This window comes from Natator depressus, chromosome 2 (genome assembly GCF_965152275.1).
Source record: "Natator depressus isolate rNatDep1 chromosome 2, rNatDep2.hap1, whole genome shotgun sequence".
Classification (NCBI taxonomy): domain Eukaryota; kingdom Metazoa; phylum Chordata; order Testudines; family Cheloniidae; genus Natator; species Natator depressus.
Window position 1 is genome coordinate 137,520,080 of NC_134235.1, and position 250,222 is coordinate 137,770,301.

Consider the following 250,222-nt stretch of genomic DNA (forward strand, 5'->3'; position numbering starts at 1 on the left):
TTCAAGACTGAGCTTGATAAGTTTATGGAGGGGATGGTATGTGGCTCATTGACAACTGCCAGTAGCAAAAATCCCCAACAGTTGGAGATGGGACACTAGATAGGGAGGGCTCTGAGTTACTACAGAGAATTCTTTCCTGGGGTCTTATCACATGCTCAGGGTCTAACTGATCACCATATTTGATGCTGGGAAGGAATTTTCCCCCGGGTCAGATTGGCAGAGACCCTGGGAGTTTTTCACCTTCCTCTACGGCATGGGGTACAGGTCTCTTACAGGTTTAAACTAGTGTAAATGGTAAAGTCTTTAAACCATGATCTGAGGACTTCAGTAACTCAGCAGAGGTTAGGGGTCTATTAAAGGAGTGGGTGGGTGAGGTTCTGTGGCCTCCAATGTGCAGGAGGTCAGACTGATGATCACGATGGTCCCTTCTGACCTTAAAGTCTATGAGCTTTTTATTGCAATCTCATTTTGGGGGAAGTCTGCAGCCTTCTCTGTGCCTATGACCTGAAATACAGAAACTATAAGAAGTAACTTTGCCTAGCTCCTGAGGTCAGATAAATAAAAGGTACCAATTTAGGCCTAGTGTGAGTACTGTTGCTCCACTGACCTCCCCCTAATTCAAGTTTGTATTTGGCCCAAGAAATAGTTTATGGGCAAACTTACAGACAGCAAATGCCATGACAATTGGTAAATAAATTGCAAGTAACTTTATTACTGTTCATAAAATCAATGCTAAACAACTGAGTTACTAAAACTTATTTACAGAATGGACATGTTCTTTTACCACTTCTAAAATTAAATTACTAGCTTTATTCTAGCCCCAAATAAACCTCACCAGAATATAATTTACAAGCAGTGTTTAAGCAGTCGGTGTTGCAAGGGGTTGGGCATGCCCTGAGAAAGTGTATATACTTATTTTTCAGGTAAGTGACTTTAGCAAAGCTTTTGACACTGTCTTCCACAGTATTCTTGCCAGCAAGTTAAAGAAGTATGAGCTGGATGAATGGACTATAAGGTGGATAGAAAGTTGGCTAGATTGTCGGGCTCAACTAGTAGTGATCAATGGCTCCATGTCTAGTTGGCAGCCGGTATCAAGTGGAGTGCCCCAAGGGTCGGTCCTAGGGCCGGTTTTGTTCAATATCTTCATAAATGATCTGGAGGTTGGTGTGGATTGCACCCTAAGCAAGTTTGCAGATGACACTAAACTGGGAGGAGAGGTAGATACACTGGAGGGTAGGGATAGGATACAGAGGGCCCTAGACAAATTAGAGGATTGGGCCAAAAGAAATCTGAGGAGGTTCAACAAGAACAAGTGCAGAGTCCTGCACTTAGGATGGAAGAATCCCATGCACCGCTACAGACTAGGGACCGAATGGCTAGACAGCAGTTCTGCAGAAAAGGACCTAGAGGTGACAGTGGACGAGAAGCTGGATATGAGTCAACAGTGTGCCCTTGTTGCCAAGAAGGCCAATGGCATTTTGGGATGTATAAGTAGGGGGATTACCAGCAGATCGAGGGACGTGATCGTTCCCCTCTATTAAACATTGGTGAGGCCTCATCTGGAGTACTGTGTCCAGTTTTGGGCCCCCACTACAAAAAGGATGTGGAAAAATTGGAAAGAGTCCAGCGGAGGGCAACAAAAATGATTAGGGGACTGGAACACATGACTTATGAGGAGAGGCTGAGGAAACTGGGATTGTTTAGTCTGCGGAGGAGAAGAATGAGGGGGGATTTGATAGCTGCTTTCAACTACCTGAAAGGGGGTTCCAAAGAGGATGGATCTAGACTGTTCTCAGTGGTAGCTGATGACAGAACAAGGAGTAATGGTCTCAAGTTGCAGTGGGGGAGGTTTAGGTTGGATATTAGGAAAAACTTTTTCACCAGGAGGGTGGTGAAGCACTGGAATGCGTTACCTAGAGAGGTGGTGGAATCTCCTTCCTTAGAAGTTTTTAAGGTCAGGCTTGACAAAGCCCTGGCTGGGATGATTTAGTTGGGGATTGGTCCTGCTTTGAGCAGAGGGTTGGACTAGATGACCTCCTGAGGTCCCTTCCAACCCTGATATTCTATGATTCTATGATTCTAAGTCAGTAGAACTTGTAGGAGCACAAAGTGTTAAGAAGGCCATAGCACCTAATAAAACCATCCCATCCATCAGACATACAAACCCACCCACAACATAACGAAACCTAGCCATAAAATAGCTCTGTGCATAATAGAGATTTAAACTCAGTTATGCTCTCAGTAATTGAATTTCCCCCTGAAGATGACCTCAATAGGGGAAATGGGCCTTCTGTCCTTCTTTGCTTCTCTGTGATTTTATAAAGGCCCTTTTTGGTAGGGCAGTGTAGTGTTGTGCTTGTTTGGCATAGACTGGGATTTGACACTGATGGCTTTGACTGGGATAAATCCCTACCACAGACAAGCCTTTAGCGGCCAATCCTGCAATCATATTTTTACATGAGTAACTATAAATACAAGTAGTCCAATTGAACTCAGCAGTATTACTCATGGGCATAAAGCTACTCCCATGCAGTATTTGCAAGAGGAATCTAAAGCTGAGCAATTGAGGGAAGAGGGGTTTTTTCTCAGACTGTTCAAAACTTTTAAACACCTGCTTAACATGGACTTCTGTTGTTCTGATTGTTCATTAGACATTGGAGTTAGTCAACAACCTGACCCCTTCAGTTAGGATACAAAAGACTGAAAGTTCATTGAGGAGATGGAAGAGCAATAGGTAGTCAAGAGTAAGGGGAAAGTCTGGGCAGGCCTTAGAATTAGCCCATATCTTAACCATTGCTGTAGTTGCACCAGTCTAAACCCCTTGCATATGCAAGGAAAGCCATGAATTGTATCTGTAGATCTTGCTTCTGCTGGAAACTAGGGTAAGCTCCACCAATGCAAATTTCAGCTTTCTCTCTGAGCTGTAGTAGCTACCAATGACCAGACTTGAGGCTAATTCTGAGTGTGGACAAGACCTCAGTTAAAGAACATGAAACTTTGTTGACAAATCATGTAAACTCTCCAAAATCTAAGGGGAGCCTTAAACACATGCAATCCAATGTCTTTTTGGGGCCCCTGAATACCATATAAGCTCTTCCTCAGAGTTCTCCTCTCAGGAATCTTAGATTTAGTAGAAGGAGCTGAGGCAGTTGAGGCCATATGACTGTTATAACCTGGGCTCTGAATGATCACTGCCTCATGAAGGCACTAGTTTGTCTTTTCTGGGCTTTGCATTCCAGAAGATTCTGAAACTCTGGTACCAGGCAATACATCCTCCAAGTGTGAAACTGCAGAGGCAACACTCCCAAAGAACTACTGCTGATGTGGTAAATAACCATTTTCTTGTTCTCTCCCTCTGGTAATTTAAAGCCTCACTCTTGAGAGGAAAACAAGTGTTAAATTTAAGGCAACTGTTGTAACTGAAAGTGGAATTTTCTCTGCTGCTGTGTAGACACTGTCTACTCCGACGGGAGGGATTCTCCCTTTGGTGTAGTTAATCCACCTCCCCAGAATGTGGTAGCTAGGTTGCTGGAAGAATTCTTCTGCCGACCTAGCACCGGTTTACACTGTGGGTTAGCTTGGCACAGCTACGACTTTTTCACACCCTACCGTACGGATGTAAAATCCTAGGGTAGACCAGGCCTCAAAGTAGTTCAGTTTACAAGTTAATTGCCCTTCTCTACCACACACACACATTTTAAAGATACTCTAAAGGTGACATGGCTGTGGATGTGTTTGAATTATAAGAAGGCCTGGATTATTTCATTTTTTAAATTTGTAAACACTAATTGTTTCCTGCATGTTTTTTGGATCAGAAATTCAGCTACTTTGCCTGGAAGAGTTATTGGTGACTGAAGAAATGGTGAAAGGATGACATCCTGGGATTGAATAGATTGAAAGGTGAGTAACTGAGAAGGGAAGGGATTTTTAGTCACTTTTGGGTGTGCTATTTATTTTTTCAGTTTGTTCTGTATAAATGGCAAAAAGCTGGGAAGAAATAAAATGACAGGTAAGTAAGGGGTCAGTCCTGGGGCCGGTTTTGTTCAATATCTTCATAAATGATCTGGAGGATGGTGTGGATTGCACTCTCAGCAAATTTGCAGATGATACTAAACTGGGAGGAGTGGTAGATACGCTGGAGGGGAGGGATAGGATACAGAAGGACCTAGACAAATTGGAGGATTGGGCCAAAAGAAATCTGATGAGGTTCAATAAGGATAAGTGCAGGGTCCTGCACTTAGGATGGAAGAATCCAATGCACCGCTACAGACTAGGGACCGAATGGCTAGGCAGCAGTTCTGCGGAAAAAGACCTAGGGGTGACAGTGGACGAGAAGCTGGATATGAGTCAGCAGTGTGCCCTTGTTGCCAAGAAGGCCAATGGCATTTTGGGATGTATAAGTAGGGGTATAGCGAGCAGATCGAGGGACGTGATCGTTCCCCTCTATTCGACACTGGTGAGGCCTCATCTGGAGTACTGTGTCCAGTTTTGGGCCCCACACTACAAGAAGGATGTGGATGAATTGGAGAGAGTCCAGCGAAGGGCAACAAAAATGATTAGGGGTCTAGAGCACATGACTTATGAGGAGAGGCTGAGGGAGCTGGGATTGTTTAGTCTGCAGAAGAGAAGAATGAGGGGGGATTTGATAGCTGCTTTCAACTACCTGAAAGGGGGTTCCAAAGAGGATGGCTCTAGACTGTTCTCAATGGTAGCAGATGACAGAACGAGGAGTAATGGTCTCAAGTTGCAATGGGGGAGGTTTAGATTGGATATTAGGAAAAACTTTTTCACTAAGAGGGTGGTGAAACACTGGAATGCGTTACCTAGGGAGGTGGTAGAATCTCCTTCCTTAGAGGTTTTTAAGGTCAGGCTTGACAAAGCCCTGGCTGGGATGATTTAACTGGGAATTGGTCCTGCTTCGAGCAGGGGGTTGGACTAGATGACCTTCTGGGGTCCCTTCCAACCCTGATATTCTATGATTCTATGATTCTATGATTCTACAATAGGCATATGACATGCAAAAATGTATGTTAAAAGACATTTGTTTAGATTGCAGAATCAAGCACTAGTGGGTTTGGAAATGCCAGTAAGAAGGTTGCCCATGCAGACAGTTCTGGTCCTGTGTGCATTTCCTTGTTTGTGTTTAGAGGACCAACGATCACCGCTTCCGATCTTGGTTGTGGGTGCCTATGGTAAACCATGGAACTAGTACCATTGTTGACTGTATGAAAAACCTCTTTCTAATGTTGACAATCTGCCTCAATAACCTCATTTTAAAAGGCGGTACTATTTTTTTTTCCAACTTTTTTAAAAAAATCCAACCTGAAATGGACACCAAGCACAGCCATTTCAACACCAAAGGCTAGTTTGGCAAATTGGTGAGCTACTGAATAATCTGGAAAATACCTGCAAAGCATTAGATAACTTTAATAAACATAATTACATATGCCACCTGAAGTATTAAAATAATTGTCCTGTTGCTTGGTTGTCATTAGTTACGCTTCCTCCCCTTGCATAAAGGTGAGAGTTCACAGTACACATCCTCTGAGAGTCCAAAAACATCCTTTGGCAAAACTACACTGTTGACTCATATTTAGCTTGTGATCCACTATGACCCACAGGTTCCTTTCCGCTGTACTCCTTCCTAGGCAGCCATTTCCCATTTTGTATGTGTGCAACTGATTGTTCCTTCCTAAGTGGAGTACTTTGCATTTGTCCTTATTGCATTTTATCCTAGTTACTTCAGACCATTGCTCCAGTTTTTCCAGATCATTTTGAATTTTAATCATATCCTCCAAAACACTTGCAACCCCGCCCAGCTTGGTAACATCCCCAAGCTTTATAAGTGTATTCTCTATGTCATTATCCAAATCATTTATAAAGATATTGAACAGAACAGGATCCAGGAACGATCCCTGTGGGACCCCACTTGATATGTCCTTCCAGCTTGACTGTGAACCACCAATAACTACTCTCTGGGAACTGTTTTCCAACCAGTTATGCACCCACCTGATAATAGTTCCATCTAGACCAGGGGTGGGCAAACTTTTTGGCCTGAGGGCCACATCTGGGTATAAAAATTGTATGGCGGGCCATGGATGCTCATGCAATTGGGGGTCAGGGTGTGGAAGGGGGTGAGAGCTCCAGCTGAGAGTGCGGGCTCTCAGGTGGGTCCAGAAATGAGGAGCTCAGGGTGTGGGAGGGGGCTCCGGGCTGCGGCAGTGGGCTGAGGTGCGAGTGGGGTGTGTGGGTGGGCTCCAGCTGGGAGTGCGGGCTCTGGGGTGGGGCTGGGGATGAGGGGTTTGGGATGCAGGAGGGTGCTCCAGGCTGGGACGGAGGGGTTCGGAGGGTGGGAGGGGGATCAGGGCTGGGGCAGCGGGGGTGGAGTACGGGGAAGGGATCAGGGGTGCAGGATCTGGGCAGTGCTTACCTCAAGCAGCTCCTGGAAGCAACAGCATGTCCCTCCTCCGGCTCCTATGTGGAGGCATGGCCAGGTGGTTCTGCATGTGGCCCCATCTGCAGATGCCACTCCTGCAGCTCCCAGAAGCAGCGGCATGCCCCCCTGTGGCTCCTACATGGAGGCGTGGCACCAGCCAGGAGGCTCTGAATGCTGCCCTGTCTGCAGGTGCTGCCCCTGCAGCTCCCATTGGCTGTGGTTCCCAGCGAATGGGAGCTGCGGGGGGCAGTGCTTGGGGTGGGGGCAGCATATGGAGAGACTCCTGGCTGCTTCTATGCATAGGAGCTGCATGGCAAGCCCCCGACCCCGCTCCCTGGCTGGAGCACTGGAACAGGGAAAGCCCCTGACTCCACTCCCCGGCCGGATCTCGAGGGCCGGATTAAAAGGCCTGATGGGCCGGATGTGGCCTGCGGGCCCTAGTTTGCCCACCCCTGGTCTAGACTTATTTTGCTACTTTATTTTTGAGAAGGTCATGCGAGACTGTATCAAAAACCTTATTAAAGTCAAGATATACCACAACTACTGCTTCACCCCCATCCACAAGGCTTGTACCCTGTCAAAGAATGCTATTAAGTTGGTTTGACATGATTTGTTCTTGACAAATCCATGCTGTCTGTTACTTATCATCTTATTATCTACTAGGTATTTGCAAATTGGTTGCTTGACTATTTGTTCCATTATCTTTCCTGGTACTGAACTTAAATTGACTGGTCTGTAATTCCCTGGGTTGTCCTTATTCTCTTTTTTATAGATTGGCACTATATTTGCCCTTTTCCAGTTTTCTGGAATCTCTCCTGTCTCCATGACTTTTCAAAGATAATCGCCAATGGCTCAGATATCTCTTCAGTCAGCTTCTTGCGTATTCTAGGAAGTATTTCATCAGGGCAACCCTGCTGACTTGAAGACATCTAACTCATCTCAGTAATTTTTAACTTGTTCTTTCCCTATTTTAGTCTCAGACCTTACCTAATTTTCACTGGTGTTCACTATGTTAGATGTCCAATCCCTACTAACTTTTTGGTGAAAACTGAAACAAAAAAGTCATTTAACACTTCTGCCATTTCCACATTTTCTGTTGTCTTTCTCTCTACATTGAGTAACAGTCCTACCCTGTTCTTGGTCTTCCTCTTGCTTCTAATGTATTTGTAGAAAGTTTTCTTGTTACTGTTTGTCTTTAGCTAGTTTAATCTCATTTTGTGCCTACCTGCTTGTGTTGTTTATTTATATTCATCCTTCGTAATTTGACCTAGTTTTCACTTTTTGTAGGACTCTTTTTTGAGTTTCAGATCACTGAAGATCTCCTAGTTTACAGTTTGAATAGTATTTATACTAATAGTAACAGCATTTAGTGTAAATTAAACTTGACATGCATAAATTAGTTTCATTCCTCCAGGCTCCTGTAAATTGCCAGTGCAGTTCTTATACCTGAAAAGTTAATGGGTTATTTTGGAATGGTGAGGGCTGACACAACCCCCAGTTAACTTAGTATTGCTCTGTGTGTATTTTCCCATTCACGAACAAGGCAGATTAATACTGGCTGAAAGGTAGTCTGACAACTCACTCTGGCCTGGCAGCCAGACCAGGTGTGTCTCAACAGCTCAAGAACTTGGGTCTTGCACAGAGAAAACCTAACCTTTTCCCCCACCTCACCTCCGATTAGCAATTGAGGGCATAGTGTGGGTATCTGTGAAATAGTTCATAGTTGCCTTAAGGCATTAGTAGCTTCAAGCTCTTGCTATTGTCTTGCACAGGGATTTGGGTAGTAAAATTTGAAAACATCTCTTGAAATTAGCTCAGTTCGAGCTGCGTCATGCTATCAGATTGGAGTCGTAATCTATGTGGTAGGAGACTGGGGAACAAGTCCATCCCCCAGCTATATTACTCTTGATGTCTTAGTTATTGCAGATACTGATCCTGATAGCATATGATGAGTTGCTGAAGTATACGTAGCAACAATGGAGGGAGAACCAAGTCTGTCTGAGGCACATTTAGGCCCAGGGCTAAAACTAATGGACAGTCCTAATGTGAGCTTGTTCATAGCTTCATCTTCATCACTTGGCATTTTTATAAGACAGGCCATAGCATTCTACTTGGAGTGGGAAAAGTAACCAGTTAGGCCCTGGTGGGGCTCTTTTGGGTGTAGAGGATATGGCACCGTTTGTCATCCCCTCACAGAATAAAGCAGATAAGATCAGTGCATCTGAAGAGACATTCTCATCTGGGAACGATGCATTTCCAAATCTTTCTTCTGAAAGGGAGGATGGTGAGACGCCCATGTTGCCAATTAATCATGAGGCAGGAGAGCATTCAAGAGCAAGAGGGAATTAATTGGTAAAGCTAGTGAAATAAGAAGGGCCATAAATATTATCACAATTTCTGGAAATTTCTGTGATGCTGTCTCCAAAGGCAACCAGCACCTGTAGAGTACAATACCTGGTAAACGGCAGAGGCCAAAATCATGGGTGTGTGGGAGTATTTTTCCACTGACAGTGGAACTACCTGTGCATCTTATCTGATGTATCAACGGATAGTGTAACATGAAACTGGCACCCTTTGTTCTCCACACACCCAAGCGTACTTCCTTTTGGAAAACCACACCCATGGTACCTCATTTGTGGGGAACTACATGAAACACAATGTATCACTGTGGACCTTCAAGAAGAGAAAGGGTGAACAGCACTACATCTCAGGTGGAGGAGAGCCTGTCACCAGAGCGTGTCTGAACAAATGAATCCATTGCACTCATCCCAGCCCTCAGCTTTCCTCTCTCCCCAGAAGCCTGGGGAAAGAGGTGGACTTTGCCAAGTGCCTTGAAAAAAACAGATCTGGCAGCTAGAACTCCGCATATTGTATCAGCACTATGGTTCTCATAGACCACTCCATTCCAGCTGAATAGATTCAACTTCTGAGTGTCAGACAGTGGGAATCCCTTGGCAGCATGACCCCAAATGTAGAGCTCCTTGCCAGAGAAGGTCAGACTGAATGCAAACTTGATGGTGTTGAGATCAAAGGATAAAATGCACAATTTCTGACTGAATGTTTCTGACTGAACTGGTATTTAGCCTTGCTGAAAGCAAGTCTAATCAAAAGTTTATTTAGAGAACAGTGAAACTGTGTGGAATGCTTTTGTGTGTGTGGCTACAGTGTGTTTTACGAGTGTGCCAGGGAGACCACAGTGACTTTTTACACCGTGAATTTCTTAGAACAGCAGAAGTCACATTAAAAACATTGTTTATCAGGTACAAAACAAAATGCACATACACAGACCATAACAAAAGGTGTCAATGCCCAATTATAGCCCAAAAGGAACTCCTGAGCCTCACATGACAGCACGGCAATCTTTTTTAGACTGCAGTTCTGATTATATTGAAAAGCTCCAGCATGTTGCAGTTCTCCTCCTACTTCTCCATTCTGTTTTGTTAGGAATGGTAGTTTTTAGCATCTAGCAACTGCAAGAGAAGGTAGGAAAAGTGGAGACAATATAGGAAGGGGAATGTTCACTACATGTAGTTTAGCAGACTCCAACCTGTCTTAAAAAAAAAAATTAAAGGCAGTGTGAGAGATAAATTAATAGGAATCCAGACAGCCCCGCCTTGCTCCATGAAGGTGCTCCTCCCTCTTCATGTCTGGGTTACTAGGGTGCTGGGTTCTTCCTCCTTCTAACTCCAAATTTCACAGGAGAGCTGCAGTGTGCTAGAAATAGCAGCAGCAACAACGCATTGGCAGCAGAGCCAATTTTTATTTGTTTTATTTGGACACATCAAGCAGGTTTGTAGCTTAAGAGAAGAAGGGAGTGATCTACTCTTTGGGATCGAACTGCAGGTATTTACACAGCAAATCCTTCTACTAAGAATGTGTTGAGCAGAGAAACGCAGCAGCTGCTCCAACCGCAGGACAGGTCTAATGGGGGTGTGGGGTGGGGGGCATATTTAAAACCATTGAGAGGGTGGAAATGTCTTCTTGAAAATGACCAAAATACTGCACAAAAATCACCACTGTAAAATAAGATTTTTACTTCTCTTTCTGTAAGCAGTGAGAGTTGAACAGGTGATCCAGAGTAATAGAGACAGCCCTTCAAAGGGTGTTTGACTCATTCTGGGGAAAGGGCTGAGTTTCATTTTGAATTATGCTCTGTAGGCTGGTGTAAATTTATGTCTATATACTCTCCTAGCCCACAACAGATTTCCCACTGACGTCAATGGCTGGGTTTGCACATAGATCAAGGGTAAAATGTGGCTTTATTGAATAGTGAAATGTCTAGATTTTTTAAATCATAATTTCATAGTTCTTCAGCACTATTGCATTAATTTAGATGAAATATATGGGCCCAGTGAATCAAAGAGGTTAACATGACTCTGTCACTGTCCAACATTAAATAGTGTTAAAGAAGGTCTGGGATTTGGTATACAGAGATCTCAGCCAGCTTAGTACTATGGCAAGGATGGCATTAAAAATTCTTTTAGCCTTTTATTAAAGATACAGAAAAGGAGAAAAACAGTTAAAGTATTTGAAATGTAAAGTATTCAATAAGACTTTCATTTTACCAACATCCCTGTTTCCCTTACCTTTAGCTGGAGAGAGTCTTTAGTAGGAAAAAAGCCTTTGTTTGCCCGTCTCCTAGATGGTAATAGCTGTCCTTTTTGGGGAAAAGAGAAGAAGTTAGTTGTTGTTGCTGTTGCTAAATCCAATTCCATTTCTTAGGCTGTCTGTGCTATAAGGTAGTGGTATGAGTCCCCTGCTCAGGTACACATATTTGTGGTGGCTTGGAGAGAACTAGTGTCCGTATAAATAGAAGTGTAGCTGCAGTAGTATGGGTAGCAGCAGCGGCGGCATGGCAGTGTTACCAGCTTTGCCCGTTACTGTGGGGTACTCTCATTTATTAGGGTTACTCTTCTGAGGGGGTGTATTCTGTACTTCTGTCAATGTACTGCTTGTGTCACTTGTATTCTCGTACGGCGCTCTACTTCTCCATGCTGCAAGTCCCCTCCCAATGGAGCTGTCCTGCAGGACCTACGGTTCCCCGGGGCTGGGTTCTTCCAGCCCTAGCATCAGATGAACACACACACAGACTAACAGAGCAAGTCTGAGAGGACCAGGTCAGTCAGCACTCTCAAGATGACCCCTTATATGTCCCTGGACTCAGTGGGCTGGGTCAAGCAGTATTTCCAAGCTGCCACCCTCGTATGCCACAAGTACCAGACCAGAAAAGAGTGCACCTGAGCAGGCTGGGTCGAGCAGCACTTCCAAGCTGCCACCCTCATATTTCACAGGTTCAGCACCTCCCTATGCCCACTTTCATGTTACAGCAGTTCTGGTAGTAACCCACGTGAGGAGCAAACCCCTCAGGATTTTTGGGCGCTACAGGGATCTTTAGCTTAGGTACGAGCAGGGTTGCTGCAGAGTAAATGGGGAAGCCAGAAACACAAAAGAGTGAAGTTCAGAGAGAGAGGGAGGGAAGCAACCAGCTTAATCCTAAAACTTATTGATTGAATAATAGTGATAACCACACAAGGAGAGCCTAAACAGACATAACAATTACATTATTAAAGATTACAAAAACTGATCAAAGAAGTCAGGGTTAAAAAGTTATATCTGAGGTAGAAAAGAAAACAGAGAGAGAGAGAGAGAGCTGGGGTCTCACCACTCCATGAAGCTTGAGCTGGTCGGGGTTCCCAGGTGATGGTGGTAGCCCAGGGTCCTGAGTGCTGGAGACAGGCAGAGCCCCCAGCACGATCAGTCAGGAGAAGATGAAGTCCCGATGGAACTGATGCAGAGTTTGAATTTAGGCATCAGAACACTTACTTGAGCATGGGTAGGGGTCTTTTGTAGGGAAACAACAATGGTTCAAGGGAGAACACTAGATTTGTTTATGGGTAAACTGATGACTCAAGGGTTTTCTTTCGGCTAGACAATAGGAACTGATCATTTCTGGGTGGTGTTCCTTCAAGGGAGCTCAGAGTGCAATTAGGCAGCTTCACTATTTTGGATATCAATCAAGGATTCATTACTAGAATTGGTCTGATAACTGCTGAGTTGGGTGTGAGCAGGCGTGGGTTTATTAACATCCGGAGCAGAGATCCCCCATCATGCAGTGCTTCCCTGCTTTTCTGGTCCCAGAGTTCTGTGCGGTTCTTGCCTTGGAATCTCTGTTCTCCTGTATGCTAATGGAGATGCCTCACTGTCCCATCTTTGATGCAGATGAGGCTAGGGGAGTTGCCTTAATCTTGTCACCCTTGTCAGGAGGGGTTTAGGTGTGTCTCCCGCTGCCTTTTCATTGCTTTCTGAAGTCTTTCTTCTGATCGGTTTTGGTTCAAGCAGAGGCTGTGTGTGTGTGTGTGTTTCATGAGTCAGACAGGCTGTATACTGTGCCCTGGTTCCTCAAGAATACAGAGCTGACTGGTATCAGCTGAGCCATGCCAAGTATGTACCCATACCGTTTTCAGGGGGGTTTGTACTCAACATGGCTCAGCCATGCCTCTATTACCACTACCTGGGCTGCCATGGCCACATAGCTACTTATGCTTGCAGTAGCTGGATGAGAGCTAGCACAAGTATGTGTATATGAACAGGGAAATCACACCCCTACTTCACAGAGTAGACATAGCCTCAGCCAGCTAGTGCCATGGTAGCCAGCTTCCTCCCCTGCACAAGTCATTTTTTTCAGAACCCCAAAAAGGGAGTGATGGGTGGAATAGCCCATCCCTTCATGATTGTATCCACCAGTTAGGCCTAATTTCTGACACATCAATTTTGGTTCACTGATTTCTGGTCTCACACTTCACTTGTTTACCAGGCATGATCTTAACACAGTCCTTGAATTATAGATTCATCGATTACAAGGCCACAAGGGCCCATTGTGATCATCCAGTCTGACCTCCCAGATAACACAGGCCATAGAACTCTCCCAAAATAATTTCTAGAGCATAGCTTTTAGAACAACAGCCAACCTTGATCAAAAAATTGTCAGTGATGGAGAATCTACCAAGACTCTTGGTAAATTGTTCCAATGGTTAATTACTCTCACCATTAAAAATTTACACCTTTATTTCCATCTGAACTAGTCTTGCTTCAGCTTCTAGCCGTTGGATGTGCTATACCTTTGTCTGCTAGACTTAAAGCCCATCGGGGTGCCGGAACACTGGGACCAAGGGGCCACAGCCCTCCCACTTTTTGAAACCGGACGGACCTGGCCTGTCCACTTTTCCCCATGGCGGACCCTGCCCCCTTCCCCTTCTTTTCTCCCTGAGGCCCCACCCCCTGGCCAGGCCAGCAACTGGTGGAGCCCGCCTGGCCAGGGAACCCGGGCAGTTGTGGGAACCGTGTGGACCCTCCACCTGCCCGTGGTGTGGGGGGCGGAGAGCAGCCTCCGGCCTGTGTGCAATTCCGCACCGGCCCCCCACAGATGCCCATGTGGCTATCCCTGACCTGCTCCGGCCATGTGGGCAGCTGTGGGGAGCTGCGGATCCTCCACATGCCCTGAGTGGGGACTCTGGGGGTGGGGGGGTGGGGACATGTGCGGGGGGACCTAAGGAGAGCAGCACCCAGCCCCATGGGCAGGTGGAGGGTTCATGGTGGCTCCCCACAGCTGCCCGTGCAGCTCTTACCAAGGCCAGACAGCTATGGGAAGCCTGGGTCCCTCCACCTGCTCTGGATATGGGGTTGGGGGGCAGGAACACGGGCAGGGGGCTGCTTTCACTCACCCCAGGCGGTGGGGCGCTCCCTGGCCCCATTCTGGCTTCTGGCTTGGCTGGGGGTGGGGCCTCTGGGGGAAGAAGAGGGGGGGGAATGGAACGTCAGTGGGTTTGGGGGCCAGTCACTTTTGGGAAGGCTTCGATGCCCTTGAAGCCAATTATTAAATATTTGTTTCTCATGTAGATACTTATAGACTGTAATTAAATCACCCCTTAACCTTCCCTTTGTTAAGGTACAGAAATTGAGCTCCTTGAGTCTATCACTGTAATGCATGTCTTCTATCCTTTAATCATTCTCGTGGCTCTTCTTTGAATCCTCTCCAACTTATCAACATCCTTCTTGAATTGTGGACAACAGACATGGACACAGAATTCCATCACTGGTCACACCAGTGTGAAAAACAGAGGTTAAATAACCTCTCTACTCCTACTTGAGATTCCCGTTTATGCATGTCACGATTACATTAGCTTTTTTGACCACAGCGTCACACTGGCAGCTGATTATGAACCACAACCCCAAAATCTTTTTCAGAGTCCTTGCTTTCCAGTATAGATAATTATATAAGTAGGCCTGTGTGTTTGTATTAATTCAGTTTTTCTGTCTCTCTTTTGCACCTTTTCCAATCAGCATTTATTGTTGTAGGTTATTGTGACACTTCAAGAATTTTCACTCACTTTTCACAGTTCAGCTCACAATTAGGGTGAATTTGTAGGTCAGGTTATCACAACAATACCCTATTGTCATAACCACCATCACCATTGGGAAATTATACTCAACTTTAGGAACACAGCTTTTTCTGCCCATTGTTTCTCTTCTTTTCCTGACTTGAACTCTCTGATGATCTTCTCTGTTGCTCCCTCTTCACTTCCTTCCTGACAGCAATTCTCCTTTCTCCCCTGACAAGGAGCTTCACTCTGAATTAAACATTGGAACAATTCACCAAGGGATGTAGTGATTACACATCACTTGAAGTCTTTAAATGAAGATTGGATGTCTTTCTAAGAGAAATATTGCAGTCCAGCCTCAAGTTACTGGGCTTGGAATTACTGGCAGTATTCTATGGCCCGTACTTCGCAAGAGGTCAGACTAGATGATCACAATAATCTGATTTCTGACCTTAAATTCCTATGAATTCCCATTCCCTTCCAAATCCTAACCACTAAAATGATTAGCAAGGAAATAGTCAATGCTGTCACTTAAAGTGTCGTAATTAGGCTTTAGCGGCAACATTTTAATGAGACTAATGAGGGTTTGGAGAGGGTGCACCCCTCTGAGTCATTGTTTCAGGCTGGCATTGTTTTAGGCATGCATTACTGCATCCATTACACTTCTAGGATTTTGTCACAACCGCTATGACTGGAAATTTATTTTATTTCTAATGAAAGTTCAGGTTCTTCAGAATTTGATCGTGCTAGGTGGGCCACAAATGAGTCCAGCAGGCCTGATCTAGCCTGCAGCACAAGTATTTTTCACCTTTGCCTTACATTAAAAAAATACTACAGCATTCTGTGCTAATGATCCAAACTGTACAGTGACCAGTAGACACCAAGAGCACTCAGGGGTAGCAGCAGCAGAACTTGTAACAGGCAGGAGAACCCTTGAAGTGCCCCCCTATCTAGCAACCTGTGGGGATTGTTGTTTTTTCCTAATTGGTGGCAGCTTCTCTCTCTGATGTGAGTTTTGTGCCCTGGCCTGTATCCCCTATAGGCCAGTGTTCTGTGATGAGATGTTGGCCTGGGGTGGGAGGTGAGGGGGTTGGGGGTGGGCAGGGGACTGTTGCTTGGAGTAGTCCTGTTGGGTTCTGGGAAGTGCTTGCCAATGGGCTGGGAACCGGGTCAGCTCTGGGAGGCAGCGTGCGCAGGGACGCCGGGGAGGGGGGAGCTGCCCCTGAGGTGAGAGCGCTGCACGCCCCACATTGCCGAACAGTGGAGCATGCGCACCACGGCCCATCTCGCCGCCTATGTATCCAACCCACCCTGCTCCCTGTCCCCGGACTGCTCCCGCCCTTTATCCAACCCCATGAGGCTCCTAGCAGCGTTTGGCTCAGCGCAGAGCCAGACATGCTGCCCTGTGGGAGCACGCAGCCCCCCCCAGAGCTGTGCCCTGCATTAGGGTGTGCCTGGGCACACCCGGCACACCCTGTGTGCACGCCTATGATACCCATGTAAACTTGGCTCAGAGGCCTTGGCTCAGGCTGTATTTCTCCTGAGTCCCATGCATTCTCTCTTCAACACACGCACACCTGCCCCTCAGAGGAATTCCTGTTTTACAGGCTCATCTAAGGACTTTCATTTCATAAGATCCTTAATTTAACTACCAGCCCTGTCTTATCTTAATCATGCTGCCTCTCTTTGTAAACAAAATACTGACCCCCTGCCCTAGGGGCACAAGCTGGGAGCAGCACCTCTCCTCTGCAGACCTCATATTCCACACTCAGGGTATGTCTACTCTACGAAATTAGGTCGAATTTATAGAAGTTGGTTTTTTAGAAATCGTTTTTATATAGTCGATTGTGTGTGTCCCCACACAAAATGCTCTAAGTTCATTAAGTGCATTAACTCGGCGGAGTGCTTCCACAGTACTGAGGCTAGCGTCGACTTCTGGAGCGTTGCACTGTGGGTAGCTCTCCCACAGTTCCCGCAGTCTCCGCCACCCATTGGAATTCTGGGTTGAGATCCCAATGCCTAATGGGGCAAAAACATTGTCGCGGGTGGTTCTGGGTACATGTCATCAGGCCCTCTCTCCCTCCGTGAAAGCAACGGCAGACAATCATTTCGCGCCTTTTTTCCTGAGTTACCTGTGCAGACGCCATACCACAGCAAGCATGGAGCCCGCTCAGCTCACTGTCAACCTACATCTCCTGGGTGCTGGCAGACGTGGTACTGCATTGCTACACAGCAGCAGCTCATTGCCTTGTGGCAGCAGATGGTGCAATAGGCCTGATAACCATCGTCATCATGTCCGAGGTGCTCCTGGGCGCAGGGACTGAAATAGGAGTGACTCAACCAGGTCATTCTCTTTAGTCCTGCCGGCAGTCCTATTGCACTGTCTTCTGGCGAGCAGCCAGGAGATGAAGATGGCTAGCAGTCCTATTGCACCATCTTCTGCCGAGCAGGCAGGAGATGAGGATGGCTAGCAGTCCTATTGCACTCTCTTCTGCCAGCCAAAGATGTAAAAGATAGATGGAGTGGATCAAAACAAGAAATAGACCAGATTTTTTTTGTATTCATTTGCTCCCCCTTTCCTCCCTCCCTCTGTGAAATCAACAGCCGACAATCGTTTCGGTGAGGTCTGTCAGGGGCACCTTGAAAAGTTTAATGAAGATTCAGTCCTGCCTGAAATACCACGAGGACAGATAGCTCAGTGGTTTGGGCATTGGGTTGCGCATTGACCTGCTAAACCCAGGGTTTTGAGTTCAATCGTTGACGGGGCCATTCTGTGTGACAGTTGTTTTTGTTTCTCCTTGATGTAAAGCCACCTCCTTTGTAGATTTTAATTCCCTGTAAGCCAACCCTGTAAGCCATGTCGTCAGTCGCCCCTCCCTCCGTCAGAGCAACGGCAGACAATCATTCTGCACCTTTTTTCTGTGCAGACGCCATACCATGGCAAGCATAGAGGCTGCTCAGATCACTTTGGCAATTAGGAGCACATTAAACACCACACGCATTATCCAGCAGTATATGCAGCACCAGAACCTGGCAAAGCGAAACCAGGTGAGTAGGCGACATCAGCGCGGTGACGAGAGTGATGAGGACATGGACACAGACTTCTCTCAAAGCACGGGCCCTGGCAATGTGGGCATCATGGTGCTAATGGGGCAGATTCATGCAGTGGAACGCCGATTCTGAGCCCGGGAAACAAGCACAGACTGGTGGGACCACATAGTGTTGCAGGTCTGGGACGATTCTCAGTGGCTGCGAAACTTTCACATGTGTAAGGGCACTTTCATGAAACTTTGTGACTTGCTTTCCCCTGCCCTGAGGTGCAAGAATACCAAGATGTGAGCAGCCCTCACAGTTGAGAGGCGAGTGGCAATAGCCCTGTGGAAGCTTGCAACGCCAGACAGCTACCGGTCAATTGGGAATCAATTTGGAGTGGGCAAATCTACTGTTGGGGCTGCTGTGATGCAAGTAGGCAACGCAATCAAAGATCTGATGATATCAAGGGTAGTGATCCTGGGAAATGTGCAGGTTATAGTGGATGGCTTTGCTGCAATGGGATTCCCTAACTGTGGTGGGGCGATAGACGGAACCCATATCCCTATCTTGGCATCGGAGCACCGAGCTGGCAAGTACATAAACCGCGAGGGGTACTTTTCAATAGTGCTACAAGCACTGGTGGATCACAAGGGACATTTCACCAACATCAACGTGGGATGGCCGGGAAAGGTACATGACGCTTGCATCTTCAGGAACTTTGGTCTCTTTCAAAAGCTGCAGGAAGGGACTTTCTTCCCAGACCAGAAAATAACCACTGGGGATGTTGAAATGCCTATAGTTATCCTTGGGGACCCAGCCTACCCCTTAATGCCATGGCTCATGAAGCCATACACAGGCAGCCTGGACAGTAGTGACAGCTGTTCAACTACAGGCTGAGGAAGTGGAGAATGGTGGTAGAATGTGCCTTTGGACATTTAAAAGCGCGCTGGCGCAGTTTACTGACTTGCTTAGACCTCAGCGAAACCAATATTCCCATTGTTATTATTGCTTGCTGTGCACTCCACAATATCTGTGAGAGTAAGGGGGAGACGTTTATGGTGGGGTGGAAGGTTAAGGCAAATCGCCTGGCCGCTGGTTAAGCGCAGCCAGATACCAGGATGGTTAGAAGAGCACAGGAGGGCGCCGTGTGCATCAGAGAAGCTTTGAAAACCAGTTTCATGACTGGCCAGGCTACGGTGTGAAAGTTCTGTTTGTTTCTCCTTGATGAAACCCCCCACCCCTTGGTTCACTCTACTTCCCTGTAAGCTAACCACTCTCCTCTCCCGCCTTTGAGCACGACTTGCAGAGGCAATAAAGTCATTGTTGCTTCACATTCATGCATTCTTTATTCATTCATCATACAAATAGGGGGATAACTGCCAAGGTAGCCCAGGAGAGGTGGTGGAGGAGGGAAGCACTGGGTAGGGTGGTGGAGGAGGGAAGGACAAGGCCACACAGCACTTTAAAAGTTTAAAACTTTAAAACTTATTGAATGCCAGCCTTCTGTTTCTTGGGCAATCCTCTGGGATGGAGTGGCTAGAGGCCCCCCCACCGCGTTCTTGGGCGTCTGGGTGAGGAGGCTATGGAACTTGGGGAGGAGGGCAGTTGGTTACACAGGGGCTGTAGTGGCAGTCTGTGCTCCAGCTGCCTTTTCTGCAGCTCAACCATATGCTGGAGCATATTGGTTTGATCCTCCAGCAGCCTCAGCATTGAATCCTGCCTCCTCTCATCACGCTGCCGCCACCTTTCAGCTTCAGCCCTCTCTTCAGCCTGCCACTTACTCTCTTCAGCCCGCCACCTCTCCTCCCAGTCATTTTGTGCTTTCCTGCATTCTGACATTGTCTGCCTCCATGCATTCGTCTGTGCTCTGTCAGTGTGAGAGGACAGCATGAGGTCAGAGAACATTTAATCGCGAGTACGTTTTTTTTGCCTTCTAATCTTCACTAGCCTCTGGGAAGGAGAAGATCCTGTGATCCTTGAAACACATGCAGCTGGTGGAGGGAAAAAAAGGGACAGTGGTATTTAAAAAGACATGTTTTATAGAAGAACGAGTACACTCTTTCATGGTAAACCTTGCTGTTAACATTACACACATAGCACATGTGCTTTCGTTACAAGGTTGCATTTTGCCTCCCCCCACCGCGTGGCTAACCCTGCCCTCCTCCCCCCACCACGTGGCTAACAGCAGGGAACATTTCTGTTCAGCCACAGGCAAACAGCCCAGCAGGAACAGGCACCTCTGAATGTCCCCTTAAAAAAAGCACCCTATTTCAACCAGGTGACCATGAATGATATCACTGTCCTGAGGATAACACAGAGAGATAAAGAACAGATGTTGTGTGAACGCCAGCAAACATACGCTGCAATGCTTTGTTCTGCAATCATTCCCAACTATGTGGTACTGGCCTGGCGTGGTAAAGTGTCCTACCATGGTGGACGGAATAAGGCTGCCCTCCCCAGAAACCTTTTGCAAAGGCTTTGGGAGTACATCCAGGAGAGCTTTATGGAGATGTCCCTGGAGGACTTCCTCTCCATCCCCAGACACATTAGCAGACTCTTCCAGTAGCTGTAATGGCCGCGAATGCAAGGGCAAATTAATCATTAAACATGCTTGCTTTTAAACCATGTATACGGTTTAAAAAGGAACACTCACCAGAGGTCCCTTCTCCACCTGGCGGGTTTGGGAGGCAGCCTTAGGTGGGTTCGGGGGGTACTGGCTCCAGGTCCAGGGTGAGAAACAGTTCCTGGCTGTCGGGAAAACTGGTTTCTCTGCTTGCTTGCTGTGAGCTATCTACAACTTCATCATCATCATCTTCCTCATCCCCAAAACCTGCTTCCGTGTTGCCTCCATCTCCATTGAAGGAGTCAAACAACACGGCTGGGGTAGTGGTGGCTGAACCCCCTAAAATGGCATGCAGCTCATCATAGAAGCGGCATGTTTGGGGCTCAGACCCGGAGCGGCCGTTTGCCTCTCTGGTAGGCTTGCCTCAGCTTCTTAAGTTTCACGCAGCATTGCTTCGGGTCCCTGTTATGGCCTCTGTCCTTCATGCCCTAGGAGGTTTTGACAAATGTTTTGGCATTTCGAAAACTGGAACAGAGTTCTGATAGCACAGATTCCTCTCCCGATACAGCGATCAGGTCCCGTACCTCCCGTTTGGTCCATGCTGGAGCTCTTTTGCGATTTTGGGACTTCCATCATGGTCACCTCTGCTGATGAGCTCTGCACTCACCTGCAGCTTGCCACACTGGCCAAACAGGAAATGAGATTCAAAAGTTCGCGGGCCTTTTCCTGTCTACCTGGCCAGTGCATCTGAGTTGAAAGTGCTGTCCAGAGTGGTCACAACGGAGCACTCTGGGATAGCTCCCGGAGGCCAATACCATCTAATTGCGTCCACAGTACTCCAAATTTGACCCGGAAAGGCAGATTTCAGCGCTAATCCCCTTGTCGGGGGTGGAGTAAAGAAATCGATTTTAAGAACCCTTTAAGTCAAAAAAATGGCTTTGTCGTGTGGACGAGCGCAGGGTTAAATCGATTTAACGCTGCTAAATTCGACCTCAACTCCTAGTGTAGACCAGGGCTCAGGGCTGCTCTTCAGTTAAGAAACCTTGGGGGGGGGAGCAGAGCCCCCCTCTCTTGTCCCCCCTAAATGGCGCCCCTGAGTTGAATGCTGCCCTGAAGAACTGGTGGGGGCATCTTTTGTCATTGGGGCTAATAATACCACCTTACCTCACAGAGGTGTTGAGAAAATAAAAGTTTGTGAAGCATTCAGTTACTGTAGTGATAAGCAACACAAATAAGCCCATGAGGAAATTAATAATTCTGTATTCAGAGCAGGATTTGTTTTGAATCATGTGCAGTAAATAAGTTCTGGGGTAATGCATTGAACAGTGAAGAGCAAACACAATAATGAATAGCTGTTCAGGAAGCAGCATTCTTCCTGTGCACTGAATGAGGCAGGGGTCCTGTGGAAAAAATGGGATGTGATCATGTAACTAAAGAATGTCTTCTTTCCCAGCCAGTTCTACCCTCCCATTTGGGGCTTCCCATTCAAATCCCAGTCTTCCCTACTCATTGGGGTCCCCTTCCAGTCTCCTGCACAGCCTGGTCCAGTCTCCCACATTGGGCTCCTCTTTGGATCCTCAGTTTTCCTCCCCTGCTTACCACCATTCTCACTCTCTACCCCCACCCCAAGGATCCTTGTCTCAGTTTCCCCTCCCACAACAACTCCTATGTTCAGTCTCCAGGCCCCTCTCCCCCAACTCCTTGTCCCAATCTACTCTCTCACTGCCACTGCTTGTCCCTCTCCCCCCGCCCCCCGCACCGGTCTGTTTTTTGTCTGCATGAGTCAGGTAGCCTTCTTCTCCACACAGCCTGGGCACCAGCAGGGGTAGCCTTGAAAACACAGGAAAGATAGACTCCCTGCTCTCAGTTTCAGAGCCATAGTAGCCCCCAGCACCAGAAGCAATTGCAGTGAAAGTCCTGCTCAGTCCCTGCGGATGGAATCCTCAGAGAATTTAGCTGCCAGACTCTGACAAGTGTCTACTGAGCACATGTGAACTAAGAGTTTTCAGAGGCTTAGATACTCACTAAATGTGGGCTGTTTTTTGTGAGAATGGCAAAAAGCACATCAGTGACACAATGGCCACCCCCTGCCAGATTTCAAACCCCTGCTCCAAAGCATGAGGATGCTAAACTTTCTCAGTAAAATAGTTGTCAGAAGTATTTTAACATGGGCAAAAAAACATATTTCCCCCTAATCTGTTTATCAGAAATGGCTGGACCCTTTTTGTTGAAATTTTCCAAGAACAATATTGGGCCTGAGGCAGACATTTAGCATGGAAAAATTCAGCCCAGATAGTTTAAGTCTGGCCAAGACCCTCAAATCACGGTCTGATAAAGGAAAAACCTTAAGTGTAGGCAGTGCTACCAGTGTCACCTGTAAAATTGTCACCTACATCTTTATTCTGGAATTACCGTTTCTCTGATGTTGATCTCAAATTTATTTCCATAGCTAGAGAGAAACTGTTTGGGTTTGTGATATAAGACTACAAAGGTTCATGTTTGCTGCTACCCATACTGATTATCATTAAGGTTAAGCTTTTGTCATGATTATCTTTAGTAAAAGTCATGGACAGGTCATGGGTAACGAACAAAAATTCATGGAAGCCTGTGACCTGTCCCTGACTATTAGTAAAAAAAACTGGGAAGGAGGAGGGGGGGCTGACTGTCACGGTGACTGACAGCTCCAGCCCCTGCTGCCGCCACAGGGGCTGAAGTCAAAGAAGTCACAGAGATTCATTAAAGTCACGGCATCCGTGACCTTCATGACTAAATCGTATCCTTAATTATCGGATATATACTTCCTGATTTGCAGTTTACTATCCATGAACTTGACCAAGTGTAGGAATACCACAAGATAACCAGTCCAAATTCACATGCCTCATTACTGACAACTTCCAGCATTTTCTTCATGTGAGGCTCTTATTGGTTCACCATCAAATCGTATTATAATAGGTCTATTTCTCCTTTCACACCAGAGGAAATCAGGAGTAACTGCTTTGTGGTTAATGACATTGTATAAGGGTAAAAAGCTGTGATATCAGAAACAGACCCCAAATGTTTAAGTTGTGTATGTCATTCTTAACTTTGCTTTTTTTAATCTTCCTTTCTTTATTTTCAGTTTACTAACACGATTGGTTGAGACCTATTCGAAAAGTTTCTCACTTTGGAACATTACCATTCAATTTTAATTTTCCCTTTGAGACATGACATATTAAAGTTATTGACATTATAACATTAATGACTCAATGTAATATTTTCTGAAAATCCAACTTGTATTTAATTTGTTTTATGCTAATAGTTTAATATCTTTTTTCATTTCTACTTTACTTTAGTTTTTCAAATGACTTTAGATGCTCAACCTTTCCTATATGATATTGGAAAAAGAACTGATTATGTGGGCTTTGGACATGAAGAGCAAGTGGAGCACATCAAGGCATATGTTTGCAAACCATCTTCTGTCACGGACAAAGCTGTGATTGTGATTCATGACATATATGGATGGCAATTCCCAGACATTAGATACATAGCTGATCTAGTGGCAGCTGAGGGATACGTGTAAGCATTATTGTTTTACTGATTTCTTCCCAAAGAGACACACTCAGGTTCACCAGATTCCAATTTCCAAATTGTGTTTTCCATATACAAGGAGAAATCATGTCATTTCAGTCTGAATTACTTATCTAAGAATAAAGGACACATAAAAAGTGGTACCTTCCTGACAGCTCCCCGTGTAAAATAGATTTTCTCAGTTCAGGCTGCAACAATTCTCGGAACATAATGGCGGCACAAGCAGAGTTCTGAGAAATGTCAAGGTGCAGTGCACTAACAGAAGCACCAACAAAAGGTTGCTGTGTTTGAGTGCCCAGCAGTGTGGGTGATTTAAAAAACTGAAACTGTTTTAAACTGAAATTTAATTAGAAATACTAACAAGAAATGTATATTCATGGTAGGTTGTGCAACCTCTCTTTAAAACAAAATTTCTTTGAGCCTAGACAACATGACAATATTTCTTTTAGCTTTCATTAGCAAAGATGTAACATGAGAGCGAGAGAGAGCGAGTGTGCATAGCAATGAAGATTTCTTTTAAATGCACTGGCCTTTGGATTTGATTTTTAAAGATAAGGTGATATAGTATCAGTTTATTTTTCTACAGAAACACTGTATTTTTTTTAGAGAGACAAGGTGGGTGAGGTAATACTTGTTACTGGACCAATTTCTGTTGATGAAAGAGACAAGCTTTCAAGCTTCCACAGCTCTTCTTTAGGTCTGGGAAAGGTGCTCAGTCTTACTACATCTTGCTAAGTAATTTTCTGACTACTGGAATAGCATGATGATTAGGAGGTGATACTGACACTAACCATGTGGGTGACCATTATGGGGCAAAAAAGGGCCGAATGAATATTTTGGTGTACATAGATTTTCCCTGTTGCTCTTGCCCGGACCTAAAAGTTGAGTCAATTTTATTTTTCATACAGAGCCATCTGCCCAGACTTTTTTCTGGGGAAAAAACCTTGGACATCCGCTGATCACTGGGCTGAGTTTGGTGACTGGTTGAAAGATCGAGATCCCACAAAAGTGGACAGGTAAGATGTATATTTATGCTGGAAATTTCAAAGCTTCATGGGCACCTGAACATAAAGATATGGATTTAATGTAGCAATTAAAGAGAATGTATGTGCCTTTAGGCAGCTGCATGGGCTAGCTCTGATGTAGCTAGATCAAAGCTAGCTTGAGTAATAACAGCAGTGAAGCTGCTGCAACACGGGTGGCTGCAACAGCTGGCCCTGCCCGCCCAGGACTCTGGATACATATTCAAATAGCCCCCATCCATGTTGGCTTCACTGCTATTATTATTCAAGCTTGCTTTGATCTACCTATCTATGGTGTTGCAATCAGTCCTCCAGATTACAGAGTAGACAAAGCCTGTGTGGGAGGGAGCATAACAGGAGTTAAAGGTTGAAAAGTTAGGCCATCCCTGGGCATACTAAGAGAGGAGAGCTGCTGCACCATGTTCTTCCTTGGGGCCAGGTCAGTGCTTCAAGGCTGCCTGGGGGGAACTGCAAAAGATGCCTACTGAGGGGGAAGGAGGGTTACTTCAAAAGTGTGTGATCACAAAGTGCTTTTTATTTTGCAAAAGTGTAAGGATGTGGAGGAGGGGTTACAGAAAGGGAGGAAAAACTAGGAGTGAGGGGAATTGCATGGATTTCAGTTTATATTGAAAAGTGCCATGAAAGGAGCTTATTTTTTAATTTACCAGTTATCTGACCAATGCCCTTGTGGTGTGCTGCTGGCTGGGCACCCAGACGTGTGCGAGTGTCTCTTGAAAGTAGGATATGAGTCTGGGCTCCCCCACTTTGCGGAGATGGTGGCATAATTACTACAGCCACCTAGGACAAGGGCACACCAAACTTCTGGCACTAGTAGCACGCCGGGTGTACCGTGACTGAGGCAAACACTGAAGGGGCTTCAGCTGCTAGACCCTGTAGATGTTAGACCTGGTGGGTCCCAATAATCACTCCGATGTTTGGCTAAAGTGAAGGGGTATTTTACTAGGGCTGGCAAGAAAGGGAAGGGTTGCAGATACTCTGGGTCAGGGTGGGCAAACTAAGGCCCGGGGGCCGCCTCTGGCCCTTCAGACATTTTAATCCGGCCCTCAAGCTCCCGCTGGGAAGCAGCGTCCAGGGTTTGCCCTGGTCCGGTGCTCCAGCTGGGAGCTTGCCCCGCTCCACGCGTGCTGTGGCTCCGCGCTGCTCCCGGAAGCAGCAACATATCCCTCCTCTGGCTCCTATACATAGGGGCAGCCAGTGGGCTCCACATGCTGCCCCTGCCCCAAGTGCTGCCCCTGCAGCTCCCATTGGCTGGGAACCATGGCCAATGGGAGCTGTAGGGGCGGTGCCTGCAGACAGGGCAGCTCGCTGAACCACCTGGCTGCGCGTCCGTGTAGGAGCTGGAGGAGGGACATGCTGTTGCTTCTGGGAGCTGCTTGAGGTAAGTGTCACCTGGAGCCTGCACCCCTGACCCTCTCCTGCAGCCTAATCCCCTGCCCCAGCCCTGATCCACCTCCCACCCTCCGAACCCCTTGGTCCCAGCCCGGAGCACTCTCCTGCACCCCCAACCCCTCATCCCCAGCCTCACCCCAGAGCCTGTACCCCCAGCTGGAGCCCACCGCCGCACTCCAACCTCCTGCGCCAGCCCGGATCCCCCCTTCCGCACCCTGAACTCCTCATTTCTGGCCCCACCCCAGAGCCTGCACCCCTAGCCAGAGCCCTCACCCCCTCCCATACCCCAAGCCCCAATTTCATGAGCATTCATGGCCCACCATACAATTTCCATACCCAGATGTGGCCATTGGGCCAAAAAGTTTGCCCACCCCTGCCCTAGGTACAGTGGCTTAAACAGTTACAGCTGAAAGTGAAACAAAAGCAGTTCCTGTCTGGGCCTCTGGGGACAGTCCAGCCTTCAGGCCTATGGCCAGGGGTGCCCTCTGCAGTCCAGTCTCCTTCAAAGCAAATAGGGGCTTGCAGATTTCCAGGCCAGGATCTGTTAGGGGTGTGTCTCACTGGGACCCCTCTCTGCTGGCTCCCTGCCCAGTCTCTGCTGCTCCTCCACAAGTCTTGCACAGACCTGCTCCAAGCGGCAACGTATGGCAGTCGTACCCTGTGCCTCAGCTTTTGCTGCAGCCTGCTCCGCACACAGTTCTTGGGGCTTGCCCCCTGCATCCAGAGTCCCTGCTGCTCTTGGCGCCATGCCACCACTGCTTCTCAAAAGTGCCAAGTCTCTTCGTGGGTCAGAGTCTTTCCATACAATTTCTGCCCCTTCCTCCTGCCGGGCTTGGGGAAGAGCATGTGCCATGGGAGGGGAGTTGATGGGAATGGTAGTTTCCAGTTCATCAAATTCAGGATAGTGGGATGGGGGGAAAGGTTGCAGTTCTGTAGTGGGCACAGTCTCAGGGGGAGGAGATGCTGAGCCTTGCCTGGCTGTGCTTCCAGACGGTTTATGTGCTGCAGGGTTGGGGCCAAATGGAGAGATACAATTCTGTGTTTGGATGGATGCTATGGGGCTGGAGTTGGAGTTTCCTGGTGGTGCACTGGAGTAATTTCCTCCTCATGCTCAGATCCACCATAGTAAGTAGTGAAGTAAAGGGTTATCAGCTTGGTGTCACTCCTCTCTTGACTCCTGTCTCTTCCTTTGCAATGGCCATGTCCTCTTCAAGGGTAGCTGGAGTTTGCTTCTGGAGAGGTCCCGGGTCACAGCAGGGGGTTCTCGTAGGAGGGTTGCTCTGGTCTACGTATTTTACACAAGGAAAATGGTGGGGAGAGACAAATCTTTATTACTGACAGACATACAGACCTCAGCCACTTGCCCTGCCAACAGTGTCATTCAAGCAAGGCGCCTGCTGTGCTCTGTTAACCTTGTAAGGGCTGTGGCTTGTGCTTCACCGTGGGATGGACTGTTGTATTCACACCTGGGAATGCTCTGCCTTTCACATAAGGAACTGCAAATCTTGCCACTTGGTGAGGGGCATTTTTGATAAATGCCCCACTCCTGGCTGCAGTGAGTTTCAGGAGTAGCAGTGGGAAAAGATCATGAGAACGTGGTCTTGTGAGCAATATAAACATGCAACACCCTGCCCAACATACTCACCTGGAGACAGCTGTTTCATGTGGGTGGCGGGCAATCCCCACCTGCTGGATGGATTGTAGCACCATTGTCTCCCCTTCTCCCCAACCACAGTTCCTTTCTTTGGCTTTGGCACACGCAGCTGCTGTCTTCTTAACCTCTCTGCAGAGTACCAGCCACTTCCCAATGTCCTCCAGACTACTCCTCTGGTGTCCCACAGCTTTCACCCCGCCTATCACCTGTATCCATAGGTACTGAGGCTGGCTTTGATCTTTCTCCAAACTCCATGTGGAAAGGAGGCAAAGTTTTCCATGAATCAGTTCTTCAAGTAGAATGCTCCCATTCTCTGTCAGCCATTGTCTGCCCATCTGACATGACACTTTCCTTCTCCAGTTGATGATAACAGAATTTATTCTCTTGCACAGCTCCTAAGCAAAATGTGCAGGACTACCCTAGAACATATTAAAGAGAATGTTTCTTGTGGGAGGGAAATATCGATGCCTGCAGAGGAAATGATCAGCTGAATGCTGATTCAGTGTGTCAATGGGAGGCCTGTCTAACATACATCCCATGTATCTGATGCTTCCTTGACATATCGTCCAGTACATTCACTTTACACAGTGTGTACATACGCTAGTGAATTAGTATTTTGTCATTGCATGCCAGTGCTTGATTTCTGAGGGGAGCTTTCAGGTCCTTTCCGCAGCTCTTCTCTAAATACTTTGAGGAAGACATCTAAGTTCTTCTGATTAAATTTATCACTTTTAAACAGCAAATGAAATGTAGGTACAGTTATCTATAGTCCATACCGACATTTGCAACAAAGTGGTTCCTGAATTCAGGGAGGCACTGTTAGTTCTTCAGTGTCCATCAGGAGAGCCTGAAACTTCAAGAAACAGACAATAAAGCCAGAGTGACACCCATCTACTCTGACATTGACTGATGGGCCACTAAGCACTTCCATAACCGCTTAGGAGTAGCTCAGTGCACCCGGCCTATCCCCTACTCCTGCCGGCCCAGCTTCCGACTACGCAGATCCCAGAATCCCTATGTATAACAATATTACTGAATTTTCAGAACAGATAGTTGCTGAACGTTTACCTTTTAGAATTCTTTCCCAAAACAAGGTGCAGATATATAAACACTTACCTATCAGCTTAGGCACCAAGTTTTGAAAATCTAGCTTAGTATATGCAATTACATTTAAAATTTAAAAAACTAAAAATCAGACCTCTGAAAAATAATAAAATGAAAATGTTTTCAAACTTGTTGAGACTTCTGAAATTAAAAAAAAGAATTGACCATGGTATATATTATATATTCCCAAATTTGTTACATTACCCTTCATATGCAGTACATGTGCCTTTTTGTGTAGTAGTTATTGTCAGTTTAATTTTGGAAAAATGTTTAGTTGGATAATTCTTTAACACTCTGTCAAGTGGTTGGCTGGAATTATTTTATGCTACATCACAAAGTATGAGGTGGGTCATAATATAGTCGTGTAATTTGTTTACCTAAATAAGTATTTCATTTTTACAGAATCAAGCTAAGCTCTTCTGCTCCCACAATCCATCATGTAAAATTCTGTTTGTGCACATTTGCATTTGCTTGCATGTCTTGTTCTTATTAGTTCCCTTCTGGATGAAGTAATTCTTAGTCAGTTCTCCTGGAAATGGTACGATAGCTCCCAATTCAGATAATTACTTCAGCCCATGATTAATTTACTCTACTTAAGTTCTACTGAAGAAAATGTTTAACTTTAAGCACATGCTTAATTGCTGTCCAATATAGGGATACTCTTCGGAATTAGGGCCATAGTTGCTAACCCATATTTAAGAATAGCAGTACCTAATCTGGGGCTGGAATAATTTTAAATGACAGAAGGAGAAGAAGGGGACAATTTTATGTACTTTTGTGTTTTCTTTTTAGATTTTCAGGTAGGTGATTCTACTATAGATTTCTTAGTTCACTTTTGTTTGTATGTCTTAGGGAAGCTGATGTTGTCTTGAAGTATCTAAAGGAGCAATGCAGTGCAAAGAAGATCGGTGTCATTGGGTTTTCCTGGGGTGGAATGGCTGTACATCACTTGATGCTGAAAAATCCTGAATTAATGACTGGCGTGTCCCTCTATGGTAGTGAAGATTGCATGTAAACTTGAGCAGGCTCACTTGATTATGTAGAGTATATATTTTAGATGTTGCTTTATATAGATTCTATAAGTATTCAATTTACAGGTGAGCTGCAGATTTAAATATGACTACTTATTTCAGCAATATGTGCTATATGCTTCCACTAACTAAAGGGACAGCCAGTATTTAAGATGTTCACACAACAGAAAATGTCATTTTTCACTGAATGTCCTCACCAGCGCTATAACTGCTTGGAAAATTGTGATCTTTTCCCCCAGAATCTTTTGTTTTTCATCAGAATAAAACATGTGCTAATCTGTGAAATATATTAATGCCTTGTCTACACTAACACTGTAAATTGATGTAAATTACAATAATTAAGTTATGTAAATTACATAACTTAAGTTGATGTAACTTATATTGATTGAAAATGGTGTCTACACTATGCTATGTCGATGGCAGAGTGCTCTCTCGCCGACTTATCACGTCTTCACCTGACCCACTAAGTCAATACCTCTGCATCAATCACAGTGGCGCCGATTAAGCAAGCTCGTAGTGAAGACTAGCCCTAAGAAACAAGTATTTCCTGATTTCCACTTGACTGGCTCTATGCTGCAGCAGGTTTCTCTGCTCTCAGCATTGCCATGGCATAATGCATACTGGGATATCCCAGAGCACAAGCAAATAATTTGGGATATAAGTGGTCTGAAAGAAGGAGAAAAGGTAAGTTGTCTGTTGTTCATGTGCTGAACGCCCAACGGAGCCTAGTTTGTAGGAACATTACAGGAAGTTAGACTGGACACTTGGCACAGACGATGGCAGAGAGGACTTCTGCTGCCTGTTCTGATGGGAGGAGTACATCTGCCAATGGTTAAGGAGTTTCACAATGTGGGAGCCATGTTGGTTCCCTGGTACAGCAGCAACCAAGAGTGCTTTCTTTCATCTTGGCTTGGCAAGGCAGGTACAGCGTTTCCTTTCAGATATGGACCTAGCCACACTTATCCATGCCTTAGCCACTTCCAGTTTAGATTGCTGTAATGTGCTGAACATCAGTCTTGAGGACCACTCAACTTTCATTGACTGCAGAATGCAACTTCTCTTATCTGTTTAGTGGTGCTTCTTACATCTTGGCATTCCATAGACTGAACTACCCCCAATTGGAAGCCATTGCCAAGAGTTGCTGATTTTTTAAATCCCTATCCAACTTGGATCCTGTCTAGCTTACATATCATCTTTCTCCTTATGCTCCATCCCAATTTTTGGGATGAGTAAGGGGCTGTTGACTCTAAAGTTTGCTGCCCTCACTGGTCCCAATAACCCACCTTTGTTGACATTCAGGATATCTTGCAAGGCCCATGTACATGAATATACTATCTTTCATTTGCTGGGTTGGCTTGAGGAAAGCTGAGCCTCTTGAGGTTCTCTGAGTGTTTTTTTACACTATATTTTACCCTGTGTGATTTTAAAGCTGATTTACATGTGCACATAGCATTTGTGACAGAACATTTTTATAATGAAAAATAAATATTGCTGAAGTAAATAGAACTTTTGTATTTAAATTTGCAGCTCACCTTGAAAGATGTCACATGATTTAAATACTCTCTCAAAATGTATTATAGGAATAATCAGGGATTCTGATGACAGATATAATTTGCTGAACCCGACGTTTTTTATTTTTGGGGAAAAAGATCACACCATTTCGTATGACCAAGTAAGTGTTTGTCTCAAAACAGATTTCTCTTTTCCTGACATGCTTTTATCTTATAAGGCAGAATTCTGGCTACTGGATATCTGTGTAGGCCTGCTAGGAAACCCTTGGGGAGACAGGAGAGCAGAGCAGTAGCTATATTTTGGCTTCTCCTTGAGCTTACAGAGAAGCCACTGTATAGCTTCTCTTTCGGGGGGACTGAACAGAAACATGGTGGGGCCAACGGTCAGCCTCTTTGTATCACAGCAAGCAAGGGCTGAATGTGTACAAAGAGACTCCAGTGGGTACAAACCATACACTTTAACCACTTGGACATTTGTGCTGCCTCTTAGAGGGCACAGGGTTAAGCCACTGAATTTAGACACTGGAGACAGAGGTTCAGTTCTCAGCCCTGCCCCAGAACTCTCTGAGTGACTGTGAGCAGGTCACCTAGTCAGTCTGGGTATACTGGGAAACTGAACTAGGTTAGAAAAGTGGTAATGAACATATTTTACTTATAATACCTGTAAACCTTATGCCCTGACTAGATGAGGAAATATAGTGTTTTTTTAAAAAAAGGAATGATGTAAGATTAGCTATAATTAAAATACCTAGCTCTTATATAGGGCTTGTCATTAATAGATCTCAAAGGAGGTCAGTATCCTTATCTCCATGTCACAGATGAGGAAACTGAGGCACAGGGAAGGAAGTCGCTTGCTCAAGGCCGAGCTAGGAATAGAACCCAGCTCTCCTAAGGCCCACTCCAGTACTCTATCTAGTAGGCCACACTGGCTAATTAGTACATTTCCTAATATAATGCTTTTTCCCAGTGTAGACATGGGTGACCATGCCTTGGTTCCCTCTGTAAAATGAGGGTAATACCTCCCTGCCTAACAAAGGTGCTGTGAGGGTAAATTCACTAATGCTTGGTAGGCACTAAAATACTAAAATTACAAGGGCCCCATAAGTACATAAATAGGAGTCAAGAGCCTGGTCTGCACATAAATTCCCTGCCTGTGCAGTGACAGTGATGGCACATCACCACAACACCATAGTTTATGCTGTAGGAATAATCCATAAGTGGGAGAGGACTGACAGGTTTCAGAGTAGCAGCCGTGTTAGTTTGTATCTGTAAAAAGAAAAGCAGTACTTGTGGCACCTTTGAGATTAACAAATGTATTAGAGCATAAGCTTTCGTGAGCTACAGATGAAGTGAGCTGTAGCTCACAAAAGCTTATGCTCTGATACATTTGTTAGTCTCTAAGGTGCCACAAGTACTCCTTTTCTATTCTACTCAGATGTACTTGACATTTTTTCATAAGAATGTTCTTTAATCCATGTAATGTGCCTACAGCATGGAATAGATGCATCAGGAAAATCTAAATTCCATACAAAAACTGCATTAAGAGAATCTTGAGGTGTAAAATGAAACACTTACATGGATGAACAACTTTGTGCCCTTATCCGTATGCATTAGGACACAGGATGAAATCCATTCAAGTGTTGGTATTGACTTCAGTGGGGCCAGGATTTCACCCACAGTGTTTAATTACATGATCATTACATTATTTTTGTTCAGTAGAACTCTTGCCTCATTCACTGGGTAGTTTGGATAAGTTAAGGAAGAAGCTGATCTATATTTATTTTTATTTGCATTATTTAAACGTGTGGATCCATGCCTCAGATATGGCTGTCCCTGCACTGACTGAACAAAACCTTCATTCACTACATACTGTCCAATTTCCAAGGTGAAGGACTCAGTACTCTTCCCCAGCCTCATTTACTACACAATGCTATTTCACCCACCCTGCAAACTGAATAAGGCTTGGGCTCTTTAGAAAATATAGTATGTGATTACATAAAGACTGCATTGTAGTGCATACACACACGAGGGAACAATTAAGGTTGCACAGGCCACATTACCTTTAATTTTTCTTCTAAGTGCTTTTATTTTTCAAGGGTTATTTAATGTAGTTTTTTTTTTTAACAGAAATTCGTAGGTTCTTAAAAAAACAAAAAATGCCCTAAAAGCTTCCATCATCTGTAATGTGCTGCACAGCAGTGGAACTCTCTGTCCTGCACTGCATGTGCTCCGGTGAGGCACCAAACCTAGGCTTCATTCCATACACTTCCCTATTTACATCTGAAAAAAATACATGAAAAGAATGTTCTGACTGCAAAGTAACGGAAATTTTACAGTTGCTCATGCAACCTTAATTCAGACCCTTTGGGCACAGGAATTATGATACATTCTTTAATTACACAAACACATACAATTTTGAGACCCTCCTTTCTCTGCCTTCCAACTAACAGACCTTCCAAATTCTGCAACAAATGAGACAACTGCCTCCTTCGCTACCCAACCTTGATTCAGCCCCAGAGCACAATTCATTCTGTTTACTGAATGAGGCAGGGGTCCTGTAGGAGAAATAGTATGTGATAATGTAGTTGGAGACTGTATCATAATGAATATGCACAAAGAGGCTGAATTAAGATTGCAAAGCGAGGCTTAATTTTCTAATTTCTGAGTGGTTGGCTTTGCAACCTTAATGTTGTTTTAACATAGGATTGGGTATAGTGCAGAAGGAAGCAGGACTCCTTTACAGTCCTACCTGCTTACATGCTCACCTTCACAGATAATACTGCACAGGCATCTGCAAAGGTCTACACATTAAAAATGAAATTCCCCTCCACATCTGGCCCATGCACGTGCAACTGAGGGTACATTCACACTTCAAGCTCGAGGAGACATACCCACGTTAGCTCTGATCGAGCTAGTGCACTAAAAATAGAATGTAGCTGTAATTGCGTGAGCAGGAGCAGGGTCTTAGACAGGATTGTACTCAAGGCAGCTAGCCCCTCCCACCACAGAGACCTGTGTCTTTCTCCCTTTTGACTGGGGTTTGTCAAGCTGCACCATATCTGGCTACTCTGTGATATTCCCAGCAAGCCAGACTGCCTAAACAGGACGGAGTCTGCACTTTGTTTTCTCTTTGAATGCTAAGAACAATGTAATTGCCAGCAATTATGAGTTACCACATCTTTTTCTAAGCAAGCACATTTATTCTTATGGTGAAAGCATTACAGAGCAAGCATAGTAAAAACAATAAAAGAATCTACATACTTCTAAAAAGCTTACCAGAGATCACCTCAATTCCAGCCTCTGGCTCTGGTAGGTATCACTTGTTCAACTGGGTTTTCCCCATGGTTACGAGTTCATAACTGTCTCAGATTCAGAGCCAGAACAACCATGAATAGTTCAGTCTTTCCTTTATACAACTTGGGCTTTTAATACTGACCTTACGTAACAGGTGATCCACAGACAAAGGCCTGCTCCTCAGGGTGTAACTTCAAAGGCTGGATTTTTGCATAACCGGAGGTGCATAATTTGAATTCACCTTACCTGAGATATTTCCCAGGAAATCCACTTCACGTGTATTGTCCCAAAAGCTCATTCTTATCTGACACATTGTTCAGTAGAGTCCTTTGATCACTCAGGCCTTATATTGGATCTCCCCCTACCAAGGTTACATATAATCCTGGCCCACAATAATACATAAACTTTGTATTTGGTACAATGAACCCCAAGGATACTAAGACTTAATTCACTAAGGTTTTTTAAGGATATGGGAGGAAATTGCCATATCTTTCACAGAGTCATATTTCAAAGATAAGTTTTCTTCTTTATTAGTTAAGAGCCTGTAAAAAGAGCTTCGTTAATAAAAATCTGGCCTGAGTGTTAGATAAGTAAAGAAGATACTAATCACATCTTCCAGAAAGCCAAACAATGGACAAACTGAGAATTGACAAGTTAAACAAAAATTAAAAACAACACAATAATGGAAGGATGCTCTGTGTTGCAGATCATCTTACTGGAGAAGAAACTGAAACAGTACTGTCAAGTTGAATACAGAATTAAAGTTTATCCTGGACAAGTTCATGGCTTTGCAGAGTTAAAGCCAGAAGATATGAAACCTCGAGATAAACCTTACATTGAAGAAGCAAGAAAGGATATGATGAACTGGCTGAAAACATATGTTTAACAGAAATATAAAGTCTAGTCTGTAAAACAATATAAAGTAATATATTTTGGGGATTTAAGAGTAGCACTTGATTGAATTATATTTTACAGAAAATATAAAGGTCCTATTCCTATAACTTTGTAAAAGAAAATCTGTACTGTTTTGTAGAGAATTTACAGCAATTAAAAATAGTAACTTTTTCATTTGTAGTTCTTAATGTTTATAATCTGATTTCATATTGAATCATTGTTGAATGAAGAAATAATTAAGCATTAAAAAGTTGTTCAAATTCAGCCTATCTTAATATAGCTATAATCTGCCGGAAAAAGTTCTCCATTTTGTATAGGGCATATTCTTTTAATGATCATATTTTAATCATAATTAATACTAATGGAAATTGGTCATGCATTGAGAGTGTGGACTCCTTTGACCTATACTATCATGACAAAAGTGACCATACATCCTAATTTCACCAGCAGAGCCATGTTTTTTTTCTAAATGATGTCCCAGGAAGTTTTTTTGGGGACACCTGCAATGTCCCGTTTTTTCTTTTAATAAGTCAAAACATTTTTTTTATTAACAACTACAAAACATTTATACAAGACATATTGCTGTACTTAGTAGAATTTGCTGTTTGTGTAACAGGAAGGAGCAGTCTAGCCGAGTATGGTGAACAGAGAGCAACCGATGTGAAGAGACAAATCAAATGACTGCAGACACTGTCAAAAGGTGTTGTTCTGCAAACATGAATGACACCAGTCGAGTGTTCATTACAAACTAATTTAGAACCCTATGCCACTGGAAAAAATTCTTCCATTCTAAGGCCTGGTCTACACTGGGGGATTGGAGGGTGGGATCGATCGAAGTTACGCAACATCAGCTACGTGAATAACGTAGCTGAAGGCGACGTACTTAGACCTACTCACTGTGGTGTCTTCACCGTGGTGAGTCGACTGCTGCCGCTCCCCCGTCAACTCTGCCTGCGCCTCTTGCGGTGGTGGAGAACAGGAGTCGACAGGAGAGTTCTCGGGAGTCAATTTATTGCGTCTAGAGTAGACGCAATAAATCGACTCCCGCTGGATTGATCGCTGCCTGATGATCTAGCGGGTAGTATAGACATACCTGAAGGAATATGCTCATGTCATGGTTGAGTCAGAAGCTAGCAATAGTGCACAATTAAAAAAAAATTCTGTAAAAGTATTTTGCATTCTTAAAAATGACACCTCAAAAGTGCCTCCATATTTGATTTTGACACTAAGGTCTCCTTAGTCATTTAGATATATCATATGTCATGTTAGCTTCATTGTTTGTTTCGTGCACTGTCAAACTCTTGCTGCCAAAGGAAAGCCTGAAAACTTCCACCATGTCTTTCTTTAAGCTGTTAAAATACTGAATTGCCTTCAAGGGTATGTCTACACTATGAAATTAAGACTTAAAGAACTGCCTTAAAGACTGCCAATACTTCTTTGCTTTTTGTACCACTTTACAATAACATAGGAACCTTTCATCAGCAGCCAGTACTGGGTTTACAATGGTGCTAGTCACTGCAGAAAGGGCCCACACAGGTGCCCGGACTGTGGCCCTACCCCCACTCCAACTCTTCTCCCGAGGCCCCCCCCCCTCACTCCACCTCTCCCCAGCCCTGCTCCTCTCCACCCCCTCCCAACTCTGTCGCTCGCCCTTAAGGCAGAAAAAAAGTGCCCTCCCATGGCTACCTCATTCCAGTGCCTCTGATGCCAGGTGTCTGTTTTTTTACTGGAAAGTCCAGTCAAAAGTCCGGTTACAGGAGTAACCGAAATAAGCCTCCCCACCAGGAGAGCGGGAAGAGCAGCTGCTGTTGCCTGGAGGAGCTGCAGCTCAGTTGGAGAGAGAGAGAATTCACTCCCAAGGATCCTGCTCTGGCAGATAGAGGTAGGTACCAGCTACATGCTGCCCTGGGGGATCCTATCTGTCCCCCGCCACCCCGCAGTACTTGCCCCTGACTCTTACCTCGCTCTGGCAGGGCACTGACACCCCCTCGCCTGCCCCACTGTGCTTGTCCCTTGACCCTTCCTCACTCCCAGGATTGAGCCAGGCAGCCCTCTGCCAGCCCAGCCCTGGGATCCCCCACCCCAGCTCTGCCGGTGCCTCTCACTCCTGACTCACAGCCCAGCCCTGGGCTCCCCCCCCGCCAAAAAAATTAAGGAATAGTGATAGTTGAAGGCAAAAAACCCCAACCCAACCCACCCTTTTCAGCACAGTGAGAAGAGCATCAGACTTTTCTACTGTTGTTACTGGAAGTTGTACATTTTATCCTCTGTGCAGATATTGAAATCTCAAGGGTTTTTAACTCTAATCCTGCTCTGGTATATATACACAATATATACTTTTGTTTTATAATTTTACTATTATGTAGAGTTTGTTACCATGTCCAGAACTCTTTGATTTTAGGATGCCAGAGAAATTAAACACTACTCTTATTGATCAGATTAAGACATTATTTAGTAATAAATGTAATTAAGGTCTGGCTTTAGAAAGTACTATGCACTGAGTGGTCAAAAATTGTATGGGGTTATGAAGGACCAAACTAGGCTCATATATGGGGAAAAGTTTCATGTATATTTATGCCTGCCTTTCTTGGAAGTGGATAGTTGGTCCATGTGATTAAGTTTTCTTGTTTGTCAGAAGGGAAGTATATGGACATATAAAGGCAAAGCATACAATAGCTTCATTCACTTTGCTTAAACCCCTAAAATGGGGAGGATCAAGTGATGAGGAAGGGGGAGGAGGGAGAGCAGGGAGTGGCAGGGTTGGGGTGGGGGCAGGACCTCAGGGGGAAGAGGTGGGTGGGGTGGGAGGAGAGGTTCCAGCACTCCTGCTGTAATGTCCCATGGGTCCGAGCCCACAAAAAAATAGGTTTGGGGCCAAGCCCACAAAAGGTTAATCCGGCCCTGTCAGCAGCTACTCTTTCATACTGAAGCAAAGCAGCTCTTACAAAATGAAATGCTAACCTGACTCTTTGAATTCAGAGTAGAAGTGGAGGATTTCTAGAGTGATCAGCAGCTGAACTCTCAATGGTGGGTAGATGAATGTCCTGTATGTGCACCACATTTATCAAAAAATCTTGGAAATAGTGTTACATCAAGACAAATTGACAAACAGAGGAATGCCATCAAGTTGAATGGGACCTTGCTTTGCTCAGGTAATTAGTAGTTGTTTCTAGCATGGTTAAGTTTAGAACATTTCTGCTGCACAAGGTATTGGAGAGAGGGGTCAGGAAGTTTTTCTTGATCTGGAATGGGGCACCGGTGTGGTATATTTGGGAAACCTTGATTTAGATTAAGTACAGCTCCATACTAATATAGCACCATTCCCTTCAGCATTCCTATTGACAGCCCTCTGTTCCCCAGGGCAGGAATTTTCAAAGGCACACAAGGGGTGAAAGGAGCATGTCCCATTTACTTTCACTGGGCCTGGTGTGCCTAAATTCCCAAAGCACTTTAGAAAATCCTACCCCTATGCAGTCCCAGTAGTAGCTCCCTCACATTTCCCTCTGCCTTGCCTCATTTATTGCCCACCCACTGCTGCTCTCACTTCTGTTTTCTGGGCTGTAAATACTGTTTCTTTTTACACCAGTGGGAGTCAGACCCACGCTCTTTCTCCTGGGTGCTGGAAATGGAGGACTGCAGGCTATTCACAAGCGATCTCCCAGTTAAATCATTTGGGGGTAGCCATAATCACTGGGGCAGCAGGTTGAGGGTGACAGGGCTCGCCCCCATGAGGCATGAGCATCTGCTCCGAAGACAGCCCAGCCGCGATTTTATGGTACCTTTCCCTTGGCAGTGCAGGGCTGTAAACACGCTGCTCCCTACTCAGTTGAGGGCACAAGGGTGTCCCTCAACCTCTGACCGCCAGCAGCTTGGACTGGCTGCCGGGGTGGCTCACTGGGTGACTGCCGGTTCTGTTCATTCCCCCTGAAGCAGCTGAGCAGTCACCCGGGCAGAAGGGTACTGGGCTAGCTGGACCATTGGTCTGACCAATCTGGCCATTCTTATGTACGAGACCGTTCCATGCCGGGAAGCCTCCGGCCCCACCCCTGCCCGCTCGCTCCTGTTTTGCTCTGTGGTTGTATGATAAGCGCAGGCGCCGGGACGCGGGCGCTGAGCCGAGGGCCCGAGGTGCTGGGGCCGGGGAGGCAGCGGCGGCCAGGAGCACGCAGAGAGCGCAGCGCCCTCCCCAGGGAGGCAGCCGCGTCTCCGGCCTCTGCTGCGCGGGAAGGGGCGGTCAGCGCCCTGCGCTCCAGGTGGGTGGCGGGGCGCAGCAGCCAGGCTCCCGGGGGGCCGGAGCCAGGGTAGGGGCCAGCCACGCAGCGGCCGCTCCCCCCCGGGGCAAGGCGGGGGGGCTTCAGGCCGGCCGGGGCTTGGACCCGGCTCCTGAGGACGGCCCCCCCCGCAGCGAGAAGCCCCAAGTTCCAGCCGAGTCGCTGTGAGCAGGGTGCCCAGGAGAGCCGGGACACGGGCCCGACCCCGCCGGCCGCCGCGCTGCGGTGATGCGCAGGCTGCGGGGGAAACGCGCGGGTATGGAGGGAGCCCGGCTGCGACCGCAGGGGGCAGGCAGGAAACACAGCTGCCGACAGGGTGTTGTTGCGTTTTCCTCACCCTAAAACCAAGCGGTTTGGGAGTAGCACAGGTCACCGTGCCGCCCCAGGCACCGATCCTGCCGTCCTCCCTCTGGCCAAACCGGGTCTGGCCTGCAGGGGACCTGTCTCATGTGACTGGGCCCGGGGCACTCCGCGCCTTTCCTGATCCTCCGCCAGCCCCGCTACCCAGGCAGACTCTAGGACCCTGGCGTTCAAACTTTTTTTCTGGCAACCCAGTTGAAGAAAATTGTTGATGCCCGTGACCCAATAGAGCTGAGGATGAAGGGTTTGGGGTGTGTGGGGGGGCTCAGGACTGGGGCAGAGGATTGGGGTACGGGGGGTGAGGGTTGCAGGGTGGGGCCAGGAACGAGGGGTTCAGGGTGTGGAAGGGGGACTCTGGGCTGGGGCAGGGGTTGGGGTCAGGGCTCTGGGCTGAGGGTGCAGGCTCTGGGGTGGAGCCGGGGATGAGGGGTTTAAGGTGCAGGAAGGGGCTCTAGGTTTGGGGGGGCTCAGGGCTGGGGTAGTGGATTGGGGCACGGGGTTACCTTGGGCGGCTGCCAGTCAACAGCGCAGCGGGGGTGTTAAGGCAGGCCTCCTGCCTGTCCTGGCACCACGGACCATGCTGCACCCCTGAAGCAGACAGCAGCAGGTCCGGCTCATAGGTGGAGGAGCGTGACTCTCGCCAGCAGGTGCCTTCTCCCCCTCCTCCCCCCCTGCTCCCATTGGCTGGTTCCTGGCCAATGGGAATGCGGAGCCTGTGCTCGGGATTGGGGCAGTGCACGGAGCCCTGTGGCCCCCCTGCCTAGGAGCTGGACATGCTGCTGGCTGCTTCTGGGGCACTGCACGGTGTCAGAACAGGTAGGAACTAGCCTGCCTTATCCGGGCAGCACCGCCAATGGGACTTTTAATGGCCTGGTCGGCAGTGCTGATCAGAGCTGCTGCGACCCAGTGCCTTACATTCCACAACCCAGTACTGGGTCACGACCTGCTGTTTGAAAACCACTGCTATAGGACAACAGCAGAGTGTCTGTCTCTTAACAGCCCCCTGAAGACTTTAGGCTTTTTAATAATGCTAATAAAGTGGGTTTCCTAAGAAAGTAGGGGGAGGGGAGTGTCATTGGTAGAATGTTTCTGTTGGTTTTCAAGTAAGCACAAAATCCAGAGAAGAAGGGAGACAGTCAGCATTCCCCCCCCCCCAATACTGTTACCAATCCCAAATTTAGACTGTCTTCCTGTTGGCAAGTTCTGTTAAATTATCACTCTAAAACACATCTTGGAAATATAAATATAGCATCTTTCCTACAGTCTCTATCCCCACAGCAGAAAGCAGAATGACAGAGGTGGGAAGGGCTGTAAGTGTGACAGCCTCCACCTTGGCCATCACTGGGGACCTCCACAGCTAAAAGCAGGAGTCTCTACAGCTTGCACTCAAGATCCAAGCTCTGTAATCACGGGCTGTAACAAACTCCTATCCTCTGTGGATCAGGTACAGAGGCAGACACATAACTTGCACTGACCAGTAAGGTTACATAAACTAGTTTTGCAGAAGAGCTCACTGGCAGTTTTTCAATTAAGGTTGGTTGTTTTTCTAAAAGCTATGCTCTAGGAATTATTTTGGAGGAAGTTCTATGGCCTGTGTTATACAGGAGGTCAGACTGGATGATCACATTGGGCCCTTCTGGCCTTATAATCTATGAATCAGTGAAACCTATTTGTGCTGTAAGGGCTAAATCCTCCTGCACACAGCGAGCCTGATTGGCCAGGTTTAGTGCAGGGGATTCCTAGGGGTACTTAGGAGGAGGCAATTATCACCCCTTCCCCTCTCCCAGATTGTGAAGCAGCTACAGAGCTGCTGTGTAATGGCTGCTGTGGCCCTTGGGAAGTTGCTCCCATGTCCCAGCTCTGCAAGTGCTAATGGCTGATGGATCTGCATAGCGTTTGATCCACTGGTCCCTTTCCTTCCTGCCCCACCTCTAACCCCCAAAACCTTGTGCATGGGGACAGTCAGGGAGCTTGCAGGCAGTGTGCAAACTCCATGTATGCGTTCCCCAAACTACGTTCCTTTCCCCATACTCCATTTTTGATTCAGATAGGAGCAGGACTTGCCCGAAGGCAGGAATGAGATTTTGTTGAATGTGTTGTCGCTTTGTCCTGGTTGCAATAATGAAAAACAGAGGAGTCCAAAGCCCTGAATCACTGAAGCATTACTCCATTTCCGCATCAACTTAGTTAAAGTTAAAAGTGCCAGTATTTCATTAAAGGCCTGCATGTAACAGTATAAATATGCCGTGAGCTCTGATGGAGCATCTGATGGGGCGTATTCTACAATGTAGGAGACCTTCAAATGGTAATTCCTTGTTGTTGGTCTCCGACAATAAAGCTTTCTCTTCTGTTCTATGTAGGTTCTTATGACCACCCTCATCACAGTAGTATCTGGGTGTCTACGAGTAGTGCATTAAGCAATGTGATGAACATCTGTCATGTGTTTGTTCACTCCAGGAAATGTCCACAAGGTGGACCCACAGACTGGCCAGGAGGAGGATCTCTGAGGTAGTTAGTATAAGCCATTCAGGGCTTTAAATATAACTACTAACCCTTTGGCTGTAATAGATAGGTAGAGTAGTGCATTGATATAAAAAGGGCAGAGGGATCCTGGCAGCTGTCTGCACCAGCTGAAGCCACTGAATGGTGTTTAAGTTTACACCAAAGCACAGTGCATTGTCATAATCTAGTCAGCAGTTCTGTAACAAAGTGTAGAATTCAGGACCTTTTTCGAAACACCACGGTTAGTGAACATCAGTGACTTTATTGTGACTAACAAATGCAGACACAGCGTGATCCTACTGTATTTTTTCACACTGATAAAAGTTTTTATTTGCAAGATCCAACATGCCAGACAATTGCTTCCCAAAGCTTGCACAATGATGTTGCCTTTGGGATATTATTAGAACTTGATAAACCTGCCAGTTCTAAAAAGCAAGGTGTGAACTGTATCTTGGGGGTATTATATGCATGGTATTCATTGTCAAATAAGATTTTTTTCTACCATAGAAAGAAATAGAAGTAGTGGTATACCAGGCTGCTTAATGGAATCCACTCTCCATAAGTCAGCATTAATTTCAGAGGGCTGGATTTATCTCATGGGAATAATTTATTTTTGTTAGTTAAATTTTAATGAACCAATCTGTACAAATTCACATTAAAATGAAGTTCATCAAACAAAAACATAGTTAACAGGAGATACGCCCTGTGCAACCCAAATATATATCAATTAAGAAACAGCATTAAATGGATGCTAGCAGCCAGTAAACTTGTTCCACCAGTGGTTCAAAGAGCAGCAGCAGCATTCCTAATAGGGAAGAGAACCCTTGAAGTGCCTCCTATCTAGCAACTTGGAGTCTGTCTTCAGATTTTCTTGGGGATTGTAGTTTCTTCCTAATTGGTGGCAGCTGCTCCCTCTGATGTCAGTTGCGTGCCCTTGTCTGTATCCCCTGTAGGCCAGTGTTCTGTGATGAGAGATTGGCGGGGGGAGGGGACTGCTTGCTTGGAGTAGTGCTGCAGGGGAAGTAGGCTGAAGGAAGGCATGGTGGGTAGTACTGATGTGAAGAGGGAATGAGGTGAAGGAGCAGGGATAGCAGATATCCAGATTCTAGCATTGCCGGGACTCTATCTAGCCCAGCTCCATGTTGGGTGGAACAAAGGAGGTGTGGAGATGAATATAACGTGGCCACACATTCACCCTCTGCCTAAACACGAGATCTCGCCAAAATCCGTTTACCGTTTAGTTTTATTTTTAAAGGGGTGGTGTTCACCCACCATTTGAGTGGTGAGGTCCACCTTCTTCAACTGACCCAGTCAGAAACATAGCTCAGGTTCATTTCCACAGCTGCTGAGCTTGAGGCAGTTTCCCCCAGGATCCCCAAAAGCCTTGTCTGCCCCATACTGTACGGTGGTGGAGCCGACTTTCAGTAGCCATTAAGTAATAAAGAGGGGTGGCTTCTTCCATTATTTGTGGGAAAACAAATGTATAGGGGGCAGGGACAGATTAACTCTCCTGTGGGCCCAGGGCTATGAGATTTTGTGGGGCTCCTGTATACAAGTCTTTTTCCTAATTTAAAACAAAACAATCACAATTATGGCATCAAGGCTATTAACGCTATACTAAACTTGCCTTTTAATTAACATAAAGCCATTCTATGGTAACATTTCAGTCTTAAAATATATAGAATATAGCTGAGTTAATTCAAAATAGCCTACTTCTTACCCTAGAACAGCTGTTATATTAGTTTCTTTCTGGAAGGGAGTTTGGGTGCAGGAGGGGGCTCTAGGCTGGGACAGAGTGTTGGGGTGCAGGAGAGGGTGAGGGGTGTGGGCTCTGGGAAGGAGTTTGGGTACAGGAGGGGATTCTGACCTGGGGCAAAGGGTTGGGGTGCAGGAAGGGGTGCAAGGGAGCTTACCACAGGTGGCTCCCGGCCAGCAGCGCAGCAGGGCTCCGGCAGGCTGTCTGCATGCTTTGCCCGCAAGCTGCTCCCAGAAGTGACCGTTTTCTGGCATGTCTCTATGTGCCCCTGGGGTTCCCGGCCAATGGGAGCTGTGGAGATGGTCCTGGGGGCGGGGGCAGTGCACAGAGCCACTTCTCCCCCCCGCCCGTCGGGGCTGCAGAGACATGCCAGCAGCTGGCTGCTTCCGGGAGCAGCATGGGGCCATGGCATGCAGGCAGCCTGCCTGAGCCCTGCTGCACCGGGGCCCCCTTTAGCCTGGGGCCCTGGGCTGCAGCCTCTAAAGTCCCTGTGTTAATCCATCCCTGATAGCGGGGTGTTTGGCTATTCACATCTTTGTGCTTGAATTACGTATTTCCCTGTTGTAAAGCCCAGTTCACTTTAAATTTGCCTGGGTAGCTTCAGAGAGAAATTGCCCAAGGCAGAATTGTGAGGGGAGATTCCCCCCTGCTCTCCAAAGGCACCAAGGCCCCTGTGGCCCTACTGCTCCCTCCCAGCCATGTGGGCTTGGGAAAGAGAGACCCTCCTGGGAGGAGCCAACTAGAGAGAGCTGGAGGGAAACACAGAAGCTGGTGCAACAGGGCCCTTCTGATGACTGCTGATGTCATCAGACTCCTTTTTCACAAGTCTAATTTCTACCTAATCTGAGTTAGAAGAAAAGTGTAACAGACCTGCTGGCTCATTACTGGGTACCTAGTGCTCTCCCTGGCTGAGCTGGAGGGAAAGGAGCTAGCCAGAAGAAGGCTCTATAATATCTTGGGTACAGGAAAAGGAAGTAACACGGTGAGGTTTGAAGGGACCAGGCATGTGAGCAGGAGCAGCAGCCTGGCTGCTGTCTGTGTGGAGGGAAGGCTGGGTAGCAGGCAGAATGAGAGCTGGGATTGAAGGTTGGACAAGGGGCTCACAAAAGCGGCAGGATACAGGGCCTCAGCCTATAGGTAGGAGGTGTGAGATGGCTACACATATGGGTGGCCAGAGCATGGTGTGGAGGGATCTCAATGAAACACAGTTACCCTTCCAGTGGATTGCCCCAGGCAGAGAGCTGGGAACTGTGGGTTTAATTTTGTAGCTGTTAAAGTGAGTGCCCTCATGGTATTTATTTTCCCCCAATATAGTTCTCTCCTGTTACACTTAGACTCCATGAACATTTATGAGGACCCACTGATGGCTACAGCCTGTTAAGCAAGGTGGCCACTCTCACATTTCCAGAATACCACATGGGGGGCATTTGTAAGAGCCAGAGGGTGCGGAGCGGTATCCCCGTCCAATATTAGACAAAACCACACTTGGTTTTATCCCAGTACTGGACAGGGGACAAACGTCTCAAAAAGAGGACTGCCCAGTTCAGTACTGGATGTGTGGCCTCTGTACTGTAGAGCCTAGTGCATGGAGTGCCTATACCATATGCCTCTGAGCTGGTGGTACACAGCACACCCTATTATCAGACATCTAGAGGGCATTCTGTACTACGGCAGTTGCAGTGATGCCCTGTAGTGGGGTCAGTTACAGTACTTTGAGATATATGAATCTTTGTCCTTTTAACTTCACATCAGATTTCCAGATGGCCAATGAAGCGAGACCGTGCCCATGTGACATTGGAGACAGGTTTGAGTATGGGGGCCTTGGGCATGAAGTGCAAGTGGAGCACATCAAGGCGTACGTTTGCAAACCGTCCGCCAGCACGGAAAAAGCTGTGGTTGTGATCCAAGATATATTTGGATGGCAACTCCCAAATACCAGATACATGGTCGATATGCTTGCAGCTAATGGATACATGTAAGCGATTCTTTTTTCTTGTTTTCTTCCTAAAGAGACATTCTCAAGTTCACTAGGTCCAAATTATGACCTGGTCTATGGTGTCTTCCATACACTAGGAGCAACCTTATACTTTCAGTCTGAATGACTTATTTTAGAACAAAGAAGACAAAAGAAGAAAAAGTGGACTCTTCCTGAGAGACCGCAGTATACAGCGGGTCTCCTCTGCATAGTTGTTAGACATGGCACAGCAATTGTCAGAACATAGTGGCTGCACAAGCAGAGTTCTGAGAAATGTCAAGGTGCAGTGCACTAACAGAAGCACCAACAAAGGCTGTTGTGTTTGAATGTCAAACAATGTGGGTGATTAAAAAAATTAAACAGCTTTCACTGAAATTTAATTAAACAATAACAAGAAGTGCATGTTCATATAAGGTTTTGCAAATTCTCTTTAAAACAAAACATCTTTTAGTCTGAACTACATGACGGTTTTTCTTTTAATTTTTGCCAAAAAGATGTAATGGACTATATGCACTAGTGCATTGCATACAATCCTTCTTTCTCCTGCTCCCAGCTAGAAACAGCTTGTCTCAAGCTTCTGAGGTTCATAAGAGTTAAATCCAACAGTGGGGTACCAATTTCTAGCAAATCCTTGTGCTGTAAACAGGCAGTTACTGTATAATTACAACCACACCTGGGGAGCTGGAACTTGACCTCTGCTCCAGAAAAGTGGGCCTCTGCCTAATTTTGTAATGTTCTGGCTTTGAGTGCTGGCCCCCTTTCGTGGCTGCAGCCCATTGAGGAAAATGGAATTAAAATTAATGGTAGCGAAGGACAATTGTTAATCTCAAGAAACTGAGGTCTGGTTTTGGAACTAGTGCCTATCCTATAATCTGGTTTGGCTTTATCTAGTAGTTGACTGCGTCAATCAGCAGGACAAGAATTCTCTGTTTGAATTCTGTGTATGCTCCAAAGCTTGTCCACCTTGGGTCTGTAGCTCAGTATCTCTCCACTGCCCATTAATTTCTGATCGTCTGATGTTTGCACTTCCCTCGCAAGGTGGGGAGAGAGTGGAAAGCTGGGAGGCAGGCAGCTTTTGGCTCCCTCTCGTGTAAGGTAGTTAACTGGCTGAGTACACAGAGATGTGAGCAGGGTGGGCATTCAGTGTAGGATGTGACTGGTTGGACTGGCACATTACCATCTAGTGGCAGGAACGCAGGAGTTTATTTTAAGTGCTCTCCAACCTCCTGCTCCTCCCCCCAGAGCATCACTGGGACGGAGAGCCCTTGAGCCTGAATTTCAGGGCCCTTGTTAAGGAAAATACCCTGTGTTATCTCAACAGGCTTGCACCTGTGGAGAGGAATGTGTTCAATATTTGTAGTGCAGTCCTGGGTGATAAATCAGACTATTATTTGGAGAATGAATTTAAGTGACATTACGTATAGCTCATGTTTAAATCTCACATTAAGCTTAATAATACAGGGCCATTTTGTGTCAGCATTGTTTAAACAGAACTTCCCATTACATGTCAAGGTTCCTTCCCCACTCTGAACTCTAGGGTACAGATGTGGGGGCCTGCATGAAAGACCCCCTAAGCTTATTCTTACCATCTTAGGTTAAAAGCTGCCCCCACCAAAGTGTTACACAAAGAACAGGGGAAGTGCCCACTTGGAAACGTCTTCCTCCCTCCCCCCCCCCCCCCAAATATCCCCCCAAGCACTACACCCTCTTTCCTGGGGAAGTCTTGATAAAAATCCTCACCAATTTGCATAGGTGAACACTATGGATCTTAACCCTTGGATCTTAAGAACAATGAAAAGCGATCAGGTTCTTAAAAGCAGAATTTTAATTGAAGAAAAAGTAAAAGAATCACCTCTGTAAAATCAGGATGGTAAATACCTTACAGGGTAATCAGATTCAAAACATAGAGAATCCCTCCAGGCAAAACCTTAAGTTACAAAAAGACACAAAAACAGGAATATACATTCCCTCCAGCACAACTTATTTTATCAGCCATTTCAACAAAACAGAATCTAACGCATATCTAACTAGATTGCTTACTAACTCTTTACAGGAGTTCTGACCTGCATTCCTGCTCTGGTCCCGGCAAAAGCATCACACAGACCGAGAGAACCCTTTGTGTCCCGTCCCTGTCCCCCCCCCCGGCTTTGAAAGTATCTTGTCTCCTCATTGGTCATTTTGGTCAAGTGCCAGCGAGGTTATCTTAGCTTCTTAACGCTTTACAGGTGAAAGGGTTTTTCCTCTGGCCAGGAGGGATTTAAAGGTGTTTACCCTTCCCTTTATATTTATGACACGCCCCCCCCAAATCACAGTTAGGGTGAAACGCTGGCTGTGATTTCTTCCTGGAGCTCTAGGAGAAAACAGAGTTAATAAGGCACATACACCTCTATATACTACCAAGTATATAAAGACGAAAAATATTTTCCACATCTCAAGGACGATTTGAACCAGTTGATTCTGGTAAACTTTCATGGGAGAGTGCATCAGCCACTTAGTTAGAAGCTCCTGAGATGTGTTGGATGTCGAAATCAAAATCTTGGAGAGCTAAACTCCACCAAATAAGTTTTTTTGTTATTTCCTGTGGCGGTATGAAGCCACTGTAGCGCAGCATGGTCGGTTTGCAGGTGGAAACGCTGTCCCCAAACGTATGGGCTTAGCTTTTCCAGAGCGTAGACAATGGCGTAACATTCTTTTTCACTGACTGACCTGTTGCTTTCCCTCTCAGCTTCTTGCTGAGAAACACGACAGGATGGAATTCTTGATCCAGTCCTTCCTGCATTAAAACTGCTCCCACACCACGCTCGGACGCATCTGTGGTTACTAGGAATGATTTGTCAAAGTCTGGGGCCCTTAGTACAGGGTCAGACATGAGTGTCACTTTAAGCTGGTTAAAGGCCTTCTGACACTCTTCGGTCCACTGAACAGCATTTGGCTGTTTCTTTTTGGTTAGATCTGTCAGTGGGGCCGTGATTTGGCTGTATTGCGGTACAAATCGCCTGTAGTATCCAGCCAAGCCTAAGAAGGATTGGACCTGTTTCTTTGACTTTGGGACAGGTCACTTTTGGATAGCATCCACTTTGGCCTGCAGGGGGTTGATAGTTCCTTGACCCACCTGGTGTCTAAGGTAAGTCACTCTGTTTAGGCCTATTTGACACTTCTTAGCCTTAACAGTTAGTCCTGCCTCCCTTATGCGCTGGAAGACTTTTTGTAGATGTCCCAGGTGTTCTGCCCAGGAATTTGAAAATATGGCCACATTGTCAAGGTAGGCGACTGCATATTCTCCTGATCCCGCTAGGAGACCATCTACAAGTCTTTGGAAGGTGGCGGGTGCATTCCGCAGCCCAAAAGGGAGTACATTAAATTCATACAGCCCAACCTGTGTGGTGAAGGCTGACCTTTCCTTGGCGGATTCATCTAGCTGTACCTGCCAGTACCCCTTGGTTAAGTCCAAGGTAGAGATGAACTGGGCCCGTCCCAGTTTCTCTAATAGTTCATTTGTGCGTGGCATTGGATAGTTGTCTGGGCGAGTTACAGCATTTAGCTTACGGTAGTCCACGCAAAAGCGTATCTCCCCATCTGGTTTGGGAACTAGAACCACTGGAGATACCCAGGCACTGCCAGGGGGGCGGATTACCCCCATCTGTAGCATATAGAACGGGAGATCCAGGATAGCCATTTTAGCTTGAGGAGACACCCGGTAAGGTTGGACTTTAATTGGGTGAGCATTGCCTGCGTCAATGGAGTGGTATGCCCGTTCAGTCAGTCCTGGGATGGCTGAGAACGTCGGCTCGTAGCTAGTGCACAGCTCCTGGATCTGCTGTCGCTGCATACGCCCAAGGGTCATGGAGAGCTTCACCTCTTCCACGCCACCAGCACTTTTCCCTTCATAGTAGACACCTTCAGGCCACTCCGCGTCATCTCCTCCCTGGGCTGTAAACTGACAAACCTTTAATTCTCTGGAATAAAAGGGCTTTAGAGAATTAATATGGTACACCTTAGGCTTTCGGTTGGAGGTGGGGAATGCTATGAGATAATTAACAGCTCCCAGGCGCTCCTGGACCGTGAATGGCCCTTCCCACGACGCTTCCATTTTATGGGCCTGGAGCGCCTTTAAGACCATGACCTGGTCCCCTACTTTGAAGGAACGCTCTCTGGCATGTTTATCATACCAGGCTTTTTGCTCTTTTTAAGCATCCTGTAGATTTTCTTTAGCAAGGGCTAAAGAGGTTCAGAGGGTGTTTTGTAGGTTGGTGAGAAAGTCCAGAATGTTAGTTCCTGGAGAAGGTGTAAACCCCTCCCATTGCTGCTTCATCAACTGTAATGGCCCCTTAACCTTACAGCCATATACAAGTTCAAATGGGGAAAACCCTAAACTGGGATGTGGTACAGCCCTGTAGGCAAAGAGCAACTGCTGCAACACTAGGTCCCAATCATTGGAGTGCTCATTTACGAATTTACGTATCATGGCCCCCAAAGTTCCATTAAATTTCTCCACCAGGCCATTTGTTTAATGATGGTAAGGGGTGGCAACCAAGTGATTCACCCCGTGAGGGGAGGATAGCTCAGTGGTTTGAGCATTGGCCTGCTAAACCCAGGGTTGTGAGTTCAATCCTTGAGGGGGCCATTTAGGGATTTGGGGCAAAAATTGGGGATTGGTCCTGCTTTGAGCAGGGGGTTGGACTAGATGACCTCCTGAGGTCCCTTCCAATCCTGATATTCTATGAGCTTCCCAAAGGCTTTCCATAGTTCTTGCTAGGAAATTAGTTCCTGCATCTGTGAGGATGTTGGAGGGCCAACCTACCCTGGCAAAAATGTCTGCTAGTGCCTGGCACACACACTTAGCCCTGGTGTTGCTTAGAGCTACTGCTTCCGGCCATCGGGTGGCAAAATCCATGAAAGTCAGTATGTACTGCTTCCCTCTGGGTGTCTTTTTCGGAAAAGGACCCAGAATATCCACAGCTACTCGCTGAAATGGAACCTCAATGATGGGGTGTGGCTGGAGAGGGGCTTTGACCTGGTCTTGGGGTTTTCCCACTCTTTGGCATACCTCACAAGACCGGACATAGGTAGAAACATCCTTGCCCGTTCCCTCCCAGTAGAATGACCTCCCCAAACGGTCTTTGGTTCTGTTTACCCCAGCATGGCCACTAGGATGATCATGGGCTAAGCTCAAGAGCTTGACCCGGTACTTAGTTGGAACTACCAACTGTCTGAGGATGCCAGTCTTCCTGGTGTCCACCAGAAAGGGTTTCCTTGTATAAAAGTCCTCTTTCTACAACAAACCTGGATTGATTAGAGGAGCTGAGAGGCGGTGGGTTGCTCCATGCCACCATCCAAGCTCTCTGGAGGCTTTCATCTGCTTCCTGTTCGGTCTGGAACTGTTCCCTTGATGCTGGAGACATCAGTTCCTCATTGGATTGTGGACCTATGCTTGGTCCCTCTGGAAGTGATGTAGGGGATGGGGCTGTTTCCGTTGACTGTGAACCACTCTCCAGTGGTGCACTATGTTGGGGTTCAGGCTCCAGCTGAGCCTCTTGTATAGGGTTATCAGCTGCTGCCGGTTCAGGTTCGGTGGGGCCCTCTGGCGTTGGGGTTGCAAGTACTGGATTCAATGCTGGCAGTGGTTCTGGGGTTGGCTCTGTCTGGGTCTCTGGGATTGGATCTACTACTGCTGTTGCAGACGTTGGCATGGGGTCCGGTTCTATCACCTCTGACCGGGTCCTGGTAGAAGTTTCCGGAACAGAGCTCGGCGTGACGGCTTGCTTAGCCTGGCTGCAGGTGACCATTCCCACCCTGTTGGCTAGCTTCACGTGATTGGCCAAGTCTTCCCCCAACAGTGTGGGGATGGGATAATCATCATAGACTGCAAAAGTCCACGTTCCTGACCAGCCTTATACTGGACAGGCAACTTGGCTGTAGGCAAATTGAAAGAGTTGGACTTGAAGGGTTGAATTGTCACTTGGATCTCTGGGTCGATTAAATTGGGGTCCACTAAGGAAGCATGGATAGCCGACACTTGCACTTCGGTGTCCCTCCACGCGGTGACCTTCTTCCCTCCCACATTCACAGTTTCCCTCCACTCTGAGGGTATCTGGGAGGTATCTGGGCCTGAGGACCTCTGGTGTGATTCCGGTGCAATGAACTGTAATCTGTTGGGGTTCTTGGGGCCGTTGGCCTTTACATGCCCCGGTTCGTTACATTTAAAACATTGTCCAGCTGATGGGTCACTGGGGTGAGATGGGTTGCTGGGGAACGGTGTGGCAGGACGATAAGGTGTCTGGAGTATTCCTTTGTGTGTAGTTTGGGCCTTGGGCTGCCCCCGGTAGTAGGGTGTGGTCTGAGGGTGTCCCTCCTGGTATCCGCTCCAACTGCGACCAGGGTTGTTCCTCCCTCCACCTGTTTTGTTCCAGCTTGCCCTGCTTCTCTGGTGGTCTGGGACTGCTCGTATTGATCAGCATAAGAAGCAAGACTTTCTGCTGAGTCCATTTCCTTATCCTATAAACGCTGTTTTATTTCCTCCTTGGACATATTCAGGAATTGCTCCTGAGCTATCAAATCACACATTCCATCAAAGCTAGTGACACCCCTTCCTTGGACCCATTTATCTAACAGATCCTTCATCTGGTTTAGATAAGCCACATTACTTAGTCCAGGCCCTCTCTTAAGGGTTCAAAATTTTGCTCTGTACATTTCAGAAGTAATTTGAAATTGCTTTAAAACCAAATCCTTGAACTTATTATAGTCAGAAGCCTCATCAATAGGCATCTTATTGAATATGTCCAGAGCTCTTCCAGTCAATTTTGCGACCAATGTGGTCATCTTGTGAGCTTCAGGAATTTTATGGAGAGTGCACAGTCTCTCAAAGGTGAGAAAATATTCAGCAATATCACTGGATTCATCATACTGTGGACATAGTCGCTCCCATTTGTGGATTGTTGGGGAAGGATGGTTAGGGTTATCCAGTAGATTCCGCTCCAGCCCTTACCTTCTCCAACTCCAGTGCATGCTTCCTCTCTTTTTCCTTCTCCGCCTCGGCATGCTTCCTCTCTTTTTCCTTCTCCTCCATTTCTTTTTCCCTTGCTGCCATAGCTCTCCTGTGGGCAGCCTCTTGGTTTTTTTCTGCCTCTTTCGCTGCCTCCAGTTCTCTCCTGTGGGAAGCCTCTTTAGCTGTTTCTGCCTTGGGCTCTGTCATGGTTGCCTCTCTGTTTTTAACTAACTTTACACCCGAGGGGGGGGGGGAGAGAGACGTTTCCAAGTGGGCACTTCCCCTGTTCTTTGTGTAACACTTTGGTGGTGGCAGCTTTTAACCTAAGATAGTAAGAATAAGCTTAGGGGGTCTTTCATGCAGGTCCCCACATCTGTACCCTAGAGTTCAGAGTGGGGAAGGAACCTTGACATGGTGGCAGAGCAGTGGGATTAACTTGAAATCATTCTGAGATCAATTTGAGATTTTTGTGAACCAAAAGCATAGATTTTAAAAGGACATTTTTTTTCCTTTGGGCTGCTTGAAAGCAGGTTTTAAGGTGAAAGCAGTTAGAGTTTTTTTGTCTCTGCTTGGGGGCCAGAGCAGAGACAAAAGGGAATTGTCTTTTGTGAGCTGGAGTTTTCTCTACCTAAAGGCAGGGTAGTTAACCTCCTGCAGGGAAATTCACAAGTTCTTCACAGACCTGAAGACGTGGGTTTTTTTTGCTAAGAGCAACTAGAGGGTTTTCTGTCTATTTGCCTGGAGACAAAGGTGTTAGGGTTTTTTTAAAAAGGTTTTTTCTGTAGGCTGACAATCACTATCAGAGAACACAGGTATCCGGTCACAGCACACCCTCTTTCCTGGGGAAGGCTTGATAAAAATTCTCACCAGTTTGCATAGGTGAACACTATGGATCTTAACCCTTGGATCTTAAGAACAATGAAAAGCAATCAGGTTCTTAAAAGCAGAATTTTAATTGAAGAAAAAGTAAAAGAATCACCTCTGTAAAATCAGGATGGTAAATACCTTACAGGGTAATCAGATTCAAAACATAGAGAATCCCTCCAGGCACAACCTTAAGTTACAAAAAGACACAAAAACAGGAATATACATTCCCTCCAGCACAACTTATTTTATCAGCCATTTCAACAAAACAGAATCTAACGCATATCTAACTAGATTGCTTACTAACTCTTTACAGGAGTTCTGACCTGCATTCCTGCTCTGGTCCCGGCAAAAGCATCACACAGACCGAGAGAACCCTTTGCGTCCCGTCCCCGTCCCCCCCCCAGCTTTGAAAGTATCTTGTCGCCTCATTGGTCATTTGATCAGGTGCCAGCGAGGTTATCTTAGCTTCTTAACCCTTTACAGGTGAAAGGGTTTTTCCTCTGGCCAGGAGGGATTTAAAGGTGTTTACCCTTCCCTTTATATTTATGACAGGGACTTCTGTGTAGGCACTGATAGCATGATATTGCCCACAAAATCTGAAATGTGGACTATCAGGATATCAGCACTTGAGTTTGGCCATTTATTTCACCCAGTCATTCCTTAGGAGGTCAGTTAATAACTATTTTATTTTTTGTATTACTGTAGAACCTTCAAACCCCATCTCAGACTGGGTCCCACTATGCTGGCATTGTAAAAAACACAGTAAGAAATGTTATCTTCCCCAAAGAGTTTTCAGTCTAAATACTCAAGACAGACAAAGGATTGGAAAAAGGGAGTATCCCTATACCCATTGTCATGGCAAATGAGCTTATGTGATTTAATCATTAAAGGAATATTGTTAAGCAAATCATATTTATTTGTATATATATTTAAAATAATTATTTATACTTTTAAAGAATTATTAATAATATTTAACTAAGGACAAAATTGAGGGGAGTGAAATCACTACCATATCACAGATTAATGGAAACATTCCTTGGTTTAAAAGACCACAAAACATCTCAGGATTTGATAAATAAACTTACTTTGATTTTTCATACAGAGCCATCTGCCCCGACTTTTTTGTGGGAAAAGAACCTTGGAATCCTTCTGATGACTGGTCCACTTTTGGTGAATGGCTGAAAACACGAGATGCCAGAAAAATAGACCAGTAAGATGCAAGAGGGATGGCATCCCTTGTCATGGATCAACTATTCTTTTCTTTGGTCTGAGATTGGGGTGCACCTAGCCTACCAGCCTGATGGGCCGGTTTAAATGTTCCACCTTTGGCGGTGGCGGGGACCAGGCTGCCTTAAGGGATGAGGTTGCTCTTCCAGCAGAGAACTCTATCATTTGTTGATAGGACTTTATTATAGTCTTTGGATGTTGGTGCAATAGCTGCTAAACATTGTGTCCACCAGCTTCCTCCTCACAGGTCACCAGAACTTATAAATGACCTGTGAGAGATGAAGTGAGAGAGGAGACAGCCAAAGGCACAAGTCTCTTTTGGAGACTGACCAACTGAAACATATCAATATTTTAAGATTATATGACAGTGGTTGTTAGGGGGCTTATTCCTTCACCCACTTACTTCCCTGGTCCTTCTCGCATGAACAGAGAGCAACAATACCCGAAGTCCAAAGGTGCAAACAATTCGATGTTTATTGGGGTGAACTTCCAGCAAGCATGATTCCAGTTTCCTTCCTTAGTGTCCCCCTTCCCAGCTCTGACACCACAGAGCCTTACCTGTGTCCCTGTTCCCATTCCTGCCCTTAGCTAAACATGATTCCAATTTCCCCACCCCCATTCCCTGTTTCCATTTCCCCCCCACACACACTTCCTGATTGACTGCAGACTACGTAGTAAAACTTGAGTTCTGCTTAGCTATACCTTAACCAATCATTTTACTGAAATTTAACGAACCAATCCTAACATATTGTAACATGATTATGTAACCAATTATATCCGACCACCTTAATTAGTTTACACCCAGCAAAATTAATTATACAGCAGACAGGAACAATTACAAAACCAGACAGAGATTATGCAGACAAACAATAGGGAAATGGGGACTACAGTGATAGAACAAACACAGAAATGAGGATTTCACATCCCAGCTATTGATAAGTGAGTTCTTGCCAGACAGGATGCTATCAAACGAAGTTTCCTTTTACATCTTCTAGGCACTTCCCTTTCTCTGGAGGCGATAGGCATTATCAGGACAGGACTGTATTCCTAACAGCCCAATAGCACCTTCTTTCAATGTGACTAGGTTGGAATGTGAGGTTGTGACTGGTCGCTTCCCAGCTTATGGGTGCCTCTGCTGCTTAGCCAAAGGTCTTAGCCTAAGAACAGGGCCTCAGACTGTCACAGTAAGAGAAGGCTCTTACACCGGCAGACAGTGATTTTGATTGTTTCTTTTATACCTCTATAACTAGCCAAGTGATAAGAATACACCTAAATTCTTAGCGTATAGGCCTTCACAGACAGGCCTGAATATCTATATCCTAACAGTGGTGTGGAAAGGTTTCCTTGGTTCCACCATAGTTTCTGAAAAGTTGTGCACAGCATAACTGTCCCAAGTGGTTGACATCTGGATGAATCTTTATTGCCTAACTAAGAGAGTTAGTATGTATAGTTAGAATACAATCTTTTTTATTGTCAAGAATGTTCATATTACTTTGCAGACAAAATTGCTTGGATTTGGATTCAATTGTTTATTGCAAGGAAGAAAGAACAATAACTTAAGGGGACAGGCATTGAGTCTTCCCTGGTTGGATTTCAGCTAATTTTGCTCACTGAGGTAATGGAGATGCTGAGGTGCTTCATGCTAAAACCTATGAGTCGGACCCTTTTCCTCCTTGGCCGAGTAAGGCCAATAAGAAAGTACTGGTGCATTGTCAGTTAAGATTTTCAGGGTGTCCCTGTGGTAGGTGGGGTGAGGGACAGAGCTTCGGTAGCTCTGAAAGATGCTATTGTGAGGCCACTGCTCAAGAAAATACCCTTGATATCAACTTTGCCCAGCTATTGGGCTGTGTCCCTCATCCCACTTTTGTGGAAAGGTAATTGAGAAGGTTGTGGTGGGGCAGCTGTGGCAGTTTCTTGATTCCTTAGTTGACCTTGACTTATGTCAATCTGGACCTGGGTAAAGGGTAGAAAGTGCACTGGTTGCATTAGTGGATAACCTCCACCCAGAAATGGACAAAGATAGTGTCTGTGCCAATTTCTGTAACAGTCATTTGATGATGAGATTTTTGTTGGCTTGTTTATGGACGCTGGCAGGGTCAATGGAGCTGCTCTTGTATGGCTCTGTGCGTACCTCTGAGAGATCCCAAAGGTAGTTTTGGGGATTTGTTCCTCTGCCCCAAAGGCTCTCTCCTACAGGGTACCATAGGGTTTGTACTGTCATTTCTCTTGTACAGTGTATACATGAGGCCTGTGGGAGGAGATACGGAGTCTGATTTATTCAGTGTGTTGCTGATACTTAGATCTGCATCTCAATCGTATGGTTGGAGCAATAGAACAAATTACTCTGTGATTAGAAAGGGTCGTGAATGATAGCTGGCTGCAACTCAATCCAGACAAGATGAGAGAATGTTGGTGGCGAGTGGAAGCAGGCAGAAGAATTGGCAGGAATTGTACCTGTACCAGTACCTCTCATTGAGAGAGCATGGCCGCTATTTATAAAACTGGTACACGTGGGCATTGTTAGATTCTGAGCTGCTCCTGGGTGCCCAGGTACTGGCAGTAGCCGAGAGTGTTTTATTCCATCTGCACCTGGCAAGACATCTCTCTTTGATGAAGGGACATTGCCACAAATATCCATGTCTTTGTCACCTCAGGATTATGTGCTCCACTTAGGGCTTTCATGTGCTCCACTTAGGGCTACACCTTGGGACCTTTTGGAAGCTGAAGCTGGTGTAGAATGGTGCAGTTATTAAGTTGCATGTTGGAAGCACAATTACACCAGTGCACTGCACTAGCTTCTAATAAGCTTCCAAGGGAATTCAAGGTGTTAGTTTCTACATGTCAAGCTTAAAATGGTTTTGATCTTGGTTGCCTGTGAGATTCTCCCCTCCCCTCCCCCCCCACCTGTGCCATACTGCTACAGCTGTGATCAGCAAAGGTGCTGGAGTTGGTGTCTCCTGAGTATAAATGAGAAGGAACCATTGGCAGGGTGCTTTCCATGAGGGTCCTTGGCCTCAGAATTCACTTCCCCCTTGTTTCCTCAGAGCCCAGATTTGTTACCCTTCTGGGCACACTGCAAAGCACATCTCTTTCTTGGGATTTTGAGAGGGGGTGGGGTGAGGCAGGAACCTCAGGGTTTTGTCAGGGTTTTGTTAAGCAGTGCAGGGATTATGGAAGACACAACTGATCCACATCCAGCATACTCCTGGCTCATTGCTCTCATTACCCGCTTGTAGGAGAGCATCACACCTCCTCTGCACAAGACAGTGGCTCAGGGGAGGAGGTGTTAGGCTCTGCCTGGCATTTCCTCCCTGTACCTTACATGTTCTAAATGTTGGTCCCAATTGGACAGACAAAGTGTCTGGTGTTTCACTGGAGGTTTTAGTGCTGAGGGGCTGGTGGTAGAGTCTTGTGTTGGTCTGATTCATATTTCACATGCCCAGGTACAGGGGAGTAGAGGATAGTGTCTGAAGTAAAGAGTTGTTTGGGTAGGGTGTAGGCTCAGATGTTACATCTCCCCCCTCCTTCCCAATATCAACTCCCTTTAATACAGTGGTTCTCAAACTTTTGTACTGGTGACCCTTTTCACATAGCAAGCCTCTGAGTGCAACCCCCCCCTTATATTTAAAAGTGTTTTTAATTTATATTTAACACCATTATAAATGCTGGAGAGGAAGTGGGGTTTGGGGTAAAGGCTGACAGCTTGTGACCCCCCCCCCATGACCCTCTGAGGGGTCCTGACTCCCAGTTTGAGAACCCCTGCTTTAATACCTCTGCAGTGGTCATGGCTCCCTCTGGGCTGGCTGGTGTTGGTGGAGTACCTCATGTTTTGGAAATCCAGCTGTTAGAGCAATATGCAGACCTTTTCCAGGTTTGTTACACTTCCCTTCCTGCAGTACACCAGACATTTTGTGTAAGAGCTAAATTACAGTTATCATCAACGTAATAATTGTTTAGTTAATGGCATTCCCTAGAGACTGCTCTACCACTTTTTAAAATACTTATATACAAGATAAGAATTGAGCCATCTTCACAGATCAGTTTTAATTCTTCTGCCTCTGAGGTCTGTAGTGTAATAAATTATTCTGTTTCCACACATTTATATTTCCTTCCAATGTGTGTTATTCATGTCTTCCTCTCATTCCTCTCATTTGTCCCTTTCTGGATGAACTAATTATATTAAATACTCATCTCTTTTTGGAAACTGAGTTATGGTTGTCAACCTGCATTTTAGATTATCAGCCCCTAATCTCGGGCTCGAATATCTCTCTTTAAAAAAAGCATATATAAATTAAAAACAAACACAGTAAGAGAAGTTGGGTGGGGGGACAATTTTATGTACTTTTGTATTTTCTTTTCTGATTTTCAGGGAGTGTTTCTACTGTGGATTCCTTAGTTCACTTTTGTTTATATGTTGTAGGGAAGCTAATGTTGTCTTGAGGTATCTAAAGCAGCAATGCAGTGCAAAGAAGATTGGTGTTGTCGGATTTTGCTGGGGTGGAATTGTCGTACATCACCTGATGATGAAATATCCTGAGTTAAAGGCAGGTGTGTCTGTCTATGGTAAGTGGAGAATGCATGGGAATGCAATCAGGCTCACTTATATATGTGTAATAGTTCCAACTGAGGTGGCCACGAGTGCTTTCTTTCATCCTGAGTTGGCAAAGAAGTTGTGACATTTCCTTTCAGGTATGGACTTCTCCTTATGCTCTATCCCAAAAGATGAGGTCAGCTGAGTTAGCCTTGCTAACAGTCCTGGATTATAATTCTTTGGCTGTTTACAATAGACTTTGCTTCCCCCATTGGTCCAAAGGAGCCCACAGGATAACTTGCAAATCTTATTAATTCAGATATTCAGTCTTTTGCTTGAGGGGTTAGTTCGAAGGGGATTTAGTCTCTTGAGTGTCTCAAAGGGGTTTTTAGCTGTGTTCTAAATTGTGTGATTTTAAAGGTGATGTACACCTAGTGTTTGGTGCAGAAACATTTGAATAATGAAACAGAAATGAATATTGCTGAAGCAAAGAGAAACTTTGTGTTTGAATATATAGTTCACCTTGGAAGCTGTATCACTACATTTTAAACACTTTTTTGAATTTTTTCCTAGGAATAATCAGGGACTCTGATGACAGATACAATTTACTGAAGCCCACATTTTTCATTTTTGGTGAAAAAGATGATGTCATTCCTCTTGACCAAGTAAGTTGCTTTTTAAATGAAACCTCTGTTGATAAGTATTATTTTCTTTTTTGGACTTGAACCTGTCCCGTCAGTCTTGGAAGCTGAAACACAGAACAGCCTGGTGGTAGTGCATGAGAACCAGAGAGTGAGAGAAGAAAATGGAAATTGACTACCTTTGTTTTCATTGTCTAAGCTGAGTGAAGGACCAAGGAACCAAAGGCAAAACAAAACCAGAAAATGGCATTGAAAAAGTTTTTTGCCTTTTCCGCCTCCGAATTGGTATTAGTAACACAGGTAACCGCTTTTTCCAAAATCTCACCCCTCCCTTGAGATGTCATAGCAATTTTGATCCTTTGGAGTTGCTAAGGCTGTCACCCTGCTGTAAGCGGGAATGGGGCATTCTCTGAGCAGACTAGCTGGCTATGGAACTCACATCCCACCTTGGTTCACAAAAGCACGGATTTAGGTAAGCCTCATGACACTGAAAGACTCAGCTGTTTTCCCAGGCTTTCCCGGTGATGGAGGTATTGAATAGGGACTGAGATGGGGACAGCTGGATAAAGGATGTTTGGTGACAATGACTGGGGGCCTGGTTTTTGTAGATGCATTTGACATTTGTGTTCTGTGGACCCCTGCCTCATTTACTTAACATAGCTTCAGTAGTGACTGATGCAGTACTCTTCCCGAGCCTCACTCACCATCAGAGCCATGTGCTGAAAGAGACTGTGGCCTGGACTCATAGACTTTAAGGTCAGAATGGACCATTGTGATCGTCTAGTCTGACCTCCTGCACATTGCAGGCTACAGTACCTTACCCACCCACCCACTCCTGGAATAGACCCCTAACCTCTGTCTGAGTCACTGAAGTCCTCAAATTATGGTTTAAAGACTTCAAGTTACAGAGAATTCGCCATTTACACGAGTTTAAACCTGAAAGTGACCTGTGCCTCTTGTTGCAGAGGAAGGTGAACCCCCTCCCCCCCTCCCCCAGGTCTCTGTCAGTCTGACCCAGGAAAAAATTTTTTCCCGACCCCAAATATGGGTGATCAGTTAGACCCTAGACATGTGGGCAAGACCCACCAGGTAGATACCTCGGAAAGAATTCTCTGTGATATATGTGCATCATTCAAGCAGTATTCAATACGCAGTATTCAATACGCAGTATTCAAGCAGTGGAAAACAGGTAAAGTTCTTGTCTCCACATTTGGAATTCCAGAATTCAGTTTTCTTGATAAAAGCATTCACTTTGTCATAGAGATTCAGAATGTTAGTGTCATGGTCTTGCATGGACAAATTTAGATCATTCAGCTTGCTAAATATATCTGCAACGTAGGCAAGTTGAGCTAACTACACAGTGTTGACAAACAGAGGTAAGAGGGGATGAAAGATCAGAAAGAAATGCTGGCTGTATTTTAAAGAATCCTCATTGAGGTTACAGAGACAAACCATCCCGATGTGTAGAAAGAATAGTAAATATGGCAGGCGACCAGCTTGGCTTAACAGTGAAATCCTTGCTGATCTTAAATACAAAAAAGAAGCTTACAAGAAGTGGAAAATTAATGACCAGGGATGAATATAAAAATATTGCTCGGGCATGCAGGAGTCAAATCAGGAAGGCCAAATCACACCTGGAATTGCAGCTAGCAAGAGATGTTAAGAGTAACAGGAAGGGTTTCTTCAGGTATGTTAGCAACAAGAAGAAAGTCAAGGAAAGTGTGGGCCCCTTACTGAATGAGGGAGGCAACCTAGTGACAGAGGATGTGGAAAAAGCTAATGTACTCAATGCTTTTTTTGCCTCTGTCTTCACGAACAAGGTCAGCTCCCAGACTACTGCACTGGGCAGCACAGCATGGGGAGGAGGTGACCAGCCCTCTGTGGAGAAAGAAGTGGTTCGGGACTATTTAGAAAAGCTGGACGAGCACAAGTCCATGGGGCCGGATGCGTTGCATCCGAGAGTTCTAAAGGAGTTGGCGGATGTGATTGCAGAGCCATTGGCCATTATCTTTGAAAACTCATGGCGATCTGGGGAAGTCCCAGACGACTGGAAAAAGGCTAATGTAGTGCCCATCTTTAAAAAAGGGAAGAAGGAGGATCCTGGGAACTACAGGCCAGTCAGCCTCACCTCAGTCCCTGGAAAAATCATGGAGCAGGTCCTCAAGGAATCAATTCTGAAGCACTTAGAGGAGAGGAAAGTGATCAGGAACAGTCAGCATGGATTCACCAAGGGCAAGTCATGCCTGACTAATCTAATTGCCTTCTATGACGAGATAACTGGTTCTGTGGATGAAGGGAAAGCAGTGGACGTGTTGTTCCTTGACTTTAGCAAAGCTTTTGACACTTTCTCCCACAGTATTCTTGCCAGCAAGTTAAAGAAGTATGGTCTGGATGAATGAACTATAAGGTGGGTAGAAAGCTGGTTAGATTGTCGGGCCCAGTGGGTAGTGATCAATGGCTTCATGTCTAGTTGGCAGCCAGTGTCAAGTGGAGTGCCCCAAGGGTCGGCCCTGGGGCCGGTTTTGTTCAATATCTTCATAAATGATCTGGAGGATGGTGTGGATTGCACCCTCAGCAAGTTTGCAGATGACACTAAACTAGGAGGAGAGGTAGATACGCTGGAGGGTAGGGATAGGATACAGAGAGCCCTAGACAAATTGGAGGATTGGTCCAAAAGAAATCTGATGAGGTTCAACAAGGACAAGTGCAGAGTCCTGCACTTAGGACGGAAGAATCCAATGCACCGCTACAGAATAGGGCCCGAATGGCTCGGTAGCAGTTCTGCTGAAAAGGACCTAGGGGTGACAGTGGATGAGAAGCTGGATATGAGTCAACAGTGTGCCCTTGTTGTCAAGAAGGCCAATGGCATTTTGGGATGTATAAGTAGGGGCATTGCCAGCAGATCGAGGGACGTGATCGTTCCCCTCTATTCGACATTGGTGAGGCCTCATCTGGAGTACTGTGTCCAGTTTTGGGCCCCACACTACAAGAAGGATGTGGAAAAATTGGAAGGAGTCCAGCGGAGGGCAACAAAAATGATTAGGGGACTGGAACACATGAGTTATGAGGAGAGGCTGAGGGAACTGGGGATGTTTAGTCTGCAGAAGAGAAGAATGAGGGGGGATTTGATAGCTGCTTTCAGCTAGTTGAAAGGGGTTCCAAAGAGGATGGATCTAGACTGTTCTCAGTGGTAGCTGATGACAGAACAAGGAGTAATGGTCTCAAGTTGCAGTGGGGGAGATTTAGGTTGGATATTAGGAAAAACTTTTTCACTAGGAGGGTGGTGAAACACTGGAATGCGTTATCTAGGGAGGTGGTGGAATCTCCCTCCTTAGAAGTTTTTAAGGTCAGGCTTGACAAAGCCCTGGCTGGGATGATATAATTGGGGATCGGCCCTGCTTTGAGCAGGGGGTTGGACTAGATGACCTCCTGAGGTCCCTTCCAACCCTGATCTTCTATGATTCTAACTTCTGTGCGTAATTCAAACAGTCCGTCAAGTACTCTCCCTCTTGAAAGCCAGCAAACCTCTGTGTGAAGCAACAGTTGCTGATGTTCTGACCCCATCTCTTTGCAAAGAATGTGAAACAGGCGAGCATTGAGTGGCCTGGACTTGATAAAGTTGACAATTTTGACAGACTCATTTAAAACTTCCTGCAGCGAAGAAATCATCTTTTTTGAAGCAAGTGTCTCTCTGTGTATGATACAGTGCATCCATTGCAAGGAAGGATTTTCTTTCCTGATTCTAGCTACATGTCCATTCACTCTCCCAGTCATTTCAGGGGTCCCATCAGTGCAGACGAATTTGCATAAATTCCAACTCAAATCATGTTCCGAAAAAAAAAAGTCAATTAGTTTAAAAACGTCCTCTCTGGTTGAAAAACAACAAGGAGTCCGGTGGCATCTTAAAGACTAACAGATTTATTTGGGCATAAGCTTTCGTGGGTAAAAAACCACTTCTTCAGGTTTTTTACCCATGAAATCTTAAGCCCAAATAAATCTGTTAGTCTTTAAGGTGCCACTGGACTCTTTGTTGTTTTTTGTGGATACAGACTAACACGGCTACCCCCTGATACTCTCCAGTTGAGTTTGCCTTTATACTTTTGCAACACGGTATGTGCTTGTTGATATCAGTGGTTTCAGGGTATCAAACATAAGAAATCAACTGAGCTTCTCCACTGATGTCCGTGGACTGATCAAGGTGAAGGGCAAATGCTTTTGCCATTTTAAGTTTCTCTACAAGTTGAGAGACAGTATCCTCAGCCATGTCTTCAATTCTGCGACACACAGTGTCATTTGATAAGGATACTTTTTTGAGAGTATTGGCTGCTTTTTTATCAAGCATGTTTTCTACAGGCTCCACAGTGGCAGGCAGAATCAGATCATGTGCGGTTGTCTACAGCGTCTTTGGTTTTGCTATAAGAAGGAAGACGGCATATGAAGCTTTGAGTGCTTTTGTAGAAATAGTTGAAGTTTTTTTAATTATAAGCTGGCCAGTCTGGATCTCAGAAAGCTTTCTTTGAAAATATTCTACTGGTTTACTCATATGCACAGAGTGTTTTGTCTTCAAATGTCATTGCAAATGCGCTGGCTTCATACTGTTATTAGATATAGTTTTAGTTTATCCTATAATACAAACCAGTGTGCATGCACAAAATACATTTTCTAAAAGCCTTCACTCAGCAAAATTAAAACTGATTTTCATAGAACTACTGACATTCGCATCAGTGACATAGGGATTGAGTCACTTTCAAATTTCCCACTTCTACCACCTTCTGCTGAGCTCCTCAAAAAGAGTCTCAAATGTTTCTCCCCTATCTCAGCTGCACTTGCTTTATACTAAAAATTGGCTGCAATGTTTTTGCCTAAAGTTTTCAGTATCATTCACTCACAGGTTGTCAGATGTGCCAAACTGCAGCCCAACATTGTAAACTTCTGTAGAGAACCCTTTAGAATAAGGATCTAACAATGGCCATACTTGGTCAGATCAATAGTCGATCTAGCTCAGTATCCTGTCTTCCAATAGGGGCCAATGCCAGACGCTTCAGAGAGAATGAATAGAATGGGCAATCATCCAGTGATCCGTCTCCTATCGTCCACTCCGAGCTTCTGGAAGTCAGAGGCTAGAGACACCCAGAGCATGGGGCTGCATCCCTGACCATCGTGGCTAATAGCCATTGATGGATCTTCCATGAACTTATCTAATTCTTTTTTTGAATCCTGTTATAATTTTGGCCTTCACAACATCCCCTAGCAATGAGTTCCATAGGTTGATTGTGCATTGTGTGAAGAAGTACTTCCTTTTGTTGTATTAAACCTGCTGCCTATTCATTTAATTGGGTAACCCCTGATTCTCGTGTTATGTGACGGAGTAAATACGATGTCCTTATTCACTTTTTCCACACCATTCATAATTTTATAGACCTCTATCGTATCCTCCCTAAGTCCTCTCTTTTCCAAGCTGAAAAGTCCCAGTCTTTTTAATCTCTTCTCATACAGAAGCTATTCCATACCCTTAATAATTTTTGTTGCCCTTCTCTGTACCTTTTCCAATTCTAATGTATCTTTTTTGAGATGGGATGACCAGAACGGCACGCGTATTCAAGGTGTGGGTGTACCGTTGATTTATATAGTGGCATTATGATATTACATATCCCTTTCCTTATGGTTCCTAACATCCATAATGTTCAGGGGAACTATCCAAAATGACTCCAATATCTCTTTCTTGAGTGGTAACAGCTAATTTAGAGCCCATCATTTTGTATGTATAGTTGGGATTATGTTTTCCAATGTGCATTACTTTGGATTTATCAACATTGAATTTCATCTGCCATTTTGAGGCCCAGCCACCCAATTTTGTGAGCTCCCTTTGTACTCTTAGTTAAGTCCAAAGCTGACTGCTATCTTGAGTAATTTTGTATCATCTGCAGATTTTGCCACCTCACTGTTTACCCCTTTTTCCAGATCATTTATGAACATGTTGAACAGCACTGGTCCCAGTACAGATCCCTGGGGAAAGAGTATTTATCTCTTTCCATTCTGAAAACTGACCATTTATTCCTAATCTTTGTTTCCTCTCTTTTAACCAGTTACTGATCCATGAGAGGACCTTCCCTCTTATCACATGACCGCTTACTTGGCTTAAGAGCTAGGTGAGGGACTTCGTCAAAGGCTTTCTGAATGTCCAAATATACTGTATCCACTGGATCCCCCTTTTCCACATGTTTGTTGACCTTGTCAAAGAATTCTGATCGCTTGGTGAGGCATGATATCCCTTTACAAAAGCCATGCTGACTTTTCCTCAGCAAATCGTGTTCATCTATGTGTCTGATAATTCTGTTCTTTACTCGAGTTTCAACCACTTTGCTTGGTACTGAAGTTAGGCTTACCAACCTGTAATTGCCAGAATCGACTATGAGCCTTTTTAAAAAATTGGAGTCACATTAGTTCTCTTCCAGTCATCTAGTACAGGAGCTGATTTAAGTGATAGGTTACTGTAAGGTTTCTCAGGTCTCCTCTGGGGCACCCCATTCGGTGGCAGCGGGAACTTGGTGCTCATGCCAAGTGGAGAGGTTAGTCATCCTGCTTTATGGCGGAGCCACTGGGCATGTGCTAGCTCTGGCCTCCTGGATGGGTGCTGGGCTAGTAAGAAGTCTGTGGCTCTGGTCTCCTGGCTGAGAGCTAAGGCAATAAATAGCCAAGGGCTCAGGCCGTCTGGGCATGGGCTGAGTAAACAGTCAATAGTTCAGGCCCCTTGAGTGTGGGCTGAGCAATAAACAGGCAATGGCTCAGGCCCCTTGGCCTAGGGGTTAGGGGCTGGATGAGTGCAGAGTGTGGGGCAGGGTAGGGGGACCCGGGCCCATCCTGCTCCACTGGGTCCAAGCCCAGGGTACTTGAAGTGATGGGTGATCCTGTTGCTGGATTGGTGGGGAAATGCGAGGTCACTGCTTCACCTCCCGGCAACACAACAGGTCCAGTGTCCCCTTTCCCTGGCCTGCTTCCTACTGGTGTTTGCTTGAGTTGCTCCATGGCCTCTGGGGGCCTGGTTCCCTGTCTGTGAACTGGATGTCTCTCTCTGCGTGTCTGCTCTGGATTCCTTGCCTTTCCCTCAGGCTGGCTTAGGAGCGTCGTTGCCTGCCGCACCCTGTTGTGAGCTCTGTGGGTGTTTCAGCTTCCTGGAAAGGACATCTGGTTCCTTCCCTCATCTGACCCGCACTGAACTGCGAGACCCTGCCCTTATACTTCCTGTCCTGCCCCGCACTTCCTGCAAGAGGGAAGGAGCAGGGCTAGCTGTGTCCAAAAAGGTGAAATAACCCCCTCAGTGCAGGAATAAGGGCACTCCACCTCATTACAGTTACATACCACACTTAGTAGTTCTTCAATTTTCATGAATGAAAATGCTTCTGCAGCTTTAACTTTAAACATTGCTACATATTCCACCTGTAACAAATAACAATGTGTGATCTTTGCATTAACTCCTCAGAGGCTGTTAGACTTGTCAGTATATTTTGTATATATGACCGCGTGCCTGCATGGGCCACACTGAGAACGCCACACTCAGGGCAGAGTGCAAAATATAGGGCAGACAATCCCCCCAAATGGTGGTTTATTCTATATTTAGATTCACCAAGCCAGTAACAAAAGAGCTTCTGTAGCACCACACTGGTTAACAAGAAACCAAAGACGCCTTTAAGCATTCCACCCCTTGGCTCCTATCTAGGCAAACAGGTCTAATATAGTGAGAGGTTACTGAAAACCTGATTCACTATATGTGAGGTTCACCAGTCCCAAAGGACCAGACACTTATCCCTAGGTCAGTATGAGTCTCAGATCTTACTCAGTAATCATGCTGATGCCAATTCTTTAGTAACTGAAAAACTAAAGGTTTAATAATATAAAAAGAAAGAAAAGAAGAAAGTTATTGAATGGTTAAAGGATCATATACATACAAGTGATTTTCAGTATTCATAGTTCAGGGTCATAACAGTGTTGGAATAAACTGCTAGATTGTAAAAGTCTCTCTGGAATCAATTCAAAGGGTTATAGTCCAATAGGCAGTTCAGGTGTAGAGTCTGTTAGAGTTTTTCCATGAGAATTCCAGGATAATCCAGGTAATTACCTGGAGATCTTGGTCCTATGGTTTAGACCTTCCCTCTTAATGTTTAAGCAGACCTGAGATGACAGGATCAGGCCCAAGGCTTCTCTTTCATAGCTCACTAGCAGGCTGACAAGTCTCCTCACAGAAATTGTCACAGCAGGGCCTTCCCCCGAGGAAGAATAGGCAATGCAGATAGTTTGTTGACATTTGCTTTTAAATTAATTTTCTAGTTCCTATGTATACACAGGTAATTTAGTTACACTATAAGATACCAGCCAGTCATTCATTATAACACAGATAATTAAGCTGAAGACAATATAGATAATATTATTAGTTTCCTACAGTATCTTGCATCTTTGACCTTAAGGTTAACTGAACCATTTGCGTACATAATGTCAGGCAATTAAGACATGAAAGGGAATTAGCATTAACAAACTAATTTAGTTACATTGTTAAACTTCTAAAAGGATATTCGTAAACACAGACAAATACACTTAACACCTACCCTTGATTTCTGTTACTACAAATGAATGCTGGTCTAGTACATCTCTTTGAAGTTCACATACAAGTAAATTGTTTTGATTACAATTGTAATGCCGCCTGTTAAGTTGTTATTGGACATACACAGGTTGGCTGGTCTGTCAGTGTCACAGTATAATTTTATAGAGTCCTATTTCAAAGATAGTTTCTCCTGTAGTTAAAAGAACCTGTATAAAGAGGTTGGCCTGAGTGTGAGATTAGTAGAGAAAGTACCAGGGTGAGGATACAGCATGGATTTCAAGGAGTCAAATAGTAGGCAAGATGAGAACTGGCAAGATGCACTAGGTTAAATCAGTATCACTTATGGAAGAATGTTCTGTGTTACAGGTCACCTTACTGGAACAGAAGCTGAAACAACACTGTAAAGTTGATTACAGAGTTAAAACTTACCCTGGGCAAACTCATGGTTTTGTACATCGCAGGAGAGAAGATATTAATCCTCAAGATAAACCTTACATTGAGGAAGCAAGAAAGGACATGATCAGCTGGCTAAATAAATATATTTAGCAGAAGCATATAGCCAGACCTGCAAAACAAAATCACTTAGTATACTGTGATAATCATCTAATTAAATTATATTTTATGGGGAAAGCATTTTCTATAATTATTTTAGGGATAAATATTTGATAAATTATAGTTTAGGGAAAACACACAGGCCATATTAATAGAAGTTTGACAAAGAACATTGGAGAGACTTTTTGACACTAAAATGAATTGTACTTTTATTCTGTAGTTATTCACACATGATTTCAAGTTGAATTCTTTTAAATGATTCTCAGATTCAACTTAACTTAATATTGTTCTAATGTGCTGGGAAAAGGTCTCCAAGTTCCTTGAGGTTTATCCTCTTCACATTTTTGGTTAGTTACAATTAACTGTGCATTGTGGCCCCAGTTCAGCAAAGTGTTTATTGAAGCATGTCCTTAAATCACCAATACTTAATTTAAGCACATGCTTAGATTCTTTGCTGAATCCAAACCTGAGAGATTAGACTGGTAAGACCTGTACTCTCATGGCCAATTTGGATTTCGTAGATGTCATCAGTGGAGTAACTTTCCCCCAAAATTTGGGGGGTGGACAGGGCAACAACAAGGAACTGCTTTCTCAGATGACCCTGGGTCTTTCCTTTCCCTATGAGGATCCTGGCTGCCACTTGGCCTACATTTACCTCAGGTTAGGAATTTACAATGATAATGTAGTGCAAGTATGGGGACTTCTTACTGTGAAATTGCATACTGTGGTTGCTATTGAACAAGAAACTTTTACCTCATCATCTTATCTGCCTTATTGTAATTTGATGCACTGTTTTCCATTTCTGGCATGTGATATCGTGGTGAAAAAAAAAACTTGGTAAAATTAAAGGATTTCTTCGTCATGGCAGCCTCTGAGTGTAAACATACAGTATCAAATAATTCTATGTTAATATGTTTGTATTTCAAAATAATAAAGAAAATAGAAAATAAGAAAATTAACTAACTGTATTTTGTCTGTTCTAGTTTATCGTTCCTTTTCCCCTTCCTGCTTTGATGGGCACCACTCCCACACATTTTTATCCAGGAGGGAAATAGAAATAGCGATATTGGTCTTATTTTGCCTTCAGTTACTCTAGTGTAAATCAGGAGCGTCTCTCCTCAATTCAACAGTTACACCAAAGTAAATAAAAGAAAAATCAGGCCATATATTTAGAGAAATGGTGCATGGATTGTACACTGTATTACAGAACATGTCAATCTTGTGACTAAGCAAAAAACTAAACCTAGAATCAGCACAGGCTTTGTTTAAAATGAAAAGATAAAATAACTGAATACACACACGGTTAAGTCTTGTAGATAAAATTGTGATTCATTAACTAAGAACTGGCAATACAAGTCCAGGTCAGCACAAATTCCAAACAACTTCATTGTCAGGACTCGTTACGTCTTCCTGAACAGCCTCGTTCTTTCTTCCTGAAGTTGAATAGTTTTAAATAAATCACCCTCAAGTAAAAAAAATTGCTGTGTTTCTAAACAGCAACAGAACTGAATCAACTGCTCAGCCAAGCACAAGACACCAAAGGTTAGTATGTAATTTAATCTACAATTTTAGGTGGAGGGAAAAGTTTCAAAGTACATATGATTAACTGTTTTAAAAACAAACAAACTCGGAGAACTGCAACACCATGACACAGGGAAATGAAATGGAGACTGAGATATTGCAGATGAGAAAAAGGTTTTGTGTAGGCTTTGCTCTCATTTCTTTTCACTTTGAGTTGCTTTATAGACATCTGATACATTGTATGTGGGGTAAGGTGTATTTAACTTTTTCAGTGATTCAGGCCAAACAAACCAAAGAAATTCTGAATTGATTCTAGAACTCTTTCCCCTCCCCATGTAGATCGAGATAGGGGGAGTAGGGGTGTGTGATTTAGCATGTTGGACTCCTGTCACATTTAGGATATGCCTTCCCTAGGCTAAAAGGTATTTTTAACATATCACTAAGACATTTGTTAAAACCTTGGTGTAGAAAGCACAATTTGTATTTTAACACATGGGCTAGTAAAGATCAACTGTAGGCTCCCCTCTAGAGTTGACTGATAACTAATGTGTTAGAATAATGGATTTGGACAGTATGAGTCCAAACTTTTGAGCTTACACAGAGCTCTTCTTCAGGTCTAAGCTCTGTGTAAGCACGAAGGCTTGTCTGTCTCACCAACAGAAGCTGGTCCAAGAAAAGAGATTACCTCACCCATCTTCTCTCTCTAATATCCTCAGACAGACATGGCTACAACAGCACTGCATACATCAAGAGCTAGTAAGTCAGATCAATCCATCAAAGTCTTACTTTCACCTGTGTAATAAGATTTTCTGGTATCCTAGCAATGAACTATTCTGGACAGGTGATTTTGGTACCAGCACTGAACAATGGATCATTCAATACAGATCCCTACTAATCTATTAATCAAATTATGGGACTGTCTGTTGCCAAACATTACTCTAAGGTTAGAATTTAGAATGTAGACAGTTAATTACTAAAACATGTGAATTTAATTTAAAATTGCCTCTCTAGGTGATAAATCATAGCCTTCATCACACACTAAACCACAAATATAATATGCAATTAATGATGCAAACTACCCTAATTTCACAGGAAATTCACTGCTACTGTAAGCTCTTAGCCATCTAAATAATTGCAGCCTTGTAATGCTGAGTGGAGTAACACCTACATACTATTAAAAATCTGGGCCTAAGTCCCATTTTTAAAAGTGACGTAGGCACTTAAGAGCCTTTCAGTGGGAGTTAAGCACTTCTGAAAAATCCCAGTAGGCACTTATCTGAATCTTTAGGTGCTTAAAAACCTTTAAAAATCTGGCCTTTAGTGCCATTTAATTAAAACGAAACCACTGAAAGTTACTTTTGCCTTTTACTTTAGGGAGCTGTATATTTCTTCCGATCAACTGTGTATCTAGGCTGTTTTAGACACTAAAGGTTTCTCTCAGTTATCGTTTGCTATAAGCAAGCATTCTTGTTATAAGTAGTGCTAGGCTGAGTTCAGTCACCTTGATCGATTGGTCCATCAGCCCTCTCATAGAGAGCGCCGATCACAACACACCATTCGTGTTGTTCTAGCCATTTCTTCAGCCACCCACTGGCCAAGCTGTCTGATCAGCGTAGTGCACTGCAGCCCTGAAACACTGAGCCCAAGCGATCCACCAGCCTCAGCCTCCAAAATAGCTGGGATTACAGGCACGTGCCACCATGCCCAGTTTTGAGATGAGTTAGTGTAATTAATTCTTCCAACCTCAGCTCTTTCAATTACTTGATGTAGCATTATTTCTATACGTCTAAGATAGAGCTTGTTAGTGAAACACAGTATGCTATACACTTAAGTCATTTCTGAGATACATTTTGCTTGAAAATAATCAAGTCTTCCTTTGAGTACATATATTATTGAAACTTGGTTGCTACTTATCAGTTACAACTGGTGTGAAGGTAAGTTCTCCAGCTCAGCTTGACTTTGCAATGAATAGTTTCTTGAGACAAATGGAAAGTTCAGTTCAGGTAGTTTGCATTCAAGACCTTCTGATATCTCTATTTTTTTCTGAATTTTGCAGAAGTCTCCTATGGGACTTCAAAGGAAGAGCATTAAAACGTTGCTTGTCTATGACAAGACTTTAGTTGGGACCAGACAACTGGTATGCCAGTGAAGGCCTTCTCGGTCTCTCTTGTCTAGATGTTTCAGTTTGAGAACAAAGTTCTGATGGCATTAAGCTACATTTATCCACTTATGGGCAATACGGCCTGGTTCTTCTTAGCAAAGCTGATCTAGGCCAGTCAGAAAGTGATGCATGCTTCTGATGAAGAGTTGAGATAATCTAATGAATTCCTCCATTTGAAAAGCTTATTTGACTCAAATAACATACAACTGATACTTCTTACTAAGTTTTGAAGTGGCCTATCAGAGTACAAGTCCTGTTCCTTCTCACCATTCAAAGACAGAACAAATGCTGTGTTTTTTACTCTTGGAATTGTTCACTGCTTGTGGTTTGTGTTACTGGAATTTGAAGTCCATAGTACAAAACCTCTTGAGCCATACCAGTTTGTGTAAATCATCTGGTCATATGGGTATGCAGACTTTTTTGTCCTCAGTTTTGCATTTGGACAGGCAACTATTTAGATCATCCTATACCAGGGCCTAGTCAGCAACCTGCCTCCACAGGATGGTTTCCATGAGCATACTTAGTGTAGTCAACTTTATACATCTCTTTTTATGTACCAGGCAGCATGTTCTTTGTCAGTGCTCTTATGTCTTTGCAACATGTCCATTTTAAAGTTCATACAGAATTTTAAGTAAAATCTCTCCACATTGTTTAATACAGGGGTCTCAAACATGCAGCAGGCGGGGTGATTTTTGTGGTCCACCAGCTCCCCGTGGCCCCCCCAGCATTTACCTAGAGCGGCTCTGGCCCGGTGTGCACTGGGGGCAGGGCAGCCCTGTCCTGCCCCCGCGCCACTACAGGAAGTGGCCGGGACCTGGGGGAGGGGGGCAACCGGGGTCTGTGTGTTGTCCTGGCCACTCCTCCAGGTACCCTCCCGAAGCTCCCATTGGCTGCGGTTCCCCATTCCCAGCCAATGGGAGCTGCAGGGGGCGGTGCCTGGAGGTGCGGCCAGGGCAACACACAGACCCCTGTGCCCCCCGCCCCCAGGTCCTGGCTGCTTCCTGGAGCGGCGCAGGGGCAGGGCGGGCAGGCAGGGAGCCTGCTCTGGCCGCGGTGCATGCCGGGCCGGACCCGCCCTGGAACCCCTCTTGCAGCTGAACCCCCTGCCCTGAGCCCTCTGCTACACCCCACACCCCTCCTGCACCCCGACCCCCTGCCCCAGGCCCAGTGATGAGCTGCCAAAATCTGAAGAACCGGTTCCTTCAGTCACTCTGGGTCTTCGGCGGCACTTCAGCGGCGGGTCCTTCACTCGCTCCAGGTCTTCGGCGGCCCTGAGGGACCCGCCACCGAAGGGCCGCCGAAGTCCCAGAGAGAGTGTAGGACCCACCGTCGAAGACCCAGAGCACCGCCGGGTGAGTATAAAGGCATTCTCAAGGGGAGCCTCCCCAGCCGGGAGCTCAGGCAGGCTGGACAGGACAGTCCTGCCGGCCAGATGTGGCCCACGGGCCGGAGTTTGCCCAACCCTTTAACAACTGGTTCTAAACCGGCTTCTAAATTTAACAACCGGTTCATGCGAACTGGTGCAAACCGACTCCAGCTCACCATTGCCTGAGCCCCCTGCTGCACGCTGCACCCCTCCTACGCCCCAACCTTCTGACCTGAGCCCCCTGCTGCACCCTGCACCCCTCCTGCACCCTGACCCCCTGACCTGAGCCCCCTGCTGCACCCTGCATCCCAACCCCCTGCCCTGAGCACCCTGCTGCAGCCCGTACCCCTCCTGCACCTCAACCCCCTGTCCTGAGCCGCCTGCCGCACCCTGACCCCCTGCCCCACCCTGCACACCGACCCCCTGCCCTGAGCCCCCTGCCGCACACTGCACACTCCTGCACCCCTTGGGGGCAGGGAGGGGGAGGAGTTGGGGTAGGGATTTCACGGAAGGGGTTGGAATTGGGGCTGGGAAGAGGTGGGGCAGGGGCGGGGCCTCACGGAAGGGGTGGAGTGGGGGTGGGGCCGGGGCAGCAGTGGGGGGTGGTCAGTGGTGCGGCCCTCGGGCCAATGTACTAGTCCTCATGTGGCCCTCATGGTCATTTGAGTTTGAGACCTCTGGTTTAATAGTTTGTATACTATTCAGTCCACAATGCAGTGATTTATATGGATCACTTGAAATATTCTGCAGCAATATAAAGTCATTTGATTAATTTGGTTGGTCCGACACTAGCAGAATGTAGCCATTAACTTAGTGAAATAGTAAGACAAAACAGCTGTATAAATCTCTGTATCAGCTCTGTTCTCTTTACTCTGTTTGAGTCACTTGTATATGCTGACCTCTCTCTGTATAATAGCTAATCAGCAGTTAACCAGGCCTTGTGGTCATTTCGTTCTTATAACATTTTTGTTCACCTTAAAGATTTTCACTTCTCATGAGCTTTTTACCAAACTGGCAGAATGTATCACTTCCATAATATGTAATAAATACCTCATAAAAAGTTTGTGAAATATTTGTTAGGTATGTTCTTATTGATCACATTCCATATATAAAACAAACACCTTTCTTCAACCTGGGCTGGAAGTTGCTTTAGAAGTGGCACTTCTTCAAATTGAAAGGGCCCGTTACAGAAGGTTTTAGAGAGCTTTAATTCTTGCCATAAAAATGTCTTACGTTTAATCAAAACCATGTATGTATCTTTACTTGCTCATAAAAGATTATTCACTTCCAAAGCACTGTGTCACATATCAAAACTTTAAAATGACTAGACTAATCTATACTATGAGTTACTGAGCACATCACAGAAAAGAAGGAAAAGAACTTACCTCATCACAACAGCAGTTTGCGGTGATCTTATCTTGGAAGATATTACTCTTAATTTTTTTCACTCTTTTATTATTTGTACTATGACAGCACCTAGGAACCCTAGTCATGGCCCAGGACTCCATTAATCTAGGCGCTGTGCAAACACAAATCTAAAAGATGGTTCCCTGCCCGCGAGAGCATATAGGCTAAGTAACCAAATTACAGCTCTCTGTGAAATACAGCAAAAATGCTGCTGTTTGACAAGGATTAGAAGTTCATACCTAACATCAGTGCTATGCCTAACGTTATCAATAGATTCCATATTTCACAGTGCCATCATCACATTGCGTTCAGACGTTTTCTGCGTGTGTACTTAAATATGAATAGTTTAATATCTTTTGTCCTTTCCATGTTTGTATCCCAGATGGCCAATGAAGCGAGACCATGCCCATGTGACATTGGAGACAGGTTTGAGTATGGGGGCCTTGGGCATGAAGTGCAAGTGGAGCACATCAAGGCGTACGTTTGCAAACCGTCCGCCAGCACGGGAAAAGCTGTGGTTGTGATTCACGATATATTTGGATGGCAACTCCCAAATACCAGATACATGGTCGATATGCTTGCAGCTAATGGATACATGTAAGCAATCTTAATGTTTTCCTCCCAAAGAGACATGGTCAAAGTTGCTAGGCCAAAAATGTTATAGACTTTTTTTTAAAACCACGCACGTATGAAGAATTTCAAAGACTTTGCTAGCATGTGTTTTTTCTAAACACATATGTCATCATTTTAAAACAGTGCAAGTAGCTGATCACTAGTGAGTAACCGTACAATTAGGGCTGTCGATTAATCAGAGTTAACTCACACGATTAACTCAAAAAAATTAATCGCAGTTAAAAAAATGAATTGCGATTAATCACAGTTTTAATCGTACTGTTAAACAGCAGAATACCAACTGAAATGTATTACATTTGATGTTTTTCTACATTTTTAAATATATTGATTTCAATTACAACACAGTATACAAAGTTGACAGTGCTCACTTTATATTAATATTTTTGCTACAAATATTTGCACAGTAAAAATGGCAAACAAAAGAAATAGTATTTTTCAGTTCACCTCATACAAATATTGAAGTGCAATCTCTTTATCAGTGGTGGGCAACCTGCGGCCCGTGGGCTGCATGCGACCTGTCAGGGTAATCCGCTGGCAGGTCGCCAGACAGTTTGTTTACATTTGTACGGCCGCCTGCAGCTCCCAGTGGCTGCAGTTCACCATTCCCGGCCAATGGGAGCTGTGGGAAGTGGCGCGGGCTGCATGGACATGCCAGCCGCTAAATTTTTTGTTGCACTCAAAAACAAAACAATGTAAAACTTTAGAGCCTACAAGTCCACTCAGTCCTACTTCTTGTTCCGCCAGTCGCTCAGACAAGCAAGTTTGTTTACATTTACTGGAGATACTGCTGCCAGCTTTTTATTTACAATGTCACCTGACAGTAAGAACATGCATTCGCATGGCACTTTTGTAACCAGCATTGCAAGGTATTTATGTGCCAGATATGCTAAACATTCATATGCCCCTTCTTGCTTCAGCCACCATTCCAGAGGACATGCTTCCATGCTGATGACGCTTGTTAAAAAAATAATGCATTAATTACATTTGTGACTGAACTCCTTGGGGGGAGAATTGTATGTCTTCTTCTCTGTTTTACCTGCATTCTGCCATATATTTCATGTTATAGCAGTCTCAGATGATGACCCAGCACATGTTGTTTGTTTTAAGAATACTTTCACTGCAGATTCGACAAAACGCAGAAAAGGTACCAAAGCGAGATTTCTAAAGATAGCTACAGCACTCAACCCAAGGTTTTAGAATCTGAAGTGCTTTCCAAAATCTGAGAGGGATGAGGTGTAAAGCATACTTTTAGAAGTCTTACAAGAGCAACACTCTGATGTGGAAACTACAGAACCCAAACCACCAAAAAAGAAAATCAGCCTTTCTGCTGGTGACATCTGACTCAGATGATGAAAAGAAACATGCATAGATCCACACTACTTTGGATGTTTATCGAGCAGAACCCATTATCAGCATGGATGCATGTCCTCTGGAATGGTGGTTGAAGCATGAAGAGATATATGAATCTTTAGCACATCTGGCAAGTAAATATCTTGCGACGCCAGCTACAACAGTGCCATGCGAATGCCCGTTCTCACTTTCAGATGACATTGTAAACAAGAAGCGGGCAGTATTATCTCCTGCAAATGTAAACAAACTTGTTTGTCTGAGCAATTCGCTGAACAAGAGGTAGGACTGTGTAAACTTGTAGGCTCTACATTGTTTTATTTTTGAATGTAGGTTTTTTTGTACATAATTCTACACTTGTAAGTTCAACTTTCATGACAAAGAGATTGAACTATAGTACCTGTATTAGGTGAATTGAAAAATACTATTTCTTTTGTTTTTTACAGTGCAAATATTTATAATAAAAATAAATATAAAGTGAGCACTGTACACTTTGTATTCTGTGTTGTAATTGAAATCAATATATTTGAAAATGTAGAAAATATCCAAAACTAAATAAATGGTATTATATTATTGTTTAACAGTTTGATTAAACTCTTGATTAATCGCGATTCATTTTTTAATCGCTTGACAGCCCTACTTACAATAATTAGCCAGTGTGTAGATGCATAAAGAAGGAAAGGAAAACAAAACCAAACATCTGATTTTCAAGTTTCTGAGATATTATTTAAAATATCTGTAGTATCTTTTAAACAGCCTTGTACTTTTTGGTCCTAATTAGCATTACTTATAATGGCAAAAGTCCTAGTGAAGAAAAATGGAATTTTGCATGAGTATGAAGGGCTGACTCAAGCCCTATAAGAGTATTATATTCAGAAATATAGTAAAAACCTAAAGTCATTCCCACAATATTAGGTTAACATTAGTTCCAGCTCAAAGTTATATTCATGTAAATTGTAGAATATCTGCAAAACTGATGATCAGTTCTTAGGGTATTTTAATAACAGTTAATAGCTTATCAGATTCCTTAATTAACAAAGTCTAATAGGTCAAAGTAAACTGCCATGCTCTGGAAGTTCTATCAAATCATTCTATTAGATTTAGACAAGTAATGGGAACAGATCTGTATAATTGTGTGTGAGCGTTATGGAATAAACAGAATGAATACACATTAAAGTATACAGACTGTCCCATAATTACTCCTTACTGCTATTCCATGGACCTAAAATTGTTTTACTTTTTCATATAGAGCCATCTGCCCAGACTTCTTTGTGGGACAAAAACCTTGGGACCCTTCTGATGACTGGTCCATCTTTAATGACTGGCTGAAAACTCGAGATGCCAGCAAGGTAGACAGGTAAGATGTATATTTAGTAGACTGCATGTATACACAGCTCTCATTGATAGGAGTTTTGCCCTAGTAAGGACTCCAGGATCAAGTCCTAAAACATAATGGACCAGATGCAGCTTGGAATAAGAAAGCACAAATCCCATGGAAATGTGTGGATCAAATTAGTAGTTATGTAAATGGTGGAGTCAATAGCAAAGTAGTGACATTAAGCAGGTGTGCAAAACAGCTATAAGTTATACATGTCAGGAGTGGAGATGGAACCATCGAAGGAAAGGAGGTGGGGTGGAAACCCTATCAAAAGGCAGCAAGATAAAGCAGGCTTCTCCTACTTTAACTAAGGTCACACTACTCCCATGCTTCCTAGGGTACCATTTTCCCTGCTGTAATTGTAAGATGTAAAATTAGTCACCAAAGACTACCGAGCTGGTGTAACTTACATTTGTATTGCACACCCACAAAGTCCCAAGTCAGCGTAAGTTACACTACTTTGCCATTCTACTAGTCACTTAAACTTGTTTTTTACCATTTACACCTAACTGCACTTCACCATTACACCTATTAGTTCACTGCTGAATTTCATTCAGCATTTTCAAAATTTGCTTTACTGACTTCATGCAATGTTTACTTCCCTTGAAACAGTTCAAGTAATAATTTGATCATAAATGGTGTTCTCTTGAATGGGCTTCACTTAAATTTTATGAATGTTAATTGATAAGATAAGAAATCGGGTCCTTTGTCCAACTGTATTTGTATTTTTAGACTCAATTAAAATTCTAACCACTGATACGTGTAAAGTAAAAGATTGTTCTGATTGCACTTAGAATCATAGAATCATAGAATATCAGGGTTAGAAGGTGTCAAGGTTCCTCCCCCACTCTGAACTCTAGGATACAGATGTAGGGACCTGCATGAAAAACCTCCTAAGCTTATCTTTACCAGCTTAGGTCAAAACTTCCCCAAGGTACAAAATATTCCACCCTTTTGTCCTTGGATTGGCCGCTACCACCACCAAACAAATACTGGTTACTGGGGAAGAGCTGTTTGGACACGTCTTTCCCCCCAAAATACTTCCCAAAACCTTGCACCCCACTTCCTGGACAAGGTTTGGTAAAAAGCCTCACCAATTTGCCTAGGTGACTACAGACCCAGACCCTTGGATCTTAAGAACAATGAACAATCCTCCCAACACTTGCACCCCCCCTTTCCAGGGAAATGTTGGATAAAAAGCCTCACCAATTTGCATAGGTGACCACAGACCCAAACCCTTGGATCTGAGAACAATGAAAAAGCATTCAGTTTTCTTACAAAAAGACTTTTAATAGAAATAGAAGTAAATAGAAATAAAAAAAATCCCCCCTGTAAAGTCAGGATGGTAGATACCTTACAGGGTAATTAGATTCAAAACATAGAGAACCCCTCTAGGCAAAAACCTTAAGTTACAAAAAAGATACACAGACAGAAATAGTTATTCTATTCAGCACAATTCTTTTCTCAGCCATTTAAAGAAATCATAATCTAACACATACCTAGCTAGATTACTTACTAAAAGTTCTAAGGCTTCATTCCTGGTCTATCCCCGGCAAAGACAGAATATAGACAGACACACATACCCTTTGTTTCTCTCCCTCCTCCCAGCTTTGGAAAGTATCTTGTCTCCTCATTGGTCATTTTGGTCAGGTGCCAGCGAGGTTACCTTTAGCTTCTTAACCCTTTACAGGTGAGAGGAGATTTCCTCTGGCCAGGAGGGATTTTAAAGGGGTTTACCCTTCCCTTTATATTTATGACAGAAGGGACCTCAGGAGGTCATCTAGTCCAACCCCCTGCTCAAAGCAGGACCAATCCCCAATCAAATCATCCCAGCCAGGGCTTTGTCAAGCCTGACCTTAAAAACTTCCAAGGAAGGAGATTCTACCACCTCCCTAGGTCACACATTCCAGTGTTTCACCACCCTCCTAGTGAAAAAGTTTTTCTTAATATCCAACCTAAACCTCCCCCACTGCAACTTGAGACCATTACTCCTTGTCCTGTGCTCTTCTACCACTGAGAATAGTCTAGAATCATCCTCTCTGGAACCACCTCTCAGGTAGTTGAAAGCAGCTATCAAATCCCCCCTCATTCTTCTCTTCCGTAGACTAAACATTCCCAGTTCCCTCAGCCTCTCCTCATAAGTCATGTGTTCCAGACCCCTAATCATTTTTGTTGCCCTTCGCTGGACTCTCTCCAATTTATCCACATCCTTCTTGTAGTGTGGGGGCCAAAACTGGACACAGTACTCCAGATGAGGCCTCACCAGTGTCAAATAGAGGGGAACGATCACGTCCCTCGATCTGCTCTCTATGCCCCTACTTATACATCCCAAAATGCCATTGGCCTTCTTGGCAACAAGGGCACACTGCTGACTCATATCCAGCTTCTCGTCCACTGTCACCCCTAGGTCCTTTTCCGCAGAACTGCTGCCTAGCCATTCAGTCCCTAGTCTGTAGCGGTGCATTGGGTTCTTCCGTCCTAAGTGCAGGACCCTGCACTTATCGTTATTGAACCTCATCAGGTTTCTTTTGGCCCAATCCTCCAATTTGTCTAGGTCCCTCTGTATCCTATCCCTGCCCTCCAGCGTATCTACCACTCCTCCCAGTTTAGTATCATCCGCAAATTTGCTGAGAGTGCAATCCACACCATCCTCCAGATCATTTATGAAGATATTGAACAAAACCGGCCCCAGGACCGACCCCTGGGGCACTCCACTTGACACCGGCTGCCAACTAGACATGGAGCCATTGATCACCAGCCGTTGAGCCCGACAATCTAGCCAACTTTCTACCCACCTTATAGTGCAATCATCCAGCCCATACTTCTTTAACTTGCTGACAAGAATACTGTGGGAGACCGTGTCAAAAGCTTTGCTAAAGTCAAGAAACAATACATCCACTGCTTTCCCTTCATCCACAGAATCAGTAATCTCATCATAGAAGGCGATTAGATTAGTCAGGCATGACCTACCCTTGGTGAATCCATGCTGACTGTTCCTGATCACTTTCCTCTCGTGTAAGTGCTTCAGGATTGATTCCTTGAGGACCTGCTCCATGATTTTTCCGGGGACTGAGGTGAGGCTGACTGGCCTGTAGTTCCCAGGATCCTCCTTCTTCCCTTTTTTAAAGATTGGCACTACATTAGCCTTTTTCCAGTCATCCGGGACTTCCCCCGTTCGCCACGAGTTTTCAAAGATAATGGCCAATGGCTCTGCAATCACATCTGCCAATTCCTTTAGCACTCTCGGATGCAACTCGTCCGGCCCCATGGACTTGTGCACGTCCAGCTTTTCTAAATAGTCCCTAACCACCTCTTTCTCCACTGAGGGCTGGCCATCTACTCCCCATGTTGTGATGCCCAGCGCAGCAGTCTGGGAGCTGACCTTGTTCGTGAAGACAGAGGCAAAAAAAGCATTGAGTACATTAGCTTTTTCCACACCCTCTGTCACTAGGTTGCCTCCCTCATTCAGTAAGGGGCCCACACTTTCCTTGGCTTTCTTCTTGTTGCCAACATACCTGAAGAAACCCTTCTTGTTACTCTTGACATCTCTTGCTAGCTGCAGCTCCAGGTGCGATTTGGCCCTCCTGATTTCATTCCTACATGCCCGAGCAATATTTATATACTCATCCCTGGTCATATGTCCAACCTTCCACTTCTTGTAAGCTTCTTTTTTATGTTTAAGATCCGCTAGGATTTCACCATTAAGCCAAGCTGGTCGCCTGCCATATTTACTATTCTTTCGACTCATCGGGATGGTTTGTCCCTGTAACCTCAACAGGGATTCCTTGAAATACAGCCAGCTCTCCTGGACTCCTTTCCCCTTCATATTAGTCCCCCAGGGGATCCTACCCATCCGTTCCCTGAGGGAGTCGAAGTCTGCTTTCCTGAAGTCCAGGGTCCGTATCCTGGTGCGAACCTTTCTTCCCTGCGTCAGGATCCTGAACTCGACCAACTCATGGTCACTGCCCCCCAGATTCCCATCCACTTTTGCTTCCCCCACTAATTCTTCCCGGTTTGTGAGCAGCAGGTCAAGAAAAGAATTACTTCATTACACATTCAGTATGTTATTCGTGCATTATGCTGTTTTCTTCTCTAGGATGAACTAATGCGTTAAATATTCATGTTTGATATAGTTGCCAACTCATGTTTCAAAACTGCAGTTTAAATTCTGGAGTTGTTGTGTTCCAAGAAGATACTAAAAACCTAAACAAAATTAGAAGTGACTATTTTGTAAACCAATTGTATTTTCTTTCCAGTTTTCCAGTGCTATTAGATTCCTTAATTTGCCTTTCTTTATATGTGTTAGGGAAGTTGATGTCATCTTGAAGTATCTAAAGGAGCAATGCAATGCAAAGAAGATCGGTGTCATTGGATTTTGCTGGGGTGGAATGGCTGTACATCACTTGATGCTGAAAAATCCTGAATTAAAAACTGGGGTGGCAATCTATGGTAAGTTTAAAATGCATGTAAACTTGAGCTCACTCACATACATAAATATAGCATGTAGTTTAACTATTATTGAATATAATCCATAATGATTTAGATTTATGTGCTGTGGATTATGGGGAGAGTTGGGAGAACTTCCTGGGGGCCTTAAAAGGTCATATTGCTGCTTTGATTTGCTGATCAGCCAAGTTAATTAATTATTTCTATATGGTTATTTTTGTTGCTCTATGGTCATCACTTGTGAATGTATGTCTAATTATTTGTCAGAGCACGTAGAGCTTTTTCTGTGGATTTTATTGTTATTTAAATGTAAATAAATAGTAAAATACAAATACAATATAGATTGTCTAGTGATTGGCATCAATATTTCTGAGTATATTTAAACTGAAATCATAGATGTATATATAATTATGAATGTTTATATGTGTCTTTGTAGCCCTAGATCTATGAAGCTTTCATAACAGAAAAAATGTGAAATCAACTTTGTATAGTCTGCTACAGCATGCTGATTCTTATACCATTTCTAACTGATAATAAAGGCACATCACATTCAGTTCAATTGTGTCTCAACCATCTGGTCTGTGTCAAAACTAGATCTGTAGGCTTTTTCAGTGGGGCAAAATGCCAGGCATGCACTCAAGGCTCAATGTAATACATACAATTGTCACGAAAGATTGACCCAAGCTGTGAAGTATGGATTTTGAACAGGACCTGAATCAGATGTCCCCACAGATCTTTGGGTTCAGTGTTGCAGTGTCTGTCTACGCTGGCAAAAGTCAGGTGATTAATTCACCACCAGTACAACTCCACCAGGGGTATCAATGATGGAAGTTGTAGGATAGCCATTCAACCTGGTGATAAAAATGCTTGTCTACAATACAGATTTGTCCATTGTTCTTACTAGTGGAACTTCACTGATGGGGAAATACATGTGTGGGTTTTTTTTGCCAGTGCAGGTCCAGGTAGACCAGTTATGGAGCTGGGCCAAGACACTGGATCTGGAGCCTCACATCCCCAGAGCTGGAAGAGAGGAAGTTCAGATCCAGTGTCTCAATCTAAAAAGAACGAGGAGTACTTGTGGCACCTTAGAGACTAACAAATTTATTTGGGCATAAGCTTTCGTGGGCTAAAACCCACTTCATCAGATGCATGCAGTGGAAAATACAGTAGGAAGATATATATACACAGAGAACATGAAAAAATGGGGGTTGCCATACCAACTCTAAAGAGACTCATCGATTAAGGTGAGCTATTATCAGCAGGAGAAAAAAACCTTTTGTAGTGATAATCAGGATGGCCCATTTCAAACAGTTGACAGGAAGATGTGAGTAACAGTAGGGGAAAAATTAGCATGGGGAAATAGTTTTTAGTTTGTGTAATGACTCATCCACTCCCAGTCTTTATTCAAGTCTAATTTAATGGTGTCCAGTTTCCAAATTAATTCCAGTTCTGCAGTTTCTCACTGGAGTCTGTTTTTGAAGTTTTTTTGTGGAATAATTGAGACTTTTAGGTCTGTAATTGAGTGTCCAGGGAGGATGAAGTGTTCTCCAACTGGTTTTTGAATGTTATAATTCTTGACATCTGATTTGTGTCCATTTATTCTTTTGTGTAGAGACTGTCCAGTTTGGCCAATGTACATGGCAGAGGGGCTTTGCTGGCACATGATAGCATATATCACATTGGTAGATGTGCAGGTGAACAAGCCTCTGATAGTGTGGCTGATGTGATTAGATCCTATGATGGTGTCCCTTGAATAGATATGTGGACAGAGTTGGCAACGGGCTTTGTTGCAAGGATAGGTTCCTGGGTTAGTGTTTTTGTTGTGTGGTGTGTGGTTGCTGGTGAATATTTGCTTCAGGTTGGGGGGCTGTCTGTAAGCGAGGACTGCCTGTCTCCCAAGATCTGTGAGAGCGAGGGATCGTCCTTCAGGATAGGTTGTAGATTCTTGATGATGAGCTGGAATTCTTACAACTACAATACCCACCTGCTGAAGTGAAGAAACAGATTGACAGAGCCAGAAGAGTACCCAGAAGTCACCTACTACACGACAGGCCCAACAAAGAAAGTAACAGAACGCCACTAGCCATCACCTTCAGCCCCTAACTACAACCTCTCCAGCACATCATTAAGGATCTACAACCTATCCTGAAGGATGATTCCTCACTCTCACAGATCAGCCACACTATCAGAAGCTTGTTCACCTGTACATCTACCAATGTGATATATGCTATCATGTGCCAGCAATGCCCCTCTGCCATGTACATTGGCCAAACTGGACAGTCTCTACGCAAAAGAATAAATGAACACAAATCAGACGTCAAGAATTATAACATTCAAAAACCAGTCGGAGAACACTTCATCCTCCCTGGACACTCAATTACAGACCTAAAAGTCACAATTATTCCACAAAAAAACTTCAAAAAAGACTCCAATGAGAAACCGCAGAACTGGAATTAATTTGCAGACTGGACACCATTAAATTAGACTTGAATAAAGACTGGGAGTGGATGAATCATTACAGAAACTAAAAACTATTTCCCCATGCTAATTTTTCCCCTACTGTTACACACACCTTCCTGTCAACCGTTTGAAATGGGCCATCCTGATTATCACTACAAAAGTTTTTTTCTCCTGCTGATAATAGTCCACCTTAATCAATGAGTCTCTTTAGAGTTGGTATGGCAACCCCCATTTTTTCATGTTCTCTGTATATATATATATATATCTTCCTACTGTATTTTCCACTGCATGCATCTGATGAAGTGGGCTTTAGCCCACGAAAGCTTATGCTCAAATAAATTTGTCAGTCTCTAAGGTGCCACAAGTACTCCTCGTTCTGTTTGCTGATATAGACTAACGCGGCTACCACTCTGAAAAGTGTCTCCATCTGTAACTTTCATGTTTTGATTTAGTGTTAACCATTATAAATTGCTCACTATAAACATTTTAAATGTATTTAATTTTTCTAGGAGTAATTAAGTACTTTGAGGATAGATACAGTTTGCTCCACCCCACATTCTTCATTTTTGGTGAAAGTGATGATTACATCCCTCTTGAACAAGTAAGTTCACCTTCAAACACATTTATATCCTCATTGCTTTTTAAACATTGATTTAATAAGATAACATTTTGTTCAGAGAAATTAGAAAATGAATTAGTATCTTTCTTGCCTCTGAAAAAGGATATAAAAACTCCTGTTACTGTTCTCACAAATTATTTAAAGGCATACTGTCAATGTTTCCCATCTCTAAGTATAGATTTTATAAAATAAGGGGGTCATGGTAAGAGAGGGGCTAGTAGCCGTAGATGGAGTCAAAAGGAAGGCATTCGGCAGGCTCAGGAGATGAAACCCTCCTTAATCAAAATGAGGTTAGGCATTAGGTCAACACCCTGCAATTGGGATCAACAATTACAGAGGGACAGCTCATTCCTAGGCTTTCCCTCTTCTTCCTGCTAGCTCATTCCTAGGCTTTCCATCTCACGAAGGCCAAGAGAGCCACTGCTCTTTACCAGGCTTTCAAACAGTTTATGAGCTCCAATCAGAAGGCAAAAAGCCCTGCAAACAGCTGGGGTCAGATCCTCCTCTGGTGTAAATCAGCATAGCTCTGGTGAGGCTGTAGTGATTTATACCACTTGAGGATCTGGTCTCCGGGTTCTCTGTTTACCTCAGGGAAATCCATCCTCCATCAGGGCAGCCAGCTCTCTGTCCCCTTCGTCAGTGTTATTCCCTATTTCCCTCCTAGTTATTCCCTCCTACTGGAGCTCCCTCCCTTCAGGGTTGACATTTCTGGCAATTTTGAAGTTTTCCCTGGAAAGGAAAACTAACTAGTGTAGTTTCGTTGACCAAGCTGAGAGATGTGCAAAAAGAAAACAGAGGGAGACATTATGAACCCTGTAGCGAGGCAAAGTGGCCTCCCGCCGAGCCTGAGCCCCAGGGACCCCTACACTCCCTTGGTGGGCGAAGCAGGGCCAACCCCACCCCCTTGTACCTGAAGCAGAGGGGAGTGGCAGGAAGTATAGAAGGAGGGCCCTGCAGCTCAGTTCGGCTGGAGCCATGGAAGGAGGCAGACGTTTCCAACCAACTGCAGAACTCCGGAGCTGAATCAATGCTGTGCTGCGCCCTGCCCCCAGAGGAGACCAGCCCATGATAGGAGTTGCCAGGACTGCTGTCAGCCCTGTATCCTGAGATGATGGAATATCCTTGGACTACAGAGCCCTGCACCTGGACTAGGGTAGGAAGTAGCCCAGAGAAACTAGACTTTAGTCCGTTTTTGTCGATGGAGCATGAGTAAGCATGTTTCAGTTGGATCCCACTGACCCAGTGGCAGAACCCTCCACTACTGTTAGGGCTCTGGGCTGGGACCCAGTAGAGGAGAGTGGGCCCGGGTCCTCCTACCCCCTGCTGCCAGCCCCACCCTGTTCTATCCCTGTTTATTATCTAAAGGCGTTGTTAGTAACTAGACGTAAATCTGGATTCCATGTAGGCTAAAGTTCCAGGCTTAAGCTTGGCTCAGGCTCTGGTTCAACAACACTAAAATACTGCAAGCTTTTCTTATAACATTTCAGATCCATCTGAACCAGAACACTTATATAGGCACAGTGCTCAATGTTTTCCAGATCAGAATATAGATTTTTTTTGTGTTGTGACAGGGTCGGGCCAGATGGCTATAGGAGAGTAATAGAAGGCAGATATATTAGCCCCAGGCTAAGTAGGTCCCTTTCCCTGGGTAGGGTAACAGGGAAGGTTTCAGAACAATCAGGAACCTTCTGGAGACAATTAAGACAGGCTGATTAGAACACCTGAAGCCAATCAAGAAGCTGCTAGAATCAATTAAGGCAGGCTAATCAGGGCACCTGGGTTTTAAAAAGGAGCTCACTTCAGTTTGTGGTGTGCATGTGAGGAGCTGGGAGGAAGAGGCACTAGGAGCTGAGAGTGAGAACGCAGACTGTTGGAGGACTGAGGTGTACAAACATTATCAGACACCAGGAGGAAGGTCCTATGGTGAGGATAAAGAAGGTGTTGGGAGGAGGCCATGGGGAAGTAGCCCAGGGAGTTGTAGCTGTCGCACAGCTGTTCCAAGAGGCACTCTAGATAGCTGCATTCCACAGGGCCCTGGGCTGGAACCTGGAATAGAGGTCGGGCCCGGGTTCCCCCCAAATCCTCCCAACTCCTGGTCAGACACAGGAGGAGTTGACCTGGACTGTGGGTTCAGAAAAATGGCCAAGCTGAGGGCTGCCGTGAAGCTCCAAGGCGAGCAAATTCGCCAATAAGCACAAGACCCACCAAGGCAGAGCAGGAACTTTGTCACAGTGTATAGAATCATAGTAGGAGGGAGCTGAGTAGCCTTTGCAGGAGCCCAAAGGAAGATATGCTGCAGGCTTGCATCCACTTGTAGATATTTTTTTTCCATCAAAAATCATAGGAACAGGTTAGAATCACAAGCTTTGAATCTGTGCAGCTTCCACCCGCCCAAACACAAATTCAAAGTGATTCCAGTTTTGTCCCTTTTCTCGGTCCAGTCTCCACTACTTACTACTTGCTGTAGTGCTTGCTACCAACTGGACTACTCATGGTAGTAAGCCCCACATCAGGAAACAAGTGTTTTTATCTTTGCAGAGACTTTTAAAGATGCAATTCCACTTACCTACACAGTTTTTGTAATTTTGTACAGTCATAGCTCAATGATTACTAGAAGAAAAGAGCCCATAAAAATACAATTGGGGTAACAAATCTAGTCTGGCCCAAGTGTGAGATTGGTAAAGAAGGAACTGAGATGAGGATACATCACATCTTTCAGGAAACTAAATGATGGGCAAGCTGAGAATTAGTAAAAATAATAGGTTAAATCAATGTCACTAACGGAAGGATATTCTGTTACAGGTCACCTTACTGGAGCAGAAGCTGAAACAACACTGTAAAGTTGATTACAGAGTTAAAATTTACCCTGGGCAAACTCATGGTTTTGTACATCGCAAGAGAGAAGATATAAATCCTCAAGATAAACCTTACATTGAAGAAGCAAGAAAGGACATGATCAACTGGTTAAATAAATACCTTTAACAAAAGTATACTGCCAGATCTGTAAAACACAATCAAGTAATTTGTTAGGTAGACTTTAGAGCACATTGTACTTTTATTTTTGGAAAAAATAAAAATCATTTTAAATTTAATTAGAAGATAAAAAAAGATAAATGGTTGTTTATTTACTTTTCAGCAGTAACACTTTCTAACAATTTTTATTTGTATTTTTGAACTTCCTTGAATAAGTTGATGCCAAAATATTTTCAAGTGTAGAACACCTTAAATTTAGAAAAAAGTTTTGAAACCTGACCTACATATCTTAAGATTGTTACAATCTGCTTCAAGATATACCCCTATCTAAGGGGTTCATATATCCCTTAATATTTATGAGTAATTGTAAGAAAAGCTAATGACAGTTATGTGAATGCACTGAGAAAATATTTCTCCTACAGCCATCGTACAGTACCTTGAGCTGTGGCTTCGTCAGCTCTAAACTAGGCAGGGTTGTGCTTGGACATTAGATGGGAGACTTCCCAGGAGAGTGGCATCAGTGACTCAACAATTAGTACCACTCCTGCTGAAGCAAACATTTACTAATTCTCCAATCCCAGCATGGTGTTAGGGCCACTGTTTTTCTGATAAGATGTTTAATCAAGTTGCTTGTCCCACACACTTATCCCATGAACTGTTGCAATAGCTAGGGAAATTATGAGAAAAGGTTGATGTGATGGTGTCCCCAGGGTGCAACATGGAACTGGGTTACCGCTGAGCCCTCTGTCCCACCAACCTGGGCTCCCTCTCACACTGTGATGCTGTGACAAGCTGCAAACCTCTGGCAGCTACTGCACTCACACAGACATCCACAGGTAGGGACACACCTAACTGAGTTACATGAATGCTTCTCCCAACCACTCCTGAACTAACAATAGAGAAGCTCCAGACAATTCCCTGCAGCTTCCCCAGCCTAGGACCCCAGAGCTGTACCTTCTTGCCCTAGTCAGAAGCCTGACCAATGTATGTTTATTACCCAGGCCGCCCTCTCCCCTTCACTCAGTGTGGAGAGGACATGCATAAGCCTTTGTAACTGCGCAGAGATTTCCCAAGCGCTTCAACCAAAACACACTGGTTTAGTTAAAGTATAAAACAGATCTATTAACTACAGAAAGATAGATTTTAAGTGGTTATAAGTGGTAGGCATGGAAGCTTAGAGATAGTTACCAAAGAAAATAAAAGATCAATGAACAATCTAAATCTTAAACCTTATTTCATTTGGCTGTGTTTAGATCAGCACTTTTCTCATCCAACTGGATGTTACAGTTCTTAATACACAGGCTTCCACTTAAGCCTGGACCAGTCACCTCAGATGATCTTCGTCTTCTTGTCATTCCAGTTGCTTCCAGCATAGGTGCAGGGAGGAGAAACGTGCTGCAACATGTCCCAGTGAGCTTTGCTGAGTCACAGTGATTGAGTAAACCTCCATTGTGTGGACTTGGGCAAAAGTCATTGAATTGTAAATTCCTTGATTACAACTCTCCTGCGGATTAATGGTTGTGGAGCACCCTCCTGGGCGGGCTCCTTTGTATGTCACTATCAAACATACAGCATATTTCAGTAACAACCATACAGCAACATCTCATAACGTTATACACACTAATTATATACATATTTGGACAGAACAATGGGTTTCAACAGTCATGACCTTTCATATGATATCTTACATGGCATGCTTTGTATGAAATAATACAACCACATATGAATGATGAATATGGGGGTTACAGAGTGCCATTTTGAGGTACAGTATGTCACAGCTGATTTAACCATGTATTTACCTCAGTTTGCTAACATGTCTGAAAACTACAACTGCCTTATCCACACTAGATTTTTGCCATGTGTTAGTTACCATGTGGTAGGAAAAAAAACCTTTGCCAGTGAAGACAAGGCCTAAGTGTCGTGTCCAATTCCAACTTGGATCATTCTATTTTGCCTACACAAATTCCCCCTGTAATTTCAGTAGGAGAAGCTATATTTAACTCTCCTTTAAAAAATAAACAAAGTATCCTGTTGTATTGTATGGCTAGCTATGTTAAATGGCTGCCACATTCCTCCTTAGTGGTAGGGATGGAGCAATTCGTATATGCCGTTTAGATAGATTAGATAGAAGTCAAAAGTAAAGAAGGCAGGAGGCGTGTGGAAAAAATAGCATATGATCACAATGTTGTATAATAGTTCATATGCACAAAGGAGGCCAATTAATGTTTCACATGCAAATTAAACTTCCATTTCCTAATTGTTGAGTGCTTGACTTAGTAAGTTTAACTTTCTTTTTGTGTAGTTTTTTTGTTTATATTCTGTTAAAGCAACATTATCGAATGCCTGTAATCTCAGACATAGAATCTTTCTGCCTCCCCGGTACCAGATTATGCCTGCTAGCATCACAGATATGTGATGGGGTAGGTTTGCATTGTCAATTTTAATTCAGAGAATCTATTTGTAGACCAAGTTCCTGATACCCATTCTGTCTAGGTACTCATTAAGGCCCACATCAATCATAGAACTTCACATACATTAATTAACACCCCTGTGAGTTAGGGAAATATTGTTATACCCACTTTACACACTGATATACAGACATATTAAGTGACTTGTCTGAGGTCATAAAGGAAAACTATGACACAGCGAGGAACTGAACACAGATCTCAAGCATCTTACTATAGTGCCATAACCATCTTTCAGGAAATTATTTCAAAATCGGTTCCAGATATCGGCTTTAAAAGTGTTGCCTTTTCACTTCATTATGTTTCCCCTTGCCCATGCTCAATGAGGTAGGGTAACCAGAAGAACCATCAGATTAGTTATTGTAAATAATATGTCCACTAAAGTAGCTCTGCTTTTATCTGTCAGTTATTGGGGAACATGTTATGATTTTTTACAGATTTATTCTTGATTTGTAAGCTTCCGAGTTGGGCCAGGAAAGCATGTGCGTCCCACCAGAATATGTGAATGTTTTCTTACAGGGCACCCCCTGTGCATCCTAGCTCTGGAGCACTCTCTGTGCTAGAGATGCCACACTTCCTGTATACTCTGCATGCAGCCTTTGGTTTCCTGTGACACGCTTCCTGTTGGGAAGCAGAAATAAAGGAATCCAGCTCATGGCAATCACAGGCTGCAGCTAGAGAAATTTAGGAAGTTTTGTTACCTTACTTCTGTACATCGTGTCTTTTCTCAATAAAGGGTTTATCTTGACACCAGTCTGCTCACCAGTAAGATACTACACGCTCCCTGCTTTTGGCTTGGTTTTCAGGACAGGTCTCTCAAGCCTCTCCTGGTTGCTTGGGAGGCATCTACTAGAGGAGCTTCTCTTTGCAATGGAAGAGATTTGGGTTGTGGTGCAAGCAGCCATGCAGCTCCCTTTAAATACCTCTGTCAAGGCTGATTTTCCACTCTGGCACTTCGAGTGCAGAAGGTGGGGGCCCATAAGGATTCTAAAAATTAATACTGACTACTCCAGGCTTGTATTAAACTTCCATGGTTACAGTTTTTCTCTGACCTTGGATGGGTAGATGCTGCTACCACCCAAATGCAAAAAACCCCTTTGAACCCGGGAAGGCGCACTTGAGAATTCCTCCCTATGGGGTACACTCAAGCCCTTTCACCCCCCCCCCACCCTTGTTACACTAATAAAATACCAGTAGGATCTTATAAGAGGGATAAGGCAAAATTCTGTGTTTATTGTAAATACAACAGTTAGCATATGCTTTTCAATCTCACACACATGCACACCATGCACACAGTCCTGCCAGTTGATGTTTATAGTTACCAGTCCAGAGTCTGGATCAATCTAGTGGCCAGCCAGATTGGTCGCAGAGGGGAGCAGGACTCTGTCGGTCGTGATCCAATGCTCCTGGAGTGTGGCAAGACAAACCCAAAGTCTCATGGCAAAGCACCCTCTTCTTATAGTCTTTTCTCTCTGTTGAAGTCTATGGATTTTGCTGTGTCAGTTTCTGACCGGTTAATCCTTGATTGGTGTTAACATTTCAAAACTCCTTTGAGAGGGTCATCCTGTCCTGGGTTTGATTTAATTAATTGTCTTTAGGGGTGCCAGCCTTCCCCTCAGGGTCGTCAATCTGCCTTTCCTTCATTATGGATGCGCATTGATGATTTTCTGGTGTCATTAAGTCTCTTCACTACTTCTTCCTTGACCATCTGGCTATAACAATGGCCTTCACACCTTATCTTTTCCTGATGCATGCATTCCTCATTCACACAGTCTCTCACAGAGAAGACAGAAATTAAACTTCACTAAATCTTGTGGTGAAAAACCATTTACATTGTGCTCAGGCCTTCAACATTCCTTTAATCTAATTAACATAGATACAATACAAAATCCTGTCTCTTATTAACTAAACTTTATAACAGGTCCTAATTGTAATGCATATGGGAAAACAGAATCTCATAGTCCCAACGGGTCATTCCTTTCTGCTATTCAAATGGGAAGGGCTAGCAGGATGAAATCAAGACATACATTAATTCTTATAGCACAAATATAAAATCCTGCTCCTACACCCTCCGGGAAAGAGCTGAGAAAGAAAACAAAGGAAATCAGCTGTTGCCACCAGCTAATGAAACAACATGTGCACAAACCTCTTAGGACACAAAAACCGAATCCTGTTCTTAAAAAAGGTAAATTTTATTAAAAACAAAAAAAGAAAGAAAAACACATCTGGAACTTAGGCTATTGCTAGATTTAAAAAGAGAAAATATAATAATTAAGCATCAAGAATGGTTTTCCTGAGGTCCAGCTTATTAGTTACAAGCAAAACAAAAGCATTTGGGGGTTAGCACAGAGGAGTCCACAAGTCTTACAGAAATAAAAGAGAGAAACTTTTCTAGACATTTCCTGATCTACTTACATATCTAGAGTTTCAAACTGAGTAGTTCCTAGGTGTGATCTGGTGGTTTTCATACATGGTTCACAGCTTTTTACAACATAGCTCAAGCCCTGTCTCTGCTCTGTCCTCTCCCTCTGGAGAACAACAACAGAGAGACAAAGGGAACGTTTTTTCCCAATTTTAAAAAGTTCAAGCCCTCCCATTGGTTCATTTGGTCAGGTACTCACTCCCTTCCTTTTACCTATGGGCTTTTTTAACACTTTACAGGTAAAGCAAGTAGAGAACAGCCACTAACAGGGATTTTAAAGTTAACTGGCTGGCTGGGTGTCCATAAAAGGGAACTACCCTTCATTTATCACAACCTCCCTCAAAGACTGCCTTTAAGGCACTCACACAGATAAAGAAGGGTAGCCAAGCAAAGTCCATTCGTGTTCATCTGGCAGCTGCGTTGACCTGTCTCAGATGTGCGGGCAGAAAGAACACCTTTCTCTCTGCAGCCTTTGCTGACATGATCATGTGTGGTGTGATACATTTGTAAAAGCCCCATTAAAGAGACCTTCCTGTCCTGGGATGTTAACATGACCCCAACTAAGCTAAAAGAAGCAGCTGCGTGCACCCGCGACTTCAGCTTGTAGAGTGAGTAAATCTATTTCCCTCGTAGTCTGTTATTTTCCAGAATCTGGATGGGAAGGTCTTGATGGTGTAATTTACTTCCACAGATAGTTCCATGGACTTCCAAACTACACATAGACTTAGTGTTTGTAGGATGAGGCTTTGGTCTTTAATATTTTTCCTTGGTGTGGCATCTGCAACCAGCTTGCAAAGATTGTTTATTCCAATGGTCTGATGTTTTTCAGACTCCTGGTTGGACTGGGTCCCCTTTGTGGGACAGTCAGCCAATGAAGGCAGAAGTATTTATCCCCAGCTATTCGAATATGACCTTGAAATAAAAGGTTAAGGGAACTTTTAGTAAGAACGGACCTTTGGTGAGAGTTTGTCTCCATGCAACAGGATAATTTATAGTGTTGTGAGTTCTGTTGTTCAATATAGCCAGGCATAAGTGTGAGGGCTTTGGACACAGCCTCCCCCATCATTTCTGGGCTTAGGCTAGATTTACGTTGTTCACTAACAACATCTGCTGATTTCTCAGTAGCCCCACTGCTTGGGTTTCCCTTGCCATTAGGACATTGGCTTGGAGAGAAAGCTGACCTGCATTTCTCTTGGGTTAGGAATTTCGGTGGCATTTCTCACTGTAGTGTTTGTGTGCCTCACAGACTGTGGTACATTTCTCTCTCTCAACACTTCTGTGAGGAAGGAAATGCTATCCCCATGTTACAGGCGGGAAGAGAGACACAGATTAAGTGACCCGCTGAAGGTCATTACAGAAAACAGTGGCATGGAAATAAAAATGTTCTCCTGTTCCCCAGCCCAGTGCCTTAACATACGGCCAGCTTCCCTCCCTCCTTCATATGCTCCCCCCTCCATAAGGAGATATTTTAAATGTAGTGACTTCTGTATTGCTTGGCCAGCTATAACTGAGCTGTCACCTCTTCATATACTGATTCTGTTTTGAATGGAAGACACTTTGAAGATTTTACTCATTCCTGTTGCAAAATCTCCATGGATTTGTTAATGAAGCCTTAACTGTATGCGCACGACCAGTTTAGGAACAGCCACAAATTATTGGGCTTGATGCAGGAATTACCAGTGAAATTCTATAGCCTGTGCTATGCAGGAGGTCAGATTAGATCAGCGGTTCGGGATCAGACATTACCCCAAAGAGCCACAGTAGTGTGACTTCATTGTTTCATTTACTGTAGTACCAGTGTAGGGACCAAGACATGGGCAGCCAGGCTTAATGGTTTGAGTCAGGAGTTGCCATCAGAGTCAAGTACCATGCCAAGGGTCAGACCCAGAGTCAGAGTCAGGAGTCAAGCCAAGGGGTTGAAGCCAGAGATAGCACCAGGGGCAGGGTGTAGGAGCAGGGACCTGGAATAAGGCAGGAAAGAAGGAACCAGGAGCAGCCCAGGAGCAAGGTCGGGGGCTGCTCCACGTGGCTCCTGGAAGCAGCAGCGTTGCCCCCCTCTGGCTCCTACGCGCTCCAATGTCCCCGCTCCAGTGGCCCCCTCTGGCTGCAGGGGAGCTGCAGGGGTGGTGCCTGGGGACGGGTCAGCGCGCAGCAGAGCCGCCTGGCCGTGCCTCCGAATAGGAACCGCAGAAGGGACATGCTCCTGCTTTTGGGAGCCATTTGAGATAAGCGTCGCTCGGAGCCTGCACCCCTGAGCCTCTCCCCACGCCCCAACCCCCTGCCCCAGCCCTAATTCCCCTCCTGCCCTCCAAACCTCTCGATCCTAGCCTGGAGCACTCTTCTGCAGCCCAAACCCCTCATCCCCAGCCCCACCCCAGAGCCCACACTCCAACCCCAATTTTGCGAGCATTCATGGCCCACCATACAATTTCTATTCCCAGATGTGGCCCTCAGGCCAAAAAGTTTGCCCACTCCTGATATAGACGGTCTCTGGATGGAGGCAGGCTGATCCCTCGATATATCCTCATAGGCAACACAAAACTGAAGTGACTTGCAGAAGATTTAGTTCTACCCAGGTAGTAATGAAAGGCCTGTAATAGGTCAGTATACAAACCTTAGCCTCTCCAGGGTGAGAATGGGGTTTTGGTAGGCTGACTAACCAGTTCAGGTGGAAGTCTGAAACAGTCTTAAAAATTCAGGGCAGATTTGTAGCACCACACTAGTCTCAAGGAACACTGTGTATTGTGAGTCAGCTGAAATGACTATATTTAATTCACTCTTTGAGACCCTGCAATAGCCACAAAGAAGGCAGCTTTAACGGACAGAAGGTATAAGGAGTAGTCTTTCATGGGTTCAAACAGTGTCCCATTAACTTTGTGAGCTCTACCCTGAAGTCCTAGCATGGGGTCAATTCCTGGAAAAGTGGGTAGGAGAGAAAATTGTGGTAACTTTGACAGGAGCATTGACAGACAGATATTGCTGCTGGATGAACTCTCACCAAGGTGATATTGGGGCTGGATTGCCTGAGTGAAGGAGATGACCTAGGATTATGAGTACTAGTGAGAGAAGGTGGTCATGTCCTTTATCATTGGCTCAGATGGAGAATCTCTTCCATTTCGTGGCTTAGACAGACTTATTAGCAGGCTTCTTGCTCTGGACCAAGATGTTTCCAGACCTCTGTACAGCAGTTCATGCCATGACACTTAGTGAAATCCCTATATCCAACAATGCTAGGATTAAGATGGGGGATCTGGCCCTGGATCTGAGACAGAAGGTCCTGTACGTTTGGAAGTGGAACTGGTGGATGTATAGACAGACATAGCAGGTCTGCAAACCAAAAAACAGTCTTGTGAGGAGGGAGCTATAAGGATTACTGTAGTTTTGTCTTGCCTGATCTTCTGGATGACCTTGAGAATGAGAGGAGTGGGAGGAGGGAAGGCATGCAGGAATCTTTTAAATCAACTCATGAGGAAGGCAATCTATGGGAGAAACTGGACTCCTGCATCATCTGGAATAGAACAGTCAGCTCGATCTATTTTGTAACTAACTGGAGCTATGTGGGGAGAGCCCCACCTGGTAAAGAAAGGCTGGAGAATGGAATGTTCCAGGAACTACTGATGGTGACCTGAATACTGCCTACTCAGATAGCAGGCCAGGTTATTATTTACTCTAAGGAAGATGGAGGTTCTATAGATATTAAATGCACCAGTTCCACACCTTGATGGTTTCCTGATACAAAAGAGACAACTGAAATCCAGTGTATAGATTGATATACTACATGGGTGTAATCTGGGGAAGAAACAATTCTCAGGCCAGGCAAATTGGCTGGACTTCTAAAACATTTGTGTGTAGTATGTGGAGTCTTGTGAGTTTCACAGACCTTGTCTGTAGGTGATCCAGAGAGAAGATATCTGTTACCAGAGTTGTTGAAGGGCATAGTGGGTGGAATGAGATGCTGTCATAAATATAAAGGGAAGGGTAAACCCCTTTAAAATCCCTCCTGGCCAGAGGAAAAATCCTCTCACCTGTAAAGGGTTAAGAAGCTAAAGGTAACCTCGCTGACACCTGACCAAAATGACCAATGAGGAGACAAGATACTTTCAAAAGCTGGGAGGAGGGAGAGAAACAAAGGGTCTGTCTCTATGCTGCTTTTGCCAGGGATAGACCAGGAATGGAGTCTTAGAACTTTTAGTAAGTAATCTAGCTAGGTATGTGTTAGATTATGATTTCTTTAAATGGCTGAGAAAAGAACTGTGCTGAATAGAATGACTATTCCTGTCTGTGTGTCTTTTTTGTAACTTAAGGTTTTGCTTAGAGTGATTCTCTATGTTTTGAATCTAATTACCCTGTACGGTATCTACCATCCTGATTTTACAGAGGTGATTCCTTTACTTCTATTAAAAGTCTTCTTGTAAGAAAACTGAATGCTTTTTCATTGTTCTCAGATCCAAGGGTTTGGGTCTGTGGTCACCTATGCAAATTGGTGAGGATTTTTACCAAACCTTCCCCAGGAAGTGGGGTGCAAGGGTTGGGAGGATTTTGGGGGGGAAAGACATGTCCAAACTACATTTCCCAGTAAACCCAGTTAGAGTTTGGTGGTGGCAGTGGAAATCCAGGGTCAAAGGATAAAATTAATTTGTACTTTGGGGAAGTTTTAACCTAAGCTGGTGAAAGTAAGCTTAGGAGGTTTTCAGCAGCCCCCACATCTGTACCCTAGAGCTCAGAGTGGGGGAGGAACCTTGACATGGTGGCAGAGTGGTGGGATTAACTTGAAATCATTTTGAGATCAGTTTGAGATTTTATGAACCAGAAAAACAGATTTTAAAAAGGAAATATTTTTTTCCTTTGGGGCTGCTGGAAAGGAGGTCCAACTGAAAGCAGATAGTTTTTTCTCTGCTTTGGTGCCAGAGCAGAAACAAAAGGGGATTATCTTTGTGAATTGCAGGTTTTCTTTGCCTGGAGGCAGGGTACTTAACCTCCTGCACGGAAATTCAGTCTTCGCAAACCAGAAGTTTTTTTTTTTTCCCTAAAAGTAAATAGGGGGGTGTTCTACCCATTTGCCTGGAGACAAAAGTGGCAGGGTTTGTTTTTTTTTAGGATTTTGGTTTTTTTTTTTTTTTTTTTTTTTATACAAGGAGCACAGGTTTGAAAAGGAATTTTTTTCCTTTGGTCTGCTGGTAAGCAGGTTTCCAAGTAGTTGGAGGTTTTTTGCTTTGATTTGGGGCCAGAGCAGAGACAAAGGGAATTGTCTTTTTCTGTAGGCTGACAATCACTATCAGAGAATAGGTATCCTATTCCAGCACAGCAAAATTTTACAGCTAAGTTTTGTTTGTTTATTTCTAAACCTGGCTTGTAAAGTTAGTTAAAAACAGAGAGGTTAGGATGACAGAATCCACGGCACAACAGAAGATGGAATTAGCCAGATTTCAGGCTGAGGAAAAACAAAAGGAACATGAAAGACAGATAGAACTCATGCAGCTGGAGAAGGAGGTACAGGAGGCTGCCCACAGGAGGGAAATGGAGGCAAGGAAGCATGTGGAGGAGGAGAAGGAAAAAGAGAGGAAGCATGCACTGGAGATGGAGAAGGTAAAGGCTCAGCAGAATATACCAACAAACCCTAGCAATCCTTCTCCAGGTACCACTTCCCATCCCAGAAAGTTCCCCACCTACAAGGCAGGCGATGATACTGACGCCTTCTTAGAAAACTTTGAAAGGGCCTGCCTTGGGTACAGCATCTCTACCGACCAATACATGGTAGAGCTGAGGCCGCAGCTCAGTGGACCCTTAGCTGAGGTGGCGGCAGAAATGCCTAAAGAACACATGAACAAGTATGAACTGTTTAAATCCAAGGCGAGAGTCAGAATGTGGATAACACCTGAGCATTCTCGTCGGAGGTTCAGGGCCCTAAGGTGGAAACCAGACGTGTCATTTACCCGACATGCCTACCACATTGTGAAACATTGGGATGCCTGGATATCAGGAGCAAGTGTTGAATCTCCAGTAAATTTGCCCGTCCTAATGCAAATGGAACAATTCTTAGAGGGTGTTCCTGAGGAAATAGAAAGATACATCCTAGATGGGAAGCCCAAAACTGTAATCGAGGCAGGAGAGATTGGAGCCAGATGGGTGGAGGTGGCAGAGAAGAAGAAAACTGGTCGCAGTTGAGCGGAGACCAGAAGGGACAACCCCAGACTACACCCTATTACCGGGGGCTGCCCAAAGCCCCACCTACCTCCCAAAGAACCCTCCAGACCCCTTATCGTCCCACCACCCCATTCTCCAGCAACCCACCTCGCCCCAGTGACCCGTCAGCTGGATGATGTTTTAAATATAACGAGCTGGGGCATGTAAAGGCCAACTGCCCCAAGAACCCCAACAGATTACAGTTCATTGCACCGGAATCACACCAGAGGTCCGCAGGCCCAGATACATCCCAGATACCCTTGGAGCGGAGGGAAACTGTGAGTGTGGGCGGGAAGAAGGTCACCGCATGGAGGGACACTGGAGCACAAGTGTCAGCTATCCATGCTTCCTTAGTGGACCCCAATTTAATCAACCCAGAGATCCGAGTGACGATTCAACCCTTCAAGTCCAATTCTTTTGATTTGCCTATAGCCAAGTTGCCTGTCCAGTACCAGGGCTGGTCAGGAACGTGGACTTTTGCAGTCTATGATGATTATCCCATCCCCATGCTGTTGGGGGAAGACTTGGCCAATCATGTGAAGCGGGCCAAGAGGGTGGGAATGGTCACCCGCAGCCAGGCTAAACAAGCCGTGAGGCCTAGCTCTGTTCCGGAAACTTCTATCAGGACCCAGTCAGAGGTGATGGACCCGGACCCCAGGCCAATGTCTGCAACAGCAGTAGTGGATCCAGTCCCAGAGACCCAGACGGAACCAGTCCCAGAACCGGAACCAGCGGAACAACCAGCACCAGACCCATTGCCAGCACTGAATCCAGTACTTGCAACCTCAACACCAGAGGGCCCCACTGAACCTGAACTGGCAGCAGCCCATAACCCTACACAAGAGGCTCAGCCGGAGCCTGAACCCCAATATAGTGTCCCAGCGGAGAGTGGTTCACAGTCAACGGAAACAGCCCCATCCCCTACATCGCTTCCAGAGGGACCAAGCATAGGTCCACAATCCAATGAGGAACTGATGTCTCCAGCATCAAGAGAACAGTTCCAGACTGAACAGGAAGCAGATGAAAGCCTCCAGAGAGTTTGGATGGCGGCACGGAGCAACCCACTGCCTCTCAGCTCTTCTAATCGATCCAGGTTTGTTGTAGAAAGAGGACTTTTATACAAGGAAACTCTTTCTGGTGGACACCAGGAAGACTGGCATCCTCAGACAGTTGGTAGTTCCAACTAAGTACCGGGTCAAGCTCTTGAGCTTAGCCCACGATCACCCTAGTGGCCATGCTGGGGTGAACAGGACCAAAGACCATTTGGGGGGGTCATTCCACTGGGAGGGAATGGGCAAGGATGTTTCTACCTATGTCCGGTCTTGTGAAGTATGCCAAAGAATGGGAAAACTCCAAGACCAGGTCAAAGCCCCTCTCCAGCCACTCCCCATCATTGAAGTTCCATTTCAGCGATTAGCTGTGGATATTCTGGGTCCTTTTCCGAAAAAGACACCCAGAGGAAAGCAGTACATACTGACTTTCATGGATTTTGCCACCCGATGGCCGGAAGCAGTAGCTCTAAGCAACACCAGGGCTAAAAGTGTGTGCCAGGCACTAGCAGACATTTTTGCCAGGGTAGGTTGGCCCTCCGACATCCTCACAGATGCAGGGACTAATTTCCTGGCAGGAACTATGGAAAACCTCTGGGAAGCTCATGGGGTAAATCACTTGGTTGCCACTCCTTACCACCATCAAACCAATGGCATGGTGGAGAAGTTTAATGGGGGCCATGATACGTAAATTTGAAAATGAGCACTCCAATGATTGGGACCTAGTGTTGCAGCAGTTGCTCTTTGCCTACAGAGTTGTACCACATCCCAGTTTAGGGTTTTCCCCATTTGAACTTGTATATGGCCGTGAGATTAAGGGGCCATTACAGTTGGTGAAGCGGCAATGGGAGGGGTTTACACCTTCTCCAGGAACTAACATTCTGGACTTTGTAACCAACCTACAAAGGTTGTAGGCATGCAGTCTCAGATCTGCATTTGGGGCTTTGTATCAAATGCTGTTTCAGTTAACAAAGTTAGTAATTTATGACACTGGTGCTCCAATGGGATACAGGAAATTCATCCATGTAATGCCCACTACCATTAAAGAGTGGGAGGGGGAGTCTTTGGAGAGGAGAATACATCCTGAGGCATAGGAGGGGTCAGCTGCATTCATTCTTGATGACACTCATAGGTATATGTGATAGGGTAGCATGCAGCGCACCTGATGTGGCCAGAAATCTGATTCCTCTTCCTTGGTTAAGAACCTGCTTGGAACAGCGCTGATTCCTTCTGACTTATGACCAGAAACAGCCTCAGTGACAGCAATTATTGGGACACAGACTTGTTCTGGGAACTGCGACTTCTAGTCCCCTGGCTCCCTGTGGCCCTGACTGATGGCCTCATCTGGCAGGCACTTCATGGAGTTTGCCTCAGCTGATGGGCTGTGTTTCTCCCAAATGCCACTGCTGAGAGCTCAGCACACTGTCTCTTCCCTTCAGTGATGTGTTGCAGGGACCTGACCTCAGAACAACCCGAATCTAGTTAAAATCATAAATCAGGAGAGAAAATGGGCTGATGGTTAAAAGCTACTGTGTCTGCACAACATCTCCAGCCTGGTACTCAGCAAAACCTACAGTGCTGGTCCCGTGTGTCATTGCAAAGAAGTGAAAATGCCTTGTGTGCAGATGCATCCTCTGCCAACAGGGTCCTTTCTGCTCTGCCCCTGTCTCGGGCCAATCCGTCAGCATATCCTCACCCACCCATTGCAGGGCTCTGGCCCTCTAACTCCTTTCCAGCTATGTCTCAGTTTTCCTCCCTAAGCCCAGTCTGCACTAACATATTTGTGAGACTCTCCCAACAGGCGCTATCCCCAGTGCAGCTTGCCCGCAAGGAGCAGTGGCGGAGTGTTAGTGCCAACCAGCTGCTGGCATGTTAATGCCTTTTTGTTAACACCGAGGGTTAGAGGACACGATGGTTAAATCAGCAATGGCCACTCTACACTAGCGCTCCCAGCATTGCTGCTTCTAGGGAAGCTACATTGGCAAGAGATCATCCCCCCACACACTAGTTTAGATAGGCTTAAGGGGTCAGTTAGGCCCAGATCCTCAAGGGTATCTAAGCACCTAACTCCCACTGAAATCAGTGAGAATTAGGTGCTTAAATATCTGTAAGGATCTAGGCCTTAGAGTTTGATCCTTTTGATGGTCAAGGTTTTGACCTGGCCATCATAACCTCAGGCACCCAAAAGAAGCTGAGGAAGGATAATTTAGCCACTGGTTACTCTCAGAACTAGGACTGTGCAGGACTAGGATTAGGAAACAGCAGGGCTCTGTCCATGTGTGCTTGTGCGTGCGTGCATGCACTGCTGTTATAGGCAAGTAGTCCCAAAGCCCACAAAGGAGAGAGACTGGCAAGAAAAAGCTGGTGAAGATGTGTGTGAGGTTTCCAAAGGCTCTTTCAGGTGATTAGCTCTTTGGGGCAGAGAGGAATTTGCTGCTGTTTGGAAAGTGCCTGGTACACTGTGGGCAGCAGTGCTGTGTCTGTGTGTTGTACCATTGATGTTCTAGGCAAATAAAACTAAAGTGTGTGAAAGAAAGACTGGCAGGAAAAGCTAGTGAAGATCCTCCTCTACACTATGCAGTGCCATTCTGAACAGTCAAAGCGAGGCTACACTTGTCAGAGCAGAGTATGTGATGCACCAGCTGTGTTTTTTTTATTGCTTATCTGTCAGCTGGCATATTTCCGTCATTGGCATTAGGTTGCCCCAGTAATTGCTGGGAATTAGTAATACCTAGCTCTTACATAGAGAAATTCTACTGCAAATCACCATCACTGAGCTATACAATCCCCTTGCATAGAATGATAGAATATCAGGGTTGGCAGAGACCTCAGGAGGTCATCTTGTCCAACCCCCTGCTCAAAGCAGGGCCAATCACCAACTAAATCATCCCAGCCAGGGCTTTGTCAAGCCTGACCTTGAAAACCTCTAAGGAAGGAGATTCCACCACCTCCCTAGGTAACCCATTCCAGTGCTTCACCACCCTCCTAGTGAAAAGTTTATCCTAACGTCCAACCTAAACCTCCCCCACTGCAACTTGAGACCATTACTCTTCGTTCTGTCATCTGGTACCACTGAGAACAGTCTAGATCCATCCTCTTTGGAACCCCCTTTCAGGGAGTTGAAAGCAGCTATTATGAGGTTTCCTCATGCTCTGAGCATCTCCTACCTGATAAGGAGTCCTCGGGGGCGACATGTTAATGGAGATGATGCAGCTGAACCCAGTATTCACCAGTCCCTCCCACAGCAAAGTTTCTATGTGAGCAGTGTTTTTTCTGGTGGTGGTTTCTCTCAGACCTGCAGTGAACCACATGAATGGGCATTAGGTCATGAGTCTCCAGACTGTGTTGTCATTGCAGCTAATGCCGAGCAGTGTTCCCAGGGAGAGCGATCCAAAGGCAGGCCGGTTGGATGGTGCTGTGTATGAGGTAATGGCAGTGTGTTCGTTGGCTGCTGAGGTACATCCAAGGCTTGTCACATGGGTGGGTGGGGGTTGGTAGCAGTTTGGGCAGCTCTGGGCATGTTGGGAGCTGGGAGAGAGCTAAGCCCTGGACAGGGGCAGTAGCTGGAACCTGGGGGAGGAGAGTTTGGCACATCTCCAGGGAGCTGAGAGACTTTTCATCAGCTCAGGAGGGATTTCATGCGTCAGTTTATGCCAGCATGGGTGGGTGGGGCTCTGAGGCAGGGAGCTGTCTGCAGACTCCACCATGCTCTAGGTCTCTTGTTTTCTCCCCTCATTGGCCAGGGAGGGCAGAGCTGGGACCGGATTTGCTCTCCCAGGAGTTTACAAAACCCCCTTTCACAGAGAAATGTTCCCAGAAATATCCCTTAGCTTCCTACTGATTATCTGGGAACCAAGCTGCAAAAGGCTCTTGTGCCCTTTTCATCCACATGGGTGGGACCGGCCCCTACAGGCAAGGCTGGTTTGAAGGCTGTTCCCTGAGCAGGCATAGGACACAAGCGGGGACAAGCTAGTCAGGGAAAGGCAACCAGGAGGCTACTCAGTCACTGACAATTTAGATGGTGGGTCAGGTTCTCTCTGAAACTTTCACACACAAAAATCCCCATTGACCGGGACTGAAGCTGAGGCTCTGCAGGCACCAAGGGACTGTGCTGGGAGGGTGAGATGGGGGTGCAAAGTGGGGTCTCACCCCGCAGCTCTGGCTGCCCTGAGCAGGAAGTGGTGGCTGCACACTCACCACAACACCGTGTCTCTCAGGAGTTACAATACATACATTTTTACAGGCAAGTTCCCAGAAAGTTCCCGTGCCTGGAGCTGGTCAATCCCATGATCCTCTCTGCCCCAGCATTCCTGAATGAATCAACTGAAATTCAAGCCTGCTCCATATCCCCAAGGCCTGCCTGTGGTCCTGGAAAGGGGAGCAGAGCAAGAGCACAAGGAATTTAGGGCTGTCCACAGTGCCCTCAAGAGCACCATTGGGTGTGAAACCCAAGGCAGTAGTGGGTCTGCATCTCTTTGATGGGACTAGTGACAGGGGACATGTCTGCTGCTGTGTGAAAGACACTGGATGCAAGCCAGAGGGCATGTTTTCAAACAGCAGCCTTTTGCCTCCTGGTCCCCCTGTCTAGGAGCTGGACCTTCTTCCGGGGCACAGGACAGTCAGGGAGCCTGCCTTAGTGCCGCTGACAAGGAGCTGCCCGAGGTAAGCACATGCCCCTGCCCCAGCCCTGAGCCCATCCCAACCCAGAGCCCCTTCCTGAACCCCAAGCTCTTCATCCCTGGCCCCACCCCAGAGCCTCACCTGCACCCCAGCTCAGAGCTCCTCCCATGCCCTGAACTCCTCATCCCTGGCCCCAGCCCAGAGCCTGCACCCCAAGCCCAGAGCCCATACCCCCTCCTGCACCCCAACCCCCTGCCTCAACCCACAGACCCCTCCTGCACTCCAAATCCCTCGGCCCCACCCCCCAGCCTGGAGCCCTCCCACACCCTGAACCCCTCATTTCTGGCCTCACCCCAGAGCCCGCACCCCCAGTTGGAGCCCTCACCCCCTCCTGTGCCCGAACCTCTTGCCCAGCCCAGTGAAATGAGTGAGGGTGGGGGAGGGCGAGCCATTGAGGGAGGGGGAATGTGGTGAGTAGGAGTGGGGCCATGGGAAGGGGCGGGGCAGGGGGTGGTGCTTCGGGAAGGGGCGGTGCTAGAGTGTTCAGTTTTGTGCAATTAGAAAGTTGGCAACCGTAGCACTGTAGCCAAGTGGCAACTCTTCAAAATGGGACCTAATGCAACCTCCCCACCCCCTGCTTCAGCCCCTACCCCCAGCAGCACCCACCCCTGACAGCAGCAAAGCCAATTCGTATGTGGGTTGGGCTGGGCTGGGCTGGGCTGAGCGGCCTTTCTCTGGCCCTAGTGAACTTGAGACCTGTATAATGGGAAAACCCCCTCTGATTGGCTGCCTGCCCTACCCTCCCACCTCCTGGGTCACAGCAACCAATCAGAGCTGCTGCAGGACAGCTCTCTCCCTTCCTCCCTCCCTCTCCCCAGCAGTGCAAAGATACTCTCGTGGGGGGCAGGAGGAGCAGAGCTTCCCCAGGCTGCTGGGCTCTTTAGCTTCATCCTCCCCCCACCCCTCCCACAAACATGGGTTTGGGTTGCTGAGGGGTGAGGAGGCTAAAGATCCCAGCAGCCCAGGGTGGCTCCACTCCTCCTCCCCTCTCCCCTCCGGTGGGCAACAGGGACAAGTTGAATTGTCTGCTCCCTTCCGCCTCCTGCAGCAGCCAGCAGGGAAGGGACATAGGAGGGATGGGGGGGCCTGACCTGAAGGGGATGTGGAGGTTGGAGGCAGAATTACTTGCTGGGCAGGGGCTAGGCAGATGTAGGGTGTGAGCTCCAGCAGTGGGGACAGAACCGCCTGCCCCAATACATTTGGGAGCATTGGCAACACTTATTGTTTCGCACACACACAGTGGGTGAGGTAGTTTGGAAATCAAAAGACCAAAAAACACAATATAATTCAGATAAATTCTCATGATTTGTTGGGGGCTGACTCATGGGTTTTGATCTGTCGAGGCTGGCAATACAGAACAGCCCCCCTCACGCGGGACAGCTCCCAGATATCCACGTCCTGCCTCACTCACACAGAGTCAACCTCTCCTGCACCTGGGGGCCTGGCCAGCCCAGCCTGCTGTGCTGGGAATCATAGCGGGCGGGCAGGGGGAGGAGGGGAAGATGGGGGTCGGCCTGAGTATGCCCTCCCTCTAGTAGGGCTGGGCTCTTTCTGCACGGGATGTGTGTGTGTGTGTGGGGGGGGCTCTGAGTCCCCTAGGCACGTATGAACTGCTCAGCTCATCAATATGGAGCATTTACTTGTCATTGCCTAGGAGGCTCATGTGGAAATTAAGTCACTGACATGGGAAGGGATGCACATTGTCACGCTGCAGCTCAGGCACAGAGCCAGGGAAAGAAGTCAGGAGTCCGGGCTTCCAGCTCCATCCCCCTCGCTGTCACCCCTAAGCCCCACTCCTGCTGGGGGCCCAATGTGGCTGGGAACCCATGTCACTCACAAACCCATTTTGCAATCAGGCTCAGCTGGTGGGTTCCATTCCCAACTGGACCCCGTGCAGTTCATTCCCCTGCAAGGTGCCCACAGGGAGTTTCTGCACTCAGTGAGTCCCATGGTGGGGAGGGGAACTGTGCTGACACCATCTCCCCACTCTGGAAGAGTGCAGCTGCCCTATGGCCCTTGCTGGCCCCCATCCCATGCAGGCAGAGCCATAGCCCAGGGCTGGGGCAATGCAGGAGGGTGCTACTCTTCTGCAACTCTCCATCCACACCTAGTGCTGTCAATGGGCCATTTAGCCCCAGGGACACCATGGACCGAGTGCTCTGCGCGTGCAGCCCACGCCTGAGCCCAGGGATGGGGGCACAAGGAGAGTCCACTTGGACAGAGAGAGTAAAATGCATCCTGCACTGAGCCTCCAGCCCACTTCTTGCAGCACAGGTCCCTACTGCGGCACTGGGGCATTGGGGTCAGTGCTGACTGTCAAGGGAGAGCGCTTTCCACTGAGCACTATTTTGCTCCCTTGTGTGTGTGTTTATGCACGTGTGGGTGTGTAAGTGTGTGGGTGGTGAGGAGAAGTCAGGGTGGCATCAGGGATGGTTCATGGCAGTGGATGACATGGGTAGCACAAAAAGATCAGGCTGGCAGGTGGGACTTGGGGAAGGATCCTGGCAGTGAGAGACCCTCCTTGATCCAAACTAGATCTGCCTCCCCAGTATCCAAATCCCCTAATTCCAGGGCCATGGCAGCTCCATGAAACCCAGCTGCCCAGTTCCTTGCGCCTCTTCTCCCTGCTGCTGGAGCCTCCAGATTTGCACTCCCCAGCCCACGCTCCAGTGGTCAGAATCCTGGATATTAAGGTGCTGTCTGGGCCGTAGGAGATGGGTGGGATGAGTTCTTGGGCAGCAGGATGCTGGCTCACATTGCACTCTGTCACTCTGGCTGGTGGTGGGGGTGGGACCCTGCCTCGCACGTTTGGGAAGGGGGCCAGCAGATTCCAAAGCGATGGCATAGAGAAAAATGACCTCACAGCACAACTGGCCTGTGCAGCTGGCAGCAGCAACTGAGAGCCCTACCTATGCTTGGGAGCTGGGTGAGCACATGGCCCCAGCCCTGCTTTCATGGGAACAGAGTAGCCACCCCCGTCCTGCACCACTGTCTGGCATAGCTTGGCCTCCTGCTGGGACTGGGCAGGGGTGCTGGCAGGTCAGAGGTATATTAATAGTAGGAGAAGGGAGAGGGATCTCCCCCACCCTAGCTTCAGGTTCCAAGCAGGCTGGTGCTCTCTGGAAGGGGGGAGCAAATGCAGCCCACCCAGCAGAGCTGGGCATCATGGGACCATAGCGCCTGTGCAGAACTGCCAACGGTGTCATTCTATCCAAATTCTAATAGCCTATTTGCATATATGTAAATAGCTTACATATTACCATAAACTTCACCTTAAAAATAGTTTTAGTGCTGGCGAAAGGCATCAGCATGAGAGTCCTGGTAAACAGAGCCCCGTTTGTATGCAGGAAAACCGTCCCCACGTACAGCTCTGCCAGCTGCTCTCAGCATTGGTATGGTGTGGGGCTGCTGTCACTGGGGTGCACCGGAGCAGCTTGTTCTCTCTAGCCCAGGCAGTTCATGGTATCTCTGCCGAGTTTGCTTGTTTGTGCAGAGCGAGGATGGGGGTGAATTTGTGAAAAGGGACTGAAGATGAGACCCACCAAACAAATTTCACACTGTGGCTACTAATTGGCCATTAGCTGGGAACAGCTGTTAGTGCTGTTGTACGGGGCTAGATTCACACCGGGGAATAGCAGATGGGAGGCTCTGTAGCCTGTTAGAGATGTGCTGGGGAAGTAAGTCCCAGCTGTTGCTAATGTTGCACCTGCCAGAGAGACGCAGTTTTCTGTTTTAAGGGGCAGAGTTAAGGTTCTCCAGCTAACTGAAAATCTTTTCCTAGCCTTTGAGTATCTGACTTTGCAACCTTAATGTTCTTGTAATGTTGTTTATTTGTGTGCAATTTCCTAAGTTCCTTTTGCATACAAAGGTAAACACAAATTCTATTAAATGTAACTATAATGACTTCTTTATTATGCATCATCAGCAGGGTTTGAACACTGAGCCTTCCGCATTGACTGCTATGCTTAAGCTACAGTATTGAGTACATTTACTGGTAGCTGAAGAAGGCTGGGCAGGGGGAACCAGGTGCTGGATCTGGGAGGTTGTTTCGGGGGACGTCCAGCTCAGCTATATCCGCCCTCATATAGTGGCAGTTCCCGGTTGTTCCTGGTGCAGTATCTGTTGCTGCTGCTGCTTTTGCAGTATAGCTGCATGTCTGGCTCTTGAGAATGTCCATGTTCAGTTATTATTTTTGTTGCAGTTGCTTTTCTGACCAGGAGGTCCTTAAAGGACATTCGGTCACCGATTTCATGATATTTGTTGTTCCTTCAAACATAACAGGAGACCACATGAAGGTTGTCATCTCCTCCCCCAATGCATGGAAGGTGTCAATGTCTCCTCCACAAATGAAAAATTAAAGAATCACTAAATTGTGATTGTGGTGAAGTACAAACTATCCAACACATTACGGACAACTGCCCCATTTGCACTTAGAGTGGTGGCATAAGGGGATCCACGTAGCAACCCCAGAAGTATTAGAATGCCTTTCGAATGCCATAAGAAAGAAGATGATTTTGGTCGCTGCCTATGCTTCCTGAGAAAGGCATGCAAGAGAAGGAAAATGGCGATAGTTAACATGTTATATCTTAGCCAAACACAGCAGAATTTCACAGGGCAAAGAAGAGGCAATGTTGTGGCTCAAGGACTTTTCTGCTGCAGAATATCAAAGCTCAGCAGCACCAAAAAGCAGCAGTAGCAGTGGGGGGACGGACGTGAGAGCTTCTCAAAGAAAGGAATCTTTCATAATGGAAAACTTTTGGCAACCTAAATATAAGGGACACTAACAAACCCCCTATAGTATAATTCCTGCCCTGCCCATGGGCTATCAGCAGGGTTTGAGTGAAGGACCTGTAGATCTACCGCATAGGAGCAATGGCTGGTGAATTGCTGTTATCCAGCCATAGAGGAAGACACAGCACCCACTTTGCCAGTGGGATAGACAACTCTGTGAGACGCCAGAGGAATGTTGGCTGTTAGGATTCCTGGGTTATGCTCCAGAGTAACAGGCTTCAGAGTGGTAGCTGTGTTAGTCTGTATCAGCAAAAAGAACGAGGAGGACTTGTGGCACCTTAGAGACTAACAAATTTATTTGAGCATGCCCACGAAAGCTTATGCTCAAATAAATTTGTTAGTCTCTAAGGTGCCACAAATACTCCTCGTTCTTTTTGGGTTATGTTCATGACTCTCGGTGCAAAGTGTGGTCTGTTGGTTAGAGACAGCATAGTTAAGTACATAGTTTGGACCATTCCTTCTGAAAGGCAGCATGACACATTGGCTGAGACTTGGCTTTGCCGTATCAGAAACCTGGGTTCTTTCTCCAGCTCTGCCTGTACTGACTGTGTCCAATCTCCCAGTTACCTGAGTGGTGAAATGGGTGCATGACAGGACAGGTAGATGTGTGAGGCCTTAGTTGGTGATAAGGGTTGTGAAAGCGCACAAATGCTGATTGCAGTCAATAGAAGAACAGGGGCTAGAACTCCCAGCCTGCATCTCAGTGCCTCAGCCCCCAAATACAGCACATGATGTTTCCTCTGAGCTCCGGGAACGCGTGACAAACCCGCTGCATGTATGAATGTCATACGAGATGCATATCATTCAGCAACTCTGCCCCTGGCTGCCACACACTGGCTCACTGCCCTGCCCCTCAGCTTGCCTGACAGTGCAATGGCAGCTCCATGGAAAGAGGAGGACGTGGGAAAGGAGGGTGAATGGCACCGGGGGTGGGTGCAGAGGCCTCACAGAGCTCCTGATGGACGCTGGAGTGGAGCCCCATCTGACATGGCTTGAAGCACCAAATGAAAATCCCCTCCTTGCTCCCCACTGACAGCATTGCTTGCCCACCAGCCCATCCCACCCAGCCTGGATCCCGGCTGCTCCTGTCCCAGAGTCCTTGCTGTTTCCCTGCAACCTGGAGTCCCATACAAATCTACCTATCCATCTATCATCTCTTTGTCCATCACTATGGTAGCTGAGCGAGTAATGGGACCCTTTGCAGACAGGCCAAGGACCAAACATGGAAACTGAAGAGAGACTCTAAAGCAGGTACCTCCAGATGCGGGGAGTGGTGTGCAGAGGGTTTTGTGCCCCCTGCCCTGGAACACACCAGGGTACATTCTCCAGGAGCTGCTGAGCTGGGGTCTCCCCTGCTCTGAGTGGCACCAGCATTGGGCTGGAGCAGTGCATTCCCCATGAGAGTTCCTCTGCTGGTGGGAGCCCTCTGGCCATCAGCCCCAGTGCGCCATGCTTGCACCCAGCCCAAAGCCATGGCTGCAGTGGGCTTTGCTGTACAGAATGCCCTGCATCCAGCTCTGCCCCGCAGTACAGTGACGCTTCCCACCCTGGGTCTGAGTGGGTTGACTGGGGCTGCTTCCCCTCCACAGAAATTGCCAGGAAAGAATTAGCAGTGGGCTGGGTCCCTGCAAGTGGAGGGGATCCTTCAGCCATGGCGGTTGAAGCCAGAGGAAGCTGCTTGTTGGTGGGACACAGACCCAGATGAGGCTATGGCAGCTGCCTTGTCCCTGAGCCAAACACAAAGCGAGAGTCACAGTCTTGATGGGAAGGGAGCAGGACACGGGAAAGCAGGTTGTTAGAAAGTTAGTTATGAAACTGAGAGTCAGGATACCTGGGTTCCAGCTGCAGCTTTGGGAGGGAAGTGGTCTCTAGTGGTTAGAGCAGGAGGCGTGGGCGGCAGGACTGTTCTATCCCCAGCACTGGGAAGGGACTATTGTTTAGTCGTTAGGGCACCCAGGGGTGGGGGGGAGGGGAAGAGGAGGGGTCAGGACTGCCGGGTTCTATTGCTGGCTTTGTCCCTTAATCTCTGTGTGACTTTGAACAAGTACCCAAGGCCAGTGTTCAACAGTGGCCTCTGATTTGCATCATAAAAATGGAGGCATCCACAATCAGAAGCCACATCGTTCTGAGCCTCTCTGTGCCTCAGTTTCCCCATGTGTATATGATGACTGAGTTGTTAGGGGGCTGGCAGGGCCTGTGTACAATGGGATCATGCAGCCCTAGCAGGGCGCCTCCCTATCAGCTACCCCAGCATGTGGCTCTCAGACACCCATCCAGCCAGGCCCAGGATCCCCATCTTTCTGCTGTGGTTGCTCAGGTCCCACCAGCACAAGGGCTCCCTACTTTCCACGTTGAAGGCCTTTCTCCATCACAGGGGTGGGCCCAGGCGGCCTTCAGGCATGGGATGTGGAGGGGGAGCTGCTCTCATCAGCCCCAGCTGCCACGGGATCTTTGTTGCATCAGCCACCCAATCACAACACCCAGAGCCCTTCTCTTGCCCAGGTGCAGGGGCAAAGCCCTGATCCTGATGGACTGTGCTCCTTTTGCCCTCTGCTCTGCTGACCTGCCTGTGAGGCACAGGGGATGAGGCTGGTTCCCCAAGGGATTGTGGGTCTGTAACAGGCCAGGTGGGTCTCTCCTCTCTGCCTTCCCATCAGGCAGGGCACCCAGTGACAGGCCCTTGGTGAAATATCCCTCCCTCTGGGCAGCACACAGAAGGGCTGAGTCCCTGTGCTGGAGAAGAGCAGCCCCAGAGCCCCGGGCACTTGTGCTTGCAGAGGCCACACGGCTCTCCATGGTGAGGGACAGCCTCTGTCTTTCGCCACTGCCCCTTGTCAGTCCCCCAGAGAGCGCTGCCTTCCCAGGGATCCCAGAGCAGTGGCAGTGAGAGCTGAGCATGGGCACGTCACCTGTGCTGCTCTGGTCATGTAGAACAGGGAGCAGAGCACTCAGCTGCCATGCGAGAGCCACAGCACTTGCCCCATGCCAGAGACGCAGCTGCGCATACACAGGCCTCACAGTCACCAGCTAAACAGCACGCAAGCGGCACTGACCATCTGCTCCAAAACACAGGCCCCTGCCCCACGGTCACGTGCTGTGATCTGGGTCACGTCAGTGTCATCACTGGGAGCAGATTCTCTCTCTTCCCACAAGTCCATGATGAGGAGAAAACAGCTAAGTCCCGGCCAAGGAGACAACCTCTACACAGGGGTCAGCTGGCTGCAGCTATGGGGCATACCCCTGGGTAGGTCAGTGCAGCTGCCATTGGGGATTTCCATCTTCCCCTGTGGCACCAGCAGATGCAACTGTCACTGTGAATTGGCTGGGCCCACGAGGCCCCACTGTGATAGAATCGTAGAATTACAGAATATCAGGGTTGGAAGGGACCTCAGGAGGTCATCTAGTCCAACCCCCTGCTCAAAGCAGGACCAGTCCCCAACTAAATCATCCCAGCCAGGGCTTTGTCAAGCCTGACCTTAAAAATATCTAAGGAAGGAGATTCCACCACCTCCCTAGGTAACGCATTCCAGTGTTTCACCACCCTCCTAGTGAAAAAGTTTTTCCTAATATCCAACCTAAACCTCCCCCACTGCAACTTAAGACCATTGCTCCTTGTTCTGTCATCAGCTATCACTGAGAACAGGCCCCTGCCACTTTCAGCCCCTGGGGCTCCCCAAGGCAGATAACTGTGACTGAAGGGACTTTTGCTGCTCAGCAGCCATGGTGCCGTTCTGGAGAGTGGTGCTGTGCTCTTCCACAGGGGGTGTGGCTCCAGAAGGCCCCTTTCTTGGGCACTGTCCCACTGATCACTGCCTCTGCAAGCATCCCTGAGGGCAGGGGGCAGGGCAGGGTGGGGGTTTGAGGAGCTGAGGCGGTGCTGATGGGAGCTGATGTGGTGTCCAGTGATTACTCAGGCCTGGTCTAACTACACAGTTAGGTCAGTTTAACTACATCACTCAGGGCCCTGAAAAATTTCACGCCCTGGGTGATGTAGTTAAGCCAACCTGAGCCCTGGTGTAGACACCACTTTGCTGACCGAAAGAATTCATCCATTGACTTAGCTACTGCCTCTCGGAGAGGTGGATTTCCTACAGCGAGGGAAGAATCCCTCCTGTCTCTGTAATAAATGTCCCCACCACTGCGCTACAACGGCGCCTGTAAGAGCTCTGCTTTGTTCTGTGTCAGGTTCCAACTTGCAACTGGCTGTGCACAGCAAGCGCTTCACAGCGCCTTGCCAGGAAAGCTCAACCCTTAAAGGCACAGTCCCCAATTCCACTGATCGAGCCCCAAACCCCAGGTGCCCTCCCAACCCTGAGCATCCCTGAGGTTCATGGGATTAAGACTCCGTGGGCAGCAGTAGCCCCATTCCAAGCACTGTGAAGGCAGAGGACCCAGGATCACCCTCCTTTCCATGTGCCCTATCAGATAGATAACACACCAGGCACCTCCCCTCTGCTGTCACCTTCAAAGCAGAAGCAGCAAGTCCCCCAGGGCCAGAAATATGGGGAGGGGGCGGAGCGTCACGCTCAGCCCCGTAATGTCTGACAGCCCCTCCAGCTGCGCAGCGCAGACTGAGCTGAACCCTGCAGCAGCAACAGGAGAAGCAGGACAGCCTGCAGCAGTCAATCCTGAGCTGCTGGAGAAGGTGAGAGCCTTGGGGCAGGCGGGGGAGTGGGGGTCATGCAGTCCAGTCACTGTCAAAGAGAAAGGATAGGCGCACAAAGAGGCATGACTAGGTATCCCCAAAACCAGCACCAGAAAGCAGGGGTAATGCACTGCACAACATGGAGCCCAGCACTTCCAGACATCTAGCAGCCAGTGCCATCTGATCAACAGTGAGACTGTTACACGGTTCTGCTTGGTGAGATTGTTACGTGGCTTTATCCGGTGAGATCACTATGCAGTTCTGCCTGGTGAGATAATTTAACAGCTCTGTCCTGGTGAAATTGTTATACAGTTCTATCCTGGAGAGATCGTTAGATAGTTTTGTCGGGTAAGATTGTTACATAGTTTTATCCGGTGAGATTGTTATACTGCTCTGTCTGGGTGAAAATGTTACACAGCTTTGTCCCAGTGAGATCATTACATGGTTCTGCCCAGGGAGATTAAGAACTGGTTCGCTGACTGATCTTAAAAAACCAAAAACAGATTATTAGGCCAGAAGAGACCACTGTGATCATTTAGTCGGACCCCCTAGAACTTCCCTGAATTAGTTCCTGTTTGAACTACAGCATATCTTTGAAAAAATCTTTCAATCTTGATTTTAAAATTGCTAGTGTTGGAGAATCCACCATGACCCTTGTTAAATTGTTCCAGTGATTAACTACCCTCATTTTTAAAAAAGTACATCTTATTTTGAGCCCGAATTTGTTGGATCTTTTTATGCCTTTGTCAGCTAAATTGAAGAACTCATTATCAAATAGGTTTCAGAGTAACAGCCGTGTTAGTCTGTATTCGCAAAAAGAAAAGGAGTACTTGTGGCACCTTAGAGACTAACCAATTTATTTGAACATCAAATAGTTCACCATTGAGGGGCTTACAGCCTATAATTAAGTCACCGTTAACTTTCTCTTCGATAAACTAAATAGACTGAGTTCTTTAAGTATATCACTATAAGGCATGTATTCTAATCCTTTTATTATCGTCGATCTTTTCTGAGCCTTCTACAGTATATCAACATACTTCTTGAGCTGTGGACACCAGAACTGGAAATGGTAGCCTGGTAGCGGTCAGACCTGTGCCAAACACAGAAGTAATATAGCATCTCTACTCTGCTCTAGATTCCCTTGTTTATACAGCCAAGGACTAAATTAGCCCTTTAGGGCACAGTGTTGCACTGGGAGCTCATGTTCAGTCGATTATCCACCATGACCCCTAAGTTTTTTTCAGAGTCACTGTTTCCCAGGATAGAGTCCCCCATCCTGTAAGTATGACCTACATTTTTCATTCCTAGATGTATGACTTTACATTTGGCCATATTAAAACACTTATTCTTTGCTTGTACCCAGCTTACCAAGCGATCCAGATCACTCTGTATCACTGACCTGTCTTTTCATTTACCACTCCCCCAATCTTTGTGTCATCTGCAATCTTTATCAGTAATACTTTGAAGTTTTCTTGCAGGTCACTGATAAAAATGATAAATAGCATAGGGTCAAGAACTGATCCTTACAGGATCTCACTGCAAATGACCCTCTTGATAATGACTCCCCCTTTATTATTATTTTTTGAGACATATCAGTTAGCCAGTTTTTAATCCATTTAATGTGTGCCATATTGAATTTGTATCAATGTCATGTTGAATTTGTATGAATAGTTATCAGTGGGGAACCATCATGGAAGGGGGTGTTTCTAGTAGGGTTCCACCGGAATTGGTATTCGGCCTGACACTATTCAATATTTTTATCAATGATCTGGAAGTAAATATAAAATCACTGCTAATAAAATTTGTGAGTGACACAAGGATTGGCAGAGTGATAAATAAAGACAAGCACAGGGCAGTGATACAGAGCAATCTGAATGGCTTGATAAGTTGGGCCAGTTCAAACAAAATGTTTTTTAATATAGAGCTGGGCAAAACAATTTTGGTGAGTGGTACATTCACCAAAAAAAAATGCATTTGGGGGGCATCAAAACTATTTGGGAATTTAGGTTGAAGTTGGCCAGAAAAGAAAATTTTTCATTTTGATGTTTCATTCTGAAACAGCGTTTTGTTTTAAATTTAGCTATTTAAAAAACAAAACACCAAAAAGGGTGAAACACCTCTAAAAATGATCCATAACAAAATGAAAAAAAATCACTTTGGGTCAAAAGAAATGTTTAGTTCAAACGAAAATGATTTTTTTTCATTTATTTTTGTTTTGATGGGAAAAACCAAAAACTCCTCAGTTTTGGTTCAAACTGAACAGATAGTTTTTTAGGATTTTCACAGTTTGGCTCCTGAACCCCAGAATTAATTATTCACTCAGCTCCATTTTAATACAGCCAAATGCAAAGTTATACACCTAGGAACAAGGAATGCAGGCCATACCTACAGAACTGGGGAGTGTATCCTGAAAAGCAGTGACTCTTAAAATGATTTAGGGGGTCATAATGGACAAGTAACTCAGCATGAGCTCCCAATGCAATGCTGTGGGAGAAAGGGCTAAAGAAATCCTTGGATGTATAAATAAGGCAGTAGGGTGTAGGAATAGGGAGGTGATTTGTATCTGGCATTGGTGAGACCAATACAGGAATACTGTGTCCAGTTCTGGTTTCAACATTTTAAAAAGGATGTTGAAAAACTGGAGAGAGTAAAAGAGCCACAAAAATGATTTGTGGACTGGAGAAAATGCCTTAGACCTGCTCTACACTAGAAAATTAGGTTGGTTTAACTATGTTGGTCAGTGGTGTGAAAAATCCACACCCCTGAGAGTGGCATTGTTAAGCCGACCTAAGTCCCTATATAGACAGTGCTAGGTCAATGGAAGAAATCTTCTCTCAACCTAGCTGTTGCCTCTCTGGGAGGTGGATTATGTAAATTAATGGGAGAGCCTCCCCTGTCAGCTTTGGTAGTGTCTACAGCTGTGCAGCTGTACTGTTTTAAGTGTAGACAAGCCCTTAGAGTGAAAGACTTAAAGAGCCCAATCTGTTTAATTTATCAAAAGGAAGACCAGGAAGAGAGTTGATTACAGTGTACAAACACCTTCATGGAGAGAAAACATAGGATACTAAAGGACTTGTTAATCTAGCATAGAAAGGCATCACAAGAACCAGCTCCTGGAAGCTGAAGCCAGACAAATTCAAACTGGAAATAAGACACAATTTTTTAACAGTGAGGATGATTAACTATTGGACCAAACAACAAAGGGAAGTGGTGGAGTCTCCATCTCTTGAAGTCTTTAGATCAAGACTGTACACATTTCTGGACAACACACCATATAACCTGTGGTGAACACTTTTCACAAAAGGATCACTCCATATCTGATCTTTTGGTCCTCATCCTCAAAGGAAACCTGCATAACACCTTCACAAGATGAGCCTGGGAACTTAAATTCATAACTTTGTTAGACACTAAAAATCATGGTTTTAATAAAGACACTGGATTTATGGCTCATTACAACACTGGATTTATGCCCCTCTCCTTTTTGTCATATTACTGCAGGAGTGTTTAATGGGCCCCTTCACCTTGAATGGTCCTTTAGAATATGTGTTAACTACTTATGCTAAACAATTTGTTCCACTTTGTATATAGCTGTAACACTCTGAGGCCTGGTCTACACCATAAAATTAAGTTGTCTTAACTATGTTGCATAGGGGTGAAAAGCCACACCCCATGGCAGTGTGGTTAAGCCAACTTAACCCTCACTGTAGACCACACTAGGCTGACAGAAAAATTTGTCCTTTGACCTAGCTACCACCTGTTGGGGAGGTGGATTACTTATGTTGATGGGAGAGCCCCGCCCCTCCATTGGCATGGGTAGTGTCTACACTGAAGGGCTACAGTGATGTGGCTGCAGCGCTGCAGCTGTGTCGCTGTAGCATTTTAAGTTTAGACCTAGACAGTGTACCTTTCCCAGACCTGAAGGAGAGCTTTTTGTGCCTCAAAAACTTGTCTCTCAGATCAACAGAAGTTGGTCCAATAAAAGATATTACCTTACCCACCTTGTCGCTCTGGAAGATATGCTTTAGCCAGACAAGTTATAGAGCTCGATACACAGGTAACTGTGTGAAAGTGTGAAATTCTATGGCCTGTGATACACAGGAGGTTAGACAACATGGACCCTTCTGGCTTTAAAATCTATGGGTCTATGAATGTACGGTTACATAATTCTGTCTCAGTGAGATCATTACATGGCTCTGTCTAACTTCGGCTCTTGGAATACATGGAGTGCCCCTTTTTTGACACTCATGTGCCAATCAGCCTAGTAAAAGTACCAGTTACCAACCCAGGAGACAATGTTACCCACCCAGGAGTAGATTCCTCTGGTGATAACTGTGGGATGAGGGTGCTGGCTGAGACTTTGTATTCCCATGGCCTCTCTCCTCTGCACAGATGTTCAGGAGCATTTTCTAAGAATGGGGGATTTTCCTGGAGTGACCTTGGCTTGCATTTTATATCCTCCCTCTTCTTCCCAACCACTGCTACACCAGCTAGTGCTCTCCAGAAGAGTCTGGCACCAAACATATGTGTGGGCCCCCATGGGGAATGATTGTAAAAGACAGGAGGGGAGGTCGGTCCTCGGAGCAAGGCAGGGGCCGGGGCAAGCACAATGGAGCAGGAGGGGGTGGACAGGATCGTCCCCAGGGCGGCACATAACCGGTACCTACCTCTGTCTGCTGGAGCTGGGTCTTCGGGAGCCAGTTCTCTCTCTCTCCAGCTGAGCTGCAGCTCCTCCAGGCAGCAGCAACTGCTCTTCCTGCCCTCCTGACGGGGAGGCTGACTGCGGTTACTCCTGTAGTCAGATTTTTAGTGTCTGGTCAGCAGTACTGACAGGACATTGCCAGGTCTGCTTTCTGACTGGACTTTCCAGGTGAAAATCAGACACCTGGCAACAGGGGCACCAGAAAGGGGGTGGGGCAGGGGGCCATGGCCCCATCTCTTTTAGCCTTCCCACTTTTTTCCTGCCGTAAGGATGCAATGCGGGGCCGGAGAGGAGAGAGTGGTGGGCAGGGCCTTGGGGGAAGAGGCCAAGCGAGGGCCAGGCTTTAGGGCAGAGTGGGGGCGGAGCATAGGCAGGGCCACAGGGAGTGGGATGGAGCAGGGGGATGGGGCCACAGTCTGGGCGCGGGTGGTCCCCCCCACTTTGAGGGAGCTTCCGGTGCTCCTGCCTGGCAACCGTAATGGGCCCCTTCAGAGTGTGGGCCTAGCACAACGGTGCCATTGGTGCTACTGTAAACCTGGTCCTGCTCTCCAAACAAGTCAGAGATGGGCAGATCTGTAGGTGCATGGAGTGTGGGATGTACTCAGGACCTACAGTAACTAACAATAACCAATGGCAGGTTTCAGAGTAACAGCCGTGTTAGTCTGTATTCGCAAAAAGAAAAGGAGTACTTGTGGCACCTTAGAGACTAACCAATTTATTTGAGCATAAGCTTTCATGAGCTACAGCTCACTTCATCGGATGCATACTGTGGAAAGTGTAGAAGATCTTTTTATACACATAAAGCACGAAAAAATACCTCCTCCCACCCCACTCTCCTGCTGGTAATAGCTTATCTAAAGTGATCACTCGCCTTACAATGTATATGATAATCAAGGTGGGCCATTTCCAGCACAAATCCAGGTTTTCTCATCCCCCGCCACACACACACAAACCCACTCTCCTGCTGGTAATAGCTTATCTAAAGTGATCACTCGCCTTACAATGTATATGATAATCAAGGTGGGCCATTTCCAGCACAAATCCAGGTTTTCTCATCCCCCGCCACACACACACAAACCCACTCTCCTGCTGGTAATAGCTTATCTAAAGTGACCACTCTCCTTACAATGTGTATGATAATCAAGGTGGGCCATTTCCAGCACAAATCCAGGGTTTAACAAGAACGTCTGGGGGGAGGGGGTAGGAAAAAATAAGGGGAAATAGGTTACCTTGCATAATGACTTAGCCACTCCCAGTCTCTATTCAAGCCTAAGTTAATTGTATCCAATTTGCAAATGAATTCCAATTCAACAGTTTCTCGCTGGAGTCTGGATTTGAAGTTTTTTTGTTGTAATATAGCAACTTTCATGTCTGTAATCGCGTGACCAGAGAGATTGAAGTGTTCTCCGACTGGTTTATGAATGTTATAATTCTTGACATCTGATTTGTGTCCATTTATTCTTTTACGTAGAGACTGTCCAGTTTGACCAATGTACATGGCAGAGGGGCATTGCTGGCACATGATGGCATATATCACATTGGTAGATGAGCAGGTGAACGAGCCTCTGATAGTGTGGCTGATGTTATTAGGCCCTGTGATGGTGTCCCCTGAATAGATATGTGGGCACAGTTGGCAACGGGCTTTGTTGCAAGGATAGGTTCCTGGGTTAGTGGTTCTGTTGTGTGGTATGTGGTTGCTGGTGAGTATTTGCTTCAGGTTGGAGGGCTGTCTGTAGGCAAGGACTGGCCTGTCTCCCAAGATTTGTGAGAGTGTCGGGTCATCCTTCAGGATAGGTTGTAGATCCTTAATAATGCGTTGGAGGGGTTTTAGTTGGGGGCTGAAGGTGACGGCTAGTGGCGTTCTGTTATTTTCTTTGTTAGGCCTGTCCTGTAGTAGGTGACTTCTGGGAACTCTTCTGGCTCTATAAATCTGTTTCTTCACTTCCGCAGGTGGGTATTGTAGTTGTAAGAATGCTTGATAGAGATCTTGTAGGTGTTTGTCTCTGTCTGAGGGGTTGGAGCAAATGTGGTTGTATCGCAGAGCTTGGCTGTAGATGATGGATCGTGTGGTGTGGTCAGGGTGAAAGCTGGAGGCATGTAGGTAGGAATAGTGGTCAGTAGGTTTCCGGTATAGGGTGGTGTTTATGTGACCATCGTTTATTAGCACAGTAGTGTCCAGGAAGTGGATCTCTTGTGTGGACTGGACCAGGCTGAGGTTGATGGTGGGATGGAAATTAGTGGGTTTGTGTGTGTGTGTGGGGGGGTGGTGGTGAGAAAACCTGGATTTGTGCTGGAAATGGCCCAACTTGATTATCATACACATTGTAAGGAGAGTGATCACTTTAGATAAGCTATTACCAGCAGGAGAGTGGGGTGGGAGGAGGTATTTTTTCATGCTTTGTGTGTATATAAAAAGATCTTCTATACTTTCCACAGTATGCATCCAATGAAGTGAGCTGTAGCTCACGAAAGCTTATGCTCAAATAAATTGGTTAGTCTCTAAGGTGCCACAAGCACTCCTTTTCTTTTAACAATAACCAATAATAATCATTCATCCTACAGCACCTGTTTTTTGTTCAGGAAGGAGCTGAATTGCAGCTGCCTATCAGGTGATTCAGCATATGCAGTTACTGCATTTAATACAGTTCCAAGGACAACACAGCCAGACCATCTCCTATCCTCATGTACTACCTCAACCCCTAACCTGCCCAAGGAAGAGAGGTGGGCTAGATCCCAGGAGTGTGGTTCCCAAACACCCTGTTCTAACCCACTAGATCACACTCCTCTCCCAAAGCTGGGGATAGGAGCCCTGACTCCCAGCCCTTGTGCTCTAATCACACAGCCTTCCATGTAAGCATTAGCTGTATTGCCGGTAACAATAATAGCATTGATGGTAATCAGCTGAAAAGAGAGAGATGCAGTGTATGAGCAGGAAAGGGCACGTGACCTGCCAGGCTGTGGGGAAAGCAGACTGTTCTACCCCAGAGGCATGCGGAAGGCAGGGAGAAGCAGAGGGGCAGTGCCATCTCCTGTGTGGGAGGTGGGTGCACCAGGGATATGGATGACTTACGTTCCCTGATGGATTCATTTTCCAGAGATGATCATAATCATTTTAATTCCCACACTCTGCACCCAGCCCCTATGCCCATCCTCACCAATGGGCTCAGACCTGTCAGTGAGGACTCCTCACCTGGGCAAGGGCTGCAGCTGACCCTGAAAGCAAGCGGTGCTGAGTCTCCGCCCATATGACAGGGTTTGGTGGGTTCTGGGGGTCTTGGCTCCTTCTCTCAATTCTGGGTAAATGCAGGGTAGGAGGGATATGAGTTTTTTGCACTCCTGACTAGGGCCAGGTTTCCAGAGATTCTCTTATCTGTGCTCACTGAGAAGCTAGCCCCAACTGGGGAGGCTGAGCCCCATCACATCTGGCCCTGAGCTCTTGTGCAAATCTGGTCCTTAGAGCTTTCCCTAGCTCTAGCAATTTCATGGCTAAATCACTAGATTCCAGAGCTCTGGTCTAATTTAGCAACAGCAGAGGGTGCGGGGAGGAAGGAGGAGGCACAAGCTTTGGCTTCTGATTTAGATGAAGCGATGTAAACCCAAGGGAAAAGGCTACATACCTGTTATTCTTGCTCATTCTCCCAATGCTGCACCTGCCTGTATAGCAGCATGATGCCGCTCACTCAATAGAGTCAGAGTTTTTCAGGGCAAAGGTCCTAGCAGGCCCGTGGGGCTCTGACCTCTTGTGTCTGGCTTAGACACTTGGGGCAAGGTGCTCTGACCTACCAGTCCAGTGTGTACCACAGTCCAGCCAGGTGACTAGTGCTGCTACCTAAGGCTGGGACCCTGTTAGCTCGAGCTATAGAGGATGGTCTGTGCTGCTGACTCTGGAACGTTGCCCACTGAGGTGCTGTGACTGGGGGTCATTATAGAGACCAGAGGCTGCTCTGGGCTGGGCTGTAGGGGACAGAGGGACTGGATCCTGCCCCCAGAGCTCTGTGGATGGTGAGCAGCTTAGAAGCACTGAAATCCCAGGATGGAGCAGGATCAGAGCGAGGGGCCTGACAGGAAAGCAGAGCCTAGAGACAATCACCACAAACCACCTAGGGCAGACTTGGACCCCATGGCACTGCACCAGCTCCCAAGAGAGGACTTGGAGCAGGGGAGGGAGGAAGGGGGTAGAGTCACACACAGCTCTACACCCAATGTGCCCAGAACCAGCTGTGTGTCCAGCTCTCTGGGAAACTTGGCATGAGAGTGAGTTGCGTCAGTTAACCCTCTGATGTCATTTGACACTGGATAGCTAGCTAGATAAGATTAGATTAGATGATAGATCAGTGAAGGGCATCTAATCACTATACAATGACATCCAAACTTCAGATCACACAAGTCAGAAATAATCAGTTGAGAGTTTGGTTTCAATGGACTTGAGGGGCTAGGCTCTGTCCTGATTCCAACCACTGTAAATCCAGAATGACCCCATCCACCCAGTGTGGTTTGCCCTAGTGTCACTATGAGTCTGGCTGCTGGCATCAGGCTGGCAGAAACCAGTGAAGTTCAGGGTGACAGCATGGGACAGATAGACGCTGTAGGGGCCCTAGGGTAGAGCAGAACCAGGGCTTAGCTGCGATGACTAAAAAGAGGGGGCTGGACATGGACAGACCGAATGGCTCTCTGGAACCTGCCCTGCTCAGTGTTGCCACCTGGGCCTCCCCATAGGGCCTGGCCAGGCTAAGCAGTACCAGGTGAAGGCACCCCTAATCAAAAGGGATCAATTCCTGGTCTCTGAGAGTGGGAGGGTCTAATGAGTTGGGCATTGCCCCCTAACCCTACCCCCACTCCCTGTAAAATGTGTCTGAGATGCCCAGGCTCCAGGGGACCTTGCCAGGCTCTGAGTCAGAAGGAAAGTGCAGTGCTTCTAAGTGCGCTCTGCCCGCTCCAAGCCTGGAGGCACCAGGGACCCTGAATGGCGCAGCTGGCAGGGAGGGACAAGTGTGGAGCTGCAGGTCAGGGTGGTGCCACGACCGTCCCAGCTGGGCAGGAGGGTGCTCTGTTCAGTGCACAGATGGGGCTGGCTGCCTGGGGATGTTTGGAGCTGCCGCGCCCAGCCAGTGTCCCCAGGAGAGCTGGGGGACATTTTTGTACCAAAAAATTTTTCAGCGAAAAATGCGGATTCAGCGACACTGAAACATTTTGCGAATTCATGTCAGTTTCACCGAGTTCTTTGTTTTGAAAAAACAAACAAAAAAACCTGAACAAATTTAAATGTTTTGATTTTTCTTTGAGTTTGAAATTGCCAGTGACCCAAAAAACATCACTTCTTCCCCCAGCACTAGTCCCAGGCACCCCTGAGTGTGTCCTGAGCAGCAAGGGAGCAGTCACTGGATCCAAGTGCGGATGCCTCAGGAGCCATGTCAGGGCAGGCAGCCAGGCCTCACAGCCAGAGGTTGTGCAGTGGCAAGGGTTTACAGATTTCTCAGGTGTACTGAGGAGTCAGGCCTTGCCCCTTTACACACTGCGCCTCTGGCAGGATCCCTGCAGGGCATGGGCTGACAGCACATGAGAGGCACTGTGTAGGGCTGGTGTGCCTTTGGCTCTTACACAGCATCTGCAATAGGAAGGATCCACATGGGCAGGGTTTGGGGTATTTTTCCCAAATACTATACACAGCATGCAAGGTCTAGCCACATCTACACACTGCTGCTCTGGTGGGGGTTTGGTGGCTTCTGAACACAGAACACAGTGAGTGCCCTGTCCATGGAATAATCTGTCCACTCCCCCATTAGGTGGGGTCTGGTCTCTCCAGAAGCACTTAGAAGGGCTGCTGGAAGGGCTTTAACTCAGCTCCAAGCCTTATTCTGAGCCAGAGGGACCCTGCATCTGGGATGGGGAATGAGGCTGGCACATTTGAGTCTCTTGCCATGTGCAGCGGTGATGGTGCAGACCTTACAAGGAGCTGATCCTGGCCCCCACCCACAGAGTTGGGCTGGGGAGGCTTGGGAGGGCTGTTCCTGGCAGCAGTCCCTCCTCCCACTCAAGGCAGCATCTCATTGGCCTGTATGAGATGAACGGGAGTCTCAGCTGCATTCCCTCTGGACAGTGCCATTCCACCCCGCACTAACCAGCCCCTCGCCCAGGACAAACAAAGGGGGATCAGGTCACCAAGCCAGTTCTCCTCTCGCCTGTCACTTTGTGCCTGCAGTGCAGGAGGCTGCTGGGCAGACAGGGCACCATCACCTGGGTGCTGGGCTAGGCACCATTCTCAGCAAGCCCCGAGGCTCCTGTAGAGCACTTAGGAATGGGGCGGTGTATAAGGTGCCAGGTCTGGCTCTCTCTGTCCAGTGAGAGCTGCCCATGGCTCAGCCTGTGGTGTCTCTGCAGGACTCAGTGATGGCCCAGTGCCCAGGAGCAGCGGCATTGGCCGTGCTGGATGAGATGCTGGAGATCACGGCCCAGAGCCTGGTGCACGCCGAGGTGGCTGAGCACTACCAGGTCATCCGGGAGCTGGGCAGGGGGAAGTATGGCCATGTGGTGCTGGTGACACACAGGCAGAGAGGTAAGGAGCTGCCCTCCCCTTGGACCTGCACACCACCTCACCTCTGCTCCCCCCGCCCCTCAGCTCCTCTCTCCCACTGCCCTGGGTCAGGCCAATGGTCCCATATCACCTGGAATCCTCCCTCTGACTGCCCCGGATTAGACCAAATGGGTCCATCAAGTCTGGTATCCCCCACCCCCTGCTGTCCCAGGTCAGACCCTGCCCACCCAGCATGCAGCTGGCTGGCCCAATCTCAGGATGGCCAGGAATGGCCATTCCTCTTAACCAGCTCCTACAGTGCACCCCTGCCCTCAGGATCTGGCTGGAGATCCCCCTGTGACAGTGAGTTCCACAGTTCCATGCCCCGTGGCTGCCCAATGCCCTGCCTGTCTGGCCGGCCATGGTGTGAGCTGCTTTTCAAGGGGAACCTAACCTCTCTCCCGCATCCTCAGGGACCCCCATGGCTCTCAAGCTGCTGCCCAAAGCTCACACCAAGCTGCACACCTTCCTGTATGAGTACTGTGTGGCACTCTCCCTCGCCACCCACCCTGCCATCATCGGCATGTTTGGCATTGCCATTGAGTCCAGCCAATACTACGGCTTTCTCTACGAGCCAGCGCTGCACAGAGACCTCATCTCCATCATCAAACCACGGGTGAGTGCCACCGTGTGGGAACAGGAACTGGGACTCAGCACCAATCCAGATCCAGGAATGGGAATGAGACATGGGGCCTTCTCCTGTTGGAGGCACTCGCACCCATCTGGCCAATCTGTGGGAGACTAGCTGGCTTAGGAGGTGTCAGGATAGGGCTTTCCCCATTAGGGGGCACCAGCTCTGATCCAGCCCCAGCTTCTGGGACTGGCTGGTGGAGGGGGGCAGGGAATGGGCCCTGCTCAGGGAATGGGCATTGCCCTGCCAGGGGCACCATCTCCTCTCCTGCCGCAGGTTGGGGGGAATGACTGTACCCTGAGAAACCCCATCTCCAGCATTCGAAGTGTCAGAGTCTCCCCTACATGCAAAGCTGGCTGGTGCACGTTCGGCTGGCGGGGCTGCCATGGTGCTGTGGGCTGCAACATCTCCTCTCTCTGTCCCTGCCCAGGATGGGATCCCCGAGCCAGCTGCCAAGCAGTGTGCCAAGCAGCTGGTGAGTGCCCTGGAGTTCATCCACAGCCGGGGGCTGGTGTATCGAGACGTCAAGCCTGAGAACGTGCTGCTCTTTGACCCGGAGTGCCGGCGCATCAAGCTGACCGACTTCGGGCTCACCCGGCCCAAGGGCACCCGGCTCAAGTTGGTGGCTGGGGTGATCCCCTACACTGCTCCAGAGCTGAGCAACACCACCAGTGCCCAGGGCCTGCCCATTGATGCCAGCCTGGATGCCTGGGCCTTTGGTGTGATGCTCTTCTGCCTGCTGACCGGCTACTTCCCCTGGGAGCAAAGCCTGCCAGCTGACCCCTTCTTTGAGGACTTCGTGCAGTGGCAGGAGTCGGGCCTGGATGAGGACCTGCCACGCCATTGGAGGCGCCTGACGGCTGAGGCCACCCGCATGCTGCGGAGCCTGTTGGTCCTGGATCCTTCCCAGCGCAGCCCTGTCAGTGGGGCCCTGCACTACGTCGATTGCCCCTGGAGAGTGGAGAACTGGCCTGGTGAGGAGCAGGCTGTGGGGTCCTAGAGAACCTCCTTTGGGGGAATGGAGGCTATCTCCTTGTGGGGCCTGTCTATAGGATGATCAGGATCCAAGGCCCTACAACGTGCCTCCAGCAGGACAGGAATACATTGAAAGTGGCTGTCAAAATAACAGCCATAGCAAGATCTGTTCCAAGGAACTGAGCTCCAGTTCCTGCCAGGCACCAATTCTCTTCTGGGTGCCAAATCCCCCACGGGTGCCAGTTCCCACTGGGCACTGATTCCCCAGTAGACACCAATTCCCCCTGGGTACTGATGCCCACTGGGTACCAAATCCACCCTGGCCACTGATTCCCCAATTGGTGCCACTTCCTCCCGCCCGGGTGTTGATCCCCTCCAGGCACCAGTTCTCCCCCAGGCACTGATTCACCAATGGGAGCCAATCCCCGCTCCCCACCCCCACCCCAACTACCACACCCCCTCCCTGATAAAGGCAGGTCTCGTTGCTATGGGGAGCACATCCCCCTGGAGCAGTTTCTGCCCACCGCAGCCATTGAATTGTTACAGAAATAGAAATTTATTCATCAATAAATTCCCATCTGTGGCTCTTTTTCACTTGTAATAAAATCTCCAAGCGGGGGCCTATATAGTGTGTGAGAATGGGTTACAATGGGCTCTCTCCCTGCTTGGGGGATCCACCCAGGGTCCACTGCAGGGTGCCAGTGAGTAGCTGGGGGACAGGTGCTGGGGAGCCAAAGGGCTGGAAGGAGGCAGCTAGAGGATAGGTTCCAGGTCTGGCAGGAAGCGGGTAGATGGGTATTGGGGGCGGGAAGGAGTTAGAGGGGGGCTGAGGGGCTAGCATGTGGTTGTCATGGGATAGGTGCCAGGTCTTGCTGGAATGGGGTAGCTGGGGACTTGGTGTTGGGATGTAGTTCTGTAGTGTCCTGTCTCTCACTCTCTGTCTCTATCTAATAAGTGTCCAGCTCAACTGCCAAGACCCCTTGCAGCAGTGCTGGGAACGTGGGAGCAGAGAGGAGGCTGAAGCAGGGCCTTAAATAGCCCCACACTGGCACAAGTCTGCCAGGTTTGGCTGTGGGTGCTCGAAGCCTGAGCTGGGTCTGGGATTTCCAGCAGTGACCTACCAGCGAGAGTCAGTGCCAGACACACACACTGCATTCTCTCACCCCTCCTGGGCCAGTTTGTTTCATTTTGTCTTAAATGGACCACGGTCAGACTCCAGCAACAACAACCACAGCCGCTCCAGCCCATCTCCAAACACACAGTTAATACCAGCCAAACAGATTGCCTGGCAGGGGCTTCCCCTGGAAAAGCCTCTCCAGCCAATGGGAAAGGGCTAAGGGGATTGTTCCAATGGAAGCCACACGGAGTGCTGTCCCTCCCAGTGCTATCACTGTTTCTTCCCCTTTGCTGTGTGTTTGATAATGGGCTGATAGGGTGGTTGTTACAATGGGAGTCTCCAGGGCTGGCTTTGCACAAACCCCAACCACCATTACCTGCCCGATGTGGGAACAATGATCATTAAGGCTTTCATTACTATTGTCGCCCTTTAGCAACACACGCACAGGCACAAACTGGCTGGGACAGTCAGTGCGGGGGGTGCTTGCTCACAGTGGGTGGGTGTGAATGAAGCAGGCATGACAAGACAGGGGCAGAGCACCATGTGAGATGTGGGGCACCTGGCAGTCTGGGGCATGCCATTAGCCTAATGGTCACTGAGATATGTTGGCAGGGATTGGCTTTGCTAACCAGAGTAGGGGTCAAACCCTGCAGTATGAGTAGCTCAATATCTCTACGAGCGACATAAGGCCTTTCCCATCCCACAGGAAGAGCGTCTCAACTCATAGTCACAGTGAGTGTGGAGGGAGCTCAGTGTTATGTCACCAGTCCTACACCAGGATCAGACCCCACAATACAGAGACCAGCTTCAAAATCATGAGATTTTACACAATAATCCATGTGGGGTCTTTTGGGGTTGGAGCCTTTAGAGGGCCTTGTTTGTTAGCTTTTCTCCCCACCCCAAGGGTAAGAAACAGAGTTTGTTTTGGAAGCTGAGATTGTCCTATAATCTCATGACTCCAGGTGCTGGGGATTTATAGGAAACACCAGACATGCTGAGAGTTGGCAGCACTGCAGTGTTGGATGCTGGGACAGAGTTAAATTGGTGAAGTCCGAGCTCCAAGTGAAAGGTGGTATTTTCAGAGGGGGCCCAAGTGCACTCAGCACTCAGCTCCCACTAACGCTATGTGATCTAGGTACTGAGTCTACTCTGAAAACCCCAGGCTCAGTGTACAGGAACCACATTTTGGAAAGGGGCCTCTGGTTTAGGGTGTCTCAAACCAGAGGCCTCCTGTAAAAAATTGGCCCAAGTTTCTCTCAAGTCAAGATCTGAAGGAATGAGCTTCTATAACAGCTAAAGGGACAGCTACAGTCACAGCGATCAGGGGAAACAGCCCTTACTTTTCTAATGGGTTTTCTTTGTGCATTTCCCCATGACCTGTGCAGTTGCACTGGGAGCTCATGTTCAGTTGGTTATCCACCATGACCCCTAAGTTGTTTTCAGAGTCACTGGTTCCCAGGATAGAGTCCCCCATCCTGTAAGTATGGCTACATTCTTCGTTCCTAGATGTATGACTTTACATTTGGCCATATTAAAACACATATTGTTTGCTTGTACCCAGCTTACCAAGCAATCCAGATAGCTCTGTATCAGTGACCGGTCTGCTTCATTATTTACCATTTCCCCAATCTTTGTGTCATCTGTAAACTTTATCAGCGATGATGTTATTTTTTCTTCTTCATCATTAATAAAAACATTAAATAGCATAGCACCAAGAACTGATCCTTGCAAGACCCCACAGAAACACACCTGCTCATAACCTTGGAATAATGAGGAAATTGCAGACTACTGGAAGAATGCAAATGTCATGCTGATATTCAAAAAGGGCAAGCCGGTAACCCAGGCAGGCAACTATAGGCTGGTTATCAATCTCGAGCGAAATAATGAAAATGCTGATCCAATATTCAACTGACAACAAATTAAAGGATGGGAATATAATTAATTAACATGGTTTTATGGGAAATAGGTCCTGTCAAACAGACCTGATTTCAGTCTTTGATGAGATTACAAATTTGGTTGATAATGTACACAGACCTTTGCAAGGCATTTGTCTTAGTACCACATGACAACCTAATTAAAAATAGCACTATATAATATCAATAAAAACACATGAGGTAGATTACAAACTAGTAAACTGACAGATCTCAAAGAGTAGTTGCCCTTGAATGGGGTGTTTCTAGTGCGTTTCCTTAGGCCGGATGCTAGTCAACCTTTTTACCAATGAGCTGGAAGTGAATCTAAAATCACTGCTGCTAAACTTTGCAGATGACACAAAGATTGGTGGGGCGGTAACTAATGAAGAGAACAGGGCAGTCAGACATAGTGATATGGATCACTTGGTAAGCTGAGCCCATTCAAACAAAATTTGAATGCAGTTGCATATCTAGGAACAAGGATGCAGACTATATGTATAGAACGGGGGACTGTATCTTGGAAAGCAGTGATGCTGAAAAGGATTTAGGGGTCATAATGGACAAGTGACTCAGCATGAGCTCCCAGTGTGATTCTGTGGCAAAAAGGGCTAATGTGATCCTTGTATGCATAGGGGAAGGAGGAGGAGGAGGAGGAGGAGGAGGAGGGAGGTGATTTTTACCTCTGTATCTAGCATTACTGGTGAGACCAATACTGGAATAAAGCATACAGTTCTGGTGTCTATGTTATAAAAGCATGCTGAAAAATTGGAGGAGGTGCAGAAGAGAGCCACAGAAATGATTCGAAGAGAGCCACAGAAATGATTCAAGGACTGGAGGAAATGTCTTAGAGTGGAAGACTTAAAGAGCCCAATCTGTTTAGTTTATCAAAAAGAATATCAAGAGATGATTTGATTATAGTGTATAACGACCTCTACGTCAAGCAGGGCTGCCCCACTGGCCCAGTGCGGGGTTGGTACACCCCGACACACAGTCATTGGGAGTCCCTGTGGGATCAGGTAATTGCAACAAGGAGGGCTCAGGACCTTGGCCAGGTCAAGCAAACAATCAGTCCGCAGCCCCCACAGGGCAGAACAATCAGTCTGTCTGTATCCCCTGGGTGGGGCAGAGCAAACAAATAGTGGCCACACCTAGTGGCAAACTGGTCATGTGTAGGGGAACCCAGGCCCACCCTTCTCCACCAGGTTCTGACCCAGGGCCCTACGAAGTTGGGAAATTCCCCATTAAGGGTTTAAGCATCAGCTTTTACTACATTCCAAAGGTCACTTCCTACCACAAAGTGCATCTCAGATATCTCCCCAGCTGGCAGCAGCTGTGTTACCAGCTTTGCCCATTACTTTGGGGTACTCTCATTTATTAGGGTTACTCTTCTGGGGGGGGGTGGTATTCTGTACTTCTATCAATGTACTGCTTGTGTTACTTGTGTTTTCATATGGAGCTCTACTTCTCCATGCTGAAGTCCCCTCCCAATGGAGCTGTCCTGCAGGACCTAGGTTCCCCAGGGCTGGTTCCCCCAGCCCCAGAATCAGCTGAACACACATACACACATTAACAGAGAGCGTCTGAGAGGAACGGGTTAATCAGCGCTCCCAAGCTGACCCCTTATATGTCCCTGGACTCAGCAGGCTGGGTGGAGCAGCACCGCCAAGCTGCCACCCTCATAGGCCGTGGGCACCGCACTGGAATAGAGCGCACCTGATCAGGCTGGGTCAAGCAGCACTTTCAGTCTGCCCCCCTCATATGCCCCTGGACTCTGCAGGCTTGTCGAGCAGCACTTCCAAGCTGCCACCCTCATAGGTCCCAGGTTCAGTACATCCCTCTCCCCACTTTCATGTTACAATTGTTCTGGTACAATTGTTACTTGAGGAGCAAACCCCACAGGCTTTTTGGGCACTGCAGGGATCTTTTATCTTAGGTGCAAGGAGTGTTGCTGCAGAGTGAATGAGGAAACCAAAAAACACTCATGAGGGGGAGAGAGAGAGAAAAGTAACCAGCTTAATCATGAAAGTTATTTATGGCCAGGTAAAAATCACAGGGGAGTGAAACAAACAAAACAGCTATTATATTAAATCTAACTTAAATTTGATTATAAAAGTCAGGTTTAGAAAACTATAACTGATCACACAAGTCAAGGTCAGAAGGCTATACTGAGAGAGAGAGAGAGAGAGCTGGGTTCTCACCACTCTGTGAATCTGGAATCGATTGGGGGTCCCAGGTGGTGGTGGTAGCTGAGGGTCCGGAGTGCTGGAGACACGCAGAGCCGCCAGCATGATCAGTCAGGAGAAGATGAAGTCCCCATGGTATAGAGGCAGATTTTGGATCCAAGTATCAGAACATTTACTTGAGCATGGGTAGGGGTTTTTGTAGGGAAAGAACAATGGTTCAAGGGAGAACACTAGATTTGTTTATGTGTAAACTGATGGCTCAAGGGAGTATACCAAAGTTGTTTGGTTCAGTGGGAGCTGATCATTCCTGGCTATGTGCGTTGTTTCTTGGAGGGAGCTCACAATGCAATTAGGGAGTTTCACTATTTTGGATACCAATAAGGATTTATTACTAGAATTGGTCTGATAACTATTGAGTTGGGTATGTGCAGGTGTGGATTCATTAACATCTGGAGCAGAGACCCCCCCATCATGCAGTGCATCCCTGCTTTTCTGGTCCCAGAGTTCCATGAGGTTCTTGCCTTGGAATCTCTGTTCTCCATTCTGTATGCTAATGGAGATGCCTCCTTGTCCCATCTTCAATGCAAATGAGGCTAGGGGAGTTTCCTTAATCCTGTCACCCTTATCCCAGGGGTTTAGGTGTGTCTCCTGCTGCCTTTTCATTGCTTTTTGTAAGTCCTTCTTCTGATGCAGATTTGGTTCAAGCAAAGGCTGGGGGCAGAGGGAAGGTCTTTGTGTGTCAGACAGGCTGGCTACTGCGCCCTGGTTCCCCAAGAACACAGAACTGCTAGGTAACGGCTCGGTGACCCAGTCAGTCTCCACGGTCGGAAGGTTGTCCTCTGTGTAGTCCGGGCCCATGGTTCCCATTGCTTGGAGAATCGCAGGAGCCTCTGCAGGAGCCTGTAGCACACCTCCTTCCTCCTCCTCAGCCAGCCCAGACTGACCTAGGCGGTCTCCTTTTATCTGTCCCTACCACCTGGAGCATGTGCAGCAGGGGTGAGGGGGCGTGGTTTCCTGGGTCCACAGTGATTGGTCCAGTCCCGGTGGCCCAGTGCAGGGTTGGTACACCCTGCCACAGGGAGAAAAAACAGGGTACGAATGGGCTCTTTAATCTAACAAAGAAAGGTAAAAGAAGAACAAATGTCTGAAAGCTGAAGCCAGACAAATTCACACTGGAAATGAAGCACTTTTTTTATTTTTTAACCAGTGAGGGTAATTAACCATTGGACCACACTATTAAGAAAGCAGTGAAATCTCCATCTCTTGGTTTCTTCGGTGTTATGCTCTGTGTGCTGAGTCACAACATGAAAGGACTTCACGACTGCAAAACTAAACTGGCTCTTTTTTAAAGAGAACTATTTACAGAGATGATGCAGAGAGATAGCTTTCTAGCCAGGTGCACAGAACGACTTTCTGGTGCCTCCTCCAAACTCTTCCTTCCTGCAACCTGTCTCCATCTTCCTTACAGGTTGCTATATCTTTCCTTTTAATAATTGTTGCTATTGTTTTTGTCTTTGTGCAATGTGCAAGCGTTTGCTGACTTGCTGGGACCAGAGGTTATGAGTACATAGCACACTCCAGGGACGTGGCCTTCACCATCCCATTGTAGTCTGCTCAGCCTCATAGTCCTTCAAGTGTGCTGGTCTTCAAACCAGTCTCCCACTTGTCATTTGTGTTATTACTGTTTGTAGGACACTTACTCCACCCTGTTGCTGGTCTGCTCTTTCTGTTGGGTGCTGTCCTGTTGGTCCCCTGTGTTGCTCATATACCTAGTTTCTGACTGTCCTAAATCAGATCAGCTGATGGCAGAGGCTCTTTCTATGTTCTCCTGTCCTGGCCTTGGGCCTGTCTGTCTGCGTGAGCCAATTGTCTGCCACTACTCCACAGTTGTCTTCGGTTTCATCACCACTGCTGTCCTGAGTCTGTAAGTACCTCATATGAATGGATCACAATTCTTGCCTGAATGTCGTCCTGATAATCCACCTCCTAGAAGTTGGAGCAGTGACCTACTGTGACCATGTAGTTCCTGTCATTAAAAGTGAACAGGTCTGTTTTGACCTTTTCCCAGGGACGGGCAGGGATTTCATGAGGCTGCATAGTCTCCTTCTGTTGTTGATCCCCATGGGAGGAGCATCTAAAAAGCTTGGGGAGGCTAAACCTCCTCAAAATAAAAAAGGTTGGCTATGCAGGGGGCAAATGTCGGATGCGGGTCACTTCCGTTTGGAGGTGTGCTGGCCCGCCACCTTTGCACCCTGGGAGCAGGAATGCTGGAAGCTCCCTAGAAGAGTGGGGGCCACCGGCACCCAGACCATGGCCCTGCTCCGCCCCTCCCCTTAAGGGCAAGCAATGGGTTGGAGGGGGTAGACAGGAGCAAGCAGTGGGTGGGACCTTGGGGGAAGAGGGAGAGGGGGTGGGAAGAGGTGGAGCAAGGGCAGGGCCTTGAGGGAAGAGGCCGAGTGTGAGCAGGGCCTCGGGGTGGGGCCACAATAGCCCCCCCCCACTTCTAGGGAGCTTCTGGTGCTCTTGGGAGTAGCATCCCCAAACAAAAGACTCACACACCACCTACGTCGATCACTATACTATTTGTACACCTCACACTGTTTCATGTATGCTCACAAATGGGCATTCATGCCTGACCAGTAGATTCCCCGGCTGTTCTCGGGTATGGCTTTATACCCAGGTGTGAGCTGTGTATCTATCTCATGATGTCAGCTCCGAAATCTGATGGGGTTACTGCTCAATCTGCTTTAAACAAAATCCCACCTTGCACACACAGCTCATCCCTCACCTGGTAGTAAGGGTAACCTCCTGTGGCACTTGCTCCTTGTGATCTGGCCAAACCTGGAGTATCAATCATTCTACTGCCTGTAGCAACGATCCTGTCTCGTGTTTTGTTAGATTGCCCGGAGCATCCCATCAGAGATGTGAAGGGATTGTAGCATGTTGATAGAGTCTGTTTCCTGTTCCAGAGCCATCTGTGTTCTAGTCTGGAAGCTATGCCCTGCTCACTGTATCTGCCACCAGTTGTGACTCTTCTGGGCAGGAACTTGCCGTAACATTGTAGTGCTGGATTCTCAGTAACACGTGCTGTAGTCACTTGGGTGCACTCAGCAGTGGATTTTTCATGATGCTTTCTAATGGCATGTAATCACACTGCACATCCATGTTGTGCTCAACAGTGAACTGGAATCGTCCCATTCCAAAGACCACAGCTTGTAGCTCCTTTTCTACCTGAGTAAAGCCCCTTTCTGTGCCTGTCAGAGCTCTGCTAGCAAATGCTATGGGCTGCTGGCTTTGCATCAGTGCTGCTTCTAGGCTTCCTTTTGAGCATCCCATTGTAGCTGTTCCGTAGGGTTGTAGCACTTTAGGACTGGTGCATTGCTTATGATTTTCTTTACTCTTTCAAATGCTTGTTCTTAGGCCTCTGACCTTCCCCATACTGCATCATTGTGTGTCAACTGCTGGAGCTGAAGGGCTCACAGGTTTCTGATAGGGACTCTATCAGTGGGTGGTACTGCTGTGTCAACTGTGCTAAACTCCAAGTGATAACGTTTCTTGTTCTGTGAGTTTCTTATTGACAGCCCATCACAAGCACTTGGCCACATTTCTCCACATTTCTTTGTCTCATCTAATGTTGCTGCTTACCACTGTTGCTGGGATTATATTGCAGCTGGCTCCACAATCCATCTGGAATCAAATTGCTTGTTGATCTAATAGCATAGTTACAAATATGGCAGTTGAATGACTGGCAGCCTTCTTCTGCACTGCATGTACACAGAGCCTTTGGATCTGCTAAAGCAGGGGTCAGCAGCCTTCAGCACGCAGCCCATCAGGGCAATCCACTGGCAGGCCACGAGACATTTTGTTTACATTGACCGTCCGCAGGCACAGCCCCTCACAGCTCCCGGTGGCCGCGGTTCATCGTTCCCGCAGCTCCCATTGGCCGGGAACGGCAAACTGTGTCCACTGGGAGCTGTGGGGGGCTATGCCTGCAGGCGGTCAATGTAAACAAAATGTCTCTTGGCCTGCCAGTGGATTACCCTGATGGGCCGCGTGCTGAAGGTTGCCGACCCCTGTGCTAAAGTCACATTGCAAGTACTCTCCTCTTTGCTGGAAGTCTGTGTCCTCAATCACAGCATGTACTGCTGCCTTTTTCTTTCTAGAGTAGCTGTGGCATTGGGACATAGGAATGGTTCTATTTCTCATCCACCCCTTCCATTGTTGCCCATAGGCTGGGCTTTTTTCTTTCTGCCTTTCGGATTGCTTTCCCTAATAGATATACATGTAACCCTTCTGCCCGTCAGAGTTGGCAGCAACAAGGGCCGGGTTCAATATCTAGGGGATCCATTCCAATAACACAATGCAAACCGGCTCGAGCCCCCACCCAGTGACCTGGGACAAATATATACCACCCCCGCTGGGCGCCTCCAAGAGGCAATACTTCCCCTCTCGCAAGCACATTGTCTGAGTGTAGCAAAAAGCCTTTTAATAACAGAGAGAAACAATGTGGCATTATGTTGGGGAAACACCACCAACAGGATTCATAACACAACCCATGAGCAAAAACCCACCCCAAGCAAATTGGGGCATGCCCTTTCCCTTTGGTTCTTGAGTCCAGCAACCCCAAATCATCCAAAGTCCCAAAAGTCCAATGACCCCAAAGTCTCTGTCCCTGGTCAGGGCAGCCCCAGAGTTCAAAAGTTTATCTGCAGAGCTTTATCTTCCAACGTGGGTGGAGATGGCAGGGGGGGTGGGGGTGAGAGAGAGGTAAGGGGCACCTTACATGATCTGAAGCTGACCGCCCCACAGCTCCATAGGCCTTCGCTCCGCTCCACCAGCTGCCCCACGAACTGCTTTGCTCGGCTCCGCGGCTCACAAGCAGCTCCCACCATCCCACGAACTACTCCGCATCCCACAAGCAGCTCCCGCCATCCCACGAACTGCTCCACGGCCCACAAGCAGCTCCCGCCATCCCACGAACTGCTCCACGGCCCACAAGCAGCTCCCGCCATCCCACGAACTGCTCCGTGTCCCACAAGTAGTTCCCACCGTCCTATGAACTGCTCCACCAGCCTGTCCACAAGGCACTCCAGTCATCCCACAAACTGCTCCACAATATATCTTCAGGCTCCCCCACTACTTAACACAACACTCAGTGATTTCAGCTCTTAGGTGATTTCAGCTTGTAGTAGGGGAGCCTCAGTGCTGGTGCACCATTAGCCCAAAGTGAGCTTAGCAGCCTGTAACTAGACTCCTAATGGAATCAAAATTAGCTCTGATATTCCACAGTGGAGAGAGGAGGAAGTGCAATTAGCATGTAAGGCCCTCACCAAGGAGCCCATACCACCAAGCATTAATACTTGTCCCCAATCTCCCACAATTCAGAGTTTTGGAACCCATGACCCTTGCCTAGCGAGTGCTACTTAGTTGATGGTGAGTCCCTCCATCATAACAAAAGGCCAAGTACAGTTCCAAGCACAGTTCCCATAATCAGGGTAATAACAATTTATTCTTCCTGCCCCAATAACAGAGACACTGGGGATCCTACAGCAGCCAACGTGACCATTTGGGCAGCTATGGCCTCGTTCTCGGCAGGGTGGGTGTGCCTATGCAAATGAGATCGGCCCCTGAAGTTCTTTTCCACAACTTGCCACACCTCACCACCAGATGTCAGGGTGGAGCTCATCCTGACACTGCTTACATCCAGAATCATGATGCCTTCATTCTTGGTCAGCCTGTCTATGGGGTTTCTTTAGCTGGAGCCTGTTTACTTGTTCTGCACTGGTGGCTGTTACTGTTTTGATCTTTCCCTGGAGAGTTCAGCTGTCCTTGCTATTTGGAGGCATTTCTCTAGGGTTAGATCTGTATCTCTAAACAATCTCTCCTGTAAGGTGGAATCACGTGTCCCACAAATGATGCTGTCTCTAATAGGAAACCTTTAATGTCTCCAAAGTTATATGTGGATGCCAGAGTTCTCAGTTCTGTAACCTAATATGTATTCCCACTTCTGCTTCTTGGCTTTGGGTAAATGACAGCTTGTCTACAGCCTCATTCCGTCTGGGATCGAAGTAGTCATTTAACATCTTTATCAGCAGGTCCAGTGTTTTGGGCATTATTCCTGGCAATATTGTCTCGCTCACTTCTCGTCTTTTTTCCCCAGTGAGATACTAAAAAAGCTTTACCTTCATTTTCTCATCTTTACCCCATGGTCAGCTCTGTGTACAGATTCAGTTCTTGCTTGCATGATTGTGCGCGATTTTTTTGTTGAAATCCAGTATTCCCAGTGGTCTGAGTCCCTCCATGCTGCCTCTGCTCTGTTTCTAGGTGCTCTGCTTTGTTTGCCTGTTAATAACACTCTGTTTCTCACTGTGGGTCTCACTAGACTGGCTGGGTCAATGGCCACCATGTTTCGTGCACTGCATACAGAGTAACAACATGACAGGACCACGTTACTGGCTCTAAACTAAGCTGGCTCTTATGAAGAGGACTATTTACACAGGTGCTGCAACAGCAGCTGCCATTCTAACCTTATGCACATAGAGTGACTTCCTGGTGCCTCATCCAAACTCTTCCCTCCTGCAACCTGTGCTCCTCCTTCCAAGTCCCAAGCAGGTTGCTACCTTGTCAAATCCAGGACTGGATGCCTTTCTGCAAATTATGCATTAGCCAAACACAAATTGCGCTTCAGTCAAACAAGTTATTGGGCTTAGTACGGGGTAACTGGATGAAATGTAATGGTGTGTGGTACACAGGAGGTCAGGCCAGATGATCGAATTGTCCCTTCTGGCTTTAAACTCTAAGGAGTTAATGGTTAGAGTAGTGGCCGTTGGGAGTCAAGACTAGAGCCGGTCGGAAAAAAATTGATGTAACTCTTTGTTGGAAATTGTCAGTTAGTCAAAATTAAAGTCTCCTGGAGACCACTCAGTTTTGATGAAATTCTGCTGGAAACCAGGTAGATTTCCAATGAAATCTGCCTGGTTTCCTGCTAGCTGATTACCTGGCTCCTCAGCAGGCCACCTGACAGGTTACTAGGGAGCGTGGGCTTTCAGGCTCCTGGCTCCGTGGTGCCCTAGGATACCTGGTTCTGGAGCAGCCTGCCAGGCGGACTGTCCTGAAGCCAGGGCTCCCAGTGGAGCTGGGCAGAGAAAAGTAATTCCATTTCACAGAATATTTTGAATTGTTTGGTTTTCATTCTAAATCAGAACAAAACCAAATTTCAAAATCTCAAAATCCTTCATAAAATGGAATCACTGGTCTCCACCCACCACTGGTCCAGGCTTACCCTTCGTGTGGTGCAGTCTCCACATCTGTCAGTGGGGTGCGGTGATTCTGAGCCACCCCAGAGGGTTTGCAAGGTGAAGTGTGCAGCTATGGCAGTGCCCAGGATTGTCTTCACTGTTCTGCATGTCTCCTTTAACTCAAAGAGTCCTGTCCCTTTGGACAGGCAGGATCTCTGCCTCCAGGGAGCTCCGTCTGGTGCACAGCTCAAGGTCAGACCCAGCACTCTGACTGTACCACACCTTTGGTGTTGGTGAAACCAGCATAAAGACAGTGCCCCTGGCTTCCTCACAGGTTGGGCTCAGAGGTACAAGTGCCTGGGGAGGCCGGGCCGGATGCTCTGCACCTGCCCCTGCGCTGGGCTCCCTTTTCCTGGGGTCTCGTGCTCACAGTCAGGTTTCTTAAATCAACTAATAAGCAGGCATGTTGAAGTCTTTCTCTGGGGGGGCTGGAAATGGATCTTCTCACCCTTGTCACCCCTGCAGCAGCTGCTGAGAGAAGCCAAACGGAACAGCTCTGTGTGCAAACATGCCAGCCCTTTGCATTCTCATCCACCCACGGCTGGGTGGAGGGGGGCAGGGGGCTGGCCAGGTGCCGGGCACAGTAAAGGGCAACACTTCAGCTAATGCAGCCATGGGGTGGATCTGGTGACATCCCTGAGGCGGTATCGAGTGGCTGAAAAGGGGAGGAAAGAACCCAGCACTTATCTCCTCCCTGAAATGGAATGAAGAGAGAAACGGGGGCGGGGGGAGTACAGAGCCCACTGCACTGTGTGAATCCTGGCACTAACGCCCTGGTGCCCAGAACCCACTGAGCCCATAGGCCAGGGATGTGAATATCGAGAGGCTTGGGCTTGGGAGTTAGGATTCCAGGATTGGCATCATGGTGTCTGGACCCTTCTGCACCCAGGACAGGGCTATTCTGCACTCAGGACAGTTTTTAGTCATGCACTGAGTGCTCTGCTTGGCTGTGTGGGCAGTTGCTTTTTCACGGATTCATAGATTCCAAGGCCAGAAGGGACCATTGTGATCATCCAGTCAGACCTCCTGTATAGCACAGGCCGTATAACTTCCCCAGACTAATGCCTAGAACACAGCTAACAGCCAACCTCGAATTAACAATTGTCAGTGATGGAGAATCCACCCCAGCTAAGATTGCCAATCCTCCAGGATTGTCCTGGACTCTCCAGGAATTAAAAATTAATCTTCAATTAAAGATGATGTCATGTGATGAAACTTCCAGGAATATGTCCAACCAAAACTGGCAACCCTAACCACAACCTCTTGGTAAGTTGTTCTAGTGGTTAATTCTCTCACTGCTTAAAATTTACACCCTATTTCCTGTCTGAATTTGTCTAGATCCAACTTCCAGCCTTGCATCATATTTTACCTTTCTCTGCTAGACTGAAGAGCCCATTATCAAATATGTGTTCCCCATGTAGGTACTTCCGTAACAGCATGTGGGCTGTGATGCAGACAGAGCTAGGCAGGTGAGGACAGGGCAGGAGCAGGGTGGGGAAGGGCAGGGCCAGGCTATGTTTCCAGGGCCAGATGATGCTTGGAGCTGGGAGTTCTTCAGCCGGTGCCCTGCAGTGCAGCTCAGTGCAGTTCCCCATGCCACAATAGTTAGAAAACAGATGAATGGTGGCATTTGGGGGATGGAAGCAGCATGGCAGTGGCTGGGGAGCCCACCTGGCCAGGCCAGCCTGGGAGCAAGTGGAGTGGGGGCTGAGGGGGCAAAGAAGCCAGCATAGATGGGGAAACCACGAGAGGGCTCTAGGCACAGAACTGGTGCAGGGTGATAATTGTGGGCAGCTGAAGAGGGGATTAGCTGGGGAGGTGATAATGGTTGGGCAGCAAACCAGCCACCTCCAGGAATTAAAGGGGAGAGTCCTGCAGAGAAGGCTCAGGCAGCGTACTGGGGTTCTTACCCAGAACTCCAGCACCCCAATACTCTGGGCCGTCCCACAACCAGGCCCTTTGCACTGGCTGGATGCAGGCCCCACAGTACAGGGACAGGCTGGGCACTAGGTTTGGCCCATCTCCCCTCCAGCTCCAAGAGGATGCAGGGCTGGAGTGGGACGTGCTGTCAAACAGGGGGCTCAGCCACTGACATTGTACAGCATGGAGGCTGCCTGCGGCCCCACTTGGGCCAGGCCCTGGAGCTCTTTCCAGAGGCTGGTGGTGCAGGGAGATAATCTAAAGCATCCAGCAACAACAGGGGGTACCTTCTCTGTCACCTTCCTGGTCTCATCTAATCTTGAACAACACTTCCATGACACTGGCCAGCTCTGTCCCATGCTGGCAGTGCCTCACAGTCCCCAATGCCAGGCTGCCTCCCATAGCTCCTGGAACTAGAGGTGCTGGGGGTGCTGCCTGGCTTGAAGTGGTTCCCATCATATACAGGGTTTACAGGTTGGTTCAATGGCTCTCAGCAACCCCACTATACAAATTGTTTCAGCACCACTGTTGCCTCCCTCTCCCTCTTGGACCCCTGCCCGGCCCTGCTGATCTCCCCCTGCTGCCTGGGAACCCACAAATCATCACGGGGGCTGGGAGATTCCCAGAGCAGAGGCAATGTGCTCAGAAAGGGCGTGGCCCTAAATATTCCCGAATGCCACCATGTCAGGCCTTGATGGTGCAAGGAGACCCTTGCGGCCATGCAGAGCCCTCCTCACTACAGGTTTAAGTGACAGAGTGGCAGATGCTATTGCAGGAGTAGGGCCAGCAACTGAAGGCTTTTTTTTTTTTTTTAGGGCGGGGAGAGCTGGTATTCCTGCATGTGCTGACAGGCTGGAATGGGGCTGCACAGGGCCACAGTGCTGCACCCCTCCCAGGTTCCCTTCTTCATCAGAATCTCAGCTTACATTTCAAAGGAAAGCCAGCCTTTAGCCCTTACACTTACTGCAAAACATGACAGGGAGGAGAGAGGCAGGAGTTGGGGAATATTTTGAGTTGGAGCTTGCAAGCTGTTTAGCACCCATCACAACCAGAATAACTGACACAGTGCTGCCAGCCTGAGTCTGCAGAGAGCCTGAGACAATAGCTCTGAAATGGTCCATAACTATCACTGGCTGAGGAGTCATGACAACATCAGATGACCTTATTGCAGCCCAAAGGGACTGAGACCTCTCGGCTCAGAGCCAGATGGGCTGGAGAAGCCGTACAGGAGAGACGTGCTCTTGGCAGGAAAACGTGTAGACAGGAATGCAGTGCCTTGTGGTGCTGCAGCCCAGGCCCCTCCATCACTGGCTCATGCAGCCCAGAGGGCAGGTGCAGTGTGAGACAGAGGGAAATGCCTTATTTTGCGGGGGCCCAAAGTAACTGGCCTGATGTCTTCCATGCCTGGTGGAGCAGCTTGGAGAGTGCCTGGGCCCCTTGAGCTGGGGAGAAGTGGGGTAGACTGTGTAACATAATCCCATGCTGACCTGGAGAGATGCAGGGATTCGATTCCAGGCCTTCTGCTCCTAGTTCTGTGCTGGAGCATTGAGGTGTGCAATGGCTGTGGGGAGAGTGCCCCTTTTCAAGCTCCCACTTTGCACCCTGGGTTTACTGGGTTGTCTTCCACACAAGGCCTGGCCCTGTGGCTGTGGGGAGCTGTGGGCATTCAGGGCTGCCTGTTGCTATGGGGGCATGTGTTTCCTTCCCCTGGGCTAACTGGCAGCTGGGCATATTTACAAGACTCATGTACTGACTCAATTGTGTGCGGGAGAGAGGGAACCGGGGGCGGGGGGGGGGGTTGGCTAGGCCCAAGGTGGTGACAGGAGGCTCTCATAATTGTCACATGGGCTAACTGCACCACTGACTCTACAGGTCTCTCCGAGTGCGGTCTCTTGGGGTGGAATCAGATAATTTTCCCACTCTCGGACTGGGTGCTGGGTTGCAGTCTACTGTGTATCCACTGTGATTACTTCATGAGGTCTGACTTAGACTCAGACCCTGCAGTTCTGTTCCCTCTAGGGAAATGACAGCAATGCAAGGGATTATTTATTTAGAATAAAAGCACTTCAAAGAAAATGTGTCTTAAAAACAATAAAACAGCCTCTGTGCATGCCTGCTTACAAAGTGCCTAACCACGTTCCATGGGCAACCCTGGACAGACTGATTCCCTGTGGACTCCTCCATGCTCAGTGTCAACTTTTCTGCCCCTCAGACTTTATTGACACTTCCTGACAACTCACTCCCCTTTGCATGTGTAACCCTTCTGCCCGTCAGAGTTGGCAGCAATAAGGGCCAAGTTCAGTATCTAGGGGTTCCATTCCAATAGCACAATGCAAAATCGGCTCGAGCCCCCACCCAGTGACCTGGGACAAATATATACCACCCCCGCTGGGCGCCTCCAAGAGGCAATACTTCCCCTCTCACAAGCAGAGTCTGAGTGTAGCAAAAAGCCTTTTAATAACAGAGAGAAACAATGTGGCATTATGTTGGGGAAACACTACCAACAGGATTCATAACACAACCCATGAGCAAAAACCCACCCCAAGCAAATTGGGGCGTGTCCTTTTCTTTTGGTTCTTAAGTCCAGCAACCCAAAGTCCCAAAAGTCCAACAACCCCAAAGTCTCTGTCCCTGGTCAGTGCAGCACCAGAGTCCAAAAGTTTATCTGCAGTTTTACCTCCCAACCTGGGTGGAGATGGGGGGGCGGGGTTTTAAGGGGCACTTTATGTGGTCCAAAGCCGATTGCTCCAACTCTCCATGGGGCTCCGCTCCGCTCCGCTCCACCAGCTGCTCTGCTCTGCCAGCCGTCCCATTAGCCGCTCCAGCCGTCCCGCGAACTGCTCTGCTCCAAGAGCCGCTCTGTTCTGCCAGCCGTCCTGCAAACTGCTCCGCAATATATCTTCAGGTTTCAGAGTAACAGCCGTGTTAGTCTGTATTCGCAAAAAGAAAAGGAGTACTTGTGGCACCTTAGAGACTAACCAATTTATTTGAGCATAAGCTTTCATGAGCTACAGCTCACTTCATCGGATGCATACTGTGGAAAATACAGAATATGTTTTTATACACACAAACCATGAAAAAATGGGTGTTTATCACTACAAAAGGTTTTCTCTCCCCCCACCCCACTCTCCTGCTGGTAATAGCTTATCTAAAGTGATCACTTTCCTTACAATGTGTATGATAATCAAGGTGGGCCATTTCCAGCACAAATCCAGGTTTTCTCCCCACCCTCCCCAACAAACCCACTCTCCTGTTGGTAATAGCTTATCTAAAGTGATCACTCTCCTTACAATGTGTATGATAATCAAGGTGGGCCATTTCCAGCACAAATCCAGGGTTTAACACTTTACATATAATTAGCAATTAGCATATAAGCATATAAGCATATTATAAGTCCCTCACCAGGGGGAGCCATGCCACCAAGTATTAATACCTGTCCCCAGCCTCTCTCAATTCATAGAGTTTTGGAACCCATGTCCTTTGCCTACTTAGTTGATGGCAAGTCCCTCCATCATAACAAAAGGCCAAGTACAGTTCCACTGTCCTTGATTCACATAATCAGGATAAAAAGAAAAGGAGTACTTGTGGCACCTTAGAGATTAACAAATTTATTTGAGCATAAGCTTTTGTGAGCTACAGCTCACTTCATTGGATGCTATAGCTCATGAAAGCTTATGCTCAAATAAATTTGTTAGTCTCTAAGGTGCCACAAGTACTCCTTTTCTTTTTGCGGATACAGACTAACACGGCTGCTACTCTGAAACATAATCAGGATAATAACAATTTATTCTTCCTGCCCCAATAACAGAGAAACTGGGGATCCCAAAGCAGCCAAAGTGACCATTTGGGCAGCTATGGGCTCATGCTAGGCGGGGTGGCTGTGCCTATGCAAATGAGATCAGCCCCTGAAGTTCTTTTCCACAATTTACCGCCAGATGTCAGGGTGGAGCTCATCCTGACTCTGCTTACACATGATTCAAAATACTGATTAATTGTTCATAGTGCCCTTTGATCTGTTGTTGCTGGTGGTAAAGAGTAAAGCATTTTGAAGAGTTTGAAGCCATGGTTCAATCTCCCTTGCTTGAAGGTACACACCCACAATTGGTCATAGAATCATAGAATATCAGGGTTGGAAGGGACCTCAGTAGATCATCTAGTCCAACCCCCCTGCTCAAAGCAGGACCAATCCCCAATTTTTGCCCCAGATCCCTAAATGGCCCCCTCAAGGATTGAACTCACAACCCTGCGTTTAGCAGGTCAATGCTCAAACCACTGAGCTATCCCTCCCCCCTCCTGTCAATTCAGTCTGTAGTCTAGGGGTATGTCTACACTACGAAATTACTCCAATTTTAAGGAAGTCAATTTTGGGGAACAGATTGTATAAAGTCGAGTGCATGCATCCACACTAAACACATTAATTCGGTGGTGTGCGTCCACAGTACTGTGGCAAGTATCGACATTCCAAGCGGTGCACTGTGGGTAGCTATCCCACAGTTCCCGCAATCCCTGCTGCCCATTGGAATTCTGGGCTGTGCTCCCAGTGCCTGATGGGGCCAAAAATTTGTTGTGGGTGGTTATGGGTAAATGTCGTCAGTCAACTCTCCCTCTGTGAAAGCAACAGCAGACAATCATTTCACGCCCTTTTCCCTGGATTGCCCAAGCAGACACCATAGCACAGCAAGCATGGAGCCCGTTCAGCTCACTGCAGCAGTTATGACCATTGTAAACACCGTGCGCATTATGGTGTAGTTTATGCAGGACCAGAACCTGAAAAACCAGGCAAGGAGGCGATGGCAGCGCGGTGACGAGAGTGATGAGGACATGGACACAGATTTCTCTAAAACTGCGGTCCCTGGCAATTAGGAGATCATGGTGTTAATGGGGCAGGCTCATGCCGTGGAACACTGATTCTGGGCCCGGGAAACAAGCACAGACTGGTGGGACTGCATAATGTTGCAGGTTTGGGATGATTCCCAGTGGCTCCGAAACTTTTGCATGCGTAAGGGCACTTTCATGGAACTTTGTGGCTTGCTTTCCCCTGCCCTGAAGCGCAGGAATACCAAGATGAAAGCAGCCCTCACAGTTGAGACGTGAGTGGCAATGGCCCTGTGGAAGCTTGCAACGCCAGACAGCTACCGGTCAGTCGGTAATCAATTTGGAGTGGGCAAATCTACTGTGGGGGTGCTGTGATGCAAGTAGCCAACACATTCATTGAGCTGCTGCTATCAAAGGTAGTGACTCTGGGAAACGTGCAGGTCATAGTAGATGGCTTTGTTGCAAAGGGATTCCCTAACTGTGGTGGGGCTATACACGGAATGCATATCCGTATCTTGGGACCGGACCACCAGGGCAGCCAGTACATAAACCACAAGGGGTACTTTTCAATGGAGCTGCAAGCACTGGTGGATCACAAGGGACGTTTCACCAACATCAACGTGGGATGGCCGGGAAAGGTTCATGATGCACGCGTCTTCAGGAACTCTGGTCTGTTTAAATGGCTGCAGGAAGGGATTTACTTCCCAGACAAGAAAATAACTGTTTGGGATGTTGAAATGCCTATAGTTATCCTTGGGGACCCAGCCTACTCCTTAATGCCCTGGCTCATGAAGCCGTACACAGGCACCCTGGATAGTAATAAGGAGCTGTTCAACTATAGGCTGAGCAAGTGCAGAATGGTGGTAGAATGTGCATTTGGACATTTAAAGGGTCGCTGGCACAGTTTACTGACTCACTCAGACCTCAGTGAAACCAATATTCCCATTGTTATTGCTGCTTGCTCTGTGCTCCACAATCTCTGTGAGAGTAAATGGGAGACGTTTATGGCAGGGTGGGAGGTTGAAGCAAATCGCCTGGCCGCTGAATACGCGCAGCCAGACACCAGGGCAATTAGAAGAGCACAGCAGGAAGCGCTGCGCATCAGAGAAGCTTTGAAAACCAGTTTCATGACTGCCAGGGTACTGTGTGACACTTCTGTTTATTTCTCCTTGATGAAAACCTGCCCTCTTGGTTGCCTCTAAATTCCCTGTAAGCCACCCACCCTCCCCCCTTCGATCACAGCTTGTTGCAAAGGAAATAAAGTCACTATCATTTAAAAACCATGTATTCTTGATTAATTGATTATAAAAATAGGGAGATAACTCACAAGGTAGACTGGGTGGGGTGTGAGAGGGGGGTAGGAGGGAAGGAAAAGGCCACTTCAAAACTTGTTGAATGACAGCCTTCTGTTGCTTGGGCTGTCCACTGGGGTGGAGCAGTTGGGTGCCTGGATCCTCCCGCTGCCCCCACGTTCTTGGGCGTCTGGGTGAGGAGGCTATGGAACTTGGGGAGGAGGGAGGGTGGTTAAACAGGGGCTGCAGCGGCAGTCTGTGATTCTGCTGCCATTCATGAACCTCCACCAGACGCCGAAGCATGTCCGTTTGATCCCGCAGTAGCCCCAGCGTTGCATCCTTCCTCCTCTGATCTTCCTGCTGCCACCTCAGTCATCCCTCCTGTCCTCACGTTCATTGGCTGCTTTCCTGTACTGTGCTACTGTGTCCCTCCACACATTCTGCTGAGCTCTGTCAGTGCCGGACAACAGCATGAGCTCAGAGAACATTTCATCACGCATGCGTTTTTTTCGCCGCCTTATCTGAGATAGCCTTTGGGACGGAGGAGGGAGGCTTGAAACATTTGCAGCTGCGGGAGGAAAAAAAGGGAGTGAAGTATTTAAAAAGATACATTTTACAGAACAATTGCTATACTCTTTCACAGTGAGCAACACTGTTCACATTACATAGCACATGTGATTTTGGTACAAAGTCGCATTTTGCATCTTATATTGAGTGCCTGCGGCTTTGGTGTTAGAGATCACACACGCAGTGCCAGGCAACAGAATTCGGCTTGCAGGAGGCCATGGTAAGCCATAGTCTTTCGGCTTCTGCAACCTTCATAACAGCAGCGCCCTCCTTTCCCATACCAAGCAAAGCCTGTTGAGTTGGCCATTTAGTCCTGTGGTTTTCGTGTTAACGTGCAGCAGCAGAAACCAAACTAACCCCCCGCCCCATCCACTTCTCTGGGATGATCGCTTTACCCCTCCCGCACCACGTGGCTGGTAGCAGAGAAGATCCCTGCTAGCCAAACGCGAACAGCTCAGCGCCAATGGTCCCCCCCTCCACCAAGTGGCTAACTGTGGGGAGGATTTCTTTTCAGCCACAGGGAAACAGCCCAGTAGGAACAGCCATCTCTGAATGTCTCCTTAATTAACTTCCCATATGTCAACCAGGTTACCATGAACGATATCACTCTCATGAGGATAACACAGAGAGATAAAGAACGGATGTTGCTTGAATGTCAGCAAACACCGGGACCATACACTGCCAGGCTTTGTCATGCAATGATACCAGATTACTTGCTACTAGCATGGTGTGGTAAAGTGTCCTACCATGGAGAACAGAATAAGGCTGCTCTCCCCAGAAACCTTCTGCAAAGGCTTTTAGAGTACCTCCAGGAGAGCTTCAAGGAGATGTCCCTGGAGGATTTCCACTCCATCCCCAGACACGTTAACAGACTTTTCCAGTAGCTGTACTGGCCACGAATGCATCCCAAGTCCTCAGGGAAAACTAATCATTAAAATACACTTTCTTTTAAAACATGTATTATATTTTAAAAGGTACACTCACCAGAGGTCCCTTCTCCGGCTTGGTTGGATTGGGAGGGTATTTCAGTCAGGGTGATAAAAAGATCCTGGCTGTCGGGGAGAATGGTGTGCTGTGTGCTCTCCTCAAGCTCATCCTCCTCCTCCTCATCTTCCCTGTCCGCAAAATCCTCAGGCATGGCAGAGAGTACCCCATCATTGGAGTCCATGGACAGGGGTGGGGTAGTGGTGGCGGCCCCCCTAGAATTGCATGCAGCTCAGCATAGAAGTGGCATGTCTGGGGCTCTGTCCCGGAGTGTCCGTTTGATTCTTTGGTTTTCTGGTATGCTTGTCTGAGCTCCTTAAGTTTCACGCGGCACTGTGTTGCATCCCTGCTGTAGCTTCTGTCGCTCATGGCCTCCAAGATTTTTTGAAATGTGTTGGCATTTCGTCTTTTGGAACACAGTTCTGATAGCCCGGATTCCTCTCCCCATACAGTGATCAGATCCAGTACCTTCCGTTTGGTCCATGCTAGAGCTCTTTTGCTATTCTGGGACTGCATGGTCACCTGGGCTGATGAGCTCGCCTGGCCAAACAGGAAATGAGATTCAAAAGTTCCCAGGGCTTTTCTTGTTCACGTGGCCAGTGCATCTGAGTTCAGAGTGCTGTCCAGAGCGGTCACAATGGTGCACTGTGGGATAACTCCCAGAGGCCAATACCGTTGAATTGCGTCCACACTAATCCTAATTCGAAATGGCAATGTCAATTTCAGCACTGATCCCCTCATTGGGGAGGAGTACAGAAATTGGTTTTAAGAGTCCTTTATGTAAAAAAAAATGGCTTTGTTGTGTGGACGGGTGCAGGGTTAATTCGATTTAACTCTGCTAAATCTAACCTAATCTCGTAGTGTAGACCAGGCCTAGGAGTGCTCTTGGCTTCCTTGCTAATGCTGAGCTCCATTAGCAGCATCTGTGAGTAATGCTTTCCATCATGTCCAGTTGGCTAGGAGACTCCGTCCCATCCTGGCAAATGAAGACCTGGCCACAGTTATTCATGCCCCTTCGTCACCTCTCAGCTGGATTACAGCAATGCAATATAGCTGGGCAGGAAGGAATCTAGCACTTAGGAATTTCCAGCTAGTACAAAACACTGCAGCATGTCTCCTCAGCAACACAGACTACTGGGAGCACATGAAACCTGGGCTCCACTCTCTGCAATGGCTTTCCATAGAATTTCAAATCAAGTTCAAGGTCTCAGTCCTTATCTTCAGACTGCTCTATGGCCTGAGCCCAGGATACCTAAAAGACTATCTAAAGCTCTGGGACGAAGACCATGGTCAACAACTCTGCTCCTCTCTCACAATGGAGCTCTCGACAATAAAAGTAAAGCTCATCTGCGCAGGAGACAAAACTTTCTCCGGTGGTGATCCAGGACTGTGGAATGAATTCCCCTAGGACCATCACAAACTTCACCACCTTCCACTCTAAGTGCAATTTCTTTGGCCTTACCTTCTCTCTTGTCAACTCATAGCAACAAGTACATTTTAAAAAATCCCTGCCAAAGCAAGACATTCCACTGCACATGTTTCTCCCCCTGGGGAGAGGATGAGAGAACAAACAACTTGAGGCAGATGTTAGTCATGCTGCTTAATGCGCTACTGGAAGACGCCCCGATTGTATGGTGAGGAGCATGGACGGTGGGTGGACCCCTCCTTCAGGGAGGCTAGCCCCTGGCCCTGCCCTTTCAGCATGAGGCCCCGCCCCCCGGCGAGAATCCTGAGCCCCTCTGGCCTCCCTGTGGCCGGAGAAGCCCCCCCGCCAGGGCTGGCCAGAACCCTGAGACCTTGCAGCCTCCCCTCTCGCAGCCAGAGAAGCCCCCCTGGGCTGGCTGAAACCCCAAAACTCCCGTGGGACCAGAGGGACACACGGACCCCTCCTAAAGATAAGGTCAGGGTAACAGGGTGTTGGATTAGAGATGTTTTGATCGAACCAACAAGTATAAGGTAAAGGGTGGTAACTAACCATGTCAGAGGGGCAATAGGTTACTTGTTTGTAACAGTGTATAAAAGAGGGGTCACAGAGGGGGTGTCTTTGTCTGGCCGAGGGGGGAAACAGAAAGTCCCGCCATTCACGGAGCTGGTCCATTGTAACGAACATACATATGTTAGTGTACCTTTAATCACTGAGCCAGGGCACTAGGACCATGCTTCATTGACAATAAACCTGGCTGAGTGCCTTCGCTACTGAACCCAGTCTGTGGTCTGCATGTGTGTTCTCTCTATGTGCTGCACCAGCTCCAGCCAGGTAGCCAGTACAGCAGGCTCCCATCGAACTGCCCGAAGCTTTAGGCCTCATACCAGGCCCCTTATGGCAAGCCTCATGTCTCAGGCTCTCTCTTTCTATAGGCAAAACAAGGCTTACAACAGGAGACAGGATTTTTGAAGCCAGCAGCCTGCCCTGTTGTCTTTCAAGTGTCTGGTTTGGTGTTTTTATGTGGGAAGCCATTTTGTCACCTTCCCTAGACACTGGAAGTGTATAATAAACATTCTACTACCCCCAATATAAGCTAGATCAATATAGTCACATAGGGAATTCTAATAACTCAATATATAATCACTTCCCCTCATTGATCCAGTTTTCATAAAATGGTTACAGCTCAGTACTCATAACATGACTTACCTCCATGCCTGTCACAGAGGCACTTTCATCATTATTGAGCCATATCCAGGGATCCAAATGACCCAGCTGGCATGTGACCTGCCTGGGCAGTGAGCAACACTGTCCGCATGAGGGTGGGGAATGCCGCACAGCCCAACAGGCTTGGGAAGAAGAATTATATACCCCTCACCCTATGGTGATGCAGCCGGCAGGGTCCCCTCCCCTTTCTCGGCTGCCCTGGAGCCTGTGGGGAACCCCCTTCCTCACTACCATTTCACTGCTCTCACTCTCTGACCCATCCTTCTCCTTAGCCCAGTCTCCATCTTGCTGTCTCTTTCCTCCTTCCTTCCCCTTGTCCTCTCTGGAGCTCAGACCCTCCCCTGCTCCAACCGCAGCCTCCCTGCCCTGTGAGCAGTGGGAGACTCAGCACTGGCAGGGAGCAGTACGGGGTGCTTGGTGCACAGCTGAGCTGCTTCCCCTCCAGCCAGGGGGAGGCGCTGCTTTCTTTCTCACACCTATACGCCACTCACTGGAATCAGTTCATTCCTCCCCCACCCCCCATGCCTGAGATGGGGAGCAGCAGTAAGTGCAGCCGCCCAGCACCTCTGGGCCAAGGCCTGTGCTCACACTGCTACTCACCAGTATTGGCGGCACTGGTCACTTCTGCCCAGCCAGGACACTGAGTGCCCCTCTGCCTTCCTACCCCAGAAGGAGCTCTGCCTGCTGCCACCTCATACACTGAGGATTCAGTCTCCAGGGGCTGCCCAGCCGACCCTGCGATGGGGTAACTGGGGACTATAAGATGCCCACCCTTATTGATGCGATAGCAGCACACACCAAGAGACCAGGCTGTGGGGACCTTTCCCCTTTCACACCTTAAGGCCCTCTCTCCAGTGAAGGCTCTAACAACTGTGTGGTCCCCCACCCCACACTGAACATCTCTCATCTGCATTGTGTGTCCCCCTGCTAGGAGCATAGGGAAATACTCACCCTGAGAGCAACAGCCTGCTGGTTAGAACAGAGGGTGGGCTGGCAGCCAGGACTCCTGGGTTCTATCACCAGTTCTGGGAGGGGAGTGGCGTCTAATGGCCAGGGCAGGGGGTTGAGAGCTAGCACTCTGGAGTTCTAACTCCTACTGACCTGCTGCGTGGCTTTCACTGCCATTTCCCATCTGCGTCTGAGCTTATACATCTGCACAGCAAAGGGAATGGCAGACTGCTGTGCGAGGCTCCCAAGGAATGGCGAAGCTGCACAGCCCCTTTTGTGGGGGGCACGAGCACTCTAAACTGGGTGTGTGGGGATTAACTGGGAGCCATGGCTGCCGGGGGCTCTGACTCTCTGAGGCCAGGGAGGAGCTGAAGCCCCCAACCGAGGCTGCTGCCCAGCACCAAACCATTGGATAAGCAGGCACATGTCAGGAATTGGATATGGCTTGCAGAGGCCAGGCTGTAACAGGAGCCCTCTGTCCTTTCCCTTCCTTTCATCACCAAGGAAGAGGAGATGAGCTTACAGCGTGTGGTGTCTGGTGGCCTCCCCCAAGCCACAAAGGGGCTGGCAGGATCAGACTGGGGGAACAGGGTGGGCAGGAGTCAGTGATGGGACAAGATGGCTTTCATTATCCTTATGTCACCCACATTGTTGATTGTCAAGGTTCAACCTCACTCATTGCCTCAGCAGCACTTCCCATGCCCCGCACCCAGCAGGATCCATTCAGTTCTGCAACCAGCAAGGATCCAGGGCGAGAACCTCCGGCAAACAGCAAAGATTTAATCTGTACCCCTGGTCACACAGCAAGTGAGCGGCAGAGTTGGGGATAGAACCCACAAGTCCTGACTCCCAGCCCTCCATTAGAAACCACACCACGCCCTAGCTGACTTTCTGGGGATTCCAGCCTTGGCCTTTCCCTGTGCCTGCACCAATATCCCTGCTGTATCCCCTCTGCTCAGAGCTCAGACCCAGCATTTCTCTAACTGCCTTCAGCAAGCAAAGCACTGAGTGATCATCTATAACCCACACGTCCACAGCTGCAGGCAGCCTTCCCATCCCCTACCCACTACTCTCAATCCACCAGCATCTCAGCAGCTGTCCTCAGAATTTATCTGTTAGGGACATTGCAGCCAAAGAATTCACCCCTGTATTGGGGAGCAAGAGGGCTTACAGCCCGTCCACTGGAGGAATGATCCCCTGGTTGGCTCCAACTCCCTGTCAGGGAGCAAAGGGGCTCCCAGCTCTTCCACAGGGGGACAATTCCCTGGACGGATCGAACCTCCCTTGTCATGAAGAGTGTTGTGTTGTACAATGGACACTAGGGGACAGCAAAAAGAAAAGGAGTACTTGTGGCACCTTAGAGACTAACCAATTTATTTGAGCATGAGCTTTCGTGAGCTACAGCTCACTTCATTGGATGCATAAAGTGGAAAATACAGTGAGGAGATTTATATACACACAGACCATGCAAAACTGGATGTTTACCATACACATTGTAAGGAGAGTGATCACTGAAGATGAGCTATTACCAGCAGGAGAGTGGGGTTGGGGGAGAGAAAATCTTTTGAAGTGATAATCAAGGTGGGCCATTTCCAGCACATTTCCAGGAGTTAACAAGAACGCCCGAGGAACAGTTGGGGGGGGGGGAGGGGAGGAATAAACAAGGGGAAATAGTTTTACTTTGTATAATGACTCAACCACTCCCAGTCTCTATTCAAGCCTAAGTTAATTGTATCCAGCTTGCAAATTAATTCCAATTCAGCAGTCTCTCGTTGGAGTCTGTTTTCGAAGTTTTTTTTGTTGAAGAATAGTCACTTTTAGATCAGAAATCGAGTGACCAGAGAGATTGAAGTGTTCTCCGACTGGTTTATGAATGTTATAATTCTTGACATCTGATTTGTGTCCATTTATTCTTTTACGTAGAGACTGTCCAGTTTGACCAATGTACATGGCAGAGGGGCATTGCTGGCACATGATGGCATATATCACATTGGTAGATGTGCAGGTGAACGAGCCTCTGATAGTGTGGCTGATGTTATTAGGCCCTGTGATGGTGTCCCCTGAATAGATATGTGGGCACAGTTGGCAACGGGCTTTGTTGCAAGGATAGGTTCCTGGGTTAGTGGTTCTGTTGTGTGGTATGTGGTTGTTGGTGAGTATTCGCTTCAGGTTGGGGGGCTGTCTGTAGGCAAGGACTGGCCTGTCTCCCAAGATTTGTGAGAGTGTCGGGTCATCCTTCAGGATAGGTTGTAGATCCTTGATAATGCGTTGGAGAGGTTTTAGTTGGGGGCTGAAGGTGATGGCTAGTGGCATTCTGTTATTTTCTTTGTTGGGCCTGTCCTGTAGTAGGTGACTTCTGGGTACTCTTCTGGCTCTGTCAATCTGTTTCTTCACTTCCGCAGGTGGGTACTGTAGTTGTAAGAATGCTTGATAGAGATCTTGTAGGTGTTTGTCTCTGTCTGAGGGGTTGGAGCAAATGCGGTTGTATTGTAGAGCTTGGCTGTAGACGATGGATCGTGTGGTGTGGTCTGGGTGAAAGCTGGAGGCATGCAGGTAGGAATAGCGGTCAGTAGGCTTCCGGTATAGGGTGGTGTTTATGTGACAGCAGACAGTCAAGGATTAGGAGTGGGTATAACATTTAAAGTGATTTAATGCAGAGTTTTACATCTAGGGACAAAGAATGCAGGTCTCACTTGTAAGACGAGAGGCTGTATTCTGGAAATCAGTGATTTTGAAAAGCAGAGGTGGAAACCAATTGAACATGAGCTCTCAGTATGCTGTAGCTTAGCTGTAGCTAAGAGGGCAAACATAAATCCTTGGATGTATAAGTAGGGGAGTGTTGGGGGGGGGGTAGGGAGGTGGCATTACCTCTGTGTATGGCATTAGGGAGACAGTTACAAGAGTACTATCTTTACTTCTCATGTCTATACTTCCAAACAAGTGAGATTCAAGATCTGGAAGCTCCATCTCACAGTGAGACTCAAGAAGCTCTGTCTATTTCCCAAATGAGCTGAGGGTTTGGATTTGCAGTGACACTGGCGCTTAGCCTCAGCCTCAGGCCACGCCCCTCCCTGCCGAAGCACAAGGTGCTCCCCCTAGGGCTATCTTCTTTAGAAACAGTGTGCTCTGGACAGTGAAGGCTGGGGCCAGAACTCAGGAGGGCCAGACTTCTAATCTTGGCTTTGCCATAGGCTTGTTGGGTGGCTTTGGACAAGAGATCCTATGGCCCTTTCTGTGATGGCTAGGCTGTGACTGCTGGTGTTCTGAGCCAAGCTGTCTGACAGCAGAATGCAACCCTATGTACACTTCACTTCTGTGTTGTTCAGTGATGTTTCCTGGATGGGAGCAGCCAATTGATTAATAAAAATGCGCACAGATCCCCAAAGCTGCATGAATTTATCACGATTATTCCCCATCTAAAAATGCCCCCCAGAAAATAGCCTGTTTATTATGCACAGCCATCCTGTTGAAAAAGGATTGTTCTTTCTAGGGACAGGAACACGGGGCATAGGTGACAGACCACAGCCAAGAGTCAAGTGACTGGGGGCAAATGTCCCATGGGCTGGGATTGTTCCCACTGGTGAACAAACACTTTAGGAGAAACCAGGGGTGGGTCCTGAGCAACTCAGGAATGGAAGGAAGGGCGAATATAACAAGAAATATGGCTTGCATGGAATGACTAGCCCATCTCTGCCTCTGGCCTATGCCAGCATGTTCTGATTAGCAACAAGCTGCCTCCCTGCATTTCCCCTGTTGGACAAGTTTGTAATTACCTCCCACACTAAAGTGCAGTGCTGTGTAGGCCTACAGGGGTGCTAGTTGATTTTGGAGTGAAAGCAGCATATTATAGTGATTCAATAATTGATTTACTCACTAGAGTATGTTTTAACTTCTAGCCCTTTCTGTATTTATGGCCATGGAGCATTGTCTGCTGTGTCAACACTGGGTTCCTCTAGTAAATTCATTTTTATTGCTCAGGCAGTAATCTGGAATTTGGACACCTAAATCAGAGTGCATTCCTTCATCACAGACAAGACTGCCCCTCCTCATCATTGAATAGTTTAGAAATCAGTGGAACAACCCAGTCAGGAGTATGACAACATAGGACAATTTGAAAGAAACAAGAAAAAGGCAAATGATTTTGATTGCATAGAATTAATCACTACAGTAAGACACCAATGAAACCTTCAACTACCTCTCTCAAGAAGTGTATTATTTGACCATAGATTGTAGAATAAGGAGCTGGTCATCTGGCCAGCTGGTGATTCATAAATTCTAACACACATGTAACAACCCCTTACTAAATCTTGACAAAAACAAGGTGTTTGGGTCTCATTCCAATGCTACATTTCCTTTCACAGATGAAGAAAGTTGCTTAAGAAGAGTTCTCTGTTCCTCTACTCTCTGTCCAGTCAAACTAGACTCCCATAGGAGATAAGGTGATAACTAGCCCTGTGTCACTGTGCCTCAGTGCGTAGCAGCCAAGAATACCAGATTCAGAACAAATTGATGATAAATGGGGCAGACCCATCTCAAACTGGTGGTTATTCTTCCATAAGATATACCAAGCCAGTAACAAAAGTAAACTTCTGTCTCATGGCACTGGTTAACAAGAAATCCAAACTGCAGTCTCTTTAGGCATCCCAGCCCTTGTTTCATCACCTAGACACTAGACTTTATGATGAGTGGTTATTTAAAACCAATTTCATCAAACAAAGGGTTCTTCTAATCCCAAGAAATCAGCCACATAGTGAGGTCAATATATAATTCAGATCTTACCCAATAATCAAGCTGTTGCCAATCCTTTAGTATCTAATATCTAAAGGTTTATTTATAAGAAAAAAGGAGGCGGGAGTTAAAATGGTCAAAGGAATCAAATACATACAACTGTTGCAGAGTTCTTATATCAGGTTTAAAGCACTGATGGAATAAACCACTGTCTTGTAAAGTCTCTGGTAACTTGCAAAAGATTGGAAGGTCTGCAGTCTATTGATTAGAATGCTTCTTTTAGTGTGAGTACAGAGATCAGAGCAGGAAAGAGGCAAAATGGAGATGCTTCCAAGAGTCTTTTATACTTGTATACTTTCTCCCATGTGGAGGGGATACTCTCAGTCTTAGTTGTTTGTGGAAAATTACAGGCACAAAATGGAGTCCAGAGTCACATGAGCAAGTCACATGCCCTTGTATACTTTGATGAGTCATAGGAGCAGCCATTACCCATATTCTGGCTAAAATATCTACAGGAAGGCTCACCGGGAAGAGATGAGCTTCCTCTATATCCATTGTGGGAGCTAAGTGTTCTTTGATAAGCCATCAACTTGAATAGTCTATTCACAATGTGCTGGCCAGACTGGATGTAAATTACATTCTGGGTGTTACCCCAGGAGAGAACACATTTGGAATATTGGTACATAGTCAGTATTCATAACTTTAGATACAAAGAGGATACATGCATAAAAACAGGATAATCATATTTGATAGATTGTAACTTATCCATAGATACCTTACATGACATGTGTTGTACACGATTTGTTGCAATTCTATAACAGTGGCAATATTAAAGATATAACTGGTCATGTTTCAATCATACAGTGTTACACCCTGCTATCGGCCTTCCCTGCAGTTATGGCCTGATTTTGTTCAGCTTGTCTGAAATAGACCTACTCATTCTGTTCAGAGCTCATGTTGCCAACTTTTAGCACTTACCTCACCACTCTCCTCAGAGGCTCCAGTGCTAGCGCAGGCAGGGGTCAAGGGGCAAGGTAGCTCCCATGTTCCCAGCTTTTCTAGGGCCAATTCAGACCCATAGCTTTGCTCTGGGTTTTGTTTCTTGAAGCATGGGCATTCTGGAACTTGTCTTCAGCAATTGCAGCTGCATGGATGAGGGGAGCAGGTGAAAGAGAACAAGCAGGCTAGAATGAGCAGGCTTTTGCTCCCTTATTTATAACTTGCAGGGTACTCACCCCTAGCTCAATCTCAGTGCTCTGTGGGTTAGAATCATAGAATATCAGGGTTGGAAGGGACCTCAGGAGGTCATCTAGTCCAACCCCCTGCTCAAAGCAGGACCAATCCCCAACTAAATCATCCCAGCCAGGGCTTTGTCAAGCCTGACCTTAAAAATATCTAAGGAAGGAGATTCTACCACCTCCCTAGGTAACACATTCCAGTGTTTCACCACCCTCCTAGTGAAAAAGTTTTTCCTAATATCCAACCTAAACCTCCCCCACTGCAACTTGAGACCATTACTCCTTGTTCTGTCATCAGCTACCACTGAGAACAGCCTAGATTCATCCTCTTTGGAACCCCCTTTCAGCTAGTTGAAAGCAGCTATCAAATCCCCCCTCATTCTTCTCTTCCGCAGACTAAACAATCCCAGTTCCCTCAGCCTCTCCTCATAAGTCATGTGTTCCAGTCCCCTAATCATTTTTGTTGCCTTCCACTGGACTCTTTCCAATTTTTCCACATCCTTCTTGTAGTGTGGGGCCCAAAACTGGACACAGTACTCCAGATGAGGCCTCACCAATGTCGAATAGAGGGGAACGATCACGTCCCTCGATCTGCTGGCAATGCCCCTACTTATACATCCCAAAATGCCATTGGACTTCTTGGCAACAAGGGCACACTGTTGACTCATATCCAGCTTCTCGTTCACTGTAACCCCTAAGTCCTTTTCTGCAGAACTGCTGCCGAGCCATTCGGTCCCTAGTCTGTAGCGTGCATGGGATTCTTCCATCCTAAGTGCAGGACTCTGCACTTGTCCTTGTTGAACCTCATCAGATTTCTTTTGGCCCAATCCTCTAATTTGTCTAGGTCCCTCTGTATCGTATTCCTACCCTCCAGCGTATCTACCCCTCCTCCCAGTTTAGTGTCATCTGCAAACTTGCTGAGGGTGCAATCCACACCATCCTCCAGATCATTTATGAAGATATTGAACGAAACCAGCTCGAGGGTTATGCAGGTGAATTGCAAACTGTCCATAATCCTCCTAGCCCCCATGGCTGGTGGGAGGGAGGAGGCAGAGAGGAAGACTTGGAGTTGGAACTGTTTGCTCAGAGCAATAAGGAATGTGTGCTTGATGAGAGAGAGAGAGAGCATTTGCAAGGAGCAACTCCCTTCAGGAATGGCAGGCATCAAGTCTCTTTTCTAGCTGTTCCCTTTCTTCCAGGTTCCCATGAGATGTGGGGTGGCAGGAAGCATCTCACTGCCCTCAGTCAGAACCTTTCCATTCTGATTCTTGCACATTGGCCTCGGGTCCATTTTCTTTATTCATCTGGGTGATTCAGACAAGTTGTCATTTAGGGTAATAATACATTTTCAGAATATTGTTGCCAGTTAATGTCTCTATTAGCACCGACAGGCTCCCATCTGAGATCAGCAAGCCAGTGGTGAGGCGATGCCCATGGACAAACCAAGAACTTGCAGTGAGAGAGACCATGGCAAGATTGCTTGGTGGAGCTCAACCGCCAGCCTGCTGAGAGCTAAATGCAGTCTCTTGTGCCACCGATATTTTACCAAAGTAAGAAGAATTAGAGGGATGGAACTGGCAATGGGCGACTACTGCTCCAGCTCAGTTTATTGACAGCTCTGTATGATCTAGAGATTGGAGTTATCTGCCTGTGGCAGGGGGTAAGGGAGTTTAGAGGACAGAAGATCAACCAGCAGTGTCCCTAAACCTCACCATCACAGTTTCATTGCCCTTTATGAGGGAATGAAACTAGACTCTCTTCCAATTGCACATTCCATTTCCTTGTAACAGAACCTGGAAGATAAGCTGTGCTGGCTTTTTAGAGGGATAGTTGAGCCAGGGCTTTTAAAGACTCTGCACCCACCCCTCACACCTAGTCTCATATAAGGCAGGTCCAAAATCAGAGCTAGATCAGAGCAAGTTAGAGTCATTAGCACCTGGCCTGGTGGAAGAGTTGTTATTAAAGGAAGAGTTTGGGCAGGCACAGCCCTAGGTGTTTTGCTGCCCAGGAAAACATTTTTGGTGCCCCAAGTGCCTGAGAAAAATAAAACAAATAGCTGAGTGAGTGACACTCCTGCCAGATTTTGGTTTGGCACCCCTGGAAGTTAGCACCTAGGGTGATTCCCTGATCGCCTGGCGCTAAGGCCATCCTTGACTTTGGGGGATATGGGGAATACGCACATGACACCTGGCTATAGAACAATGAACATAAAGGTGGAGTTGTGACTTTTTGTTTAACAGAGCTGTCTTCTAGCCACTGATCAGCTCAGCGTTCTGGGGCTTCACTGAGGAAAAAGCACAAACCAGGGAAATAAAAGCACGACAAGCTCTCTTTTTTCCTGGCAGAGTTTTGGTGAATAAATGAGCTCATTTCCTGTAACCGTCTGCAGATGGGCAACAATAGGGGGAGTGTTTTATCCACCAAGCTAGGATTGAGTTTGACTTTGTTGAAGGCAAGTTTTCCTGGCACAAGAAGAAAGCAGAGAGGACAAAAGGAGCAGGCCAACTATAGAAAGAAGGACAAAGAGCCATTCACACAGAGCCAGAAGGATGTCCCCTAATGTGACCAAAGCCTATACACACAGCTGAGTAGAAGCCCTTGAAGAGCAGCTTCACACTTAAACTCTCATATCACCTAACCTCTTCTCTTGAAGGACCTGGAGTAATTGCTGCTGCACAGAGTTGGAGATGCGGGCTGTAATGTCACACTATGTTGCATGGAGTGAATGAAAAGACTTCTTCCCCAGTCTTCTTCAATAATGGAACAATTCCTCACCTACCCTGCCCCACCCAGGAGACCCACTGTCAGAGAGAGAGAGTGCGCACCTGTCTTCATACTGGCTTTTTCCCCATGTAACCGCTTCTTAAGTATGCTAAGTCACAACTTGGTTTCCCAGCAAGAACTCCCAGCCAACTGTTGCGGGTGAATGTTAGTTCCAGTAGCACTCACCCAGAGGTCCCACACTGACAGCACAAGTGTGTGAGGCAGTGCCCCCCTGCAGGAGGCAGCCGTCCCAGGATCAGTTACAAACAGAGGAAGCTCAGTGCACTGCCTGTTGCACCAGAGATGATTTGTTGAGGTAGTTATAATCCAAACACTGTCAATCCATTTAACTGGCTCTTTAACAGGGTGAGAAATGTTCTCTTGGCAGCAGGTGAGTTTCTGGGAACCCCTCCAAAAGCGGAAGCGCAGAAGCAGTTCCATGCAGTGAGAGACGACGTAGAGGACAGAGGATCAACACGCTGCTTTCCCACAATTTAATCACCCCCTCCTATGGGGCATTATTAAAAAGCTGGCAAAAAACCCTTGTCAGAGCTAGACTGTTAGTTTGCAACAGGGCCTGGTGTTTACTGAGACAGGGAGAGGGGGTTAATATCTTGTTGTGAAAGGGAGGATGGGCCAAGCCATGTCATAAAACTAGATATAGTGGAAAGAATCCAGGATAGGAAAATGCTGGCTCCAGCAGAAGAGCTGGAAGCAGAAGAGTGAAAGTGGGTAGCAGAAGCCTGTGAAAAAAAAGAGGAGGGGAAATGGCAGCCCAAGAAAAGCAGAAGAAAAGGCAATATGAGCTTAAAAAGATGGAATTAGAAGGACAGAGCCCTAAGCCCCTGGGTGCTCCTCACAGGGACCGCACAAGTGGGACACACTGTGCCCGAGTTACAGGGAGCGGGATTGCATCGCAGAGTATTTGACCATAATATCTTACTCCACAAAGCTGTTAATATTGGGACCAGTAGCAAAAAGGAATATGTCCCTAAGTTCCCAGTGGTAAGCTTTGAGGAGGAAGAGGTAGTTGATAGAAGGGAGAGGAGTCTTGTGCTCCCTTATCAGCAGAAAGTAGTTATGAGTCTCTAAGGGAGGGGAGTGAGGATTCACCACTATTAGCTGAGACAGCTCTCAGTGCAAGCAAAAGCTAAATAAAGTTTGCCCTAGAACTAAGTGCAGACATCTCCCTGGAGAGCATGGGTGAAGCCATCCTTAGTAAGGCCATGGAGAAGCTCTCTACAGAAAAGGGAATGTTTTACAGAGAGGCCTTAGTTGGGAAAAAGAAAGGTCCAGGGAGTTCTACAAACAATTGATTGTGCTCACAAAGCATTGTGTCCAGTTAATGCTACTAATTCATGACTGCCATTTTGCTGGAAATGGAGAGGACATATGCCAGGCTAAAGAAAAACTTCTATTGGCTCAATATTAAAAATTTGTGACCACTAGTGAATACTCTCCCCCCCTGCCCGAGCCTTAAAAGGTACCCACGATTCCTGAATGGAACTGCTGCAACAGGAGAATCTGAGGGAGTCCCACATCATGATACCCCATAGTTCACTGCTTAAAGCCTCCTGTTCAAATCCTTTCTCCCCATCTAGCAGAGAGGGGGGAATTGAACCTCGGTCTCCCACAACCCAGGTGCATGTTCTGACCATGGGGCTAAAAGTTTCAAGATCAGCACCTGCTTCTCTGGCCTTTTTGCATGGAGCAAGTCAGGCATCTAACTCATTCCTACAAGAGATACCTGACTCCAAGTGGTGGGTTCCTGTTTGTAGATTGCTAAGCAGAGATAGGTGCCTCCCTGGAGCCCAGACTTAGACATCTATCTCCCAGAGAGGGGCGGGGCTTAGCATACACCTTTTTTGTTGGCATCTCCCACTGGATACCTTAGATGGTTGCCTAGTGTGCTGGCTTTGTTGATTGCAATCTAAGGGCTTGGCTACCCTTACATTTTATAGCGCTCTAACTTGCTGGCTCAGGGGGGTGAAAAATCACCCCCCTGAGCACAGCAAGTCAGAGCGCTTTAAAGCGCTAGTGTAAACAGGCTCCCAGTGCTTGGAGCTAATCCCCTCGTGAAGGTGGATTACCAGTACTGCCCTCGCACTTCAAAGCGCTGCCGCGGGAGCGCTCCCGTGACAGCTCTTTGATGTTTCCAGTGTAGCCATGCCCTGTGGATATGTCTACTCGTAAACCATGACAGTGGTGCAGCTTCATCGCTGCAGCTGTGCTGCTGCAGCATTTCAGTGTAGCTATTCACCACAGCGATGACAGGGGTTCTCCCATTGCGGTAGCTAGGTCGATGGAAAAATTCTTCCGTAGACCAAGTGCTGTCTACACTGGGGATTAGGTTGGCTTAACTATGTCACTCAGGGATTTGTATTCTTCACACTCCTGAACAATTTAGCTGGGTTAACTTAACTTTTTTGTGTAGACCTCACCTAAGGTGCCTATCTGATCCCATTCCTTCTAAAGGGAGGCTAGGCTTGTGGATCTCAGTGCTGATTCTGTGATTTTCTTGGAACTTGAAAGTTAGGCACCACGATGCTCAGCATTGTAATGCCTAAGTCCCTTTGTGGGTCCCACCCACAATGAGTATAGACAAATGTTAAACTACCTCGTCTCTTTTCACTGTCCAAGATAAATGAAATGCACAGCATCATAGAGAAGAAATTACTTTAATTTTTCACTTTAATACTGACCTGAATCTGACACCATTCCATTATTAAAACAGTATTCTAATTGTGTTTTTAAATGGGGTGGTTTTGGAATATTACAAACTAATTTAAAATCATTACACAACTTCCAATTAATTCAAAAAATGATTAAGTTGTGTTGTGATGAAATAAAGGTAGACCTGCAACTAATGATCAGACTGGTGTTCTTCCAGGTTTAATCCTGCAGTCATTGTGCATACAAAATTCTTAATGGGAAATGCATGTAAGTAGGGGCAGGAAGGTCAGGCAACCAGGAGCAAAATGATCAAGAAAAGTTTGTCAGTACATTGCTGATAGGCACATGTGGAGTTTACATTTCCATAACCTTAACAGGGTTTGATTGTTAGGATTATACTTGTTGGTAAAGAATGAGTAGGAACTATAACCCAATTCTGGTTGTGAAATGAACTTTTTAAAGTAGAGTTTGATTCTGGTAAGAAACAGGACAAAAGTTGTTGTAAATGTATTTCTGTTCTATGGTGTGTATGATGGTTCCACTCAGAGGGGAGTCATGGAGTTATACTGCTCCCTGCAGGTCTAACGGTAGCTCTAGTATTTTCTATTTCATGTTCACATTGAAAAAATTGGTGCATGCATAGCACTATGTATATGTAAGGTTAAGGTTCAGATTTTAATCACTAGTCAAAGACTTCAGAATCACAGCAACATAACCGAGCATGTGGACACTCAGCATTATATAGAACTTTAAATGTACAAAACATAGCTCCCATTGACATTAATTGCCGTCGTGGATGCTCAACACTCCTGCGAATTGCGTACTCCAGGAAACGAGGGCACCCTTGTCTCCTGTTTCTCTCACTTTCTGCAAGTGGGTCCTGTGGGAGGGTGCTCCCCACCCACACCTCACCCCTGGCCCTCCAGAATTCCCCCTTAGTACCCTGCCCAACGAGCCTCCCTGTCTGTCCCCACCTGAGCTGGCTGCATGACATTCAGCTGGTCCACCTCTGAACTGCACCCAGACAACATCTGAACGCACTCATACTTCACACCATCCACTTTCTTGCCCTTGTGTCCCACCCTGACATAAAATGGCAGGACCTGTTTTCACCTAAGGAGGGTGAGGAACCCTGGAGGGCCCTCCAGGAATATTAGCTGGCAGTGCCTTCATGGAGCCTTGAGTACAGGCATGTATCTGCTGTGGTTCATGAACTCACCCGACAACTATCCCTTTTGCAGGAAGAGGGAGATCTCTGTATGGTGTATCAGGTTGCAGCACCTCTTCCAGGTCCTCCAGACCCTCTTGCTGAGGTTCTGGCTTCACTTTTCCCTGCATCGTCTGATTTCTACAGACCCTATCTGTGGTCCCACAAAGTCATGGGACCTCCTCATCAGCTTCCTCCATGGTGGCCATCTACCATATATGGAGGAGGAAGCGGGATGGGGGTGGGTACTTTGCAACTGTGGGGCCTGTTTCCATTCCCTTGCTCTAGCACATCTCCTGGCAGAGTTCCTCTGGGCAGTGCTCACTGACTCCCTAAAAGCCTTTGAGGGACAGTGGGCTCTGTCTGGGGTTCTCTTGTAGGTGTCCCCTTCTGGTTTCTTGATTTTTAAACTTTGACCTCACTCGTGTTCTTATTTTCTCCTTTGTTGTCCTCTATAATCAACCTGGACTAGTGGTTCTTCTCCCTTGGTTGAGGGGAAGGACATTTAGTTTTGGGTAGGCCTAGACTCAGCTGTACCAGTACTTTAGATAGTATGTAACTGATTCATTCCCAGAGCAGAGTCCAGACTGTGCACTGAATGAGGCAGTGGGTCGTGTGGAAAAATTTGTATGTGATCATGTAATTAAAGTCATACTGCACATACACTGGTAAACTTAACTGGCATTTCCTAACATTTTCAATGTAATTTTCTAAATTAAAAAAACAAAACAATAAAAATAAAATTCTGTTTTGTGGAACCATATTGAGCCCGGGTGTTTTCAGAAGGGTTGGAACCTTTACATTCACTGCACAGACCTCTGCCACTTGAATTAAAGGAATAATTGATAGCAGCAGTAGGTTGTCCTCCACGTAGGCCAGCATTAGAAGAGGGAGAGACAGACTGTGCCTGTGGGTTTCACAGATATTTGCTGACAGCAGAGGAATGATGAAACACAGGAATCTTCAGTTCCATTCCAGGTTCTGTAGTGTAGTCCCAGCATCCTAGTCCAGCCAGTCACTCTCCCCTCCACAAAGGATCCTTTTCCAAATCTCACACCTCCCCACCAAAACCTGTGGCTCTTTCCTCTTTTGCATTCAAAGCAGTTAACTTCCTCCTCCATGGTGGCTGTGTCATCAGGGAAAGCACTGACAAGTGAGAGCCCCCAAGCAGCCCACAGCTGCAACTGCAGGGAAAGAGTCCTGCTCAGCACAAATGGAAGCTTTAGGGAATTTAGCTGCCAAGCTCCCCCATCACCCCGAGAATGTGCAAACTGCAATTTTTCAAACACATATCACGTGGCCAAATTTAGGTGAATTTTCACAGGCATGGCAAAAGCCCTACTCTGGGGCCTGGAGGTGCTAGAGCATCTCAAAGAAAAGATTTCCACAATTTAACATGGGCAAAAATGTACTAATCTCTAACCTTGTTCTTGGAAACTGATGAAGTTTTGTCTGAAATTTTCCAGAGATATCCAGCCTGAGGCTGACACCTGGCTTGGAAAATTTCACTCTGAAGAGTTGAAGTTTGGCAGAGTTTAAACAACTGAACACAGGATCTTATAATGGGAAGTATCAGCCCTGCCTATAATAGCTTTTGAGTACAGAAACACACAGTAAGCGAGGAGACAATCTCCAGACAATAATACAACATAAAAGAAACTCCACTTTAATCTTATGATTCACAACCCATTTTGCTGGAGCCCTCTCCACCCCTACCTTCCAAAGGCTGCATTGATGGCTGAGACACTTATGTGAACTAGCTCCACTATTCTATTTTCTCTCACCTGTTAATAGTTTGGGAGGAAAGAGGATTTGAGGGCTTTAATTTCTTTTGCCATCCTCCTCCCCTACTTCATGGCACATCATTCCCCAAAAACTAAACATGTTGCCCATGTATGGGAGCTGACATAAGTTCTGTAGCAAAAAAAGGGGAGCTTGAAGGTAGCTGCTCCTATATCTATCTGCTGCCCCAGAATCCGGCAGAGGCTTCCCTGGAAGCACCAAGCTAGCACTTTGCATGCAACTATGGAAACATGGTCGCAGGGCAGGGCCCATGAAGGATCCCGTAACTTTTGGCAGCCCTAATGCTCAGGCAGATTGTGGTGGCCCCCCACAGCACAATTATATGGTAACTATTGTAATGGATGCATGCAGTTAACACGGGTGAGTTAGGAAACTATAAACTGAATTTCCCTATTAAAGTCTCAACTAAAATTTTAGGGTATTTGATTTTTTTTTTTTTTTAAATACAATTTGATGATAATCTGTTTGAACTTGAGTCAACAACTCAATCCTTCCTATAGAATTGCACATTTAAAAAAATCTATTTAACAGGTAGGCACCACTGATAAGGTCTTTTAGATATTAGCTTACACCTTTTGAGATTTAACACACAAATAACTTACAGTGGAATAGTAACTTGCCAGCCATTTCTCATTTAAGGTCTTCTGAGCAATTTAATTGTACCATTCTCAATATACTATATAGCACTGGAGCCCTTTTGAAACAAGTATATCGTGAAATGACAGCTAAGATATTTCTGTGAAACAATAGTGGGGCTGTTTTGAGAATTTATTTTTGAAATTGCCCAGAATCCCCACTTCTCAATGTTTACACTATAAATAGCCATTACTGAAGCACAGTGTAGATTTTTCTTCAGTATGTCACTTTCCATAGTAGAGAACTCCTCTGTGCAGTTGGAGCACATGGAAGTTGAAGTTCAGTTTTACTTCATTTATTAGAAATTGGTGACATGCTCAATTATTAGGAAGTAGCTTTTGAACTTTGTGGTTTAAATTTCTCAAGTGAAAGAATTTAAACTTTCCTTCTTAAACTGCAGTAAAACACTGCCCTTGGGACTCCATTGGGTTTTATCATGTTAGTCTTTAGTTTCTCCTGTGAGGTGGTCTTTCATCATGTGTCAGCATTCAAGGGTATATCTACACAGGGATAAAAACCCATGGCTGGCCAGCCAGCTGACAGGCTCAGGCTGAAAAACTGCTATGTAGATATTTGGGCCCGGGCTAGAACTTGAGCTCTGGGACCCTGTGAGGGTGGAGAGTCCCAGAGCTGACTCCAGCCTGAGCTCAACCATCTACACAACAACTCTTAGTTCCACAGTCCAAGTCATCTGACCTGGGCCAACCACAGCCAGGCTGTGGGTCTTTTATCCCTGTCTAGCTGTATCCCAGGTGGCGACAATAGGAAGTAGCACTAATCATTATGACAATGATCACAAGTTGTCATTAAAAAATGAAATAGTGTTAAATAAAAGCAGCTAAAACTACTGGTTTAGAGAATAATAAAAATTAAATGCTCACATAAGGGAAATGGAAGCTTTAAAACAGACCGGCTACAAAGACCCCTAATTCATCAAAGCACTGAAGCATATAAGTAGTTTTATTCAGCAAAGCACTTTAACATATGCAATTTTCAGCACGAGTAGTCCCAATTACTAAAGTTAAGTACAGATTGAAGTGCTTTGCTGAAACTGAGCCAAAATAAAGATAACAACAAATAAAGTAGTCCAATTTAAGAGGAAAATGAAAGGAATGGACTTTCTACATGTCTAAAATACAGCTATGAGTAATACAAAATTCTGCACCAAAACTGAAAATTAGAGAGGATGGGACAGTGTAAAATCAAATTTATCACGTGAACAAAGAATATTGCATTATTCGTTTGCATATTTAATTCCATACAAGACTCCATTTTTAAAGTTTATGTAAATTGACACAGAATTTCCAGTCTGCTGCACTGAAAAGCTAGAGAATCCAGACCATCGGACAGTCAATGGTAAGAGATTCTGTCTACAGGCAACAGCAGGAGTCTGCTGCAGGGACAACGGATGAAGGACCATAAATAATTTGAACAATGGAACATCTGAGCTATCTTTCTTGCAACATGTCAGTATAAAAGGATGTATTTGCTAGGAAACATGTAAGAACATACAATGATGCCTCAAATAACTCTTGACGCCACAACTGCTAAATGGTACTTTATTGTCTTCAACAACTAGCAGTTACAGTATCTAAAACAAAAAGAAAAGTTGTCAAGAAATAAATAGCTGAAGATGAACTGTTGAGATCTCACTAATTTTTGTTACTGCAGTGGCTCCATTACATTTTATTCCTTGTTTTTCAGCCTTCATTCTTCAGATTCTCCGGGCCTACGAATATCATCAATCTTTAGAATCATTCTAACCATCTGAGTAGCCAGAGCAATCTGTTGCTTTTTACCAATTAAGGTTTCTATGACATGCTGTTTCTTCATATCTGTCAAAAGAGGGGAAATATTGAGACATCCCCCCAAAATCAAAAATTAAAGACACACTAAAAGAGCCCGTAGAGCGCAAATCACATTTCAGATGTAAAATTCTACCACCATACAATCACACCCTTCTACCAAATCCCAGAATTTTGGTATTATTCCCTTTCAGCTGTTTAGAGATTACAGTGAGGTATCATTACACATACTGAATCTATTTCCTTAAGTTAAGTATCCTCACACCTTCTTGTCAACTGTCTAAATGGGCCATCTTGATTATCACTACAGAAGTTGTTTTCTCCTGCTGATACTAGCTCATCTTAACTGATTAGCCTCTGAGAGAGAGAGAGAGAGAGAGAGAGAGAGAGAGAGAGAGTCTCTCTCTCTCTCTCACTATATGTTCCTTTCTATGCATCTGATGAAGTGAGCTGTAGCTCACGAAAGCTTATACTCAAATAAATTGGTTAGTCTCTAAGGTGCCACAAGTACTCCTTTTCTTTTTTCTAAAACAAAAGACAGTTCCAAGTCAAATTCTCACCTGAACTCATTCTACTTATGCCAAAATGTTTTGCTCATGTGGTGTAAAATTAAGGGTTTTTATTCCAAATTCTTCAAATATGAAGTACTAAGTGACTGCATTTTCCAAAGTATTTGTAGCACGCACGGTAAGTCTACTATGGCTTTTTACATTTGTTGAGAAATGCCTTCCACAATATTCACAGTGTACCAAGGATTTCTTACCATTTGTTCCTTTGCGCAAACAATCGATCCCAAGAGCAGGATTGTTTTCTTTCACTTGTCTAGCTCGCACTTCAGTCATAGTCTGTATGGGATTCATGCCACTGTTTTCAGAAAGCGCAATGGGAATGACTTCTAGGGCATCAGCAAAAGCCCTCATAGCATACTGTTCCAAAGAGGGGCACTAGAAGAGTACAGGCTTATATTAGACTGTTGGAAAAACCAGGTTACCACACTAAAACAGTGAAAGAATTTATCCATATACTATAGCTACAAGTGTTCCTTAAAAACATGGCCCACCCTACCCAACAGAATGTTTATATGTGGTGCCAAAGTACTTATATGCATAATACATCCTACATCAATCTTAAGGACAAATGGCTTGTCTACATGGTAAGCAATTTCACTGTGTGAATCTACAATGCATCAGCTGGCTGCTCAGTAACTCATCACATGGACCCTGCTACATTAAAAGTCCTGGCATGAAATGGTGGGAGTGACTGCAATTTAATTATCATATTGAAATGAGGGTCTAAAGGTAGGGGATGGAGTCATGTGCCACTGAATGCCCCATCTACAACCATAGTCTCCATTCCAGGGGCTGCATATTGTGACCTGGCTAAGGTTACATCCTTTTAAAGCCAAATCCTAAGATCTGTACTTGAATTCAGACATGACTTTGATATGTTTAAGTTGCCCCATTTCATTTTTCAAAAGACAATTTTAGTATTGCAAAAGGAACATCACTGATAACAGTACATAAGTCTGGAAAGGCCACTAGCAATCCAATAGAAAATTTCACAGTATCATTTAATCAGTAACCACGAAGTAGTTTACTAAAGCACAACAGCTTTTCTTCTTCTACTTTGCTTTCCTATGCTGAAGCAGCAGCAGTTACTATGTGAAAAACTATGTATAGTTTTTCACTAAAACTATACAACACTGTGCATAAGTGAAAGCATGAAATTCCTTAGCATACACTTGTTTTGCAGTTACAGATACTAAAGGCTGATGTTTTCCTTGAACGGGAGAATGATGAAAAAGGTTGGTTTTTTTTGTTTTTTGTTACCTTATCTGCTGTTTCACTAACTGCCAAAGCACAAGAGATCTCGGCAGCACCTCCTCCATACACAATGCGGTTATCACGAACCAGGTTCCGGATTACACACAAGGCATCATGAAGAGATCGTTTTGCTTCTTCGATTATCTTGAATTTTAGAATATAACAAGTTATGTTACAGTATGTAAAGTTAGGAGAGTCCCGAAAATCTTACTTCATCAAGGTTTCCTAATACAAAATCAGAAACTCCACACAGCCAAGTAATATCTGAATAGAAATCTGTTGTTGTAATGACCTAGATTTTTTTAATTCACTGTTTTCATGAAACTTTACATTTTGAAATAATCAACTTTTCAATACTTAGAAATTGCACATGCACATTTTAAAAAGATTTTCAACCCTTCACTTGGATGATCAAATTGCGTTTCAAGCCTGGGGTATTTCCAAGATAAAAACAAGGCTTTTTACACTAAAATATTTATGGTTCATACTTCAGAAAGTCCACTTAATAGCTTGATGCATTTTATTTTTTTTTTTAAAAAAAAGCTAAGCAAACATCAAAAAGTTGTTTAAAAAAAAAAAAAAGATTACAAATCTATTTTTAACTCTTTATTTGTACTCTCTCAGTTTTCCCCTTTTTCTTATGCTTTTGGCTCCAAATAGGACTTAAGTACCAGCAGGATAAGAGCAAGACACTAGACACCAACCGATTTAATGCAAAGTTTTGAAATTTTGTTTTGCTGTACAGGAGATACCGTTCTTATCTAAAGGTCAGGCCAAGACTTACAGATGAAGATTAGATATCTACTGCTATGTGAAAATGAGTAGGGACCTGGATCCTCCAAATTATTCAATATCATTTTATTCACATGAGCAGTCCAGTAAAAGGGATTAGGCACAAGAGTAAAGTTACTCGTAGAGCATGATAACAAACGATCATCAGTTTTACTCAACACCAAACAAAGTGAATCTTGTGGTACTCTGCACAGCGAGTTGCCACTCTTAACAAGTAATCACTGTTGGCTGTCCCAGTCAGGTGGACTACGGACTTATTCACTCCCTCTAGCCACACTTCAGATAAGACAATACAACACTGAGGCTTCTTTTGGATGCACCTGCTGATTTTGCAAGCTGACAGAATTAGCAGAAGACATGTTCAAACTCTCATTTACATATTGAGCATCTCACCATCTTATTTCCTCCTCTAATGAAGATGGTCACAGCTCTGGAATTCTGACATTGCTCAATGACAAGCATTTTATCCTTTGTCGTTCCAAATGAGATCTCCCTGACAATGCCAGCAAAGCCTAGTTTCTCAGATGTGAGTTCGCAGAAACGAGGAACGATGCGCCCTCCAGTTGCAATGGCAATCAACTACAAGTTAAAAAAACAAAACCAAACCAGTCATTTTGAAAAGAATTTTTTCTCAAGGGTTTTTTATTGTGGGACATGGATGGAAGAAGGCCAGCTTATGGACTAGACTCTGAAATGGACACTTCCCCTCCTTCAGAGTATTTCAGGGAATCAGTTGCTTCTGCAGAGCAAGGAATGACATTTTAAATGTGGAGTCTTAGGTCACCTTTCTGTAACCCATCACACTTTTTTAGCTCAATTTTAACTCCCATCCTTCAGTTATTATTTGTATTGGGGTAGTGCCTAGAGGATTCAATTGTGGATCATGGCCCCATTCACAGTGGGCCCTTCTCACAAGTGATATTCTACAATCAGTGATTTAGACTTTTATATATTAGTTGTGCTGCTCTCCTCCTGAAAGCCAGAGCTTCTGAAGTGCTCATGTGTTAGAAGTCTGAGAGAAGTATACTTACTTCTATTTCAGGTCCGCCAACCCAACGAACAGCAGGTAGCTCATTCTGAAGCAGTAAGTGATTTGCCTCATCATCAAACCCCCACTGGCAAATAGCTAGGTTTGCACCAGTGTCTTTAATCTGAAAACAATTCCAATATATGTTGCTAAGTTAAAAGCAATACAATGCATTTAATTTGAACCCACAAGTACCAAAATACAGTGGATACAAAGGATGACCCGTAAAGACACTAACCATGGAGCTGAATTTCAAACTAAACTAGTCTGTTAATTAATTACAGCTATTTTTTTTGAATAGTTTGTCATTCAGTTGTAACTTTTTAAAAGTATATGTATGCAAACAGGTCTGCTTCTTTTGAGACTACTAGTCAAATCATACATGAAAAGCAAAATATTTCACTCTTGTATACGCTGGGGAAAAGTCATCAGGGATAAATACGTTTATAAACTCTAACCTGTTTTACCATCTCTTCAAATTTCTCCTTTTCATATTTCTGCAGTGCCTTGTAATCTTCCACGGATGTTACATCAAGCTTGTGCTTGGTTTTAGGCTTAGGTGGCTCAAATGGACAAGTGAGAATTGCAATTTTAGCATCTTTAACTTCCTACATGTTAAAATAAAGTTTAAGATTAATTATTTTCACCTCAAAAATATTTGCACTCTCTCTCTTCCCCACCCAACCCCATACTAATAAAGCTATTTTTTCAACAAGCTAGGAAAGAGCAACTTTTATTTTAGAATACATGAGAGGTGTTCAGAGACAGTAGTTAGAGGGGCAAAGAAAAGTTCCTTGATGATTTAAATAAAGCCTAACATACAGACAGTATCAAAAGACTAACTCACTTTAGGCATCTGTGGATGGCTGAAATCTTTATCCACAATCACTCCTTTGACCAACTGAGTATCTTCCAGTCTCCCTCCCACTTTGCCTTGTACTTTGATTAGCTCAAAATCAACATCTTTGCGTTCCATATCAGCCACCGTCAGTACAGCATTGACAGCGATTTCTGCCATTTGTCTGTTGCAACGATTAATTCTAAATTTAAGCAAAATGTAATGAAGTTAGTTAAGATTGTTTAAAACGTCCCCCCAAGAGAACAACTGTCCTAATAGAGAACAAACATTATTTGAGCATTGAATGTTTGTTCATTGTAGGAAGATGGGAGAAGAGGAGAAAAAGGAAGTTAAACTATAAAACAGGAGACAAAGAACTGAATATGTCTGCCTGGGTAGTGGAGACGGACACCTCTTCTTGGATATGTTACCAAGAAGCAGATTTGGGCTCTCACACTTAACTGATTACAAGTGAGTTATAACCAATGAATGACCTATAGGCTGCATGCCAAACAACATGCAAGGTACATCTTGGAAAGGACCTCTTTTAACGTGATTACATATACTTGAAATACTGGTGCATGCTATAGACAACTGGTGCTGGACCATATGTAGATTTTTGGCTGCACAGAACAAGTTAAATTCTAGATTAATCTTTAAGATTAAAGCAAAATAGTTTGACTATATCCACTTTAATATGCCCCAAAGACAGGGGAAGGAGAGAGTTGCCTCCAACTACGACACTAATTGAACAGTTTTCTGAGAGACCTGAAATGTTCCTTAGTGTAAGTAAGACAAGCAGCAAATGTCACAGAGTTAACTGAAAAAACCAAGTGTTTTTTTTGAAACTTTGTTTATAGTGCCATTGTTCTACCTGCCCTATATTAAGAACAAACAAAACAGTAAAAAGAAGAGGAGTACTTGTGGCACCTTAGAGACTAACCAATTTATTTGAGCATAAACAAAATAGTGTTAATCAGACTTACAGTTAAGTCAAGCATCACTAGTAGCTTTTCCTTTGTTCCAATAGCGACAGGAAGGAACAAGTGGATTACTTTTGTTTTAAAGTGTCTGGCAGCCCAGCACAAAAAGATAACTCACACCTACTATCTTAAAGGGAACTGAGAAAAACCGTCAATGGTCAATTGATCTGTTGAATACTTGTTGATGCATCATGCTGGGTTACCCTATACTGTGTTTCTTAACTAGTGGGTCATGAATGGCAATTGAGGGGTCATGAACATTTATTAAGTCTAAAGCAAAGGACATCTCGCTCTCCCCTCCCCGTCCCCATTACCTTTCAAGGTTAAATACTCTTTGTCAGCCTCTCAACACACACACACAAGTTATATAGGCTTATTATCGTCATCACTGATATAAATTAAATGTAAGGAGGTAGTGGAAAAACTTTGACTTCAAAAAAGGGGCTGCACACCTGAAAAGGTTGAGAGGCTGTCATCTAAAATGCCTGCACCACTTTGGGCTGGTCTACTGACAAAAGGGGAAAACCATATTATGCTATCAAATCATTATCCCAGCAAATTAAAGAGCCACATTTCATTAATTAACCCATGATGAGTATCAAACTAACTACCTAAATACCATTTTACTATAGCCAAAAAAATAAGAGCAGTGACAGAGCAAATTAATAGAAGTAAAGGTAGCAAATAAGGCTATAATGATATTAGCTATTTGTCACATGTGAAATCCATCTACTGTCATCTTTTCTTTAAGCAAACTATCATCTTTTAAAAGTGAGGGGAAACAACCACACAGAAATATATAAAGGGCGGTTAGGAAGCGTGGAAGTGAAAAAGAAAGGAATTAGACAGCTAGCATAGAGGAATTTCTATTGCAGCTGCTTGTCACATGTCATCAAATCTGTAAAGAGAATGGTTTACTAATGTCTTCTCCTAAACTTGTTGCATCAGGGAGTTACAGAATAGAAATTAACTGGCAATAAAAATAAAAAGTGACGTTTAACTTTAAGGAAAAATTTCATTGATGAATGCAACAAATTTTATATTCCAGCTAAAAAAGTCGAACAACTGTAAAGGATTTTTCCCCAAAATGCTTTCAAGTATGAAACTACATTAGTTAGGTTTTTCAAGTATAAACTTACACTTTAGAACCTAGAGTTGTCTTTGCAGTCTGGATAAGAGGTTCGCTGTTCTGTGGATCAACTGGAAAACTGTCGCTGATTTTGTCTAGATTCTCAATGGCAACCCGTGCAGCCTGCTCATAACCATCTGCTATTCGCATAGGGTGAATACCGCGATCTAACAACTGCTCAGCCTGTTCTAATAATGCACCAGCCAGAACTACAAAACAAAATAAAAACAAGGATTTACTTTCCTCCATCGATTTACTAAGTTATTTGATCTTGCAACACGTTCTTAGAACACGGAAAGCGTGTTTAACGGACTTGCCCCTGCAAGTTTACACTAATTTCTAAAATTCATCAACAGCTGTTGACCAATTATAGTGAGGAAACTACCCAATTATTGCTTTTTCTTAAGGAGTGAAGATGGAATTGGAAGAAAATTAAGATATGTGAAAAAATAAATACATAGATGCATTTAATACAAGGGATAGAGTGTCAATACTGCCTGCAAATTTAGCCTACCCTTTTAAAAACAAAAACAAACCACCCCCTTCCCCCAGACTTCTGATACAGAGCCCGCAATATGGGAGCTGCAAGAGGATTAAAATGCTAGCCACTCTACTAGGTTTGTTTGAGATGCTAATTGTTTATGTAGGGCCAACTCTTTAAATATTTTTTAAATAACCTAATTTCAAAGGTGACAGATTTGAAATGTCTCTTACCTACAACCCCTGTAGTTCCATCCCCAATCTCATCATCCTGCGATTTAGACAACTCTACCATAAGTTTAGCTATTTGATGATCCACATCCATCATACTTAGAATGGTGGCCCCATCATTCGTGACAGTCACCTCACCATCCTTGTCCACCATCATTTTATCAAGACCTAAAACAAGTGTTCAAAAAGTATACAAGTTATAAATAATCAAAGAAACCTTACCAAAAAAAAAAAAAAGTGTTTAAACTTACATTCTCATACTTACCATTGGGCCCCAGTGATGTTCTCAGTGTATTTGCCACAGCCTTTGCTGCCATTATATGAGACTATGAAACAAAAATGCAAACATAAATTCAGTCATTATGACACATCCTTAAAAATACAATGCTTTATTAGTAACACTAAGCAAATAAATAGTGAAAAAGAAAGTCCTTTGATTTTAGTTGTTTGCAGATACAGTTATGTGTCAGAGAAGATTAGGTGTTAGTGTTTTCAGGGCCATCAGTTAGCCAGTTGCAATTCCCATCTCCAATGTTTTCCATTGGTGCAAATATGAAAAAAACTTGCACGGGTAATGAAAAAGGCAAAGTAACTTCTCCCCCCCAAAACACTAAAAAAACCCAACAAAAAACAGCATTAAGTGGGGCTCAGATACAAAACAACTGCTACAAATGATTTTGCTCTAGTTCAAGCAGAAGTTAAACTAAGTAAAAATGTATATTAAAATTATACCTAGATCAGGCAAATTGTGTGTGTTGATATATAATGACAGACCCCAACTTTTCCTTCTGCACACCCGCTAGCAAGTGCATGCATTAAAGGCATTTGACTAGTGGGCTGGACCTTTGCCTGTGAACTCTAACTCTCTCATACAAAAGGGATGATCTGCGAAGGACTTTCACCAGATAAAGGATTATTGACATTCAGTCATTCTTTAAAAATCCCTTGGCCTTTCAACATACCATTGCATTACTAGTATATCCAAACTGCTCACATTATCCATTAGGATAAAACAAGAGCATCCCATCTCTGCTGGTGCAAAACACCAAAAATCCTGGGTTTTTAAAATTATACTTTTCTTCTCTTTCAGCGATGCAACAGATGAATTACTGAAATGCAACACATTTATTATTTGTGTTACCAAAGCACATAGGAGCCCTAATAATGGACCAGTACCCCATTGTGCTATATACTGTAGAAACAAAAACAAAAAAATATGGTCTCTGTCCAATCATTTATAATCTAAAGACTGGTCTACACTGAAAACTTTACCCGAGAGACATAATTATGCTGACCTAACCCTCAGTGTAGACAGTACTAGGTCGATGGAAGAATTCCTCCATTTACCTACCACTTCTCAAGGAAGTAGATTAATTACAGCGATGGGACAACCCTTCTCGTCACTGTACACTGTATCTGGGATGAAGTGCTACAGAGGCGCCGCTGTAGCATGGCAGCTGTGCCGCTGTAGCATTTTTAGTGTAGATGTACCCTAAGTACGAGACAAGCGCCAACAGATGGATATAGGCAGACAGGCAAGGGAGTACATGTAAACAATGAGACGATACATGATCTCGGCACGCCAGCTGTCCAGTATTTCATAGGCAACATGGTAAAACAAAATTTTAGGTCTTTATAGTCCTGAAGTTTGGACTATCGGGCATGTGAGTCGCATGCCCCGAAGTGTTGTACTGTAACTGCACCATGTAAACCCTGCTGGCGTGAGCTAAAAGGTACCTAATTCATGTTTCCAGGACTATGTTGGTATGAACTGGGTACTTTTTAGTTTACACTAGGTAGTTAAGTGCAACGCTATAGTGCACGGCAATTCACACCCCCATAATCCACATCTATGTAGACAAGCCCTTAGGAAGTAGGATCAGAAGGATAATGAGGTAGCTTTGAGAATGTTTATGAGGAGTGCTTCCCAAAGGTGAGAGGCAGCATGAGAGAAAGCATAAAGGTGTTTGTTTGAAAAATGCAACAAGTGGGCAATGGATGCTGAAATCATGGGCTGATTGTAGGAGAATATGGACTGCTCAATAATCAATGACAGACAATAGGCAGCGTGACCATGAAACACCTTGAAAATTAAGACAAGTAGCTTATGTTTGAAGGGATTGAGAAGGGGGAGCCAGTGGAGGAACGCAAAGAGAGGACTGACATGGTCAAAGCAAGAGGTTAGGAAAATGATTTTTACAACAGCATTCTGAATGGATATGAACAGGACATAACTGCATCTGTCAAATCAGAGAAAAGAACGTTGCAGTAATCTAGATGCAAGATGACAAGAGCCTGGACAAGAATTTTAGTTGTGTGGATGGAGTAGATAGGCCATATCTTAGCCATGTTAGCCAGAAAGAATTGGCAAAATTCACACACTGCCTGGATATGAATACAGAGGTCAAAGACAATGCCCAGTTTAAGGTTATCAGTGACAGGCAGGATGGTGGTGTTGTCTGACAGTGACTGAAAAAGGAAGGAGCAGGGAGAGCAGATTAGGAGTTTTGTTATAGCCATATTCACCTGAAGCTGACAGCTAGATATCCATGAGATGTCAAAGAGAGGGGCCAAGATTTTAGCTTGGGCAGAAGGAGACGGGTTTGCTGCAGGCAGGTAAATGTGTGAGTTGTCAACATACATGTGGTCATTTAATTTGTATTTGTGGATGAAATGGATTAACCAGAGGTAAGTTGTAAAGCGAAAGGAGAAAGGTACAGTGCCCTGTGGTCCCCTCCCCCCAAAAGATGAAAGTGGGGGGAGAGTGAAGAGCGTCCTCCAAAGGACATGCTGAAGGAGTAGTCAGAGTTCGGAGAAAAACCAAGAGAAAACAGAGTCCAGGAAGCCAAAGGAGGAAACATTTCAAGAGGAGGAGGGTGGTTAACTGTATCAAAAGCAGCTGACAGGTCAAAGAGAATGAGGATAACATCCTGGCTGTGAGCTTTAAGATCATTAGCGACTCTGAGTGGGTTAAGTGCAAGGCAGAGAAACCTGAACTGGAGGAAGGGGGCTGTAAACAACGTGCTCAATGCGGTTATTAGGTGGAAGGGAGACGGGACGAGGGGTTAAGACAGGAGAGACTAAAGCACGTTTGCATGGGGGGCTGGGGGGGGGGTCAGCGCGTGAGAAATTTAAGGGGAAGACGCAGACTGATGTTAGTTTAGTGACTCCGTGACAGCAGGGCCCGGCCATGGCGTTTAACAAGGCACCCGGCGGATGCCGCCGCCCCGCTCCAGCCTCCCCAGGAGCCAGCTCCGGGCAGCCTGGGGCGCTTCCGCAAAGGCTTCGCTCGGGCCGCGGCCGGGCCACGCCGGGAGCCCGCTATGGGGCGGGGCTAAGAGCTCCGCGCCCGAGCCGGGTCACGGCTCCCCCCGCACCCGCCTGGCCCGGCCCGGCGGCGGGAGAGACACACAAAGGTCCGGCGGCTCCAGACCCTACAGGAGGAAGGGGGATTAGCGACCAATCGGCGGGGGGGGGGGGGAGGGAAATCGGGGGGTGGCGCGCTCTGATCCCGAGGTGGGGGAGGGGAAGCACATGGAGCCGGGGCTGAGAACCGGCGGTTCCCCGGTGGCGCATGCGCAGTTACCTTGAGTGCCTCCAGCCCCATGAGGCGGCTCTTGCGATCCTGGTCCTTGAGGATCAGGAAGGGCCGCCCGTACTCATCGAACGCGAGAGTCCCCATCGCCGACATGGTCCTGCCGCCACCGGGGCCGCACGCAGAGAGCCGCTCGGACACCAACCGACCGAGCACGAGCCGCGGCTGCTGCCCGCCACGCCCAATACAACGTAACGTGCTGGGCGGGAGATTCTGCGCCGCGCATGCGCAGCGGGTTACTACCGGAAGGATTTCTCAGCTGGGACCAATGTGGCGCCCCCCTGAGCCCTTCTGGAAGCGTCTGACGGAAAGAAAGGCGCAAGTCAGAGTGGAAGAGACCACTAAGCGGAACTCCGACACACATCATATTCGCAGGGTCCACGGCGCTACAGCGCGAGCAAAAAGAAACGGCGCAAATGCGCGCTGCGAGGTGGGGTACGCTACTCTACAGTGCTGCGCAGCCTGCCACGGGCGATCTCCCCCCTGCGTTTCGGGTGGTATCGTCCACTCCGCTGCGCCTGCGTCGGTCCAAGTCCCCCCACGAGGAGTTCCCGCCTGTTCCTCCGAGTCTCGCGGTATCGGCCCCTCGGTGAGTGGGGCGGGCGCTGGCCTGGCTCGGCGAGGCAGGGCCCCTGGCTGCACCGCGGGGGGAGGGGTGGAGCCCCTGCGTGCGGGACCGGGCCTGTGCTGCCCCCGCCGGTGCACGGTGCGTTGGCCAGGGGCGCGCCCGCTCGCCGGGGGCCCCTGGGTCTGCCACGCCGCGGAGCCGCGCCCGCCCCTGCCGCGGTGACTCCTGAAGCGACGCGCCGGGGGAAGCCGGCTCGGGCTGCTGGTTTTTCCCCTTTATTAAGTCCCTTGAGGCTCGAAGAGTGGAAGTTAGAGCCAGAGAGATGCAGGAGTGGAAGGGGCCTTGCTAGATCATCCAGTCCCGTCCCCTGCACTGAGGCAGGATCAAGTGTTCTCTCGAGCAGTGGTCTCCAAACTCCCTTGATCGCCCACCCCTACCAGTAAATATTTTTTGAGCACGCACCCCAAATATATGTATATTTATGTATGTATAAATTATATACATGTACTACTGTACTAATATATTAGGTAAATTATAAAACATACACAAAAAGACATTAAAAACAATGAGATAAAGATGAAATAAACAATATTTTTAATTTTTTTTATTTTTTATTAACGGTACAAAAAACCTTTTTGCTCTCACTAAAAAAATATTAGTGAGAGCAATGTGATTGAATATGCTTTTATTATTTTTGAAAATCTTGGTTTAACATTTTGTGATACAGCGGGCGCTCAGGATGGGGTGCAGGGTCTGGGAGGTAGTTCATAGAATAGAATATCAGGGTTGGAAGGGACCTCAGGAGGTCATCTAGTCCAATCCCCTGCTCAAAAAGCAGGACCAATACCCAATTTTTGCCCCAGATCCCAAACAGCCCCCTGAAGGATTGAACTCACAACCCTGGGCTTAGCAGGCCAATACTCAAACCACTGAGCTTGAGGGTGCTCTGGGCTGGGGCAGGCAGGAGGTGCAGAGCATTTACGTGGGGCAGCTCCTGTTTGGTGCAGAGGGTGTGCAGGTGGCTCCGTGCAGCGTGGCACCACCCCCATGGCCACAATTCTGGGAGCTGCCCCCCCTCCCCCGGCAGGCAGGGCCACCCGGAACACAGGGGCTTTAGGGGCTTCAGGGCCCTGGGCTAAGGGGGCCCCGGGGCCCCGGCCTGCAGCTCTAAAGCCCTGTTCGGAATGCGGCCCTGCGAGCACGGGCCGGAGGACTCAGGGGCAGCTGCGCAGCCAGCGGCCAGAGGGAGGTGGCACTTTCCCCTTCACCCCACTTTGGAGACCACTGATCTAGAGATTGACCCTGACAGGTGTTTGTCTAACCTGATCTTAACCACCCCCCCCCCCCCCCCCTGCGACAGAGATTCCGTAACCTCCCTAGGCAATTTGTGGCAGGGCTTAACCACCCTGACAGGTTTTTCATGATGTGTAGCTTACACCTTTGCTGCAGTTTTAGCCTATTATTTGTCCTGTCCTCAGCAGCGAAGGAGAACAGTTTATCACCTTCCTCTTTATAAAACCTTTTACATATTTGCAGGCTGGTGTCATGTCCTCCTTTGATCTTCTCCCGTTGTTTTAGTCTTTCATCGTAGATCTTGTTTTTTAGACATTTAATAATTTTTGTTGCTCTCCTTTGGACTTTTTTCTTTTTGGGCACATCTTTCCCAAAGTGTGGTGCTTAGAACTGGGTGCAGTACTCCAGTTGAGGCCTTACTAGCGCTGTGTGGAGCGGAAATATTAATTCTTGTTTTGTATACAACACTCCTACTAATATATCCCAGAAGGAGGTTTGCTTTTTTTACAACAATATTACATAGTTGGCTCATATTTAGTTTGTGATCCATTGTAATCCCAAGTATCAGAGGGGTAGCTCTCTTAGTCTGTGTCCACAAAAACAATGACCTTAAACACCTTAAAGACTAATAGATTTTTTTGTGCATAAGCTTTTGTGGGTAGAAAACCCCCAGATCCTTTTCTGCAAGATTTTTTTTGAGGCATTTTCCATTTGGGGACAGCTACTGAACTGATATGACTAAGACACGTCTACATTAGAGCCAAAGGTGTAATTCCCAGCTGAGATCCAGCTAGCATGCTAAAAATAGCTGTGTAGCCTTGGCCACGGGTGGTAGGGTGGGCTGGCCTCCCAGAGTACAAACCTGTTTGAAACTGTAGGTGTGCTGGAGGAAGCTAGTCTATGCCACCACCTGTGCATCTACACTCCTTTTTTTAGCATGCTAACTGAGTCAGGGCTAGTGCAGGTTTGTCTACACCAGGGGTGGGCAAACTTTTTGGCCCAAGGGCCACATCGGGGTTGCAAAACTATGGAGGGCTGGGTAGGGAAGGCTGTGCCTCCCCAAACAGCCTGGACCCTGCCTCCTATCTGCCCCGTCCCACTTACTGCCCCCTTCACAACCCCGCACCCATCCAACCCCCCGCCCCCACTCCTTGTTCCCTGACTGCCCCTCTCTGGGACCCCCCCACCCCTCCAGGAACCCACCCCCTATCCAACCCTCTGCTCCCTGACTGCCCCAACCCCTGTCCACACCCCTGCCCCTTGACAGGCCCCCTGGGACTCCCACGCCTATCCAAACCCCCGCCTCATCCAACCGCCTTGTGCCCCCTGGGACCCCTCCGCTTCCCGCCCCCTTACCATGCCGGAGCCTGCTGCGCTGCCTCGCAGGAGCGGTGGACCAGAGCATTGGCGGTGCGGTGCAGCAAGCTGAGGCTGCGGGGGAGGGGCCGGGGGTAGCTCCCCTGGCCGGGAGCTCAGGGGCTGGGCAGGACAGTCCCGCAGGCCATAGTTTGCCCACCTCTGGTCTATACCTTTCACACCCTGCTCTCCCCTTGAAATTACAACTTCAGTGTAGGTGTGCCATGTGACTGTGTCTGTTGTCATGGGATTCTTGCAAACCTTGGTTCCCTAGAGTTCCAAAGCCAATCCATTTGCTACTGAAGTCCAATAGGATTCTCTCCATTGATTTTAGTGGGAGTAGGATTGAGCCATAGAAACCTGCCCAACTTTCTGTGTGTGGTTACAGGTTCTGGGGTCTAATTTTTCAAGCATCAAAGTCCATTTGTAACCACTTTAAAAAAATTAAAATCTTGGATAGCAGACCATTGAAAGCAGTGTGTAGTGACCAGAGGTTTAAAAGCAAACAGAATATTAGAAAGTATTAAAAACCACACCACCTGAGCATAAATTGTTTAACTAGATGGTATTTCCTCACTTTAAATACTACATTGTGCTTTAGTTATTGAACCTCAAAGTTGCAATAGCAGAAATAGAAAGGGTTCAAAGGCAGATGGTGAAAATATTCAAAGTGTGGAAAGAGGAAAGATTAGAACTTGCTTTAGTGTATACATAACAGAGATGTATAAAAACAAGGTGTGTAGAGATTAATTGGATACTTATGTTTATTGTTTCCTATGATTCCTGAACAGGGGGACATCCACAGAAAATGAAAGGCAACAAATTTGAAATTGATAGAAGGAAATACTATTTTTAATAGATATAATTGTATAGAAATTACTTACAAAGCTCTTACCATCACTAATATTTTGTAGTATTAAAAACTAGATATTAATATAGATGATTACATAAATTGATAACTTTATAGCTATCTTGGAAAAGGTTCAGAAAAAGGCAACAAAAATGATTAGGGGTATGGAACGGCTTCTGTATGAGGAGAGATTAATAAGACTGGGACTTTTCAGCTTGGAAAAGAGACGGCTAAGGGGAGATATGATTGTGGTCTATAAAATCATGACTGGTATAGAGAAAGTAGATAAGGAAGTGTTGTTTACTACTTCTCATAACACAAGAGCTACGGGTCACCAAATGAAATTAATAGGCAGCAGGTTTAAAACAAATAAAAGAAAATATTTCTTCACACAACACACAGTCAATCTGTGGAACTCTTTGCCAGAGGATGTTGTGACAGCCAAGACCATAACAGGGTTCAAAAAAGAGCTAGATACATTCATGGAGGATAGGTCCATTAATGGCTATTAGCCAGGATGGGCAGGAATGGTATCCCTAGCCTCTCTTTGCCAGAAGCTGGGAATGAGCGATAGGGGATGGATCACTTGATGATTACCTCTGGGGCACCTGGCACTGGCCACTGTTGGAAGACAGGATACCGGGCTAGATGGACCTTTGGTCTTACCCAGTATGGCTGTTCTTATTTTAAGTCAACAGTAGTTGTTGATTGCTCGGCACTTTTGAAAATTAGGACATTTACTTAAGTGTGTGAAAATAGAGCTTAGGCACTTTGGGCACTCATTTTTAAAAATCTTGGCCACTGATTCTGCAAAGGGCTCGTACTTCTATCATGCCTTAGCTCTTTTGGCACAAAGCAGCTTGCTCTCAACACGATGTGGTACTGGATCATGAGTGGTAAATGTCACACTTGTATGGACAATGCCTGATGACATGGGGGGGGGCCTTTATTAGGGCCCTCTTGTTTATGTAAGTATAGCAACATTGTATGAACTATTTTGATGTTCTCAAAAAAATTGATCAAGATGAAGCACACCAGTGGGACAATGTGGGGAAGCCTGCACTTTCACTGACTTTGCTATATTGTGTTGCAAAATATAAGACAGGGTTGTCAGGTCAACCTTTCATGAGCACTATATTCATTTCACATAAAAAATATGATATTCAGATTCTCTCTAAGATTTTTAAAGGCATATTGTGTCTGGAGTGTTAATATGATATTACAATGAGTTGAAAGAAAAATGATCAGACTTACATTATTTCTGTACAACTGTTTATCTGTGTTCCTTAAGAATGCTTGGCTACCTTTGGATATTAAATAAAGTACGTAAAGAAGAATGTGTTGTACTTTTTACATTGAACCATAGGTTTATTAGCAGGCTTTGCACTGCACGGCACTTAACTACTTGATTTTTTTTACCTATTTTTCTCTGTTTTAAGTAGAAGAAACCTGCTCCTTTCATGACTGAACACAGTTCTATTTTGATGAGAAAACAGCTACTGATATTTTAAAATAAAAATTTTGCAATCATTGTGCACAAGAACAGGTTTTTTGAGTGGAGGTGGTGTTTTCATTTCTCTGTATGTGGGATTTATGTACTTAACTTCTATTTGTATTAATGGGAGTTAAATGTGTAATTTCCCTGTGTTCTGGATGAAAATAGGCTGTGTGCTTCTTAAGTATGTATTCCTTGCTCTCCAGTACATTTATGTGGGCCCAAGGTGAGCAAAAAAGTCAATTATGGTAGAAAGAACAGATTTTAAAATTCAATTATTTTCTGATGATTTTCTCCAAGGCCACTTAATATTTTGGTAATAGGATTTATGAATACATCCCAGCTCAAAAGGAGGTAAGCTTTATATAAAATGTAGCTTAAGCCTTAGAGTTTAGTATGTGATTCTATTATTGTATGCTGTTCACCAGCAAGCTTTTGTCTGTAGAAATAAATAGGTTTGTACTTGGCATTTCAAAGGAGTCATGTTATATGTTTTTCCCTTTCTTCAGATACACTTTGTCAATGTCAAAAGTACTTCAAGGAGAAAGCCATAACCAAGGCATCTTGCATATGAACCTTGATAATGACAACGCAAGAAAAAGAAATTGGGGAGTGTTGGTCCCTGGCATTGTTGGTGGCACACTGGTAGTACTGTATGCTGTTGCCACTCCATTCATAACTCCAGCACTGAGAAAAATTTGCCTTCCTTTTGTACCTGCAACTTCAACTCAGATTGAAAATGTTTTGAAAATGTTACAGTACAGAAGTGGATCTCTGGTTGACATAGGTAGCGGTGATGGACGTATTGTGAGTTATAAAACTCTGGCTCCTCTAAATTCATGTACATCAAACAGTGTTATAAAAGTGAACTACTGTAGTAGATATTTTCCATTATGCGCCCCTTTTTCCTGGTATTTGTGAAGGTTCTCTACCCTGTTAAAAGTTTTCCTCTCCATCAAGTTATTTGACTGTGAATTTTTTTAATAGTGCATAATGGAAAAAATGTTCATTAAGTAATTGATATGGAAAACTTCAAAATGTGTGGAATAAACTATTTGAATATTTGACTAGTTTTATTCAGGAACAAAAAATATTTACTTTCTTATCCTTTTCTACTTTTCCATACATTTCTAATACAGAATTTTTAAATTTTAGTTTCACATGATCTGAGTCATTTTATTATTTAAAGATACTTGTCAAATAGTTTAAATCCTACATATTGTATATCTTGAAAGTTGCTAATTTTGTTACCATATTATTCTCCTGATTAATTGGGGCTTTAGTGTTCAAGCAGCCAGAGGTGGATAAACACAACTAATAAAGACATATAGCACTCTTCCTTTGGGTTCTGCTGTTAATAAAATTACACTATTCTCTTATGTTTCCTGCAAGCACAATTCTATCATAAATAGTTTCATACTGTAGGTTTATTCTGGCCCTGAATGAAGACTGCTTTTTCTTTTTGTAGGTGATAGCAGCTGCAAAAGAAGGATTCAAAGCTGTTGGTTATGAATTAAATCCCTGGCTAGTCTGGTACTCCAGATACCGTGCTTGGAGAGCAGGGATGCATCATAATGCCAAATTTTATATTTCAGATTTGTGGAAGGTACGTGTTTTGTGAAAAAGTACTATAGAAATCAAAGTATGCAATAATAATTTCACTGGTGAATTAGAAGTGATCAATTTGAAAACACACAGCTGCAGATAATATAATTATTTAAAAAAAACCCTCTGCTAAAATAATGTTAATGTTATACATCTAGCATTCATAAGTCAGGAAATACCGAAGGTAAAGATGCAAAGTGAATGTGCTCATGCATTATGATGCAGATACTAATTAGATAATCTCACTGTTTCTCAAATAATACCCTATATCATATAATATTTTCTACAACTTTAAATATGCTAATGTATACAAATATATAGTTTCTACAACTTTCACTAGATTATTTTGTATTATTTGAGAATAGTGTGGTATTATGTAACTCATTCATGTGCACAAGGGAAAAGAGTTATGGTTGCACTGGCAAGTTCAACTTTAGCATTTACTGACTTGAGTATGCTTCTGTGCAGCCTCAACATTCTCTTACTGCAGTATTTTTTTTTTTTAAATAATGGAAACCTCAGGTATTTCTTTTAAGGGAAAGAAAAAAATAAATATCATAATCTGGAATTATTTTATTAGACATCACTGGAATGTTGTCCCCTATAATGTGCTCTTCCAAGCCCTGATACAGCAAAGTACACAAGCACATGCTAATTATGACTACTCACTAGCTTAAAAGCTTTGCTGTTTTTTGGTCCTCGGATATACACCCTTTGCGAGAAGAAAAGGAGTACTTGTGGCACCTTAGAGACTAACCAATTTATTTGAGCATAAGCTTTTGTGAGCTACAGCTCACTTCATTGGATGCATCCGATGAAGTGAGCTGTAGCTCACGAAAGCTTATGCTCAAATAAATTGGTTAGTCTCTAAGGTGCCACAAGTACTCCTTTTCTTTTTGCGAATACAGACTAACATGGCTGCTATTCTGAAACCCTTTGCAAGGGCTCTTTTGGGGTCCTGATTCATTGAGTACTTCGCTCACATTTGTGTACTTACTGAATGTGGCTGGGTGCTACAAAGCCCTGCCATAGACAGATCTTGATCCTGCACTCACTGAAATCAGTGGCAAGACTATTGTCTGTAATGGTGCAGGATCAGGCCTCAATGGGCACTGTATAAGATGTGCATGTTCATATGCAGCTTCCTTATTGTGCCTACATGTCATGTAGGACTACCTTTCATTTTGTGTGTATATAATATGTGTGCGTGTGCACACACACACTCGATTTTTGAACACAGCTGTTTTAAAGCAACATAGTGCAGTTTGATTTTTTTCAAAGCCTCATAATTCAGATGAATCAGAATAATTTTCTATCAGAACACTTCTTAGTGATTAATTCTCTGCAAGATTTCAGTTTACCTCCCCCTGCAGTTTCAGCCATTGAGTGATAAAGAAAAAGAATGGCAAGAATTTTATATAATGGGAAAAGTGTATACCCCCACCCCCATGTTCAGAAACAGATAAACTATTTTTGAATGAGAGTTGTTTTTTTTTTTTTTTTTTTAATCATCTTAAGGCAGAGAACTGACCCAGACATTCCTTCCCAATAATTAAAAACTGCAGAAAGTTGTGAGGGACTCAAAACACAGTCTTGGATTAGAAATGGTTAGTCCATTTTAACTCTAGATATATTGCTAAAGACTTAATCGACAGGTGGCAAAGTTAGGATGTTAAATGAGCAAAGTTTTCCTTAGGGATAAGAACTGCAGTAAAAATGAGTAAACTTGTGCAACTTCTCTGAATTGATTAATATTCTGGAACTTAGGGCCAGAGCCTTGGTGACACTGAAGCAGTTTTGTGCCACTCAGTTGGTGCAAAGCTACCCTGTGTTGCGGAATCCTTGGGCTATGTTGAGCTGGTGTAGTGGCTTCTATATCATTCCATGTCCTTGTCCTTGGTGTAGGAGGCCTGGCTGTGAAAAAGGGTGTGAATAAAGGGAAGATTATTATTACTAACATTCCCCCCACTATCCACTCATATTATAAATATTGATCGTCCACAATGACAGTAATATACAATTTTCTTTAATAGGTTAGCTTTTCCCAGTATACAAATGTTGTTGTTTTTGGGGTACCTCAAATGGTAAGTCTTTTTTCATTCTTTCATTGTCTGTATTGTGTTTTATGACCATAATAGCAAGGCATTCAGCATTGGGATATTGATCTATAAAGTGAGTCCACTTATCAGGACCTTTGACATTCAAGTCTTTGGTTTGACAAAATGCTGATTATAGTTTATAGACATTTAAATAATACAACCTGTTACAATTTGAAACTTCTGCAGAAGATCTAAATCTCAATTGTCTATCTGTTCTTCTGAAATTCCAATTTGTGCACTGTCTCATGAAGTCCAAATTCCAATATAGTTCAGAACCATAATTCTGTGAACTCTTACAAACAGCTTAAATTACTTGCAAAGTTAGTGGAATGTTCAAAATTCCATTTTGAAATTGGAATTTGAAATTCCATTTTGAAATTCCAATTTCCATTTGATCATTGAAATTGATCGTTCTTCAGATTTTCAGTAAAATAGTTTTCAGGGAGGATGAGTATTGACTAGTTTCAGCTCGCTTCTGTGGACTTATATGGTAAAGAACAAAGTATTGAACTTTGATAATACACTTTTCAAAAACTGAAAGCACCTCGACAGTGTATCAGTTCGTAGTACTGAAGTAGTCTTCAATTATCTTTGTAAAGATTAGTAAGATGGAGTGCTTTTAATATAATTGCTAGTTTGCAAAGCGTACAGGGAAACTGTGTTTCACTTTGAGAAAGCTGTGTATCACACATAAAATGTCAAGTTCCAGATGAAATTGTATGGCTTTTTAAAATTACTGTGAAAATGGTATTTCAAGAGAGACCACTTTTATGATACAGTAGATGGACTCATTCAAACTTTTAATACTCATTTTTGGTTTTTTTTCAAGTGCTATTTGGTTATATTTTTACATTTTCCTTTGAAGGGCAAGAAAATACAATATTTATTCCATTTACATACTTTTATGACAGTAATAAGAGCACTAGCCTTGTATGTGTTATGAATGCACTGAGATCTCCCTTTCACTCCCCCATTAATGTTTGTAAGTAGTTTCATTCCTTAGGGCAGGCGACTGTGTGGCATGGAATGTGTGAAGAGTTTATGCCAGAGAAATGCGGTATATGGTCGTAGTGTAAAATGGGAATAGTGTGTGATTAAAATATTGTTGTAACATAAACAGGGAGTCACAGTAGGAAGCATAATAATACCAACATTCTGTTTTGTGTTCTGTCTTTTTTTTTTTCTCTTGTAGGGAGTAGGACTAAAAGCTTATCTGATTCAGACACCAACCATAGCACTCTCTCATTTTGAAAACTGTGTATTTTAAAATGCAGTTTTATTTCTACTTCTGTAGTTGGCATATTGAAGGAAAGTCTACATTATCAAGTGTTCCAACAGTTTTATTGTATGCATTCCCAAGAGACTGGATAATAAACTAACCATTTTGGTTGATTTACTGCACCAGAGCAGTCTTTGTTCCAGGAGAGGGCAGTAGATGCCTTTGATACAGGGATATCTGTAATTACAAAACAAAGTGTTCAATTGCATGATTTTGACAAGACTATCATGTAATAATTGTTCTTTGAAGCAGTTAATGTGTGAGGAAATTAGACCACCCTTTCTGAACTGAGTGATATTATGATCACTCTCTGGTTCACTTGCCAGTACAGATATGAATTTGCAATTAGAAATTCTGTAGCCGCATTGCAGAATCTCTAAGGGCAAAGGTGCAGAGGCAGGAAGACTATTTGGCAAATAGGAAGTTAACAGTTGCACAGAAAAACAAATGTGAACAAATTGATTAGACATACGTGTTTGGAACAAACTTCAGAATTAATAGCAGCCTAAGATGAGGTAGATTAGTTATTGTTGCTATCTGACCTAATAAGGTAGAAGGAAGAGCCACAACGTTTGTGGGGAAAAAAGAGTATTTTACTTATTTAATCCAATATTGTGGTAGTATGGGGTTTTTTTTTGTTTGTTTTTTGTTTTAATTCCCTCAAGTAATAAAATACTTCTTGGTATGATCACAAATGTTGCCATAAATGCAATGGGCCCAAATGTCTGAAGTAAATGCTGAGGGCCTCCTTATGGTTGTGGAATGCCCCCATTGCCTTCAGTATGGTGGTTGTGAGAGCTCAGCCTCAGGACGCTTTGTAACACATATTTTCTTATTATCTTATTACTTGTAGAAAGGTCAGTTACAGTGGTGGCCTAGTTTGAAGCCGTGAGCATATTACTTTTTTTTCTATTTAATGTCTAAGGCTAACTTACAAAGACAGAGCCTGGATTTATTGACCCACAGGTCACACTGCAAGTTCTCTGTTCCCACAAGCTTTCTCTGAAGGAGAGGGTTGATCAGTATGTGTGTGGGGGTGGACTGAAGGGAGAGGATCTTATCTGTGGTGGTTGGAGATGTTTCGTGGATATTGAGTGGACTGAAAGGAGAGAACTTTGGGATGGGATGGGGAAATTTTTTTAAACATGTTAATCCAGTGAAAATTTTGTATATATTTTATAATATATTTGTATAGTGCCTATTGCTTTAGTGTCTATTAAGATGAAGTAAATAAATCTGAGCATGTGCTGGCACAAAATAAAAATCATCATCCTTCTATAAAAATCCGAGTATCTAAACAGTCAATGTCTGGGACATTTATTGTTACTAATAATTTTATGGGTAAATTCCAGTTTATTTTAAGATTTCTTTTATATCTCTACTTTGTCAGTTGAGGGATAAAAGTTATAAGTGGGTTACAATTAATGAATTTATATAACTCTCAAACATAATAATGCCTGATATTATGTAGATGTGACACACAACCACTTCGTATTCTGTATATTAAGAATTAGATTAGTTGCATATTTATGCATGCTTTAGTGATTGGCTCTTTTATTTTGAGGTTGATTTTGGCTCACTCTGAGATTCTAATGTCATTTTAAAATAATGGAAACTATAAAAAATATCAACATGAATGTTCACAATCATTCTTTGTATGGACAAAATCAGAGTATGGGACACTGTTATTTTAAAGTTATCTTTGTTACATTTTAATTTATTAATGTCATTGCCTCAAGGGAAATATCAATTTTAAACTTTAAGCTATAAATAGAATTATTATAACAAGTATTCTGCAGCTGTAGAAAAGTTTTTGATAGTGGAAGCTATTTGCAACCTTTGATAATGTTTCTCTAAATTTGTCTTCTGGTCCCAGTGAAAGAATGTCTTATTGTCTGACTGAGGCCACTGATGACATGACGAATCCCATATAAAACATTTTTTGTATTTTTGAGAAACTTTGGTTCCTTGTAACAGAATTTTTACTTGTGATTTGTGGCTTTTTAAACTTATTTATATGCATAAATTAGTCGTCTTTGACCATAATCATTTTTTTAGAAATTACAAAGAAAATAATTTACAGTATATAAAAGGAAATACTTTTTCACACAGCACTAGAGCTAGTCTGTAGAGCTCACTGCCACAAGCAGATTTTGAGGCAAAAATCTAAACAGTAAAACTTGGATATGTATAAGCATACCATGAGCCCCTTCCTGAGCCAGGATACAAATTAGAAGGTCTGTCAGCCTTCTTGCTTCAGGTCATAAAATGGTGAGCATCTGGGGTAAGGACCTTTTAGGTCTAGGTACATGATGAATCTTTTTCACTTTCCTCTGAGCATCTGGTATAAGTTATTGCTGGAGGTAAAATGACCAATTAGATGAACCATTGGTCTGTTCTGGTCTGGCAAATCCTATTTTCTTTGTCCCTGACTATATACTCAGCCTTCTGCAAGTGGAGGGAAGCTGGATTGAATGGATCTCGGGCCAGAGGGTTGTACATGTAGGGGGAGTTGTGCATATTGGCCCTGTGGTACTATGGCAGGGATTAACCTGCACAAGGTGAGAGCGTGGAGCCAAGGGGACTGGCCTCTCTGTAGCATTGTTTCCTCTTCAATCACCGTATTATTCAGTAACTCCACCTTCCAACTCCCACTCCTGTTGATTTGGTCGTTAGCCATCAGGGATGCATTGACTTCTCCAAAAGATGCCGTAGGGGCATGAAGCATCATAGAGGCATGAGCCTCCAAGATGTATGTGGATTCTGGAACATAATAAAGCTTTAGGGGGATGAATACACGTGAATGTTCAGTAGAGGGTCAAACCCCACCACCAGTCCAGTGAGCTGGATGAAATTGAGTCAAAACTTGTGGAGCATCCTGTCCCACTACACAAGTTTTTCTGTGTAAAGCAGGGGTCAGCAACCTTTCAGAAGTGGTGTGCCGAGTCTTCATTTATTCACTTTAATTTAAGGTTTTGCATGCCAGTAATACATTTTAACGTTTTTACAAGGTCTCTTTCTATAAGTCTATAATATATAACTAAACTGTTGTTGTATGTAAAATAAATAGGGTTTTTAAAATGTTTAAGCTTCATTTAAAATTAAATTTAAAATGCAGAGCCCCCTAGACCGGTGGCCAGGACCCAGGCAGTGTGAGTGCCACTGAAAATCAGCTTGCGTGCCGCCTGTGGCCCGCGTGCCATAGGTTGCCTACCCCGGTGTAGAGGATGATATAGCTCCCAATAAATGTGATATATAAGTTCTAAAAAGTTATGTAAACTTAAAATTTTCTTGCTCTTACCATTAGTCAGAATAAATTAAAGACTGTGTTTTGGCTTCATATACTGTGTACCTGCATATCAAAGTTAGCATATGACCCTGCATCATGGAAGCTTTCTAAGACTGAAACAGGGATCTTCAAGCCTTGGATTAGTTTTGAGTGCCTGAAGTAGTTTCAAGAGGGAACGCTTCTGTCTTGCACACCATCTGAAGGGCTTTTGTTGTTGCTCCACAGATGCCACAGTTGGAGAAGAAGCTTGAAGAAGAACTTGTTCACAATGCCAGAGTTGTTGCCTGCCGTTTTCCTTTCCCACATTGGATGCCCGATCATACTACTGGAGAAGGAATAGATGTGGTGTGGGCCTATGATTCAAAAGCTTTCAAAGGAAATTTAAAGACATGCTCAGAAACTCTGCAAAAGATGCATCCTTTGTAAGATTTGACATTAAAAAATGTTGTTGAAGCTTACTGTAAATGGTGACCATCTGATTTGTATACTTAAAGTGGTGGGAGGATAACAATAAGTAACACTGAATGTTTCTTAAACCCATTTAATTGTCAGAATGTCTTATGGTGTTAAGCAAAACTGCATTGTAGTCTTATTTTATATGAAAACAAAGCGAAGGCCAGTAAAATGTAGACAAGGTATACCATGGAAAACTGCAAAAAAGACTTGTATGCATTGATTACAAGAAGAAACTCAAGAAATTTTGTTAGTATTATTTTTTAAAAATTCACCATGAAAAGTTGTAGGATGCAGACAGAGTTCAGTACTGTTAAGGACACATGTATAAACTAAATGCTCTACTAATATTAAAGTTATTGTTAACTGGTTTTGGTCTGGCCATATTTTGAGCTCTCAACATTGGTGCTTATAAGCTTATTTATTTATTACTTTTGCGTAGCCAGAAGTGGTTGGCAAGCTGCTTTGCAGAAACAAGTAATGACTTGGAGCCTGAAACTCGAAGTGCAAGGCAGTGGAGTCATTTACACATCTATAAAATTAGTGTAAAATGTTAGCACTCTGATCTGTCGGCGAGTTGCATTTACCTTACTCTCACTTGGACTTCATTGTGCAAGGCAGTGCAGAATCAGGCCCATAGCCCTGGACCTGAGCAGCTTACATTCTAAATTCAGATTGACAAACAAGTGAGGGTCATAGAGGGAAGAGGAAGGACTTGGGTTACAATATCAAGATAACTCAGTAGAGCATATACACATCTTGATGGCCTCGTTAAATTTAATTCACTTATTTGAATTAACTCCTTTTAAGGCAAATTGCAGAAATGATGATTTAGGAGAGACTTCTACTGTTATAGGTGTTTGCAAATTATCATGACTTTCCTTACACCAGAGTCACTCTACCTCTGACAAATGAGACAAAACAAAGGATTTAAAGGTGACCTGGGGAAAAAAAAATATTTGTCTCCTTTCTGCTGCTTTATCATATATCAAACAGGCCTGAAAATCCGCCCTCCCATTTTTGCAGAAGGGCATTTTGGAAGACTGGAGATCTGTTATGAGATCAGAGGAGATTGAAATCTGCAACTGAGAGAGAGAGAGAGAGAGAATTTTTGTCACACTATTTAGAACTCTTTGAATTTAGTTTGGTGGCACCTTAAAGACTAACAAATTTATTTGGGCATAAGCTTTTGTGGGTAAAAAGCCCCAGTTCTTCAGATGGATAGAGTGAAAATTACAGATACTGGCATAAATATATATAAATATAAGAGAAAATAAGTAAATATTACAGATATCTGTAATATTTACTTATTTTCTCTTATATTTATATATATGCCAGTGTCTGTAATTTTCACTCCATGCGTCTGAAGAAGTGGCTTAAATAAATCTGTTAGTCTTTAAGGTGCTACCAGACTCCTCGTTGTTTTTGTGGATACAGACTAACACGGCTACCCCTCTGATACGTGAATTTAGTTTGATTTTATTAATACCGATTTCACTTAAATTCTTGGCAAACACTTGAGAGAAGAGCTTTTTTTGAGAGACTCGGAATTGCTGCATGTTTGAGGCCCAAAAAACTAGTTTTCTAGTCATTCAAGGTCAGGGAAGGGCTGGAGCCAAAATAGGGAACACGAGATCTGGTATTTCTAATGCAAAAAACCAAGCAGAAGCCCCTCCCACTCTTCCCCAACAAAAATATTCAGACTTTCTTTGTATATCAGTTACTATGTTCCTTAAACATGATTCTCATCTATGATCCTATTTCCACCTGTCAGATCACAGTACTGAGCAAAAACTAAGCCAGATAGATTTGCCTTAGGTTTAGTTGAAATAGAAGTATTCTCTTTTTCTCTTATGGCTTTGGATAAAGAGTTTCAGTTCTGTTTTCCTGTTCCTCCTCTCCATCTTTTAAAATAAATACATAAATAAATAAATAATTGTACCAAAGATGACCGCTATTTCTGCTGATCTTCAGGACCATGCTTTCATATGTTAACGCTTTCATCCAAAATAATTATCTTGGACTATTTTTAAAGAGACAAAGCTGATATAATTTTTAAAAATTCATTGTTAATATTATACTCTAGATAATCTGTCCAATCATATTTGATAATCTCTTAACAATAGTGTGCAATATTTACTTAGCACTTTACCTTTTATTCTGCACATCAAATTTTGTTATAGCCCTTGATCTCTACTTTTGACGTTTGAGCCAAAGTCTACTTGTATGCACTGCTGCAGTTCCTATGTCAGCTAGCTTCATAAAATGTAATGCAGGACTCTTACTGTGTGAGAAATTTGGTTACAGGAGCAGACTTAGAGCTCCTGTTTTCAGGCTGCTGGAAGATAAATGTGCAGTTGCTGTCCAGGAATGAATGTTAGATTGCGTCTGGTGGCTAATCTATAGGCTGGTGGTCATAACTAGGGTGTCTCTTTTGAACCAGGTTTCTTTCTTCACTGTAGCCTCTGTGCGTCCATCTGGCACAAACGCACTGAAAAGGCCAATGAACTTTCCCAGTGGGATATTCTGGCATGGAGGAGTCCCCAGCTAGAATAGAACTTCCATAGCTGTTTCCACACCAGCCACTTGCAGCCCCTGGTGGAGTGGAGTGGGGCTGGATTGGTACAGTATTCCAGCTTTTCTGGGCTGGCATAACAGCTTCTGGGGGGCCATAGTCAGCCAGCATGCTTCAGAGGGCTACATCGGGGTTCCAAAACTGTATGGAGGGCTGGGTAAGGAAGGCTGTGCCCCCGCCAAACAGCCTGGCCCTTGCCCCCTATCTGCCCCCTATCCGCCCCCTCCCACTTCCTGCCCCCGACTGCCCCCCTCAAAATCGCCGACCCATCCAAGACCCCTGCTCCTTGTGCCCTGACCGCCCCCTCCTGGGACCACCCACCCCTAACTGCTCCCCGGGACCCCACCCCCTATCCAACTTCCCTGTCCCCTGACTGCCCTATCCACACCCCCGCCCCTGACAGGCCCCCTGGGACTCCCATGCCTATCCAACTGCTCCCTGTCCCCTGGCTGCCCCCCAGCACCCCCTGCCCCATCCAACCCCCTTGCTCCCTTACCATGCCGCTTAGAGCACCAGGACTGGCAGCCATGCTGCCTGGCTGCCGGCGCGCAGTCTAGAGCACTGGGGCAGGCCGGCGGCTCTCGCAGCCCTGCCTCCCAGAGCGCTGGTGGCATGGCGAGCTGAGGCTGCAGGGGAGGGGAGATAGCAGGGGAGGGGCCGGGGGTAGCCTTCCCGGCCGGGAGCTCAAGGGCTGGGCAGGATGGTCTCGTGGGCCGGATGCTGCCCGAGGGCCATAGTTTGCCCACCTCTGGGCTACATGAACCATTGGTCTGACCCAGTATGCCCCTTCTTATGCTCAAAATACATAAGAAAATTTATTAACAGCAAGGCCTAATATTTGGAGTCCTTGATGAGGCTGTTGAGGTACCCTCCCCCAACTCCTGAGCAGAGTGACTGGAAAGATAATGATGTTCTTCTGTGACTGGTGGATATACTAGGGGGAAAGTATTTTCCACACTAAACCAAGTAAAGATATTCAAATATGAAATATCTAGTTGCAGCAGGATTAAAGAATAATAGAGCCAGTTATAGCAGCTTTTTATTGCTAGGGAAAAAATTGTTCATCAACTATTAGATCCACTGAGACATGCTCTGTTATTGCAATGAACAATGTTTTGGCTTTCACTAACTAAAAAGGATACAAGTCATTTATGTTACTCTCACATCAGGGACAGCCACAATTAGATCATACATTATGTCAATTGCAGACTCCAATGCCAATACAGTTTAAAACAAACATGTGTCTGTTGTACACAAAAGGATTTCTCTAGAGGAACAGCAGTGAAATCCATGCTGTATCTGGATGATGGAGAAACCCTTGCTATGTCTATAGTACAGACAAAAACCAAATCATCCTGACAGAGTGCTGGTTGTAGATAGAAACTCATTAGCTTGCAATACCTTTACTAGAACATTATAGTTATATAGAAAACAAATGTCTGAAAGTCAGGAAATAAGCATGCTGTAATTAAAAAAAAGTCCTCCCATCCAGCCAGTGTAGCTGGTGGAATTTGCATAGGTGTTAAGTTGCACTGCAGAGTTTTGGAACTCCTGTGACCCAGACTGTTCAGGTGGTGGAGTTTGCAAATGTCACAGATTCAGTTGCTCTGCATGGTTGGCATAAGTTTATATGTTCTTGAGGGGGTTGAATACCATGTTCCCAGACCTGCCAACTAGACTGGGTTTTCCTGTCGGTATGCAGGGAAAACCACACTTCTTTGGGCAGCAGCTGAAACCTTATCAAATATGATCCTGGACATATAGCTGGAATAGGAAAAGGTGTATAAAAAAGGATGTGGCTATCCAATCTGTTATTGGGATGCCGAGACGATGACATGGGACAACTGGGTAGGAAACTTTTCTTTTGGGGTGAGCTCCACTTACTTTTTTTCCATCTTTGCTTCTAATGGTCCCCATAAGGTTGTAAGTATGCACAAATCTAAAACTCTAAGTCTGAACAATGCAGGAAACCACTTTCCTGTACCTATCTTATTCTGACACTTATGTATATTGATGTTTCCTATGATTTCAATTGTATTTGTCTTCATTAACTGTACGCTTCATCAGTTTCATCTTCTTAATTAACTGTATGTTGCTGCCTGAAAAAGAATAGCAGGTGCACTTTGCAACCTAGATTAATACCAGACTATGCACAAAAATATACTATGGGTCTGATTCTCCACTGCCTTGCTCCTTGTAGCATCATTTACTCCTGTGCAAAGTGTGTACAAAATGCTACCATTCTGATCTGGTAGTGTTTTACACTCATGTTGTTGCATAGGGCTGTTGGCTACAGAAGGAGCAAGGCAGGAGTATGATTGCAAAGAAAGCCATCTGAATGTAAATAGCTTCAGTAATTAGGTTAATTGATTATATAACATTGGTAAAGTTGCTTCTGCTATTGCTAGACATCCCCCAACTGATTAAACAGGCTCGAATAGTACTTTTCCATGTTAAAATCTGAGTGTGGGTTGCATGGAAGAACCAGGGATTCTCAGCTGTGTTCTCTCCAAGCTGCGTGGTTGCCCGTCCACCCAGGAGTGAATCAAGTGCCACACACTTCATTAGCAGAGCCACTGTCATAAATATAAAGGGAAGAGTAACTACCTTTCTGTATACAGAACTATAAAATCCCTCCTGGCCAGAAGCAAAACCCTTTCACCTGTAAAGGGTTAAGAAGCTAAGATAACCTCGCTGGCACCTGACCAAAATGACCAATGAGGAGACAAGATACTTTCAAAGCTGGGGGGAGGGGGAAATAAAGGGTTTGTCTGTCTGTGTGATGCTTTTGCCAGGAACAGATCAGGAATGCTCTTCAGAACTCCTGTAAAAAGTTAGTAAGTAATCTAGCTAGAAATGTATTAGATTTCTTTTGTTTAAATGGCTGGTAAATAAACTGTGCTGAATGGAATGCATATTCCTGTTTTTGTGTCTTTTTGTAACTTAAGGTTTTGCCTAGAGGGATTCTCTATGTTTTGAATCTGATAATCCTGTAAGGTATTTACCATCCTGATTTTACAGAGGTGATTCTTTTACTTTTTTCTTTAATTAAAATTCTTCTTTTAAGAACCTGATTGCTTTTTCATTGTTCTTAAGATCAAAGGGTTTGGGTCTGTGTTCACCGATGCAAATTGGTGAGGATTTTTATCCTTTATCCTGAGGATTTTACCCCTCAGGAAAGGGGGTGTAGGGCTAGGAGGGATATTTGAGGGGGGAAGACATCTCCAAGTGGGCTCTTTCCCTGTTCTTTGTTTAACATGCTTGGTGGTGGCAGCATAGGGTTCAAGGACAAGGTTAAGTTTGTACCTTGAGAAAGTTTTTAACCTAAGCTGGTAAGAATAAGCTTAGGGGGTCCTTCATGCAGGTCCACACATCTGCACCCTAGAGTTCAGAATGGGGAAGGAACCTTGACAGCCACACACATCTGGCAGCATGTATTCAGGTGCCCCTTTCCCTGTTGCTTTGCAGCCGCTTTTGCAGTATTGCTCCTGTCCTATGCCTTGGAACCCTTGGCCAGCTGCTCCCGGGAGCCTCCTACTTGGTGTGCAGAGTGGGGAGGGAAGGGGGGTGCTGATGTCAGGCTGTCCCCCTCCGCCGCCTCCCATCCTGCCCATGTATCCAATGCCCTCAGAGTGGGGGAGGAGGGACAGGGCTTAGGAGCAGGAGTGCTGCTGCGGTGAGTGATTACCTTAAAGAGGCAGCGCAAAGTCTCTCAAAGACTTCCTCAACAGCCAAACTGTCACTTTATCTCTCTCTCACACAGTGTGTGTCTCTCTCTCTCACACTCACACACACACACACTGTGTTTCATGCTCACCTTCCTACCTACACTTGTAGTGTTGTTGTTACTACTTGGTACTTCCCGTAATGCGCACATATTCTCTGTAATTGTATTCTTTCAAAGTGCTGTTTTAGTTTTTTGACTGGTCTATGCATTTCATAATTTTTATTTCTCTCTTATACTTAAATTTAATTCTTTGAATAGTGAGTTCTAAAATGTCTAACCTGGAGTACTTATCCCTATGGTAACTTTTAAAAAGATATATGACGTCTAGGTTTTTTTGTGTTGACTGGTGGCACACATCCACACATACCTCGATATTGGTGCACATAACAAAATTCATTCTGCACATCGGGGAAAAATTAGATGGAACATTGGTTCTCAGCCTTTACAGCCTGCAGGTCCCTTGAGAATCTCTGCAGGCACAGATGCCTTCCTCTGGGGAGACCCTGTGTTTCTATACTGGCTCCTGGATCCCTACGACTCTGCCCTGTGCATTGGATGTCCTGGTGACCCCTGAAGAAGGGAATAAAGGGCAGAGTGTGCTCAATCACCACTCAGTTCCTTCACTAATACAACAAGGAGTCTGGTGGCACCTTAAAGACTCACAGATTTATTTGGGCATAAGCTTTCGTGGGTAAAAAACTACTTCTTCAGATGCATGGAGTGAAAATTACCGATGTAGGCATTATATACTGACGCATGAAGAGAAGGGAGTTACCTCACAAGTGGAAGAATCAGTGTTGAAAGGGCCAATACAATCAGGGTGGATGTAGTTCACTCACAATAATTGAGGAGGAGGAGGTGTCAATTTCAGGAGAGGCAAAGCTGTTTTTGTAATGAGCCAGCCACTCCCAGTCCCTATTCAAGCCCAAATTAATGGTGTTAAATTTGCAAATGAATTTTAGTTCTGCAGTTTCTCTTTGAAGTCTGTTTCTGAAGTTTTTTTGTTCAAATACAGCTATTTTTAAATCTGTTATAGAATGTCCAGGAATATTGAAGTGTTCTCCTACTGGCTTTTGTATGTTACCATTCCTGATGTCTGATTTCTGTCCATTTATTCTTTTACATAGGGACTGTCCAGTTTGGCCAATGTACATGGCAGAGGGGCATTGCTGGCACATGATGGCGTATATCACATTAGTAGACATACAGGTGAATGACCCCTGATGGTGTGGCTGATGTGGTTGGATCCTCTGATGGTATTGCTAGAGGAGATATGGGGACAGAGTGGGCAACGAGGTTTGCTACAGGGATTGGTTCCTTGGTTGGTGTTTCTGTGGTGTGGTGTGTAGTTGCTGGTGAGTATTTGCTTCTGTAAGCGAGGACTGGCCTGCCTCCCAAAGTCTGTGAGGGATCGTTTTCCAGGATAGGTTGTAGATCGTTGATGATGTGCTGGAGAGGTTTTAGCTGGGGGCTGTACGCGATGGCCAGTGGCGTTCTGTTATTTTCCATGTTGGGCCTGTCCTGTAGTAGGTGACTTCTGGGATACTAATACAGTATCCCTTAGGAGCAGGACCCTGAATAAATGGGGAAGGCAGGTAGGTTGTGGAATATTTGTGGACAATGCATGTCAAGGAACCACAGCTATTCTAACTGTTCTTTCTTGTTTAAGTGATGGCCCACTCAGATTCCACTCTTGGTGATTAACAGTCGGTTGCCCAGTTGTTTGGAGGTAGGTAAGAGGTGTCCTACTTGAACAGCAATTACAGGACGGCCCTGCCCAAACTGGCATCCAATCTGGAAGCCTGGACTAGTTGTAAGTGTGTGGATCAGGCTCCATTCTGCTGCCCTACATAGATCAGGTATGGAAATGTTTCCCAGACAGGTAGCAGTCAGTCTGGGCCCCTGAGCTCTAATATTATGGCTAGGGGTTCTTTCTTAGTTAGTTGGTAACAAGTCCTTATGCAGTCAGAGACCCACTTTGGACAGTGGGCCTTCGACCCTATCAGTGAATGCCACAAGGAGTGTTCCTGAAAGATTTTGTCCTATCTAAATAAAAATGTTATGCTCCCACTACATCTAATGCATGGAGTTTTGCTTCTCCTGGGTTAGAATGAGGTTTGGAGGTGAAAAGATTGATCTTTATGTGGAATTCTGAAACCAGCTTTGGCGGGAACTCTGGCTGAGGTCTAAGGGTGACTCTGTCCTTGTGAAAGACTGTGTACAAGGGACCCTTCCCTTCCTGGAAAGTCTGGATTTCCCTGTCCTCCTAGCTGATGGAATGACCACCAGAAAAGCCATTTAAATTGAAATACAGTAAAAGGAGCAGGTTGCCCTCGGCTCTAAACATCAAACCAGTTAGTACTATATTAAGGTCCCTAGAAGCAGGGGGCTCCCTAGCTGAGAGGGAAAACAAACAAGTTCTTTCAGGAATTTTGTCAATGTAGGGTGTGAAAATACAGTGTGGCCCTGGACAGGAGGGTGATTTGCAAATATCTCAGCTAGATAGACTCTTACTGAGCTGATGGATAGTCCAGAGGGCTAGCAAATAATTTAGTATTGCTGGAATTGGCGCTCTCAGTTGTGCTGGTGCTGAGCTGCCTAGATAGCAAACCTTAGATGAGCAGATTCTTTCTATGGATGCCCTTCAGCCTGCTTCCAGGTTGTCCGGTGTAACAGTGCTACGTTCAGCTGCCGGATCTGCCCAATCTTGCTTCCCAGAACATTATTCAGAACTGGTCGGGTAACTGGGGTATGTACTGATAGCCCCACCATGGGTCAGGCAGTTCTGGTACTCAGTCCTGGTGAATCTATCACGATGATGCAACCTTTATTTTGACCCAGCTTTCTCAGAACCCTGGGTATCTTGGGTATTGGTGGGAAGATGCACATTAATCCTGGTTTCCACAGAATGAAGGAGGCCTCTGTCAGGGAGCCTGGGCTTGCACTCCCTCTGGAGCAAAATATTTGATACTTGTTATTGTGATATGTCACAAATAATTCAACTTCAGGATTGTGTCCTTCAGGGACCGCTCATGATTTTTGGAAAAGTCCCTGCTGATCTGATCTGCTAGGGTAATCTGTAGAATGGGTGGGTAGAGAGATACCAGGGTGATATGACCAATCCCAAAGACACATGGTTTCTTGAAAGAGTGGAGAGGATCTTGCTTCCATTTGTCTGTTAATATAGTGTATTACTAAGGAGTTTTCTGTCAGCACTTGGATTACTAAATCCTGAAGGAGTAAGAAAACCTTGCATGCCCTGAGTTCCACAATGTTTATGCGCAGGAATGCCTCCTGAAGAAACCATATCCCTTAAATTTTCTGTTGTTCAACATGCACTCACCCCACCCCACCCCTGAATAGAGGCGTCTATTGCTAAAGTCTTTGTAGGTGGAGGCATGGAGAAAGGAATTCCATTGCACACCTGAAGTGGTTCTGCTCACCAGTTTCAGGAGAGGACTTTTTGTAGGACTATGATCACCAAATCCATGCAGTGCCTTTGGGTGGGTATAGTGATCTCAACCACCCTGGTGTGAACTGAAGGTGAAGTCTGGCATTCTTTGTAACATAGGTGCTGTCAAGGTTCCTCCCCCACTCTGAACTCTAGGGTACAGATGTGGGGACCTGCATGAAAAACCTCCTAAGCTTATCTTTACCAGCTTAGGTCAAAACTTCCCCAAGGTACAAAATATTCCACCCTTTTGTCCTTGGATTGGCCGCTACCACCACCAAACAAATACTGGTTACTGGGGAAGAGCTGTTTGGACACGTCTTTCCCCCCAAAATACTTCCCAAAACCTTGCACCCCACTTCCTGGACAAGGTTTGGTAAAAAGCCTCACCAATTTGCCTAGGTGACTACAGACCCAGACCCTTGGATCTTAAGAACAATGAACAATCCTCCCAACACTTGCACCCCCCCCTTTCCTGGGAAATGTTGGATAAAAAGCCTCACCAATTTGCATAGGTGACCACAGACCCAAACCCCTGGATCTGAGAACAATGAAAAAGCATTCAGTTTTCTTACAAGAAGACTTTTAATAAAAATAGAAGTAATTAGAAATAAGAAATCCCCCCTGTAAAATCAGGATGGTAAATACCTTACAGGGTAATTAGATTCAAAACATAGAGAACCCCTCTAGGCAAAAACCTTAAGTTACAAAAAAGATACACAGACAGAAATAGTTATTCTATTCAGCACAATTCTTTTCTCAGCCATTTAAAGAAATCATAATCTAACACATACCTAGCTAGATTACTTACTAAAAGTTCTAAGGCTTCATTCCTGGTCTATCTCCGGCAAAGACAAAATGTAGACAGAAACACAAACCCTTTGTTTCTCTCCCTCCTCCCAGCTTTTGAAAGTATCTTGTCTCCTCATTGGTCATTTTGGTCAGGTGCCAGCGAGGTTACCTTTAGCTTCTTAACCCTTTACAGGTGAGAGGAGATTTCCTCTGGCCAGGAGGGATTTTAAAGGGGTTTACCCTTCCCTTTCTATTTATGACAGGTGCATGTCTGACCCATGAGTCTGAGGCATGTTCCCATTGGTGTCCTTAGCTGTGCTTGGAGCTAGTTGATGAGGTCTGTTTTTGTCTGGAATCTCTGAGGAATAAATGCCCTCATTGACCTGGAGTCTAATACTGCCCCACTGAACTCTATGCTCTGGATGGGAGTTAGTGTGGATTTCTCCCTGTTGACTTTGAGTCCTAGCAAGGCAAAGAGATCTAGAATCACAGAAAATGAGTGGGTCGCTTTCTGAGGAAATCTTCCTCGACCTAACCAGTTTCCAAGATAGGGATATACTTGAAGTCCCTGCATTCTTAGATGAGCTCCCCAACAGCCAGAACCTTGGTGAAGACTCTTGGCAGTGTGGAGAGACTGAAGGTCTGTGCTGGTAGTGTGATGAGCCTCCCAGGAACCTGAAGTATTTGTGTGCTGCATGCATCAAAATGTGAAAATATGCATCTTGCAGGTCGTGAACCACAAACCAGTCTATAGCATCCAAGACGGGGGTTATGGAAGTGAGGCTAACCATGCAGAATTTGAAACAATGAATAGAAATGTTCAGATGTCAAAGATTGAGGATGGGTCTCCAACCATTCTCCTTTGGGATTAGGAAATAGTGGGAATAAAAGCCCTTGCCCCTGACTCTAAGGGCACTTCCTCCACTGCTTCCAGGCGCTAAAGAGAGTCTCTACCACCTGCTTCAACAATCATTTGTAAGAGAGATCCCTGAAGCAGGACAGAGAGCATGGGATAGGAGTTGGAATAGACTGAAACTGGATGGGATACTCCTTGTTTACAATCTCCAGGACCTACCATTCCAAGGTTTCCCTAGCTCAGGCATCTTGAAAATAAAATAGATAGTTGCCAAATGGAGAGGTTGAACACTCCAATGGTGGTCCAATCAGGCTCTTGACATTGGCATCAAAAGTATTGCCTATTTGAAGTTCCAGACTGTGGGACTGAATTATAAAAGAAGGGTAAATACATTTACTCTACTCCTCCCTTTCTCTGCTCACATCATCAGAACAACAAAGAAGAAACACACTGAGTTGCTTGGGGGTCTCCTGGCTGGAAGGAAATCCAGCCTATTATAGCATGTAGGTGAGAGAGAGACATTTGCTCTGAATCCATTTTAGTTTGTTAGATGTCAATTGTGTTTTATCTTTTATTTCTTTTGTAACCAGTCCAGACTTTTTATGACTCATTACTTGTAGTAACATCTTTCGTTTCTTCCTGTAGTTAATAAACTTATCTTATTGTTTTATCTTAACCAGTGTGTTTTGGATTTAAATGTGTAGGAAACTCCATTTGGCATAACAAGGGTGGTGCATTTCATTTTCCTTTGATGAAATGATGGCCTTTCTATAAGCTTACATTGTCCATTAGACTGCTGGGCACATTTCTGGGGGACAGGGCTGAGATTGAGAATTTGCTGGTCTCTGCAATACAATTCATGAGTGGCTGGCAGAGTATTCATGAAACATAGCTTTTTTTGCATGCTTGAGGCTGTGTGAGAGCAGGCCAGGAGTGGATGTTCTTACAGCAAAGCAGTAGAAAGGACACCCCAGGTTGGAGAATTGAGGGGGTACAGTTGTTCAACAGTTCAGATTGTACCCTGGGGAATGTCTCACTCTCATTCCTAGACTCACTGATGAATAGATCTTTCAGCTTCTTTGGGTCCTTCTTGCAACGACTTTGGATAACCCTGCTACTTTGATCTTGCCTGGACTGCTTGTACTACCAGGGACACAAGTGCAGGATGCTGGCAAAAGTACCCAACCCCTTTGACCAGTACCGGATACTTACCTCGCACCTCTCTTCAAGGTAGCTGGGATGGATGCAGGCATGTGCCACATTACCTTGGCAAGTTTGAGTAAGCTCTCATTTATAGGCATCACCAGCCTTCCTAGTGTTGTCATATGGAGGAAATCCAGGAGTTTATGCTACTTCTCCTGGATGACCTTTAGAGGAAAGTCCAGTATTTCTATTATCTTTTATTAGGTCCTGAAAGAGCTTGAACTCATCTGAGGCTGTAGATTGAGGGCTGACAGCCTTGTCTGGGGAAGAAGAGGATATGGTAGGAGGTGCTGGGCGCTCCTGTTCTGGGGAATGATTGTTGTCTTCACTGTGCTCTTCACTGCCTTTCAGTAGCTGAGGTTAAATCAGCTGCGTGGTTGTGGAGGTTGTATCTGCTTCCTGTGGGGAGAAAATTTCGCTGTTGAGATGGTTGAGGATGATGGTTTTCTGGCGTAGGGTTTCATACCCTAGGGGGATCTAGTATGACTATGGCTGATACAAGTAACAAGGAGGATACACAGGTTGGATACACCAACAAGGGTGTTCCCGATGTTATTCCAATATCTTTCTGGCACCCCAACAGAGCAATCTCTGGAATCCCTCCCAGACTCTCACTGTGCCACGCAAGGGAGGATGAGTCATGAGCAGGGGAAGAAGCTTTGCTATGCTCTTCCAAAGAAGGAGAGGAAAGGAGTAAACCTCCTAAGGGGAAGGCAGTCCTATCTGGAGTGCTCTGTCTAGGATATGCAGATGTCAATGTCAGTGGTGACTGAGCAATTGGGGGTTTAGCTACAACCTCCCTTAATAGCTTTTGCTAGTGAGATTGGAACCAGACCCACTGAGACATAGAATCATAGAATAACAGAGTTGGACGGGACCTCTGGAGGTCATCTAGTCCAACCCCCTGCCCAGAGCAGGACCAATCCCAACTAAATCATCCCAGCCAGGGCTTTGTCAAGCCTGACCTTAAAAACTTCTAAGGAAGGGGATTCCACCACCTCCTAGGTAACGCATTCCAGTATTTCACCACCCTCCTAGTGAAAAAGTGTTTCCTAATATCCAACCTAAACCTCCCCCACTGCAACTTGAGACCATTACTCCTTGTCCTGTCATCTGCTATCACTGAGAATAGTCTAGATCCATCCTCTTTGGATCCACCTTTCAGGTAGTTAAAAGCAGCTATCAAATCCCCCCCTCATTCTTCTCTTCCGTAGACTAAACAATCCTAGTTCCCTCAGCCTTTCCTCATAACTCATGTGTTCCAGTCCCCTAATCATTTTTGTTGCCCTTTGCTGGACTCTCTCCAATTTTTCCACATCCTTCTTGTAGTGTGGGGCCCAAAACTGGACACAGTACTCCAGATGAGGCCTCACAAATGTCGAATAGAGGGGAACGATCACATCCCTCAATCTGCTGGCAATGCCCCTACTTATACATCCCAAAATGCCATTGGCCTTCTTGGCAACAAGGGCACACTGTTGACTCATATCCAGCTTCTCGTCCACTGTCACCCCTAGGTCCTTCTCTGCAGAACTGCTGCCTAGCCATTCGGTCCCTAGTCTGTAGCGGTGCATTGGATTCTTCCATCCTAAGTGCAGGACTCTGCCCTTGTCCTTGTTGAACCTCATCAGATTTCTTTTGGCCCAATCCTCTAATTTGTCTAGGGCCCTCTGTATCCTATCCCTACCCTCCAGCGTATTTACCACTCCTCCCAGTTTAGTGTCATCCGCAAACTTGCTGAGGGTGCAATGCACACCATCCTCCAGATCATTTATGAAGATATTGAACAAAACCGGCCCCAGGACCGACCCTTGGGGCATTCCGCTTGATACCGGCTGCCAACTAGACATGGAGCCATTGATCACTACCCGTTGAGCCCGACAATCTAGCCAACTTTCTACCCACCTTGTAGTGCATCCATCCAGCCCATACTTCTTTAACATGCTGACAAGAATACTGTGGGAGACCGTGTCAAAAGCTTTGCTAAAGTTGAGGAATAACACGTCCACTGCTTTCCCTTCATTCACAGAACCAGTTATCTCATCATAGAAGGCAATTAGATTAGTCAGGCATGACTTTCCCTTGGTGAATCCATGCTGACTGTTCCTGATCACTTTCCTCTCGTCTAAGTGCTTCAGAATTGATTCCTTGAGGACATGCTCCATGATTTTTCCGGGGACTGAGGTGAGGCTGACCGGCCTGTAGTTCCCAGGATTATCCTTCTTCCCTCTTTTAAAGATGGGCACTACATTAGCCTTTTTCCAATCTTCTGGGACTTCCCCCGATCGCCATGAGTTTTCAGAGATAATGGCCATGGAACCAAACATCACTTGGATCCATGAGCTGCTTCAGTGCCAAGATTGTGAGTACCAAGGTATCTGGTGCTGTAGGGTCTGTTGGTACCAACACAGCAGTTGGTGTTGTAGACGAGGTGCTTAATACCAAGGGCAGCATAGTCTTTGCTATCTAAAGAAAGCATTGGTGCTGACTTAGTCTTCAGAATGGCGGTACTGTATGGGTCCTAGACTTAAGTCTTTTGGTGGAAAGACTTGAGGCTGTGAGGAGTGGTGTGGGTCTTATGATTCTTACTGGGCATTGGAGAAGGTGGTCTATGCCTACCCTCTTCCCAGGAGTGGTGCTTCTTCCTGCCCCTCTCAGATGCTGATGTTGATGTGGCAGATGAATGGGGTTTGGGAGAAGCAGCCCAAGAGCCTGGAGTGGTGTGGCAGCTCACTGATGCACCAACACTGTGAGATTGACCCATCTGAAAAGGCTTCTCCGAACATCTCTTGGACTCAGAGGAGGTCTGCATAGATCTTCAGTAAGGAAAACTTGAGTCTTGTCTCCTTCATCTTCAGTGTGTGCTTCAAGAATGAACAGCACACAGAACAACATTCCAGGATGTGTCCCTCCCCGAGGTAAATGAAGCATCAAGAGTGCACATCATTAACAGGCACAGCCATACCACGCTGGGGGCAGGTTGTAAATCCCAGTGACTTGGTATCTGCCATCTTGTAGAATCCTTGTTGGGGAGGGAGGGAGGAAATTTAGCAAACTACCTACTTTTGAGTCTTGTCAGCCTAACTACGAACTACTCGCACAGTACAAGGGATACAGATGCTTCTGTGTCTTGCAGTCTTGGTGGTGAGATGGCACTGAGGGGTGCTTCAGCCTGCTCCATCCTTTATGCCCTCAGCTTCAGGGAGTAAGGATGCAGGCACTACAACATAGGTCTGTAGATCCTGGGGCAGCTGACATTCCTGGGACAGTGCCATCAGGAGGCCATATAGAGGCACAGCCATGGAGCACTGTGGAGAATAGGTGCTGCAGGAAGTAGTGCCCAAGGAACTCAGAGAGACCGTACACTATGGCTCTCTGATTGGCTAAGTGCCCTATTTAACCCTAGATGGTGGCCCAGGCAATTGTGTGGGAAACCATACAGACTTCTGGCCTGTTGTGACTCCAGACCTCACTTTGTCTTCTGATGACTGGTCTCTGACCCTGACGCTTGCCTCTGGACTCTAGCCTGGTGCTACCTCTGATCTCCAGCCTCACTTTGACTCCGACTCTTGCTTACTGAACTCTGCTCTAGTGATTCCTCCGACCCTTGTTCACTGATTGCCATCCTTGATTTGTGAACCCCCACCTCACTGTGGCTGCTAGACCAGACTGCCTGTGCCTTGGTCACTTACACGGAGCAACACAAGGCACCCAGGGATGCAGGTGGGGCCCCAATGGACATTGCTATTGAAAAAATTCTGATCTTGCATGCACAGGGCAAATGTGCACCAAGAGTGGAATCGGTGTGGACAACCACTCAAAGTAGTTCTTATTTCCAGACTATCTGTTAAATTCCAGTGTGTTCCTTATTCTGGGTAGGTCAGTTGGATGTTCTGAGTCAAGCTGCCCTTCCTCTATTCTCTCCAACCATGGAAATTCAGGACTCTGAATTTCCTTCCTGACTAATTCTGCTACATTGGGAGTTCCCACTGAAAATGTTTAGGGTTGCCATCTTCCATCTGAGTGAACCAATTCTGCTCCTTAGTTAGCCCCGTGTGAATTTTCCAACCCTGTGAAAGCTTTGTGCCTGTGGTTTAATGTTGCAGCCATTATATGTTTACTTTAAAAAAAAAAAAGTGGCCAATTTTAGTGCACAGAATATTCTTTTGTTTTAGAGTGAAGTGTGGGAAGAATAAAAATACCGGTACATGAGTAATTTCCTAGAGAAACTTTATTCCTGGGTTGTGAAAACTGCAGAATTAATATTTAGATTAAACAGTTTTTCTCACGAGAAATTTAGTTTTGTTTCCATTCTTTCATTCTCTTCATCTATATTACATTCCATTCTCTTACAACTACAGTTACCACTTCTACTTTTCTTTTTTTAAATTTCATCCTTTGTTGTCTGAATTCTCTCACTCCTATTTCAGCATTTGGTTTCTGACTTGGATCTTATTTGGATTCTCTGACTCCTTTGTCTATGAATTTGTCCCTTTCCTTCATAGACTCATCTCAGGTTCTCCTCTCGCTCATTTTCATTCCCTTTTATTTTTTCCTATAAAGCAACTGCCTCCTTCTGCCAACTAACATCTTTGCAATTTTTAAAGGATAAAATATATTTTTAGAAATGTCCCTTCTTTTTATATTTTAGCATGTATTTAACTTACCTCCCTGTTATATTTAGCATTCTGTATGCTGACGCAGCACCACTTTGTTTCCAGTAGATGAAAGAAAAACACCTTCACCCTCATAGTATTTAGACTAAAAAAATAGTTTCAGTCTACAGCAATTCTGAGTGTTTTGGAAATTTAAGTACTTAATGAATTTACATTATTATTATTATATTTTACCAGTTGGCAAATTCATCCAGGATTTTTATCCATTTAGTAATTTTGTGGGTTTATTTGTTCAGGTGGATTTTTGCTGATTTTCCTTTTTAAATATAATTTGGAGCTGTCTATTTAGAGACTTCCTGTTGAAGTGCAGTGTTGATGTTTTGGGTTTAGCATAGTGATGTGCTATGCAGCCTGTGTAACACCATCCAGTCACTGTAATACAATCCAGTGGATTGTGTTTGGACTGATCAAAGTTTTAAAGTAAACCACAGTTTGTATACTGCTACATCTTAAATAATTCAGCATAGTTATGAAGACCAATTCTTCAACAGTAAACCATGTACCAATAGTAGTGGAAGAAGTGAGCTGTGTGTGAAGTGAGGACCGATGAAAGAAAGAATGAAAAGTGAGGACCAGCGAACGAAGACCAAATTGAGAGTGTGACTGCACTCTCCTATATCTGTACTACCTCTCCTATATCCCAAACATCCTTGGTTGGGTAATTTCTTCATGTATGGGTGGTTAGGTCAAGTTCCTGCAGCATCTGTGGGTTGACAGTAAAGGGATGGTTGAGTAGCTCAGTAAAGTGCTGCATCCATTTTTCAGAGACGCCTCTCTTGTCCTTAATTAAGGTAGTTCCATCTGAACTCTTTCATGGAGCTGGTCCCAGTTCTGATGGGGCATAAATGGTATTCAGGGAATCATAAAACATCTCTGTGTTGCTAGTATTAACAGAACACTGTGTTCCTTCTGCTTTCTTTTCCCACCAGTCACCCTCTAGGACACACAGCTGTCTTTGAACTTTGGCTTTCAGGTGCTTAAATTTATCTTTCTTTGATGTTGATTCTTTGTCATTTTGCCAAGACATAAACACATTATTTTCCTTGAGGATCTTTTTGATTTCATCATCACTTTCATCAAAGCAGTGTTGATGCTGTCTTTGATTTTTGCCTAGAGTTTCTTCCGAGGCTTGGAGAATGGTTGATTTGAATGTGTTCTTGGCTGATGATGTAATGCTATCAATTTTTTCTTTTAAGTTTTCCTTCAGTTTTTCTTGAAGAAATGGAAGTTTTAGCTTTGCTCTGTTCAGTTTCCGTTTAATCTGTTCAGCATTGCTTTCACTGACAGGCAACAAGTGGATTGCTCTGGTGATCTCTATGTCCCTTTGACTATGTCATTATATGGCAATCAGGTACCAGTGCTTTGATCTTGCCTGAATGCAAGAGGTTTATATTTGTCGGCTTGCCTGAAGATTATGTTGGTAATAACAAGCTCATGCTCAGCACACTTACTGAGAGGAGGAAACCATTGCTGTTTCTCTGATTCCATGGGTTTTTATTACACCACTCTAAGCCTCACTATCTTTTCCAGCTCTGGCATTAAAGTCTCAGAGAGGTATGAGCACGTCTTCACTGAGTATAGCTTTAATTATGTCATCCCAGTCATGATAGAACTGCTCTTTTGTTTCTTCTGTATTGTTCACGGTTGGCGCATAAGCACTGATCAGAGAGTCACAAAGCGTGATATTTCCCATGGGAAGTTGTAGCGTCATTAGGCATTCGTTTTTGCCCACAAGTAATTGTTTCAGTGATTTCAGGAGGTTGTCTTTAATGGCAAGACTGCTGCCAAAAATTTTGTCTTCCTCTGCTTGTTTCCCTTTCCAAAAGAAGATATAGTCGCCTCTCAGTTCCTTTATGGAGACTTAGTCTGCAAGTCTGGTTTAACTCAGGGTAGCTGTAACTAGCAAGTTCCCTTGCAATTACTGCTGTATGCCTTTTGGGTTTTGATGTGTTATCTCTATCCATTAGTCTGCACACGGGTTCAAAGTGACTTGAGGAGCTAGTGAACAGGAGCAGCAAACAGGAGATTTTGTGAGGGAGTTCTCCAGGTGAAAGAGGAGACTACGTGATTCATGGGGTAAGTTTGTCTGTTAGTTTGTTTGTTGTTTGCTTGTATGCAGATTATAGTGTGATCTCTTTTGGGGGCTGTGTACTGAGCAAAGTGGCTTGCTATGCTAGGTTGAGAGCTTACTAATGAGTCCCTAGATCCTTTATCCCCACCCCTTGTCAAGGGATCCTAAAAAGGAGTTCGGGTTTAATGTATGAAGAACAGGGGTTTAAAAAGTCAGGTTATATGGGACCAGAGGAGCTAGCAAACAGGAGAGTTTTGCAAGGGACTTTAGAGAGGGAATATGCAGCAGATACACCTAATAAAAGCAGTCTATACTTAGACCAGTAACCCCTCCTCCCCAGAGCAAACAAAAAAACTCTTGCAAGAGTAAAAATAATGCAGGCAGAAGTCCAGCAGCATGGTGGGATCTATCCAGTTCGTTGCACTGCATATAGCATGTACAACTACCTGCCTTGTGGGCCGGTAGAGCATGTGTGCATATGTTGCAAGCAGCTCATGGCCCTCAGAGATCACGTATGGGCTCCTGAGACTACAGTGGCTGAACGGAAGGAGCTAAGGGAGACCGAAAGGTACACAGAGGAGACTTTTTCCAGAACACAGTAGCGGGGTCTCACCCCTAGTCTGACAGTCTCTGTGCTGTTGAAGAGGATTAAAGTCATGGGGAAGGAGAACATCAAGCTGGAATGGAGGGAAATGATTCCATAGTTGGAATTCTCGTTCCAGAAGATGTCATGGTATCCTCTCAGACTGAGGAACCCCTCCAGGGGAGATCCCCAGTTGTTAGGAAGAGACAGATAGCAATAATTAGGATTCAATTATTAGAAATATAGATAGCTGGGTTTGTGATGACTGGGAGAACTGCATGGTTAATTGTCTGCCTGGTGCAAAAGTTTCAGACCTCTTAAGACATCTAGATAGACATATGTGCCATTCTGGGGAGGAGCCGGTGGTCATAGTATATGTAGATGCCAAAGACATAGGGAAAGGTAGGAGAAAAGTCCTGTAAGCCGAATTTAGGCTGCTAGGTAGAAGATTAAAATCCCGGACCTCCATGGTAGCAGTCTCTGAAATGCTTCTGGTTCCACACAGAGGGCCAGTTAGACAGGCAGAACTGCAGAGTCTCAATGTGTGGATGAGAAGACGGTGTTGAGAGGAGGGATTTAGATTTATTAGGAACTAGGAACCTTTTGGGAAAGAGGAACCTATACAGGAAGGATGGGCTCCACCTAAATCAAAATGGAACTAGATTGCTAGCAAGTAAAATTAAAAAGATCATGGAAGAGTTTTCAAACCAAGGGCTGGGAGAAACCCAACAGATGTGGAGGAGCACACTATTCGGGCAGATAAACCCTTTAGGTGAGGATTTATTAAAGGGGATACTCTATATCCCAATAAAGAGGAGAGGCCATTGGATGATAATGGTACTTTTGTAAAGGGAAATCATGCCTCGCCAATCTATTAGAATTCTTTGAGGGAATCAACAAACATGTGGACAAGGGTAATCCAGTGAATATAGTGTGCTTGGACTTTCAGAAAGCCTTTGACAAGGTTCCTCACTAGAGGCACTTAAGCAAACTAAGCAGTCTTGGGATGAGAGGGAAGGTCCTCTCATGGATCAGCAACTGGTTAAAAGACAGGAAACAAAAGGTAGGAATAAATGGTCAGTTCTCAGAATGGAGAGAGGTAAGTAGTGGGTCCCCAAGGATCTTTCTGAGACCAGTGCTGTTCAACACGTTCATAAATGATCTGGAAATGGGGGTGAACAGTGTGATGGCAAAGTTTGCAGACAATACAAAATTACTCAAGACAGTTAACTCTTCGATGTCAGTTTTGGAGTTACAAAGGAATCTCATTAAGCTGGGTGACAAAATGGCAGATGACATTTCCAACATGCAATTTTGCACTTATTAACAGTAAAAAATAATCCCATCTATACATGCAAAGTGATGGGGTCTAAATTAACTGTTACCACTCAAGAAAGAGAACTTGGAGCCATTGTGGATCCTGAAAACACCCACTTAATGTGCGGCGGCAGTCAAAAAAGCTCACAGAATGTTAGGAAAAGGATAGATAATAAAACAGAAAATATCATAATGTCTCTATATAAATCCATGGTACACCCACACCTTGAAAACTGCGTGCAGTTCTGGTCACCCCATCTCAGAAAAAATATATTCGAAGTGGAAAAGGCCCAGAGAAGGGCAAAGAAATGATCAGGGGTGTGGAACAACTTCCATATGAAAAGAGATTAAAAAGACTGGGACTGTTCAGTTATCAAAAGAGATGATCAAGGGGGGATATGACAGAGGTCTATACAATCATGACTGGTGTGGAGAAAGTGAATAGGGAAATGCTATTTACCACTTCATATATACAAAAACCATTGGTCACTCAATAAAATTAATAGGCAGTGGCTTTAAAACAAACAAAAGGAAGTACTTCACACAATACACAGTCAACCTGTGGAACTTGTTGCCAGGGGATGTTGTAAAGGTGAAAAGTATAACTGGGTTAAAAAAGGGAATTAGAAAAGTTCATGGAGGAAGGTCCATCAGTGACTATTAGCCAAGATGGTCAGGGATGTAACCCTATGCTCTGTTTATCCCTAAACCTGTGACTATCGGTAGCTGAGACTGGATGACGGGGGATGGATCACTCAGAATGTCCCTGTTTTGTTCATTCCCTCTGAAGCATCTGGTACTGGCCATGGTCAGAAGACAGAATACTGGGCTAGGTGGCCCATTGGTCTGACCCAGTATGGCCATTCTTACTTTCTTATGTATGTTCCATGTTGTCACACTGAGAGCTCTTGCTTTGCTTACTGAATGACTGCATGTGTGAATGATATACCAACTGCAGTAACCTGGCCAGATTGGAATGGGGTAGGTAATCACTTGGCAAAGAGATCATGCCAGCTCAAATCTTTAAACTCACAGATCCCAAACTGTCAGCTATCTATGTGAAATCATTAAGGATATCTGGAAAGCAGAGGAAATTCCTCAGGACTTCAAAGCTGTAATCATAATTACACTATACAAAAATAAATGCCACAAATGTGGCTGTGGTAACTACCGGGATATCTCCTTGCTATATGTAGGTGGTAAAATCCTCACCCATATTTTGCTGAATTGGCTTGTCAGAACAATATAAAGAATTTTCTACCAGAGAACCAATGTGGATTCAAATCAGGTCAGAGCACCACACACATGATTGGTTTCAGAGTAACAGCCGTGTTAGTCTTTATTCGCAAAAAGAAAAGGAGTACTTGTGGCACCTTAGAGACTAACCAATTTATTTGAGCATGAGCTTTCGTGAGCTACAGCTCACTTCATCGGATGCATACTGTGGAAACTGCAGAAGACCATTATATACACAGACACCATGAAACAATACCTCCTCCCACCCCACTCTCCTGCTGGTAATAGCTTATCTAAAGTGATCATCAAGTTAGGCCATTTCCAGCACAAATCCAGGTTTTCTCACCCCCCCACCCCCATACACACACACACACACTCGCTCTCCTGCTGGTAATAGCTCATCCAAAGTGACCACTCTCCCTACAATGTGCATGACAATCAAGGTGGGCCATTTCCAGCATAAATCCAAGTTTAACCAGAACGTCTGGGGGGGGGGGTAGGAAAAAACAAGGGGAAATAGGCTACCTTGCATAATGACTTAGCCACTCCCAGTCTCTATTTAAGCCTAAATTAATAGTATCCAATTTGCAAATGAATTCCAATTCAGCAGTTTCTTGCTGGAGTCTGGATTTGAAGTTTTTTTGTTGTAAGATAGCGACCTTCATGTCTCTGATTGCGTGACCAGAGAGATTGAAGTGTTCTCCGACTGGTTTATGAATGTTATAATTCTTGACATCTGATTTGTGTCCATTTATTCTTTTACGTAGAGACTGTCCAGTTTGACCAATGTACATGGCAGAGGGGCATTGCTGGCACATGATGGCATATATCACATTGGTGGATGTGCAGGTGAACGAGCCTCTGATAGTGTGGCTGATGTTATTAGGCCCTGTGATGGTGTCCCCTGAATAGATATGTGGGCACAGTTGGCAACGGGCTTTGTTGCAAGGATAGGTTCCTGGGTTAGTGATTCTGTTGTGTGGTATGTGGTTGTTGGTGAGTATTCGCTTCAGGTTGGGGGGCTGTCTGTAGGCAAGGACTGGCCTGTCTCCCAAGATTTGTGAGAGTGTCGGGTCATCCTTCAGGATAGGTTGTAGATCCTTAATAATGCGTTGGAGGGGTTTTAGTTGGGGGCTGAAGGTGACGGCTAGTGGCGTTCTGTTATTTTCTTTGTTAGGCCTGTCCTGTAGTAGGTGACTTCTGGGAACTCTTCTGGCTCTATCAATCTGTTTCTTCACTTCCGCAGGTGGGTATTGTAGTTGTAAGAATGCTTGATAGAGATCTTGTAGGTGTTTGTCTCTGTCTGAGGGGTTGGAGCAAATGCGGTTGTATCGCAGAGCTTGGCTGTAGACGATGAATCGTGTGGTGTGGTCAGGGTAAAAGCTGGAGGCATGTAGGTAGGAATAGCGGTCAGTAGGCTTCCGGTATAGGGTGGTGTTTATGTGACCATTGTTTATTAGCACTGTAGTGTCCAGGAAGTGGATCTCTTGTGTGGACTGGACCAGGCTGAGGTTGATGGTGGGATGGAAATTGTTGAAATCATGGTGGAATTCCTCAAGGGCTTCTTTTCCATGGGTCCAGATGATGAAGATGTCATCAATATAGCTCAAGTAGAGTAGGGGCGTTAGGGGACGAGAGCTGAGGAAGCATTCTTAGACAGATTCAGGAAAAATCCGATTCAGAACAAAACCTAGAAGGAACTATATGCTGTCTTCACTGATCTAAAAAACCCCTGTGTTCGACACTGAGCAGAAACGGCCTCCCAAAAATTCTAGAAAAGTCTGGCTGCCCCTCCAGTTTCATTAACATCATACATCAATTCCATGAAGACCTGACTGGTCAATTATTCTCAGATGGTGGCCTTTCCAAAGTATTTCCCATATCTAATCGGGTGGAACAAGGCTGTATGGTGGCATCAGCCATTTTTGGTCTCTTCCTTGCAACCTTTCTATACAAAACAGAGAAGGTTCAGAAGGGCATCAACATAAGGTACAGAACTGATGGAAAACTCTTCAGTCTCCGAAGTCTTATTGCAAAGACAAAAGTTCTTGAGGAACTTATATGTGAAGCCCTTTTTACTAATGATTGTGCACTACTTAGTCATAGTGAGAGTGACCTACAGCTTATCTATGACAGGTTCTCAGAGGCAACTAAGCAATTTGGACTCACCATCAGTCTGGAAAATAACTGAAGTCCTCTTCCAACCAGCTCCATCAACCATTACCACTGAGCCAAACATCACCATTGATAGTATAAAACTAAAGACCATCAATCACTTTACTTACCTTGGCAATATCCTCTCAACTGATGGTTCCCTGGATCAAGAAATATCCAAATAGAACATTCAAGGCAAGCCAGGCCTTCTGAAGACTTCACCATAGGATACTCAACCATCAAACAGTCAACAAAACCGATGATATACAATGCCGCAGTGATTGTATCCCTTTTACATGGGTGTGAAATGTGGACAGTTTTTATCACAGACACATTAAGCAACTTGAAAAATTTCACATGCACGGTCTCCACTGTATTCTGAAAGTCCATTGGCAGACACAGTCTCAAACATTAACATCCTTAAAAGAACAAAACCAAACAGCATTAAGGCATTGATTATCATAGCTCGTCTTAAATAGACGAGCCATGTTATTAGAATGGGCAATGATAAACTCCCCCCAAAAGGTTTTCTATGGCACTCTGAAAGCACAGGAGTGAAAAGTCTTCAAAGAGACCCTTAAGCAGAATCTCATCTCATGCAGCATAAATATTGGTCACTTTGAAGACATAGCCATGGACAGATCTAAATGGAGAGAAACGATCAATAAATGTTATAAACACTTTGAGGAAGACAGACATGAAAAACTGATTGAAAAAAGTGCCAAGCATCATAATAAGTTTTCAATGGGAGCCTGCGCGTTCCTGTGTAATATCTGTTCATGATATTGCTCCTTGTGGATCAGACTACACAGCCACATGAAAACACAGGTGATGCCATGACATCAGCATCTGATATGACACACTGTTGTATGATTGTCTAACAATATAATAAACTTTAATTGCATCTTAAACATGAAGGGCAATGATTTTCTGGCTAAGAGTGGTATCAGTTTTTGTTTTGTTTGTTTCTGTGTGTGATTAATCCTCTGCTCAGAAAACAGGATGTACTCAGGAAGAAGGGGGTCTTGGTAGAACTAGAACTAAAACTAACTGTAATGGAGAGAGTTTTGGTTTTTAAAGTTGAGCTAATGAGAGAGTGTTTCAAAATACTTTAATATTGTAGGTTAAATCAAAATAACAGCCATGTACCATAAAAATTAAACACCATTTGGACAAACATTTAGTTTACCTATTGCATCTGTTTTGTATTCAACATAATCTAGTGGAATATTGGATAAATACTGCTCACCAACTCTTATTGTAAGGGAAATCACAAACCAGGTCACCCAAAAAGACCAATATAAAGCTTAAAATGTGAGGCAGAGGCACTAGCGAGCTCAAATATAATAGGTAATCTGATGGGATCATGCAAAGTATTGGCCAGGTAGAAATATGTTTACAAAAATGGTCACATTTTTTCTGCTCTATTCATTGTTGTTTGTCCTGAAAATTGAACTACCTTGGGCACTTGCAATCCACACATCTAAGCCTTTGTGCTGCTTTTTCTGTAAGGACATATCATCACAATTCACTGCACTGTGACAGCGTTGTGTGTTGCTGGTGGAGTTTGGTCAACTCTGGCTCCATTTGACACGGGCACGGACAGCAACTCTGTGCATACTGCAAAAAATAGAGGCAGGAAAAAATATCCCAAATCTGTGTCCATTCATGTCTTCCCTAACCCGCAAGGAAACCTGGACCCCAAAGCTTTCCTGAGTGCTTGGAAATGATGACAATAACACTGACTTGAAACTGATATTTTCTTATGGTCAAATACCGCCACGCTGCTCTGCAAAGGCCTAGTAGCTGGGCTTTGTGTCAGGGACTTATGTGGGTGTTAGCGGCAGAATTCTGTCCCTTAGCCTGGAGTTATGGCAGGAAGCACCTGTGCTGCCTGCCTGTGGCCGCTGCCATAACCTGTGAGCTGTAGTAGAGGCTGTGGCCAATGGACAGTGCAGTTTGCAGATCCACTGGCCACACTCCAACCAGGCCTTTGGCTTAGTCAGAAATGTTCCTGTGGCAAATCCACCACAGAACCTAGCTTCATGGCATACGAAAGCTACAGAGTTCCTTTGCTTAGCCTCTCGAGGTCCTGCCTCCCTACAAAGAAAATGCGGTTGTTTTACTATGTGGGGAGCTTCCTCTATTCATGGAAGAAACCAGAGATTTCACTCCTGTTGAATAAATTGCATTTAGGCCTTAGAGATGTGGCCAGATTGAATCGCAGCTTTTTCCCTATCGCAACAGTTAACATACAGAAGCAGAGTCAGATGTATGCAAGTTGTCACTTGGTGCACATTCATCAGAGATCCCTTTGGCAGAGTGTGACTTTCTCTTTTTTTCTTTACAACTATATTCTAAAGAGAAGATAGAAGCTCCTCTGTTCCAAGCACTCCAGCTTTCTGTTTTAAAAACATATTTTATTTTATCTTGCTAATTAGACAAAGGAAGGAGGATTACAGAGTGGTAGAGGATGGGTATTTACTCAGCACTGATAAAACATGGCCCTACTCCCTCACAGAGAAAACAAACATGAGGAATTGAGCCTAGACTTGGAATGGAATGGTGTGAGAATGCAGACGGCAATCCTCTGCAAATTCCAGCTATAACCATATTCTATCTGAGATCAAGCAAAGGTTATATTTCACATGATTCCACAGAACTGATGCTTCTGTTAACCTCTGCTGTCCAAAGTGTCAAATGCAGTGGAAGAATGAGCCATCTAACCTGGCAGAGTAACACAGTTCACAAAAGGGTGGTGGTTGGCTCTCAGAGCAAAGAAATTTGTACTTTTTGCAGTTGGAGGTTTTCCCTTTATGTTTTAGCAGATAATTTAGGCTTTCCAAGGTTCATAAATCTTAACTAAAAGGAAGCCCTGTTGCTGAGGAGTCCCACCATGCTACAAGGCAGTTGTCAGCTGGCATCTTTTTAACAACAAGGACTTACTTTTTGAGCACCTATTGAGTAAAAATAAATTTGGTACAGCTATAAATAGGTTTGGAGAATGAAGAGGCTACCATTACTTCTATGGAGACTGCCAGAATGCTAAAAAGCACTAACTCAGATTTCTAGTAAATTCAAATTGTGCTACTCAGACCAAACATTAATAACTAACAGCAAATCATAATGGTTTGGGAATATGAATGTTATTGCTAGTAACAGCTACTGGAAGTTCTCCTTTACCTCAATCAGTAGAATTACTGCTTTTGAACTCAGTCCTATAGGTGTAGCTGGCTACTCTGAAGGGAAGTGAGGGAGTGAAGGTGCAAGCAGCCAGGTGCACCACTTCTACAGAGCTGTCGGGGCAAGCACGGGACTCTTAGGAGTTTCTGCCCTCTGCCAAGAGCCACCTTCTTTCCTTGACAGTACAGACTTCAGCCAGACTTGGCTCCTCTGCTCCTTTCCCTTGGTGGCAGCAGGCAGCCCACATTGGCTTCTATCTGGCCCTGTCAGTTATCAACTCTCTGTTTATCCTAACTTAAAAGTATCCTTGAAAGTAACAGAAGAAATGTCATTAGCAGGAGTCCTAACTACAAGCTAACACAATTAATGACAAATTGGATTGGGACATTCCAGGTAGTTTGTTTTCGTTACCTCTTTGTTCTCGAAAAACTTCTTCAGTTAGAGTCAGTGAGACTTTTAGGTATGAATAAAAAGAGGAGATGAGTCACAGGGAAAATTTTCTTCCCATTCCCCTTACTCCTGTCCCTGGAGCAGGAGAGACAGTGCACAGGTGACAGTGGAACGGTAGCACCTGTTCTTATGGCATTGCGGGAGGAGGGGTACATGTTGTGTCTTCATCTAGAAATATTAGATCCCATCAGCTTAGAGAGTAAAACAACAACAAACTCATTAAAAAGGTGAATTTAAAGCAAAGCTCTATTTATCCACATAAAATTTGTGAACATTTGTTGATGCTTACAAAAACAGGGCGTTCAAAGTCACTCGCTGTGCTCCTCGATATGAGTTTCTTCTTTCCATCTTGGTTAATATGGGCCGAGGGAGGATGGTAACCTCAAGACCATTCTATTGTTTTTCATACATGACCTGTATAATTCTGAAATTTTAGAGGGGAAAAAAAAATCACGAATTTTCCTTTAATAAATGGTGCAGTTTGGCCAACCGACAGTTACTACGAGAATTTTGTTTGACTTTCCTATGGTTCTTGACAGTGCAAAATTGCACCCATAAATCTGTGTTAACGTAGGGCTAGACTGTGCTCTAGGCAGGGCCCTGAGCAAGGGGAACTGCCCAAGAGTAGCACCATGAGGCACTGTGCCTCTCAGCCACAATTCCTTCCCTGCTTCCTCCTTGCTCCACAGGGTTGTAATTTGTTGCTGGTTTAAACGAGAAGCAAATTACAACATTCCTCCCATATGCGCACCTGTGCTGGCTGCAGGTAGAGGCGGTGGAGTCAAGACTCTTCCCATCTCTATGCTCCCCAGAGGGTGTAATGAGGTGTGTCCCCATTGTGAGCTAAGGCTCAGGTGCCCCCATAGGGGTATAAGTGGCTTCTTCTTTTTCCTTGCTCCATCATGTACTCCAATCACAATGCAGCCTATATGGTTCATTTATTGCATTTATGTTTTAAAAAGAAAAATAACATTATAATAAATTCAGTGTGTGTAGGATGCATGTGTATTTGTTCCATTGTGTGGAGAGCCAGTGCAATGTATGTTCACACATGTGAAAATCTGAATGCTTTCTCTGACCTAATTTCTCCTCAATTACAGCTATGTCACCCCCCTGAGAGGAGAATTTGGCACTTGAAGTGCACTTAAATTAATAAGAATAATATATTATGCACAAACAGTATGCTTTTCTCAGCCAAATATATATTTCTCATTAGGGTCTGCACACATACTGAGTTTGAACTTACAAAAACAAAATAAAACCCCAAACCTATCAATAACCCTAACCCCTGAATAAAGATTTAAAGCATGTAAAAATCACACCTGTTTCATGCTAAAATAAGTAGAAAATGTCCAGGTGAACTTTGCTCAAATATGGGGGGGGGGGAGGAAATAAGGCCCCCTACTCTGGAACCTGAACATTGCTGCTGCATTTTTAAGGTACTATCACTTTATTACTGATTAGTCCTGATGTACTAATTTGATCCAAGCTTCAGAAAAGGTTTTCCATCATGTTTTGTCAGTTCTGTTTGCCTTAGGTATTTCTAATGTTTATCACCTTGGTACAATGGGTGGGTAGGGGTACATTTAAAAAGGTTCCACTAGTGTACCAGAATCTATTGGCTCCAGAGATTGGCCCTGATACACCTAAGAACTTAAGTACCTGCGTAGGCACCGACTCCGTGGGTGCTCTGGGGCTGGAGCACCCATGGGGAAAACCCACTGGCAGCCAAGCTCCCCACGCCCCTCCTCCTCCTCCCATGCCCCTGAGTTCACTGTGTCCCTGCTCTTCCACCTACCTCCCAGCGTTCCCCCACCCCCGGCTGCTGCCAAACAGCTGTTTGGCATCCTTAACACGCTTCGGGAGGGAGGGGGAGGAGTGGGAACATAGTGTGCTCAGGGGAGGAGGTGGGGCCGGGGCGGGGATTTGGGGAAGGAGTTGGAATATTGGCAGGGAGGGGGCGGAGTTGGGGTGGGGACTGTGGGGAAGGGTTTGGAATGGGGGTGGGGCCGGGGGCAGAGTGTGTGTGTGGGGGTCGACCATCCACGGGAAAGAGGGGAAGTTGGCACCTATGAGTACATGTGAAACTTTAAGCATGCAAGGAGTCCCATTAACTTCAAATCTAGATAATACTTAAGGCAGGGGTGGGCAAACTGTGGGCCGGGGACCGCATCTGGCCCTCCAGACATTTTAATCTGGCCCTCGAGTTCCTGCCAGGGAGCAGGATTCGGGGCTTGCCCGGCTCCCTGTGTGCTGTGGCTCCGCGCAGCTCCTGGAAGCAGCGGCATGTCCCCCCTCCAGCTTGTACGCATAGGGACAGCCAGGGGGCTCTGCAAACTGCCTCCACCCTAAGTGCTGCCCTCACAGCTCCCATTGGCTGGCAACCATGGCCAATGGGAGCTGCGGGGGTGGCGCCTATGGACAGGCCAGTGCGCAGAGCTGCCTGGCCACGCCTCTGTGTAGGAGCCGGAGAGGGGACATACTGCTGCTTCCAGGAGCTGCTTGAGATAAGTGCTGCCTAGAGCCTGCACCCCTGAGCCCCCACCATGCCCCAACCCGTGCCCCAGCCCTGATCCCTCTCCCACCCTCTGAACCCCTTAGGCCCAGCCTGGAGCACCCTCCTGCACCCCCAACCCCTCATCCTCAGCCCCACCCCAGAGCCCACACCCCTAGCTGGAGCCCTTACCCCCTTCCTCACCCCAACCCCCAATTTTGTCAGCATTCATGGCCCGCCATACAATTTCCATACCAAGATGTGGCCAAACAGGTTTCCCACCTCTGACTTACAGTATGTCTACGCTGGCAGAGTTACAGTGCCAGGAATTACAGTGCTGCTCAGAGAGCTCTGAAGGGAAACTGCTGTTGTGTGTTCACACTGTCAGCTGCCTGCGCAATAGCGTATTCACACTTGCAGCGGTATTTGGAGCGGTGCACTCTGGGTAGTTATCACACAGAGCATCTCTTCCTTTTCTGCCGGTAAGAGTTCTGGGAAGGCGGAGAGGGTTGCAGCCTGAGTCCTGTCCCAATGCCCTGTGATGCATTGCTTCGCATCCTAGCAATCCCTGTGCTTCTGTCTGCATTTGGCGCCATCTTTCAACGGTTTGTGTACTGCGTGCTCTGCCTTTTCAGTCTGCAGTACTGGATCCTGCACTGTTGACCAATATGCTGCTCACTCTGACTAACATGTCATGAGTGGCAGTGGAGTTATTCCTTAAACTACAAAGGTAAGCAGAGTGCAACATTGATCTCACCATACATAGTAGCTATGACATGAGATTTCTTGTGACATTCACGGAGGTGCTGACCACAGAGCCACCAAAGTATCCACAGGGGCCTTTGCAGTGGAGGTGGGGTCGCCACCAAGTATCGCGTCCAGCTCTTTGTAGAACTGGCAGCTCGTGGGTGCAACACCGGAGCAGCAGTTTGCCTCCCGCACCTTGTGGTAGGTGTTCTGCAGCTCCTTCACTTTGACCCTGCACTGCAGTGTGTCCCGGTCATAGCCCCTTTCTGTCATGCATCGTGAAATCTGTCCATAGGTATCATAATTCCTATGGCTGGAGTGCAGCTGGGGCTGGACAGCCTCCTCTCCCCAACTGCTGATGAGGTCCAGCAGCTCGGCATTGCTCCCAGCAGGGGAATCGCCCGGTGCGTGGAGCAGGCCTAGTCACCTGGAAAGATGCGCTGAGGCCACTGCACGCATCACTGAGCAAACAGGAAGGGGACTTTCAAAATTCCCAAGGAATTTAAGGGGTGGGGCTCACGGTTGATCACCTGAGGGCAGGGCAGTAGAATTCAAACCGGTGACCAGAGAGGCGAGAACAGGCATTGTGGGACACCTCCCAGAGGCCAATCACAGCGCTGTAATTGCCCAGGGTGTAATCGACTGGCACCGCAGCGTTGTACCCCCGGCGCAGAAAGCTGTCCGCCGCTCGTCAGGGTGGTTTTTTTACATCGCTGCAACTGCACAGTTTCTGCGCACTAAGTGGCATGGCAGCGTGTGCACCTCGGCAGTGACAACGCAGAAAGCTGCTTAACTGCGCAGAAACTTGCCAGTGTAGACAAGGCCTGAATGTAAGGGACTGGACTAGAAGACCTCTTGAGGTCCCTTCCAGCATCTGATTCTATGTTGGATTGGAGCCATATTCCCTACTTTTAAAATGGGAAAATCCTTTAGAACTGGTACAATCTTTCAAATCGGTGGAACTTTTTCAAGGTGCTCACAATACCTAAGCATGTAGCTTACTCTACACTATATTTTACTACTTCAGTGTTCAGTGACCCAGGCCATGTAAAAAGTAACATAATCTGACCAATAAATTCTACCGTACTTCCCTTGAATCACGTGGACAGTAACATGTGGAACTAGCTAGAAATATATTTGCTTTTTGACAATTGACATTATTCCACACATTTACCCAGGGCATGGGTGGGAGGGATAGCTCAATGATTTGAGCATTGGCCTGCTAAACCCAGGGTTGAGAGTTCAATCCTTGAGGGGGCCATTTAGGGATCTGGGGCAAAAATTGGGGATTGGTCCTCCTCTGAGCAGGGGGTTAGACTAGATGATCTCCTGAGGTCCCTTCCAACCCTAAGATTCTATGATAGATTGCATTAACAATTATAAGAGCACTAAAAACATTGCTTGGTCATGTTTCTTAAAAAAATGTTCTCACATGTCATCTTTTAGAAACAATGCTTTATTCTGCTAAGCATAAATTGCTTGTAATTCATAATAGATCAGTTTTTAAGCAGCTTAGAAATTGTACTGATCAGCCTGATGAAGTCAACATTCTTGATGCTACTGATCTCCACACGATTGGTCTGATAAAGGGGGAGACAGGAGGGAAGTAAAGGAATTTAGAAGAATATAGACAATTGCTCTTCTTTACTTATAGCAGGCTTTGCTCCCTGTGGCTTCTAGCAAAGCCTTAATACTGCCATATAAAAGGGATTATTATCACCACACATTCATATGATGAATGAAAATGTAAAAGTAATCTAATGCAAGCACACTGACCAGAGAATAAGCCAGTGTTACTGAGTTAGGATTTCTGGTTTTCAAAGAGAGAGAAACTATACAGATCTGTTCTCCCCTAGATGAGCACACATCATTCCCGTTAATGCTGAAGGAATTTGCATGTATGCATTGAAGGAAAATAGAACCATTAAATGGAAATAGGTGTAGAACAAGACAGCCTGAGTGCTAACTACTAAAGAGTTAGCTCTCAGCTCCATAACACTTCTCTAGCACTATTCATCTTCGATGCACTTTCTAAACTTTCACAATACGCCTATGTGGTAAATAGGTGTTACCTCCCTGTTTACAAACGGGGAAACTGGAACAGAGAGGTTGTCACTTGTCCAAGACCACCAAAGGGAATCAGTGGCAAAGCCAGGATTAAAACTTGGAAGTTCCAGGCTCCCAGTGTACAGGCTCATGCCACTGTGGTTTAATACTTCTCTCTCTCTGGCACAGTGTCCTCTCTTTGTTTCTAAAGGGCTTTTAGTGTCTCCTTATTTTTCTCTTTTATTGTACCTTGTCCCTCAGATGCGCCATTTACAGGCAATCTTCTCCCGCAGTGACACAGGCTGGAGGTGTGTTTGTCTGGCACTCAGCAGGGTTTCTTCCCTCCCTCACCAGAGGCTGATGTGGTGTCCGTGCAGCACTCCTAGCTTCTGTCAACCCAGGAAACTCAGTACCCAGATTTGGCAGCATTCTGCTTTGCCATTATCAGAGGTGGATTACTGTGTTGTCGGCAGGACCGGCTCTAGGCACCAGCAAAGCAAGCATGTGCTTGGGGCGGCACGTTTCCAGGGGCGGCCTTCTGGCCATCCCAACACGTGCTTGCTTTGCTGGTGTCTAGAGCCGGTCCTGTCTCCTTCCCTGTGAGCACGCTTGGGGGCTTGGCGCTGCCCTCCGGAGCAGGCAGGAGCAAGCAGCAGGCATTGGTGGTGTCATGGAGTCCCCAGGCAATGCTCTGGAACTGCTCCCTACGAAGCCAGTCAGGACTCTGGTGAAGTCTCCTCTCTGTGAGCAGACTGTCTTCAGGGCAAGAAGCTCACACAGCTTCCACCTTCCTGGGTCTGAACTCCTAGCATTCAGCATCCTCTGCCCCTCTGTGCACTTCCCACAGCGAGTCCGCACAGGCCAGGTTCCTGGGGAAGCTAGTGGGTTCTGCACCCCAATTCTGCAGTCAGACGTGACCTGCAGCCAGCCAGTAAAACAGAAGGTTTATTAGATGACAGGAACATGGTCTAAAACAGAGCTTGTAGGTACAGATTTCAGAGTAGCAGCCATGTTAGTCTGTATTCGCAAAAAGAAAAGGAGTGCTTGTGGCACCTTAGAGACTAACCAATTTATTTGAGCTACAGCTCACTTCATCGGATGCATAAAAGTAGGTTCAGAGAACAGGATCCCTCAGCCGGGTCCATTTTGGGGGGCAGTGAGCCAGACAACCATGTCTGCACTTCACTCCATGTCCCCAGCCAGCCCAAAATGACTCACCCTCCAGCCCCTCCTCCTCTGGGCTTTGTCCCTTTTCTGGGCCAGGAGGTCATCCGATTCCTTTGTTCTCCAACCCTTTAGCTATCACCTTGCAGCAGGGAAGGGCCCAGGCCATCAGTTGCCAGGAGACAGAGTGTTGGCCATTTATGTACTCTGGCCCTTTGCTCTGCAACAATTACACCCCCTTATCCCACCACCTAGAGACTTCAGAAATGCATAGGGGAAACTGAGGCACCCCTACAGTATTCAGAGGAAACATTAAGAACAGTCCCACTTCGTCACATCGGTCCCTCCAATTGCCAATTCCAGTCTGAAATGGCTTTAGCAGTCCTGCCCATGGTCCCATGTCTTGCTATGCAGCATGGGGCGGGGAGTGTCCCCGAGCACCAATCCCAGCCATTTCAGACTGGGATTGGTGCCGGGGGAGCGGAGGTGATTGTGCCCTGGCTGGAGGGACTGGGCAGCCCCCCCCCAACGCCCGCTGCTTGCTCCTGCCATAACAGAGCTGCAACGCCCAGCTCCGGAGGGCAGCGCCAAGCCCCCGGGTGTGCTCGCGGGGAAGGAGAGACAGGAGGCAGAGGTGTTTGGTGCCTCCCACACAGCTCCAGGCCCCTCTGGTTACTGAGCAGCGACAGCTAGGCTGGGCACCCCACCAGCAGCGTGACTTGGGCCAACCCATGTGGACCACGTGAGCCCTGGGGTCGGTGCTGACGTCCTGCCTATGCCAAGGCCTCCGGCGCAGGGGCAGCCCTAGCTCTGCCCAGGCAGACACAGCCCAGCTCACTCCATGGCCAGCCCGGTAAGTAAATGAGCACACTAGTAGGAAATTGGTTTATTTCACTACCTTCAAATTCTCTGTTTTCATTTTTTTAACATTTAAACAGAAAACAAAACAAAACAAAAATTGCAAAGTGCAAACGTGTGTAAAAGCCAAAAAAAAAAGGGGAGGCGGCCAAAAACTTTTTTGCTTGGGGCGGCAAAAAAACCTAGAGCCGGCCCTAGTTGTGGGGCCCTGGGCCAGAGCAAGTGGAGGGTCCATTCACCCTCCCCCAGGCTCCTGCCAGGGAGCAGGGGTGTGGGGCTTGCCCCACTCCCACCCCGCCCCCGCCTGGCACTGCTGCCGGGGAGTGGGGTCGGGGCATGGTGGCTTGCTCTGCCCGCCTGGTGCTCCTGCTAGGGTGTGGGGGCTTGCCCTGCTCTGCCCACCCAACCGGTGCTCCTACCTGGGGAGCGGGGGGAGTCTCCACGCCCCGACCCCAATCCCCAGCAGGAGTGCCAGATGGGCGGGTGGAGCTGGGCAAGCCCCTCTGTCCTGACCCCGCTCCCCGTCAGGAGCGCAGGGTGGGTGGAACGGGTGGGGGTGCCCATTTTTCTGGGGACCCCCCAATTGGCTGGGGCCCCTGGGCACGGACCCCGTTGGCCCAATGGCTAATGCAACACTGGTAATTTTGCCTCCAGACTGACCAATGTTTTCTAGTTCTGATTGTGAAGATACACAGAGCACAAGGGCGACTAGCTATTACCTTGGTGAACCAATACACTTATAATTGAAGGTCATGTGACAGGCAGAGCAGTGATTTAGCTTCCACACTGAAGCTAATAAATTCCCTGCCACCCCCTTTTGTTATGCATTGCTTCCTGATCAGTACTATATTCAATAAGAAAAATCATAGTTTAATTTTGGGAATGTTCATATTTAGAGAAATAAATGTCAAATTGTGGTATTGTCTTTTCTCTCTAGGTGGATTAGTTATATCTGATAATCCCAGAAGATTCCATATACATCAATTTAGTGGATTATTTACTAAGTAGGCGGCTGCAGCACTGTTCATTGCAGTTTTGTGTTAGGTTAATCAAATAAACATCTTTCATAAACAAAAGTGTATTACCAGCAGAGAGAGATATGTGTGTCACCTGACAAATATGAAGTTGCTGAGTGATATAAAAATATCACTTCTAGAAACGTGCCTAGAGAACTTTATTGGCTTTTTGGATAATTTAATCTCGATGCTACATGGGTTTGTCATAGCACAATTGCTGAGATGGTCCTATTGTCTGAGCCTATTTTGTATTGTATTAGACATTTTATCCTTTATTAACATCTTTCCCCAAGGACAAGAAATAATTATCTTTGTCTGCAGCAAAGGAGATTTAGGTTAGATATTAAGAAAAATCTTTCTAACTGTAAGGGTAATTAAACTCTGGAATAGGCTTTCAAGGCAGTTTGTGGAATCTCCATGACTGGAGGTTTTCAAGAACAAAATGGATAAACACTTGTCAGAGATGGCTAAGTTTTACTTGGTCCTGTCTTGGCACAAGGGACTGGACTTCAGTTTCTTAAGATCCCTTCCAGCCGTACATTTCAATGATTTTATGAAGTCCTTTTTTTCTTGGTATATCCAACCTCACTGTATTACCCAATTATCTTGAGACTTTGGACCAGATATTTTGCCTTTTTCTAAAATATTAGAGTGATACCAGTCCGATTTAATGCTTCATGAGCCTGTCTGTCTCCCTTCTGCATATTAGCTGTATTGCATTTTTCATTTTATGACCTTCCATTTCTTCAAACTGTCCTTTATTACCAGTTTCCCATCATAGTTTGAAAAGTAGAACATTAAAATATCTACTATATTTCTGAATGACACACTAACAACTGAATTGTAATTGTATTCAAGATGGATACGTTATCTAAAATACAAAAGGCTTTATTCCAAGTCTACTTTTCTTTGCAGATGCTTGTTTACTTGTTTGGCTTCCCTTTAACTATCTTCTTGTACAACATGGCAGTTAATTAACTTTTCTTAATGTTTGTACAAAGTGAAATAAAAACCTGTAATCAAAACATGGTTTTGTTAAAGAAAGCATACCAGCTGATTTTTAATAGTTTGAATGGTAAGTCTGCAAAATGAGCTTCCCTAGCCACACAGGAGATTCAGCCTGTGAAACTGATGTGTAATCCACCTGCACTAAACTTACATTTTTAATATACTGAATAAAGATATTCTTATAACTTGCTGAAAGGAGAGAAATGTGTTCAACAAAAAGGTTTATTATGAAAATACAATAGGAGCCCTTTGCTGAGTCGAAACAGAATGCCTAGACCACGCCCCAAGTATTTGATTGTGCTAATGGAAAAGTTTGCTCAATCTTAAGGGGCTGATTATCCTGGTTTGATGGAAAAATGTATAAGGAAAAATAATCGTCAATTGCTAGCAAATTTTCTGTGCAAGATGCAATTCACATATAAATTAATTCTATGCAGCAAGGCATATCTGCAATCAGTTCTTTTGTCTTAATTTGTCTCAGTTAAAATGCAACAGCAATTTCAGACTTCTTTGCATTGAATCTTCAGATGCTGATGGATCTGTGAATTCAGACATCGTGGTGAGGGAATGCAACTTCATCACACCTGACAAAAGTCTCCTGTCATCTCTATTTAATCATGTGGATTTCAAGTTCCACAGGGGGAAAAAAAAAACATTCTAGAGTTGGTAAGAGACTGCTAGTAAAATCTATTTAGGACTCTGGGTTTGCTTAGCCATGTCTACATTACAATCTTAAGTCAACCTATGTTAGGTCCTCACCAGGAAGGCTTCCACAGACTGAAGAGGAGCAGTGTGGGGAGCTGAGAGCCAGGACCCCAGCTGCCCCCCATCCCTTAGTCCCCTTGCCCGGGGCGTCTCACCTTCCCACTTGCTGAGAGTGGCGCAGGTGGTGGGGAAGCCACCTGGGGCTTCTTGCCTCCGTCAAGGAGATCTGTACCCAGGGCAGTGGGCTGCCATGCTCCCAGTGGGGAGTGTGGAGCTGGGACCCTCGGGGTAGCAGGGGTCCCAGTGGGGAGCAGGGAACTAGAGAGAAGCCCTAGCTGGGAAACTGGTTGGCAGCCTGGTTTGGAGTGGAGACCCAGCAGCAGCCTGGCTGGGGAGCCCTGCTGCCACCCAGGATCCCGGCTCCCCATGGGGAGCTGTAAAATTGACAAGACAGCCAACAGCGATGTAAGGAACACAGTATCTATACCAGGGGTGGGCAAACTACGGCCTGTGGGCTGGATGTGGCCTGCGAGCCATTTTAAGCTGGCCTGCGAGCTGCACCACGCATCTCGGCCCTGTTCCGGCGCTCCAGCCGGGGCGCTGGGTCAGGGCCACACCATGCAGCTCAGCCCTGCTCTGGCCGGGACGCTGGGTTGGGGGCCACACCATGCAGCTTGGCCCAGCTCCAGCGCAGGGTCGGGGGTCACAAAATGTGGCTCCTGGAAGCCGCGGCATGGCTCCACTCCGGCTCCTACGCACTGCAATGGGAGCTGCAGGGGTGGTGCCTGCGGATGGGGCAGTGTGCAGAACTTCTTGGCCGCACCTCCACGTAGGAGCCGGAGAATGGACATGCCAGTGCTTCCAGGAGCTGCTTGAGGTAAGCGCCTCTCAGAGCCTGCACCCCTCAGCCTCTCCCCATGCCCCTGCCCCAGCCCTGATCCCCCTCCCGCTCTCCAACCCCCTCAATACCAGCCTGGAGCACCCTCCTGTACCCCAAACCTCTCATCCCCAGCCCTACCTCAGAGCCCCCACCCCCAGCCAGAACCTGAATCCCTTCCTGCACCCCTGCCCCAGCCCTGATCCCCCTCCCACTCTCCGAACCCCTCCGTCCCAGCCCAGAACACCCTCCTTCAACTCAAACTCTTCATCCCCACCCCAGAGCCCACACCCCTTCCCGCACCCCAACCCCAATTTTGTGAGCATTCATGGCCCCCCCTACCATTTCTATTCCCCTATGTGGCCCTTGGGCCAAAAAGTTTGCCCACCCCTGGTGTAGACCAAGAAGGGACATAAGTAGCATGATCTTTTCACAAGAATGAAAGTGTAGACTGTTGATGATTTTGTTATAAGACCATATTTTACACTGACATCATGAAATTCAAAATAGTCTTTTTTTTGCCCATTACCACTTTTCTTCTCTTATATTACGCTTTCCCAGCATGTGTCTCTCTTCCCCGTTCTTTTCTCATAGGGCCAGTACATGAAAAATCAAATTTCTGTGGAAGCAAAAAATGGCATCTTTCCAAGTTCTTCACATAAAAAACTCAAATGAGAAACAAGGCAAAACTTAGACATCCTGGGTCAGATTCTCCATTGCCACATACCCTTGTGTTGCCATTTATACCTGTGCTAAATATTACTGCTAACATGTTGCATGGGGTATGGCAAATTGGGGCGACCGCCCTGGGCCCCACGCTTTGGGGGCCCCCGCGAGCAGGGAGGTGACGCGGGAGGCAGGGGGGTGAGCGGGATCAGCAGGCGAACGGGAAGGCAAGTGGCAGGTGGGCAGGGAGACGAGGAGGAGCCCCCCTACCAGAACCTCCCCTTCCCCGCAGTGCCTCCTGCCCGCTGGTGAGCCCTGCCGATCAGCGTCTCTCCCTCCCTCTCAGCACCTACCACCTGCCATGGATCAGATGTTTCATGGCCTCAGGAGGCACTGGTGGGGAGGGGAGAGGAACGAGGGTGCAGTGCACTTGGGAGAGGGGGTGGAACTTGGCAGGAAAGAGGCGGAGCGGGAAGAGGCAGGATGGGGGCAGGAAGAGGTGGGGGTGGGAAGAATTAGGGTGGGGGTGGGGCCTTGGAGGAAGGGGTGGAGTGGGGGCAGGGCCTGGGTGGAGCCAAGGGGGAGCACTTCCCAGCAGATTAGAAACTCAGCGCCTATGTCCTGGGCCCTGCACCCTCCGTGGGACGGCCCTGTCTGTAAGTATATTGAAAGGTCTGAAAATGTTCCTTGGGTTTGGATCTGTGGGAGATCTGGACACTATCTGTTCTGAGGTCAACAGGAATGGCGTTTGCAGATGTGGATGGGTATATGCAGTTGTTGAACTGTCACCTATGTACAGCAGACTGTAATGAAACTAGCAGCAAACACAGGCCCTGAATCAATATTGCACAATTGCAGCAGTTCTGACATGTATCTAGGCAATTTAAACCATTCTGATCATCCTATCCACCTGGCCTCCCCAGCATAGCATTATTCAGGAATTCCCTCTATGTTGGTATTCACTCCGTGCTGTTAATGTGAAAACACAGTAATACATATCCTGTTCTCTAGTTTACAGCCTGTACTTTCTTAACAACCCTTAGCAGAGGTCCTTTAGAAATAACAATAGTTTACCTTGCTGGAAAGATAAAATAAAATTGTTACAATAATTCAGAAGGAATAATAGAATCTCAGGGTCATCTAGTCCAACCCCCTGCTCAAAGCAGGACCAATCTCCAATTTTTGCCCCAGATCCCTAAATGGCCCCCTTAAGGATTGAACTCACAACCCTGGGTTTAGCAGGCCAATGCTCAAACCACTGAGCTATCCCTCCCCCCAACTTCAGATCATTGGCAAATCTTGTATCTTAAAAAAAAAAGCACTATTTATTGACATTTAATTAAACAGTGACAAAACAATACAGAACCCTTTATTGCTAAAGTAATGACTTTTCACAATATTTGTAGTTTACCATATGCTTGAACTATGGTATAATCCTTATGGAGGACATTCAATTTGTTCCTTCCAAGCTTCAATAGATGCAGTTGAGTGTGTCTCTTTTTAGACAAATTGTTAATGAAAAGGTAGCTGAACAATCATTTTCTTCTAATATGCAATTCTGTCTCCTTAAATACAGGAGTCTGACAGAGCTGTTCAGCAGTTAACAGTGTCTTGATAGCACTGAACTCTGTTTGACCCTCAGAAACTAAGTACTTTAGCATAAAAGGATAGATGGAGGGAAAATAGGTAAAAATAAACATCCATTTGTAATAAATGTAATCCTGAAGTCCTGAATGTTGAAAAGAAAGAGCACTTGTAATATTGTTTCTTGATAGCATACAAAGAACTACCTTTTGCACAAAAATGAAAGTTTTTGAGGATTTGTTTTATGATCTCTAGGATTACTCTGCGTGTGGTGGTTTTGCCTTAAACCAATCACCACCCCAACGGTATCAAATTAATTGGAACATGCATTAACACCAGAAAAGATAAGACCATAAAAATGGCCATACTGTTATGGTCTTGGCCTTCACAACATCCCCTGGTAAAGAGTTTCACAGGTTGACTGTGCTTTTCTGTGAAGAAAGACTTCCTTTTTGTTTTGTTTTCTTTTAAACCTGCTCCCTACTTATTTCATTTGGTGACCCCTAGTTCTTGTGTTATGAGAAGGAGTAAATAACACGTCCTTATTTACTTTCTCCACACCAATCATGATTTTATACACCTCTATCATATCCCCCTTAATCGTCTCTTTTCTAAGCTGAAAAGTCCCAGTCTTCTTAATCTCTCCTCATATGGAAGCTGTTCCGTACCCCTAATCATTTTTGTTGCCCTTTTCTGTACCGTTTCCAATTCCAATTTATCTTTTTTGAGATGGGGCAACTAGATCTGCATGCAGTATTGAAGATGTGAGCGTACCATAGATTTATATCAGGGCAATATGATATTTTTTGTCTTATTATCTAACCTTTTCCTAATGATTCCCAACATTCTGTCCACTTTTTTGACTGATGATACAAATTGAGTGGTTATTTTCAGAGAACTATCCACAATGACTCCAAGATCTCTTTCTTGAATGGTAACAGCTAATTTAGATCCCATCATTTTATATGTGTAGTTGAGATTATGTTTTCCAGTGTGCATTACTTTGCATTTATCAATATTGAATTTCATCTGCCATTTTGTTGCCCAGTTACCCAGTTTTGTGAGATCCCTTTGTAGCTCTTCGCAGTCTGCTTTGGACTTAACTATCTTGAGTAGTTTTGTATCATCTACTAATTTTGCCACCTCCCTGTTTACCCCTTTTCCCGGATCATTTATGAATGTCTTAGAGTGCTGGTCCCAGTGCTGACCCTGGGGGACACCACTATTTACTCTCTCCATTCTGAGAACTGACCATTTATTCCTATCCTTTGTTTCCTATCTTTTAACCAATTACCAATCCATGAGAGGATCTTCACTCTTATCCCATGACAGCTTACTTTGCTTAAGAGCCTTTGGTGAGGGACCTTGTGAAAGACTTTCTGAAAATTTAAGTACACTATATCACCCTTCTCCACATACTTGTTGACCCCTCAAAGAATTCTAGTAGACTGGTGAGGCACGATTTCCCTTTAAACAAAATGTTTACTCTTCCCCCCAAAAATCATGTTCATCTATCTGTCTGATAATTATGTTCTTTATTATAGATTCAACCAATTTGCCTGGTACTGAAGTTAGGCATACCACCCTGTAATTGCCAGGATCGCCTCTGGAGCCTTTTTTAAAAAATGGCATCACATTAGCTATCCTCCAATTATCTGGTACAGAAGCAGGTTTGACTGATAGGTTACATACCACAGTTAGTAGTTCTGCAATTGCACATGTGAGTTCTTTAAGAACTCTTGGGTAAATACCATGTGGTCCTGGTGACTTATTACTGTTTAATTTATTGATTTGTTTCAAAATCTCCTCTAATGATCCCTCAATCTGGGAGAGTTCCTCAGATTTGTCACCTAAAAAGAATGGGTAAAGTTTGGGAATCTCCCTCACATCCTCAGCCATGTAGACCGATGCAAAGAATTCATTTAGTTTGTCCACAATGAAATAGGTTTTTGAAAGAAATCTATCTTTTTATCACTGTTAAAAAAATAGTCAAAAGTTGAATAAAAGACTAAAGCAGGTATTTTTACCTATTTCATTATATTTTTGCAGCTATCCATTCCTCTGGATACATTAACATATCTAAAACATCTCATTAACCAACAACTTTATTATTATTTGAGTAACAGTAGCATCTAGAGGCCCCAACCAAGTTTGGGGCTTGTTGTATCTTTTTATCTATACACAATAGCAATAATATGAAGAAACCACAAGGGTATAGTTGGGTTCCACACAGCCATGTGTGGCAAATTGCCAGCACTACTTTTGATGGGTCTCACGCTTTCTCTTCTTGGGGAGGGTTCAGGGCACCGTTTCTCACCCCTGAACTGGGGTATTAACTGCCCCACTAGTGTCCTAGAGGAGGGGAGTGGAGAGGGAGGGACCAGGCCCACCCTCTACTCTGGGTCCCAGCCCAGGGGCCCTAGGGATAGTGGTAAACCACTTGAACTAGTGGTTTCTTCCCCTGGGCTACTTCCCTCTCCTGCCCTTCAGCTTGTGGGGCTTCCTTTACCTTCCAAGTGTCCCTTTACCTAGGGTCTTGGTCTTCTTAGCCCACCACAGCACTTCCCCAAACTGTCATCTGCTTCCCTCTAAACTGCTCTCTGCTCCACCACCAATCCACTCTGCTTCAACTCCTTCCCTTGTTTGATTGAAGCAGGGGGTTTTATCAAGTGACTGGCTTCAGGTGCTCTAATTGGCTTCAGGTGCTTTAATTAATCTATAGCAAACTTCCTTCCCTCTACAGGGAAGAAGGCTCTCTTCTGGCACTCTGCTGCTGCCCTCTGGCCTGGGCTTTCCTTGCTTTTTGCCCCTGCTTTAGTTCCCCCCGCGACCGGGCCAGACGCTTTTTCTTCGGTTTTTTTTTTTTTTGCTGTTTTTCTTTGCTGCCGTTCGAGTGCTGGTCTGCTGCCAGCTTGCCTGCCAGCCCCCCCCCATGCCTGCCCTCGGACGCTGCTACTGCTTCAGCTGCAACCCCCGGAGGAGGGGGGGACTGCCGACCTGCTCCCCAGAGGAGGGGAGTGGACGCCCCCAGACCCAACCATTTTGCTGTTCATTTGTGGACCCGCGATTACTCGTCTTCTTATCTTTGCTTGGCATTTTTTGGAATGCTCCACAAAGACCGGGAGAGAAGACAGTTGACAGAGACATCGCCCGGGGAAGTTACAAATCATCGTAAGACTGAGTAACTTTTGAACTGTACTCTCGTGTGGGGGGAGTTTGACTGCATCTTAACTGCGTTTGTAGGGGCACAGGGGGTGTGGCACGGAGCTGTCCCCCGATCCATTGGTGCCCCCCCCAACACTACTACAACCGTCATGGCCCCCCCGCTGTCCGTCCCTGCTGGCAACCTGCCGTCTGCCTCTAGCCTCAACTGCTTGCTTTGAATTCCATCATCCAGACCAGACCCAACAGCTGACCAAACGAGACTCTTTTTGGATAAATGAGCGTGGGTCCGCGTTCTCCCCCACCACCCCCGGACTGCCCACCCCACAGTTTGCCCCACTACCTGACCCCAACTCCTGTTTCCTTCCCCTGTCCAGTCCGACCCATTTGCCCCCCCCCCCCGCCTGCAGCCCAACAGGGAGAAGGGGTTAATCTGCTTCCCCCTCCCCCTTCTGGTGTCTCCCCTTCTCTCCCTGCTCACGATGGCAGGGAATGAGACGGGTGAGGCCCCTCTAACAACCTCAGTTGCCCCTCCCCTACCTACCCCCCTGCCCAACCCCCAAGCCCCCCTCCCCACCACTGCTGCCAAAACACCTGCCACCGCCCCCGCTGGGGCATCGGCAGCTGGAGGCACTGGGGCGACTATTACCGCTGCTACGCCCACCGCCCCCCCAGATTCTAGGAAAGCCCCCCCCCCCGGTTAGCTGGAAAGGCCAGGGTGCGAAGAAGGGGAAGGGCCCCGCCACAACCACTAAGCCCTCCATGGCAGAGGCTGCCCCCACCGCTGTGGCCTCATCATCGACCATGGTGTCCCTCCCCGCTGTTCCCTCCACCAGCTCTGCGAGCGTCCCTCCCCTGGCCCCCAGGGCGTATGCCCGGGCGGTGGCAGCCCCCCCCCGCCTGCCGCCTCATCATCTCGCCCACCCACCGCCTCCTCTACCATCAATAGCGGCCGAGGCCCCTTTCCCACCATGACCAGGAAGCATGGCGTCCGTTGCCTCCTGGTGCCCGCCTCGCCCCACGTGGAGACATACGTGCAGGCGCTGGCGAGGGTGATAGGACCCACAGCTATTGTGGCGGCCTCCAAAATGTGTGGGAAGGTCCTGCAATGCTATTGCCGCCCCGGGGTTATTTCCTTCCTGTTTTTTGCAGATCCCCCCCAGGGAGCAGCCTTTGCATTTTCCTGCCGCGACCCATTAGGAGCTGCAATTTTCCCTCCACCATCCTCTTCTACCCCAAGGCTTGAGGCGGACCTAATAACTTTAGCCTGTCAGACGTCCCGTCGGTGGTCTGCACCCTGCCTGCCCGCGTCAGCGGACCACGAGGCTGCACCAAGAGCCCCATCAGGGAATAACCCGGAAATCGCAACCCCACCCCCCCATGAGCTGCGAAAAGCGTTGTGACAGTTTTTAGAAGACATCCGAGGCTCCCGCAACAGGGTACAGCTAGCTCTCCAGCTATGGGGGGACTTTGATCAAATCCTCCAGGCCACAAGGGCCCTTATAAAGGAGGGTAAAGGGAAAGGAAGGCACGGTGCCGCGGCCTATGGGCGGACCCGCAGCTTCCGTGACGATTTAGTCACTTATGGGATGGGTCACGGATTGTTGCGCGACCCGCCGGGGGCTGCAAACACCCCCGCCAACAAGGAACCCCCACCCCCCCAGCCCTCCGCATGACGCCCCTCATTATTGCAACTTTGAACACCAGGGGCTGTAGGATGGCTCTCCGCAGGTCCCAGGTGCTCTCTTACCTTCGGGAAGGGGGGTACTCTGTGGTTTTCCTGCAGGAGACCCATACGGATCCAACCGCCAAGGACAGCTGGCGGCTGGAGTGGGGGGGACGGGGTCTACTTCAGCCACTTCACAATCCGACAAGCTGGAGTGGCGACCCTGTTCTCCCCCGAGGTGCTAGGGGTCACTGAGGCCGTGCCGGGCCACCTGCTGCATCTCCGAGTCCGTATGGAGGGGCTCGTGGTCAACCTCGTTAACATCTATGCCCTGACAACGAGCCCGAAGTGGCTGCAATTCTATCAGCGGGTGTCCGACTTCCTCAGCACCCTAGATTCTCATGAGTGCTTAGTCCTGGGAGGGGACTTTAACACCACCCTCGAGGAACAGGACTGCTCAGGGGCCGAGCTGAGCCCGGCCGCTGCGAACATTCTCCAAGAAATAGTTGAACATCACTCCCTAGTAGACGTCTGGCGTGACCACCACCCAGATGACACTTCCACGTTTACCTTTGTCCGGGTGGAGGCCCATCGGTCACACCACTCTCGGTTGGACCGTATTTATTTATTCCGTTTCCATCTTTCACAGGCCCACTCCTCCAACATTCGGCCGGCCCCATTTTCCGACCATCATCTAGCCACCATAACGGCCTCCCTCCGTGCAGAGAGGCCAGGCCAGCCTATTGGCACTTTAACAACAGCCTGTTGGAGGATGAGGGCTTCGTGATGTCCTTCCGGAGTTTTGGCTGGCCTGGCGAGAGCAGCGGCGTGCCTTTCCCTCGGCGCAGTGATGGTGAGATCTAGGGAAGGTGCGCGCCAAGCTCTTCTGCCGTGACTACACCCGGGGCACCAGCCGACGGAGAAATGCAGCGATAGAGCAGTTGGAACGGGAGGTCTTAGAGATGGAGAGGCATCTGGCCGCCAGCCCCGAGGACCCGTTCCTCTGCGGAGCGTGCCGGGAGAAGCGGGAGGAGCTCCGGGCCCTCGAGGACCATCGGGCCCAAGGTGCCTTTGTTCGATCCTGCATCCGCCTCCTTCGGGAGATGGATCGCGGCTCCTGTTTCTTCTACGCCCTGGAGAAAATGAGGGGGGCCAAGAAACATGTCACCTGCCTTCTAGCAGAAGACGGCGTCCCCCTCACGGATCCGGTGGAGATGTGTGGGAGGGCCCGAGCCTTCTACGCAAGTCTTTTCTCCCCAGATCCGACAGACTGACTCTAGCGCTTGCAGGGTGCCCTGGGAGGAACTCCCCATGGTCAGCGCGAGAGACCGAGACCAGCTAGAGTTGCTTCTCACTCTGGCTGAGTTCTCGGAAGCCCTCTGTCGTAGGCCCACTAAGTCTCCAGGCATGGACGGGCTGACCATGGAATTCTACCGCGTGTTTTGGGACGTCCTCGGCCCAGACCTAGTCACCGTCTGGGCCGAGTCTCTGCAGAGCGGGGTCCTCCCTGTTTCGTGCAGGCGAGCTGTGCTCCCCTTATTGCCGAAGAAAGGGGACCTCCGCGATTTACGAAATTGGTGTCCCGTCTCGCTCCTCAGCATAGACTACAAAATCATAGAGAAAGCAATCTCGCTGTGGCTAGGGTCCGTGCTGGTGGACGTGATCCACCCAGACCAGACCTACACTGTCCTGGACCGCAGTATCTTTGATAACCTATTTCTGGTTCGGGACCTTTTGGAACTTGGGTGTAGAGACGGTCTGTCGTTCGCCCTCCTGTTCCTAGATCAGGAGAAGGCGTTCGATAGGGTGGACCACAGGTACCTCCTGAGCACTCTGCAGGCATTTGGCTTCGGACCCCAGTTTGTGGGTTTTCTCTGGGTGCTGTACGCTTCCGCGGAGTGTCTGGTTAAGCTCAACTGGACCCTGACTGAACCGGTCAGCTTCGGGCGAGGGGTGCGGCAGGGGTGCCCCCTCTCGGGCCAGCTGTATGCTCTGGCGATCGAGCCTTTCCTCTGTCTCCTCCGCAGGAGGTTGACAGGGTTGGTGCTGCGGGAGCCAGAGCTGCGGCTGGTCCCGTCGGCGTACACCGATGACTTGCTCCTCGTGGTCCAGGACCCGGGCGACTTGGCGTGGGTGGAGGCTTGCCAGGCCATCTATTCGGCAGCCTCCTCCGCCCGGGTCAACTAGGTCAAGCGCTCTGGCTTGGTGGTAGGAGACTGGCGGCAGGCGAGCTCCCTCCACCCGCGCTTCAGACCATCCGGTGGAGCGCGGGTCCGCTGTTCTACCTCGGCGTTTACCTTTCTGCCACACATCTCTCTCCGCTGGAGAACTGGAAAAATTTAGAGGGTGGGGTGATAGAGCGGCTCTGGAAATGGACGGGACTACTCCGATGTCTCTCCCTCTGAGGGAGAGCACTGGTGCTTAATCAACTAGTCCTGTCCATGCTCTGGTACCAGCTCAACACCCTGGTCCCTGTCAGGGTTTCCTGACCAACCTCCAGACATCGATTCTGGGGTTCTTTTGGTCAGGAATGCACTGGGCCCCTGTAGGGGTTCTTCATCTACCCCTGAAGGAAGGAGGACAGGGCCTAAAGTGTCTGCTCACTCAGGACCGCGTCTTCTGCCTCCAGGCCCTACAGAGGCTCCTCTATGGTGCAGGCAGTTCGGCGTGGAGCATACTGGTGCGTGCCATCCTGCGCCGTATCAGAGGGCTCCGATATGACTGGCAGCTCTTTTATCTCTGTCCGGGAGGTCTTCCGCGAGACCTCTTCGGGCTGCCGGTCTTCTATCAGGACCTCCTCCGGACTTGGAAACTGTTTTTAACGACCAGGTCCGTGGCAGCCACCAAGGGGGCAGATCTCCTCGCGGAGCCCCTGCTACACAACCCCCAGCTCCGTGTGCAGGTGGCGGAGTCCCGCTCAGTGCGCCAGAGCTTGATCCTGGCAGAAGTCACGAGAGTCGGAGACCTCCTGGACTACGACCGGGTAGACTGGCTGGATCCCCTGGTGCTCATTCGGCGCATGGGGCTCTCCAGACCTCATACCCTCTGGCACATACTTCAGGAGGTGAAGGCCGCTTTGCCGCCCGCTGCTCGAGCTTACCTCGGCCGGGTCCTGCTCGAGGGCACGCCCCGCCCACCCTCTACCCCAGGCCCGCCGGACCTTTTAATTGGACCCCTGCCCCGTAGACTCTATCGACCTCCTCAGCCCTTTACTGCGAGCCGGCTGCATGAACTGCAGCCGGCATGCTTCCAAACCGTGCCAAGGAAACATCTATACAGGCTCGTGCTCCACACCCTTCACGCCCTCACCCTAGTGTTCCGCCCCAACATAAAGTGGCGAGACCTTCTGCCACCTTTGGAGGGTGAGCAGCCCCGGTGGGCCAGCCTATATTCCACCTTGGTTCTGAGGCCCATCGGGGACATCAGTTGGTGGCTTCTTCACGGAGCTGTGAGCACGGGCATGTACTTGGCGCGGCTCACCCCCATCCCAGATACTTGTCACTTTTGCGGTGTGAGGAAAACCCTGGTGCACGTATATTTGGAGTGCGCCAGGCTGCAGCCCCGGTTCCGGCTCCTCACAAATCTTCTATTACGTTTTTGGTTGCATTTTTCCCCTCACCTTTTTATTTATGCACTCCCCATCCGTGGCCTCACAAAGTCGCGAGATCTCCTAGTTAACCTCCTCCTGGCCTGGCTAAAATGGCCATCTATAAAACCAGAGAGAGGAGGTTGGCCGATGGAGTTTCCTGTGATTGTGGGGCCATTTTCTAATCCTTGGATCGTTCACGTATCCGGGCGGAGTTCCTCTGGGTGGCGTCCACCGACTCCCTTGATGCTTTTGAGGAGCAGTGGGCGCTGTCCGAGGTTCTCTGCTCGGTGTCCCTGTCTGGTTCCCTTTGTTTGACCCTTTGACTGGGGGAGAGAGTAAGGGACCCCAGCCCCAGCCATTGCTGCTGCGGACACCACCACCTTAGAAAGGTCCTTTCACATGTGGGTGCACGTGCCCCCCCCCGGATTGTCCCCCCCACAGCCTGCCCCTCTTGTTGGGTGCTTTCAAGGGAGGGAATTGTTGGTGACACTGGGCGTGGTGCCAGGTAACTTGAGGGGGTGGCAGACCTTGAGAGTCGAAGCCCCCTCGCTCTGGGCCACCAGGTAACTCGGAAGGGTGGAAGACCACCAGAGTCGAGGAAGCCCCCCGCCCTGGGCCCAGGCAAGCTTGAACACTTCCCTCCCCTGAAGCTAATGAGAAAACAATTGTGATTGGTTGCTGTGTTACACATTGCATATGCTGTTGTTTTTGTTTTGTAAGTGTATTAGGGAAATGAAAACACCTTTTTTTTTGCTTCAGAAAAAAAAACCCACTCTCCTGCTGCCCTCTGGCCATGCTGTATCACACGTGTTTACTAACTGTACACTGTTCCAGAGTAGCAGCCATGTTAGTCTGTATTCTCAAAAAGAAAAAGAGTACTTGTGGCACCTTAGAGACTAACAAATTTGTTCGAGCATAAGCTTTCGTGATCTACAGCTCATTTCATCAGATGCATCCGATGAAGTGAGCTGTAGCTCACGAAAGCTTATGCTCAAATAAATTTGTTAGTCTCTAAGGTGCCACAAGTCCTCCTTCACTTTAGCCTAAGAAACCCTCTGATGAGAATAGGGGATATGACTGCTATAGGCAACAAGACAGACCCCCATCAGGATCAGCCTCTAAGAAAAAAGGATCTCTCCTCATCTCAGTCTAAGTCAGGTGAGTCCTCACACACAGGTCCTAAGGAGTTAGGTCTACATAAACCTTTCATTCAGGAAGGTAAAGCAAAGAAGAAGGTGGCACTGTTCTGCCTCTGTCCACAAATCAAAACATCGGTACCCACTGGTTCCATCTGGGAGCTCCACATTGGGACCCCATTCCACAGTTTCAACATACTCCATGTGGGATCCTTCAAATACCGAAGCATTGGACTCCCTGGATCTGCCAGTCCCCTTCTCAGAGACTCCCCAAATGCCAGGAAGGACCGAAATCTTTAGCTCACCAAAAGATATTTTTGCTGTTGTATCCACAATCTCCTCTTCTATTGGGCCCAGTCCTCCTTAGAGACATCTCTACTGCTGAAGAAACTACCTCAAGGAGAAGAGGATCATCTCCTACTGCATCCACAACCTGAAGCATCCTCCCACTAACATTGATAGCACCTCTGGTAGAGCAGAAGCCTATTATTTCATTGGGCAAACCTGAGGCTCCAGATGAGTCTTCCCCTCTGAAGGAAACAAATCCAGAGATAATCATTTTGGATATGGCTACCCAGGGGACTGCTGGTACACTATGCCTTGGGGCCATTCCCCACTGTGCTCTTTCTTCTTGGCCTTATTAGCCCTCATGGGATCCATATAACAGATATCCTAGATCCATGCAAGAATCACATTGACCCTCCTCTCTCAGCCAATTCCAACCGGCTCCACTGGAGTTTGAGAAGGAAGAAGACGAGACAGAGCCACTGGTTCTGCCATATGTGTTATTCTCTTCACCTGTTGAGGTAATTGCTCCACCATCTCTCTCCCCACCCGACGACCAGAGGCAGTCTCAGGAGCTGTTACAGAGGGTAGCAATTGAGCTCCAGATACCTCTTCAGGATGTCCAGAACACATCATGGTCTATTGGACATCCTTCAACCTTCTAGTCCTTCTAGAGTGGCCCCTCCAGCCAACCAACCCATTCTGGAACCCACCAGATCTGTGCGGCCTCCTGTGCCCCTACCGCAAGAAGGGTTGAAAAATGATATTTCAAGCCTGCTAAAGGGGCAGAGTTATTTACTCATCCAGCACCCAACTCCTTTGTGGTGCAAGTGGCTACAGAAAAGTCACCCCAAGATTACTCTAGCTGATAAGGCACTAAATGCCCTGACCTCTTGGGAGGAAAATATTTTCATCAGCTAGTCTCCAATTCAGAGTTGCTATCTACCAGGAGCTGTTAACAAAATATGATATCCTGAATTATTCAAAATTTGTAGACTTCAAAGACAAACAAACTTCCTCAGGAAGACAAGGCCTAGTTGCAAGCCCTCATTGAAGAAAGCAGGCAGGTGACCAAGACGTCACTTTAAGCAGCAGTAGACACAACTGCATCTAGAGCCATTACCACAGCCATAGTCATGAGACATGAATTGTGGCTGCAAACTTCAGAGTTCCCCAGGGAGGTCCAGAATACCATTGAGGATCTTCCCTTTGAGGAATAGACTGATGAGTTTCCACATTCTCTTAAAAATTCTAGGACAACCCCCTGGTCCATGGACATTTTACACCCTAGCCCTGAAGAAGAAACATCATACGGAAACCTACAGGTCTGGACCTCCTCCTCGATATTTTACCATCAGTGCCCTTATGAACCACCCCTTCCCCCCCATAAATGACAAAGGGTTCAAAGACCTAGGCGAATAACTTCCACCACTTCTACAACTGCCATACAACCCTACTTACCATCCAAGGGGCTTTTTGATGGCATGCTCAAGGACCATGTACCAATATTGATGCCATGCCTTATTGCCCTCCGAACCTTGGGTAGCTGCCTTACCCATTTTGCTCACAACTGGAGGTCAATAACAGCAGACAAACATGTACTAGAAGAGATCATCCACTCTGGCTACCCAGTCTAGT

At 46.0% G+C, this 250,222-nt stretch overlaps 6 protein-coding genes across 13 annotated transcripts; 5 read left to right on the forward strand and 1 right to left on the reverse strand.

Moving 5' to 3' along the window:
• Positions 1-10,201: 10,201 nt before the first annotated feature.
• LOC141981557 (carboxymethylenebutenolidase homolog) lies at positions 10,202-35,889 on the forward strand. Its single transcript, XM_074943199.1, has 6 exons — positions 10,202-10,279; positions 23,743-23,965; positions 24,886-24,993; positions 30,020-30,162; positions 31,779-31,870; positions 35,710-35,889. The coding sequence occupies exons 2-6, from the start codon at positions 23,751-23,753 to the stop codon at positions 35,887-35,889; spliced, it is 738 nt and encodes a 245-aa protein (XP_074799300.1). The 5' UTR covers positions 10,202-10,279; positions 23,743-23,750.
• Positions 35,890-39,982: 4,093 nt separating this feature from the next.
• LOC141981556 (carboxymethylenebutenolidase homolog) lies at positions 39,983-71,104 on the forward strand. The gene is made up of 6 exons (XM_074943198.1): positions 39,983-40,150; positions 46,539-46,761; positions 55,716-55,823; positions 60,261-60,403; positions 60,945-61,036; positions 69,975-71,104. The coding sequence occupies exons 2-6, from the start codon at positions 46,547-46,549 to the stop codon at positions 70,152-70,154; spliced, it is 738 nt and encodes a 245-aa protein (XP_074799299.1). The 5' UTR covers positions 39,983-40,150; positions 46,539-46,546; the 3' UTR covers positions 70,155-71,104.
• Positions 71,105-71,552: 448 nt separating this feature from the next.
• Positions 71,553-90,582, forward strand: LOC141981558 (carboxymethylenebutenolidase homolog). Its single transcript, XM_074943200.1, has 6 exons — positions 71,553-71,702; positions 76,998-77,212; positions 79,845-79,952; positions 84,280-84,422; positions 87,389-87,480; positions 90,301-90,582. Exons 2-6 carry the CDS (start codon positions 76,998-77,000, stop codon positions 90,478-90,480), a joined length of 738 nt encoding a protein of 245 aa, XP_074799301.1. The 5' UTR covers positions 71,553-71,702; the 3' UTR covers positions 90,481-90,582.
• Positions 90,583-116,598: 26,016 nt separating this feature from the next.
• LOC141981560 (serine/threonine-protein kinase SBK2-like) lies at positions 116,599-129,978 on the forward strand. The gene is made up of 4 exons (XM_074943201.1): positions 116,599-116,706; positions 127,784-127,958; positions 128,390-128,592; positions 129,038-129,978. Exons 1-4 carry the CDS (start codon positions 116,599-116,601, stop codon positions 129,605-129,607), a joined length of 1,056 nt encoding a protein of 351 aa, XP_074799302.1. The 3' UTR covers positions 129,608-129,978.
• Positions 129,979-171,888: 41,910 nt separating this feature from the next.
• On the reverse strand, positions 171,889-183,233 carry CCT5 (chaperonin containing TCP1 subunit 5). The gene is made up of 11 exons (XM_074945045.1): positions 183,012-183,233; positions 179,691-179,751; positions 179,429-179,593; positions 178,725-178,923; positions 176,612-176,804; positions 176,223-176,372; positions 175,769-175,888; positions 175,131-175,316; positions 173,952-174,089; positions 172,886-173,066; positions 171,889-172,152 (listed from the first exon to the last, which is right to left on the reverse strand). Exons 1-11 carry the CDS (start codon positions 183,114-183,116, stop codon positions 172,025-172,027), a joined length of 1,626 nt encoding a protein of 541 aa, XP_074801146.1. The 5' UTR covers positions 183,117-183,233; the 3' UTR covers positions 171,889-172,024.
• Positions 183,151-198,476, forward strand: ATPSCKMT (ATP synthase c subunit lysine N-methyltransferase). 8 transcript variants are annotated; one of them, XM_074945049.1, is made up of 5 exons: positions 183,151-183,455; positions 189,092-189,227; positions 190,051-190,188; positions 192,221-192,271; positions 197,080-198,476. In XM_074945049.1, exons 1-5 carry the CDS (start codon positions 183,289-183,291, stop codon positions 197,278-197,280), a joined length of 693 nt encoding a protein of 230 aa, XP_074801150.1. In that variant the 5' UTR covers positions 183,151-183,288; the 3' UTR covers positions 197,281-198,476. The 8 variants fall into 8 exon arrangements, with proteins under 8 accessions (XP_074801150.1, XP_074801147.1, XP_074801148.1 ...); XM_074945046.1 differs by having other exon boundaries at positions 189,092-189,389; positions 197,080-198,465; XM_074945048.1 differs by having other exon boundaries at positions 183,302-183,450; positions 189,092-189,389; positions 197,080-198,461.
• Positions 198,477-250,222: the final 51,746 nt, after the last annotated feature.

Coding starts and splice junctions, on each gene's coding strand:
- LOC141981557 (XM_074943199.1), top strand. CDS start 23,751: ATGACTTTAGATGCTCAACCTTTCCTATATGATATTGGAAAAAGAACT. Junction 30,163..31,778: donor GACTGGCGTGTCCCTCTATG/GTAGTGAAGATT, acceptor AATGTATTATAG/GAATAATCAGGGATTCTGAT. Junction 31,871..35,709: donor ACACCATTTCGTATGACCAA/GTAAGTGTTTGT, acceptor TCTGTGTTGCAG/ATCATCTTACTGGAGAAGAA.
- LOC141981556 (XM_074943198.1), top strand. CDS start 46,547: ATGGCCAATGAAGCGAGACCGTGCCCATGTGACATTGGAGACAGGTTT. Junction 55,824..60,260: donor GATGCCAGAAAAATAGACCA/GTAAGATGCAAG, acceptor TATATGTTGTAG/GGAAGCTAATGTTGTCTTGA. Junction 61,037..69,974: donor ATGTCATTCCTCTTGACCAA/GTAAGTTGCTTT, acceptor TCTGTGTTACAG/GTCACCTTACTGGAACAGAA.
- LOC141981558 (XM_074943200.1), top strand. CDS start 76,998: ATGGCCAATGAAGCGAGACCATGCCCATGTGACATTGGAGACAGGTTT. Junction 79,953..84,279: donor GATGCCAGCAAGGTAGACAG/GTAAGATGTATA, acceptor TATATGTGTTAG/GGAAGTTGATGTCATCTTGA. Junction 84,423..87,388: donor AACTGGGGTGGCAATCTATG/GTAAGTTTAAAA, acceptor TAATTTTTCTAG/GAGTAATTAAGTACTTTGAG.
- LOC141981560 (XM_074943201.1), top strand. CDS start 116,599: ATGTCTGACAGCCCCTCCAGCTGCGCAGCGCAGACTGAGCTGAACCCT. Junction 116,707..127,783: donor ATCCTGAGCTGCTGGAGAAG/GTGAGAGCCTTG, acceptor GTGTCTCTGCAG/GACTCAGTGATGGCCCAGTG. Junction 128,593..129,037: donor TCTCCATCATCAAACCACGG/GTGAGTGCCACC, acceptor GTCCCTGCCCAG/GATGGGATCCCCGAGCCAGC.
- CCT5 (XM_074945045.1), bottom strand. CDS start 183,116: ATGTCGGCGATGGGGACTCTCGCGTTCGATGAGTACGGGCGGCCCTTC. Junction 178,924..179,428: donor TGGAACTACAGGGGTTGTAG/GTAAGAGACATT, acceptor TTTGTTTTGTAG/TTCTGGCTGGTGCATTATTA. Junction 172,153..172,885: donor TTTGCGCAAAGGAACAAATG/GTAAGAAATCCT, acceptor CTCTTTTGACAG/ATATGAAGAAACAGCATGTC.
- ATPSCKMT (XM_074945046.1), top strand. CDS start 183,289: ATGTGGCGCCCCCCTGAGCCCTTCTGGAAGCGTCTGACGGAAAGAAAG. Junction 183,456..189,091: donor AATGCGCGCTGCGAGGTGGG/GTACGCTACTCT, acceptor CCCTTTCTTCAG/ATACACTTTGTCAATGTCAA. Junction 192,272..197,079: donor TTTTTGGGGTACCTCAAATG/GTAAGTCTTTTT, acceptor GTTGCTCCACAG/ATGCCACAGTTGGAGAAGAA.